This window comes from Ciconia boyciana, chromosome 21 (genome assembly GCF_034638445.1).
Source record: "Ciconia boyciana chromosome 21, ASM3463844v1, whole genome shotgun sequence".
NCBI lineage: Eukaryota > Metazoa > Chordata > Aves > Ciconiiformes > Ciconiidae > Ciconia > Ciconia boyciana.
Window position 1 is genome coordinate 1,877,517 of NC_132954.1, and position 280,570 is coordinate 2,158,086.

At 51.9% G+C, this 280,570-nt stretch overlaps 7 protein-coding genes, 1 long non-coding RNA gene and 3 other non-coding genes across 25 annotated transcripts; 9 read left to right on the forward strand and 2 right to left on the reverse strand.

Annotated features, from left to right (window-relative positions):
• Positions 1-7,744: 7,744 nt before the first annotated feature.
• LOC140662180 (cAMP-dependent protein kinase inhibitor alpha-like) lies at positions 7,745-8,050 on the forward strand. Its single transcript, XM_072885324.1, has 2 exons — positions 7,745-7,889; positions 7,968-8,050. The coding sequence occupies exons 1-2, from the start codon at positions 7,745-7,747 to the stop codon at positions 8,048-8,050; spliced, it is 228 nt and encodes a 75-aa protein (XP_072741425.1).
• A 3,872-nt stretch (positions 8,051-11,922) lies between these two features.
• On the forward strand, positions 11,923-15,685 carry FABP3 (fatty acid binding protein 3). The gene is made up of 4 exons (XM_072885044.1): positions 11,923-12,117; positions 12,826-12,998; positions 15,180-15,281; positions 15,394-15,685. Exons 1-4 carry the CDS (start codon positions 12,045-12,047, stop codon positions 15,445-15,447), a joined length of 402 nt encoding a protein of 133 aa, XP_072741145.1. The 5' UTR covers positions 11,923-12,044; the 3' UTR covers positions 15,448-15,685.
• A 4,189-nt stretch (positions 15,686-19,874) lies between these two features.
• ZCCHC17 (zinc finger CCHC-type containing 17) lies at positions 19,875-37,851 on the reverse strand. Of its 3 annotated transcripts, none has more exons than XM_072884904.1 (8): positions 37,604-37,851; positions 37,291-37,441; positions 36,822-36,879; positions 35,253-35,353; positions 33,500-33,591; positions 32,612-32,712; positions 30,840-30,988; positions 19,875-20,704 (listed from the first exon to the last, which is right to left on the reverse strand). In XM_072884904.1, exons 2-8 carry the CDS (start codon positions 37,330-37,332, stop codon positions 20,525-20,527), a joined length of 723 nt encoding a protein of 240 aa, XP_072741005.1. In that variant the 5' UTR covers positions 37,333-37,441; positions 37,604-37,851; the 3' UTR covers positions 19,875-20,524. The 3 variants fall into 3 exon arrangements, with proteins under 3 accessions (XP_072741005.1, XP_072741004.1, XP_072741006.1); XM_072884903.1 differs by having other exon boundaries at positions 37,547-37,851; XM_072884905.1 differs by lacking the exon at positions 19,875-20,704 and adding an exon at positions 32,407-32,472 and having other exon boundaries at positions 30,857-30,988; positions 37,547-37,851.
• A 255-nt stretch (positions 37,852-38,106) lies between these two features.
• On the forward strand, positions 38,107-49,061 carry SNRNP40 (small nuclear ribonucleoprotein U5 subunit 40). Its single transcript, XM_072884902.1, is given in 11 exon segments — positions 38,107-38,145; positions 38,148-38,384; positions 38,598-38,727; positions 39,301-39,394; positions 40,028-40,193; positions 40,690-40,812; positions 41,834-41,954; positions 42,738-42,820; positions 43,245-43,306; positions 46,608-46,711; positions 48,458-49,061. Coding segments are annotated over 11 exon segments (1,209 nt in total). The 3' UTR covers positions 48,508-49,061.
• An 8,993-nt stretch (positions 49,062-58,054) lies between these two features.
• On the forward strand, positions 58,055-99,013 carry NKAIN1 (sodium/potassium transporting ATPase interacting 1). Its single transcript, XM_072885222.1, has 8 exons — positions 58,055-58,183; positions 58,326-58,570; positions 87,033-87,170; positions 87,372-87,452; positions 89,802-89,999; positions 90,817-90,877; positions 93,558-93,639; positions 97,161-99,013. The coding sequence occupies exons 2-8, from the start codon at positions 58,517-58,519 to the stop codon at positions 97,168-97,170; spliced, it is 624 nt and encodes a 207-aa protein (XP_072741323.1). The 5' UTR covers positions 58,055-58,183; positions 58,326-58,516; the 3' UTR covers positions 97,171-99,013.
• Positions 97,367-107,817, reverse strand: LOC140662133 (uncharacterized). The gene is made up of 3 exons (XR_012045984.1): positions 107,159-107,817; positions 104,396-106,354; positions 97,367-102,557 (listed from the first exon to the last, which is right to left on the reverse strand). It is a non-coding gene; the product is annotated as an uncharacterized lncRNA (long non-coding RNA).
• Positions 107,818-114,067: 6,250 nt separating this feature from the next.
• Positions 114,068-192,070, forward strand: PUM1 (pumilio RNA binding family member 1). Of its 13 annotated transcripts, none has more exons than XM_072885452.1 (22): positions 114,068-114,202; positions 118,412-118,785; positions 133,764-133,832; positions 144,398-144,506; positions 147,177-147,355; positions 149,411-149,577; positions 150,561-150,831; positions 156,712-156,805; positions 158,151-158,267; positions 164,163-164,314; positions 167,758-167,896; positions 169,516-169,659; positions 170,612-170,908; positions 172,801-173,037; positions 178,750-179,017; positions 179,559-179,688; positions 180,479-180,613; positions 182,007-182,144; positions 183,799-183,924; positions 184,942-185,063; positions 186,491-186,683; positions 190,300-192,070. In XM_072885452.1, the coding sequence occupies exons 2-22, from the start codon at positions 118,423-118,425 to the stop codon at positions 190,429-190,431; spliced, it is 3,582 nt and encodes a 1,193-aa protein (XP_072741553.1). In that variant the 5' UTR covers positions 114,068-114,202; positions 118,412-118,422; the 3' UTR covers positions 190,432-192,070. The 13 variants fall into 13 exon arrangements, with proteins under 13 accessions (XP_072741553.1, XP_072741556.1, XP_072741554.1 ...); XM_072885455.1 differs by having other exon boundaries at positions 180,479-180,607; XM_072885453.1 differs by having other exon boundaries at positions 170,615-170,908.
• On the forward strand, positions 161,795-161,878 carry LOC140662264 (small nucleolar RNA SNORD103/SNORD85). The gene has a single exon (XR_012046033.1). It is a non-coding gene; the product is annotated as a small nucleolar RNA SNORD103/SNORD85 (small nucleolar RNA).
• Positions 169,734-169,809, forward strand: LOC140662266 (small nucleolar RNA SNORD103/SNORD85). The gene has a single exon (XR_012046035.1). It is a non-coding gene; the product is annotated as a small nucleolar RNA SNORD103/SNORD85 (small nucleolar RNA).
• On the forward strand, positions 187,018-187,103 carry LOC140662265 (small nucleolar RNA SNORD103/SNORD85). The gene has a single exon (XR_012046034.1). It is a non-coding gene; the product is annotated as a small nucleolar RNA SNORD103/SNORD85 (small nucleolar RNA).
• A 5,641-nt stretch (positions 192,071-197,711) lies between the features above and the next one.
• Positions 197,712-242,857, forward strand: SDC3 (syndecan 3). Its single transcript, XM_072885046.1, has 5 exons — positions 197,712-197,936; positions 236,899-237,016; positions 237,464-238,068; positions 239,804-240,074; positions 240,928-242,857. The coding sequence occupies exons 1-5, from the start codon at positions 197,850-197,852 to the stop codon at positions 241,092-241,094; spliced, it is 1,248 nt and encodes a 415-aa protein (XP_072741147.1). The 5' UTR covers positions 197,712-197,849; the 3' UTR covers positions 241,095-242,857.
• The last annotated feature ends 37,713 nt before the right edge of the window (positions 242,858-280,570 follow it).

The following is a 280,570-nucleotide window of genomic DNA, read 5'->3' on the forward strand; positions in this document are numbered from 1 at the left end:
CCACGGGAAAAGATGCCTCAGTTTTATCAATGTCTGGACTTGTAGAAGATGCTGTGCTCAGCAGGGCTGCGTTGGGATTAAAGTGCCGAGTCCTCTGGAGCACTTTTTCCCAGCGCAGTCCAGGTCTGTGGGATCGAAAGGGGATTTTCTCTGCAGTCACTACCCTTTGGGGAAGCCAAGCCATGCTGTGGGGCACGGTGGTGAGCACCCTGCAGTCTGGAGGCACCCAGATTCGGTTTGGCAGCGTTTGGGTTTGCCCTGCAGATGCTCAGGGAAACTTTGGGTTGGGATGTCAGCAGGCGCGTGAGCTGGTATCGCTCTTACCCTCGAGCAGGACTTGCTCTGATTTGTGTTTGCAGCTTTATAAGCCAAAGTGACACTTCATACAAATAGCCTGAAATCCTGTCTGGAGAGACTCAGGTTGGATTTTATTTTTTTTCCTGGCTTTCGTGAGGGTATTAAACAGAGCTGAACTCTGCCGTCATCCTCAAGCACGATGAGACCGGGATTGATGGAGCAATAATGCACCCTTCCTTTCTCCCAGCAACTCCATCCTATGGATTTCAGCAGCAAAACCCTCCTCTTGTGCTCGTCTCCCTGTTGGCATCCAGGAATTACAGGGAATGAAGATTATCGGTCTCCCATTTTGGAGTCCTTCATTCTCACTCTGCCTTGAATGGGAATTTAGGTACCACTATCCAACAAGCCTGGATGAGCCCTGCGCAGAGCCAGTGAAGGAAAGCCTTTGTGTTTGGTCCACGCTGGTATTAGCTAGGACACGTCTCAGGTTTTAGCGTGAAAAAGAAGTTTCTAAGTCCCACAGCTGGAGAAAAAATCCTAAAAAGTAAGTCAGCCCTAAAGTATGCAAAATGGAAACAGGGTGAATAAAGGCAGGTGAAAGACCTTTAAAAGCATCAGTGTAACCCAGGGAGCGGTTTGGGTGGAATAATGCAGGCTTGGGGTGGAATAATTCAGGATCAGGGTATGAGCAGTGATGGGACTGAGCGTAGCCCTGGTCCTGCCCAGCTGCAGGGCGGTGATGGGGACCGGGGAGGGAGCAGGGGAAGGGGAGAAGAGGGATGCCAGGATGATGGAGGGGAGGAAGAGACGCTTCAGCGTGCCCCAGACCGAAGGATGAGGCAATCCAGGCACAAGCAGGAACCATGGAGAAGAGGGAAAGCAGGTCAGGCTGCGAGGCTGGGTCTGCAAGAGCAAGAGCAGGGAGGAAGGTCAAAGCGCAAAGCAGGACACAACAGGAAGGGGCTTAGAGGGTAACAAGAATTACTGCTGTAAGTACATTAGTCTAACGAGGAAAATCCGCTGCTCAGCGGCGAGGGGAGGTGGTGGGAGCCCCCGTGTTGGATGCCTTTCAAGCAATGGTGGTTGCTGGAAGGTGCATTGCATGGAGGGGCCAGCCCCACGGGTACTGGGATGCACTGGACCTTCTCAGGCTGGGACAGCGATCTGGGGAGCTGCCAGCGTAACCTCCTCTCTGAAAACCTGCCAGAACGATTCCTCAAAGCTTTGGGGAGGAGCTGAGGCCATGCGGTGAGGAGAAGCCAGGGAAAAATGGGAGAAAAAATAGCGTGAGACCTCAGTGGTGCTCCCAGCATCCGGGCACAGGTTCGCTTGGGTCCCTGCGCTGCTTTGCTCTGTGCTGCGTCACCGTCACTCGAAAGGTGCCAGGCAGGATCTGAGCTGGCTCAGGCACCTTCCCAGCCTGCCTGGAAACCCGGCGATTTAGGGACAGAAGCGCCGGTCCATGGTCGGAGAGGTTTCGCTGCCGAGGGCAGGCAGCGGGGTGCCAGCTTCCCCCACGGGCAGGCGCTGGCAGCTGCTTCCCTCCCAGCACCGCTTCCAGGAGGGATCGTCATCTCGAGGCGCTTGGGCTGGGACTGCCCCGTGCTCTGGGCTTGAAGCAAAACCTGTTCTCCATGTCGCTCTCCATCTCCATGTTAAACGTTCCTGCACCAGCCAACATCCCTGGGGCCTCTTCCCTTCTCATTTTCTCCCTCTGCCCTAGAGACGATGAGTTTGGGACAATATTTATTCCCATCCTTCCCTCTCGCCTGGGTCCTGGGAGCTGTTTATGGGCTGCTGACAGCTGACAAAGCCCATTTCTACGTGGCAGTGGGTGCCTGCTCAGCATCTCCTGAGCTCCAGCACTGGCAGCGCTGCCGCTACGTCGGGCAGGAACGCTGCTGCCTGCAGCCACATCCCTCAAGATGAAACCACCGGGACCAAACCTGCTGCCTCCGTGGGAGATCTCTCAGTTCTCCAGATTTTATCCTGTGTTTAATTATTGCCATCTGCTGTTCCAGGCTCCAGGGGCTGCTTGGTCTGTCTGGTGGCTGTTGGTCTCTGGTTAAATCAGCCCCGCTGGATTTTCCTCCCGTGTAGACTCATCGTTGATTTTCTGGATGATGCTCTCATTCCTTTCTGATCTGGGGCAGCTCTTTCCTTCCCAGCAACACTCATTTAATTCAACCTTACAGTTACGCTTTGGTAAATCCTTCCCATTTTTCATCACATTCATCGTCTCTTAATAACAGCAATGTTGTGGGGTTGCTGGTGGATTTTCAGAGGGCTTGTGCTGGGCTGCAGCGCTTCCCAGCCTGTCATCGGCAGGGCATGGCACAGACCCCATAACACATTGAATTAAACGAGCATGAAGAATCCCCCTTATAAAGAAAGCCAAGAACGTTAAATGGTCTAAACCCACACTTCCAAATTAGCTAACAACCCATCAACCACTTTGAAGGTGAAAAAGCAAATCCTTATGCCTATGGTTAAATGAATCCTTAACAAAGCTTTACAGCCATTGCTGTAACATCCTCCCAGTCCTAAACACCCCGGAGCATTTCTGGTTCATGTGCCCTGGCCAGTGTTGTGGGACCATGGTGGGAACCGCGAGATGTCCCGTGGTCCCCATGCTCCAGGTGCTGGCTCCGGCAGCAGCTATTTCGATGCTATTTCGGGCGAGCCCGTGCGCGTGGTCTGCTCCCTCCCGCCCCCCCAGCACCCCAAGCTGTTGCGTTAGAGGGAACATCCCTGCCTCGATTGCTGGGGAGGATTCATGGACAGGCTGCCCATGGAGGCGTCCGACCTGATCCGAACCCTTGGTCTCTTTGGCTGCTCCGTCCCCGGGGTGGTTCACGCCTTTCTCTGCCCATTCAGCATCTTTCTTCCTTCCTCCAGGGATTTTATATCCAGGGAAATGTGAGATTAGGTCAAACCTTCGAGCAGGAATGATGCCACGCCAGAGGGAAGGCGTCCAACACCAAACCCTGCTGCCCATCCTACCCAGACCCCCGCGGGAAGGGACCAAGCTCCTCCGAATGCCTTGGCTGGCTTCCTCCCATTGATGGCAAAGCCCAGGTCTGGCACGGGGTGGCCGCAGCATGTCCCTGCCCGTCGCTGCCTGCGCCTGGAGTCGCTGCCTGCGCCTGGTCTGTCTGCTGGTGGTAGGGAAAGGGGTGGCTGTTTCCAGCCCAGGTCAGTCCCTCGGCTGGGTCCGTCCTGCAGCTTCCCTGGCCCAAGGCTGGTAGAGGAGGAGGAAGAGGGGGAAGAGGAAGAGGAGGTTGGGTGCTTCTCACCCCAAACCACTCTCCTCCTAGGGCTGATGCTCTGGGTCTTAGTAGGGGTGTTCAGCTGTAGCACCTCCTTCACAACCCACAGATTTTGGCTTTTTTGGTCTTCAGTGAGGAGGTTTGGAGCAAAGAGCAGGCAAGCAGGACCAGGGGTTGGGGCAGGAGCCCTTCCTCCAGCTGCCCACAGGCAGAGGAGCTCCCCAGGCTGCTCCAGGCTCCAAACACTGAAGACGAGCAGTGGGGCAGCGCCCAGAACAGGGCTCAGGAGGAGATGTTTCCTGCAGCAGATCATCCTGCAAGGAGCTTGGATGAGGAAGGCAAGGTCTAATCTTGCACAGGCTGCCCAGGCAGCCTGGGCACTGGGCATGGGGTGGGGGTCTGCAGCAGCACGTGATGGAGAGCAGCACATCCCGGCCACGGCGGGATGGCAAAATCTCGCTTCTCTGCACTATCATCTCGTGATCTCTTTGCATCCCACCCGCTGGCCTTCAGCCAGACCATCACCTTCCCCTCTTGTGCTTTAATTGGTCACGGCCGCAGCCAGGTTATGTTACTGAGCATCCCCAGCCCAAACAAGGCAGCTCAGCAGATGCCCATGGTTCTCACCCATGTGGCATGAGAGCGTCAGGGCTCAGCGGGGACGAAGCTCTTGTGTCGGTAGAAGGTTGCGTTGCATGAAGATGCCTGAGGTTTGGGTCCATCCCAGCCTGGATATGGCCTTGTAGGACATTTTCTGGTTTCCCGGCGGCCTCTGTGCAAAAGGCAGCTTTTGCTGTGGTGGGGCTGGCTCGATTCCCGAGGGACTTGACCAAGGGGACATGACAAGTCCCAGCACCGTGTCCTCACTCCACCTCTTCCCAGTATCTTCCACTGCAGCCCATCTCCAGGAGGGATTAAGGTTTATTTCTGCCCTACCCTCCTATATCCCATTAGGGGCATTAAAGCAGGAGCCAGCAGCCCCGAGGACCTTCCGTGTGACTCCAGGAGCTTTTTTTAAGTTGAGATCATGTTAAACCTCCCAGAAATGGTCCCTGCTTAGAGGGGGAAATCCCTGCTTGCCGGGCAGAGGCCTGGAGTTTATGCAATGTTATTTGCCCAGCTCTGGGTTGGATTTGCTGCCTGTGGGGCCGGAAGGATGCAGCAGCGCTTGCCACGGGGCAAGCATTGGTACCTTGGACCTTGCTCCCAAGGGAGCCCAGGGATGCAGGGGACAGGGGACACCCCGATGGGCTCCCTGTGACAATGATGCTGCATCCCAGGAGTGCTCAGGATTCCCCCCCTGACAACCCCCCAGGGGTTTCGGTCCCCTCTGGGGTCCCAGCAGGTTTTATGTCTGTGCCAGCATGAAAGTCCTGATCTCTCTGCATGGCTTTTCGGCGCTCTGGGTGAGCTTACGGGGTGTAACCCCTGCCCGTGTCCCAGGCACCCCGTCCCTGGTGTCCCTGGAGATGTTTAGCTGCAGGAAGGAGACGGGCGGGATCCAGCCTGGTCTTGAAGGCCATTTATTGCCTGGTTCTCAGCGCTTGAGCCAGCAGGAGCCGCTGGGGCTGCCGGGAAGGCAGCTCTGATCCAGCCTTGCAGGGCTCCTGTCTTGCTGGGATGTGCAAATAATCAGTCCGTGTGTGCGTGCGTGCGTGTGCACGTGTGCGTTCATGTGTGTATGCATCTGTGCGTGCATGCCTGCGCATGCGTGCCTCTATGCGTGCATGCATGCGTGCGTCTGCGTGCATGTGTGGTGGCATGTGTGCATGCGTGACTTTATGCGTGGGTGTGTGAACATGAGTGTACACACATCCGTGCCTGTGTGTGCTTATGCGCGCTCACGTGCTCACACCAGCACGCAGGCCTGGCGTGTGAGCTCACCCCAGCTCACTCCAGCCCCTGTTCCCGAACGGCTGCCAGGGTGACACGGTGGGTGCTCCGGTGCCGTCACGGACGCTACGCGCCGCCTGCCCGTGTGTCGGTGCCGGAGCAGGGGCTGCGGGGCCCAGGGCTCCCGCCGCTGAGCAGGCGTTGCTGTGGGGCGCTCGGTGCCGGATGAGGGACGTGAACTTGAACGTGTGGGGTGTGATGAGAAACGCTGTGACCAGGAGGTGACATGGCTCCGGCACTAACGGGAGCTGGCAGCAGCCCTCGCGCTGACATAGTGGTGCACACGTGTGCTGGCGTGCATGCAGGGCACACAGCGTGCACATGTGTGCCGGGGGTGCCATGCATGCACACACATGTGCTGTGGGACACATGCATGCACATGCGTGTGCCAGAGGATGCCTGGCATCCCCTGTGAATGCCTGTGAATGCCACATGCATTCACACACATATTGCAATGCACCACGCGTGCACACTCATGTGCCAGAGGGTGCCATGCTTGCACAAACATGTGCTACCGTGCACCACGTATGCACATACACGTGCCAAGGGATGCCAAGCGTGCACATACATGTGCCATGGGGCACCATGCATGCACATGTGTACCGCAGGCCAGTGTGTACACACGCGCCAGTGCACACGCGAACGCATGAGCTCCAGAGTGCCATAGATGGTGCCCGTATGCACACACACCCGCGCAGGGAGCATCGCGCCTCTGCTACGTCTTTGCCATGGCACAGCCACCGCTCGCAGGGCTGCTGACCCTGTCCTCGTCACACACCTGAGCCTCTCTCTGTGCCTCAGTTTCCCCACCTGAAAAGGGCCTAGGTCCTGCCCCACGCGAGGCAGCTGCCCCGTGACTAATCACCTCCTGGGTTAATCATTAATTTCTCCTCCTCACACAGCCGGGGTCACTCGTCCCGCTCAGCACGGCGCCTGCGCCCAAGGACTTGGGGACCTTGGCTTGTCCTTGGCCGGAGAGTGATTCCCAGGGGGACGCTGGTGAGTTCATGCCCCCCACAGCAGAACAACCTCCCACTGCCACCAGCTTGGGGACACCAGTCCCAGCATTGCCACCAGCGTCCGGCCTGGAGGGGACGGGGCTGCTTGGGTGATGGCTTGGGGGTCCCTGCGCTCCATGAGTGGGTAGAGTGGGTTTGGGGAGGGCGGAGGCCACCCCTGTCCCTGCAAGGTCCCGTGCCATCCCCTGCCTGCAGCTGCAAACACCTTCTGCAAAAGTCAAAAATATTTACCAGCGCTGAGCAAACATCCCGGTAAGGTTCCGGCAGTGGCGTGCACCGGGGTCGGATCCACGCCGGTGGGATCTGAACAGTGCCTGATGCCGGGGGCTTCCTGGGAGAGCCCCCCGCCCTCCCAAGAGGACCCCAGCATCACCACTGCCTGCCTGCTCTCCAAGGGACACGGTGGGGTCTCCAGGTTGAGGACAGCGTGCCCTTCTCCTGTGGCACTACGGCTGGTCCCGCTGTGCCCTCCCAGTCTCCCTTGCTGTCCCACCTCCCAGCTGGGTGCCACCTCCATGCCCCCATCCCTGCCCTCCATCCGTCCCTCGCTGCCCCGTCAGCTCCTCCTGCCTGCCCACCAGGGACGAGAGGGCCCTGCCCTTCACAGCCCGTCTTGGTGTAGCCACGCTGGGTGCTGTGGGTGCCCTGCATGGGGACGCAGCCTCTCCCCCCCCCGGAAGGGCTCCCCGCTCCTTCCCACCCCGTTGGCACCAGCCCCAGGAGCCATTGCTGACCCCCTGCTCTGCCTCCCCCCAGGTCGGAGCCGGAGGGGACCCAGCCGGGAGCCCCCATATCCCGTGGGGTCCCTCGCGGGCTGGGAGACGTCCGGAAGGGGAACCGCCAGGCCGGGGAGCAGAGCAGGACCTGGGCACGGGGGAGACGCGGCGCCAGGCCAGGCTGGAGGGTGCCCGGTAAGGCTGCTCGGGGAGGGGGTACTAGTGGGACCCCTGAGGACCCCCCTTCCTCCGTGATGCGGTGACCAGTGGAGGTCTCAGCACCCAGCGGTGCCAACCCTGGGGACGGGGGAGTCCCCCGGGCAGCGTGGCCCCTGCCTTCACTCCTGGAGAGCCTTCAGTGAGGGTGGGCAGAGGGGCTTCTAGAGGGCCTAGCCCTGCCTGCCCGGGCAGCTGCAGGCAGGGGATGCTGCCTGCCCTGAACGCGAGCATCCTGCCTGGACCCGGCCACGCTCCGCGCTCAGGGGCTGGGTGCCGCCTCGCCCAGGGGTGCTGATGGGGAAGGGGACTGTGTCTCTCCAGGGTTAGCATGACCGAGGTGGAACCCGTGCTGGACTTCGCATCCTCCGGGAGAACAGGCCGGCGCAATGCCCTGCCCGACATCCTGGGCTCGCCGGCCGGCGTCAGCCCCTCTGACCTGCCCCTCAAGCTGGCCGAGATGTCCCTGAACGCGGGTAGGTGATGGGGCAGATGGAGGAGAGCACGGGACGGGCAGGAACCAGGGTTGCTCATATCCTCGTCTCTCCTCGCAGGCAGCGCCCAGGAGATGCAGTCGCCCTCGGCGGAGGTGCCCCCTCCGCAGCCCCCCAGCCCCGAGCTGAAGGACACGTCCTAACCCGCTCCCTGCGGGGACGTTGCTGACCCGCGGAGGAAAGGGGAGGCCGCGGAGCCTCAGCCCAGCTTCCCTGGCACAGCCGGAGTCCGCTGGGTTTTCCTCAGCGCTACCGCGGCGAGACTGTCGGGCGTGACCCCCCGCCACGGGGGGGGCATCGCATGGCGGGGACCTGCCGTGACCAAGGGGCAGTTCCCACCCACGCCCTGGGCGAGGACCCGGGGGGGGGATTTTTTTGCCTCCCCAGGTGGAGGAATATTTTTCTTCTGGGGCATTTGGCAGAGCCAAGCACCGGGGGTTCGGGGGGGGGGGTTTCTCCTCGTCGCAGGAGCAGCCCGCGGGTGTTTCTAGCTGAGTGTGGTGTTCACTGTGATGTTTTGGGTACCACCGCTGTCTCCTGGCCTTTCTTCCTGGGTGATCCAGAAGCCTTTTTCAAGAAGAGGGCGGGGGGAAGCACTGCACAACCCCAACAGCCCCCCCAGCCCTTAAGCAAAGCCCCCCCGCAGCCAGCACCTTGCTGAGGGGTCCCACCATGGACTGGAGCACCCCAGCGTGGTCCCTGCCCCGGGAGTGCGGGGGTCTCGGCTCCTTGTCCCAAGTCACCCTCTCGGCTGGCCCCCGGTCCCTGCGGGAGGGAGGCCGCTCTGCCTCTGGGGGAGGATGCCAGTGATTTCGGAGGGGGGAGCGGGGTGATGCTGTTTTAGGCATCCCCAGCCCTGCACATCACCCCGGCCCCCTGTGCTGGGCCACCCTGGGTCCCCACGCCTGCTCCCCTCCTGCAGCCTTGGGATCCCCCTCCGTGTCCCTGCGGAGAACCCGGGGAGGGGGAAGCAGCAGTGAACGGGGCCAGCCCGGTCCTGCAGCGCTTTGGGGACGTGCGCGAAATGGAGCCGGGCTTTCCCAGGCGCTGGCCGTGCTCCCCAAAACCTCCCCTTCTGCTGGCGGGGGGACGGGGACCCTCCTGCCCGGGCAGGGAGGGGCTGGGGGAGGCGAGAGGCCGGGAGGTGCCTGGGTTGCCCGGGCCCTGCCCAGGCCAGGGGCTGGTTGCCCAGGCGGGGCTTTGCTGGCCGGAGGCTGGAGCCCGGCGGAGCGGTCGCGCCTTGTGCTGGACCCAGCTCCATACGGATGGTCACCTATAGCTGTCGCTGTGGGACCAGCAAATAAATCCCGAAGCCCACGTCCACTCTGGCCACCGCCGGGGTGGTGACCGGCTCTGGGAGAGCGTGTGGGGCCGCACACAGGGCCACCGTGTCCAGCAGCACCCGTCCCCAGCACCCTAGGGTGGCCCTGGCCACCCCCCGGCTCTTGGGCTGCCCGTCCCTTGGTGCGGAGGCCAGCGCCGGCCGGGAGGTAGCATTGCGTGTGCGTGGGCATCCGTGTGCGTGGGCATCCGTGGGTGTGCGTGTGCATGGGCACCCGTGGGCATGGGTGTCTGCGTGCACGGGTGCCTCTGTGCATGGAGCACCCACGTGTGGGCACCTTTGTGTATCCATGTGCGTGGGTGTTGCGCACACGGGTGTCAGTGAGCATGTGTGTGCGTGTTCATGGGTGATCCTGTGGGTGGGTGTCCGTGTGTGTGTGCGCTCCTGTGGGTGGGTGTCCATGTGTGTTCATGTGCATGGGTGTCTGTGTGCACGAGTGCTTATGTGCATGAGCACCCGTGTGCGTGGTGGGTCTCTGTCAGCACGACTCTCCGTGTGGGTGGGTGTCCCTGTGGGTGGGTGTCCACGTGCGTGGGTGTCTATGTGCCTGGGCACCCGTGTGCATGTGTGTTCATGTGCATGTGTGTCCGTGTGCATGGGTGCTCATGCACCTGAGCACCCGTGTGTGTTGAGTCTCTGTCAACATGGGTGGCTGTGTGCGTGGGTGCTCCTGTGGGTGGGTGTCCGTGTGCGTGGGTGTCTGTGTGCATAGGCAGCCGTGTGCATGCATGGTTACATGCATGGGTGTCCATGTGCATGGGTGCTCCTGTGGGTGGGTTTCTGGGGGTGGGGGTGTCCCTGTGGGTGAGTGTCTATGTGCGTGTGCAGCCATGCGCATACATGTTCATGTGTGTCGGTGTCTGCGTGCATGGGTGCTCATGTGCGTGGTGGGTCTCTGTGAGCAAGGGTGTCCACATGCATGGGAGCTGTGGGTGGGTGTCTGTGTGCGTGGGTGTCCATATGCATGGGCAGGCGTGTTCATGCGTGTTGTCCTTGTGTGCATTGGCACCCATGTGCGTGGTGAGTTTCTGTCAGCATGGGTGTCTGTGTGCGTGGGTGCTCCTGTGGGTGGATGTCCATGTGCATGGGTGACTGTGTGCATGGGTGCTCACCGTGTGAGTGGGTGTCCATGTGTGCGGCTGTCTATGTGCACGGGCAGCCCTGTGCATGGGCACCCACGTGCGTGGTGGGTTTCTGTGAGCATGGGCGTCCACATTCATGGGAGCTTCTGTGGGTGGGTGGCTGTCCGTGTGCGTGGGTGTCCATGCGTGTTGGGTGCTCCTGTGCATGGGTGCTCCTGTGGGTGGGTGTCCATTGCGCGTGGGCAGTCACACATGTGAACGTCCACGCCTCACGGTTCTGGTGTCGCGGGGGGAGCCTGGGAGCGCGTGTGGGGACCAGGGCTGTGCAGATTTGGGACACCAACGCCCAGGAGGGTGAGGGGACGGGGGACAGCCCCTGCCCTCTTCGTCCCCCCGAGGGCCATGTGGGTGGGTGTGAGTGGGGGCTCTGGCTCCCTGGGGACTTGTCCGAGGAATAAATTGTCTTTCCCTGGGGACCCGTGCCCTGCGGGTCCCAGCCAGGGCCGGGGGACACCCATCCTGCGGCGTCCGGTGCCTGTCCCCCCCAGGGACGCGAGGCGAGGGGGTCCTGCTCGGAGGCAGTGCTGGCGGGAGGAGGCTGAACACGAGCTCCCAGCTATTTTTGGGCATCTGCGATGACACCTTGGGGCCAGGGAGAGGGAGAAAGTGTCCCCGCGTCCCTCCCGGACCTGGTCACTTTGACCCCGATGTCCCCAAGATGGGGGGACATGCTGTGGCCACGGGGCTTGGGGACACCCGATCCCCCCAGCTGGGACCCTCCGCTGCCTGGGGACGGGGGCAGGAAGAAGCCTGACCCCAGGGGGCCGGCGGGCAGGGGACACTGAATCCCACGGCCACAGGTGACCCCCGGCGTGCTGGGAAGGGACTGGGGGACGTGCTGGCCGTGACCCCACTGCCACCGGAGCCCGAAGCGAGGGGAGGCGTGGGGGAGGACATGCTGCAGGTCCCACAGCCCCATGGCTGTCCTTGTCCCCAGTGTCCCCCACACAGAGCATCATTCGGGGGACACTTGTCTGTGGCCCCACACACGCACGGGGCCAGGACAGGGTCACACTTGTGCCCACACTCCCCTGGATGCCTGACCCCCCCACCCTGGTTCCTGCTGCTTCCCGTGCCTCAGTTTCCCCAGCTCAGCTTCCCTGGCCCCAGGACACGTTACCCTGAAGGACACTGCCATTGCCAGTGTCCCTGTGTCCTGGCTGTGCCCCACCGCCCGCAAACCACGGGCAGCACCTGCCCCCCCTCCTTGGGGCTGCCGAGGGGTGGGCACACACCTGCCATGCCCACCTCTGCCCTGCCTCAGTTTCCCCATATCCCATGCCCTTTGGCCACCCCGCACGGCCAGCGCAGAGGCTGTACACAACTCATGACACAACTGACCCACTCTGCTCTTCCCATCTTTGACCCGACCTAACCTGCCCCTCTGCGACCGGGGGCTCCGGGCGGAGGTTGGTGGCCAGTGGCGGGTGACGGGTGGCCGGGCTGAAGTAGCCGCTGGCAGCGCTGCCGAGGAGTATTTCTGGAGCGTGGTTGTGCTCTTTCCAATCATGTGATGAGGACATTATTTAAGGCGGCTGCAAGGCCGGCAGGCAGCTGCGAGCTGGGCGGTGCGGTGCCACGCTCACAGCCCGCCGGACCCCCGGGCCCCCCATACACGCGTGGGGCTGTTCCCCCCGCCTGCCCACCCTCACCATGGTCGACGCCTTTGTGGGCACCTGGAAGCTGGTGGATACGGCCAATTTCGATGAGTACATGAAGGCACTGGGTGAGTGGGGGGGTCTGCGGGGGGAGGGCTGCAATCAGGACGTCACCCCTTTTTTTTCTACCACCCCCCCACACCCGGTTCGCCTGGCCCAGCCCCCCCGCACACGGGGCTCTGGCTGCGGGGGGGCTGCAGGCGGGGGGGGGTGGTCGCTGCTGCCTGGGCGGGGTGATTTATGGGGGTTCTGGGGCTTTCTGCCTGGGGGCTTGGGCTTGGTATGGGGGTGTTGTCCTTCCCCTGTCCGCCCCGGGGACAGCCCTTGGTGGAGGGAGGGGATCCCCCCCCCAGGGTGCAGGGGGCTGCCCGGGACCCCTCCAGCCTTCATTCCCCCCTCTGAGCCCCCCATCGCTCAGCCCCTGTGCAGCTCCTGGGCAAGGTGGGTCCCCCATCCAAGAGGATTCCGGGAGGGGGGGTCACACCGGTGCCCCCCACCCTGCCCAGCCCCAGAGCTGGATCTGGTGCAGGATCTGTCCCCGAGCAATGGCAGCATTCCCAGGGCCCCCGCTCTGCTCCTGCCCTGGAGTCCCCCCCAGGCATGGTGGGCACACATGGGGCCCCCTGGCACCGCAGGTGGGGAGCGGATTTGGGGTTCACCCCCCAACATCACGGGGAGGAAGGGCTCCGGGGTGGCGCTGGCAGGAACCGGAGGCTGACGGCCGCATCCTGCCCCTCCATGCGCCCTCAGCCTCCCCCCCACCTTGCACCCCGCAGGCGTGGGCTTCGCCACCCGGCAGATGGCTGGCCTCACCAAACCCACCACCATCATCCAGGTGGAGGGCGACAAGATCACGGTGAAGACCCAAAGCACCTTCAAGAGCACTGAGATCAGCTTCAAGCTGGGCGAGGAGTTTGATGAGACCACAGCGGACGACAGGCATGTCAAGGTGAGCCCCCAGTGCCTGCCCCCGTGCGTCGGACCCCCCAAAAAGGGTTTGTGGGCTCTGCCGGATTCGGCCGTCAGCTCTTGGCTCTGGGGCTCCATCCTTTTTGCCTTCGGAAGGGTAAAACCACTTTGCCCGCTGGGGCTGGTGCTCAAGCCCGGTCTCACCCAGCCAACCCCCCCGCTCCTCGCCCTGTTCTGCAGCTGGGTTTTCCCCTGGGGAGCAGCACGGGGCCAGAGCTGCCGGGAAGGTTGTGCAAGAACCAGGCTTGCAAATGCCAGCTGCACACCCCGGGGCTTGCTCAAGAGGAAGCGAGGGGATGTGGTGGGGTGGCAGCGAGTGTTGTCCCCACTCCAGGGGGAGAGGGACACAAGACCCACTTTTGAGCCCCCTCTTTGCTTGCCCTACAAAGCAGGCAGCTCTGCAGGCAGGGACGAGTGGCTGGGCAATCCTGCCTGGCCGATGCCTCCCCAGGGGCTGATGCTCTCCTGGGGGTCCCTGGGGAGGCCAATGCCTCCCCAGCAGGCTGTTTTTCCCCGTAAGAGCAAGTCAAAAAACACCTCAAGAGGGGTCAGAGCTTCTTTCGTGGCCTCTCCCACCCTGCAGAGGCACTTCCCCTTGCAGGACTAATCCAGCCCCTGCTTTTTCCTAGTTTCCCAGCTGCCTGTCCCACACACCATGAAATAGGCCGTGCATGGAGCAGCTGGCAGCCCCGTGCCCCCCGCCTGGCCCAGGGAGGACCTTGGGGGAGATCTCGGGGCTTGCTGGACACAAAACCCCTTCCCGGCCCCGAAGCAGCAAGCACAAGGGCTGGACGCAAAGCAAGGATGGGCTGAAATGGGACGAGCGCGACCGAGGCGGTAGCGCCGGGCAGATACAGGGGCAGCATGTCCCTGCCTGCAGCGCTGCCACTGCTCGGACCCGCCGGAGCTGGTGGAAACTATGTTCAAAGCTGCTGCCCGAGCCCGGGGACGTGCCCTTCAGGCTCCCCTCGGATGGTGGCCAGGGGGCACATGACAGGGCAGCGGTGGCCGGGATGGCTGCCCGAGCCATGGGCCGCATGGGATGGGGCAGGTGGGATCTGCCACGCCACGGGGTACGCCGAGTTGTGGGGCACCCAACCCATGGGGTGCCCAGGATGTGTGGGGTCCAGGGCTGTGGGGCACCCGAGTTGTGCAGGGAGCCGAGTCGTGGGGAGACCCAAGGTGTGGAGACCCTGGCTGTGGGGCACCCAAGCCACGCGGGGACCCAAGCTACTGGGGCACCTGCGTGGTGGGGACACCCCAGCTGTGGGGAGACCTGAGCTGCGGGGGACCCTGAGCCCTGGAGGGCACCCAAGCCTTCTGGGGACCTGGGCTGTGGGGGCACCTGCGCTATGGGGAGACCCAGGCCACGGGGGCACCCGAGCCCTGGGCTTCAGGGTCCCAGCCCATGGGACCCCTGAGCCATGGGGAGACCCCAGTTACCCGAGGGGCCGCACCGGCTCTCGAGGAGCTGGTGGGGGGCACAGGGCAGGATGGGGCCGGGCAGCCGGTGCCAATGCCTGTCCCGGCACAACCCCACACCGTGCTGCCCGCGGCTGCGCCCAGCCGGCTGTCGCACTAACCTTGGCACCGGCCGGGCTTTCGGGGCTGAGTCAACAGCGGCGGCTGTGCAAACAGCGGCCCCGGCGAGCAGAGGCAGGTTTGCTGGATCAGCCCCGCCAAAAACCCTTGCCGGGCCCTCTGGTTCCAAGCTCTATACCTGCCCCAATACCTGCCCTGCCTCCTCGGTCCCGTCCGGCGCCGGAGCCGGCGAGCCGCGCTTGGGAGCGGCCGGGATCAGGTCCCGGCAGCCCTGGAGCAGGACGTGGCCCTGGGCAGGGCTCCCTGTGCTGGCCCTGGGTCAGGGAGGGCAGGGTCACTGTGACAGGGCCCGCGGCGGGGTTGTTGGGGGGCAGCCGAGGCTGTGACCGGCCGGCGGGCAGAGCGGCATCCAGCCCGCGCCGAACGAGGCTGGCAAAGCCAGGCAGGACGCTGCCGGATGGGCATCCCGAGGGTGGCACCCGCAGCCTGACCCTGAGCCCTGCGGGGCTCCAGGGCGAGCACGAGGATGCCCAGCGTCGTCCCCTCCGAGGGACGAAGCCCCCCAGAGCCGAGAAGCCCAGGGAGGAGGGTAACGGCGGGTCTCGCTCTCTCCCCGCAGTCCGTGGTCACGCTGGATGGAGGCAAACTCGTCCACGTGCAGAAGTGGGAGGGGAAGGAGACGTCGCTGGTCCGGGAGCTGAAGGATGGGAAATTAATTCTGGTAAGGAAATGGAAACGGTTTTAAACTGGGGGGTTCCGCGCGGGACAGGGCAAGCCGGGAGCTGCGCTGGCCTCGCACGACTAACCCCCCCCCCCGCCATTTCTGCCGCCAGACTCTCACCATGGGCAGCGTCGTCTCCACCCGCACCTACGAGAAGGCGACATAGACGCCGTCCCCAGCTCTCCCGCCCGTCACCCGGTGCTGCATTCGCCCCCCGCGTCGCCTCCGTCTGCACCCCACGCCAGGCACGTCTCGCCGTGGCCTCGGAGCCCGCTGCACCCGCCGGGGCTGCCTGCTGCCCCCGTCCCCATCACCTCGTGGGGCTGCCTGGGGCTTGGGTGGTGGTTTCATGGTTTGGGGTTTTTTTTTTATTAATAATGGGAAAACCCACATGGAAAAATAATAAAGGCCATGTTGTTACAGCTCTGTGATCAGTTTACTCGGAAAAAGGCTTTTTTGGCACATGCTCACCCGTAGCGTTGAGCCACACCAGTCTTGGCCAGGCTGTGGGGAGGAGCGCAGGGGGCACATCCAGCCCGGACACCCTCGCAGTGAGGGGCTGTTGTGGTTGAACCCCAGCCGGCAGCTCAGCCCCCCCAGCCGCTCGCTCCCCCCCGGTGGGATGGGGGAGAGAATCGGAAGAGTAAAAGTGAGAAAACTCAAGGGTTGAGATAAAGACGGTTTAATAGGGAAAGCAAAAGCCGCGCACGCACACAAGCAAAGCAAGGAATTCCTTCACTCCTTCCCATGGGCAGGCAGGTGCTCAGCCGTCTCCAGGACAGCAGGGCTCCATCACGCGTAACGGTGACTGGGGAAGACAAACGCCATCGCTCCGAACGTCCCCCCTTCCTTCTTCTTCCCCAGCTTTACACGCTGAGCATGACGCCGTATGGTCTGGAACAGCCCTTTGGGCAGTGGGGGTCAGCTGTCCCGGCCGCGTCCCCTCCCAACCCCTTGTCCCCCCCAGCCCCCTCACTGGTGGGGTGGGGTGAGAGGCAGCAAAGGCCTTGACTCTGTGTCAGCGCTGCTCAGCTGTAACAAAAACACCCCTGGGTTATCAACGCTGTTTCCAGCACAAATCCCAAACAGCCCTGTACCAGCTACTGTGAAGAAAATTAACTCTACCCCAGCCAAAACCAGCACTTTCTCCACCCCTTATTCCATCCCATTTACATCATGCTCAGGTCCCACACTACCCAATACATCCTCATTACCCACCATCACCCTTCCCATCCTTTGATACAATACAGATATCATTCCCTTAGTCTATGGATGGCCCCTGTGAAACATCTGTAACGTCCATAAATGTCCACAAAGTGTCCACTGAGCTCCTTTAGTCCATGACTTTGGGCTCCATCTGTTAGGGCATTGTCCTGGTTTCGGCTGGGGTAGAGTTAATTTTCTTCCTAGGAGCTGGTACAGTGCTGTGTTTTGGATTTAGGATGAGAATAATGTTGATAACACACGGATGGTTTAGTTGTTGCTGAGCAGTGCTTACACTGGGCAAGGACTTTTCAGCTTCTCATACTGCCCTGCCAGCGAGGAGGCTGGAGGTGCACAAGAAGCTGGGAGGGGGCACAGCCGGGACAGCTGACCCCCACTGCCCAAAGGGCTATTCCAGACCATGCGGCGCCATGCCCAGTGTAGAAACTGGGGGGAGTTGGCCAGGGGCAGCAATTGCTGCGCAGGGACTGGCTGGGCGTCAGTCATGGGGTGGTGAGGGGTTGTATCACTTGGCTTTTTCCTGGGGTTTGTTTCTCTCTCGCTCTCTCTCTCATTGTTTTCCTTTTCATTACATTATTATTATTATTATTATTATTACTATTATTTTGTTCCAATTATTAAACTGTTCTTCTCTCAACCCATGAGTTTTGTTACTTTTGCTCTTCCGATTCTCTCCCCCATCCCACCGGGGGGGAGTGAGCGAGCGGCTGCGTGGGGCTCAGTGGCCGGCGGGGGTTAAACCACGACAGGCGGCACTCGGCCAGGAGAGGAGGTGTGCTGCGTGGGGTCACTGGGCACCAAAGCCAGCTCAGGTTGGGTCACTGCTGCACTTGCACGGCTTCTTGTAAGGCTTCTCCTCCATTGGTTCAGGTGGTTCCTGCTGCAGTAATTCCCGTAACATGCAACTCAAATCCCGTGTTACAACAATTTAAAGGTATTTACAGTACAATCTCCATCCCGGTCCCTTTGGGCCAGACCATCGGGTTTAACATTGCAATGAACTCCTCCCCTTGCCCCCGCTCCAGCTTGGACTTATCCACAGACTGCAGTCCCTTAGGGGTGTACCTGCTCCAGTGGAGCCTTATCCATGAGCCACAGTCTCTCCAGGGCTCTACCTGCTGCGGCATAGACCTATCCACAGCCACAGTCGCCTTCAGGTGCACCTGCTCCAGCGTGGCCTTCTCCATGGGCCACCATGCCTTCAGAGACAGACCTGCTCCAGCATGGCCTTGCTCACAGCCACAGTCCCTTCAGAAGTAAACCTGCTCCAACATGGCCTTACCCTGGCTGCAGTCCCTCCAGGGGCGTACCTGCTCTGTCGTGGGCTTATCCATGGCCACACGCTTTCAGGTGCTCCAGCATGACCTCATGCACAGCCACTGATGCTTCGAGGTGTACCTGCTGCAGCATGGACTTATCCTTGGGCCACGATCCCTTCAGAGGTATACCTGCTGCGGCACAGGCATAACCACGGCCACAGACGCTTTGAGATGTACCTGCTCTGGCGTGGACTTATCCACGGCCACAGACGCTTCGGGGTGTCCTGCTCCCACGCGGACTCGTCCCCAGGTCCCAGTTCCTTCGACTCGAGTTCACACTAGAGTTCCAGCCCGTCCAGTGCGGCAGCACAGAAACAGCAGCGATGCCCTGGCCGTCTGCCGGACAGGCGCATGGCCACTGCCGTTATCCCAGTGTTCCCAGGCACAGCAGAGTGAGGTGATCAGCAGCACGGCAAGCAGCGAGAGCAAAAAGCAGCCACTGACAAGCACTACGCTCTAACATACAGTGAGGCAAGCCAGCCCCATGGCAAGCACAGGAGCCTGCCAATTAATAGCTAAACAGCAATAACAGCTATAAATTCGATCTAGCACATTGCAACCGAACCTGTCGTTACCTCGAACCCTTCAAGTCCCTGTTTGGGTGCCAAAAAGGGCTGTTGTGGTTGAACCCCAGCCGGCAGCTCAGCCCCCCCAGCCGCTCGCTCCCCCCGGTGGGATGGGGGAGAGAATCGGAAGAGTAAAAGTGAGAAAACTCAAGGGTTGAGATAAAGACAGTTTAATAGGGAAAGCAAAAGCCGCGCACGCAAGCAAAGCAAAGCCAGGAATTCCTTCACTGCTTCCCACGGGCAGGCAGGTGCTCAGCCGTCTCCAGGACAGCAGGGCTCCATCACGCGTAACGGTGACTGGGGAAGACAAACGCCATCGCTCCGAACGTCCCCCCTTCCTTCTTCTTCCCCAGCTTTACACGCTGAGCATGACGCCGTATGGTCTGGAACAGCCCTTTGGGCAGTGGGGGTCAGCTGTCCCGGCCGCGTCCCCTCCCAACCCCTTGTCCCCCCCAGCCCCCTCACTGGTGGGGTGGGGTGAGAGGCAGCAAAGGCCTTGACTCTGTGTCAGTGCTGCTCAGCTGTAACAAAAACATCCCTGGGTTATCAACGCTGTTTCCAGCACAAATCCCAAACAGCCCTGTACCAGCTACTGTGAAGAAAATTAACTCTACCCCAGCCAAAACCAGCACAGGGGGTTAAACCATCAGCAATCCCAGTAGCCCTCAGCTGGTTCTCTGAGCTGTGGTAATAAGAGAGGTCGTTATGGTTAGAAATGTGTTTTTCTGGGCAGATATTAGTTCACTCCCAATGCAGCTCTGCCATCGATCGTCCAGGATCCAGGCACGCTCCATCCCAGCGAGAACGATCTTTCCGCCACCAGCGTAGGCAGGCACTCCCTGCCAAAGCATCAGCTGATGCTGCACGCCCGGCAGCGGCCGAGCCAGGAATCAAGGTCACGAGCACTTCGTGTCTGGGTTTGGGAAGGGAACCAGCCCAAAAGGGGGGAACTCGGCCGTGGGGAACTGGGGCGAGAAGCACTGGGAAGGGCAAAGCACAGGGAGAAGGGGCAGGCGGCCTCCAGCAACCCCGAGTCCTCCTCCTGCCACACCAGCGGGCACTCGCCAGCCCCACTCCCGCTCCCCGAAGAGCCAGAGACTCCAGGGGTGGGCCGGCTCCCCCCGCCCGGCCCATCTGTCCCCACAGGGACGAGCTGCTCCCCCAGACTTCCTCCCAGACTTCCTCCACAGCCACCGCAGCCCAGCCTGCAGGGCAGCCCGGCCCTCTGCCATCCCTTCCCCCCCAGACCTTCAGCTCCAGTTACAAGATTTATGCTCCAGTTGCTCGTTACCAGAAGGCACCAGGCTTCTTGCAAGGGGTCACCTCATCACACACCCCCTTCCCACCCTGGGGAACCTCTGAAAGCAGCCAGGACTTCCAAAAAAACCACTGTAGCGCAGGTCTCATCTCCTCCCACACCGCTAGCCCTATTTTTTCACTGCCCCAGATGCAGCGTGGAGCGTATAAAAGAAAAGACCCGGATATAAAGTACAACTGGAGACTGGAGAAATTTATTTTCCATCACTTACCAAGGCAGCAAACACACCACAGTTAATGTTTACTTAAAATATCTCCACTCCCCCATTCTCCTTCTTACTCTTCCACTCCCAATGTTTGCGGACAAAATGAGTGAGGCTGGGGGAGGGTTTGCAGACCGAAGCCAAGCAGCTCTGCGCCATTACCGGCTGGGAGGACGGAGCCCCATCGCAGGGCCCAGCAACAACCACCCCCGTCCCCGAGCGCGGTGCGGGGACGGGCAGGGAGAGCACTGCTGCGCAGCTCCACGAGCTGATGTCACGGCGGCTCGGTGCAGCTGGCCGCACTGCCCAGGGAGCCGCCGAGCGCCGGCAGCTTACCCAGCGAAACACGGGTACGGGACGGGAGAGGTGCCGACAAAGGGGCGTCATTAGCCAGTTTTGGCAGGAGTGCCTACTGGTGGGAGAAAATGGCAGCCCGCACCTAAGGTAACAGCGGACGACTTGTATCAAACCTGTGACACCACGTGCCGGGCGTTACTTTTGGGAGAAGGAAACTCCTCGTCCCTGGAGCGAGGGGCACGCTGATTCAGTTCTGCTCGCTCCTCGTGGTGTGCACCAGGGACTCGCAATGCCACTACCCCTGCCTGCCTGCCCGCTCAATCCCGGGGCTTCTTCCTATGCTTCTTTTTCTTCTTCTTCTTCTGAGCCTTGCTGGGCTTCCCCGAATGCTTGGTCCTCTTGCTGGCCAGCTGAGCTCCATCGCTGTCCGAGTCTGAGCTGTCTGAGTCCGACTCGGAGGACTGCTTATTCTTGTGCTTCTTCTTCTTCTTCTTCTCCTAGCAAATGAAGGAAAATAAATAAAAAGCCTTGCATGTGGGAAAACTGTCACTGGTGCTCACCAGGGCAGCGAGACACTTTGTGGAACGAGCGCCTTACAAGCTGTGACAGGGGCGAGCTTGTTCCGACACGGAAGGTGCACACAGCTTCTGCCTCAGCGAGGCAGGATTTAACCACCGCTGTTGGTCCACAGCTGCACCGGGCAGGGTACGGCAGCTATCGGAGCAGAGGGGTATCAGAATGTAAATCCACGCCTGAATACTGTTAAGTCAAATCACAAGAAGAGCGTCCTTGCCCTCCCTCCACAGTCAGAGCTTGCTCCATTATTTATGGCTATTCTTTATTACCAGAGGTCAGCAGGATGAAGCCTTTTTGCCAACGAAATGGGTTTCTAAAATAGCCAGCTGGACGTGAGCGCCGTCCCTGCTTCCCCGCACCATCATCAGCCCACAGACTGCCAGGAAATGAGCATTAACGACAACACGTCCTTCTTGCAGGGAAGCCCAAGAAATGCCAGTCAGTTTCTTGCAGCCATCCCTGGAGGGGAGCCGGGATGAGGAAAGCGCCCTTTTGCAAGCAGCAACTCTTTGCACAATCTCAAAACAGATTGCACACCCTCCTGCCCCTGCAGCTCCCCGCCCTCTCCCCCCGCACGCAGGCAGAGTCCAGGGGCAGCGCTGAGCCCCCCGGGCTGCGTTGCTGCGAAGCCCTGAAGCAACAGCTATGCAGAGCTCAAGATCTGACATTTAGATGCAGAATAAGAACACCTGGTGCTGGAATAAAGCTCGTAAGGAACTTTGGAAGGGATCTAAACCCTCGATTTTGAGGCACCTGACAGTAACCGCCAAGCAGAGATTACTCTGAGATCCGTACTGCGGTACACCTTCCCCTGGCGTCGCGTTGGGCAGAGCATCCCAAAGCAGATAAAGACCATTTAATGCTGCAGTATAGCAATTTGTATATATTCAATTCGAAAGCAGTACTGAGGGAGAGGATCTGATCCGCCTGTGCTGGCAGCGCGCACAGCCCAGCTGCTAGCCCCGCTCTGCCCGTTGCTTCACCCCCTTCCAGCAAGGAGCAGGAGGAGAAACGCTGGCCGCAGCTCTTGGGAGCCAGCCACGTCCGCTGAGCACCAGGGCAGCCCAATGGCTGGGTGAACCACCGCCCTCCGGCCAGAGCGGGCCGGCGCTGGAGGCAGGCTGGGCAGCCAGCACCAACCCAAGCGGTCCCGGTGCCAGGAACACGAGTGGCTCCGAAGGCATCAGCCGGCGTGGTCAGCTTTTGTGCACAGATAAACACCTAAATCTGATCCCAGCACAATTCACCTTTCTAATTCTCTGAATACCCGCAAAACCATCGCGTAGACCAACTCTTGGCACAAGATGGAAGATAGTTTTTTCAGGTATATGTTAGGAAGTTACTTTGAAAAAGAAATTATTGTCCTGCAAAGAGGAGGTATTTTCTCTAATGACTCTTGGTTCTGGGAAGTAAAGGAAAGCAGCATGCAGGTGAGAGGGCCCATAAGAAAAAGTAATTTTAATATTTTGCAGATGCTTAATATAAAGCACTTCAAGATTGCTAAATCAGTAAGGGTTCCAGCTTTCTGTCCAAGCCCAGCAACACTGGCCTCCAAGGAGGATCCACTGATCTCATCCATGGTCACATCAACATCAGAGAGACCCTCCTGTGAAAACGGCTATCGTGAATTTTCATTCTATTCAAGGACATAAAGAGGACACAAGGAAAGAGGCAAACGAGGGGTTTGTGAAGCAGAGATGGGCCAGCAAGGCAACCCAATTGCCTGCGATAGGCTTAGACAACACCAGCGAGGAAAGCCACCCGGCACGCAAAGCTTGCTCCTTTCACTAAGCCATATACCAGCATTTTTGCCTCAAGTGAGCTGCACCTTCCCGGGTGATCCATGCATGCTCACTGCTCTGAAACTGGTGCACCCGTAAGACTGGGCACAGCCTTCCCCAAACTTGCTGCAATCCAACATCCTCTTCTCTTCCATGATTTAACTATGCAGCCAGGCACCAGGGGTACACTGGCTAGCTGCACTAGATGAGGTTTTATCCCCTAGTCATAGCCCAGCTCCTTTCCCCCGGGCATACTTTATCTTTACTGGATGCATCTCTGTACGGGGTTTGCATGGCAAGGTTCTGGTAGCGGGGGGCTACAGGGGTGGCTTCTGTGAGGACCTGCCAGAAGCTTCCCCTGTGTCCAACAGAGCCAATGCCAGCCGGCTCTAAGACGGACCCGCAGCTGGCCAAGGCCAAGCCCATCAGCAACAGCAGTAGTGCCTCTGTGATAACATATTTAAGAAGAGGGAAAAAAAACTGCGCAGCAGCAGCTGGAGAGAGGAGTGAGAATATGTGAGAGGAACAGCTCTGCAGACACCAAGGTCAGTGAAGGAGGAGGGCAGGAGGTGCTCCGGGTGCCGGAGCAGAGATTCCCCTGCAGCCGTGGTGCAGACCATGGTGAGGCAGGCTGTCCCTGCAGCCCACGGAGGTCCACGGTGGAGCAGATCTCCACTGCAGCCCGTGGAGAACCCCACGCCAGAGCAGGTAGATGCCCAAAGGAGGCGGTGACCCTGTGGGAAGCCCACGCTGGAGCAGGCTCCTGGCAGGACCTGTGGCGAGAGGAGCCCAGGCTGGAGCAGGTTTGCTGGCAGGGCTTGTGACCCCATGGGGGACCCACGCTGGAGCAGTTCGTGAAGAACTGCAGCCTGTGGGAAGGACTCACGTTGGAGAAGTTCGTGGAGGACCGTCTCCCATGGGAGGGACCCCACGCTGGAGCAGGGGAGGAGTGTGAGGAGTCCTCCCCTGAGGAGGAAGGAGCGGCAGAGACAACGTGTGATGAGCTGACCACAACCCCCATTCCCTGTCCCCCTGTGCTGCTGGGGGGGAGGAGGGAGAGAAATCAGGAGTGAAGTTGAGCCCAGGAAGAAGGGAGGGGTGGGGGGAAGGTGTTTTTAAGATTTAGTTTTTATTTTCTCATTCCCTTACTCTGATTTGATCGGTAACAAATTAAACTAATTTCCCTAAGTCAAGTCTATTTTGCCTGTGACAGTAATTGCTGAGTGATCTCTCCCTGTCCTTATCTCAACCCACAAGCCTTTCGTTATATTTTCTCTCCGCTGTCCAGCTGAGGAGGGGAGTGACAGAGCGGCTTTGGTGGGCACCTGGCATCCAGCCAGGGTCAGCCCACCACAATCTCCTGTAGACTGGTGTCCTCCTGGGTTTGTAAAAACATGCCCCGCAGTTGAGATGGCACAGCAGCATTGCAGCTGGGGTCACAGTGAGCTCTCAAAGCAGAGCGTGAGCAAGGAGCCATGGCCATGGCACTCCCCTGCTGACCACCACCTCTGGAGGGCTGAGCTCTGGCAGCAGTGGTAACGAGTCTGCTGAGCCTGCACCAACAGGTGGGAAAAGCCCAGGGCATTCACTTAAAGGCATCACTAGCCCAAGAAAAGGAGTCTTGCTAAGCCAGACAAAAAGCCATGTTTCCCCCCACCGCCACATCTAATTTAAAGAGGTTGAATGATGGCTTGTTCAGAGCGCGGCTGTGCACAGGCTTTGGGGAGCAGCACCATGGGAGATGGACAGCAGTCAAATGACAGTCGCAAACATAACACACAACCGTGTTTTACATTCCACTACAGAAGGGAGTGTAACAGGAGAAGCCTGGAGCCCCCAAGCCAACAGCTCTACTTTATTTTCTTTGCCAAGAGTGTCCCCAATGACCTCAAGGCCATGCTTGGGCTTGCAGAGAGATTTACTGGGAGAGGTTTGCTGTAAGTCACCCCTGCCTTGGCAGGGCCGTTAGTGCCATGCACTCATTTCACAAGGAAGCAGAAAGCAGCAGCAAGCCCAAGGGCACGATTATGCCAGTCACAGGACTACAGCAAGACAAGTCCTCGGGGAGATCGCCCTCCTTGGCCAGCTGCTGCGGACATCCACAGCCACCCTAGAAGCTAAGCCAAGGGAGAGAAAACGAACGCATGATTAGATGAAGGGAATAGCGGCTACCAGCCACAGATATACATTAGATACCTGTACAAAATCAGAATGATTGGTGTGGGCAAGTATTTCCACCTGCTTCAACACAACCAGGCGCAGCACAGGGCCAGCCATGGGGGCTGAAGGTCTGAACCCAGCACTGACACCGGTTTTGTGGGTCCGGCGTGAGATACTCCCTCCTCCCTCGGGTGCCCACAGGTGCTGCCTTAGGCCTGTTACACACCCACACCACCCCAGGGAAAAGAATAGCCCTGGCTGGAAATGGATTGGAAAGCATCCACATAAAGAAAACTCGCTTCACAGAAGGAAGCCCAAGACACGGCAGCATGTGCACGTTCACCCAGAGGACTCCAAGCTAAGAAACCAGCGCTCATCAGTTCGAACCAAAAGCCAGAAGCAGCTGCTAAGCACAGCATGAAAAATGAGGCAAAGAGGGGGAAAAAAAAAATGCACTGCAGTAACTGACTTTTACATCCTGACTCTGCATCGTCTGGTGTAGGCTTGGAGGTGCTCAGGTAGCTCACCAAGGCAGGCAAGCATGTTAAAGCCAAGCCCAGGCTGTATTTAGGTATGTGTTAACAGCGAGGGCACAGGGTTGCTGGTAGCCCTCCAGTGCCACCCACAATCTTCCTCTGAAGGGCAAATTGTCTTAAAATTGCTTGGGGGAAAAAGAAGTGTCCCAATGCAGAGCACAGAGAAGGCTGGGTTCCCCCCTCCTCCCCACAAGCCATTTCTTCCATTAGCCTCAGCCACTTCCAGACAAGTGCAGTTTCGGTATGAAGATTAATATACTGGCTTACGGGAAGACAAGCCGAGTCTGTCTACATTTCACTTAACAACAACATATTCTCCCGTAAGAGTGGCAACACAAAAGGCCCAGATAAAGACATCAATTTAGCATGGATTGTGTGTCGTAGCACCAGATACAGGCTATCAATTAGGGACAACAAAGGAAGGGAGCTAGTAGCTTATTCAATGTGAAACAGAACAACTCTTTTAGGGAGGTGGAAGAGCAAACACAACGCATGGCTTGGAGCTGAACATCAAGCAAAGAGTCCTCGGGGACTCCAGGGAAGAGAGCAGAGGACTGAGTTCACTCCACACCTAGCAGACCCTTGGCAGGTACCAGTTTTTTGTAGCTCCACAATACACTATGATCATTGATGTCACCCAAAATTTGACAGTCTAAATTTTTCTGTGGGACAATACCAGACTCACTACAAAGTCCCCTACCCACAGACAAAGGGCAGAAGCAAATCATTACCATCCTCCTCTTCTAAAGACTGTTAAGAGTTAAATCTTCTGGAGAAAGGGATGCAGCAAGGAGAATTTTCTCAAGCTTTTCCAGCCTGTGCACATGGTGAGAAAGTTTGACAAGACCTTAACAACTAACAGAATTTCATTCCAGAGCTTGGGAAACTTTCTCAGCATGTGAAGGCTGAAGACAGGACAGGATGTCACGCCAGTCCCTTCAGGATTACAGAGGAAATAAAAGTACACATGTGGACATTGTGCTGGCTGGAAAAAAAGAAAAACACCCACCACCCAAAAACACCTCAGTTTCCCATTTTGGGGGGACTTCTAACAGCAAAACCGCTCACAACGCAGAAAAAGTACTTCCAGTGCAGTAACGCGAGCACCACAATATAAGCACACGCTGGACTGCAAATAAAGCAGGGAGTAAGCCAGCGACAGAAGAGCTTAACATTTTCTGTAGCACAAGGCAGTGCCGCTGTGAAACCATTCTGCACAAGCAGCATCCTTCTATTAGACCACAGATTTCTTTAAACTCCAGCATCCCAGTACTGGGAGACAAGCACTCCGCTGGCTACCAGTGCACTCACCGTTGCATGAGCGGGAGCATTTCTCCAATTTATGTATGGAGAGGGCAGTGCCAAAGCAAAAGCCACATTTCTGCCTCCAGCAACAGCAGCAAAGCCCTGTCGCACCCAGAGCTTCAAACTGGTCTCCAGAACTGCTGGGTGCTGATGGATGAAACTTAACTCCGCTCTCGGGCACACCCAGGCACTCCCCCAGAACTGCAAACACTGCGTTTGTGTCAACATTCTGAGTGGATTTTGCCCAAGCAGACTCTCAGTGTAAAGATGCAGAGGGCCAACAAGTATGAGTGCCTGCACATTACGATTCCTTGCACATCCTGTCCAATTTATGTAACGATCACAATTCTACCAGAACAGAACAAACTTGCTTCAAAATCTCTCGTCTACACAACCCGTGTTGGGAGCTGGCATGCAGAAGAGCAATAGGCTGGGCTACAGCCTGACAGTGCTGGTTCTCCTACTGCTCTACTTATTTTTAAAAAGCTGGGACTAAGAGCGGACCACATTAGCACACCAGGCTCCCTCCTGTCCTTTGTAAGGAAAGTTGCTCGGGGCTATGCTTTAAGAATGTTACAAGAGTTCATTTCTTCTAAAGGTATTTGATTTTTGAGATAAGAGGGGAATGTCCAGAACTCTTCAAGAAGTTTAAATATTTTTCGCCAGACCCTTTTGTGGAGTTATGGTCTCATTCAGAGACTTTATGTCCGTACTTGTGAAAAATTAGAATGGAATTCCAGATATATGTCCTTCTGCATCTCCAGAGAGGTGCCAGTATTCCTTCTAGGGTTTTTTTAATTCTTAAAAAGAAAAAAGAAAGAAGTGAAATTCCACCACCCAGTTTAATTCCAAACAAGATTCATTACGTAAATCTAAAGGTATTACCACATCCCTTGTTTGAGGACCTGTCAGAATTAATCTGATGAGAAGAATCCAGTCTATGGTCATTAAATAAATACAGCAAAAGCACAGACAAGGACAATAAGAGAACAGCACAGCGTGTGAAGAGCTGTGCCCTAAGCTAATGCCACTTAAGAACTAGTAAAACAAGTACCAGCTACAAGCGAGGATGGACTAAGGCTTGATGAACTACAGGTCACTGAACAAACAACGATTAAGAAGGTGTGTTTTTCACATGAAGAGACAACATCTGCAAGCAGATTGCCTGGAAATTTTTTACATGGTGGGAGAAAGAGCAGCAAAGTCTGCCACAAAGCCATCACAGGTCACATTTTCTATGCAATTCCAATGACTGTCACAAAACTACCTCAGGCATAAGTAAGTTAATCAATGTATCTGAGCAGAAGATGGGACACTTTTGTAGAACTCAAATTAAACGAGTTACTCCTAGTGTCAAAATAGCAGACCTTTTCTTGAAAGACAGACAGGAGAGAAGAAAGAGAAGGGTTCATTTCTTCTCAGCATGCACGCCTCCCTCCCACGTAAGCTCAGCACAGGCACGCTGCCGCGTTCCCATAGGAGCTCCGTCACCCTGCGACCCAAAGAGTAAAAGCGAAAGGGACGCAGCCACGTGCCCGCGCAGCTGTCAGCGACTCCTCGGATGATCTCCGGTACTTCCGCACAGCGCTGCGACAGCGGCATCTCCACTTCTCCCTCAAGTCGCCTATTTTCTCAGGGATTACGGGAGGCAGGACAGTGCTCTCGTGCAGAGTACTAACAGGGTGATCTGTCACTAGAAAGACTTGTGCCCTCGGTCACACCAGAAGCCTGGGCCAGTGCAGAGACCTGAAGCCTCCAGCAGTCTCTCACTCCTGTAAATGCTGTGCGGCTCAGGCAGGAGGAAAGTGAGTAACTGAGGAACCACTGGGAAGGCAAGCCGAGAAAAAAAGGGAGCGAGGACCCTGGCGTATCTGTAAGGAAAGGAGTCTCTGGGGAGTGAAGAGCACCCAGGGACTGCAAGGAAGCATCAGATCAAGGAAACAGAAAATGTTGATCATGAACAACCAAAAATGTTAATACCATTGCTACAACACTAAACGGACACTATGACACTAAACGGACAGCAGTTCCCTATCTACTCATTTAAAAATATAAGCTCTACATTTATGTTACAAACATCAGATGGGATGGGGTCAGCAAGGCAACTGTTAGTAGGTAGACTGAGCTATTTCTACTTTGTGCAAATCCCCCTGGGGCTCCAGGCAAGCAGGGAAGCACATGGTGGCTCCCAGACAAGATCACAGCAGGCACTTGAGACAACAAGGGAGCTATTCATTTCGAGGATCCCATATCCTGCCTCCAAAAAGCTCAAAGTTTTATTTTCAAGCACCGGAAAACATCTGAAAACTTTTGATCTCCTCCTTGAGAAGGGAGGAAGATCAAAGGAACAAGCAAGATTTAAAGGAAGACTGTTAATCCACAGACCCCAAAAATATTAGTAACAAGTTCAGGACAGTGACACACATATCCTGTAGTCTCAGTAGGGCAAGACTCCACAGGGATTCCCCACCCCGGTGGATGGGCACTGATAGGATAACGAGCTATTTGTGCACCTCTTAGTGTAATTTTTCCCCAATAGCATTTAAATAGCAGTTACACAAGTCTTTACCAGACAAACCATCATCACTGCTAGAGGGAAGAGAACCCAAGGCAGGAGAAGCCAGCCCTGCTGAGGTATTACTGATGGCCTGCTCTCACACCGCTCCACGGCAAGAGAGAAGCCCAACATCTGGAGTCCGCAAAGGTCTGAGTCGCAGTTAGCCTGGGATGTGAGAGAAGACTCGGTTCAATCACGTGCTTCTGAGATCAGAATAGAAAGGTATTTTCTATCGCAGCATAATGACACTCCACAGACAAGTCCAAGACATTCTTGAATAAGAGCCTACGTAGTGGGAAAGCAAAGCACATCTCAGGATGGAACCAGGCAACAGGATCTACAGTCAAGAGAGATCCTGTTCCCGCTAGTGGATCAGCGATCCAGAGCACTACTGAGCAAACAAGAACTGCAAGTTAGCCATCAAATTAATGCTAACTTTGTTTTGTACTGACTGTAGGGCAGAAACAGGTATGCCACGGGGCAGGGGCTGACAAGCGAATTCACGACACACCTGGCTCTTCTATCCTGGTGCAGTCACCGCCTACAATCCCACAAACAGCCCCAGCTACTCCTCTCTCAAATAAGAGTGTACCAAAGTGCCGGACGCCACAATACCAGTGAAAAACGTGACTAGAAGAGAGACTTTGGCTACCAGTGTCAGTCACTCTGGACTGGTCTGAGTGTTGCCATCAAAACAGACTCCTCCGTTCCCCATTGACAGCATCTGCAGTCTCTCCTACTAGCACCAGTACTGGTTTAACTCCAGAGTGAGCCTGGGAGAACTAAGCCCTCAGAAGTTAGTTCTTACTATGCAATTGCTAACACCGTCCTTGTCCCTCTCCTGTAAAAACAAAATCCACCACCTTTTCTGCCTGTTGCCCCTCTCCAGGGATACAGACAGGCCACAGAGCTGGAAAGAGAAAGAAAAAAAAAAAGAAAAAAAAAATGGGGCTTTGGAAATGTAATTAAAAGTTGGATGCCAGCTGTGAAGGGGCTGATTAAACAGTTTATTTACCAAAGTCTACAATTGGAATTGCTGTATAAACAGACTGACCACCTGGTTTGGATTCAGGTCTCCCCTACATTTTATACCAGCACGCTCTGAAGCCAGAGTTCAAACCCTGGAGTAAAAGGTCTCTTACCTCTTGACATTTCCACCTAGACAAAAATTGCTTTAGAGCCTGGAAATGGAGTATGCTCCCTGTGCAAATACAACCAGCAATTTTCCCCTCGCCTGTTCAGATAAGCCTAGTTCACATCGCACTGGCTGGGTCAGGATACCCGCTGAAGCAAGGCAGCAGGGCATTTAGTTCAGCTTAAAGAAAGGCGTTAGGGCAAGAGAAGGGAGGGGAAACAGGGTTATTGGCAAGAAACACAGAAATTCAGGAAACTGAAGCAATTTCTATAGAGCCTCACAAAGACCAAGAAAAAAAAAATTCTTTTCTGACTGTAAGAAATCTCTTTTGAGGACTGTGCATTACAGCACAAAACCATCTTAAAGACAGTTTAACAAGAATAAAGGGAGAAAGTATAAGAATTGCTAAAAAGTCTGCAGAGCAGATTCCTGTTTTGCTACAGAATCTGCACAAAACTGAGCCACCTTCTCAGCCCAGAACTGGCTACTCATAGCCACGTTGCTGTAGTAAATCAGAGATATAACTATACAGAACAATTTCACTGGCTCACTTTTCCAGGCCAGCAGTAGGACACCTCATACCTTTTTCCTTTTTTTTGAAGAATCGTCAGCCAGGCTGGTCTTTTTATCTCTTTCATATCCTGCTGCTGCCACATCCTCTTCATCCTCTTCAGGAATGAGGCTATATTTGGTACCTCCAGGCTGCACGAAACACTCCTTGGCAAAATGACCTGTAAAATAGTGTTTGAAGGAGCAATCCACGCCCCCCCCTTTTTTTTAAACAACTGCATTTCAGACACCTGAAGTGCCGCCAATGATCTTTTTATTATTAGTCACAATAAGAGAATCTACACTGTACATTTTTCAGCTAGTTTAACATGCCCCAATTAGACAAGCCAGGGGAGTAAGCGCAACCCAGGTCATTCTGGAAAGATTAGTCAGGCAAAAACTGAGACACTCTTGTCTGAACAGGGAAATTGATAGAAACATGTCTGTGCGGGGGCTTAAGCAGCATGGAAAAGCGTATGGCAAGGGGAGTAAATTGGTGCGACAGGCACCTGGCAAATGAGACCCCAAAGCCACACACAGAGGAAATCAGCTCCTTCTGGTTCTACCCTTTCTGCTCTGGAGACATCAAAGTTGACCTACTAACAGTTGTAGTGGGAACTGCAGAGAGATAACATCTGCCTGCCTGTTACGAGTAGACATCATCATTAAAAAGCAGACTGGAAACACGCTGAATCCAGTTTAAAGTTTTGGGGGTTCTTTAAAATGGTATTCTAAAGATAGTTATCTACCACTACAGAGAACCATATTCATTACTAACCTTCTCCAGAATAGCGTGAACTCCAGCTTAACTATTTACTCTATGGCTAAATAACACTTTTTATATTGCTCCCTACAACTGCCTGAAAGGAGGTTGTAGCGACGTGGGGGTCGGTCTCTTCTCCCAGGTAACAAGTGATAGGACGAGAGGAAATGGCCTCAAGTTGCGCCAGGGGAGGTTTAGACTGGATATTAGGAAATTTTATTTCACCGAAAGGGTTGTCCAGCATTGGAACAGGCTGCCCAGGGAAGTGGTGGAGTCGCCATCCCTGGAAGTATTTAAAAGACGTTTGGATGAGGTGCTTAGGGACATGGTGTAGTGGTGGTCTTGGTAGTGTTAGGTTTACAGTTGGACTCAATGATTTTAAAGGTCTTTTCCAACCTATACGATTCTGTGATTCTGTGAACATACGACAAGTAGGGTGCAGCAAAAACTCCATGTACAAAAAACTCAGCAACCTGCAGAAAGCTACTGAAAAGGCATCACATAAGCCAACTTCCTATTGCTGAACGAGGCAAAACACAAAGATTTCACCAGGTCAAAAAAACCCAAACACTTGTTTTCAGCTCCAAGCCACTGCTCACCAGCTAACACTGTGTTCCCAACAACTGATCAGTAATTTCCACTGATCGTTCTTCATAATGAAATGATCTGGTGAAGGCAAATGATACGTTTATTTCTTAAAATGCAAAACTGGAATGAGACCTCAGCTATGAGACCCATTAACACAAATACTGCAAGAAGGGAACCTGTGCTGAACCTGTACTCAGCAGAAAGGTTCTTCACAGGAAGCTCAAAGGGATGCAATTTTAAGAAACAAACCTTTACAAAAGGAGTTCAGCCAAGTCTTTCCTTTTCATAACAAGTGATAGAAAATGTAGTTCTCCTCTAAAAGAGACACGTGGAAGCAAAATTCAGTCCTTATACACAACCACAAGACAGATGTCGATACAATCCTATCTACAGGTCACTACCTGGTTAGAACAAGGCTACATCGAAAGAACAAGACAGCCCTGCATAAACATACCTTTGCAACCGCATTTCTTGCACACAGTGTTCAAGACAGCTTCAAGTGTGATCTTCTGACTCGTGTAGTCTCTGAACGTGCGTTTTTTCCTCTCGTCCTGACTGGCAAGAGACGGACAGTTCCATTTTCAATCTACTCTCATCTTTAACCCTGTATATTTATATGGACACAATCTAAAGACAAGTTTTTTCAAATGTTGCTCTAAAAGCACCACTTAATCAGCTAAACCAAAGAACGGAGCTGACCAACTGCTCATTAGAATAAACCACATTGTTAACAGCGTATTACCTGTCATCATCTACTTTTGAGATTAACTGAGCACTCTCTACACAAAGCAGACAAACGTGGGGAGCTGCAGTGACATCCTTTATACTAGCATCTGTATTACGTATGTGAATATACACACACACGTGCAGTATGAAAATAAAGCAATTTCATTTGACCTGCAAGAGACGTCACAAAAAAAGGTAGACAAGGAAGCTCTGAAACATCCAAGCAGTTAAGATTTGATTTCATAGTATGTGAAAGCGAGACCAATCCCCAGCTGGAATGAACAGTCCTTCCAGTACAAGCACACAGCCATCACAACGCAGGAATGAAAATCCTGTGGTGTGAAGGGCTGGAACTCACTGCAGCCTCCTCCAGCTCCTGCCTACCTCTAGGCAGCATAACCAAGGGAGTGCCTTCAGCCAGCCCTCCAGACAGCCAGTGCATCGCTATAGTGCATATACAGATCCTATACATACTCAGGAAGAGCCCCTCTCACCCTCCAAAGGAGGAGTGACCCAGAGAATAAGTACGGCAGGAAAGCCAGGAATGAAAGGCAGGGAAAAGCAGGCAGTAGCAACCTGCCTGATCTGTTATATTCTGCTCAGTAGATTTACCTACTCAAGAGAAACATTGTTTGGGTCGAGGTCTTTTCCCGTGCCTTGGTTAACAACCTTCATGGAGAGGGAGAGTTTCAGTTTGTCATCTTTCATCTGAAAGAGGAAGATACGGAATGAGAAGAGTAAATAACAACGATGACAATTAATACACTGTGTCTGCAGGCCTACAGAGAAGGAAGGAAATTGTTGGTTAGCGAAAAGCAGCACCACAAAGGATACTACATGAAAGTGCTCTTGTTCCGTTATTTTGTAGCTGCATTTAGAACATTCTAGCTAATAAAACAGCTTCTGTTCAGCAGCTATCTCAGTTACAAGACAAGACCAAACTATAGGTCCGTTCAGATTAACATTCTGCTTTCAATCTGACCAAACCCAAGAGCTGTAGAAGAAAGCGCATGTTTAGAAGCTTTGCTATAATTCTCAAATCATCCACCACCAAGGCAGTTCCCCTGGACCAGTACTTTGGCCGACTTGTATCCTGAAAAATAAAACTTTATATCCTTTTTCCCATTTCGATCCTCTTAAGAGACTAAAAATGTTTTAAGTGTCTCTATTAGGAGCTTACTCTTTTCTGAATCCTACTAAGTCCTTGATTGCCACATTATCGCTTTAGAAGCAAGACCAAAAGTTGTATGTTTACTGTTTTTTCAAGCCTTTCTTACAACTCTCTACATTTTCACCCATGCTGCTATTGAAGGTATTTCTGTTTTCTTTATGACATCTAGGCAGTTATTTGCAGGCAATCTAACAATGAACTCTTCTGCTGTCCACCTCTCCAACACGCTGCTGCCCCTGGCCTCTACAGCAAAGAAGCCAGGAATCCAACAACTGTGTTCCAGATAAAGAAAACAGTGGCTTAATAAAAATTTATACAAACAAAATTTTAAAAAAGCACACCACAGATGGCTAAAAAGAAGCTGTAAATTCTTTCATATAGTTTTTCTATACTGTGTAAGTAAGTCTAAGTTTCTCAACGCGTTTCCCTTATCTCACGCAAAATTAAGTCCTTGTTTTGTACATCAACCTGATTATCTTCTTTCAAAAAAAATGCAAAGCATTTATGGCCAAATCCTGTGCCACTCTGAACTGAATGCTTCCACCCTGATCCCAACAAAATACAGTCAGCTTGCTTTATTTCCATGGCTCACCAAAGCAAGAGTCTTTAGTTTTTGTTCTAAGTAATCTTTAAATACAGATGATATACCTATTGTCACATCTTCTGCAGAAGAAAAAGCAGTGTAGATTGTAGGGGGGAAAAAGGTAACATGCTCAAAACAGACAAAAAGCCTCTGTATTTTCTCTTGGGCATAATTCACTGCCACTGATACTTTCTTGAAAACAAAAATCTCAGCTTCTTCCAAGAACACGCCCACCTCTCAAAACAGTTAATGAACTGCGTTTGGATCGGCTCTTATCTTGGGATCCTCTCAAATTGCTCATTTAGCCACCAAATCACACAGTTCAGGTGATACAAGCTGCAAAGGGGTGCGCAGGGGAAGAAAGGGAAGCGTTTTGTTGCTTTTAAGCCAAAAACTTTTATGAAGCCCCTTTTTCTGAACTGCATTGTTGCAAGTCACAGAAGCGATGTGCCCAAAATCACATCTGGAGGTAAAGAGAATTCACCTGTCTGTACAACAGAGCCCGTCAAACCCGACAAAGCGACAGGAACACACAGCCTCTGTGCGCCGACGTTCTCAGTGTTTTGGCAGTATACTTTATCTACACAGCACTAAAGAAGCAAGAATTAATGTTACCTCTTTTCCGATAAGTTTCACCCATACTTTGTCTCCAACATCTACTATCTCTGAGGGTTTATCCACGCGGCAGGAGGACATGTGAGTCTTATGGACAAGGCCTGGTCGTGGTTTTGGAAGAGAAGAAAGGGAAAAAATAAAGACAAGTCTCCACTGAATCTCAGTTTTGCCCTCTAGCAGTCTCCAAAGTGGGGTGGATGTGATACAATCCTTTGGGGTGTGGGAAGCAAATATTTTTGTACCATTAATAAATAAAATTTTAAAAAATTAATAGTGCTTATTTCATGTTTATTTCACCCTTTTTTAATTTCTATTTTTGAGTATGTTTTATAATGCACATAACATTAGTACAGCAGTACGTGTATGTAATTTATAAATACATATACATATATCGGGGGGGGTGTGCTCAAAAATTTTTTAACTGATTTTAACTGCTCGTGCACCGGGGGTGCACAGTCAAAACCATTTGGAGACCACTGCTCTGGGAGACAGGGAGCATCTTCAGCCGTTGCCCTAAGCAAAACTAACCATTTCTTTCCTCCAGTACATTAGGCAGGTGAGAATCAACTAGCTGCATCAATCAAACATATAAAAGCTGATCAAATCGGCTCCAAATTAACTCAGAGAAGCAGGCCCCCAAAGCAATGCCTTTGTACTCAAAATATCAGGCACCCATACGGAAAACTGTAGCAGGCACTAACACCTCTCCCTTCCTGCCTGTCCTCCGAGGCCACCCCAAGCACCGGAGGATAAAGAGCCCATTTCACGCATCAGCAACACAATACTTAGCTGGCAAAGTCAGAAGCGTGAGACGCCATGGCTGCCCTGATCTCCTGCGCTTGCAAGGTCACACAGCCCCTAAACTGTTTTTAATTTGCACGAATGACATGGGGGCTACAGGGCTATACAAGGGAGGATAAACATGGAAACACACCTTGCTGTTCAAGCTCGTATTTCAGGGCCCGTTTGCGTCTCAAAGCAACTTCCCCCAAGCAGCCACGCTTCTGTCCAAAAACGTTTATTAGAACTGGCTCTGCAGTGACTGGGCACTTCAGGAGGGGAGCGGAGAAGGGGTTATTTGTGGGCCTACCAGCACCTGACAGAACATCCACCGTAAGCTGCTTCTTTTGTAAAATGATTTTGTTTGACTTTGCAAGTTTCCCCACAAACGCAGATGGAGCTTGAAGTCAGCTTTTCTGATTTATTTTTTACTTGAGCTTCATTTCAGTCTTTTTTTATTTAACTTATTTATGTTGGCCATAAAAGAAATAAGTTGGGCAAACTATCTAATTGTAGAAAGTTTCTATAGTTTGTCCAATACCTTAAAATGATTCTCTAAAATATCCTGAAGTTACCAAAGAGCTCTCTGAGTCTTTTTGGCATTTACACAAACATACCATCATATTCTAAATACTTTCTGAGAACCTCAATTTCTTTCTAATTTATGAAAAAAAAAAAACCTTTTCTGAGCTTCTTCTAAAAGCTAGCAAGCCTTTAATTCTGAGGACGACTGCTTGGCTCGAGCATGCCAACATGAAACTATATCTGAACAAAACAAGAGAAACAAACCTTGTTTCCTGCAGCCTGGAATTTTTATAAATGCCCCATATTCTGTCACTGTAGCAACCTGTGAAGAAAATCAACACAACGCCTAACTCAAAGCCCTTCACAAAACACCTGCCCGCAAACCACAGGTTAGAATCGGCACAAAAAGTCTACACGGTTCTCCTGCTTTCCCTCAGCTTTAGATTTCAAGGCAGGTTAGACACTGCAACGCTGGCTAACTCCCGAGCAGCTGTGGCCAGCCAACCACTCCTGTGTTACTCAGATAAGCATCTTACATGTACATGCATATAATCTATATGTATGCACGTAAACACACAGAAACATAGGTGTGTATACATGCAGAACAGAACTGTCAGCCACCCAAACTGCCACTGAACTCAGCAGTGACTAAACCAACAAAATCAGGAGGCAGAGAGCAGGCCCGGGGCCGCGGCGTCCCCCGGGGCCGCGCCGCAGGCAGCACTGCGCCCACCTCTCCCTGGAAGATGGCGTAGAGCTCGGGCAGCACCTCCATCGCGCAGGCCCCGCGGGGTGCGGGCCAGAGGCGCTCGACGGTCCCGCCAACGCCCGCCGAATCCACCCCGGGCTCCTGCAGAGTCACCGCCCGAGTGCGGAGAGATGCCCTGAAAAGAAACCGTTAATTAACGCGTGGAGCCACCTCCGGACGGGCCCGTCAGCAGGCAACAGAGACCACTTCGCCTTGACTTGGGCTACAGCCCGGCACCGACCCCCGAGCGCCCGGCGGTGCCGATCCCGGCGCGCCCCGACGGTCTCTGCCCTCGCACCGCGGGGGTGAAGCGGCTCACGCCGGCCCGGGAGGCCGAGGCTGCGGGGGGCGGCTGGGCTGGACCCGGGCTGGACCCGAGCCGGAGGCGACGGCGGGGCCCGGCCTGGACGGGCGCGGTGAGACAGGGCGGCCCCTGCCCGGCGGCCGCGGGGAAGCCGGGGCCCCTCAGCGCCCGGCGCGGCACCACCCAACGGCCGCCATCACTCGGCCCCTCCGGCCGCCGCCATTTTGCTCCCACCACCCCCCCCTCACCTCGCGGCACCTCTTCACTCCGCCAATCGCCGCGCGCTATGATAGCGGGCGGCAGCTTCCAGCCAGTCAGAGTTATTCGTGTTAGGCGATGCCCGCCCTCCGGCAGCAGCGGCCAATCCGCGCGGGGACCGCCCACCGGCACCCGGCGCCTCTCTTTCGTCACCCGCGCGCCGGACGTAGGGCGGAGGAGGGCGGGTCATCCGGCCGCGCTCCGCCAGTCGGCGCGGCAGGAAGCGGCGCGGCCGACCAATGGGGGAGCGGGCGGGCGGGGCAGCGCGGGCGGGCGCGCGCGGCCGGCGGCGATGATCGAGCAGCACAAGCGGAAGGTCCCGGGCGGCGGCCCCGGCCCCGCTCCCGGCCCCGGCCCCGGCCCCGGCCCCTCTCCCGCCCCCGCCCCCGGCGCCGCCCCCGGCCCCGACCTCCCGCTCGTACCCGCGGCGGCCAAGCGGCCCCGCCATGAGCTGCCGGGGGCGCCGGGCGGCGGCGGCGGTGGGGGGCAGCCCCCCCCCGGGGCCCTGCTGCAGGCGGTACGGCGGGGGGGAGGCCCGTGAGGGGATGGCGGGGTTTGGGGAGGAGGGAGGCCCGTGAGGGGATCGGTGGGGGGAAGAGGGCCCGGCGGGGCGCGAAGGGGTGAGGGGAGAGGGCCCGGGAGGGGGCGGCCGGGGCGGGCGGGCCCCTCGTCCCCCGCCTTGTCCCCCTCCGTGGCATCCCCTCACCCGGCTCCCCGTTGCCTCCCGCAGGGCCCGCCGCGCTGCTCCTCCCTGCAGGCCCCCATCATGCTGCTCTCGGGGCACGAAGGAGAGGTGTACTGCTGCAAGTTCCACCCCAACGGCAACACCCTGGCCTCCGCCGGCTTTGACAGGCTCATCCGTGAGTACCGGGCACCGCCGCCGTCCCAGCCGGTGCTGCGGGCGGCCGGGGCTCATAGGGTTTCGGGCCATTGCGCTGTGATGAGGCTTTATCTCGGCCCTCAGCTTGCTGGGTCCTGAGCGTGAAGTGCTTCCCCACGGGGTGCAAGGAGCTCCTTCCAGCTCCCCTGGCCGGTCAGCGCCCAGCTGGTGTCGGCCCTTCCTCAGACGGGGCTGGCAACGGGCCTTGCGGGTCACAGCCCTGTGTTCCCAGGTCCCTCGCCGAGGTTGCCGTCGGTCTGCGTTTGGCTGCAGCAGTCTGCAGAGATGAATCTTTAATGCTTTGGGTTGCTGAGGTGAAAGTTATTATTTTTCTTAACAAATTCAGCTTGATCTAAAACCATCAATCAGTTCAAATCAGCTGTTTGTCCTGGGGCTCACACGGTGCTTCTTTATCGCTGCACATCATCCCAGACTGGAGACGATAGCGGCAATGCTACATAATTCGTTTTGCTGAACCCTGGAGAACGGCTCCATCGGCAGCAGGGAGCTGTTTCTGTGTTTCCTGTACTTACCGCTCCCTCCTTTCCCCCAGTGCTGTGGAACGTCTATGGGGACTGCGATAACTACGCCACCCTGAAGGGACACAGCGGGGCGGTTATGGAGCTGCACTATAACACAGACGGCAGGTAACTGGCACGCAGATGGCTTTTGGCCTCAGGCCCGGCTCTTTCTGAAGGAAGATGCTTTCTGCTGGCCGGAGTCCCTCAGAGCGCCTCGTCGTTGCCCCTGCTCGGTCCACGTACAGCAAATGCTTGTAGCGTGGCTTTCCCCAGATAAGGGGTGGTGCCTGCTTGAGATCGACCAAAGGATCTGGAGTCCCCTGTGACCCACCGGTGCCCTTGATTTCAGCCGTGAGGAACAGAGGACAGTTAGTGTCGGCCATCTGGGAGAGGCTGGGGAGGGAAAGAAAATGAGTGAGCTATTTGTTAATTTTAAAGGCCGTTCCGCTACTGCATCTGAGCTATTGCCACTGAGCTTTCCTTCCTGTGTTCATCCCAGATAGTGTTTGAGGAGGCGGAAAACCAATTTGTATGTATCTAGAAATGGGTGTTAACGGGAGTGCCTCCAGTGTAGCTGCCCCACTGTCAGTCAGCCTCCTCTGAAATACCGCCTTTGTCTTGGCATATGGGCGAGATTCTTCTCCGTAGCGTATTCCCGCTGAATATTTCCAGCTTTGATCACAGAACTTGAGAGTAAAAAAGGTGGGAGGGGAGAAACGTTTCCGAAATTGAGAACCTGACAGCGATTCTTCTCTGCAGCATGCTCTTCTCAGCATCCACAGACAAAACCGTGGCTGTGTGGGATAGTGAGACTGGAGAGAGAGTGAAGAGACTGAAGGGCCATACCTCGTTCGTTAACTCCTGTTACCCAGCGAGGCGAGGACCCCAGCTTGTCTGTACAGGCAGTGATGATGGGACAGTGAAGGTCGGTATATCGTGTAAGGAGATAGTCTGGAATAAAGTAAGATAGGATCTTTGAAAGAATTTTGGGGGTCTGCCCATTGAAGCGGGCTAAATTCAGCCTTTCATTACTCTCATAATTTCATTAGCTAATAACTTTGATTTCAGAAATAAAAAACTTGAAATAAAATTTGACCGCTTCCTTTTTTCTGTAATTCTTGGGGGGAGGGTAAGAAGACTCATCTACTCAGTTGTCCTTTTTCCGCTGATCTGCATTAACCAAAGATGAGGAAGGTGAGCCGTTACTGAAATCTCGCATGTTAGCCCCTTCTTCCCCCCCACCATGTTCCTGTGCTCCAAGCACACCGGACTTATTATGTTTTTTTGTAGAGATCTCCTGAGATCTGAAAGACGAGATTTCAGGAGAGCAGTCTGAGTCTCTGCCAAGTATCTGTGCAACTTCCCGTAATTTTGTTGTTAAATATCTCTATGCAACTTTTACAACTGCCATGTCTTTTCAGCTGTGGGATATCAGGAAGAAAGCTGCTGTCCAGACATTTCAGAACACCTACCAGGTCCTGGCTGTAACTTTCAATGACACCAGTGACCAGATCATATCCGGAGGCATCGACAATGATATTAAGGTAGGATGCCCGTGTCCTCGAGTGCCTTTCCGACCGTGCACGCCTTTTCCATCCCGTCACATTTTGCTTGTAGCACTATGCAAGACACCGCGTTGGTCAAGGACAAGTGTGGAAGCCTGTTGGTTAATTTTACAGTCACAAGAACCACGCAGACCTGCTGCGTCTGACCTCGCTGTTGATATAGGGCCAATAAACTCTGAGGGAGTTGCTCCAGGGCTGTTTGCCATGTGACAGCCTGGGCAGCCCTGGCATTCCTGGCCAGGCATCCCAGCACTGCTGTCACCCACTGGAGCCGATACGGTATGCTGGCTCTTCTGGCAGCCTGTGCCCGTCCCGGAGGCTCTAGAGCCATATATGAGGTAAACTAAAGAAAATGTGGTGACACATCCACACTCTCTGCCCTCTGCTCCAGTTTGCAACTCACTTTGTCACCTGCTAGAGTGGAAAGGTCTTATTTAAGAGCGAGCTCAATGTTTCATTCAGCTGGTAACTGAGATTCTCCTGATATCTGTACAGTTCAGTCTGTCTGACTGCCCTTGTAGCCTCGGGCTCCAGCCTTACCTAGGCGCAGGGAGCATGCGCTTGTCAGAGGGCCATCGCTAAGTGAAGCACTGACATGAGGTCTGTTCTGACTGCCCCTTGAAAGGCAGTAACTCTTTGGGAAAGAACAGCATGAAATTTTGAGGATTGGACAACTGCTGCTCTGTGCCTTCAGTCAGTGGAATATGGGAGCTGGGGGAGCTATAGACAGGTAGAGAGGGATTCCTGCATGCATGGGGCTGCTGACATTTAACTCCTTGAGTGTTGGACACATTCAGTAAGAAGTCTTCTAAGGGGCAAATTCCATTTTCCCTGCAAGACATATAAAATTCTAGCCTTATATTTTAGCCATTCAGACCCCACCAACCGAAATTGAAATCTGATGTCATCAGCTGACTGATCACTACCAGTGTGAAACAGAAACAGCAGTTCCAACAGTCTTGGCTGTCTTTTTGTTAAACCGCAATGTTGTGTCTGAAAGGTGTGGGACCTTCGCCAGAACAAGCTCACTTACACGATGAGAGGACACGCGGACTCAGTGACAGGCCTCAGTCTGAGTTCGGAGGGCTCCTACCTGCTCTCCAATGCAATGGACAACACAGGTACGTCCTACCTGATACGAGAGCTCAGCCGTGCAGCCAGCTGTCAGACACTGTTCTCTTACGCTAGCTTTGCGTGGCGTTTAGGAAGGAACAGCTCGAGTTGGTTGACGTGTAAAAAAAAAACAAAAAACAAACAAGAGCCAGATGTGGGGATGGGCTGAAGGGAGTTTGGCTCCAGAGATAAGCTTGAATTCTTGTTGTTACGCCGGTGACAGTCGTGTCCTTTGCAGGGAGGGAGCAGCTGCATCAGAAGGGTTTGTCACGTCTCCCGAAGGGCAGTGAGGACACAAGCTATGGCACACGTTGTTTGTGCAGACAGTTGAACAGTCTCGGTCTGGCTCTTGTCAGGGCGGTTTGGCTGTTTCCCCACAGCAGGGAATGACAGCAGTTTCCAAACTGCCTGTCTCCTCTGTGGGGTGCTCAGCGGAGCTGATCTGATGAGAAGCATGATTACGGAGTGCGTTAGAATAAAGCAAATGCTCACGTAAGGAGATGGTGGCTCGGTTGTGGAAGAGTTGTTTTGGATTTTTCCCCTCTTGTTGGCAATGGTCTTGGTGTAATTATAAATTTCTGCATTTGACCTTTCATATCAAAGCTTTCTGCAAGGGAAAGCTGCTGGTTTTCTTTTGCTTGTGGGGAAGCCTAGGCATGAGGAGAACAAGGACCATGACCAGGTCTTTGCTTGTTAGCAGCATGTCTTAGGAAAAGGAACGGTTCCAGAAGCTGACCTTGCCCCCATGCCTCTGCCAGCTTCAGCTAATTACTGTGAGCTCTCTGTTGCAGTTCGCATCTGGGATGTGCGACCATTTGCCCCTAAAGAGAGATGTGTAAAGATTTTCCAGGGGAATGTGCATAATTTTGAAAAGGTGAGTGTACTGCAGACCGAAACGTGATTGTTTGTAAAATGCTGCTGCTATTAACTTTTCTGTAAATTGTTTTTTAAATTCAAATTTAAACCAGAAAAGCTTTAATAAGAACTCAAAGAAAGATTAATGTACAAAGTGGAATTCCAATTAAAGCTGCAGTAACAAGATTTCTTTGCCCGGTTCAGCTATAATTAGCTGTAAATTAAGTATTTTCTACATTTACTATCTACTTCGTGTAAAATAACAAGGCACTGGATGTTTCCAGCAATAAAATAAAATCTGTAATTACCATCTCATCTTCCAAAGGGAGATCATTAAAGTGGTGCTCATGATATTTAAAGTCTTGTCGTGATTTTAATTCAAGTAGAAGGGGAAAACTAAATCTTCCTTTGGAAATAGATCTGTGCATGTTATTTTATTTTAGAATCTTCTGAGGTGCTCTTGGTCCCCGGATGGGAGTAAAATAGCAGGGGGATCGGCCGACAGGTGAGTTGCCACTGCGTTAATCTGTTACCATCAACCCCGAACAGTCTTGCAGGCACTCCTGAAATGGGTTGGATCATGTCTAAAATGAATCTGGAGACTCAGCATTGTGCATAGAGGTGTGAAGACCCGAAGAAACCCCTGTGATCTTCTGTGGGCGTTGTCTGCCCTGATTACGGTAGCGATGTCTTTATATTGCCTTTGTGTCAGTGGAGAAGCACCTTATAGTTGTAAAATCTTATTATTGTCAAAAGCTGACTAGCGATCTGCATTACGGCTTATGTTCAGCCGCAGGATCCAACACCAGGACCAGCAGATGACAGGAGCATGGTTGTACTAGGTCCCTTGCGGTCACACCGGCAGATGCTTGTGAGAGTCTTTGAGAAGCAGGGAGTCTGGGGAGGTGTGTGTAGCGAGGGGTTACACTGATAAGGACCACAAATACCAGTGAAATTGCTGCTTGGCGGCTTGCAGAAGGCACCAGCAGTGTTCCAAGGATCATTCTTGATCCTTAATTTAATTATGAGTAAGAAGAAATAAAGATCTGACTAAATTAGCACATATTGGACTTCTAACTGAGATATTCTGTAAACTAAGGCAACTGATAAAACGGGTGGAGGGAGGAAGCCAGCAGAGGGTCCATGCCAGACACTGAAGGTCACCGTGAAGGATACCAACCTCCGCTGGAGCAAATCCAGACGCACTCTCAGTGACATCGAGACAGGAATTCCTGCAGGCTGAAGTCCAGGGCATGAAGCAATAGTAATCAGCAAATTAACGAGTTTCTGATAAAAGGATAGGGAGAACTTTAGCTCTCACTGTCCAGATATAGTGGGGCCAGCTGTCACAGCAAGTGGCTGTGACGTGACTCTCCTTTCCAGTCCTGCTGGCAGTAACGGTGGTGCACGTGGTGGAGGAATGCCTGCGTGTTAGCCTGCCGAGGCTGTGGCTGAGCCGTTCAGCGAAGTGTGGCTGGAAGCCTTAGACCGTTAGGTTGGTTCTGCAGATGCTGATGCAGCTCCGTGGTCTGGCAGCAGCTTTGTTGTGACATTAGTGGGGAAGAGCACGCAGCCAGGTCCCGGGGCAGGTTAGACAAGGCCACTCAAATCTCTCTGCTATCTCTGAGCTTTTAAATTTTTTTTTGAGAAGGAGTATCTGCTGGGAAAGCAAAGCGAGACTGAGCAAACGTTTCATTTGTCTGAGTACAAAATAGTTCCCCAATGATTACTCTCTTCCTCTGCATTACGTGGAGCGTGTGTGTGTGTTGGAAGGACAATTACCTGAGTATATTTTTTTTGCTGTTGAGCCCTTCAGAAGGGTTATACTAAAATCAACTACTTAAAGTGCTTGCCTGCTTTGCAATACCAAATTAAGAACACAGCAGCGGAGTGCTTTGAGAAAGCATTTGATACAATTCTTGCCTGCTAGATAAAATAGTTGTGCTTGAGGAAATGCTGCGTTAAGTAACATTCATGACTTAAGTTGCAGGCTTGAATTTTTCCCTTTTATGTGTTTAAAGAAAGTAAGTCAAAGAATAGCACCAGCCTGAAAATGAATGCTCCTAACCAAGCAGATCTGCCCTGTGTTGGTATGCAGCGTCCTCTCTACCTAGCCAGCAAGTGCTTTCTGAGGGGGAAAGAAGCTCACTTCTATTTCAACTAAAAGAGGCTAATTGGCTAATTGTAAAAGGCTAATTGTAAAAGCAAATTTTGTTCTTTGTCCGATCTGCAAAGCCCTGAGAAATGGAAAGGAACAGGTGAAACTGAGGAACCCGTTGTTGGTAGCATTGCATAAGCCTGAAATGGTCCGGCCTTGGTATTCGGAGTTGGGCTGCACGCGGGGCTGATGAAAGGGCTGTTGATCCCCAGCATGCTTGAATTCATGCGAGCGAGACATGGGGATGTGCAGTGGCATTTGCAGCAACCTTCCTTTGGAGGAGTGCGATGCAGTAGATTGATTTTACACGTGTTTTACGGGCTGTCCCCCATGCCCTCACCCTCTGCAGTCCTCTCTAAATAGCCGTAGTGATGCCTCTGGGGTGTGTGGGTGGCAGAGCTGCCCTTCACACCAAACCTGGCCAATTACTGCCCTGCTGCTTCCCTTTTCTGCCCTGGCAGATTTCGTTTTAGCTGCCAATCACCTCCCTAAAGAGCAAAATGAGAAGGCAGAGTGAGTGTAATCCAGAACTGGCAGCTTTCCCGAGCCACCGATTCTTTTGCAGAGCTGTGAACCTTGTAACGAATGCCATTTCACGTGGCGAGGCCATTGTGGTTGGGAGGGAGGGATGCGGCGTTCCCGTGCAGGTGGGGCGCAGCGTCGCTTTACCTGGGTTGTAGGATGTTGCTCAGGGCTCTTCTCGTTTTGATGTATTAAAACCCCCACTCGCTCCTACAGATGCGTGCCATAACGGGGGTCAAAGCACCGCTCTGCTTCCCGGTGGAGCTTTTCTGTGGCTGCTGCACCGTGCAGGCAGCAATTAACACCCATGGGGAGCAAGCGGTGATCTCGGGTACAGTGTGATTTGCAGCAAGGCACCGTTTCCCCCACTCTGAGACCATTTATAAGAGTAAGCTGAAAGCTGATCCGTGCCTCATGCCCACAGTTTCTTTCTGACCTCCTGCCTGAAGGATTCCGGTGGCTTCTGCGCTGCCCTTCAGCCAAGGTGCGGTGCTTGGGCAGTGGTGGGAGCCCGCAGCGAGGCCTGCAGGAGGTTAATCAAAGGGCTGGGCGCAATCTGATCGGCCCCCTAATAAATGCTGGGAGGGGAATCATGACTTTAATGGCACAGCAGGAAGAAATCCATATATAAAGCTGTTGGCTGTGAGGGATTACACTGTAGCAGGGGCTGGGGGAGCACCCGAGCTCCTCCTTGCCGCTTGGCTGCCGTCTTGAACCAAGGGTGACTGCCGGGCTTGCAGGCAGGTATTTGCGAGGGTGAGAACCCTCCTCCCCACTCCCAGTGCTGATTTGCTCCCTTAGCCCACTGTGTTGCTGCTATGTTGAGGGTCTCTATACGCTTTCAAATCCGTCTCTGTGCTCCTCGGGGTGAGATGGGGCTGCTGTGCCGTGACGGTGGTGAGGCTTTTAACACCAAGTTGACGTGCTAGCTCCTAGCTGCTCAGACCTCTGCTTGTCTGGATTTGGCAGTGCAGCATTTTGCTCCTGAGAAGCTCCTTGTTTATCCACACTAAGAGCTGCATCTGTTTCAGCCCGGGTGGTGAACTGCTGCAGGAAGAAGCCGTTGGTGTGGGGGGCAGCCGCTTTCCCTTCTCAAATGCCTGCACTCATAATGACTCTCTTATAGGTTTGTCTACGTGTGGGACACCACATCCAGGAGGATTTTGTACAAGCTGCCAGGCCACGCCGGGTCGGTGAACGAACTGGCTTTCCATCCGGAGGAGCCCATTAGTAAGTCCTCCCCACCTCAGGTCAGCTGGGGAAATAGTTTCAGAACTGGCTGAACTGCTGATCCTCTGGAAAGCAGCCCCAAAATTGCCTGTGGCCCAGAGCCCCAAGTATCAGAGACAAATTTAGGGCTAGCAGACTCCCGCCTGCTCCTCTCCTGCAGACAGGAGTTGGGCTGGGTGTGCCCTGGGGTCCTGGGCTGAGTGCGGGGGCTCTGCTTCTGTGTCCTGCCTGGGCGGAGGCCTGGGTGGGGGCACCCATACAGCAGCAGGGTGGCTGGTGGTCTGGGCTGTTGGTCATCTGTGGGTGGCCATGAGCCGTGGCTTGGCTGCCACTGCCTAGGGCTCGTCCAGAGTTCCCAAGGGCCAAGCAAAAAGGTTTTGGGGTACCTGGGTTTGGACAGCAGGGATATAACCATGCTCCCAGGTGATCACTGTCCTCATGTGATCACCAAATGCATGTCTCCAGCCTGGGGTCTCTTAACTTACCCCAAAAGCTGTAGGAAGGAAAGCAAGCTCTTTGTGCAGCGGGTTTTGTCCCCATTCTAGAGGTGTCCTGCACGTGGCACCACGTATCGGAGCTGGTGCCTTTTTCAGAACCATTTTAACCAGCGTGCATTAGCTGAGACCAGGTTTCTCGGCGCAGCGTGCGGCCCAGGCAGGACCGTAGGGTGCTGTTTGTTTCTATGGAAACACTTGCACCATCGGCCAGGTCACCACATTGCTCCAGCCAAAAATTGACAAGAGTCAACCCCGAATGAAGCCAAGAGCTCGGCTGTGCCGAGGATGACAGTCTCTGCAGCAGGGCAGTGAGTTATGGGTTTGTTCCTTGGTTATTCATTGTCCTGTCTTCAGATTGGAGACTGCTGGAAGAGCGGAGCGATCTCTCCTCTCCGGTTTGGAGCGGATTGTTTGCAATTCTATTCTGCTGAGCTCCTCTTTGTGAATCAATCACTCAGCTTAAAATAAAAATTAAAAACCTATCCAGGCGTTGCATGCGAGTTATGCAATTGATTTCTATTAACATCTGGGAACGTTAATCTTGTAAATCGCTGCACCCACTCCGCGATACTCATCTGCACGGGAGGGTGCACGGGGAGCCAAAATGCAGCAAGATGACAGACACCAGTCTGCGAATTCACGTAGAAATCCCCCAAATCTCTGCTGGACTCGATGAAACCATTGTCAGCGTCAAGAGCAGCGCTTCTGGGTCATTCTTTTGACGCTTGTGTCTTGAATCCCCCGCAGAGCCTTTTCTGAGTTGAGGTGGTTCAGCGGCGTGTTGTGGTTGGGTGCCAGCTGCATTTTGCCTGTTCTGATAAAATAACAACGTCCCGGCGAGGCTTTCCTGGCCAGCCTGTGCCCTCTAGCGGCATGCAGTCCTGATGGCAGTGCCAGGTTTGCAATCTGAACGCTCCTTGCGATGAAAATAATGCTTCGGGATGCTTGAGAGCGTTAACAGCATGTTTATATGCCTCTCTTTACCATTTTAATGCTTAGACATTACAGGCAGTACGCCGTTATGCCTGCCTTGGGACAGGGGAATGGCAGCCACGACGCGCAGCGTGTGATTAGGTGTCAGAGTAGTAATTCCATGAAGTGTTTTTGGGGAGCAAATGAAATTTGGCTTTCTAGATCCCTTACAGCAAGCGAAATGAGTAGTTCATTTCAAATGATGTGTCGTTAGTGGAAGTCTCAAACTGTTGTGTTTAATTTTCATATTCCTCCCTTCCCCCTCTCTCTCCCACAGTACTCTCCGCATCCAGCGACAAAAGGCTGTATATGGGGGAGATCCAGTGAAGCCGACGAGGAGATGGTGGGATTCGTGCCCTCGCGATCCTTGGTTTACAGAAATTGGATTGACTTCGCTTCTCACCAGTGCTGGCCCCCCTCTCACTTGTGACAGTGGGAAAACGTTGAAGCAGCTTGGGGTGACAAGCCGCCCTCTCGCAGGCTGTAATGTCTGCGTGGTCTTGCTGTACAGCTTTTTTCCACCCCCCCTTCTTTGGGGAGGAAGGAAAATTTGGAATTGAATTTGGTTTTGGCTGTACCACCAACTATTAAACCCTTACCCAGATCACCTGAAATTGGTAAAATTTGTTTAAATTCCATATGTGGCTTGTATATTCCCTGTCCAGTTTCTCTTGGTTTTTTTTATATGGTCAAAACTGAAATAGATAGCTTTTTACAAGAACTGTGTGAATGGGATTTATTGTTCTGTTTTACTTTTCTATTGTACAATACTAAATCAAGGCCCTCACTCGTATATAACCTGGGCAAACCATAGACGTTAACTTCAGAAGAGCAGCTTTATTTTTTATTCATGGCAATAAAAATGACCACACTTGAAATAATTATTGGGCTACTGCTGAATCCTATTTTCATGTTTTGAGTAAAATCCAGCCTCCTGCTATAAATAAATGTAAAGGGAGGGAGTTTTCTGTGACGGGTGCAATGTGTTCAGAGCTCAGCAGTGGGGGAACCGGACTGGCTGCGTGTCCCCTCTCCCTAAGCAGGCTGGCAGGAGGGGAGGCCGAGATGGTGGCAGGTCCTCGAGCAGGTTAGATCCGTACCTCAGGTACCTGTGCCTGACGGCTGGGACAACCCAAGGGTGCCTGCACCCCGCCTCAGCTTCAGGGGGGACCTCAGCTTCTGCCAGATCTTGCCCTACAGCCACGGACCCCCTGCCTGGCTGGCTGCTTGCTGCCCCCCAGCCCCAGGGTTTAGGCCAGAAGGCAATGGTCTGCCCCCCCACTTTTTTTGCCAAGGCTGAAACTGGCCTCGAGCCCTTGACTCGGGGCTGAGCCTTGTCTGGTCTGTGAGAACACGCAAGGGGCGTTCCCCATGCCACAGATCGTTGTCTGTTGTTAATTAACTTGCCATGAAGAGTAGGTGCTGCATTTCTCTGCTGAATCTGTCCACTTCAGCTTTCATCCTTTTTTTCCCCCCATTTTTTCCCCCCCATTTGCTGCCTTGGCTCAGGTTGTGTCAGGCGTTTCTCACCTCTCGCTGCCTTTCTGCCCCGTCCCGGAGGAGGCTGCCTGAGGGCTGCAGTTCAGCTGGGACGATGGAGCGTGGACTCGCGGTGCTCCCACCCCAGCAGTGCCGTGCCGTAGGACTGTCCCGTGCAGTCTTGGCCGGTGTTTGACCAGGAGGAATCTGCTGTAGCTGCCAGGTATTTCAGAGCTGGGAAATGGGAACAGTTTGTGCAGTAACAAGGGAAGAAGCGCAGGGTCCCCTTGAGAGCGTGTCTGGCCCTGCTTTTCTGCTGTGGGCAGAAGAGAAGAGCAGGAGGATGGCACACTTGGGGCCAAACCAGACCCATCAGCTTTTAAGGAGGCAGGGAAACGTGTCTGCATGTTCCCCGGGAGGCAAGGGGATGCCTCCTGTGCATGGGGTGTCCCTGGTCCCCATCCCCTGGGGTGGTTCCTGTCCTGGCGCCATGTCCTGTCAGCAGGTGGCTGCAGGCTGCCCCATCCCTGGGGGCTGCGGGACGTCGCTCACCGCAGTGTTTCTCTCGAAGCCCTTGAGGCTGGAGCAGAGCTGGTCTCGGTTGAGAGCACGGATGGGTTTAACTGTCGGGAAACCATCAACCCCAACTCTGCCGCCTTCACTGACCCTCTTCGTCCATGGGTTGATGGATTCAAGCATCGGGTCTGAATGCTCAGACTCAGCAGAGCTCCAGGTTCAAATCCAGGGAAGATCAGCTTCACCCGAGCGGGTCCGGTCCCTGTCGGCTGCTGACATCCACTTCCCGTCATTCCCCCGACTCCCAGCGGCAACGGCAGGCAGGAGCCCGCAGGAACGGCTGCTGCAGCCCCGGGACTCTGTGGTCATCCCTGTGCCGCTGCCCTCGACGGCCGTCTGTCCCCGCGGGGGAACCCACGCACGGCTGGAGCCAGGCGTCGGGGAGGTGATGGTGCAGACACGGGAAGACCCATCACCAGATCGCAGTGAATGAATGCATCTGAACGCAAACAAATCACCCTTCAGCTGAAGAGGCGGGCGGAGAGAGCTGGAGGCAGGGGGAAGATTTATTTTTAACTCTGCAGAGTATTAAATAACATGCCCTGAAACGCATGTAAATGAGAGCTGGGACTCCAGCCGGGAGCGCCGCGATTCGGGCTGGACCTCCCCAGGGCCACCCGCGTGGGAGCCCTGTGCCCGGGGACCGACACCGTGCCTCTGTCCCCTCACCGAGGGCTGTCGGGCAAGGAGGGTGCCGGCACATGGATTTAGTGCTTTATTAGACCCTGGTCGAGTCCTCGGGGGTTTATGGTTTTACTTGAATATATGCTCAAGTGTCAGAGGGAAGAGAGACTCTCAGGGCTGAGCCGGGGGGTGCCAGGATGGAGTTTACTGAATCTTGCAGTTTACTGAATCTTCCTTGTTGAAAAGAAGAAAAAAAGGGTTTTTTTTTCCTAATTCCCAGCCCAGGAACCTGCAGGGAAGCGAGGGAGAGGCGTCTCTCTCCCCCTGCCCTGAGTCCTGGAGGGTTTTGCTGGGCAGCGGTTGCTGCGCCCGGGGGTCCCGCAGAGCCTGGGGGTCCCATGCAGGACGCTCAGCGGGCGGCAGCTCCCCGCGTTGGGCAGTGGGGGCTGGACGGATCGGCACCCCACGCAGGGGCGAGCGGGTGCCACCCCCTCTGCCCCCAGACACCCCTCCATCGCGGCGGCACGGGCGTCCATGGAGCCGTGACCCAGATCGGGGAAATGATCCGGATTAACGCTAAATCCCCCGGCCCTGAGGGAGAGCCAGGCGCCGGGGCAGGCGGCCGGTTTGCTTTGAGGGCATCTCCCCGCTGCATGCCCCGCTGCCACCCGAGCACTAGCAAACTCGCCGCAGCAGTGGGTGCCCAGCCCAGCTTCCCAGGCAGGTTCTTGTGCCTGTCCCAGCGCTGCAAGATAAATCTCTGTTCCCCAGCGCTGGGGAACTTGCAGATCAAAGAAACATCCGATGGCAATGGAGGGTGAGGAGGGGAACGTGGACGGTCGCAGCGCTGAGCTGCCAGTTACCGTCCACAATTAGGGCTGGATCGATGCCCACCCACTTGCGTTGGTGACGGATCGGACCATGTCCCAACGTCCCAGCCCCTGGGGAGAGCCTGGAAGTTGATTTAGGAGAGGCACCCACCTATTCCTAACGGGACACAGGTTCAGTGCATCGGAGCTACGGCACCGTCAGGACAATTTGTGGATTGGATGTAACTTGCTGTGGTACTCGGAGCTCAGCGGGTTTAATGCTCTGCAGAGCCCCACTGGGCATCGGTGAGCACGGCTGGCCCCGTGCCACCTTCCCCGGGCTCAGCCTTCCCCTGGGCTCACTGCCAGGCCGTGGAGGCTGCCGGGAGATGCGGGCACCCACCGTGGGGCTGGCACCCACCATGGGGTGCTGGCACCCGCTGCGGGGCTGGCTGGCACGGGACCATGGCAAATCCTTGCTGTGCAAAGTGACTACTGCCGGGCTGTGCCCTGCAGGTACATACATGTACGTACACGTACATACACGTACATACACGCATGCACATGCATGCCCACACAAGCACATGTGTGCATGCACAAGCTCATGCACGCACACACATGCATGCGCACACACAGGCACATTTGTGCACACGCATGCACGCGCATACACGTACACATTCCCATGCACGCACACGCGTGCACGCACACACGCGCATGCACACACACGCATACACATGCTCACACGTGCACACACAAATGCACTCACGTGCACACAGCTACACGCACACAGGTGCAAACACGCACACCTGCACGCACACGTGCACACTCACAGCCACATGCGCGTGCCCGGGCACACGGACACCCACGTACATGCACCCACGCACACCCGTGCACCCCCACGGACACCGCCAGGGCCAGCACCACCACCAGGCCTTGGGGACAGGGCGATGCCCCGCACTGGGCAGCAAAGCTTCCGGGGGGATCTGGGGCCGGGCAGCCCCAGGGACCGGTTTCCCCCCGGTTCCTGGCCACCGCCAGCTGCACCCGGGCGAGCGCGGGCCCCTCTTGGCTCGGAGCCGTGCCATCTCCGGGGCATCGCAGCAGCAAACCGTTAAAGGCATAATCCGAGCGCAGAGAAAATTGTTTTCTTAAACAGGTTTATTCCTCTGAGGGAGGTATTTGCTTGAGAGATTTCCACTATAAATTAGATCTGTCCCGGGATCCAGATAAAAGGCTTCTGTGCAATAGAGCTGCTCTGGCAGGGGGCTGCTGGCTGCTTCCCAGCCTTTCGGGGGGAACCGGGGGGACTGGCAGTGACCCCCTGACATGGCCCCACGTGGCCCTCCCCACCCTTGTCCCCATCCCCTTCCCCATCCTCATCCTCATTCCCATCCCGGTCCTTGACTCTTCGGCAACGCCAGCATCGGCAAGCGATCCCAGCCGGAGCCGGATGCGGTGCCCAGAGCACCCAGCCCCACTGTGACGGGCCGGATCCTGCGCTGGGCGCTGGTGATCCCCATGCTGGGCACAACCGGGAGGTCCCAGCTCAGCCAAGGGCAGCCCTGGCCCTGCCACCCCCTCTAATTACCTCCCTGTCCTTCCGCCAGCCCTTTTCCCACCTTTCCTCACTGCTGCTTGGAGGCTTCTAATGAATTTTGATAGTTACAATACGCAAGTGATAATTTCTAAAAGAATGGAAAACAATTATTTGCTCTGTTGGGGGATTAGATGATATTTAGTCCCTATTTAATGGAAAACTAATTAAATTACATGAGCAAGTGAATAGAAATTTTTTGTTAATTATGAATTTTGCGAGCTACAAAGGCTAAATGATGATGGATTCTGTAATCTGCCGCGCTTTTCGCTAGACGCTGAGATGACAACTGAGAAAGAATGGTGTGAATGCATTTTAATTTCTATATCGATTCAATAACAGCCGGCTGAACAGTGATCCATTAACGGTGATCCGCGGGAGCTGACGTTGATTGGCAGGCTGATGGCTAATTATATTAAAATTGGGGAAAGGTTGGTTAAATAGATGTGGTTTTATTGCTGGAGGTGGTTGGGGAAGTCACTCTGGTTTGGTTTGCTCGGTCGTGGCCCTTCCCTTGGTCCCCGCAGGGCCGGGCGGGTGGAGGATGCCCTGCGTGGGGTGACGCGAGGTGTCCCTTGGGGCTGAGTCGCTGGGGTTTGGGGCTGTTCCCAGGTGAAGCAAGGAGCGGTGGGTTCAGGGTCAAGGCCAGCAGCAGAGGTGCTGGGTGTGGGCTGGTGTCCAGCACCCCCAGCACGAGCGTGATGCCCGGATTTGGGCTCCCCATCACACCGAGAGCATCCCTGACCCAGGGCTGGAGCATCCCTGACCCCGGGCCACAGCGTCCCTGGCCCCCGGGATGGAACATCCCTGACCCCAGAGCCGGAGCACCCCTGGCCCTGGGGCCGGGACGTCCCCGTCCCCAGGCTGCCCTGTCCCAGCGTGGCCCAGAGGAGCCGTGTCCATCCCCGCTGCCGGCTCCAGCCCGGCTGCGGCATCGCGCGGTGCTGGGCTGCACCCCGTCCCCTTCTCCCTTGCACTTCCAGGGCTGCTCTGCCACTCCGGCCGCTGGTTAATTAGAGGCTCATTAACAAGAATCCCGGAGACCTTCATCCCTCGAGCAGCAAAGGTGTGTGTATCAAGGCTCTTCAGCCAAAATCCAGCCACCCATCAGCCTCTGGGGGGGATTTAGCCTGAACCAAGCGCAAACCCCATCCCCGTTAAGGGGAACTACCCAACCGGCTTAATTACGCGCGACCTGTGCCGATGATTTGCGCGTATTTACCCTGCACCGATTTACATAATGCATCAGAATAAATATCTTTTCCCCGTCACCGTAACCCAGATAGATGGGGCCCCTTCAAAGATTTCTTTGCCAATAAACATGCCAAAAATCATCATTTTGTCTTGTTCTGACGACTTGGTGCTGTTAATTACTGCCTGAGTGGGTAAAAGAGTCCCCTTGGCTTTGTCTCTGCAGGCAGCTCGCTGCGCATCACCGCCAAGCCCAGACAACAGTTTCAGCCCAAAAGAAGGAAAAAAAATCAACCCCAAGAGCCCAGGAGGAAACAAGGGAAAAAAAAACCCAACCCCAATGCCAGGGCTCGGGGCTGCAAAACTGTGATGGCCCTTGTGTGTTTTCTATTAACCTAAACCCTCCTTTTTTTCCTGGTTTTGCCTTTTTTAAGGCAGCAAACAGCATCCCCAGCCTGGCTTGCCCTGCAGCAGCTTTGCACCTCCTCCTTCCCCCACATAACTGTTTGCTGGCTGCATTGGGAGCGTTGCTGGTGCTCATCTCGGGGGGTATATTTTATTTTTTGGATCCATTTGGAAATACTGAATAATTCTGGTGACGGATACAAGTGCCCAAAGTCCTGGTGTCCCGGCAGGTACCTAGCTCTCTATGGCACATCCCTGCCTGTGGCCAAGGAAGGGGAGCAAAACCTGCAGTGGTGTGATTTCTTTCTGCTCCACAATTTTTTTTGGGGGGAAAAAAAGGAAAAAATAAAAAAAACCCCAATCCCTGTGTTGGTTTTCTTGAGAAAAAAATAGACATTTTTGGGTAAAAATATCAGTTTAGTGAAAAAAATAGTATTTCCATGTGTTCTGTTTATACCCCTGGCAGAGAGCGCTCTCTCTGGCATAAGGATACAGGCGTTTTTTTACTGAAAACACCCCTTTTTGGTGGAAAGTGATGATTTTGTGTACCTGGGGAAGCGAACCCACCTGGCTCCTCCTGCCCTGGGGACAGAGGGCTTGGCCGGGCCGGATTCAGCCCCGCTGCCGGTCCCGGGGGGCTGCCAGAGCCCCTGGGTGAGCAGAGAGATCACGTGCCGCTGTGCAAAAGCTGGGCGGGAGGATGTCCCCGTGGCCGGTGACCTCTGCGGTGGCCGTGGGGGACATCTCCTGTGACCCCCCATGGGATGTGGAGTGTCAGCGAAGCGGTGTCAGTGTCAGCGTCAGCCCCGGGGGGAGACGGCTCCTCTCCCATCTCCATCCCAAAGGGCCGGGATGGGGGCTGAAGCTGTACCTGGGCTCCCGGAGGGCAGGGATGCAGGATTTGGGATGGGGCTCCGGCATCACAGTGGGCGTTGGGGAAACTGAGGCCCACGAAGGCTTGGTGTCAGTTCCAGGTGCACATCAAAGCACATACCTTCACGGCTTCCTCCCATCCCCGTGAATGAGTAACGTGCCCCTGATTTAATTTCCTCCTAATATTTCCTCCGTAATTTTGGTCATCTGAGTTTTTTCTTGCAAAACAAATAAAAGCCAAGGGTTGTGGGGTCTGGAGGGTGGCAGGTTACAAGCGGAGCAAAAGACAAAGTGTTGGGCTCCTTTCCCACCTGCTTGCAAATGAAGTTATCTCCTCGCCTTCTAGGGAAGCGCCTTGACATGCTATATTGACCTTTTTTAATCTAAAATTGATTCCTCGCAAAACTCCACCTGGTCGAGAGCCAGGCAGGATCTCAGCGCCATTGTATCAGTTTTCATGATTTCACATCAGGGCGTTCTGCCTTTCTCTGGTATTTCTTGGAGCTGACAGGGAGGGTTGAGCTGAGTGGATTTGCCCGGACATTGCCAAGGAGATGCTATGGGGCAGTTGGGTCCTCACCGTTTTTGACCCGTGGGGTGAAACCAGTCCCTCTGCTCCAGGTTTCTGCTGTGCTTAAATCCCAGAGGAGCCCACAAGCTCGATCCTAGAGATGGGTCTGGTCCCCCCCTTATGCACCCAGATAACTCCCAGGAGCCTGGGACACCTCTCCCCATGGGATGAGGGTGATGAGACACCTCAGGTTCTTGGCGAGGACCTGGAGATGATGGAGCCAGGAGCGCTGGGGTGATGGAGTCAAGCCCACCGTGGGGATGTCACAGCGGGCCAGGTCCAGAGGTGGGATCCTCAGCAGCCTGCACGGCGAGGCGTGGGCATACACAGGGCTGGTGGAGGTTGCAGCTCACTGTGCGCTCACTTAACCAGCCTGAGACTGTGGAATAAATGCAGAGGTCCCCGTGTTTCAAACACCCGCTGGCTCAGTCTGGGCTCAGCCACCTCTCCCAGGAGCCCTGGTTAAGAGCATTGCTTGAACCCACTGCATTTTTGCAGCATGGTTTTTGCATTCATGGAAGACAAGTGTTTTCTGCACAGTCCCCTCCTTCAGCCACGCGTGGGCCTCCCAAAACGCTCCTGGGAGCACAGAACAGCTGGGAGGGAGAGAAATTCCCACCACGGAGGACAAAAGAAAAGCTCCAGGTGCGGTAGGGGCTGTAGGCTGGTCCCAGCAGTGCACAGGGGTGTGTGGTCTGGCTGGGCCCTCGCAAGCTTGGATGGGCCAGGTTAGACCATGGCCAGACCCACACTTGCACAGAAATGCATCTGTAAGGTTGCAGCCCCTCGGATCCCGTGCAGAGCTGCTCTGACACCTAAGAGTGTGTGGGGCTGGTTTAGGAGATGGTTCCTTATAAAAATCAGGGCTGAGGATTAAGAAATCACAGAACTGAAAAGCAGCAAATTGTTCTCAAGTCCTTCTGCTGGGTGGCATTTCAGAAAGAGGTTTCTAAAGCACTGGAAAAGCAGCATCCCAGTTATTCCTTGGCAGATGTGCGCTCCCCGATCCCCCTGAAGGTGTGCTGTGAAAAAAGAACAAAGGCGAGCCGGGTGGGTGGCGGTTAGGGGCCATACCCTGCCAGCTCTGTCTGCACCCACCTCCTTGCCCAGACCTGCTGGATTTGAGCCTGCGAGCCCTCTGGGAGCAGGGACCCAAAGCCGGCTGGCTGGGTGCTGTCTTGCCTCTGGCCAGCGGTCGCTGCCGGCCCCGGAGCCGCGTGTGCTGGGCTGTGGAGCAGGGCTCTGCAGGGCGATCCTGGGGGCTTTCCTCCCAGGGCTGGGCCATCTGTCCTCCCTGCAAGCCCAGCTGCTGCCCTGGCAGGGCCATCCCAGGGAGCCCCCAGAGGAGGTGGCTGCGGGGTCCCTGTGCTGCGGGTCCGGGCACCACCCAAGGGCCGCAGGGCCGAGGGAAGGGGGAGGGCAGCAGCTCACCAGAGCTCTGCATTTGCAAATCTCCGCGATTTAGCCCAGCCCCACCTGGCTCCGGAGGGGGAAAAAAAAAAAAAAAAAGAAATCTGCCATTAAAAAGACAAATACTGACGATAACGAAAGGCGGGCGCGACGAGCACCCGCGCCTGCCGCCGGCTGCGGCGAAGGGGCCGCGCTGCCCGGCGCCCCCGGAAGCCGCCAAGGGCTCGGCGCGGCGCGGCGTGCCCGGCCTCGCCTCCCCCCGCCCGGCCGCGCCGCCCGCCGGGCCCCGCCGGGAGCGCGTCTCGCCTTGTTCCGGCGGCCGCGGCCCGCCCTGCCCGGCGCGCCCCCGACCCCACCCGCCGCCTCCTCCCCGCCCGCCCCCGGGGCGCGGAGCGCGGCTGTGCGGGAGAGACAATAGAGGGGCCGGGCGGGCTCCGCGCAAACCTGCGCGCCCCGGGGATGGATGGCGAGGTGTGCGCGGCCCCGGGGTCCCTGCACCGGGGGATGGGGCTGTAGCGGGCTCGGGGGGAGCGGGGCTGGGGGGGGGGGGGAGGCGGAGAAGGGGGGCGATGCCCCTTTCTGAGCCCAGCCCGCCTCTGTGCTAACCTGGCAGGATGCGGGAGACGGCAGGGCTGCTGTGAAGAAAGTACTGGGGCCGGAGGCTGGAGAGCGGGACATGTTGCTGGTGCCCCCCTGATGCTCCCCGGGTGGCGGCTCTGCTGGCGAAGGGGAGGCTGGTGAGGAGCTGGAGGACGGCGACGCGAGGCCACGGTGGGGGAAATCCGAGGCTCCGGCTCGGAAACCATGGGGAGATGCAATGGGAGATGTACGCTGGTCGGATTCTGCTGCCTGCAGCTGGTAAGGCGAGGGGCCGTCTGCGCTCATCAGCATGCCGGGTTGTGCTTTGTGCGAAATGTTGGCTGTCACCGTTACCCACTCCTTCTCGGCGGTGACCTTGCTGTGGGACCAGCTTGGGGATGCTTCCGTGCCACCCAAAAAAAAAAAAAAAAGAAAGAAAAAGAAAAAAAAATAATCAAGGAGGAACAAAATGCCACCCTCATCCCCTGCCTCAACCCAGCGCTGGCTGGAGTTGCAGCTGGGGAGATGGATGCAAACCAGTTCCCTGTGCCGCCAGCGCCTGGGGATGCGTCTCCAGCAGGTGTGAGCTTTGTTTCCAACTGCAATCTCTTCCCTCCGAGTTCGCTCCCGCTGGCGATTTCCCATCCTGGTGACTCCAAGGATGTTTCTTGGGGTTCTGGTCCCCAGAGTCAGGGCAAGAGGGAAACTTGGAGCTGCTGCCAGCACTTTGTAAACTCTCCTGCTTTTGAGCGGGACCCGTCTCCCTGTGGCCGGGGGACGCCGGGATGTTGGGGCAGAGAGAAGGGAGAGGTTTAATTTTAATAGGATTGTCGGTCTTTGTAATAATTAGGTGCCGTGCTTGCCGCCACCCGCGAATCAATCTTCATCAGGCTGCTGACAGAGGAGCAGGCGAGGGGACCATGTGGGGTATTTGGGGGGTTTTCTGCTAAAACCAGCGCCAACAAGGTTGCGATTAATTATCCCGGCCGGGTGGTTCGTTAACGGAGAATCAGCATCCTCCAACTTGCCCCCGCAGCCATGCCGGGGCTCGTCGCAGCGAGGAAGACGAGAGGGGGATTGCCAAAACGCGTGGCGGTCAGCCCGTGATGTCCCCGGGGATCGGTGGGGGGTGATGGGGCGGATGGAGGCAGTGATGGAAACGGGCTCCGGATCCTCTCTGGAGATGATGGTGGCATCCTGCTGACGGGCACTTTCTTCCTGGTGCTGCTCTTGTTCATTCTCCATCCTTCAGAAGGCAGTGAGCAGGGAGGGGTCCCCACTTTTGGATGGGGGGGAGGACCTGGCTTCCCTGGGGGGACGGGGGAAGCTTCAAAGCCAGTCCTCGACCCCAGGGAGCAGAGCCGCAGTGGGCTCATCCCCGGCCTGAAGTCCTGCTGTTCCCAGCGGGAATGGCCTCTTGTGTCCCCAGCTGTCCCCTGGTTCGGTCTGTAAAGTCTCGCTCTGCGCTTCGCTCACCTTCCCCCTTACTCAGGATAAATCCAACGGGTGTTTTCCGGGTGTGCGGGAGTTTCCTGGCTTTTGGTCACTTTTTTTTTTTACCACTCAGCTCCCAAACAGGTTTGTTGCCGTTTGTTCCCTGAGGTATCCCAGATCCGAGAGATTCTAATCTGTTTATTTTAGGGGAAGAAATGAATCGGTGTGAGCTCCCGGGCTGGGAGAGCAGCTCCTGCTCGCACCCGGAGAAACTTTGTGCTGCAGATTGGGGTCAGGCTTTCCTCTCTGCCCCTCGCCCTGTGAGTCCTGGTGCTGCTGGCATCCCCAAAGGCTTGGCTCCGGAATTGTCCCTTACCGGTGGCCTTTCCACCCCAGGCTCACCCCGTACCCCAGCTCATCCCCTCCCAGCCTGCGGGATGCTCTCCCGAGCTCCTTCCCAGCTCCGGAGGCAGCAGCTTGCATCCCGCCGGCCGTGGGAAGATGCCCACGCCCAGCGCCCCATTCCACAGCAGTGGCACCCACCTGCCCCACAGCGAAAAGGTGCCACTGGGTGCCCTGCCTGGGGTGGGGGGGTCTGGGTGCCCACCAACAGCCCTGGGCTGAGCCAGCCCCAAGGCGGGGGAGGTGGCAGGTGCCATCAGGGTGTCCCCTCGGGGGACCGAGGCCAATATTCATCCCCAAGGTGTCATGGCTGGGGCGAGCGGACCAGGCGGTGCCGGGGTTTGGGAGGGGACAATGGGGAGCAGGGATGACGCCTGACCCTGGCTCTGCTCCTCTCCTCTGCTTCGGCTGCTCTGTACCACCCCCAACATGGGGACGGCACCACGGGGCTCGTGTCCCCTAGCCGAGGTAGCCTCAACGCCTGTCCTGGGCCCTCTGCGCTGTGGGGGGGGACAGCCGTGCTCCCAGTGCCCCCAGCTGGTGGGGCTGGGGTTGCACTGGTGTGTGCTGGGGCTGCCTGGGAAGCCGTACCCCATTGCTGTGGGGTCAGCTTGTGCCAACAGCGAGCCCGCTAAGCACGCTGGCTTGCCAGACCTCATCACCGGCTAGCCCGTGCCTCAGTTTCCCTTAAACGAAGCAGCGTGGGTCAGCCTGCCCCGGGGTGATCCCACCATCTCCAGCTGGTCCTCGCTGCTGGGCCACCTTCCCACAGGCACCTTCCTGCAGCTCCCAGGTCCCGCTGTGACCCCTCGGGCACCTTCTCACGTCCCCGTTGGTTTCCCCAGTATTTGCAGCCTGGTCCCTGGTCCCTTGTGCCCCCCAGGACCCGTGTCCCGGGGGATGCTCGTGGTGGCAGAGGATGCTCCATGGCTGCAGGGGGCCAGGGTGCTGCTGGCACCTGCTGGGCACAAGGTGCCCGTGCAAGGTCCCCATGCTGGGGTGGGAGGGCAGGTCCAGAGAGGCAACAACGCCCTGCCTGGCGCAGGCAGAGCCCTGCCTGCTCCACCCCGCACAGCCCAGACCTCGGGGCAGCAGTTGCACCTGAACCAGTTTGGGAAACTGGTTTTTGGGCCGTGGCATGGCAGGGAACCCCGGGCAGCCGCTTCAGAGCATCCAAAGATCCTACATGCTCCTTCTCCAGCGCTCCGTGAGGCGATGCTGCAAGTGCTGGGTGTCTCCGTTCCCAAGGGACAAGCAGCACCCACCAGATTTTGCCTCCATTTATGCTTTTCTCTGGAAAAAGCCAAAAAACCACCCAGGGATCCACTTGCCAGACACACACCGGCCCTGCCCCACCTCGAGAGGGGCTGCCGGGAGATATTTACACTGATGAGGTGGGGTGAAATCAAAACTCATGAGTTTTGGCCAGCCCCCCCTGTCATCCGGGAGACCGAAGAACCGGCTGGGGGGTTTGCAGTGCCTTATTAAACCTTTCTCCAGGACGTTGTTCTTGGGGGGATTTATCTTTTCTTTATGCGAAGGTGAAAGCTGCTGAGGCGGTTGGATGGAAAACAAACCTGGACGCTGCTCGCCACTGCCAGGGCAGGCACGGGCGTGTGAGAGCCACAAGCCGTGACTCTTGTTAACTCTGAAGCCTAGTGGTGTCAGTTGCAGATCGGGACAGCCGCGCTGCTGCAGGGGAGTGTACCCAACCGCGGAGGCAGTGATACGGGACATCAGGATGTGGACTGCTGGAAGCTGAGGTCTGGCTGGATCTGGCTGGATCCGGCTGGATCCCTTGGCCGTCCCGCTCTGTGCCCTGGGGCCATTCTCAGGCGCTGGCGCAGGGCAGGCTTGCTCGAGCGGGCTCCTTCTCCATCCCAAAGTGGTGACCCCATTGCCTCCCCCTGCCCCGTGGGGCTCATCAGGGGGTGGGATGCAGCTCCAGCCCCGGAGCTGGGTGGGGACAGGAGATGCTCAGCTCTCCCACCTCTGCCTGGCAGAGCTCGGCATCGAACCGGGCTTTCATTTCCTTCTTTGTTTCTCTCCTTCTCCTTTAATTGGCTGGAAAAGCAAAGCTCGGTTGGCACCTCCCGCCCGGCTGAGCCTGCCGGAGCCTGCCGGGCTGGCGGCGTGCGGTGCCGTGCCGTGCCGTGCCGTGCCATGCTGTGCCACGCCGTGCCGACACTGGCATCCTTCCTCCCGCAGCCTCCCGGGGTCGGGGTGCAGGGAGAGGGGCCGTGGGTCCATCCCATCCTGCCTGCCTGAGCCGTGGGGTTCGCACGGGGCACCGAGAGCTTCTGGGATGCGACCCCCCGTCACCGAGCCTAGAGAAGGAGCTAACGGGGTCGGCTTAACGAAGGATGGGCAAAGGGAAGAGGATGGTCCCATCCCCCGCATCCGTCAACCACCCACCAGCCCTGTGTGACATCCCCTTCCCCAGCGGGACCCCACTGCACCCTTGGGGGCTTCACGGCCCTGCCGTCCCCTGCCGTCCCCACCACCCCTCCTGCCCTGATTTGCCTGGTTTTGGCCACCGACCCTCCGGCTCCGGCACCAGCGAGAGTCAGCCGCCTCCGACATGTGCCGGCATCTTTTGTCCTCGCGCGGTTCCCATCGTGCCCGATCCCCGGCGCGGGGACGGCACGAGGACAGCGGGGCCGGAGCTCCCCCGACCACCTTCCCTCTGCCGGGGAAGGGGGAAAGGAGCCCGGGCTGAACTCTGGATGGGGGTTTTCAATTACACAATTAAATGCACAATTAGGTATAATTACCAGCGCTCAGAAGGCGCGACTGTTCATAATAGGCATGTAATCTACTGCAGTCACTGTTTATACTGCTCGGCTCCGCTCCCTAATGATTATGGAAAGCTTTCACATTTGCATGGTTGCCATGGAAATGGGGGGCTGACGGCGGCATCGGGGATGGCGAGCCCCTCGTTTCCCCGCACCCCATCTCCGTGGGATGGGACGCGATGGGTGCGGTGATGCCTCCCTGCCCCGGGATGCTGCGTGCTGGCGTGGAGGGGTGGGGATGCCCCGGGGATGGGCAGCGCCGAGGATCTGGAGACAGCCCTGAGGTGGGGATCGCATGTGTCCGAGGCACGAAAAACCCCATCCCACTTTGTCACCTCCCTGGTGACCACCCCAAGAGACACAGGAGGGACCGTGGGTGCGGGAGGCCGTGGAGAAGCATCCCAGCCTGGCGAGACCTCTGCGTGGATGTGCCTCCTCCGGTGCATCCACATTATTCACAGGCAGAGCTTTGCTTGACAGGCCGCTATAAAGGTTTATTGGCGAGCGTTTGGGAAGGCAGAGCGTTACAGCTCGCAATTAAAACCGCGATTAAAGTGCAGTACGTCTAAATTTGCAGGACCAGCTAATGTGCACCCAAGAGTATTAACGAGACCGGTTGAAGAACTCTCTAAATCATTCATGCCAGTTCGTAACAGAGCTGGGAGCAACGGGGACTGGAAAATAAATGTCTCGGAGGGCTGGGTTGTAGAGAAAATAAAGAGGATGAGCCAGAAAACAGCCTGGCCTGACACCGAAGCCGTGAGAGCACAGGAAGGAAAGGTTGATGCATGGTGTGATCAGCAAAGCCTAAAAGCCAGTGGCCTAATTGATGTCTGGGAAAATGAGTCTCGTCCAGCCAAACTTGATCTTGTTTCTTACTGAGCTCACAAGTTTGGCTGCTGAAAGGGACTGAGCTGCCATAATAGTGTTTAGATGCCGATAAGCAATTTGATTTAGTCCCAAGTGGCTTTCTGTTAGGAAAAAAATTAGTGCTATAAAAAATCAATGATGCTCGTTTCAGTAATAGAAAGAAAGAAGAGAAGGAATAAAACCATCGCCGGAGAAAATGTGTGGACCGATGGGATGGTGGCGAGCATCGCCGGGCGCAGGGCAAGTCGGGGACGGGCCCCCTGGTACTGCATCCCTGCCAGCCCGCGGGGCAGCCGGGTCTCCCATCCCAAAACACATCGCCAAGGCATCAGGAGGGGATCGGGAAGGGAGATCCGAGGTTGGAAGATGTGTCCAAGCGGCCTCTTGAGAAGCTCAGTCTCTGTGGCTGGTCCGAGGGAAGACAGGGAGGAAGAAGAGATTCCTGGTGCCGACAGACCTTAATGTGGGAGAAATAAGGCAAAGGAGGCGTTTTTGGGGGAGAAAAGCGACTTTTTAGCCACGAAGGGGATTAACTGCGGCAAGAAATTACCTCTGGGCATGACGGCTTTTCCCCGCTGCCTTTCGCCAACGCTTGCCCTGGGCTCAATGCCGGCAGTCGGCTCTGTGCATCCGCGGGGGATGCGGGCGACCGCGGGGATGTCCCCATGCCGGTGACAGACAAGTGGACACCTTTGGAGGTGCCGAGCGCCCTGGGTTGTGTATCGGCAGCGAACCGGTTGGTTTTGCTACAGGAACTTATTAGCAATTATCGCAGGAACTTAGCTGCTCGTGGATTGATGAACATCTCAGCCGAGCTCCTCATGGCTTTATTTGTTTGCAGACCCGGAGCCCCGGGGGATGCTCTCCCCCAGCCTGTAGGCACCGATGGCTCCCACCACCTTTTCCCCCTGCAATGGAGCTGCTGGCTCCTCTCCTCCCGGTTTCTCTGGAGAGAAAGCACAAGGAGGACCTGGAGGGGCTGAATAATTGAGCAGGGAGAAGGATTCGGGGCTCAAACGGTTCAAAACTCATCGTGGAGAAATTCAATTCCTGATGGGAAACCCACATCCCTTTCCGGGGCTCGGACCCGACACTGAGCCCGCGGCGCTGCCAGCCCTGCGCTGATCCCGCTTCACCCACAAATGTCCATACGGCGGTGGGTTACGGCTGTTGGGAGGGTGCTGGGTGCAGGCACCGGGGTATCAGCATCCTCCCAGCCTTGCGCCGATGCTTTGGGGCTGGAAAAGGGCTCTGTAACCCGGCAGCCATTGCACGTCGCCCTGGGGAGCGGGGTTCGGCCGGCATCGCCTCCCTCCACGGGGCTGGGGACCCCTTAGGGTGCTGTAGCTGTCGCTGGGTACCAGGGCTTGGGGGATATCTTTATGGAAAGGGGAGAAAACCTCCAGGAGCACACAGCAGGGATGAAAAACCCACAAAACCCTAACGTTCCCATCGACGCCGGACGCACATCTTAACAGCTCCTCCAGCGCCGGCCGGAGAGATGCAGGTTATTACGTATTGATCGCTGCGGCGCCTGGCCGAGCCGAGCTGCAGGCGGGCGGGCAGCTTCAGACCCCTCTCATCCCAGCGGTCCGGGCTGTATCCCCATCCCTCGTCCTCCTGGGATGCCCGGGGATGTCCTTGTCCCCATCACAGCGTGGAGCCGGGGACGGTTTTTGGCTGGAAGTGATGGAGTGCTGGGGCTTGTCTGGGGAGAAAATATCCTGCCCGAAGCGTGGGCAGAGGGGCTCAGGATGGGCCCCTTTTTTTTCTTCCCCCAATTTGAAAGCAGCTATTTATTTCAATTTTCAAAATATGTATGTAACGGCCTGGAAAACTGGAAAGGCAAAGTTGGCAGAGAGCGGCCCCGCTCGTATTTAAACAGGACATTAAACCCCGAGTGGTTTATTAATAAGATTAATAACGGCTCCCATGTGCTTGGCTGGGAAATTTCACCCGTCTTTGGTTTTTGCTCTGCAGCAGAAGGAGATTTGGGGGAGAAAAAACCAATTGCCCGAGTGCTGCTTCGCCTGCACCCAGATGGGAGCAGCGGGGCCGGATGCGGCCTCTGCCCCAGCCATCCCCCCGCCCCGCCCCGATGGGGGTCCTGCACCGGCACGTTTTGCCTGGTGATTTAATAGTGATTTTAACAGCCAGTTGCCCCTGCGCCAGGGTGGGAGATGCCGCAGGGACCCGTGCTGGGCTGATGTTTCCCTCTTCCCCATCAGGGATCGGCTGCTGGGAGCCCACAGGGTGGTGGGGGGCTCAGCTCGGGTGGTGGGGGGCTTGGCACATCCCGGCGATGCTGGGGGATTTAGCAAGAAGGAGCTCTGAGGGAGGGATGCAGGGGGGCGCAGGGTGGGTTTCAGGGGGTACATTTGGGCTGCTCTGGTGCCCAAAAGCATGCACAAGTATTTGGGGGGCTGGAGGGGGGGACCCCATTGGAGGGAGGACCCTGCCCAGAGGTGCCGGGAGCAGTTGCTGTCCCCATCGCTCCCGTCCCCGCGTGGTCCCACGTGGCCTCCATCCCTTCATGGCTTGAGGCAACACATGAATCCAGAAAATCCTCCCGACGCTGTTCTGGGAGCCCTGGAGGGGACCGTGGGGCGGGCTGGGGAAGGGGGTGTCCCGCCAGCCCCTCGAAGACCTGCGGAGGTCCCCGGGAGCACCCCGGGTGGCTCCGACCTGCGTTGGCCGGGGGTCACCCGCGGCCACCCCTCCAGGGCTGTGGCTGCATAAAGGGGTGCAGGATCAGGCCCGGACCCCTCCCTAGAGAAACATCTCATCCCTGTAGTCCCCAGACAGGGATCGAGCCGTGGGGGCACAGAGCTTTCCAGGGGCTATTCCCCACCAAAAAATCCTCCCCGCCACCCTCAGCCCTCCCTTTCCCATCAGGGATCAGCTGCTGGGAGTCCCCAGGGAGTCGGGGGGCTTGGCACGGGTCTTGGGGGGCTTGGCACAGGTTTTGGGGGGCTCGGCACATCCCAGCAATGCTGGGGGGGTGTTTAGGAAGCAGGAGCTTTGCAGGAGGAACGCAGGAGGGTGCAGGATGGGTTTGGAGGGGTAAATGCCAGAGCTGCTTGGATGCCCAAAAGTGTGCAAGAAAACACAAGTATCTGGGGGGCTGCGGCGAATCCGGCTGCATCCCCCCCCCGGGGCCAGCGGGGCGCCGAGCTGGGCTGGGGGCTGTTCGCAGCCCATGGCGGGGACAGTGCGGGAATCACCCAAACAGGGGACTTCCCACGCAGCCCTTCCTCACACACGCGTGTGCAAGTTTGTCAGCGTGCGCGAGCGGTGCCGCACCCTGGCTCCGACCCGGCAGCGGGGACCCGTCCCCTTGGGGGGACGCTGGGGGGGGGCGGTCCTGCGGCACGGTGCGGCCCCCGCGCTGGGCATCCCTCGGGCACCCCGGGGGCTGGCAGCGACAGCAATGGCACTGCAAAGCCACCGGCGCTGGCCAAGCTGTTGGGCTCCTGGCCTGGCCGTATCCCGGCCCCCTCGTCATCCTCACTGCCCAGACTGGGTGTCACCTAAGCAGGGGACACGGCCGCTGTGTCTGATCCGGTGTCGCAGCCACGCAGGGGACATAACCAAGGGCAGGGCAGGGAGCAAGCTCAGTGCTGGCCTGCTGCTTGGTTCTCAGGGTAATTGCCTTGATTAGGGCTAATTAGCGCTCCGGGCTGCTCTGGTCTCTTCCCATAAGTGGATCGATAGCGCAGCCCTTTCCCACCGTACGTGCGCGGGGCAGAGCCCGTGCCCTGGGGACACCGGGAGCGTGGCAGCGGGGAGCCAGAGGAGCTGGTGCAGGGCGGATTTGGTCCCTTGGTCTCTTGCCGGGGAAGGAAAACGTGAAAACCTTTGGTGGAAGGGATTTGGGAAGCCAAAGGGCTGGGGGTGGCCTGGCTCTGCCTCGGACAGTGTCCCACTTTGGGGCTGGGGGTCGCAGGGAGCCGCGGGCACATCACGCTGGTGCTGTGCGCCGTGTCTCTGCCTGGCACCTCATCCCCCGGGCACGCTCGTGCCGTCCCGCAGCGATACCCAGGTACAAAGCCCCGGCTGGGAAGGGTCCCAGGGAGAGGAGGGTGCTCGGGGTGGGAGCGGAGGGTGCTTGGGGTCATCGTGGAGGGTGCTTGGGGTGGGAGCGGAGGATGCTCAGGTGGGAGTGGAGGATACTTGAGGAGAGCATGGAGGATACTGGGGGTGGGAACAGAGGATGCTCGAGTGGGAGTGGAGAATGCTCAGGCAGCACAGCGAGGGACGCTGAGGCTAACAGGAACCCACAGGAAAACCTGTCCGCTCTCTACTTCTGTGCAGTAATGGCTCAGATTAATGGTGGTCCTCAGCTATTGCCTGTAAATGTCCAGCTGAGAGTCCTTGTCCCCGTCCCCGGTGATCCCTGGGGAGCACACATCCTCCCCCTCCTCCTCCACTCCACCGAATGGCCAGGGCCGGCAGAAGGGCCAGGCAGCGCGGTGGTGCTGGCCGTGGCCGTGGCCGTGGGGTTCAGCCAGGGTCCCCGCTGCCTTGAACTGCATCGCCCAACCCCGGAGAAGGGACCTGGCACCCACCCTCTGGGTGCAGCAGCCAGGCACTGGGCGGGCAGCTTTGCACAAACCCTTTGCAGGCTCCAATTCATATTTTCTCCTTTTTTTCCCCCTATTTTGGCTCAGGAACCAGCCCTGTCCCCCTTACCCACCCCAGGGGCATGGCGTCCCCATCTGCGCTGCCGGGACCCCTGCTCCTGTCCCCTGCTGTCCCCTCCTCTGCCGCCACTTCCAGCCCGTCACCGGCCAGTTGCCAATTCCCCTTGGCAGCTGCCGGGACTCTCAGGCAAAACTGTCCTTTCCTGGCCCCTTTCTGTAGCATCTGGCGCAGTTTTCCCTCGGCTTGGGGAGGGGGGGAGCAGGAGCCCTGTGACGGGCACAGGGCTGGCACCGAGTCCCCGCAGCGGTGTGGGGACGGCTGGCACGGCGGCTGGTGGGGTGGTCAGGGTGCAGCGAGGTCTGGGGGGGTCTGGGGGTGCCTGTTTGCTCCTCAGGGCTGGAGATGGCACTGGGGGCTTGCTGGTGGGTGGCACGTGTGTATTGGTGGTGGCAGCCCCTGGCAGACCCATGGCCATGGGTACTGCAGCCGGGTTTTGGTGGGGACATCGTGGGGACGATGCTGCGGGGCTGGGACCAGGCGTGGAGCTCACGGGGAGCTGGGCTGGTCCCCAAGGGCTGGGGGGTCCCCGTGCCCAGCCTGGCTGTGCCCCATCCCCACCGGCTCCTGGCTCTCCCACCGCAGCCCTGGACATGGTCACGTCCTCTCGCCCTTTGCTCCTGGGGGACACCCAGGATGTCACCCCCATTTCCCCTGGGAGGGACATGGGACACAGCCCGGAGGGACGGGGAAGCACGTGCAGGATCAGTGCTGGGACCTGTTTTATTCCCTCCTGGGTATTGGCATCACATCTCTGACTCAGTGGCTCCAAACAAGGATGTAATTTGGCAGCAGCAGGCTGGTATTGTTACGACCTGCTCGATAAACACCAATTGATTATTAAGGCTTTTTTATTTTTATTTTTTTTTCCCCCATGTAGCTCAACAGTTGTGTGGGTGATGGCAAGTGGAGGCTGGTGCGGGCCGGGGCAGGTCCCCGTGGTCCCTTCCAGCGTAGCGGGGAGGACATCCCTGTCCCATGCCCGGGGCCACCACCCTTCCTGGGCCTGCATCTCATCAGATTTTAAGGCAGCCCCTCCCAGGGCTGCTGCCCCTTAAGCCCAGCCTGGATCTGGCCCTGGGCTGAGCTCAGGGCCGGTGATGGGCAGGGCGCTGGCAATGGGCTGGTCTGGGAGGTGCAGGCAAGCGATGCTGCGGTAAATTTGGGGTGACTGCCTGGGGCTCCGGTGGGTGTCAGGGGCCATATTTAGGGATACCCTCACCCATTTTGGGCTGGTTTATGCCCCATTGGGTGCAGGTCCTCCCCATCATCCCATGAGCACTCCCACCCCACCATCCAGGAGATGGGTGCTGCCCCCAACTTTGGCACCCACAAGGTGCTGCTGCCCCAAACCATCCTCCCTTTTGGGTGCACCCACAGCAGGGATGAGGATTTCCATCTCAAAATCTGGGGGGAAGACCCAGCCCAGCAGCACCCATGGCCTGGACACAGGACTGATGCTCCCACCACCTCCTGGGGTCCCCCCACGGGTCCCCCCATGGGAAATGGGGCTCCAGGGCTCTCCCTGTGCCCCCTGCTCCATCTTCTCCCCTGCTGGGGGGGATGCTGACCCCACTAACGACCCCGACCCTGCTAACGACACCGCCTCCCCCCTCGCAGCAGCCCCAGGCCCTAATTATTTTTAATCAAGCCCCCCCCCCAAGAAGGAGCGGCGTGGTGGCTGGTTCGGGGGGGTCCCGTGGGGAGGCGGCACTTGCCAGACAAAGCAAACCCAGCCCTAACAAAGGGGCTTGAATTATACATGGGGCGCGGGCTCGCCGCCTGCCCGGCAATTAGCGGCGCCCTCGTTAGCGGGGTCGATGGCAGGGTTGGTGTCCCCCGCCCAGCAGAGGAGGGGATGGAGCGGGGGGACACAGGGAGAGCCCCCGAGCCTCATTTCCCATGGGGGGACCCCAGGAGGTGGTGGGAGCATCGGTCCTGGGAGCACCAGGCCATGGGGGGTCCCACGTGGGGACCCCAGGAGCACCCCCCGGGCCCGTGTCCAGGCCATGGGTGCTGCTGGGTTGGGTTTTCCCCAAACATTTTGATATGGAAATCCTCATCCTTCCTGCAGGTGCACCCAAAAGGGGGGATGGCTTGGGGCAGCACCCATCACCCAGCTGGCAAAGCCATCGCGTGTGGGTATGGGGGAAAAGACAGGCTTTTGGGGAAGATCCCAGTTTCCCCACTGTGGGGCTGGCCCCGATGCCAGGGGGACGGGCTCATGTCCCTGTTGGATGCAGGGGACTGATGGCTGTGCCGGCCCCACTGCAGGGTTCGGGATGCTTGGGGTGGCATCGTCCCCCCGCTCAGCCGCGGCGTTGTCACCTGTCACGACATCCCACTGTCACGCCTTGTCATTAAAGGATGCGGCCGAGTGGAGCGGGAAGGCCCCAGGGTGGGCACGGGGCTGGGTCTGGCCCTGGGAGCTCCCCATCCACCACCATGCAACAAAGGGGTTCGTAAAAAGCGACCCCAAAAAACCCTTCCTGAACGCGGTGGGTATAAAAAGAGGATGAACCAATTAATAAAAGCAATTTTTATGGATGTTTAAGAAGTCTCTAATGAGCTCCCATCCGTGGCAGCTGCTCGTTGCTGCATTTAATAATGCGCCGGTGGTCACGGCACGCTCTGCTAAGGCGCCTTATTAAATCCTTTCCACGATGAATGGGAAAGGTATCGGCGGGTATAACAGCACCGGCACTTTCACTAAAGGAATTGTTCAAAATATTCAGGTTTCTGGTTTTATTAGGACGGCGCGTCCCTTTGGGTACCTCTCCAGCTCCGATGCTCCGGTTTGCAGCCGTCCTGGGATGCGGGTGGATGCTCTGGTCCTGCGGGATCGCAGCCTGGGCTGGACTATGGTCCTGTTGCCGGAGCAGTGGGGCTCCACTCCCATCCCTGGTTGCGGTGACAATGATGGTGATGGTGGGAATTTAAGGAAAATGCCGGATGGGCTTGTTATTAAATCCCTCAATAGATAATGAGCAGCACTAATGATGTCCTGTGCAGACCTTCACTCCTTTAATCACCCCAAAAAAGCATCGTGGGTGCTTGGGGAAACACCCAAGTCCCTTCCATGCCGCTCGCTGCCGGCCCCAGCTGCTTCCCACCACCCAGGTGCTTTTGTATTCAGCCCATGGGAAGCTTTATCCTGGCCTTGCCAGCACCCATGGGTGCCTCAAGCGTCTTCTCCTTGCGGGGTGCTGGGGTGAGGGACACATCCAGCCATGAGGAGACCCCCAGACTCCTCCAGGAGCTTGGGGCCATTATTCAATGTATAAATAAGAATAAATACCCAATTCTCCAAGAAACTCTGGCCCATGAGGGTTTCGCTCACCCAGGGACGAGCGCGGGCATGACAGCCCTGCCTGCAGCGGGCAGCGATGCCCCTCACCAGGCATCGTGGCTGCCCGTGGGTTGGGGAATCACCCTGAGGAGAGGGAAACCCACGGGGTTTATCGTATAAATCCCTTTTGTGCTGGCAGCTACCTCCTCACGGGCTGCTGGGCAGCTGAATCTCTTAAACCCGTGTCTCAGGGTGGTTTTATCCTGTATTGTAAGGATAAAAAATTGGATAAGTGCTGAAAGAAACATCCACGCTCGCAGGGCTCGGTGGGTGCACGCAGTCACCCCTGGGTACCACCTCCGGATGCCCCCTTCGTCCCTCCAGGATGCAGGAGCATCCCCTCCGCCTCCGAAACAGCTCTACCCTGCCATCAAAATAAATATTTTGGGAGCCACGCGCGGTTTCGCCCCCCCACCGGCTGCCGCCGGCTGCTCCTTTCGCAGCAGCATCGCTCCGAGGGATTATTTTTGCTCCCCGGCTCATTAACAGGGTTGTTACCAGGCAGATTTCCTCACCCGATTTTCTCCTTCCCAGCCTGCGGGTCGTGGGAGGAGGGACTGCCGGTTTCCATAGCAATGCACTTGGCTTTAATCAGTATTTCTTTCCTGGGAGAATTGATTACGAAAGGTGTCACTAAAATCACTAAATTGGATTTTTTTATATATATACTTTTTTTTTTCCTCCCCTCTATCGGATTATGTTAACGGCATCTTTGAGGCGCTGTTTGAGATCTGGGGGAAATTACCTCTTGCTTCTTGCAGATGTCGGGCTAAAGAACTTAACTGGGAGAATTAGCATCGAAATTGCCTGCGGCTTAATCCTTGTCCAAACGGGCTTGGCCACTGCGGGCTGGTGGGGACATCTCAGCCAGGATCCATCCCGTCCCACCCAGGGCAGGAAAAATTTTGCAAATTTTTTGGAGACGGGGTGGTCCTGCTCCTCCTCTTTCCACTAGCCCAAAGCTGCTTTTCCTGGGATCCCCCCTCACACGAGAGCTTGGCCAAGCCACCGGCTCCTGCTCGTTCCCCATCCCAGTCCAGCCCCAGCATTTGTGTCCAACCCCCAGAATTTGTTATTTAGGGGGTCAGGCTCCCCATATCTCTCCTGGTGCCCCATCTTGTTTGCCGACCCTGTGCACCCCCCAAATTTAAGCCCACGATTGCCCAGATTTAAGTCCCAAATCTCCCAAATTTAAGTCCAAGATCTCCCAGATCTAAGCCCAAGATCCCCCAAATTTAAGCCCAAGTTCTCCCAAATTTAAGCCCTAAATCCCACAAATTTAAGCCCAAGATCCCCCAAATTTAAGCCCAAGATCCCCCAGATCTAAGCTGAACATCCCTCAAATTTAAGCCCAAGATCCCCAGACTTAAGCCGAAGATCCCCCAAATCTAAGCTGAAGATCTCCCAAATTTAAGCCCAAGATCCTCCAGATCTAAGCCCAAGATCTCCCAGGTTTAAACCCAAGATCCCCCAGATTTAAGCCCCGGCTGCCCCCGCAAGCGGGAGCGGGGCAGGATCAGTCCTCCCCGCGGCGTGGTGACAGCTCATCGCTATTGAGCGCCGGGCACCTGCGAGGCTCTTCCTCGCCCCTGCGGGCTCTTCCTCGCCCCGTCGGCCGCGGGACGAGGGGTCGGGGGGCAGGGGGTCTCCGCAGGCGGTGGGGGATGTCCCCTTGGTCACTGCGTCCCACGGGCAAACTGGCGCTGGAGGAGATGCTCTGCCGGGGTCAGGGATGTGCCTTCGCTCGGCATCTCCAGACTCGCATGGAGAAATCCCCCTGCTCTGAGCAATTCCCCGTTTGCTCAGGGTTTTTTTAGGGTTTTTTGCTCCATTTTAATTAATTCTCAGCCTCTCGGTGGCCATGCTGGTAATGTGCTTTCTGCTGCAAGTCTCCGGCGTGATGACAAGCTGCGGCTCGTTGTGGCTAATTGAGGCGCTTGATTAATCCCGATTTTCTTTACCCGACAGGCTGGTTGTTGAAGCCGGCTTTCGCGGGGGGGGGTTGCTGATGGCTCAGAGATAGGAAGTGTCTCCGAGGCTGAGCCGGGGATCCGGGATCTGTGTCGGACCAGGGCGGGGGGTTTATTTGCTGTGGGATGGGATGGGATGGATGGGGTGGGGTGCGATGGCATGGATGGTGAGTTGGATGGGATGGGTGGGATGAAGAGAATGCATGGGATGCATAGGATGGATGGGATGGGATTGATGGATAGGATGGATGGGATGGGATGGATAAGATGGATGGGATGGATGGAATGCATGGGATGCATAGGATGGATGGGATGGGATTGATAGGGTGGATGGGATGGATGGGATGGATAAGATGGATAAGATGGATGGGATGGATGGAATGCATGGGATGCATAGGATGGATGGGATGGGATGAGATTGATGGATAGGATGGATGGGATGGGATGCATAGGATAGATGGGATGGGATGGGATGAGATGGGATGGATGGGATGCATGGGACGCATGGGATGCATGGGATGGATAGGATGGTATGGAATGGCATTGATGGATAGGATGGATGGGATGCATAGGAGGCATGGGATGGGATGGGGTGGGATGGGATGGGATGGGATGAGATGGGATGGATGGGATGCATGGGACGCATGGGATGCATGGGACGGATAGGATGGTATGGAATGGCATTGATGGATAGGATGGATGGGATGCATAGGAGGCATGGGATGGGATGGGGTGGGATGGGATGGGATGGATGGACAGGACAGCAGGCTCCCCCGTTCACGCTCCATCCCAGGCACAGAGCTGGGTTATTCGGGCACAGCAGGGGGCTGTAGGGCCCCTTCACTTGCCCCCCTCTGCTTCCAGAGGGATTCGCTCCAGCCCGCAGCCTGCCTGCTCTGTTTGTGGCTGCCTGAGGCAGCGCGGCCGGGCTCTGCCCCGGGTCCCCTCGCTCCCCTGCGCCTGGTCCTCCTGCAGCCCCATGCCAATGGCCCTTGCCCACGTCTCTTCTTCTCTTGATGTCTCCTCCTGGCTTAACTTAGGCTAAATGTTGTAATTTGGCAAGATTCAGTCCAAATCCCATCTGCCCGTGCCAAGCCAGCAGTCCCAGCCCTGCTCCTGCGGGTCTGGAGCAGCTCTCAGCCCGGTGTCCTCAGGGCACGCCTTTCTCCAGGACTTGAGCTTCTGGTCTTCTCCACCACCCCTCTGTGCCTCTGCTTCCCCATTAGACCTGCTCTGATGGAGCTGGTCACCCTGACCAACAGAGCAAATGCTCCCCGGTGCGGCTCTGAGCGGGGCCAGGCAAGACTTAGCCCATTTTCCAGGTAAACTGAGGCACGGCAAAGCCATGCACAGCACCCAGCCATCACCGGCGACCTTGGTGCTTCAGCCCTGAGGTGTGAAAGCACCTCAGCCTCACGGGAATGAATGGCTGGGTCCCACTGGGGTTGCAGCCCCGTGCCTCAGTTTCCCTCCCACGGTATGTGCCTCCTCGGGCACTGCTGCTGGCCCCGGTGCACGTTCCCCCCCCCGGGGACACTGCTGGCACCACCTCACGGGTGCCACCACCCCAAGCCCTCCCCACCGAGGGGACCCCAGGGTCCTGGGTTGTTTCAAGGTCGTTTGCAAGGTCGGGCCGGGTGGATGCGGAGCGGCACAAGCTCGGGGTTAACAGGATCACCCCGGCTCCCTTCTGCGGGGACATTTAAATGAGTTTGGAGCAATCCCCGAGGGGATGGAGCAATTCCCCGCGGGAATAAAGCGGGAATAAAGCGGGAGGGCATCGCTCCGGAGCCAGCTCTGATGGGCGGGACGGGGAGCTGAGCTGCTTCGACTTCCTCGGCTTTCCCTCAGCGTGGAAATGTTTCCTTGCTGGGAGGTGAGAGAAAGAAAAAGGTCTCGTCTCAGCATTTATAGGATGGTGCAAATAATAGATGTAATCTTGAATTAAATAGATGCAATATCGTATTAAAGTTAAATAGATATAATGTTGTATTAGAGTTAAACCAGCCTGCTCGCGGGGAAATTTGAAATTTGTGATGTTTGCTGGAAAAAAAAAAACCCTATCAAAATTCCTCCGGGGATATGACCTGCTGTGGGTCCTTGCTGGGGACACCGGAGCCATCGAGAGACAAATCCACCCAGACCCCGCAGTTTTGGGAGCTGACAGGCCCAGCGGTGGCTCAGGGCTTTGTTTTAGCAGGTGTAAATCAGGAGGAGCCGCGGTGGTGACGGAGCATCCCTCTCCGCGTGGGAACACCCACCGCCCCGAGATTTGGCGTTCCCGGCATCTCAGAGCACTGCGAGGGTTTGGGGGTGTCTGCCCGTGACGTGCCTCGGTTTCCCTTCCCTGTGATGGAGCCAAAACAGGAGGGGGCTGGGTTTAATCTGCCTTGTGCAAAGGGCACTTTGTGACCCTTGGCCTACATTTAGGGGATATATAATCATTATTATTATTATTACTATTATTATTATTATTATTGCCGTTAGCCACCCCGAGGCCCCATTTCCCAGCCCTCCTTGTACAGAACCCCCCAGGGATGGATGGAGCCAGGAGCATGGATCTGGGGTGCAGGGCTTGGAGGGGACCCAGCCACACGGGTGCTGGGGTCTCCCGGGGCCCTGGGGATGGGTGCAATGGGTGACCTCGCACCCAGGGGTGCAGCCCGCCCCGGGCCGTATCCAGCCCACGGAGCAGGTTGCTGGCAGCGAGCTCCTGGGGTGCAGTGTCTCGACAAGCGCATCCAGCCGGGGCTGCCGCCGCGTTCCCATGGCAACGCTGCCGGATGCGGGGAAATGAAATAAATAACCGGGAATGGGGGGGGAAATAGGTGAGAGGAAGGGAAACCCATCGGATGGGTGATGGGTGCTGGGTGGGTGCTGGGGAGTTGTGGCGGGGGACCCCGCACACCCCAAGTCTCTGCCTGTGCCCCCAGCGCCCGCAGCCGCATCCCAGAGATCTGGGATGCTTTGAGCCACGTGCCGGGAGCTCCTAAATCCAGCGATGCCGGCAACGGGGGGCAGAAAGGGGCAGCGCAGAAGCCAGGAGCCCCCCAAAACCCACTGGCATTAACGAGGGGTTGCCGCAGCTGGGGAAGGACCCAATTTGTGCCTCTTTCACCCCAGTTTTTGCTCCTGCCGTGTTTTGCAATGGGGCTGCTCCGTCCCAGAGCATCTTCTCGGCCAGGGGCCGCATCCTGCTCATCACCACCCGGTACCAGAGAGCGATCAAGGCTCCAGCGCCTTTAATTTCTTTTCCTCTGCGATTTCACGAAGGCTTTTGCAAGTTGGAAGTAGGTCAAGAACTTGTTTCCAAGTCATTAAATGAAGTCCCTGGGTTCACAGCGGTGTTTGCACCTTCTTCATAGTCAATTCGCTCGCTTGCCGTTCATTTAAATTGCAGCCAATTTCCCTAAGTGGAGATGGGAGGCTCGCGGGTACCACACGATGAAAACGCCTCCTCGGGTTTCCCCAGGAGCAGGGCAAAGGCAAAAATCAGCAAAATGCCTTAAATTGCCTCAAAAAGAGGGGTTGCGGGGTGTGGGTGAGCCTGCGAGGGGGTGCTGGGGTGCTGTGGAGGCTCAGGGTGGGGGTGCGGGGCCCCGTAACATCCTTGGTTGGGAACGGGGCTGGGACCGGGGCTTTGCTTTTCCTCTTGGGGATGGGGCAGGATGCGGCCAGACCCGGGAGCCCCGTGCTCTTCGTTAGCCCCAGTGATGCTCCGTCTGCTGTGGGAAACGTCCCGACAGCATCGGGCGTCCGGCTAGCGGGCCGGATCCTGCCCTGCAGCTCTGCCCAGGGGGTGTTTTCTCCCTAAACCCCAACATTTTTTTGGCCCAAACTCCTAGAAACAAGGCATTTCTGCCCCAAACAGCCAGGACGAGCTCAGCGGGGGGAGCGATGCTCTCGCAGCATCTTCGGACGCAGCACAGAGGTGGACTAAAACCCCAAATCTCTTCAAAATGCAGCGAAATGAAAAGTTAAATCCCCGGCGAGCCCCAGGCATATGGCGTGCGGGAGAAAATCACCCGCCTGAAGGATAATAACCCATCGGGGGGTACCGAAGCCCCGCTCCGCTCCTGCCACGCTGCAGCGCGGAGGGAGGGCAGGGGGTTTATTTCAGCCCGACGCGCAGATGCTGCTGCTGAGATCAAGGGCAGCAGGCAGCCGGGAGGAGCATCCTGCCTGCGCTGCCTGCACCGGCCTCGCCGACACCGCAAAAACTGCAGCTGGATTGTCAGGGCTTTTCAGTCTTTAGGGAGAATATTTTCGGGGGGGGGAACATCCTTTTTTTTCTGGGATGGAACCTCTTCCCATCTATTCTTTTCCCCTTTCTGGGAAAAGTCAGGGGGGGAATATCCTCTTCCCCTGCCTGCATGGCTTGGTGAAGACCCTCAGAAGGGCAACGGGCAGGTTTGCTCCTGCCTGCCAATGTCAGAGCCACATTCCCGGGGAGCTGGCAGCAGAAAAGCTGAGGGTTTGGTGGCGGGGAAAAAAAATCCCCTAAAAATTCCCTAAAAATCTCCTTTTCCCCAGCCTCTCTCCTCGGGGCTGGCCGGGAGGAGCTTCTTGCTCTTGTTGCGTCAAACCTCCCAAAATCTGGAGCAGGACCCCGTGTTCTCAGGGATGCCGGGTGCACCGCTTTGGTGGCTGGGAACCCCCCCAGTGCAGGGGCTCCCCTTTGGGGGTTCACCCCTCTGCCCCCGGGGCTCCCGGGGTCCCGCATCCCAGCTGGCGGCGGGCGTGGTGCCGGGGTGCTCCCCGCTCTGCGGAAAGTTACCGGGCTGGGGACTGGCACGGGATGCGGGGTGCTGCCAGGCGCCCACGCGTGACGGGCACACGACGCGTGTGATGCCCACACCCCATCCCGGTGCGAGCGGGGCGGTGGGACGCTGGGGAGGGGGCGGTGAGGGCAGGGCTGGGGGCGGTGGGGAGTCCCCGAGCTCACCGATTCAGCCGGCCCCGCTCGGAGGATGAGGAGGGGTGCAGTGTGCAGGCAGGCCGTGGGTGCAGGCAGGCCGTGAGTGCAGGCAGGCCATGGGTGCAGGCAGGCCATGGGTGCAGGCAGACCGTGAGTGCAGGCAGGCCATGGGTGCAGGCAGGCCATGGGTGCAGGCAGGCCGTGAGTGCAGGCAGACTGTGGGTGCAGGCAGGCCATGGGTGCAGGCAGGCCGTGGGTGCAGGCAGACTGTGGGTGCAGGCAGGCCATGGGTGCAGGCAGGCCGTGAGTGCAGGCAGGCCGTGGGTGCAGGCAGGCCATGGGTGCAGGGAGACCGTGGGTGCAGGCAGGCCGTGGGTGCAGGCAGGCTGTGAGTGCAGGCAGTCCGTGAGTGCAGGCAGTCCGTGAGTGCAGGCAGGCCGTGGGTGCAGGCAGGCCGTGGGTGCAGGCAGGCTGTGAGTGCAGGCAGTCTGTGGGTGCAGGCAGGCCGTGGGTGCAGGCAGGCCGTGGGTGCAGGCAGGCTGTGAGTGCAGGCAGGCAGTGGGTGCAGGCAGGCCATGGGTGCAGGCAGGCTGTGAGTGCAGGCAGGCTGTGGGTGCAGGCAGGCCGTGGGTGCAGGCAGGCTGTGAGTGCAGGCAGGCCGTGGGTGCAGGCAGGCTGTGGGTACAGGCAGGCCGTGGGTGCAGGCAGGCCGTGGGTGCAGGCAGGCTGTGAGTGCAGGCAGGCCATGGGTGCAGGCAGGCCGTGGGTGCAGGCAGGCTGTGAGTGCAGGCAGGCCGTGGGTGCAGGCAGGCTGTGAGTGCAGGCAGTCCGTGAGTGCAGGCAGGCCGTGGGTGCAGGCAGGCCATGGGTGCAGGCAGGCTGTGAGTGCAGGCAGGCCGTGGGTGCAGGCAGGCCATGGGTGCAGGCAGGCCGTGAGTGCAGGCAGGCCGTGGGTGCAGGCAGGCTGTGAGTGCAGGCAGGCTGTGAGTGCAGGCAGGCCGTGGGTGCAGGCAGGCCGTGAGTGCAGGCAGGCCGTGAGTGCAGGCAGGCCGTGGGTGCAGGCAGGCCGTGAGTGCAGGCAGGCCGTGGGTGCAGGCAGGCCGTGGGTACAGGCAGGCCGTGAGTGCAGGCAGTCCGTGGGTGCAGGCAGGCCGTGAGTGCAGGCAGGCCGTGGGTGCAGGCAGGCCGTGGGTGCAGGCAGACCGTGGGTGCAGGCAGGCCGTGGGTGCAGGCAGGCCGTGGGTGCAGGCAGACTGTGGGTGCAGGCAGGCTGTGGGTGCAGGCAGGCCGTGGGTGCAGGCAGGCCGTGGGTACAGGCAGGCCGTGAGTGCAGGCAGGCCGTGGGTGCAGGCAGGCCGTGAGTGCAGGCAGGCCGTGGGTGCAGGCAGACCGTGGGTGCAGGCAGGCCATGGGTGCAGGCAGGCCGTGGGTGCAGGCAGACTGTGGGTGCAGGCAGGCTGTGGGTGCAGGCAGGCCGTGGGTGCAGGCAGACTGTGGGTGCAGGCAGGCCGTGGGTGCAGGCAGGCCATGGGTGCAGGCAGGCCGTGGGTGCAGGCAGGCCTGGCTCTCTTGCCCCGCGCAGCCCTCGGGCTCTGCTCGGCGCCTGCTCCCGCCCCGGCCAGGCCTTCGGCCGCCGCTGGATCTCGGGGCTCGCCCTGCACCGGGCCCGACGCCCGCGGGGCGCGGTCCCTCGCCCTGCCGCCACCGCCTGTCCCCACTCGCGAGCGCGCGGGGTCTTGCCCCGGTTTTGGGGGTCTCACCCGGCGGCTCCCCCCGGCCGGTCCGCGGGGTGGAGGCTGGGGAAAGGGGGGTCTTAGGGCATCTCCGCCCGCACCATCCCCATCACTGAAACCGCGGCTTTGCTGCTGCCGGCGCCCTGGGACGCGGCTGTGACGTTTGCCGGCAGGAGCAAACCTGCCCGTCGCCCTTCCGAGGGTTTTAAGAACCCGTGCGGGCAGGGCCAGGGGACGTTGCCGCTCTGATTTTTCCTAGAAAGGGGAAAAAAATAGATGGGAAGAGTTTCCATCCCAGAAAAAAGGGACGTTCCCGCCCAGAAGGCGTTTTGCCCAGGCAGTACACAGTGCACAGCCCTCATTCCGCCCCAAAGCCGCCCAGCTGAAGCGGCAGCGAGCGGGGAGCCCCGGCCGGGGAAGGGCCGGTGGTGGCCGGGCCGGGGCTGTCCCCACGCGCAGAGGGACGGGGTGACCGGCGTCACCCTGTGCGACTTAACGGGGCTGTGTCACCGTGCCCCCGCCAAGTCACCACTGCCCCACTCGCTCCGGACGCCTGGGTCCCCCCTTGGGGATCGGGGGCTTTTATTTAAAAGCAATTCAATCCATAATCACGTCCCCCGAAAAACCGCTGCCTGGGCATGGGGGGTGGCATGGCTGGAGATGCAGCTGGGGGACGGGGGGTCACTCCCTGTGTCCCCGGGCGTGGCTCCCTGCCTGCTGCGCCCTGGGGTGTCGGTGCACCCCCGGGGTGATGCTCGGGGGGCTTCGGGCCGGGCGAGGGCACGGCAAGCAGCAGGGATGTCCCCAGAGCATCGCCCAGCACCGACCGTGTGGCTCTGCAGCTTGGGGGGCGCAGGGAGAGACAGGAGGGACTGGCCACGAGTGAGCAGGATGGAGGCACCGTCCCCCTCCCCAGCTCCACCAGGAGATGGCCCCCCCGCCAGTGCCGGAGCGAGCTCCCATCTCTCTCCACCCATTAATTATTGAGGCTTTGGGGATGCAATAATATATTTATGCATCTGTGTCAGCAAATGTGTCATCCCCATCGCAGCCGAGGCGAGAGGATGGAGCACGGGGTGGGGGGCAGCACCGCCTCCCCCATGGAGCCCAGGGGGACCGGGGGCCACAGCCGGGCCCGTGTCCTCGTTGCAGGCCCCGGTGACACGAGCGTCACCTCCCCTGGGCACGGCGGGAGGAGGACGTGGATAAATCGTCCCTGTGATTGCCAGGACTGCTGAGCGCCTGGAGGCGCCTGCCCCAGGGTCACTTGTGTCCACAGGTGGCCGTGTCCTCGCGTCCCTTCGGCTTTGGTGGTAATTAAGTGGGTTTGGGAGAAGTCTCTGAGAGCCATCAGGTGTGACGGATATGATGGAGGATCTGCTGCCAAATCCTGCTTCCTTCAGCATCCGTAAATCCCAGGCAGGATTGTGGGCTGGGCGGGCCATGGTGGCTCCAGCCTGTCCCCGCTGGGGACGGCAGGATGAGGGATGGCCCCAGGTGGCACGGAGACCTCCTGGCCACCCTGCGGCCGTGACGTCCATCTCGCTGGGCAGCGGGAGGTCTTGGTCCCCCCAGGCAGCCTGTCCACCGCCGTGTTACCGAGCAGGGCAGGGTTGGTTTTATCTCAGAAATACGGGTGGATGCTGTAAGAGGTCCCCCCGACACCCTTGTCTCTAAATTGGAAAGATGTGGGTTTGATGGGAACGTTAGAAGGATGAGGAATTTGCTGGATGGCTGCGTCCAAAGAGTTGCAGTCAACGGCTCGATGTCCAAGTGGACATGGGTAACGAGTGGTGTCCCCTAAGGGTCTGTACTGGGACCAGTACTGTTTAATGTCTTCATCAGTGACGTAGACAGTGGGATCGAGTGCACCCTCAGCAAGTCTGCAGATGACACCGAGCTGAGTGGGGCAGCTGATGCGCTGGAGGGAAGGGATGCCATCCAGAAGGACCTGGACAGGCTGGAGGAGTGGGCTGAAGTTCAGCCAGGCCAAGTGCAAGGTCCTGCACGTGGGACAGGGCAACCCCCAGTACCGGTGCAGACTGGGGCATGGATGGGATTGAGAGCAGCCCTGCCGAGAAGGACCTGGGGGTACTGGTGGATGAAAAGCTGGACGTGAGCCGGCAATGTGCACCTGCAGCCCAGAAAGCCAACCGTATCCTGGGCTGCATCAAAAGAAGCGTGGCCAGCAGGTCAAGGGGGTGATTCTGCCCCTCAGCTCCGCTCTGGTGAGACCCATTCTGAAGTGCTGTGTCCAGCTCTGGGTCCTCAGCACAGAGAAGACATGGAGCTGTCAGAGTGGGTCCAGAGGAGGCCACAGAAATGGTCCAAGGGTTGGAACATCTCTCCTATGGAGAAAGGCTGAGGCAGTTGGGGTCGTTCAGCCTGGAGAAGAGAAGGCTCTGGGCAGACCTTCCTGCGGCCTTTCAATGTGTAAAGGGAGCCTACAAGAAAGATGGAGAGAGACTGTACCAGGGCCTGTAGTGACAAGACAAGGGACAACGGTTTCAAACTGAAAGAGGTAGGGTTAGATTGGACATAGGGAAGAAATGTTGTACAGTGAGGGTGGTGAGACACTGCAAGAGGCTGCCCGGAGAAGTTGTGGATGCCCCATCCCTGGAATTGTTCAAGGTCGGGTTGGACGGGGCTTTGAGCAACCTGAAAGATGCTCAAAAGATGGTCCATGCCCATGGCAAGGGGGGTGGATTAGATGATCTTTGAAGGTCTGTTCCAACCCAAACCATTCTGTGATTCTACAGTGGAAGTGTTCAAGGTCAGGTTGGATGGGGTTTTGAGCAACTTGATCTGGGGGAAGATGTCCCTACCCATGGCAGGGGGGTTGGACTAGATGGATCTTTGAAGGTCCCTCCAGCCCAACCCATCTTATGATTCTCGGATTCCAAGAGAGCAAAAATGGCAGCTGCTGGGCAAGAAGGTTTCTGGTTTAATACTGCAGGGTGGTGCGTTGGGGATGCTCTCCCCAGGGCCCAACACTGCCCAGCTTGGTTGCAGGAGGGATTTCCATCCTCAAAATATCAAATCTGGTGGGGATGGGACATGGGGAAAGGTGCTCCCTGGTGTCTGTGCAATCCTCCTGGCGCAGCTGGAGTGGCTTTCATCTCTCCCATCCTTGTCATGGGGATTAAAAAGGACTGGGAAAACCCCACTGAGTAACGGGATGGGTCCAAGGAAGGTGAAGGTGCCATAACCGAGGGGTGATTCGGGGACAGGCGAACTCCTTCCCACTTGAATTCGCTGCCGGCACCCCTAAAAAGCCCCATTTTCCTCCAGCTCTGCCTCACCAGTTCTGCCTGCCCAGAGCCCCTGGGCTGAGCCCTGGTGGCTCCCTGTCCCCAAGGGGCTGCGCACGTGTCCCCTCCTGCTGCGCTCCTCCCCGGGGACTGTCACGCACTGATGGAGCCCGGTCCCTGTGTCTCGCCTGCTTCGATTTCTTGATTAAAATAAAATCATTGCAGGCAACGCGTTTCAATTAGCAGGACTCTGGCGCGCGCCTGCCCCCGACTAATTGATACGATTTGCTGCAAAGGGAACTTTTGGGGCCAATCGATAAACTAGAGAGTGTTTAATTAAGAGGGAGCCCTAAAACTCATTGCATTGATCGGCTGCAGGTTTATCTTAATTAGCAGCGGGATGGTGTGTGGTTCCCGGCCCCCGCACCCCCGGAAGCATCACGGCTTTGATGGCGGAGCAGCAGCAAGAGCTGAAAGGGGGGAGCAGGGTGTTAATGAGTCTGGACCATTAATGGGGCTGCTATTAGCATGGAAATACCCCTTACAGGAGGAGGACAGTCTGGGGAGGATGCTCTGAGCCCCCCAAGTCACCTGGGTTTGGGGGGGTTGGATGCGGCCGGTCCCCAAGTCGCTCGGAGGTTTCTTGCAGAGCGCGCCGAGAGCTTGCAGAGCCCCTTGCCGTGCTTGCAGGCGACGCCGAGCCCCGCGGCCAGGCTTGCTCACTGCTCTCGCTTCATTTAGGGCCACCGTTGTTGAACAGCTGGCAGTGGCTGCACGAAAAGCCTGGGTGTCTTGAAGTTTGCTGTCAGGGGACATCTCTCCCCCAAAGGATCAGGCAAGGATGCTCTGGGTGCTGGACCAGCCTGGGGTCTGCAGCGAGCCAGTAGTGAGAAGCGCTTGGAGCAAGCCAGGAGCGTTGGTCTGAGCTGAAGATGGTGCTCGCTCAGCCCCGCCATGCCCCACGCAAGGATTGCCAAACCTGTGCCACCTGCTCCCCTGGAGCATGGCCGTGCCTCAGTTTCCCCACTCGTGAAACTGGGTGTAAGGCTGCTGAGCTGCCCTTGGGATGCCCTTGGCGCTTTGCAGGCGGCGAGTGCCGGGGGAGCTGCAGCCGCAGACTCTCCGCGTTTGTGCTGTGTCTCCATATTTTCCTTAACCTTAAGCAGGATCCAACGAGGCTGAAAGAAACAAGATTTGCTTTTCTCATGGAGGGAATAAGCTCGAATAACGGCGCACACAAAGCAGCATTTTACCTGCCAGGGCGGCTCCAGCAAAGCTTTTTGGTGCAATTAGCAGCCCTCGCTCGTCCGTGGGGAGACTGTGGTGTTTGCCACTAATTTTGCCTCTCCTTGGGATGAAGGATTCAGTTCAGCCAGGCTTTTCCCAGCTCCTTCTCCTTCAGCCTGTCCTGGCTTGATGGGCTGGAATTAAGGAGCCACGCGGGTGTAAGCCCATCGCTCCAGCTCTGTGGGGTACTCTCGGAGGCTCTTCCCTGCCCCATCCCTCGACTCGGAGACTCACCAGTACCCAAAACTCACAGCCTTCGCATCTAGCTCCTGCTAAGCAGCTCTGTCAACAGCCACCAGATCGATGGATGGCTATAAAACCCCGAGCACTGCTCTCCTTGTATCATTTATTATTTACATTCCTCAATTTAAAAGATTTACGGCCCAGTTGTAAGTATTTCCAAAGGCTGTTTCCTCGGAGAGTTTAAATAGCGTGGAAGTGAATTAAGCCTCAATGCAAACAGCCTTGGTCCCGGCCCTGCAGAGCCAGGGGCTGCCCGGGCACAGCTGCTCCATGGCTTTGCATCGCCTTTAATTGAAACCGGGGTCCTGCCGGCACGGATCCAGCAGATCCTGTCCCGGGGGTAGGGTAGGGGATGGGATACCACGGTCCTTGGCTCTGCCTTTGGCTTTCCTCCCGCTGGCAGGATGGAGCTGGGCTAAAATAGGTATTAATTAGAGCCCTCGCTAAGCCAATTCAATGAGTGCGTGATGCTTCAGGGATGGGGAAACTGAGGCATGGCTGGCAGTTGCACACACAGATGCATTAGCCATGCCTCATCCTCACAAAACACTTAGGGAAGGACTTTTGCCACCTCATTTATTTCTACCCTGCAATTAAGATGCATTAAGTCGGGCTGGATGGGCAGGGGTGCTGGGGGGCCCTGGGGCAGCCCTGCGGCCGTAACCCCCATGGGAGCTTCAGGGAGCACCAGGATGGAGCTCCCCTAAATCCAGATCACTGGCGGGAGCTGCCGGTGAATGGGGGGGGGGGGGGTGTAAAGCTCATTTTCTCCTGCACTTTTCAGGATAAACTCCCGCTTCTGTGCCAGGATGAGAGTCATTGCACCAGGAAGGGAAACTGAGGCACGGCGCTGCAGGGAGGACTTGGGGCCCGGAGCTCGCGGGGTTCATTGAGTGAAGCTGGGGTATCTCAAAGAGAGATGAGACAGGGCTGGGCTGTCAAAAAGATAAATGTAAAGAGGTTTTTTGGTTTGCAAGGCTGCTGGAGACACATGTTGCTGCAGCCCTGGCCCTGCACCCTTGGGGACGCACCCCGAGGTTCCCTAAAAGTTCACTATAAAACCATAGCCTCATCCAGTCTTCATTTTTTTAACTTAAAACCACCGGCAAATGCTCCAGCACTCCCACCTCACCTTTGCTACCACCTTTCTTTGAGCTAATCCTGTAATTAAGAGTAATAGACCCCGAGCCAGTAGCAAATAGAGCCATAAATAAGCACTGGGATAACAGGCAGATCACACCAGCGACCATCTCTGATTTTGCGTGCCATGCGCTTTATTAAGCTGCATCATGTCCTTATTTATGGATTACAAAAGATAATGGTGATCAAACCCAATGGCGTTAAATAGGGGAAGGCACGCGACGAGCTGGCCAGGACGGGCAGAAAAATCACTTGCAAAATACAAGGGGGGACCCCGTGCATGACCTGAGCAGGAGGTTACCCTGGATAAGCTGAGCTCAGGGGTAAACCCAGCCTGGAGGGTGATTTTTCAGCAGTGCCTGAGTGATGTGGAAGCTGAGGCACAGAGGGTGCTGGCCGGGCAACCAGCTGACATCTCCCTGCTCCCCCTTCTCGGCTCCAATTATTCCTAATAGCCCCTCGCTCGCCACCATGCATTCACCCACGGCCGGCCGATGCATCACGCAGACGTTCCAGCCTATTGCGACTAATTATCCATGGGATTTCCCATTAATTACCAGCTGCTCTTTGCCTTTAGCATCCCGGGAGCTGCTGCGGTGACCGATGCCCTGCTTTAATACCTGCAACCCCTCCTTTGCTCTGTTGCAGGTAGCGGCGCTGGAGAGGCAGATCTTTGATTTCCTGGGCTACCAGTGGGCACCCATCCTGGCTAATTTTTTACACATCATGGCCGTTATTTTGGGTATTTTTGGGACCATCCAGTACAGATCCAAATACCTCATGATGGTAGGTACCGCCGCGGATGCTGCTCCCCGCACCCAAGTGCAGCATCGTCACCCCTGGGGATGGCTCAGCCCCAGTCCCCTCCCGTATCCAAACCCAAATCCCTGTGGATCTGGCGGGATCCAGCGAGCGGGGCCGGGGGGGGGATGGCCTGGGGGATGTCCGCGTGGCATGGCATGCTCTGACCGGCTCTCTTCTCGGCAGTACGCGGTGTGGCTGGTGCTGTGGGTCGGCTGGAACGCCTTCATCATCTGCTTCTACCTGGAGGTCGGACGCTTGTCGCAGGTAACACCCCCCGCCTGCCTCCTCTTCCTCCCCCCATCCGCCTTCCCTCCATCTTTCCATCCTTCCTGCTGTCCTGCCCTTGCCCTCCTCCACCTCCTTCCCTTGCTCTGCAGCTCTGCCCCCAAAAGGGACCCAGAGCCTGTGGGTGCCCCCACCCTGCTGGCAAAGCACCCACCAGGGTGCTGGGGGTGCCTCCCGGGGACTCCCGGCTGCAGCACCCAGCACCCAGGCGTGAGTGGGACGGACAGACGGACAGTTCAGGCCAAGGTGGCAGTGGGAGGGAGGCTTTGAAGCGGGAGTACAAAATTAATGAGGCTGATGACTTGGGAATGGCAGGGCACTGGTTAATCACCGGCGGGCCCTCGGCGCTGCCGGGGTTTATGGGGTGCAGAAATTGGATGGCGCCGTTTCCTAACGTGCTGGCAAGGAGATAAAACAGAGAAGGGACACGGGGACAGGGGACGAGCAATGACAGGAAGGTTTGGGGCAGGGTCTCCAGCAGCTTGGCTTGCCGTGCAGGCAGGGATGAGCAAGGCAGCGGGGTGGGGAGGCAGAGACCCCCCTGCTGCAGATTCCCAATTTTCCAGGGTCTCCTGGGGCTCTGCAAGCACCGCTTGGCCCTGGAGCACCCAGCAGAGGCACGAGAGCAACTGAAAGTCATTAATGGCTTTGAAAAGTCATCCTGGTGGCGAGGGGGGTGAGGATGTGAGTGGGGCTGTGCCTCTCTGTCTCTCCGCCCCACCCTGGGCTATTAAATTATAGGTCTTACACTAAAAAGAGCAAAACTTAATGTAGTGGTGACGGATCACTAGATGGTTTGAGCATCCTCAGCCCGTGGTCGGGGTACCTGTGCCGAGGATGTGCTCCGCTCTGCCATCCCACTCCCGTCTCTGAGGATGCTGTTCCCTGTGCCGTGCTCGAGGCATCAGTCGGCTCGGGGGAACAGGCTCTGGCTCGCTCTGCGGCTGCCCGCAGCAGGGCAGAGGGCTTCTTGGGGGATTCGCAAGGACAAAACCACCTTCCCGTGTTGCTACAGGTCGTTTGAGGCTCTTCTAAAAAGCTGAAATGTGGATACATGCAGCAGGCACGGAGGGTGCAATAGGGGAGAATTTGCTCCCACCAAGTGTTTTTGGTGGAAATCCCCAATTTCTCAGTGATGCTGCAATGCCAGCACACCCCCTCTTTGTGCTTCCCACCACCTAAACCCACATCCTTTGGTTTTAGAAACCGAAACCCACTTTCTTTCTATTTTTTCCACCCCCACCCACAAAAATCTTTTTATCCTGGATCGGTGATTTCCTACCAGGGATGCTCAGCGGTTTCCCAGCCCCCTGCAGACCCAAGGGCTGGCGGCGCGGAGAGGGGCTGGGAGGACTCTCCGTGGGATGGATGCTCACCCAGCCATGCCAGGAGGGCCCCACTGTGTGACGGGTGTTGCCCAGTCGCCCTGGGGGGACCCCACCATGCGGTGGGCGCTCACCCAGCTGTGCCCGGAGGGCCCTCCATGGGGCGGGTGCTCACCCAGCCCTGCCGCTGCTGCCTGCGGAGCCCTGCGCCGGGGCTGCATCCCAACCCGCGCAGCCCCCATCTCCCTGCCGGGTCCACGGGCAGGGAGCATTGGCATTGACCGTGCCGCGGTGCTTCCGGGGATCGAGCCCAGGAGCCTACCCTCGCACGAGCCTGCTACGGGGAGGGCGCAGGCCGGGGCTGGGGGATTAGCCCTGCGTCTTATCTGACCCCGGTGACAGCCTGCAGCCGTGCCTTGCAGCGGGGAGGCTGCTGCCTACCGCCCTGCCACCTAAAAGCTGCTGGAAATGAAACAGGGAGAGCCCCAAAGCCTGGTAATGGACTTACGAGGTGGGGACGTGCGTGAGCAGGGCCCCTGCAAGGCTCCGCAGGGATGGGGATGGGGGGATGGCACCCCAAAACCCTCTCTGCTCCGCATCCCTGGACCACGCTGGCGGGGTGATCCCAGAGTCCCATCTTTCGGATGGCTGGATGCAGCCGGCAACGTCACAAGCGGCTGCTTCTCTGCCTCAAGGCCAAGCTGCTGCACTGGTCACTGCTCTGTGACATCTGTGGTGTCACCTGGGCATTGTGGCACACCTGGCTGCTGCTTGACCAAATGGTCCATGATGCCGGCGCGGGAGGAAGCCACAAACCCCGGGGACGCCGGCTGCAGGTTAGGGAGATGCAGGGGTTTGTTGGCCATGCTGCATTGACATGGTCTGGGTGGGTGCAATGCTCGTGGAGCATCCTTAGGTTGGAAAAGCCCATTTTCTGTCCACCTCCTCTGCAAAAAACCTCAGATTCACAGTCTGTGCCTCCTCCTCTGCTCCTCTCCCGCAGGACCGAGACTTCATCATGACCTTCAATACCTCACTGCATCGCTCGTGGTGGATGGAGAATGGGCCGGGCTGCCTGGTGACGCCAGTGATGAACTCCAACCTGGCGCCCGAGGACCATCACGTCATCACCGTCAGCGGCTGCCTGCTCGACTACCAGTACATCGAGGTAGTGAGCAGTGCCACGCAGATATTCCTGGCGGTAAGGGCAACTGCCGGCACTTTTCCTCCTCATCCCAAATTGTGAAGCGAGAGAGGAGGGACGATGGCAGGGACCCGGGTGGGCAGAGCCACCGTGCTCCAGCTGGAGGTGTCCCATCATCACGCATCCGTCTGATAGCATCAAGGGTGGTGTTGGCTCAGGGGTGGGAAGAGAGGAGCAGATGGAGGCCATGCCAGCACCCTGGGGGTGCTGCCCACCCCAAAACCTGGCAGGCTTTGGGGCTGGATGCTGCAGGAATGGGGGGGTTCTCGGTGTAACGCACCGACGTGTTGCCGGAGTGTGAGCCGGTGGGATGTGCCTTGCTGGAAAGGGAGGGTCCCCCTTCCCGGTGGCTGCCTCACCCCATGGGGAGGTGGGAAGGGGACATACCTGGATGCAAAGCTCCTGGGGAGCCTTGGGGGGCTGCAAGGAAATAAAGCTTTCAAGGGAATTGGGGTCCAGAGCAGCTGCCACGCACCTGCCAAAGGGGCACCCAGCGCTGCGTGGGGCTCAGCACCCTCTGCACTGCCATCCCAGTGCGGTGCCAGCCCGTCCCCCCAGGACCCACCGCCCTTGTCCCCCCGGTGCAGCTGAAACCATCAGATCTTGCTGCATCCCAAACCAGCACCTGGGCCCACCGGAGATGGGCTCCGGCACCGCCAGCCCGGAGGCAGCCCCCGTCCTGCCCAGGGTCCCCCAGGATGCTCCCAGGCATCCACCTCGTAGCACCCAGCTCCGTCCCCCCACCGACACTGTGCCGGTTGTGGTGCCCATCACCCTGATAACCGACTTCTCTCTGCCCGCTTTTGTTTCGCAGCTCTTTGGCTTCGTCTACGCCTGCTACGTCAGCAAAGTGTTCCTGGAGGAAGAAGACAGCTGTAAGTGCTTTTGCTATCAGTCAAGGGGGGGGAGAGCCGCGGAACTGCAAAATGGCCTCGGCTAACGCCGGCCAGCGCCCTGCCGGGGCGGCAGCTCCTGGCCGGGGATGGGGGAGCAACGCCTGGGTCACAGGCAGCGGAGGGGATCCCTTTAGTTGGGTTTTTTACCCCATGTTTCCATCCCCGATGAGGCAGATGTGCTGGGGCGTGATGTGCCACCCCATGCCGCCAGCGGTCTCCCCTGCCCGCCTCGGGGAGGGTGCTGCACCCTGGCCAGGGCTGGGAGAGGAGGGGGACGGGGACACCGAGCCCTGAGCTGCCGCGTCTCCCGTGGGACTGCAGCGCTCACAGCCTTCGGGTGCAGGAACGGGACCGGTTTCATCCAAGGCGTGGGGTCGGGCTTCGTCCCCCCACCAGCCCGCAAAGAGGCTGAGATGGTTCCCAGTCCCTGGTCCCTGGTCCCCACACCAGCATCACGGCACCGAGTCCAGCTCCCGTTGATGTCAGGATGCTCATCCCCTCAGGGGTGGATTTGGGGCTGGCATCGCTCTCGCTGCTCCCCGCTGACCCGAATTCAGAGCCTCTCCTCCGGGACAGAGCATCTCCCCCGGGTCCCTGGTCTGGCGTGGCAGTGGGCAGAATCACCCTTGCTGTAAAAAGCCCCCTCCAAGCCCCGATAAATTCACAGTGAATGCTCCTCCTGGTGCGGATCCGGCCCCGCGGGGGCTGCAGGAGAGCCGTCCTCCCTGCTCGCGTCTCCCGGAGCCAGCCATCGCCTGCCTCGCCCTTTCAGCAGCCACCTGGGGCTTGGGGACCATGAAATGGGAAAGATTATGTCCCCCAGCCAGCATCCCCACGGACAGCGGGGTGGCAGAGCCCTCCTCCCCTCCTCGAGGTTTTTCACTCCAAAGTAGGGGGAAAACCAGCAATTTAAGCAAAGTCACAGGCTAATTTTTATACAACCTATATTATGCTTGCCGATCTGACAACGATCCCTGCAAACACCCCTGCAGAAGCACTGAGCACCCCAGCCCCAATTAACCAGGCGGTTAAGGCTGTAGCCATCCAACCGCATTAAATGCTCATCTGCCATTAATTAATTCACGCCAGCTGGCAGCTCCTGGCAGCCGACCGCAGGCAGGGATGTGGCAAAAGCCGGCGTGGCAAAAGCCACCCAGATGGGCTCGGCATCGGGCTCCTTCCCTGCAGCATTGGGATCGGCATCCCTGCCAGTGCCACAGACCCACAGATGGTCCCGGTCCAGCCCGGAGGTGCCGGGGTTCAGCATCCTCGTGTCTCCCCCGCTCCGCTGCCGGGAACTGGTGTAGCGGAAAAGGAAAATCTCCGTGTGAAATTGGACACTGCCTGCGGTAATAACTTGCTTCTGTACCCGGGGAGCTGGCAAAAGGGTTTATCTACCACCGCCGGCTTTGAAGCGTGTTTGCATTCAAACAAACTCCCGCATTCAATACACTTTTAATATTAATGCTGCTGGAGCCCAAGATTCAAATGCATCTTTTTTAATGGAATATCTTATTAGATTTGGAAATGGATGGATGGCGTCAAAACTGAGAGCTGGCTGAATATTAAGTCGGGAAGATAAATATGCTGGGAGAACTGGGCTCCCCCCTCGAGCTCGCTGCTGTTTCCCGGACACCCGTGTGCGAATCCACCCGGATCACGGCTCCTTGGGGATTCATATATTTTGGGGGGGAGATGGGTCGTGCTACGGCTCCTGTAACGGCTCGGATACCCCAGCCTGGCTGCGCGTGGTGCCTGTTCCTGGGCTGGCTGAGCAGCCGCTGGTTGTGCCCGTGGGAGGGCTCAGGTCCGGGGGCATGTAGGAGGATCGTGGGAGAAGTTGGGGCACCCCCAGCCACCCATCGCTCCCACTGCATCGAGCCAGAGCGAAGGGCTGGGGTCTGCCGCCGCGATCCCTCCGGCAAGCGCCCGGGGGTTTGTCGGGTGGGTGATGGGCTCTGCCGGCCGGAGGGGGATGAGCCACCGGGCTGGAAATCGCAGCCGTGAAAAGTGATATATTGGTGTCTGCAATTCCCCTAAATGACACGCTTTAAACGAGATGTAATTCCCCCATAATTCTCCTTAAATGCCCACTCTGGAGACAATGATAGGGTAATTTTACCCACTTTGTCCAGCCTGCAACGCAAGGGCTGTTGTGGTGAGGAGAAGAGAGCCCGAGGGATCTCTGCAAGTCAGCCCGGCTCCTTTCCTCCCTTTCTTGCCAGCGCTTTCCCAGGATGCCACTGCGACCCGGGATGCTGCGGTGACCCGGGATGCTGCCGTCACCTGGGGCGTTGCAGCAATTTGGGGTGCTGCTGTGACCCGGCATGCCGCGCTTCCCCAGGACGCTGTGGCGACCTGGGATGCTGCGCTGACCCGGGATGTCGCAGCAACCTGGGACGCTGCCCTTCCCTGCCATGCTGCGCTTTCCCGGGATGCTGCTGGGACCTGGGATGCTGCACGTCCCCAGGACGCTGTGGCGACTGGGATGCTGTGGTGACCCGGGATGCTACTGACACCGGGATGCTGCACTTCTCTGGGATGCTGCTGCAACCCGGGATGCTGCATGACCCACGCGTGCCCTCAGGGCAGGGGGAGGCAGGGAAATCGCCCCACTGCCCTCCCCAGCTCACCTCGCCGCTCTCCCCTCTCTCCCCAGTCGACTTCATCGGTGGGTTTGACTCCTACGGCTACCAGGCGCCACAGAAGACGTCACACCTACAGCTCCAGCCGCTCTACACGTGAGTCACGCCGGGCGGGAAGAGCCTTGGGGATGCTCAGGGATGCTCAGGGATGCAGGAGCCCCTCCAAGGTGCCTCATCACACCGTCGTAACCCCAAAGATTTGGGTCTGCAAGTCTGCTTGGCCTCAATATAGAGCCCAGAGGCTCCGGCGGGGCTGGGCAGTTTTAGGGGGGATCGTGCCCTTGTTTTGCTTTTTGCTGCGTTTTGGCTGCTGAGCCTCGACACGCCAGGGCTGCCCGGGGGAGCAGCAGCTCTTCAGATAAGTGCAGCTGACTTTTCTTTTCCTCTCCCTTACCCATTAAGCTTAACTAGATAAACACTCAAATGAGATAAGGCTGCAAAATCTAAAGGGATTAGCCTCGTGCGGGCTTTGCCGGGTGCCAAAAATTAATTATATTTTAAGCCTTCTATGCAAATTCAAGGGCACGCCACGCAATTAGAGATGCAAAGAGGGGGCTGTGGCGGAACAAATGCATTTGTGATATTGCTCGGCCCTCCCTGGGCGTTTGGGCACAGACAGCCTCTTGTGTGCCCACCCCAGTGCATGGGTGTGGGTGAGCACCCATGGGCGCTGTGCCCCCCTGCGTCGAGCCCCCAGCCCTCCAGGTGTGAGGGGAGCATGGTGGGATGGGAGCTTCCTGGGATGGGGACGTGGGTGGTGGCACCGGCCTTTCACCACGGTGTCACCCGGGGTGGGAGCAGCGCCAGCACCCGCGTCCTGGGGATTGACGTGGGTGTCCTGCCCTCCCCCAGCCGGGTGCCCACCCTCGGGGGCACCCAGGAGAGCATTGTCCCGGGGACGGGACATGTCCCACGGATGGTGGCCCCCAGGGAATCCCTTCAGACCTGCCTTGGTGGGACGATGCGACGTCAACGTGGCAAAGACGGGCAGTGGGGAAGGCAGGGACCGGGGGAAGCCCTGCCTGACCCCCCCCTGCCTGCAGCCCCCAGCAGCACGGGGGCACGGGGGCTGCTGTCAGTCCAGCGTTACGCGGCGGCTGCAGGATGAGTGCTGAGACCCGCAGCATTTGGGGACATCAGCGGGAATATCAATTTTAGATGGGGGAAATATCAATTTTAGATATACAGGGGACCCAAAAGCTGATGGCAGGGAAACTTGGCATGGGGATACCTCAGCGGGGTGCAGAGGTGCTGGGGAAATCCCTCTCCTCCCTTTCTGGGCGATGTTTAACCCAGCCCTGTATCCTCTGCAAAACCCAGCCCCCCTCCGGGGCTCCCCTGGCTGCCCAGGACCTGTTTCGGGGGGACGGCGGGGTTGGGGGTTGCACGGTTCAGGGGTGGGCTGTGCACCCACCCGGGTACCGGAGCATCCCGTCCCGAGATGACGCTGGGGATGGTGCTGCCTGGCTCCTCAGCGTGGATCGAGCCTCCGGCCTCGCTCCCTGCCTGCTGCAACCCCGTGGGCAAGCCCCAGGGCCCCTCGCAGGCAGCGTGTGCTGGGGGCTGCCAGCTCCCGCCCTGCCTGCAGGGCTGGCTCGGGCAGCGCTCCTTGTAATTAGATTGCTTCCTAATTAATCAAGCTCACGGGCCACCCACATCCTCGTGGCCTTTCTGCAGGCAGAGCCCGGGAGGGGTCACAACTGGGACCCTGCCACCGTGCTGCCAGCTCCCCCCGGCCCGCAGCGCCCTCCGTCCTGCCCCAGCAGCTCATTAATAACCCACCACCTAATTAATGCAGCTATAATTTATATCAAGGCGCCTCCATCACCCTGACAGCGGTGGCAGGTCGGGCTCATGGACTCCAAAAAAGCCCGTGCCAGGGGACGCACGCCGTCCCCGAGGTGGGAGACGCCGGGTCGCACCGTGGTGGCACGGTGACACCCGGGGGGACCCGAGGGGGTGCGGGGACAGCAGTGACCCCACCCGGGGGAGGACATGGGGGGGGGGGGGGTCTCGCTGCCACCTGTCACCCGTGAGAGATGTCCAAGGTGCTGTCCCGCCTCGGTGGAGCAGATCCGGCCACTCGTGTCCCCAGGGGACAGTCGGGCAGGAGGGACGCGGGGCTGCCGTCCTGGCCTGAGAAATTAAAGCTTATTCTGCAGTTAGCAATTAGGTGTAATTGGGTTACCGGCGGGCGCGGGGAGGGTTTCCACCCAGCGGAAGGAGGAGGATGTGCCATGCCAGCATCTGCTCCTCGTCCCCTTGGGTCCCTCCTGCCCGGCCAGGGTGGCACTGGGTCCCCACCCGTGTCGTGTCCCCCCCGCCCAGGACGAGGGCTCTCGCCTCCGGAACCCCTCCTGTAGCACATCGGGAGGGGGGGAAGGGCAGGTTGGGAGCTGGTAGCTGAGACCTGAGCAGTTGTGACAGGGGTGTGTGGGAGCGGGGTCTGCAGGGGTCCCCCTGCACGGCCCTGGGGGACAGGGGGGCTGTTCCCGTTCCTGGTGTGGGGGGCCGTGTGCTGGCCCTGCGCTGCGGCCGCGTGCCCTCTGTCTGTGCCGCTGCCCGCCACGGGCACGTGCCAGCCTCCGGCCTCCCGCCGCACCGGCTCGCCCCACGCCTTTGAAACGTGCACGTGTACACGTGAGGATGCACAGCAATGCCCGTGCGTGCACACGCGTGCACACACAGACCTGCCTGCGCGCACACTCCTGTGCAGACACGCTCTCACACGCCTGCACACACTCGTGCACCCACCTGCACGCACAGGCACGCACGTGTACACTTGTACCCGCCTGCACACGCCTGCGCAGACCTGCACACGCCTGCACACGCCTGCACACGCCTGCACACACCTGCACACACCTGCACACGCCTGCACACACGTGCACATACCTGCACACACCTGCACACGCCTGCACATGCTTGCACACACATGCACATGCCTGCAAACGCCTGCACACACCTGCAAAGACCTGCACAGACTTGCACAGACCTGCAGACCCCTGCACACACCCGCACACACCCGCACACACATGCACAGACCTGCACACGCCTGCACAGACCTGCACAGACCTGCACACGCCTGCACACGCCTGCACACGCGCCCAGGGAGCAGCCGGCCTGCAGGCGTGCGCAGCGTCCCCCAGCCCCGGTGCTCGCCAGCTGCTGCCCAAGGGGACCCTGCCGGGAGAGGGGGCTGGCAGCACGCTGGGGGACAGGCAGCCTGTGCCCCCCTGTGCTCAGGGGTCCTGGGCCCCTCCGTGGCCCCTCCGTGGCCCCTCGGTGCCTGCAAGCAGCCAGGGACAGGTGAGCGGAGCAGCCTCGATGGCAGTCCCTGTGTCACCATGGGGGGACATCAACCCATTGGGGCTTCCCAGCCTGGCCCCACTTGCTCTCTTACATTTTGGGGGTGAAATGAGGGCGATGGCCATGCGAGAGACACCCTGGGTCACCCCGGCAGGTCCCTGTCCCCCGGGATGGGCAGTCGGCGGCTGCCCGTGGCCATGACTCCTTGTCCCCTCACTCCGTGCAGTGCAGGGACACGGGGACACGTGGCGGGGACGACTCCCCGGCACCCGGTCTCACCCCTAACGCCTCCTCTCCCCTTCTCTCCCCAGATCCGGGTAACCTCCTCCTGCCCTGGATCCGGCCCCGGCCCAGTGTGGGAGCCAGAGGCGACGGGACCCCCCTAGAGCGAACTGTCCCACACCCGATGACACGACCCCCGGCGAGGCGGGGGGACAACGTCGAGCCGCCCAGTCCCCTCCTGCCTCCCCACGCCCCGCAAGACCCCTGAAAACGGAGCCGGGAGCTGCACGTCCATCCCAGCCTGGATGCCTCCGAGTCCAAACCACCCACCCACGGCAGGATCGGGGGGGCTGGATACGGGGGAACCCCCAAGCTGTGCTGCTCCTCCGGGCTCCCACACCCTCCCCAGGACAGGGACATGGGGACACGCGGGGAGGTGGCATCGCTCGCCGGACACTGTTTTATTCTCTTTCTCCCAGCCTGGTTTGTCCCTGGAGCAGCGGGGCCCTTCCCGGCGTGCCGGGGGGGGCTGGAGCAGGACTGGGGCGAAAACCAGCCGGTTTGGAGCAAACTGGGACTGGGGGAGGGGGATAAACCCCGCTTTGGGGACAGCAGGGCACAGAGAGCAGCTTCGTTCTCCGTGGGGTTGGGACGACTTCCTGAAACGCCGGGTTTCGGAGTCGGGCTGGCCCCAAAAATGGGGTTTTTGCTCCCAGAAGGAATTTTCCAGCCCCCCTGGCTGGAGGAAGCAGCGTGGAAGGGGCTGGGATGCTCCCCTCGGCCCAAGGAGCTGGATCCGGCCGTCAGCATCTTGCCTCAACCCCCCCTAGACCTGGGGATGGGGGGGGGGGCAGAGCACCCCAAAATCCCCCCCCAAGCTCCCCCATCCCCGCCGCATGTCGGGGGGCTCTTGCTCAAATTTGGCAATACTGACGCTGCTTTCGCCACAGCCCCTTTCCGGCTGTTTTAACGAATCTAATGAATGTTTTGGGTTGGTTTTTTTTTTAATTATTGGGTTGTTTTTTTTTAATTTAAAGTGCCTGAGTAGACTCTGGCTGAGCACAACCCCCTGCGCTGGGCCCCCCCAAGGCCGACACCGTGCCTTCAGCAACGCTCTGCCCACCCCGGGGCTGCCCCGGTGCCCCCCAGCCCCTCGCCCAGGGCTGTGGGGAGGCAGCTCGGTGCCTCTCCGACCCCCCAGGCCCCTCCATCCATTGGGGGTCTCGGCGGCAAATCCATCCATCAGGTTCAGCGGCAGAAGAGGGGCGATGTCGGCACGTGGGGAATGACTGGGGGGGGAGTGTGCAAGGTCCGTTGGGCAGCGATCGCTTTGCAAAATGAAGACGAGCTGGGAATTAAACGCCTTGGAAGAAGCTGGAAGGAAAAAAGTAGTTTCACAAAGCGTCCCAGCTCCTCCCGAGCTCCTTGTTCTCCTTTTTTTCCTGGAGGTGGGATGTGGTTTCTCCTGGATCTGGCCCCAAGCCCACCCTCTGCGTCTGGGAGCAGGGTGCGGGGCCTCCCAGCCGTTTTTCCTCCAGTCCTGGGGTTATTTGGGGATTTTTTTTGCACCCTGGAGTGATTTTTTTTGTCCTTCCCAACAAGCAGCCATGAAGTGCCAACGACCGAAGCTGCCCGAGCCCAAACCCTGGGCAGGGGATGGGCTGCATCCCCCCGCCAGCCCCTCCACCGCCTCCAGCCAAGCTGTGAACTTTACAGGCAATAATTTTTCCACTCTTCCCCCCTCTTTTTTCCAAGGAAAATCGTGTTTTTCAAGCAACGGATGCCCCCCGTCCCCCAAAACACATCCTCAGCCCCAAGCACTGCCCAGCCGCGGGGACAGCAGCATCTCCGGGGTTTATTTTCCTCTCCAGGACCAAGGATGCTTTTGCTGACTCACTGTGGGATGGGATGGGATGGGATGGGACGGGATGGGATGGGACGGGATGGGATGGGATGGGACGGGCAGACGCCCACCTGCTCAAAGCCCTTCTCAAACCCAGCAAGAAGCAGAAGGAAAAGCTTGCCGTCATTTAAAACTCATCGGAAAGACCTTCCCTCCCTCCTGAGCTCGGCAGGAGCCAGGCACCGGCCCTCCGTGACCTTTCTTTTTTTCTTTTCCGTTGGCTTGTTTTTATATAAGACTGTATTTGTAACGTGAACCGAGGATTTCTTTTCTATTCTGTAATTATAAAAGTCGAAGGAAAGTTTCATCCGATGGCTGTTCTGGTTTTGGGGCATTTCCCTTGTGCAGTTGAATCAATTAAAAAGTGGTGGGGTTTTTATTTTGCCTTTTTTTTCCCCTTTTTTAATGCTGCCAGCTCACTCCCGTGGGCTCTGCATCACCCAGCTGTGTGCTGCCTTGTATCCCAGCTCTTCGTTTTAACGATGCCTGGGTGAGGCTCTGCCTCCTCCCTCGCTGCCCGCACAGGTAATTTCCTCTCTGGTCGTAAAATAACAGAAAAAAATTTTAAAAAAGCAAAAATGCAGAAAAGCAGCATCCTCCGGGCTGGGGGTAGGTACCGCCCGCCGTGCGATGGGGGCTGCATCGGTGGCCGGCGCATCCCATCCCTGTGCACGGGGGCAGCCGGGGGGTCTGCAGCCTCCTTTCCCCTAAGAGAAACATTAATAAACCCCCAAAGAAATGTTAATAAGCCCCCAAGAAAAATATTAAGACCCCCCCCCCGGGGTGTTTTTTCAGGTTGAGCTCCTGAAATAAAGTTTTCCAGCCCTGCAAGGAGCGAGGGTAGGGATTCCCTGGCTGGAGACGCCGGGTTGCAGCCACAGCCCCATGGGAAAAGTTTCCTTTTCTCCCCAAATATTCCTATTTTCCATCACCAAAGCAGCAATTTTAATTTAGTTCAATGCCACCCCTTCGGGGTGATGCTTGGTTCACACGTGGTGTCATTCGAAGTATCCAAAGCCATTTCACTTGCTCTGTTTTTAATGATTCCAAAGGAGAGGCGGTCGCCTCCTGCTCCCATCCTCTGCCGTCGGTTTTTCTCCCCTTTGCTGTCTTTTCCAGCTCAATGGGAGAAGGAAGGGGGCGATGACATTGAATTAAATCTTATTTTTCAAATCAAAATGGAAATGTGGTGAGGCCGGGGCAGCAAATATGGTGTCTTCAGTGACATTGGGGACCAGAGCAGCCGGATGCTCCTTCCCCCCTGGGCTGAGCTCCCCGTGATGCTTCCTCTCAGCAAATCCCTGCCATGGCATTCTGTCACCGGCTTTTTGGGACACAGTGCCCAACTTGACATGTTCCCCCTTGGTCCCGAATCTCTGGCCCCACGGGAAGTGAGCCTTCATCCCCGTAAGGGTCCTCCTGTCCCCAGCCGGGAGCTGGTGTGGGGACAGGCTGGAGTGTGGCACTGCTGTCCCCGGCAGCCCTGGGTGTCCCTGGGCCAGGGTTGGTGGCCCTGAGCGGATGTCACCGGGTCACCCGCAGGTCCCGCTGGCTCAGCTCTGCTGCGGGACCCCATCCCGGGGGGCTGGTTTTTAAGAGAAAAGACTAAAAGCAGGTTTCCAGACCTAAACCCCATGGATTTTAGGGGGGTGTCCAGGGATGGAGGAGCCACAGGGTTTGCCCTGGCCATGGGAACAGTGGGGTGTCCCAGCACCCTGGGGACAGGTGGGTGTTGCCCCAAAGCAGTGGGTGCGAGGGGTGAAGGTGGCTCCCACTGGGGCACGGGGGTTTCCCTGAGCGTGGGGGGAGCCGAGCAGCCCCTGGCCTCAAATGAGTCCCCAGGGAAGGGACCCAAAAGACCCCCTGGTGTCGGTGCAGCCACCAGGGCGGGTGGGGACAGCACTGCCACCGCCTCTGTGGGTAACGACGTGTGTCTGGGTGAAGCCTGATCCAACAAGAGCAATCTCATGCCCTGTAGGTACCAAGGAAGGGGGAGGATTTTTTTTTTTGGGGGGGTGAGCAGGGATGGAGGCCTGTTTCTATGACAACAGTGAGGCCAATTGGACCCCGTGCCCACAGACCAGGGAAGAAGTGGGTCAGCATCCCCATGGTCCCGCTGGAGCATCCCATGGCCGCGCTGCCGGAGCTTCCCATGGACGTGCTGCCAGGCCATTGGTGGCCATGCTGCTGCAGCATCCCATGGGCACGCTGGTGGAGCATCCCATGGGCCCGCTGCCAGAGCATCCCACAGTTGCGCTGCTGGAGCATCCATGGCCACGCTGCCGGAGCATCTCACAGACGCGGTGCTTGAGCATCCCACGGCCGTGCTGCCGGAGCATCCTGCAGCCACGCTGCCAGAGCATCCCATGGCAGTGCTGACGGAGCATCCACGGCTGTGCTGCTGGAGCATTCCGCAGCCACGCTGCCCGAGCATCCTGTGGTCGTGCTGCCTGAGCATCCCACAGCCATGCTGCTGGAGCATCCTGCCACACTCCTCCTCCCCAGCTGGGGAGGAAGGAGGAAACCTGTTTGCCTGCCCACACCCATCGATCTACCTCTTGCAAAACAACCTCCTGCTGCCCAGCCCCATCCCAGCTCTGGCAGCCTGCCCGGGCATGCCAGGAAACCCGCCAGCAGTAAGAGTGCTCCAGCCTTCAGCCTCGCCATGCCCGTGTTCTGCCTTCTCCATCTTGGAGAGGGCCGGTAAGGGAGGTAAGCACCAAACTGGAGGCTGAAATAGGGTTCTTAAAGTGTTTTTCAGTTAAAACCTTTAGTTTTGGGAGGCATCTTGCAGTTTATTGCACGGTGTTTGTGGTCATAAAATTCGTTGTCCTTTACCTGACACGGATCAGGTCCCTTTGGAGGCGGCTGCTGCAGCAGAAGGTGGTTGTGGGGCTGGGAGACGTCACCCAGGTGAGGGAAATAAAACCCCATCGTGCGCACATGTTGGCTGGATAATGATTGCCATGGGAATTAGTTCAGAAACGGGTCTGGAACACGCATTGGGGGGTTTTTTCTGTGGGTGCTGCCGTGGCACGGCTGGTGAGCTGCCTCCCAGCAGGGATCTGGGCATACTGGGAAGGTGGCACTGGTGGGACTGGGAAACACAGGGGATGGCTCTGGGAGCCTTGCCGGGGGGGATTTTATTGCTGTTACTAAACCGACCCTGAGTCAGAGCAAGGCGATAGCTCCCCGCAGCCCTGGGCTCACCTCAGCGCTGGGATGAGGTTATTTCTAGCAGCCCCTCCAAAAGCCACGGCCACCGTCACCCTCCTGCAGCCACCATGAGGGAGATGCTTCCCGGCTCCAAAACATCCCCGCCACACAGAAGAAATAAAAATACTTGGGAAGCTGTTTTAAAAGCAAAAAACCACCCTGGCTGGGGGCAGTGCCTTATTTCTGGGCATCCCCAACTGGGACGTGGGATGTGGGTGCTCCTGGGTGCAGCTGAAGCCACCCCACGCACCACGGGGCTGCAGACGGGCTCAGCACCGCTCCAAAGCATGTCTCCTCCAGAAATCCTTCCTCCAGCTCCGGGGCGAGGAAGCTGACGGGTTTTGCTGGTCCAGCCTGGGGTCATATACTTAAAATTTGAATAGTTAGTTAGTTAGTTATTTTTAAATAACATTTATTTACTTTTAAAACTTATTTACTTATTTACAAGTAAATATATTAATTTATTTACTTATTTATTATAGTAAATAAAAATAGTTTATTTATTATAAGCAAATATTTAATTATTTATAACGAAATAAATTAGTAAGTAAATAAATAAATAAGTTCAAAAAGTAAATAAATAAGCAGAAGGGAAAGCATGAAACTACATCCATAGACAAAGGACAAAACTGTACTGGGGGGTTTCAGGAGTTATAACAACTCAGATTTTAAAGTCTTATAATAGAGGAGCTTTTTTAAACTAAATCACCAGCCTGCAAAAGCCTGTTTTAAAAGCTTTTCCCAACCTGAGTGCTGGGAAAACACGTTTCGGAGGCGGCTTTGTGCTGTTGGCTCAGGGCTTGTGGCCAGCGGGACGTCCCAGGAGGACGGGAGGGCTGAGATTTGCTTCGCAGGTAATAAATCCCCTGGGTTTGGGGCTGGAAATTTGGAGGACGGTCCATGTGTCTCCCCCTGAGGCAAAGCCAACAGCATCCCGGCCCTCGCCACATGGAGACAGATAGGAAAAATTCAGGATATAGAGGAAACCCAACCATCCGCTTCCCGGCGTTTCCCTCCTCTCCATTTCCTTTCCACCCCTTTTCCCACAGGCATTCCCCTCCAGATTTCTATTTGCAAATTTAGAGCCGCATTGTCCAAGCGGGATCATTTCAAAATGGCAAAGCCAGCTCAGGACCAGCTGCTGAAAACCAAACTGTGAATTTTTTGGGGGTGTCACCGCTCCTTGTCCCTGCAACCTGAGCAGCATCTCCCACGCCCGAGCCGTATCCCACCAGTGGTACCGGCATCACCGGGTGGCTCCCAGGAAATCCAGCCCGCCGCAGCGGTTATGGCTGCTGGTCGCCAGCTGAACCTGGGTGCCATGCACGCATCCCAGGGTCCTCGGGCAAGGCTGGGTGCCGGCGTGGACCCGTCGGAGGCGATGAAGGCAGTCGATAACCCGACCTTTAATTCACATCCCAGCATGACTCATGGGGAGAGCGAACAGCAACGCCTTGGTTGGGAGCATCACCGCATCTACTCTGTTATTTGGGCATGTTACATTCTCAAATCCCTTATTTATCTTGGGAAATGGATATTAAAATATCTCCTGCCTTTCTGCCTTCCCCAGGAAAGCCTCACTCCTTTCTCCTCCCGGTTTGCAGCTGGTGCATCCTTTGCCGAGTGGGAGGACGCTCAGCACGTGAGCGGGTCCCTTTCCCGCAGGTCCCCGCAGATGAAGGGTTCATCACCCCCTTCAGCTTCCTACGGTTTTACAGCCATAATCTGATTTTCAGAGCAGCAGGGAAAATTCTTCAAAATAAAAATGATATGAATGATCACCCGCGTGGCCGGGGCCGTCCCTGATATGAGCTGTCGCCCCTCCTGCTCCCACCCCAGTCTGAAGCTGGGACACGGGGGCAGCATCCCCAGCAGCGATGCTCTCGCTGCCTCAAAAACTATCAGGGCACCCCAAATTTAAAAAGCCTGTGTGTGTGGGCATTGCACCCCTACCCACAGCCATGGGGGGGGCTTGGGGGGACTCTGCTTTACATCCTGGGCCAGGCCGGTCTCTCCTTACAGCCACTGTCCCCTGCCTGGCCACGGCTGAGATGTAATTACAGAGTCCAAGCATCTCTTGCCGCTATCATGTGAAGAAACCCTGTGTCGCCGTAAACAGGAAGGGCAGGAATAAAAACGAGTTGATTTTCTTCCATCCCAACCCGAGCAAAGAAATGGCTGAGGAGCAACAAAGGATTAATTTACCCCGCGCAGAAACGCCAGCTCCTTCCCGCAGCCGCAGGACCCCGGCGAATCACAGATGTTAAGGAGTAAAAAAGCCGCTTTCACAACCTCAAACAAAGGCATAGAGACGCTTTTCAGGGACTTGAGGAGATCTGTAGATCCGGCTGCCGTGGTCCTAGGTGTGCTGAGTTAAATAGGTCTGGTTCCAGGGAAATGGGAGCGGGAGCAGGAGCGAGGCCAGTAGGATGCAGTGGGTGAATGGGAACAATGTTTTTGTGCTTGGAGGGAAGCTCACTGCTTGCTTTTGGTGGTAAATTGATTAAGAAACATATCCTGGGCCTTATTTTTCCTCCTTTGATTCCTTAGCAGGGATCGATGGTTCTCCAGCAGTCGCTGCCAGGTGGAAGATGCAGTGGCATCCCCAAGGGACACCCTCCTCCTGGCATCACGGTGCCCAGCAGACCTGTGCCATGGTATGGGTGCAAGACCCCCGAAATCCCCGGCCCCACATCCCTAAAAAGATGCTCTTCTCAGTGCTCCCATCACCTCCAGTCCCAGATGGTGTTCACCCAGACGAACGTCGGATGGATGCGATGGCTGCCTTGGTGGGAGTTCTTGGGCTTTCTCTGCCGGCTGTAGTGCATCTGCGGGCATATGCACAATTTTTGGCTCAGGATGCACAACACATGGCTCATCCTGGGCAGAGACTAAAGCGCATGTGAGTTCCCTGCAGGCTGCCTGCTTGCACAGGGAGCTGGCTTCTCCTGAAAGATGCTGCACATATATATATAGTATATATATCTATATGGGCCACTGGCCCCGTCACTCCCCAGGAGAGTGGCTAAGATGCCTTAGCAACATCATGCTCCAGTCCTGCAACAGTCAGCTCCAAATCTTTCAGCTCCAGAGCATCAAGAAGGGTTCAAAGATGGGCTGGAGCATGCCTGGGAGCCAGCGCTGGAGCTGAAAACACGTGGGGGAAAGCCAAGGCACAGTGGGGCAGCGAGGGTGGAGTTTGCACGGGATTTGGTGCCAGGACTCCTGCCAGCAGCATGCCGGTCCCAGTGCTGCGGCGGGCAGGACAGGGGATACGTCCAGGTGCAGGGGGAAGGTGGGAGCCGGCGCGGGCAGCTGGCTGGGCAGGAAAAGCTCCATTTTGTTCTTGCAAGCGGGGCGGGTGCCAGCGGTGTTACACCATTCCCCAAACTTGTCTCCCTGCCCTGTTGCCATGGGACTCCCCATGTTGTTCCTGGCACTGGTGCTTCTTGCTCCGGGCAGTTTGGTTGCGTCTCCGGGGCCTCGTTCATGCACTCGGTGGAGCCGCTTTCCCAAGCTCCCCCTTGCAGACCCCGTTCATCCCTGTGGGCTCCAACCAGAGCTGCACAGCCTTCCGGTGGGTTTTTGCATGTGAAAGCAATGGAGATGCAACCAGCCCGTGCATCACCTCCCATGCAGGGAAAGTGCATGGGAAAGGTCTCGGGGCTGGCGGCTCCAGGGCTGGCAAAAGGACCACAAAGCCTGGGTGTGATCTGGAGTAAAACCACGCAGTTACAGTCAAGATTGGTGCAAGAACAGGCAATAACGGGCAAATGACCACCTGGGGTTGGTTGAACGTGCAGCCAACACTCAGGACCCTCCAAATCAGACGTCTCCAAGGTCTGCAATGCATCATCCCTCCGCGCGTGCAAAGCTCGGCTCCTGCCAACATCCATTGCAGCTTTGCTCAGGCAAATCCTGGTCTGCAAGCAGGCACCCCGAGGAAGGGGCCGTCACTACCCTGAAGCCTGGGGTCACCCACGTTAGGCACCTCTGTTGGGTGCTGCTCCGCTGCCCTCGGCTCCCTCTGGCCTCACAGGAGGAGCAGGGGCAGGTCCAGAGGGTGAATCAGCCCTTCTAAGCATGGGCTCGCTGCCTCCAAATTACACCAAGAGCAATTAGGTTCCTAAGCCAGGTGCCTCCAGGGTATATCTGAGCCTCTGTCTGTGCAATGAAGATCAAACCAGGAGCGCAGGTGAGGAGCTGGGAGCTTGCGGCTGGGAAGCACAGTGCCGGCCCTGCGAGCTCCAGTGCATGGAGGACATGGGAGCTGAGCGCTGCTCAGGCAAGGCACCGGTGGGGTGGGAAACATCATTTCTGGCCCCCCAGCAAACCCCAGGCCTCCGTCCGTGCAAAACGAGCCATGCTGGGAGGTTTGGCTGGCAAAGCTGTCAGTCGCAAATCACTCCCCAGCCAGCTCCCCGCCGTGCAAAGCACCCTTGCCTTCGGGCTGAGCGGTTCGTGGAGCTTTGTGGCACATGGGGACGTGCAAGCAGAGGCAGGAGGCGTCCAGGTCCCTGGGCTGTCACCCCAGGCTGGGCTGGGCTGCAGCAGGCAGGCAGGAGGAGCAGCTGCCTGCATTAGGCAGAGCCACAAGAGCCGCCGGGCTGCCTTCTGCAAGGAGGAAGTCGGAATAAAAGCAGCCTCCACCCAGCACCCAGGCACATCTCAGTGTCCAAATCAAAGGTGTGCAGGGCGTGGAGCTCGGCTTGACAGAAGGTCTCTGTCTGTGCAAGAGGAGGGGAGGAAGGAGGCAGGCAGGGAGCCCTGGGCAGCCCGGGGAGGTGGCAGTGAGCGGGTCTGGGGGGGATGCTGGCAGCAGCGGGGTTTGGAGCTGGGAGCGGAGAGGCTCCACCTTCACCGTTTACCCTTTCTTGCTCAGCAAACCCTCCTGCAGCACCCTGGATTTTAGCAAAATTACTTGGGTTATGAGAGAGAAGACATGCAAAAGCATTTCAAGCATCAGACCTTTGTCCTTCGCATCGCATACTCCTTCCAGCTTGGGCAGGAGGAGTCACGGGGGTCCCACATCCACATCTCCCCCATAGCTCTGCCCCGGCACAGAGCCAGCCCTAACTGGGCCACGGGTGCCATGGGAAAAACCTCGTCTGTGAACCTGTAATTAAAGACTGGATCACAAAGCATGTGCCTAAGGGGGCTGAATTAAGGTTGCGCAGGCAAATGTAATGCTGGTATTTCCTAAATTTGAGCATATGAGTCTGCAGCTGGGATGATGTTTTTCTAAACGTGACAATTTGTTGGGTTGTTGTTTTTTCTTAACTGGGAACATAACAGGAAACGCGTCTTGAACGTGCGGCATGCAGATAGCTGTGCCCTGGGGAGGGCCCCGGGAGGCCACCGCAACGGGCTGGCAGCAGCAGCACGTTGTCACCCTCTCCGGGTGAGGGACAAGAGTGAATTGGACAACTTAAACCCCAAGAAATAATGTCTGGGAAAGCTGGAAGCAAAGGAGAAGTGGAGTTGGGGACTGGGAAAACCTTGTGGCTGACTGACCCCCTGCAAAGTCACCACACATCCCCTTGCTCCTGTTTTAGCATTGCTGCCCTGCAACTCTGCCTCTATACGCAGTCTATACATTTCCAGCAATTATATATATTTTCCTATATATATTGCAATAAATACCTCTGTCTCCAGGTAGAGGATATGCCAGTCTCGATGCTGTGCTCCAGCCCAGCTCGGCTCAGATGTTAGAGAGGCAGGAGAAAGTCAGAGCATCCCTCCCGCTTGTCTTCCAGCGCCGAGGAAGAGTTGATGCAATGCAAACAGGAAACGCAGAGCTGGTAGAAGGAAATCACTCCCCACAAAACGCAGTCAGGCTACGGGACTGCAAGAAGTCATGCGGGCTGAGAAGGTAGCAAGCTTCCAAAGGGCTTAGTCATGTAATTGCCTGTTGAGAAAATCCAGAGTTGATATGTTTAATGATAACAAACGAGATGGAAAGCTTAATCAGCCTCCTGCTTCGGAGCTCTAATGATTAGAAATCAGGATGAGACATGGTGTGGGGGATGATCCCCAAGGGAGCCTCACAAGCGCTCAGCGAGGAGGTGGTGTTGCTCCTACCGGTGACAGCATATGGGGACAATGTGCCACCAGTGGACATCAAATGTCCCTAGGGAGCATTTACCTGCCTCACTGATGGGGCAGCGGTAGTGGAGGGACCGCTGTGCCCCATCCCCTTGCTCCTGGTGGGCGTCTATGCCCTCCTGGGGCCCACAAAGCAGGGAGGTGGGTAGGTGTAAGGATCTAGCCTGGATCTTGGGGTGACCTAGCTAGACCATACTTAGGTACAATCCTTTGATTCCCCAGGCTACGGCTGGCCTGGGACACATTTGGAGGACAGCCGCTGTGGGTGGGACACCCTGAGCGGGGACAAGTCTCACTACGACTTGGCAAGTGCCAGCCAAGAGCAGCCCTGGAGCCTGCCAGCTCCTTTCCAGCTCAGTATTGACCAAGCCCTGGCCAGCAGCCTGCACTCAGTGGGGACACCACCACCCCCTCCCTCTTGGGAGGAAGGTGCCACCACCTGAATTTTCCTGCCCGCAGCTGCTTTGCTGAGACGTAGGATTTTTCAGATCCCGTCGGCTCCCAGGGCTGTGCTCAACCCAACTGCTCTCCCCCCGCAGCGCAGCCCTACCTGCCCGCAAGGCTCCTGGTTCATACCCCAAGCGTTCATTTATTTTATCCACCAGCATCTATCAGAGCTCCTGTTTTCTCTGCAGCTCTGGTGTCTGGGTCCCTACAGCGTTCGGTGGCTGGTTAAAAAGGCTGATGAAAAGGCAGGAATGTGGAGCAGGGCTCAGCCCCACTCCGTGCTGCTGTGACACGTCTCAGCAGTGAGGTCTAGGGGAAAAACCCATGTGGTTTAAAAAACAAACAAGAATTTCCTTTTTCCTGGTTTATAGCTGCTGTCAGTTGTTTGTGCGGCTCTTTTTCCTGCAGGTTTCTGAATTACCTTCTCATCAATAGACTACATCAGTGGAGTGGGAGAGGGGCACCCAAGGATCCTTCCCAATGACACTCGGCTCTATATGGTAGTGACCCTGCCAAAAACATTTCTCGCTGCCTGGGGAATACACCTTCTTGATCCCATAAGAGTGAGAAGAAGTTCTGTGTGTCTCTTCTCATCCTGGATTTAACCCGCTCTGGATCCTATACATCCATCCTGGATTTATCTCCACTTCTCCAGGGCATTTTTCGCTGCCTGCCTCTGGGTGTCTTCTTCTATGGTGGCTCTGTGAGCCATGGCAAACTGGAGGGAGGACAGCAGAGGACATCACCGGGATGCAGAGGAAGGCACTGGCATGGCTGTTTTCTATCTGTGGGACATATGGATGGCTTTGCCAGCTGCATTCCTGCACACAGAGAGGAAATAGTGGGATTTGTTGATAATGACCCAGAGTTGCTTGGTTGCTGTCCCTGTACCCAGGATCGGGGACCCTGTGTTGGGCTTGGTACAACCCTGAGCACAGCCGACCGGTGGGCGTTGCTTAAAATCTTTAATTTTAGGGGGGTGTATTTTTGCAAGAAAAAGTGATTTTCCAGCCAAAATGAAACTTTCAGACTTTACTGTTGTCAGGTGGGTCTGCAGCCAGAATTTCCTTCAGCTTGCCATAACCGCAACATTTCACCAGCCGCTTTTAGACATTTGGCTGCTGACTCCTGAAAATGTCTGCATTGGGTTTCTCAACAAGAGCGTGGAAACCCGTAGGCGAAAAGTGGCGGTGAAAACCACAGTTTTATCTGATCGCTGAAAGCTGCTGCAGAAATGAAGGGACGTTTCCCCTCTAGGTCCGCTGATGACGACAGGTCCAGCCCAGAAAGCATTTACATGCACGCCCTGCATCTGCGCGCACGTGGGAATGGGCTCTTATGGGGAAGGTCCCCTGCGGAAGGTCAACAATTTTAGGTCTCTGGCCATCTTTGTGAAGCAGCTGATGGAGCAATGGATGGGTCAGCACGCAGCCCATGTTCATTAACCAGTATTACAGCTGCCCAGCTGCAGGGCTGGTCATTACTTTTTGTCTCAAGGCAACGTGGTTTGCTGAAACACTGTCCCAATGATGAAGCTGGATGATGTAGTTGGCTCTTAAAGCTTTTTGGTCAAGCTGGCACGTTTTGAAAGTATCCTGCGTGAAGATCTCAGCAGGTTTTGGCTTGGTTTAGAAAAAATCAAGTAATTCAGTGGATTTTTTTTTTTCTGGTGGCCAACAAAATTTTGCTGCCCCACTGAAGAATTTGGCACTGGGGAGGAGATGCTCTTTCCTCCCATCTGACTTTTCATTTCAGAGACGAAGTTGTCATTGAAATAAAAGTGCTGGACCTCCCTACACTTCCCCGAGGCAGGGGACAGCCAGGTCTGTCTGGGGGCAGTACTGAAGCCACTCATCTGTGATTTATGGAGTCCCTCAATCTATTTTCTTTTCCAGCTGAATCCCCTGTCCTGTGCACGTGTCTCCTCCGTCAAGCTGTGGGAAGCTCTGCTCTGAGGAGTATGAATCACAGTAGCGCTGGGTTTATTTGCTCTTAGACTAGAAGGCTCCTTCAAAGAGAAGATACTGTTGTGTTGGGCATCGTGCCACCAGGAACAGAGTCTGGGCAGAGCATGGATGGAGGGTCTGGATTTGGGCATTTGGCTTTGGATGGGTAACTTTGATGTTTAATGAAGAGTGCACTTGACTGAAACCCCTTCTGTAGTCAACGGAGGGAGAAAGGTGCTTCTAGCGAGTCATTTGGAGGTTAGGAGGACATCAACCACCTTCTGGAGGCACCTTTTTCTCTTTGTAGACTGAAGATGAAGCTCAGGATAACTTATGCCAGGACTGGCAGGGGTGAGCCGGGGCCAGGGAGCTGGGGCTGCCCTTGATGGCCAACGGTGCGACAAAGATCAGAAGGACATTTCCACCTCCAGAAGGTTTTTCTCATGGAGGTGGAAGTTATTTCACTGTCCGCACTGCCTCTTCCTCCCGCTCTGCCTGCCCTCTGTGGCTCCGAAGTCTCCGAAGCAGCATGTTCGGAGTCTCCTGGATTGCAACAAGCTGGGAGCTTGAGCAGGGTCTGAGGAGCAGGAGAGAGGACGGCAGCGGTGGGAGGCAGAAGAAGCTGCGGCAGGGACGGAGGTGCTGGAGGTGAGACCCAAACTCCGACTCAGTCCCATAGCCACAGGGCTGCGTGTCCCCATGTGCCATTTCTCTGCGCCTTTCTTCCTAAACCAAATAAACTGCTTACTGGTGTAAGTGGGTTTTAACCACTAACACTTCATCCACAGGAGGACTCCTTCCCTCCCCCTCTCATTATACTGGTATAAATGTAATTATCGCAGGTATAATTAACAGAAACCATGTTTCTAGTGTCAGCAAACAGCCTGGGTGTGTGCTGCAACCCGCTGCAGCATAGCTGTTATCTCTGGCTCACAGCAGAGGGTCAGCGCTGCTCGGGACCTCTGTGCTACCGCCAGCACGATAGCTCGGGGACAGGCGACCCCACCAGCAAGGTGGGGTGCTGAGGTTGCCAGTTTGCAAGCACAGCACCCCAAAACCCAAAAGCAGGTAGGGACCTGCCAGCCCTCCTTCCCCTGGGCTTCACAGCAAAGACACGGTGTGGGAAAGAGCTCCCGACCTCTTACGCTTTGCAGCCCAAGAGTCATCACCCAAGAGTCAACGCTGATGCCTTGTATCAGCCCGGGATGTTCAGGAGATGTTGCAGAATGCAACCAAAGGAGAAGGGCGTCTGGACAGGTTGATTTGCTCCAGTGCCAAGATGACACAGTTTCACTATTCACATCTCCGCTATGCCATGAGGTTGGCCTTGCTCACACCAGCAGTGTTTTGGGGACGTTGCATGTCCACCATGGCATGGCAGAGACAGATTTAGACCTCTATCAGGTGAAGAATTTAGAGCTCTACCAAGGTGAAGAACTGATCCAGCCTCACCGCACAAGTGTGCTTCTGACGGGCTGACTGCGTCACCGAGGCGGTTTCCTTGTAACAGGGCAGTGCAGCTCGGCAGAATGAGCCGCATCTTCGTTAGGGACGCTCGCCAGAAGAACTTGCTGATGTTCCTATTCCAGTGAAGAGCCTGGGGGCAGCCAGGCCTTGCTAACAGGAGCTACTCGTTGCACAGGATCCACGCCGCAGCTGATCGCGGGGTGCTCGGGGCCCAGCAGGGCTGCATGGCAGCAGGGCAGGGTGGTCCACGCCGAGTGCCACACACCCTTCTGGGCAACATGCTGCTGCGGCGCAGGCAGCTCAACCCAGCAGAGCTCAGTTTATCACGGCAGGGTTTTGCCTGGCACCAGGTCAAATAAGCCACGCTGGTGCTGGCCGAAGAAAGCTTTGGTGGCTATACAAGGCTTGGCTTAAAAAACAGCATCGACAGCGAAAGCCTTTGCTAACTGTTATCCTGAAGGTCCCGTCACGCCCAGCCTGGGGTACTCAGCACCACCCAGGCTGCAGCCATGAGCTGTATTTCCCCAGGGTTTTGGAGGGTGGCCGGCTGAGGCCCTGCTTCCCCGCAAGGCCTGGCTGGCTGGGCTGCACGCTCTGTCGCAGTGCGGGCCCCTGGAAGAGGCAGCGTGGCAGCCGAGACACCCAGCACACCGGCAGCCCTTCGAGGAGAAAATGGGTGCAAGCTATGCAGCCAGATCTCCGCTGGATCCGGCCCTGCTCATGCTTCAATGACTGCGATAACCCGGGCTTGAACTAACTTCTTGTACCTGCAACCACAACCCGCTTGCTTCGCCCACAAAAGCTCAGACTTCGGGGCGATTTCTTGCCGAACCCCGCGCAGTCTGCGGGACCCCGCCGGCTGACGAAGCCCTTTGAAATGCGACAGCTGCTGCGCTGGGCCGCTGCTTGTTCGCTCTCTGCGAGCGAGCGTGCGAGGGCATGCCCCGAGCCGCTTCCCTGCGCCAGCAGTTTCCTCCCATTTTTCACGCGCCGTTCGCTTGCCTGGCTAGGAGGAGAGAAAATATTACATCTAAGCGTCAAGTGCAGGTGCTAAATCCCCCCCAGAACATAGGAGCCCAACACCCCAATGCAGGAGGGGGCACAAAACCGACAGCGGCCGCTCCCGAACGAGCTGTCCCTTTAACATGGAGGTGTTACTGCAGAAACTACCGCTCCCAGAGTACAGCGCTTTGTTTTAATGTCCAGGCTGCGAGCCTGGCCGGCGCCGCAGCGGCGCACGCTGGGGTGTGTAGTTTTCCCCACAGCCCTGGCTTTGTGGGGAAGGGGCGTCGGGGCGGGGGACGTGAAGGGAAGACACCCCAAAATCGTGCTTGGCTGCTGGCGCCGGGCTTGTAGCGGTGCGGGGCGAGGAAGGGCCGCGCTCCCTGCCTGCGCTCGGCTGCGCTTCGTGCCTCCGGTGCGGTTCTCCGTTGCCTTTGTGCGGGCAGCCCCGGCGAGGGCTGGTGTCCGGGCAGCGGGGCCGGCAGCCGCCTCGCGGCCTCTCCGCTGCCCACTGCGGGCCCGGGGGGCTGGGGCTGCCCAAGGCCGGGAGCGGTGGCGGCGCTGGGGCGGGGGGCGGCTCAACCACAGCCCCGTTGGCCGTGGCGGTGGCGCGGGGCCGAGTACGGCCTGTGGCCTCCAACCCTGGCTGGGGAAGGGGCCGCGGTTAAAGCCTGAGGCCCCCGGCCCGGGCCTGGCCTGGCCCCAACCCGGCCCGGGCCTGGCCGGGGAGCGGCGACACCCGCGAGGGGACGCGCCGGAGGGTGCCGGGGCACGGCCCGTCCCTCCCCGCGGTGCTCCCGGCCCGGCGCGGTGCGGGTTTGGGGGCGGACGGGGGCGCGGGGCCGCGGGCAGGGCCCTGCCCGGCCCGGCCCGGCCGGGGGAGCGGCGGCCCGGCGCCGCTTGGAGCGGCCTCGCCTTCCCGGCGTGCAGCGCGGCGCCCGTCCCCGCCGGGCCGCCATGTTGTCGGAGTGAAAGGCAGGGGGAGAGGCAGGCGGCGAGCGGCCTGGGGGGGGCCGAGATCCGTCTTCATCCTACCGCTCCGCCCGTGAGTATCGGCACCGGACCGGGCCCCCGGCGCGCCGCGCACCTCAGCGGAGCCGCCGGTGGGGCCATATTGGTGGGGGGGGCGGGCGGAGCGGCGCCAGGCCGCCCCGAAGGCGAGCGGCGGCGGGGCGCTGCGCCCGGCTCTCCCGCCCGGCTCCTTGTCGGTGCTCGGGGGCCGGGGCCTGGCCCCTATTGTTACCGGGGAGGGGGGCGCGGCGGGCCCCCGTCTCCCGTGAGCGGCTGCCCGGCCGCTCGCCGCCGCGCCCCGGCCGTAGGGAGGGGGTGTTATTGTTGGGGGGCCGCGGGCCCATCCCGGCCGGGCGGCGGCGGCGCCCCCCGCCTGCGTCCCCCCGGGCCCGGCCCGCCGCGGGGGGCCCCGCCGGGGCGCCCCCTTCTCCCAGGGGGGCCCCAGCCCGGCCCGCCGGGGAGGGCCCAGGCCCCGCTTTGTTGCCCCGGGGGGCCCGGCCCGGCGCTGGCCCGCGCTGGTGCGTGGGGGTGGTGGGTTTCCTCCCCCCCGCCCTGGGGGGGGTCTCCGGGGGGGCCTCGGTGTCCCTGGCAGAGGAGAGGGACGGTGCCTCGCAAACGGGAGGGAAGGAGAACGCAGACAATACTTTTTGATGTGCTGGGTGACCCTGGGGTTTTTGTGTTTGTGTGGGTTTTTTTTTTCCCGTGTTTTTATCTCGTTTTCGCGTAACAACAGCGTTTGGCCCTTTTTAATTGCACACTTGTAATCTTAAGAGTCTGTCTCTTGCCCCAACCTGAGAAATACTCGAGGGTTTTTTTGGGTGGTTTTTTTTTTTTTGGTCAGTATTTAATAACTTTGTTCTGAGCGGAGATTTTATTCGACAGATCATGAGTAAGGAATTTCCTTTATTAAGAGCGAGGGAGGTGGGGTAAGGGGCAGCATTTATCTGGACATGTTTTAATGCTGGTTTGAGCAATTCGGTGGGTGATCGATTTACCCGCTTCCTGCTGCCTCTCCCCAGGTTTTCAGGAAAACACAAGGCTCAACGTTAAAAGTTCTTGTAGGCCACACAGCTCTTGAACAATGGCTGTGCTTTAATTTCCAGTCTAACTTCAAAGAAAAAAAAAAACAAACCACGACCCAACCCAACTCTCTTCTAGTTCCCGATTGAACTTTTTGAAATGCGAATCTTGTGCCAACTTAAATTTTTTAATATTGTCTGTTATTTTTAGAGGAATATTGAATAAGAGCGAGGAAGCTCTGAATGCGTAGCTGCGCTCGATGTGGATTAAAGCTGCCTTATTCAGCGTCGTCACTTAAGCTTAAAACTTGCTTGGAGATGTCTCTGAAGTTTTTGTTGCTCGTGGAATGCCCCATAATCTAAAGGATTTTGCTTGTAATGATAACACAGAGGAGTTTATTTACATGCTATGTTTTTATCAAGGGAAAAGGGAAATTGTCCTCTTTGAGCACATCGTAGCAGTGTAGAAGCCTTTGTTTGTAAGCAGGTAACTCTTCCCAGCAAACAGTTTACCTAGGAAAAGTTGATTATATATTTTTCCTAAGAGTTTGGGAATGGAAAGGGGCCTGGTAGCCATTAGCAGCGGCGAGTCGTGCAGCTGCCGGTTAGCTAATGAATGTGCGTTGTGTAGGTGACTTAACATATTTCTGATGCTCTGTGTGCTTTGAATGACAGGATTCAGCTGTCCGCTACATTTAACACGGCATTTCTATAAAAACACGTCTTGGAACTAAACTTGAACTACCCAGAATGCTCCTTTCCCCTTTGCTCCCTTTCAAAATGTCGCCTTTGCCAAGTTTTTCTCTTGTGTTTGGAGCTGCCTCGCCTGTGTTAGACGAAAGAGGAAGCGTCTGGGAGCAGGAGGCACTTGTGCGGATCTTCATAGTGCCTTGACTGAGATTTTCTACAGTCTCAAAAACCCCCTGTTTTTATAGTAACGCAGTTATTAACGATCTGCATGCAAATTAAGCCAGAAATGAATTTGTGCTGGTGAACAGTGGACCTTGCAGCCTGCTGCCTTTTGAGGGAGGAAGGTAACGCGGCGGCTGTGCTGACTTCCACTCCCAACTTTGTACCTTGTGGTATTTCCCACTGGAAACGGGGGCTCGTCACAATATATCGATACTTGAAAGTTTTTGTGGATTCATAGTATCTTTCTATTTTTATTTTTTTTTTTAAAGACTGCCCTGAGATAACTTGTAACCTCTCTTCATAGGAGCTGCTGACATTTCATTGTCTGCAATTAATACACACCCTGACTTGGTGATACATGAATTTCTTACCAGTAATTACTTAATTATTTTTTTCTTATTGTGTAGAGGTGCTTTGTTGCTTCGTTGCATGTTACTGAAGGATTTTGTTTACAACGTTTATTAAAGGAAAGCTAAAGGAAAAATGCCATTAAATCATAGCATTGTATTCTTAACAATCAGTGAAGGTTTAGTAATACCAGGCATTGTCACAGTGCTTTATGGAGTATTTGAGGAAGGTGGTAGTGATTTCCAGACTTTTTGAAAGACGGAGGAGTTAGTTCTGTTAAATGTTACTGGTGTTTACATTGTGAAGGTCTTTGAACATATAAAATGCCTTGCAGAGTTGCTTGTTTGTGTGGCCATGGAGGCTCTGTGTGTGTGTGTTGACAAATGCATGTTGGAAGTGCAATAAAAAAATCTTACCACTGCAGTTCTTATAGTCACTTTCTTCTGAATATTAACACTCTTCTTAATTAGTGGGACAAACCTGAGTAAGTCTGATCAAAGACAGGACTTGGAAATTTTTTTTTTGTGTGTCAACTTTCTCTCTCCACTGTTAGAAAATTGTTCTTGGAAGTTGCTTGTAGTAGTTGACCGTTGTTCAAAACTACTATGATGAGCAGAGAGGAAACAGAGCCGCCTTTCAGGCCGTTGGAGCTGCTGTCAGGATCAGGGCCAAAGCTTACAGCCACCAAGGTACAATAGTAAAAGCATTCTGGTGCTGGTATGCAGCTGTGGTGGGAGTCCGTAAGGGCTGAACATCCCCCCCGCCCCAGTTTCATCCTTGTAACTCTCTGTGGTATTTGTGGGGTTGCATTTAGGTAACTGAAGTCATAAACTAGCAATCTTTTTAAAAAAAATAATAATTCTGACTATACCATGCCTTTAAAAACAAATTTGATTTGTGTGTGTGCTCTGCCTTGGCTGAGCATTACATAACGGGGGAAAACACTTCTCTGTTCACACATGTAATGTCTTTATTGCTCTCGGGATCAGCTGATAATGTTGTCTTAAAATAACAAACTTGTGTGGTTTTGTGATGCTGGGGTGCTATCAAGATATTTGGGGGGATAGTAAATTCATGAGTTGCTGTCAGCCTAGTCTGCCTGGTGTCCTCCTGCACGCAGGTGGCTTTGGGTGTATGCAAAGCAATTGGGGTATTTTCAGTGTTGGATGGTTTCTGTGACTTGTCCAGCTTTCCCCTGGTGCTGTCGGCTGTGGGACCAGCACTGCTGGCTGCTCTGGCTCTGGAAGGTTCTGCCGAGATCCCGGGCACTGAGAGGTTAGCTGCTCTTTCTCCAGGGAATCTCGTACAAAACATGCCGGTGTGTTTTACCATCTCATGATCGAAGCCAGCTTCTGAGTTTGCAGGAAGGGTGCACGTTGTCTTTGGGACTTAATTAAATGTATAAACAGAAGTCCAGTATTTTAAGTTTATGTATGAAAAAAACCCCAAACCTGTTGCCTTGATATTTTGTGTGACTGAGTGAACACGTCGCGATGCAGTGGGACTTATGTATTGATTGAAGGTCTGCCTTGTAATTTGTTGGGTGTAAGCAAGCACGGCAGGCACTGATGGTGTAATTTGCGTTCCACCGGGTTTTTCGAGGGCTTTTTTCTAGCAATTTTCTGTGGCAGTGCTCCAGTCAGTGTTTTGTCCATCGCATAAATTGGCATTCTGATTTCAGTCTAATGGGCACCTTACATGAATCTTGCATATGCTGATAACACTTTGCAGCACAAAATGTGGGATTTTTGGCTAGCGTGCATTTTTATGTGATATTTTAGTTGGTAGGTTAATGGAGCAAATAACTATGTTAAAAGGCGTCAGATTTGGCATCGTGATGTTTCCCTGCCAGTCACAAGGCGCGTGTGTTATTTAATATGTAAAGCTGAAGCTGTAAGGATTTCATGTTTTCTTTTCCTTCTCTCTTTCTCGCCGTCTCTCCCCCTTCCCCTCACCCCCCGTAGGTGTTGGTGGAATGAGCGTTGCGTGTGTTTTGAAGAGAAAAGCAATACTCTGGCAGGACTCGTTCAGCCCCCACCTGAAACAGCACGCTCAAGATACAGCTAATCCCAACATGCCTGTTGTATTGACATCTGGAACAGGGTCCCAGGCTCAGCAACAGCCAGCTGCAAATCAGGCGCTTGCAGCAGGGACACACTCCAGTCCTGTTCCTGGATCCATAGGAGTTGCAGGCCGCTCCCAGGACGACGCTATGGTGGATTACTTCTTCCAGAGGCAGCATGGTGAGCAGCTTGGGGGAGGAGGAAGTGGTGGAGGCGGCTATAATAACAGCAAACATCGCTGGCCTACTGGGGATAACATTCATGCAGAACATCAGGTAAAAAAAAAAGTTCAATGTTTCCAAACTCAACACGTGAACGCATCGGGCTTGTGATAGATGCTTTTAATGACACTTTTTAAAGCTTAAGCTTGTTATTGTGCGGTTGGAATGGCAACAGTCGTACTTTTTGTTTTCTCTTTTCAGGATTGCGGTGCCTTGGTAGCTATAAGCTGAAATGTTTCTGCTCTTGAGGGTGTTGAAATCCCATTCCACTCTCTGTGACAGTCAAATGCATGTTTGCAAAATTTATCATTCCCTTTATTGATTTTTTTTTTTTTTTTCTTTTTGGATGTGTGAACCAGTGTAGCAGTGACTGCTGCTGCTTTTCAAATCTGTTGCTGTAGTTAAATAATTCTTATGTAATGGTATTACAAAACTGCCAATGCATGTAGGTTGAGCTTTTACCATTCCCAATATTGAAAAACACAGTTCTGGAAGTTGCTGGTAATGTGTTTTCCTGGGTTTCTTTGCCTGTTTCTTTTGGGTTTGGGTTTTTTTTGGTTATAACTGGGAGGGGAAGGAGCTTTAATGTGCTTAGCTGAACTGAGAAGAGAATAGCCTTAGGAATGTCATGAAACAGTACTTTTAGAAACACAGCTAACTTCTTACAGTGACTTGACATTTCTGAAAGGGTAGTGGGCCAAAACGTGTCTCAGTAGTAGTATTTACTAGAAGTCTTTTCAGTAGTTGCATTGTTAGGTGTGCTGCGAGTTAAGCGAGTGCATGACTCACTCTAGCTTTCTGTCTGTGACCTGTAAGTAACTCGTCAAAGAAGGAGATGTGCTTCCTCTTCTACGGGAGCAGAACTTCAGTGTAAGCACATTTTAAAAATAAATGGTTCCCACAAATATTGTCACAGCAGCAGACACAAAGCTTTTGCAACCTTTGTGAATATCTCCTCCCTCTAGTTTTTCAAATAAAAGCGAAGAAGCCCTTGCTCCTCTGCTGTGCCTCCCCAGAGGATGTGTTGCCATCCGGACCGTTTAAAAGCAAACATTGCTGTGAATTTTGCAACCTTGCTGATGTCAGTGTGTACATCAACAGAGAAGTAAACCCAAGTGCGCTGTTAATTTGTTCTGGAAGAAAAATCACATAAAATACTGCAGTATGAACTAAGCAACTAGAAGGATATTGTAGTTATTCCCTTATGTGGAAACATAGTATTTAGTTAAGTTATCACTTTAAAGGAAATAACTGCATTGAAATGAGATGTAATTTTTCTGTTAACTGTCCAAGTTTTCAGTCACTAAATGTACAACTTGTTTCAAGAGACATCGATGGAAGAGATCTTCATGCACTTTAAGTTGTGTAAGAAACAGTAAGCAACAATTTCTTACTGAAAGGCTGCAACTTTTAGATTTTTCAAACAAAAACTGTCATGCAGTCTGGTGTGGAGATATCTGGGCAGGGCCTGCTTTTGTTTGGTCATTTTGTGGAAAGATGACTTCATGAATTAAAATGAACGTCATAAAATTCTCAATCCTCTTTTCTTCCAACTCACACTTTCATCTTCCTTTCTCTGAAAATCCCTAAAAGCAAAGACAGCAAAACTCACTGGAGATGGGGGCGGCGGGACAGGACACCCAAACCTTACAGTCATTAAAAATTGCACTGGTATTTGAACTTTTTTTACTGCATTCTTTAATAACCAGAAGACTTAAACTTTCACTTGAGCAAAAGGATCCTACACGTTATGGAGACTTGCCCTGATGTCAGGAGGTGTGTTGCTCTTCCTCAGCCTGACTTTCTTCTGTAAATTCTTGAATGAAATGATACTAATAAATATACCACTTAATGAAAGAAAAACCCCTTGGCTTATACTAGTTTAAATGAAGTTTTAAAAAACAACGCGTGTATGCTTTGGAGGCAGAACGCTTCTGAGAAGGTCGTATGGACAAAATATACCTGCAGGATTAAGCTCACAAGGTTCTGTGTGACCCTTTCTCTGGTTTTCCCCCATGTGTTCTGTGATCTGAAGCTCAAGAAATACCCACTATAATATAATTAACGTTGGGACCTTATCTGCTCTACTTGCTGGTGGTTTTTACATTGGCTGTAATGTATTTGTCACATAGTCCTGATGTTGTGCATTCAGTATGCATCTTTAAACCAGTTGTTGTGTTTAATTTCTTCAAAGTCAGAGGTGAGGCAGTAACCACTTTCTCGTATGTCTTACTTGATACCGTATACTCCAGTGATTGCTGGGCGGTTTTATCTATGTTTTTGCTTCAGCCTTTCTTGAGTGCCTTTTTTTTTTTCTATGGTTCTCTGTTTGCCTTGGGGTTTTACTCACAGGAAGCAGAATGCAGGATATATGTAATACTAATACTGCCATTCCTTTTGACTTTTGGGCCACCTCTGCATCTGCTTCTTAAATTATAAATTCCTCGGAGGAAGAACTAGTCTTATGCATGCAAAATGATTTAATTCAGTTTGGGCTTAGCCGGGGTAGAATTGAATTTGTCCTGCAAGAATAGAAGTGGAAGGAAGTGCTGGGACATGGAGAAAGGTGGGGAATCATTATGGATGTCTGCTAAGTCTCAGTTTCTGATGGATACACTTATGTTATATGTACTTTTGATTTTAGACTTTGGGAGATAATGCAGTGAGGGCCCTTGCCTTGTTGCCTTGAAGACTGGTTAGGAAACTCAGTAGCTAAAAGATAATGGAAAGTCAGAAAAAAATAATTATAGGGTAATATAGGTTAATGTCTGCCTAGAGCTTGGGAGGTAATAATTAAAGGATTTCTTTTAATTGTTGAATTCCAGTTTCTTCTTTGTTACGTATGTAGACAGACATCTATCTCCGTCTGGTGATAATACTCCAGTGATTTTTACCAAATGTTAGCATTTCATCATGTGTTATTAAACAGCTATGAGTGTTGTGAGTCAGAACTTACAGTATCCTTGCTTTTTGTTTTTTTTTTTATTGTGCTGGCTGTTCCTCCTTGTCACTTGTTTGTACTTTGACTAGTAGCTCTGAGAATTGAGCTGTGAATGGCTTCAGTAGGGATGACTTAAGAAAAAGTTTCTCTGCTCCCAAGGAAGTAGATAGTGTCCTCTTGTTGCAAACAGTAGGAAAATGCTGGTTCTTTTTGTATTTTACCGAGAAACTTTTTTCCCTTTGCATTTTTCCCTTCTTCTCCAGGAGGCGGGGGGGGCAAGTTTTTATATAAAATTAAGCAATTAAAGATACTACTGTAATTTTGCGTGTTTAGGTATCAAAGATACGCCATCCACACAAATAGCACATATGATAAATTCCTCTTTCCCCCCCCCCAGACACTGAAGTAATGGTGAAGTTGGACTTTTTTTTCTAGATTGGAATCTCTGAACTCCTAAGCAAACTTCCAGCTGTCTGAGGCTACAAATACTTAATCACCAAACTTTACATGGAAGACACTTCCATCAGCCAGGTCTTGACTGCAAAATGTGGTCTTCTCTTTTTATCCACAGAAAGCAGCAAATGAGGTTGAGTGTCAATGTCCACCAGTAATTCTGAGATTCAAACTGAAGAGGTTTAGGCTGTTGTTAATCTATGATGCCTGATTACTCTTCAGGCTGTTTGGGCAGACAGTTATGCTAGCTGCACTGGGGTGTTTGTGTGCTGTTTGTCCCGCAAAAAAAAATGGGTGGAGATCAGAACTTCACGTAGGTGAGTGAAGAGGTACAAGATGAGTCCTGATGAGTAATGGCCTAGGTTGGATTTGTCTTGGTCATGAAAGGTTGTGTATCTCATTACAAATCCAAACAGCCATCCTGTACTCCTGAGGGGTATGAAAAGATGGTTGAGATATTCAGCTGGGACAAGTTATCAACACTGAGCAGGTTTTTAGGAAAATTGGATGGGGTCTCTTGTGGTTTGTGGCATGCATGTATGTTCTTGAACTGGAGCGAAGAGAGCATTTCTTTGGTGGTGGTCCCTTCTGAATTACAGTGAATGGGTATACTTAGACTGTCTGAATTGCAGTTAGGGTAATATGGGAGTTGCTTAGTGGAAGCAAATGGTTTTAGGCATTTGCTTTCTTTGAGAGCATGTTTAATTAATAATTTGAGACAATAGAACTCTGCAGGGATCATCTTGTTGAATGTGGGGAATTTTTCACATATAGTTGGTGAAGAATAGTGAGAGCAACAGGGCTGGGATTGGATTTTATGCTCAGTTTTGCCTTTTGGCAATGTGACCATGCAACTTTTTAAGTGGGAACTTGAATTCAAGTGGAGATAGAAGGTAATTCTCTTGGCAGCTGCCCTTCTAGAGCACAGCTACTCAAACTATTCTGCATGGTGCTGTGAAAGTGTCTGGATTTGATATTGTTTGACAACGTTTGGTGCCTTTTGGCAGGCACTGTGACCAGAGTTTGCCTTAAAATCGTGGCAAGGTCCTGTAAAAATGTCCTGGAAGCTAAGGAAGCTCCAGTGTTTGTTCTTCCAAAGCGAAATCCCATTTAAGCGACAGTTAACTCTTCAGGACAGAGATTTCCTGATCTGCCTGCGGAAAGCACCTAGTGTATGAGGGCCGCTGTAGTCCAAATAATCTGGTTTGTTGTCTGGGCTAGAGTTGAAGGTATGGAGCGAGTCCTTAATCACGTACACCACAAGATGGAACGCGTGGCTTTGTTCTTGAAGATCATTTTCTGATGTATGTTTCATTAAATCTGTTGAATTTTCATGGGTACTTCCTTGTATCACAGTGAACTGGTTAGGGCTTTTCTTACGTTGACACTGAAATGGTTGTGCTAACTTGATACCCAGATAATTTAGAACATAATACCTTGCTGAAATGAAATGTCTAGTTTGGCTGATTTGTTTTGCAGAGATTTCCTTATAGTAAAGGGGTGTCCCGGGGGAGGGGAATCGGAACATTTGATTTAGTTTTCTGCTTTACATTGTCCTTTGAAAATTCCTTCTGAGATAGCCAATCTACTCATGCTCCTTCGAAGTTGGATATTTAAGGTTGGGTATTGGAAAATCCTTCTCTTGTATAGGGGACAAAAACCACCCTGAAATCTTCAGAAAGTCAGTTTAAGAGTCTGCTTCCTCTGAATCTGTAGGTTTTACTGTTCCTGACAGGCAGTTGCAAGATATCTGGCTCTAGTTGGGATTGCACAAGTGACCTGATGTGCTGGCTTTCGGATTTCTCTGTGGTATGTCATCTTTGTAGTCTGCTTCCTTGCTGTGGTGCTTGCTCAGGAAGAGCAAAGATATTTTCACACTATTGAATTTGCAAATTTCAATGCTTCAAGAAGACTTCAGTATTCAGCTAATATATTGGGCCTGGGTGTGTTTTGAATAGAGCTTTATTAGAGCATAGCCTCTGCGTGTTTTCTTCCTCCCCTCTCTCCAACTTTTCTTTCCCCTTATCAGCTCTTTTGTGGTTTGCCGAGTTGGTGTGACCTATCTGTGCTTCTGCAGAACAGGTTGTGATACTCATAGCATTTTTGTAAATGGGTGAAACTTTACATAAGATACAAGCCGTATAATCCATCCTCAGTAGTCTCTTCCTTGCAAACAGGCACAATTAATTTTGACTGCTGATCGGAAATCTCCTTAACAAAGAGCTGTTCCAGAGCATTGAATCTAGTGTTGCCTGTGTCTGAAAACTTGCTTATAGGTGTATGCTGTGCAATTTTAAAGCTGTCGTCTCTGAATGATGCGCTTGCGGGTCTGTGGTGAACAAACTTGCCTTTGTGTGTCGATATCATGTGATGCTGCGCTCCCTCCCATCAAGCAATCTGCTCTCAGATATCGTGTTACTCCTCTTCCTTTGTTAAGGGTAACTTTTGTTCTAGGGCAGTTGTTTTTATTGGGAGCATCTGGCCATGTTACTTGCCTGGTGCTGAATTCTGGTATCTTGATTCTGCACTGGGGTGAAACTCGGCTGTTATTAAACCCTCAAATTAGCCCTTCGTCCTGCTGCCAACAGTCGTTGTGGAATGGGGCCACTCACATCTGTTTCTGACCAAAGTACTGAGCTTGGCACTGGAATGAGACGTTGCTGCGTCCCTTCTTTACACCTTTTTCCCTCTGAATTTAAACCTTGAAAGGTCAGAGTAGGGGTGGGAGTGAAAGGAAGAGCATTCCCAGGGGTCAAATGAGCCAGACCTTAGCGTAGCCCTGAGTGCTTACACAAAAACATGGATCCATATATGCACCTTGGGAAGCAGAAGACGGTTTTCCCAATGTATTGCCAGCTCCAGCAGGGCAAAATTAAGGTTGCTGCTTCTGTAGTCCAGTATTTTGGAAGCTTGCACCCCAACAATATGTGCCCAAGACATTGCAGAGTAACCTAAATTCCACATTAATGAAGAACTTCCCTCAGTGAATAAAATCTGAGGAAAAACATAATTAGCTAACTAAGCTGAGCCATTCTGAAAGGCTGCCTTTCTTGCATTTATTTCTGTACCCTGAATCATTAATCATCTTGGCTAAACGCCATGTAAAGCATTAGCCAATCTGCAATTTCAATAGCGTTTCGCTTTGAATGCTAATGGTAGTAGCAATTCTAACGATGAATCCTTTACTACAAAAATAGTAGTTAAACCACCTAATCCTGTCTAATACTTGTGACTTCGCATTCTTTCTTTACCAACTATTGTTATAGGAGGGAACTAAAAATAGTGCTGTAATCAGTTGATGGAACAACATATTTTAACCCTGGATCTAGTTGTTAGTGGCAAGCCTGTTGTTGACAGTGTGCGGTGCTTTTCTTCTTGTCAGCTGGTAAATACTTTTTTTTTTTTCCTCTCCTAGATACTATATATGTATGTATGTATGCACTCAGAGTAGATATTTTTTAAATAATGTGCTATGTGAGCTGTTCAAACAAGACAAATGCAGGCAGTCTCCCACAGCTGAGTAGGAGGCATTTGTTTCCATCTGAAATTTGTAAACCTTTGGTTAATTTAAAAAGCTTTAACAACTTGTGAGTATATAAATCAAGTGCTACACAGTATTTAGGCTGTTCAACCAGCCATATTTTTTTTTTCCTCCTCTCCATTCTAAGGATGTTTTATTCAGGCAGCATCCTGAATGTTTTTGATATTTCTTGTTCTTACTGCCTCAATCCTGGTGTTCTTGTAGTAATGTTGACCTTTTTTTGAGGAATGTTTTGCTAGAAAATAAAAAGTTTTTGGTTTTTTCTGTTACAAATTGAACAAGACTTAAAATGTGGAGGCCTAATGGGTGGAAACTTTACATGACACTTGCCTTTTCACGCTTGCAGAGTGCACATGAGTTAAAAATAAATACCCGAGTAATAATCACACTTTTGAGGTGCTCTGGGTAAGCTCCCGTAATGTACCTGTGCAAACAGGGAGAACTTGGAATCTCTCATCTCTTGTCTTCTCACAGAAACAAACAAATGCTATTCATCTTAGGAGCTGAGAAATCATACCTTTTTGATCTATCCTGACAAGTATACCAGCAACATGATTTCCCGCATTACTCTGCAGGAGTAGAAAAGCAAAACAAGTGGTCTCATAGCAAGGTGGTCTCATCAAGCTTGTGCAGAGCTTAAATTGTCGGAGGGCTCACTCCAGGCTTGCTGGGAGCATGACCAGCACCCACGGCTGAGGAATGAGCCCTTCCCATGGATTTGTGGTCCCAGCACCCGGCCCTTGCCCGTGCTTTTGTTTGCCAGGATGGGAGATAAGTTTAGGGTGCTTTGCCCAGAATTCCTTATGGTAGTATCTGTGGGATACCCTGGAGTTCATTTGCTTGGCTGGCAGGACTGAAGGCTGCAGTCGGCCCTGTAATTTACTGTAGATCAAAGAACTTTTGAAAGCAGCCATTTACATGTTCCAACTTAATGAAATCCTGTCTTTGCAGTGCCCATCCTACCTCGGTTTTAGCAGATGCTGTCCTGGAGGTTTTGCCTCCTGGTCAGAAGTAGAACTGGGGGAGAAGGGGCAGTGGGAGAATAAGCGCTGTAATCTAAGGGAGGGACAGCTGGGGGCTAGATAGATCCTTGCGTAAGAAGTAAGAACGTGCTGGGGAAGGAGAAAGGCAGCCTTTGAAATGGGGCCACATGGGGAGCGGCGTTAGGGAGAGGGGAAATGGAGAAACTGGAGAGCTGAGGCGTACAGAAGCAGCCTTCTAGTTTGCTTTGGTTGCCCTATTTAACATAATTGGCTTAATAGAAATAGATAGTTTAAACGGTCTTCAAGCGCTGTTACCGCTAATAAATGCAGATATTTGATCTGTTTAACATTGTCCAACATCAAAAAATAAAATAAAAATCATAAACCCACAGGCTTTGTGGTGTACTTTTGGGGACATTTTTTTTTTTTTAGATCACCAGCTAGAATATTTCTCAGCTGGTTGTTTCTCAGCTTTTTCTCCAAAGGACTTTCTAGTTTGTTTATGTGCTTGTGTTTTCTCCTGTATGTTTGCCTTTTTTTTTTTTTTTTTTTCCCCTTGGTTTAATTCCACCTGTCCTTTCTCTTACTGGGAAACATCACTTGCATAAGGAGGAAGAAAAAAATCCTTTGTGATTAAGAGTGAAATTTAGCCTTTGATAGTTTTGCTGTGTCTGTCTAGGTGAATGTAAATTCTACATAAATGAGGATTCCTTAATATATAAGGTTAGTGTACAATCCCCTGAGATACCTGCAGACTGTGAAATGTGATACAGTATTACACTTTGAATTTATATGTAAAGGTCATATTAGCAATCATATTTGCTTAATATAATGTGCAGTATTAACACTGATTATTGACATTAATATTTACTTAAAATTACAATTCAAGTACTTTGCCTGTAGCTATCAGTTTGGGAAAAACCCCTTGGATTATTCTAGAATAAAAAATATGGTACCGGAAATCCAAAAGGTAAATATACTGTTGCTCTCATGTTAATTTGTTAGGTCCTTCAGATCCTTGTTTAGTAATCGTAAGGACAGTTCGCGGCCCCTGTTCCTGTTAATTTAATGGACTGCAGAATTCCTTTTGACAAGTGCCATTTAGCCCTGTGGGCCTTGTTGTGTGCTAGGTCAAAATTAACTGGAGTTTTCAGTACCAGCAATGCAGCGTGTCCTGTCAGGTGCTTGGGTTTATTGCTTCTTTCTGTGGGCACACTGGTGCTTTTGCGGGTTTCCCTGCTCATCCTCCGCTGCGTTGCAGCTTTTTAGCACTGGGGACATCAGACCCTGTTTTGGGATGGCTTGTTAGAGGTGTAACAGGAGAGGTTTGGTCCTGGTCTCCGCCTGTCAGTTGTTCCCTCCACTCTCACCCTCTCTCGTGGGTGATTCAGACCCTGGGACTTCTGGTGATCGCCTGAGTCTGCTTTGCTCTTCCATGAGAAAAAACTTCCAAAACTTTTAAATAGTGGCTGTATCTGTGACAGAGTGTGTTTTGGGGGGGCCTCAGAGGCAGATGAAATTGTCTTGGCTGGGTTTGAGGTGTGGTAGGTGAGCAGCAGGTCCAGTACCAAATGATACCAGCACATAAAACATCTTTAGCTGCTGGAATATTGCTCTCTATTTCTGGTAGAGCTATATAAATTCAAAAGTGTTCCAGATATGGACAGGGACTAGTGTCTATGTAGCTTTGGGACCAGGAAAGCATTTCCTTCTGAGTTTGCAATGGTGAGGCCCTCTAATCTTATTTAAAAAAAAAAAAAAAAAAAAAAGGTGTAATTGTCCTGTGTAAGATGGCTACCTGACATAAATTAGCTGCATGCTGCTTGAGGGGTTTGAAAATCCACAGTGAATACGTTCGATGCAGAGTTGCCGAGAAGCTCTTCTGCTGCGTGGGAGGTTGAGTTTTGAAAGTGGCCATTGACCTAGAGAGAAATTGGTTTGCATTTTGCAGCCTGCAGTAGGCGAGAGCAGAAAGCATTCGGTGTTTTGTCTTGTCCTCTCTAAAATAGGCATGGGTATCTGCTATTGAAACTTGGAAAGGCCTCTGTGGCCTCAGCGTGTCTGAGGCCAAGGCTTTTTATTCAGGAGACTGAAAATAAGATTTGGAGGTCTGACCTAGAGTGTCAGTGTAATGAGTAATACATCTGTCTCTCGCTTTATTGCATGTTTTTCAGAGCAAAGGCGAAAATTGGATAAGAGGGCTTTTGAGAGACTGAATTGACTTCAGCCTCGGCAAAGCAAAGCAGTCCGGTGGGTTTACTCCAGTTTCTTGGTGTGGCTTGTAGCTTGCATGCTGGGCGAATCTGCTTTGGGGTATGCACTTCTACCATGCAGGCAGGAAACTATTTATGAGTCAGTGAAGTGGCTATAAGCTGGAGTGTGTTATAGTGACATACATTCATATATTAGCGTGCGTGGAAATTGCTCTTCTTGAATGAGATTCTCATTAATTTCAGTGAGATTTACATAATTCCTGAGTGCATACACAGCATTTAATGTGAAGGGGAGGAATGTTCTTGTGCAATGAAATTGCTTTGTAACTCTCGTTCAGTAGCAGTGCTGCTGATGTAGAGAGCCTTAATTTTGTTAAGCAGGCTTCAAAAGCAAGCTTGCTGGTTTTCTGCGTTATCAGAGAGAACGAGTGCTCTTGACAAGGTAGGGAGGTCTGTTCGTGGTAGTTGGCAAGGATGTGCACTTTGCATTTTGCTTTGCAGAGGCAGCGTGCCTGGAAGAGGCTGAAATGGGGGTGCGACTGGGGCGTGCTGCTGGCTGAGAGCAGGAGTCAGCTTTTGTTGGATCAGTTATGAAGCAATTGGGACTACAGCTGACCTCTCTTCATGTGATTCCTGATGTTTCTTGAGATCACCTCTTCCTCCAAGGACCCAGGTTGTCATGTCGTATCCAGATGTCAGGGCATTGCTTCCTTGTGCAGCCAGTTTGTCTTGGCGTTGTCGTCTGAATTTCTTTCAAAACTCTGGTTCAGTGGTGAACCAGGTTTTATGATAATCAAATCTCATTGACGTTAGCGCTCATCTGTGAAGAAGTTCTTTCTCTGTGGACCTCCTTGTTTCTAGTGTTTACACCATCGTGACTCTGCTCTGCACGTCTGTGTTTGATATAGGTCAGGATAGCTAACAGGAATAGATCCCGATGAGGTGGTAGATCATCTATATCGTTTAATTACCATTTCAGAGTATTGACTGCCTTTTGGAATACTAAGGTATAGGAATTGGCTTCATGTTCTGCTGTTTCAGAAGCTATTTGTTCTTCTTTTAAAGGGAAATGAAGGAGCCCTGTGATATTTGTGCATACCGTGTAAGAAAATGAGGTGAAGAGGTGTTGCTATTTAATATTGTAGAAGTGGGGAAATGAGAAGAGGACCTTCTGGGTACAGTCTTTGACAATTGAATAATAAACTAGCCTGTATTACAAACAAATAGATACAATGATCAATGGAGATAAAGGAACTACGTGACTGAGAGAAAAGGCTTCAAAATTCGTGATTATATACAGTTTGAGCATACAGTGCCCGAAAGTCAGGCATGAAGACCTGATTTAGAGAATGTTTTTATCCATAATTGTTAGGACTGATGAAAGAGAGATGAGTAGGGGTATGACTTAAATATCTGTAATGAATAATTTCTTCCATTACCTGACCTCCGATAGCAGATAGAGAAGCCGATATTATTTTATTTGCTTTTGATAGTCACTGGGGCAAAGTATATTTGGGAAGGAGGTGGAGGCAGCCCATTTCCACTGTGTGTCATTTAGCAGGGGAGGCTAGGATGGCGATTTGCAAACCAAGACGTGTTTGAAGGACAGCTTCCTTCAGACCCTTAAGAGAGGAGTGAAAATAACAGCGCTCCGTTAGGTGTGCAATTAAACCAACCAGGTATGAAAAAGCTGCAGTGCGCTTTGCTTTCACATTTATCCTGCTTTTTGCCCTTTACCACTCTTCTTATCTTGATCTTTGTATCACCTCTGTAGTAATCAATTATCATGGCATCGTTTGAAGACAGACGTGCTTCTCCACATTGCAAATGGACAAATGGTCACCGCTGAGGAGAGCTATGTATGCTTACTGGACTGTAGCTCTTGGAGAAAGAGAAATTGCTAAATTATGGTTTCTGGTGGAGGATCATGAACTTGCATTGAAGGCTTTGACCGTGTTGGAGATGATTTCGTTGTTAATAGTTACACCAGCTCTAGCTTCTCCACCCAGAATTCAGGCCAGCATGGGAGCACGGCTTCACACGTGGATGTAAATCACCTATTTGATCTGCTGTAATTGGTTTAACAAGATGATGACACGTTTTTCTACTCAAGACAAAGGCTTGAACAAGACATCTGTAAAAATGTTCCTGCATCTAATGTGAACAAATAAAATACACGATTCTAGCATTTTTAAAAATGTTTGGTGGAGTAAGCATGGCCATGTAGCATGCCGAAGTACCATAATGAAGGGTGAGAGGAGGGGCCGAGAAGTTGAGTTAATTCTTATTTAGAAACTGTCTGCGTGTTCTGCGCGGGGCTTTCACCAGGGACGTTAGTGCAACTTAAGCTGCAAGGGGAGCTCAGCTTGGCAGCGGGGACTTGATAGGGCTGGAACGTGACCAAAACAAAGTACAAACATCTCTTAATATCCTTTTGATTTATGCTAGGAATGTAATGATTATATCTTTCTAGCAGCTTTGTTTTGAGGTTCCCATAGCACAGCATCCACCTCTGGGAGTTTATTTGTTTTGGCGAAGTTGGGGGACATGCACTAAGCAGCCTCTGTTTCTCCACTGGCACTTTCCACAGCACTGCAAGTCCTGGATCAGTGTAGCGGCTGCATCTGTGGTTTGCTGGGACGTTGCTTTAGCAGTGAGAGTAATGAACATCACCTACTGAATCTCTTTGTATAGCTTTTCTATTCCTTAGATGTCTCACTGAAATAATAATTTGCTACTGTTCAGCTTTTGTGGCTTAGCATGTCTGGGGGTTGCAGCACTTTCCATGAGTTCAGCTTGAAATGCTTCATGGAAGAATTTGATCTTACTAACTTCTGTCTCATATGAGGCAAATGAGATATCTTCACTGGCAGATCAGTGATGGAGTTGACAGTAAAGGAAAGTCTTTGGTGTTGCCCAGTGCTGTAGTTTCTGGAAGGTGGAGTCCTGTTTTCACTCTTTGTGTTTGTGGTTGATGTGATGAGCGTCACCGCAGAAGGTGGCAAGACTGAGGCATAACTGAAAATAACTTAACTGAGATATAGTAATAAGAGCACACCTTATTTTTAAACTGCGGTTCCGAATGACTGGCCATTGAGGATTTGCGAATTGCATAAATATGTATTAGATAACTTAACAAAATGTTACTAATCTTTTGCAAAGTAGTACTGTCACAGAACAGTAGAAGAATTCAGACTGGAGGGGACTTCTGGAGGTTATCTGTGGTGCTTTCCCTACATCTGATACTCTTGGATGAGGTCTATTGATTCTTGTCTTAAAATAGAAATAAAGCGTAATCACAGCAAAGTCTTGACTTGGTTCTGCTGGAAATACTGGCGTGAGTATCAGAAGTCAGGGTTAAGGTCGGTGAACATGGTGTAACTGCTTACAGCGCTGGTCTCGGGCAGGGCGGTGCGTTAGCATCTAAGCCAGTTTTTGTTTTTTTGTCCTATAAATCACCCACCAAGTATTACTGGGTTCCTTCCCTTGGCCTAGGGGAGGCTCTGTCTTCAGTGGTGACATGACTAAACACTGCGTATTACAAAGAGCCCATAAAGGATTGCAGTGAACAGAGTGTGTGGATTACTCATAAATGTTTTACAAACTATTACCCCTGCTCTAGCAGAAAGGTGTATCAGATCTGTTGGTTGCAGGGATTATGTAAACACTGAGTAGGAGGCGTGTAGTATTGCCTATGTGCCATCATAAGTGTTTGTGGCTGTTGTAATAAGCGCTACTTTGATACAGGTGTGTTATCTGAGGAGGGCAATAATTTTGTCTGAATCCTAGCACGTGGTTGAACTTCTGTGTGTTGTCCTCAAGTCCATAGTTGGGTGTTTTTTCTTTGCTTCTGCACGTGTGCTCAATGGCCACATGTGTAGGGACTTGCCTCGAAGAGATTTGGGAATGAATATCGGAAGTGTTTTCTTGCATTTTGAACATACCCGACTGACTTAGCTAACAGTTTTAAATTGCTGCTTTTTTAAAATGTTCTAATTGAATCAGTTTTCATCAAATCATGATCCAAAGCAGAAGCAGAAAATGGCATAACTCCCCTAGTAAATGTATAGCTACAGGTCCTCCAGGTGAGCAAGGCCACGCAAGAGCTCTGCCCTGCATGGATCTGGAAGGACTGCTTCACTGTTGCCTTTCCCTTGCGTGCCTTGCCTTAGCTGGCAAGTCTTGGGGCCCCGGCATAGCCATGGAGCTGCGTGGCTGCCGTGCCACGCGCCGACAGCCTCTTGGGAATGAGGAGCAGGCCGTTACCCCATCAGGGGTTTTCTTAAGGTGTTTTGCAGCCCAGTTTGTGCTTCTGGATTTCCACTTTGAGACATTGTTGTGGGTGCAGTAGCTAAAATTGGAACTGATCTTAAGGCATTGCTTGCTCTCCTTTCTTCATCCCCTGCCCCTCATTTCAAATGGTGTTATTTAATTGAATTTGCTTTTTGTTTGTACCATTGTGTTTTTCATATCAATGTAACTTGAATATAAATCTGCCTGTTTTATATGAGAGTCTTTACTTGATTTTCACCTGAAAGGAAATGATGCTGACTCGCTTGCTTAGGCATTGACTCCCTCACTTGAAATCATGCAGCTCACTGTGAAATATTACTCTCTGCAATACACTTAGCAAAGGCAGTTGTGTTAGACTTTGTGTGTCTTAAAAGTTATTGCTATTTTTTCCTTTTTTGTGCATGTATAAATCTAATGCTATAAACATTGTAGCTTCTGGGAGTCTTAAAGGTAAGTCATCTTTTGGAGCTCAATAACCTTGTTATATGCTGTAATATGGAATGTAGCTCTCAGGCTGTATCAGAAAAATTGCTATAAACTATGATTATTATTAAGAAAAACAAATACAAGCATTTCCTCATGTATTTTTCTTACCCATCTATAAATAGGTGCGTTCCATGGATGAACTGAATCATGATTTTCAAGCGCTTGCTCTGGAAGGACGGGCTATGGGAGAGGTAAGTGAAAGGCCTATAGGAAAAAAAATCTGTGTCTTTTGGGGGGAGGAAGAAAATAAATAACAGTTTTTTGAGGCTGCTGGTATGATTCTGAACTTGAGAGTTCTCCATTATGACTGTGAAGCTTGTGTGTGTGTGTGTGCGTGTGTGCGCTTTAACAAAATAAAAACCTGTCAGGCTGGAATACATCTTAGTAGGAGGAACAGCTAAGCCCTCCACCTGTTGTATCATCAAACAGTAAAATGGTGGTTGTAAAAGAACAGTTAGAAATGTGTCTTGTGACAAGCGTTACAATACTTGTAGCATGTTTATTTTGGGATCCAGTGATCTCAGGCCCCATAATATTGTGGGTTTAGTTGTCTGTCATTGTCTGCTGCCCTGTTTCCACTCCTGGCCACCTTTAGGCTCTTGTCATAGAGCACAGGACTGTGTTTAACGTTTAAAGTAGCTGGGCAACGTAATCAAGGGCTGCAGAAGTGATAAGTGCTTCGGACAGGTCAAAGGACTGAGCAAGGAGTTGTCAGATAATGGGCCCTTCAGTTCTAACTTTATAGAAACCCAGTGAGGGTTATTTTAATGTCAACGCACAGTAAGGAGGTGGCAGATTTGGGGCGGATGGCCATTGGTTTTCTTTGAAAAGAGAGAATTTACCTATTTCTAGGGTGACTTGAAAGAATGGCAAGTTTCTGTAGTTGGCTGTGTTAGGTTCCTGAAAGTTGGGTGTAAACACTTCTTTTCCTTGCCTTGTTCCCTTTTCCTTTATAGTCAGTCCCTTTAGAGGCTTGTGGAAGAACAGAGAAGAGAAAAATCATGTCTTGTAGGAGGATATTAATGTGCGGCAGGTCAGTTTGATACAGGTCTGTCGTTTTGGAGAGCCTTCCTTTTTGTGTTCCTGTCTGTCAAGTTCAGACTAGTTTATTTTTTCCACGTTTGGTCCATCCTATCTCTGTTACCTAGTTTATGAGCCAGGTTAAAAAAAAAAAAAAATCCTTAGAAGCCAAAAATTATTGTTTTGGAGAAACCAGCAAACCAGGACTATTGCATGGTGGGATTCGTAGGAAGATGCCCTCTCTCAGGTGAAAGACCTCAGGGAATTCATGGTGCTTGCAGCTTAGCTTCTCTCCTCTCCTTCCTTCCTTCCTTCTCTGGAAGATCGTAATACTGAGTTGCATTTTAATTTGAGACAGTAGCTGATAGGAAAATCTCTGTTTCTCTAGGTTATATTAACCTACATTGAGACTATTGACTAAGAGTAGGTGAAAATGATTTACAAAGGAGAAAACATGACATTAAAATTCTGTCTAAAGCTGCTGAAAAACAGCTGATGTGCCTCCATATGAAGCATGCCAGTGGAATGACGGGGGTGTGAATGTTCTGTGAATATTATTTTTTTAACACATCACTTGAGCAAGACGTTCATTTTCAGATATAGAGCGTACAGGCTCTTTGAAAGCCCAGTAAGAGTAAGTACGGCACTTGTTTTGTACTTACTGTGGCATTAGGTCACGTTAGCTTAAATGCCTGAAGGCATTCCTAAATATGCTGATTTTTACCAACTCGTAGCTTATTTAGCCATTTCTTGAAAGAAGTGAATTTGGGTTTGTTGTTTTGGAGGATGTGAGGTTTGCCTTCCAATGATGAGTCACCTTTTTCTTCCCCTCCTTCTTCTTGTAATGGTGATGCAGAAAGTTTTGGAGATGGCATCTTTTTGTCACTGGGCTTTTCCACATACTGGAGCATGCATGTTTTTCCAGGAAAGGTGACATTTCACCCTTCTCTTTAAGACACTGTTTCTTGTTCCTCTTGGGTCTTTTCTCCCTTAGTCGCACAGTTCCTTTTCTTTATCTGTTGAATTTTCTCTGTATTTCTTAAGGTATTTCAGCATACATCCAGCTGGCCAATTTAAGGAACTATGTAAACTGAGATCCCCGCAGGATATGCGTATTGGTTTTCAAGACCGTGTTCTTCAAGTACGGGCTTTGATTTTGTGCAGCATGCCCTATCTGTTGTTTAGATGCCTTAGCAAGGCACGGATGATTTCCTCCCCTCCTCCCGCTCCTGGAATGTGAAGGAAACTCATGGAGAAAGTCAGTGTACTGAGAAAAAAATTAAGTCTGAAATAAATGAGGAAAAGAGCAAATTTGACTTGTATTTCTTGATCTTGTGTCTTCTGAGCCTTACCTGCAGGAAGTGTCAATAATCTTATACTTTGAGTTGATAGTGAAAAACCTGGAGGAGAAAGATGAGGAAAAGAGTGTTTACACGTTTAGTGTATCTTTTTATCTTCTTGTTTTCTTGCTTCTTAGTAGGCAACATCATCATACTTTTAGTGATTTAAGGAGTTTGTACCTCTGAGGAATCAGAGCTGTTTTTTTTAAAGGGCGCTGTCAAACAATTAAATCCCTTATCTGCATTTTGACAGCAGGATAGATAATATTTGGTGGTGAACAGATATCCTAATCTGGGAAAATTAAGAATAGTTTTAAAAACCCCCACAACTTTCATCTGCCTTGTGGCTGTTTCCATCTTCAAAATCCCCCCCCCCCGCAACCTGCCTTGTACCCCCCTAAATTTCTGTGTGAGTGGAAGTGCAATACTTTCTCAAGTGTGACATTGAAAAGAAGAGCACAGAAACCCTTTTGCTCTGCTCCAAAATGGAAAAGATTTGGGCCATTGATAGCGAACATGGTCGATAATGTTGAAAGTAGCTTTCTAAAAGGGGTATCTGTTCTCCCCTTTTTTTTAGCGCTTTGTCCAGGTTGTTAGCTGTAACGAAGGAAGTCATCTTGGAGCCTTACTACAAGCCATGTAAGCGCAATGAAATCTTTGCTAGTTTTGTATCAAACTCCCCTTCTCAGCAGATGTGGAACTGGAAAGTAATAAAAAGCAATGGTGTATAGCAATTGGTGAAGAAAGAGAACGGCGCTTCAGAAGTCGCACGTCGGGGCCAGGTGGTTTTGCTGCTTTAGCACATAGACCAGAACATGTGTCCACGCTGCTTGTGCTGCCTTCTGAGGTCTTTGATCACATGCAGTGATACTTCTGAGGCTTAACATGAGCTATGCAAGTTCTCTTTTCCAGCCTTCAAGACAGGGGAGCTGGATATCTGCTTTTCTTTGCTTAAATCCCTTTTATCTGTAGCTTTGTGATACTGAATATTCGTGCAGTGTCTTTTTTGGATAGCGGACAGTGCGGAGAGACTGCGCGGTGGTGTTTGTCGTTGTCATCAGTGCATTACGTGCGTTTTGAACTGTGGTGACATTCTTGATTTGGTGGTAGGTTATGCTGTGAGATAAGCCTGCGTCTAGAATAAAAGAGCAGCTGGGTGAGTAGCTAGCTGTAACTTAATCCAGGCGGGTGGGAGGAGGATGGGAACAGAAAGACGTTAGGCAACTGGTAGGTACTTAACTTCAAAAATGGAAGGAATTGGACCAAAAATTTTGAAGTATGAATATCAGGGGTACCAGTGAATCTCATCCTACACTTGAAAAGAAATGCTGTTCAGAAATATTTTCCACTTCATCTGACGAGCATGTAATTGTTGCTCTCTGCTGCTGTCCCCTGCAGGTTTTAGTGCTGGAGTCTAGTGTAGGTCTGACTGGCCAAGCAGTGAAATCGCTACAACCCCCATGGTTCGTTGTAGCAGAGCTCTTAAAATCAAAGGTTGAAGTGATAGGTGGCTCACCATGTCCTTGTTTATGTCCCCTTGATGCAGTTGGTTCCATCCTAGATAAGCCCCTGCCTTTCCAGTGACCAGCGCTTTTTTTTAAGCAGAGTGGTTTTGACACTGGGTGTAGACATTCTTGTACCTGTTTTTTAAAAAAAAAAAGAAAGAAAAAACCAACCAAACAAAAAAGAAAAAAAAAAAACCCCTAAAAACTCCCACATGACTCTGCTTTCCCTGCTAATGATGCCTTTACTGTGTTCTCATAAATTTATGATTCATTGGCAGCTGGGCTGGGGAGTATTGACAGTTTTGAATAATGTTTCTGTTCAGTGGTTTGGTTTTTTTTCCCCCTTCAATTTATCTCGTGCTAGCAGCATTAGAAATGGGAGGACTGAAGCCGTGTTTGTGAAGCGTGATGGTGCCAGCAGCTACGCTGGCACGTCCGGACAGCTCAGTGCAGGGTCTGAGAGCACCAGAACTGGGGCAAGCGGGAGCGCACCGGGGGATGGTCAGGCGGCCGCTGGCAGCTGCGGAGGGGCAGCTTACGGCTGCGGGGTCAGTGAAATGCAGTTAGACTGCTTAACAGCTTGCCAGCCTGGCAAGATGGAGATTGATTTATTTATTTCTTGATTTATTTTAACCATCCCCACTATATTCCCAATCATATGATCCTGCCCCTTTTTTTGTGCTATCAGACCCTCCTGCGAGCCAGTTTAACTCTCTGAGCTGGCAGAAAGCTGCCTGTTCTTTGGGATGGGAGAGCAAAAGCCGTCCTTGCAGCAGCTGTACAGCTGCCCGTGGCACTCCAGCCCGTTGTGTGCTCAGCCTCCCTATCTTGTTTGGTTTTTAGATGGCAACATTTTTTAGGGTAGATAACATCTTAGTGTTTGTAAATCTGCAGTGCTGCCCAAATGTGACTAGTAAATACATGCTCTGCCTTCTCCTACCTGTTGCTGCAGATAAACTGAGTTCTCCAACTGCACAGATGGCTTCTTTTATCTTCATATTTGGCTTGTCTGAAGGGGATCAGTTTACTTAATTTGTCTAATTCGTAATCCCATCTCAGTGGGATCTATATGCACAGGCTCTGTACTTGCTGGTTGTAGAATTGCTTTTGTTGATGTGTAAGTCATCCCCCCCCCCCCCGCCTCCCTGCTCTGCTAAATTGAATATTGGCCTACCTCTGTAAGTCTTCTGTAAGAGGGCTTAGAGGGATTATTTTCATACTAGATAGGGTCAATTTTAACAAAAACTGGGGAACAAATAAACTAGTCTAGTTCTAAACTGCTGCATGTTCTTTTTTAATTTCAAACCTAAAGAACTGGATGATATTCACTTAAAATAATGTGGGGTGGTTTTTTTTCCATTGCAACTGATAACTTTCCCTGAGGAAAAATTTGTTGTCTTGGCAGCCTGTTGCATAATTCAGGACAGATGATTACTGCTTGCTAAACCTCTAGTTTTGGTTGGAGCAGTACTTGACAGAACAAGGACCCCCATTGCCATCTGTTAATATTGTCTTTCGGTTTTTCCCCTCCCCAATATCTGTAAATACATCCAGAACCTGTATGTAAAATAAACATCTATATTCTGTTTCTTTCTGCTTATGGTACGGAGCTTCCAGTCGGAAACCTTATGCTTCTGGGGGGAAAAGATTAAACTGTAGGAGTCAGAGTTGTAATTGTTTGTGCAGTAAGGGGGTGTGTGTGCACGAGGTAGTGAGTATTAGAATTTTTTCTAATCCTTGTCTGTGATTCACTGCAAAACTGTAAGAAGGTGTTTGGGTGCAGTTCTTCAGGATCTCGTTGGTAAGTGGATGTGTTTTCACCCTTAAGAAAGGGGTAGAGGGTAGGTGAAAGAATAAAGGGCTAAATTAGTCTCAAGTCACCCTCCAGCCAGAGGAAAGGGTCTTGCTACCTTCTGTGGTAGTGACCCAGTTTGTATGGTCAGGAAAATTGAAATATTTATTTAAATGAGCAACCAGAATACAAATAAAAGCTTTCTCTTTATATTCCACTTCATAACACAGCTTGTTGCTGTGGTTTGTAAACACATGTTCATATGGTGTGTTCGTTTTACTTATCTTTCCGTTAGGAGTGTACGCCTGGTTTATGTAGCTAGATACAAAATGTGTCTGAACCTGGTGCCTCATGTCTGTGGATGTCCCTTTCCACATCTTTAGTGTGTAATTTTGTTATAATTGAGATGTGAAAGTGTTTCGTGAGACACAGCATGCCTGTGTTGGCAATACTGGTTGAAAGTATTCTTGCTCTTACAGCGGCCAGAGGGTGCTTGCGGGTGTGTTGCAAACTTCTCCTCTTACCTCCTTGAGCCCACTCAGCAGACGAATTTGCAGGCTGCTCTTTGCAAGGGCTCTGACCAGTTTGCAACATGGACCTGCCAAAGATTCCTCTTTCTAAAGAGGGGCTTTGAGGGGGCATCTGCTCTGGCACCTGGGACATGCAGGGGGAAGTACCTTTGCCTGGTGTTGCTGCTGAAGACAAGGTATTGTTGAGGCATGGCCTTACTCCGATGCATTCTGCTGGAGCTGCTGGTTTGGAAATGTGTTGTAAATTTTAAAATGATAGAAATGAAAAATCTCATTTTGTTGCCATTGTTCATATTTCATGAGAAAGTGAGTACCTCAAAGTATTAAAACCAAGAAGGGAGGCTGAACTTAGTTACCTCTAGCAGACTTCCTCAGAAGTAGCTACCAAACACTTTACATGTGTTTGCTTCAGATTTTAGGGTTGCTTTACAAATGTTGAGATTACCTCTTGCTGTGGCTGTACTTACCAGCAGTTGCTGGGCTGCCTGTTGCCCTTTTCTGTGCCGGTTTACAGATGCAGATTTCCTCTTAGGTTTGCATTATACTTGATTTTTTGCTTAGGTTCCATTTTTTTCATTTACCTTAAAGTAGAAATAAATTTCATAAGTTTAGAATTCACTATTGCTTTCTTGTGTCTATCGGGAAAACTTATTAACAGTTTGGAAACTCAAGAGCTTATGAAAGGAGTTTAATTTTCTTGTAAACTAGACATTGCTCTTTCCTTGAAAAGAAAACACTCTATTCTGCTCACTTCTCTCCTGTCTCCCTTCTGCAAGCCCATGCACCTTCTCATCCTTTATTTGAGGTGTGACTGCAGAACAGATTGTGGCCTGCGCTGTAGATTCTACACTGTAAGGCATTGTCAAAGGAACTGAGAAGTGTTGAGGTGCGGCTAAAATTTTAATTGGTCTGTATTGCTTTCTTCTTCAAAATTCCTTGAAATGGAATGAGGAGGAGAGTCATTATTTTTGCTGGGGTGGCAGCAGCAGGAGTGAAAAAGCTGCATTTTAAGAAATATGGGAATGACAGAAGCTTAAAAAAAATTGTAACACACCTGATGTATGTTTATAAGTACTAGAGAGTGCTGCCTTGGCTTTCACCTCCTTAACGTCACCCCATGGTGCAGATGGAGGAACAGCTTAGTCTGTGTGTTTTGAAAGGAGTTTTGCTGATGGGAGTCACTTGTCCTTACAGTTCTCTTGGGTTATTTTTGGATTACATAAAAGAGGAGTACGGTGCAAGTTTCCTTGCTTTTTATCGTTCAGTTGAGAGAATCATGAGCAGTCTTATGCTGTGTTTACGATGCAGTGATAAATCCTAAAGCCACCGACACGTTTCTAAAAAGTGAGTGACATGCTGGTATCTCATGATGTTTCTTCTGCTGGTTGCAGAGAAGGAGCAGCTGGGGAAAACACCATGCTTTCTACTCAGTGGTTTGAGAGTTAAAAGAACAAGTTGAGTCTTGTTCTCTCAGTAGGAAGAAGACAATAAAAACCCAAAGGTAGCTTAGCATTCGGATTAAAATGTTTTCTTCAAAATTTAACCTTTTTGAGAGGTTTGGGTGGAAATGACTTGCTGTGGAAAAAGATTGAGACTAGAATGGGATACCTTGTAGAGAAAATAGGCGATTAAATGGTCTTGCTTGGACAGACTGTGTGCAGAATATGGAGTTTGTAGGCGTGGATGATGTGCCAAATATCGAAGAACAGGGGAAGACAAAAGTTTGGTGTTGCCGTACTGAAAAGTTCTGATACTCAAAGCCAGTGTTTTGAACAAATATTTGACTGTAGGGAAAGGAAGTTTTTTCCTTCCTTGTGCTAAAGGGAGACATCTTGGACACAAGGAAGAAATTCTTTACAATGAGGGTGGTGAGACACTGGAAGAGGTTGCCCGGAGAAGTTGTGGATGCCTCATTGTTGGAGGTGTTCAAGGTCGGGTTGGACAGGGCTTTGAGCAACTTGAAAGATGCTCAAAAGATGTCCATGCTCATTGCAGGGGGTGTGGATTAGATGATCTTTGGAGGTCCCTTCCAACCCAAACCATTCTGTGATTCTAGACTCTGCATCTATAATGAATCCTGTGAAGCAGACTAGGTACAAGTCCTGCGTGTCCCTGACGCGTTCTGTACAGCTATTTCACCTGCCCTAGGGACGGCCCAGGTACTGGAGTCCGTACGCCCAGGTAGGGCTCAAGTGTACATACCTGTGAGGGACTTTGGAGTATGCTGCGTTGTGCTCGGGCACAGAAGGTGAATGAGCTCAGCTCATCCTTCGTTTGAAAACTAATCTGAAGATTTTTGCTTTTGAATTAGTAGGAGGAAGGCTATTGCGAATTGGAAGAGGAGGTTAGGGTGGGGAAGTTATACAAGTGTATACTTTCACTAAAAGAAAAACTGCAATTTAATTGAGCAACATTCATCCGTAAATAAGTTTTGTTGAGCGCTGTGGCAGGAAACAGCACACACACACATGCATGGTGTCTTCAGCCTTGTAGGAGGATCTCAGCTGGTTCAGAAATGGCAACCTCTGTGCTGGAGCTCCTGGTGTGCCTGGCACAAGAGGAGTGTTACTTGCACATGTCATCCTAAAATTTGACCTGTTATGTGTTAGTTGGAGATGTTGATTCAACCTCTGTACATGAAGATTGCTTTGTTTTACATTCCCGTGTGCTTGTATAGACAATATGCAGGTGTATGCATAAATATTTCAGTTCAGCTGGAAAGTGCCTCCGTGCCAGCTCTTGCTCAGGGCTTACGGGCAGCAGCAGCAGGGAGCTGAGGAGCTGGGAGCGTGTTTCTGCTGCTGTAAAACTCGCACGTCTGTGTACAGCGTGAGGTTTGACTGAGAGCCCCTGAAGAAGCAGTGCTTCTGCTGCGAGGTCTGCTCAGCCACCCTGCCTGCCCTCCATCTTGTGCCTGTACAAGCTTTTTTCCCAAAGGGATTGCATTTATTTATTTATTTTCCCTTGTAGGCGACTGCCCTGTTTAAGTTGTGGATTGATCTTATTCTCTACTGATCTTGGCGCAAAAGAAGGATTGCTTTTAGTGAACAGCAACTTTCAGTGTTAGCTAAATAGCTGAATGCAATTGCTCTCTTATCTGTGGTGGTTGGGGGGGGGGGGTGTGTGTTTGGTTTTTGTTCAGGTTTTTTTGGTTTGTTTTAAAAAAAGAAGGAATTTGGAAGGAATTCTGCTTTTCAAGTGTGGAGTACCATTGATGTTGCTTTCATTATAATACCTGTCTTCTGTGTAATCTGTCCAATCATCCAAATCTGAACCTCGGGTTTAATCTCATACGTACAGACCTGCTTTACGTTTCTAAGTAAATAGACCTTCCTTAAGTTAAAAATAAATGGTGAGCACAACTTGTCTGATTGTCTGTCTTAAGCCAGAGTATGCTGCAAGCTGGGACCTCTTAAATCATTTATGCTTGCTTCACCTTCATCCAGCAGCCTATTTACTCTGTTACGCCGTAGCCTTCAGTTTGCACGTCTGCGATGGAGTATAGAGTTATCAATGCTTCCAATATATAGGAGACATCGACTAATCTGATGATTCTTGTTTGACTACGGTAATTTCAAACAGATGCAAGTACTGCTTAACCTTCCGGTTCCTTTAGTTTTATTCCAACTTCAGCAGGCAAGGCTCATTTATTTTGTTAATTTGCTATGAATGTACTGTTGTTTCCGGTCTGAATTGCATACATCTCATTCAGCCTGAAGATTTAATTTGGAGATTGTAGGCTTGACATCTAAGGCACTTAAGCAAGGCTCGAAATTCCCCTTGCCATATGTAGATGCCACGTGGCAGGTGTTTCCTCGGTGAAGCTGGTATTTTCAAAATACATCTGCTAAATAGGGCATGCTGTTCTTTCTGCCATCTTATGAACTTCAGAACAATCTTCCTTGGATTCATTCAAGCCAAGGCTGACTTTCTGTCTCATTCTCAGTAAGTGCATAACCTTTTTCTTTTCATCCAGTAGGAACAATACATGCACGGCAGGTGCGGTGGCCCAGAACTGTTCACTCTTATTAGTGTTTACAAATAACCTTCATAGCATGGAGAGTCCTCAGCAGTCATTAAACAAGCGAGAAGTGAGAGCTCTTGGCACCTCTTGAGCTATTCTGTCCCTGCCAGCATCAGAACCTCGGTATTTGAAGGCAAGAATTTGTGCTGGAAATGCTGGGTAGTTTTAGAGGTATCCTCACAGCTCGCGTGGAAGTCACAATAATGTTCTGATCAGAACAGTTTTTTCTGCTAATATTTTTCTTGCGAGTAGCTCTCATGCTGAGAGGCTGGAGAATGTAAATTGTATGTGTGTGCTTACGTGTGTGGGGTTCATAAAGCATTTAAGAATGTAAGACGATTGCTGAGATTGAACCATTATCTCAGTTGCTGTATGGCTTTCACCCTAGGAGTATATAAATATTTTGATTATAAAGCATGTATCAGTTTGTGTTTAATGATTGATTCATGTTTGGAAAGGAGACGCTTACGGTTTATGTTTGCATTTTATACTTATTTTAATCATGCTTTGTTTTTTGTTTTTTGTTGTTTTTTTTTTAATTGCAGCAGCTGTTGCCGGGTAAAAAGTTTTGGGAATCTGATGATTCCAGCAAAGATGGACCAAAAGGGATATTTCTGGGAGATCAGTGGAGAGACAGTGCTTGGGGAACATCAGGTAGCTCAATTATTTACTTAATTTAGTTGGAGTTGAATACAGAAATGTGCAACTCATCTACTCAAAATTGCTGGCCAGTCTGGATGACACAGCTTTTAAAAGATTTTTAAAAACATCTGTTTTACATAATAGAAAACTAATAGGAAAACCCACATTGCTTTGTGATAGTTAAACGATGTCCATAGTTATAAAAAGATTGTCTAATGTGAACGTGTGTACTCTCATGTTTATCTGCTTAAAAATTTTAGACTGCCATTAAAATTTTCAGTTTAAACTTTCTGATGTATTTTCTGCCTTGGGACGGATTACTTGAAGTTTGAACAAAGATATTAGAGAACAAGAGTAGTAAAATAATAAATAAATAAATAAAAAACAACCCTACAATTTTTAAAATACTAAACCAACCAACCAAAACCCAACAATGTTCAGTTTAAAAAAGAAAAAGAAGCGATGCTTTGAATTAGTAGTGTTGAAGTTTATCTGCCAAGAATTTTGTTCTTGGATCAGAGACTGTCCCTTATTTTGAATTAAAGGGCAGAGTGTTCAGGTTGGTTTTAGTTAAATGGCAAAAAACCACATGCATGTGCTGAATTTGAAATGCTAACCTTTTACTTTTTATTTTCTGTGCTTTCTGTATGTAATGAATATGCTCCTTAAACACTGCTGAGTATCTGGTGCAGTTTCTAAACAACTGCGCAGAACTACAGCTCCAGGGGAGATGTGATTTAGAGGAATGTCACTGTTGTGTGGGGATTTTTTCCTCCTGAAAATATCCATTATTAGGGTGAAGGTATTGGGATAGTGATAAGGGCATTTTTTTATTATTTAAATTTCAAAATGCCTGTGAAAAAGGGATAAAGCTTCTCAAAATCTGATCAGATGAATATTGCAGTCTGGCTGGGTACTGGGGAGATTTTGGGGAGCTGCTGCCTCCAGCTGTCTGACTTGCCTGTCCGCAGTGGATCTCCACAGCAGCGCCTGCATCCAGGCCTCCGCAACAGTTTGTGCCTGGTTTTGTTAATATAAACTGAAGTTGAGGGTGGATTAAAGGGCTGAGCCAGACTGTGAACAGCAACAGCTGAGAAGGAGACTTTCTCCTTTGCTGCCTCTGTTGTTGGGCTGGTTACATCCACCAGACAGGCAGGGTAGACATCTGGGGGAGGTAACCTCCTACGCTGGTTGATCACAAATCTCCGTGAGTCAAAGCCCTTCGTCTCATCTCTTCCTTTGTGTATTCTCAATTAATCCTGTGCACTTTACAGCCTTTATTCCTGAGCCATGGCCTGCGCTGCTGTCTGTGAGTCAGGGAAGTTGTAGTTTCCCCTTTTGCTCATCTAAAATGAAGAGAGCAGCCATGATCTGAGCAGTTGCTCAAGGTCACTGCCCCAGAGCAAGGAGCACAACTTGGAGGTGGGGTGTGGAAGTGTCCTTGGCCAGAAGACTAGTTTGTTCCATGAACAGTAGAACTAATGAAGCCTGGTTTTCTGTAAGATGCCCTTCGCTCCATCCATTTTCCTTTCTGTCTGTGTCCACACTATGCACTGCAGTCCTCCCATATGGCTTTGGTTCTTCGCTACTCTGCCTTGAAGTTGTAGTTTTAAAGCATTTGAAGCCAGTACCGCTAAAAGAAGCAGTCCTGTCTGATGCAGGCCACTCCTTTCTTCCCCTCCTGGTGGTACAAGCAGTGCAATGAAACCTGCTGGGGAATTGATCTGGGTTAAAACTAGCTTTTATCTTTTCTTTGTTAACTTTATCCTGGAAAAGTCTTCCTAGTCCACTTGACTTTGTGGCCCCATAGATTCTTGTGCTGGCTTGAGGGAGAAGGCAGGAAAGCATAGCTGGGAGCAGTGACAGAATAGAATTACTTCTCTTGACAGCTTATGCCTGTTTTATAAGGAAACTACAGTATCGATATCATTGCATGTCCCTTCAACCATCCCCTGGCAACTACTCTATCTGCTGCCTGTTGTTATCAACTGGCTGACTGTTGCCAGTCTGAGCAGGCAGGAGCAGAGTACTTCTTCCCTTCCCTCGTTGGGGATGTAAGGTCACTTTCTGCTGCCCAGCCAGCAATTTTTGCAGAGCTCGTAAGGCCTTGGAGACATCTGTCCTTTGTTCTGGTTCGATCTCAAACCCTCATGCTGCATAGGGGATAAAGGGATGGAGCAGATGCAGGAGGACAGGGGAAGAGGAAGAAGAAGTGAAGTTCTCGTAAACTTTTTCTTGAGGAAATAGTAGCTAAGAGAAAGTCTGATCATGACATGAATATGGCAGTTCATATGACCAAGAAAAAAAATATAGGCTGGTGTAATGGTAGGATGATGTTTTAAATGACAAACCAAGACTGATTGTTTTTTCACTGTACTAATGCAAGAGTTTTACTAAAACAAAAAACTAGAACTTTGGTTTTTTAACTGCAGCCTTTACTTAGAGACTTAAATTTCTGAAATTTTATGATTTTAGACTTTAAATGTAGTTATTGCTTGTAGGTTTACAGGTTCTAGTATTTAAAAAATGAGAAAGCCATCCTGCTTTTTCTAATGGACATCATCAGAGTCAAAATTTGGCACTTCTTAGTACAATTAAGACACTAGAGAGTACGTATTTAATGACTTGCCTCCTTTTAATAGTTGGATCTGCTTATAAGAATTGCACATGTTTTTGTTCCAGATCACTCTGTTTCCCAACCAATTATGGTTCAGAGAAGACCTGGTCAGGGCTTTCATGTGAATAGTGAAGTCAACTCAGTGCTTTCACCACGGTCAGAGAGTGGAGGACTTGGAGTTAGCATGGTGGAGTATGTGTTGAGCTCATCTCCTGGAGATTCCTGCCTAAGGAAAGGAGGATTTGTAAGTGTGCCTGATTCTGACATTTGAGTTCCCATTATGTTATTTTCTCCATTTGCTGCTTGGTTTGTTTGTTTGTTAATCCATTCCTAAAGGCAGATGTTTCTTCTTTCTTTTATATTTGCTCTTAGTTCAGCTATCTTTCTTAAAACGGGTCGGCTAGCAGTTTAACCGTTGTTCTTGACTTAGGGGATGCAGTGTGGGAGATGGGTGTTCAGGATGTGAAGGTTGCTGACATCCCCTGGTTCTTCGGATAAGCACACCGGCAGTAACACCCCATCTAAGCTTGTCGTTGGAAAAGTATGCAAATATACCTGTGGTTTTTGAATGAGCGTGTGGCTGCTTTGTGGCTGGCTAAGAACAAAAAGCTCCATGTAATGATGCTAGAAACGTAATGTAGCTACAAAAGCCACTCCAGCTGGGGAATGCTTTCAAGGGCATATCGTTCCCTATGGAGAAATGGCATTAGTCGCTGTGCTTCGTGGGGTGGGGAAGGGAGCACAGTTGCTGCTGCCTCGAATCTAAAGATGTGGTGAGAGAGGCACAATCAAACCCCATCCCTGTAGTGGGGAAAAAGGGGCTGCATCTCGGCTCTACCTCATCGGCCAAGTGCTAGATCAGGAATTGTTGAAAAACATAAAAGTGGAGTAGGTTTGTTACTGTTAGACTGCTGTGCTCATGTCCTCAGGGAGCTGATTTGTGGTTTCCTTCATCCATCCTCTTATTTTTGTCCCTCATTAGTGGGCACCTGATAACCTTGTTGAACCCTGCGCCTAAGAAAGATGATTTTTGAGAAATGAACAATCAGTGGAAGGAGCCAATTTATCATCGGAATTGGGGGTTAGAGAGGTGTCTGCTCTGCAGCATTGATAGTCAGGATGCCAGTTCTGAAACAAAGGGCCTCACTGGTGAATATCATATTGCGTGGGTGAGAATTGGGCTCCAAATTTGTATTTACAATTGGCATTTCCAAGTCTGCTCTTTAATATTAAGGAAGCACGATTTTATTTTCTTTAAGAAGAAGCATCAGAAGATGATTGCTTTAAAAAAAATCTTTTTCTAAATATGGGGGGAACAAATCCCCCCCCTCCAATTAGAGAGAATGGAAAAATTATTTAGTTGATGCAGGGTTCAAATGCCCTGTTATGTACGGAGTACTTTTCCCTCAAATGAAGTGGAAGACAGGGTTTGGATGCCTGTCTTTGTGACAGCACCAAAGCTGTCTCTGATAAATATGTTTATATGCCCCTTGCTGTTTTTTATCATAAATTATGTTGTTTTCCCTCTCCCTTTTGTTGTTCAAAACTCTGCCCCTGGCATAATCACCCTTTATTCTTCTCCCAAGTGAAATAAAATGCAGACGTTAAGGGCAGAAATGCTGCAGATGTAATACCACTCATAAAATGCTCAACAGAACAGAAATCCTTTTTTAATCTTTTTTTTCCCCTTCCTTTTTCCCTCCCCCCCCAAAAAATGTGCTTTAGGGTTATATGAACCACTGATCGAGCTAGTGATTGACTTGAGTGCTCTTAAATGAGCTGTACCTTGGAATTCACTGTGCAAATCACAGTAATGCCCCCCAAAAATGAGGTGATCCTGTTCTGCTCAAATACATGCACTTGTCCAGGCAATTACTGCATCTTTGACACTGAGACAGTGACTTTTGGAGAGGTGCTAATTGAGTTTATACCCCTTCAGTACATGCAGTTGTATTTAAAAGTTCCTGAGTTAATCCTGAAGTGCCTAAGTCCCTTCTAGAAAGAGGATTTGGATAAGTATTCTTTAAAATTATTTTGGGGTGGGATTTTTAGAGCCTGAATTACTAAATGGAAGAAACTGAATAGATAGATAAAACTTCTCTTGGAAGAGTGAGAACTAATTCCCTTATTTCTTTGATTATGACTGACTATTTTGCCTCTACATTTTTATTTGTAAGAACTAATGTTTGCAAGTGACTTACTTTATTGTGACATGTTTCTTTGATTTGTTACCATCTCGGAATAAGAGTAAAATTGATCTGAAAACCAAGCTTATTAAAATAATGTCTCTTTTGCCTAGGGGCCAAGGGATGCAGAGAATGATGAGAATGACAAAGGGGATAAGAAAAATAAGGGGACATTTGATGGCGATAAATTAGGAGATCTGAAGGAGGAGGGGGATGTGATGGATAAAACAAATGGTTTGCCTGTGCAGAATGGAATCGACGCAGATGTCAAAGACTTCAGGTACGTGCACTATTAGTTAATAATTAGTCAGCGTCACACCGAACACTTTTTGAAAGATTTTCCACACTGTAGTAAAAAAGCCTTTGGCTTATCGAAACAGTGTCATAAGGACGTTATGATGTGCACAAGGAAGCACTGTGAGAAGGTGGAGGATAACATCTGATAGCTCTAGTCTGTGCAGACCTAGTTCTGTATATTGTAATCTTGTTTTACTTTCACGCCTGTTTTTACTTACTCTGTGTGGTATTCCTATGGAAATACCTACTGAAGATGTTGACTCTGCTTACATACTAGTCTAAATTATACTTGGGGTTTTGGTCTTGTTCCTTGTAGCTCTCAAGAGATTAAAGCCTTCTAAAATTGTGGCTATTGGTGTAATCATTGCATTTGTATTTCTTGGTAGCTTACCTGTTTGCTGTGCCGTGTGTTGATGTGTAGGAAAACTAAAAGCAAAACAAATGTGCTGTGAGGCGCATGCTGCTGGCCCTTGCATTGAGACGAACCATTTCCCACTTCAGTCCAATGCTTATGTTAGGTAATTAGGAAACCACGGCAGCTACTTTAGAAAGGTTTCAAGTGAGATACAGTGCCAGAGTGTCACATAGTTAATAGTTACCAAATAGCTTTGTGAAAAAATAACTTTGGCATTTCTGAAATTCTGTCTTGTTATGACTGACTCTCTCAATTGAGAAGAAAAATGAAACTGAATTTTTTTACACTTGTACTGTAACAGGTCTTTGAGGCAGGGATACTAGGGGTTTTATGGGTGGCTCTTTTTGTTTGGTTTTTTTAGAATACCTAAACTGTTCTGTGGAATTCATTTAGGGAACTATTTCAGGGCATCCTTTTATTTTTTTTCCCCTTTATCACAACATCTGCAAGCAGTTCTGGTGAGTGCTAGTGTCTGTTGCTGTTAATCAATGCTGTGTGACATAGCATTAAATGGACGCGCTTAGTGACGAGTATCTTTTCTTTCTGCGTAGCCGTACACCTGGTAATTGCCAGAACTCTGCTAGTGAAGTAGATCTTCTGGGTCCAAACCAGAATGGATCAGAGGGCTTAGCCCAGCTGGCAAGTACTAATGGTGCCAAGCCGGTGGAGGATTTCTCCAACATCGAGTCCCAGAGTGTCCCTCTGGATCCCATGGAGCATGTTGGCATGGAGCCTCTTCAGTTCGATTATTCTGGCACTCAAGTACCTGTGGACTCGGCCGCAGCCACTGTGGGGCTCTTTGATTACAATTCCCAACAGCAGGTAAGTGTCGGCCGTTGGTCCTACCCTACCGCTCCAGTTCCTCCAGGAGAGTCATGGGGTTACCATGAGCTCAGGCTCTTGTCGTGGGGAGAGGGACGGAGGAAGACTTGGAGTGGTTTCGTCATCTCTGTCATCTATAGAGTGCTGCACGTGTCCTCCTAGGGAGCTCGATGCAGGAGATCTACTTAACATGGCCATCTGAACAGCAGTCTTGAGGACCTGTAATAAACAGCAGTTACCAACAGCACGTTTGTGTGTATTCATCATTTTTAGCTTGAGTAAGTTTGCATCGGAGAAGAGCTTTAAATTACTAAAAACTGCTAAACAAAACAAAAAAACAACCAACCCTCGAGCCCTTGAAGCGATTTAAAGGTCAAACGACTGTTCAGCCTCGGTGTTGCAGCCCTGCTTTGGGATCTCTGCAGTACTGAACTGGAACAGACTGAAGGAATAATGAGTTTAAACTGGCTTGCTCGTACTTGAGCATGGTTTAAAACCTGAGGTCAGAGTCCAATACTACAAAACTTTATCTCGGCCCAGCGGGTTTGTTTGACCTTTTCTCCCACGCAAGCAGCCCAAGCTTCTCATCCCGGACAAGCAACGCAAGTCCTTGCTTTGCTGTTGGCTTCTCTTGAATGCTGGGCCTAGATCCAACAATTGACTCGTAATCCACTCCTGTTCCTGCTAGTTTGGGTAATGATTGTAAACTCTTATTGCCTTCCTTTTGTAACTATGATATCCCTCAAAGAAGAATAAAATCCTTTGTTGTAGCTGATTGCAAGAGTATATAACTAGCCCCGGGTTTCCTGAAATATCTGATCTTTTTTAGCAAAATAGCCTGTTGGCACCCTGTGTTGAGGAAAGGCTGTTGCCAAGTTTGTGCTAAAGGCCCACCTTCAGAGAGTTATCATAGTCTTAAAAGCAGTGTAAATATCTGTATTACAGCTTTATCGGTTGTTTTATTATACAGCATGTTCGGGAGGTTAATGATGGAAAAAATTTTAATGATTAAACTAAATAGCTGCTGTATAGTTCAAAAAGGAAAAAAAAAAAGAAGCTAGTTTCAACTCTTTGTCTTACTCTTGTGTAGGGCCTTGAATGCTAGAATTACTTTCAAACAATGACACGTGTGTATTTTTTTAAAACAGTACGTTAGAGCTAAATAATTGAACTGCTTTTTAAAGAACTGTTAGATATGGGAAAGTAACTGCAGGAATGTGAAGCCTGTAATTTGTATTTTGTCTGTTAGTATATTTTATTTAAATTAAGGCTCATTTACAAGTTCAAGTAGTTTTTATTTGTTTCTTGCAGCCTTTAAAAATAGGATCTAAAATCTGGCACGTCTTGCACCTAGCTAGTGGAGATAAAAACTCTTGAAGTAAGACCTGGAATGTGTGCTGATTTCAGAAGTGATTGCAGTACGGCTTTCTGGCTCTGGCTGGCCCTGTAGATGGGCCTGGGTTTTTTTTCTTTGTATAAAGTGGATGGGTAATACCCATGTAGAGCTCATGTCATCTCCATGTAGTCATGCTTAAAACTTTCTGCTGGGTTGCCTGCGAAGCTGCAGTTCTCTGTCGTCTCTTTGACCTGTGAATTTTGGTGGGGAGCAGGAGGTCCTGGCGCTGTGAGCACAGCTGCCTGCCCACCCAGTCGCTCTGGCATGCTTAGCTCCCACCCAGGTCATGCTGAGAATAAGCAGGCCGGGCTGTTTAATAAGGACTGTTATTTTAGTTTCAGCTTTGTTGCAATAGCTACTTACACCTACAGTAAATGCAAACGACAGGCTTTTGTAAGCCTAAGTGCTGTGGTAAAGATAAGGATTAACTCTTCTGCCAAATGTGGCCTCTCAGTGCACATTTGTGTAAATGCAACGCATCTTGGCTCAGAGTTGTACCCATTTTCTTAATATATGATATCCAGCAGCCAATGTTTCTTGGTATTCACTGTCTGCCAGTTATCGCCTGTATGAAAGAAATCTGTCTTTTGGCAGTGTAGTCTTTTCCATTCAGTTGTCAGAAGGAAATATGTCCTGAACAAAAGGATCTTGTCTGTAAAAGTGTCTTTCTCGGTCCTTTGGGAAGCGTCATATACTTTGAAGGGATTACAAGCAAGTACAGCTAAAAGCAATATTAAGAAGGGAAGGTCTTAACCACGTGTAATCTGATTAGACATGTCAGATGTTTATATTGCAGAAGAAACTGGCTTACAGAAATCTAATCTTACAGTGTTCCCATAACTGTATAACACAGACTGCGATGTTCTGGTTTCTTGGAATTCCCTCAATGAACTCCCCCAGGTGTTGTAAATGATACTTCATTTGTGTACATGTGTGAGAGAGGAAAATAGTCTCGCTTCTTGAACTGTCAGGTGATCCTACTGACCTCCTCTGAAACTGTGTCAGTAGTTTGTAGGTTTTCGCTCTGATTGTGACTTCTAATAGGCTAAAATGCTCCACACGTACTTTTTTATAACTTCAGCCTTGCTTTGTAAATTCTAGTTAATATTCCTGTTAAAGAAGTTTCTTTTCCTTTTTCCACTTACTGGACACCACAATTTAATACTGATACGTAGTTTTTGGGAACATAGGTCTTTGCTGTCAGCAGATGGAGACAGCGCATTGAGGCTTTAATAACTCTTCCTAAATATGTAGAGTTGATGATTCCCAGAGCTCATGTGGCGTAGGGGCTTATCTGGCTAAGTAAAGGCTGAAATTGTGATTGTTTTTGTTGGCTCCGCTTTCTTGTATCTGCTACAGGCAGCGTGAAATCTGCAGCTGCAGAAAGTTTTAGCTGTTCACACTGAGTTTCTTCCGGGTAAGCGGAGCCTAGAGCCTGGGTTTGCAGGCTTGCAGAAACTGCGATTTAGAGCGGGTGGAGGGAGAGTCCCTGCCCGGGTGTGTGGCTTAGGTACCAACGTTTATCTGACCTTTCTTTGGAAGGGAAACTCCATAAAGATTTGAGAGGAGGTCTGCTGTAGGCGGAAAGAATCCAGCCCTTCCGCATGCTTGCAGTGCGGTGTGAATGCAGAACGTCTGCACGTGGTTTTAAAGAAGCTCAAGAATATTGTCTGAGGAAGTTAGCGTCACTAAGTTGGAGCTAAGTCTTTAGGTTTCTTTGACCTAAAGATGCAGACGTACTCTCGGTGATTTTCTTGAGCAGATGAAAGGACTCTGCCCAGCCACTCTGTTCCTTATTCCTCCCTTCTGTAATACCAGTAACTTTAGGTAAAGGAGCATCTTTTCAATCTCCCTCTTTGAGTCTTTAGGTAAACTCTAACAGCTGCTGACAACAGCCATTTGCAGAGTGTTTTGGATGCTGTGGCTTGATTTCAGCAAAACTAAAATGCACGAAGCTGGTGTGGGTACTTGTACGTCTGGAAGTCAAATTTAGCAGTCATCTGCTGTGCTCACGAGGGGGAGAGAGCAAGCAGGCAACAAAAAAAAAACCAGCAGCAGGTGAAATATTCATGCTTTGAGTAGCTGTGCATTCTTTTTTTGCTAGTACTTGTAATTTAAAAATGGATCCTTGAGATGCATTTGGGAGGCGTGTAAGTTATCACACATGTAAACTGAGCAAACGTAAAAGTATTTTCAGAGAAGATGAGTGCTTTTTTGCCTTGAAGACAGGCAACTAATAATCTAGCCTTTTTCTCTTCTGTTCACCTTGGCAGAATACATGTCAACAGACTGGGCAAACAGATCCCAGAGATGCAAAACAATATGAAAATTAAAGGTTTTGGTGAAGTGTTTGCAGCTGAAGAAAGATAAAATATTGGTCTGCTGAACTCAGTACAAAAGTAGACCACAAAACCAAGGATGCCTGTTCTAGATGTATCTCTACGCAGCAGTGAAGCAGTTTAGGGGATATATATCTATCTCTATCTCTATATCTATCTATCTATCTATCTATCTTTTTTTTTTTCCTTATCTGCTGGTGCTGATCAGTGAACGAGATGTTGCTGGAGGCTCCTACAGAGCCAGTATCCCTCATTCCATTTTCTGTAGGTCACGTTGTCCATGATGTCCTTGCTTTTTTAAACTAAAAGATGTCAGTAGAGCATTCGATCCAGCTACTAATGACAGATGGTATATTCACAAAGATTACACCCCTTATAAGCACTCAACTTTGTGTAAACATCAAATATTGTTGAATGACATGTTTAATAAAAGAAAAAAGAAAAGCAAAAAAAAAAAAGGTGTTTTGCATGAAGACTGCTAGGAATGTTTTATGGCCTTCCTGATATTAGGCCCAGGGAGGTCATAAAATAAATGTCGAATTGATATGTTTCTCCATAAGCAGTGTGACAATACTCCTTGGATGGATGGAGGGACCCCAGCATCTTAAGTGGTGAGCAGTCTTTGGGGAAAACAGTTGTGACTAGGTTTCTGGCACATAGAAGATCAATTCTGGATCCCCTAAGTACTGAGTTTCCACATCTTAAATCTGATACTGATCCCTTGCATTCCCCCCCCCCCCCCCCTTTTGAACTTGTAAAAAGAGAAGGAAATAGAGGGAGACTATCACCTATCTTTCTTTCAGATTTTCCGCGTAAACAGTGCAGTTCCTCATCCTGCTCTGAGGAGAACCAACTCCAATTTTTGTCTATAAAAAAACCCCCTAATTTTCTAAATGCTTCCGTGCTTCTTCTTGATGGTTGTGAGTTTCTGCCAAAAATTTGAACAGAATTATTATTGCTGCTTCTGACAGCTGAAGTAGCTCGCTTGTCTTGCCTGAAAGGAGGGCAGAGATAATAGGTGTGAAAATTGTATAGCATTTAGGCCTGTTTTTTTCCAAGTGAGTGGAGAGAGAAAACATTTATCACAGAGGTTTGCGAAGTCGTTCACACCTCAGAAATGATCAGTTCTGGAAGTAAGTGGGGATAAACACTGCTTCTGGATAGTTTCAGAGTGGCTATTCAGCTTGTGTATTCTTAAATGTTTTAATTATTGCTGAGCGATGGTCTGCTAATGGATTGATTCAGGGAGTGTTTCACTGAGGTAGAGGCATCTGCTCTGGCATAGGAAGCTGGGGAAGCAAGCTTAGTAAGGACTTGGATGAATGAAAATGAAACAAACCTAAGCAAAAATACTTTTTCTTTAAAGACTAATGTAACTCTCTTTTTTCTTATTGAGAACGACTGTTCTCAAGAACACTGCCCATTGCTCCCTAAGATTTTAGTAAGCTGGTAAACTTGTATATACTTTGGATGACTTAACCAAAAAGTGCCCAGGTCTGGTTTCTCTCTGTGGTCAAAGAAGAATTCACACTCCTTGCCTGGATTCACGTAGGAGATGCTGGAGATGGAAGGCTGGCAGGTAAAGGAAGCATTTTGCCCCGGGGTTCTTGAGCTCCCGAGGCTGGCATCGTATCTGACGGCTCTTCAGCTGGCTCTGAAGCCATCTCAGGCGTATCATCTCTCCCAGGCCTCGCTCTGCAGTCCTCCTGCCGTCCCGCTTGCCGCTTCAGACCATCTGGGAGAGTCGCCCAGGTTGTCCGCTGGCGTAACTGCGATTTCACTGTACTCTGTGGCGTTCAAGATCTGGAAGTGCTCATGGCAGCTACTACTGATCCACAGGCTGCAGTTAGGGGCTCTGTGTTTGAGGAGTAGGAAAAAAAACGGCTTTCGGGCATTGTGCAGAGAAAACCCTGGCTGTGGTTTAACTTCAGAAATACTTCCTTTTTTTTTTTCAGGTGGATTATCATGGGCAATTGATTTCAAAGGGGTTTGGTTTTTTCAGTTCCTTTTGAAATCTTTCCCTTTAAAGAGGAGTATCTGTAGTCATGAAAATAAATCTAGTGTAAAAGAATTGCTTTAAAAGGAAGCAAGAGAACGCTTTTTGTGCATGAGTAAAGGACCATATTTGTGCTTTTGTCCCTTTAGTTGTTCCAAAGACCGAATGCACTTGCTGTTCAACAGCTAACAGCAGCGCAGCAGCAGCAGTACGCGTTGGCAGCTGCCCATCAGCCTCACATAGGTAAGTCTTGCATTTAATACGTTAACATTTTACTGGACTTCTGTTAGTCATCAGAATACATTGGGGAAAATAGCAGGGGAAAAAAGGATTGGTAGGTTTTAGAGAATTCTAAGTATGTTTTTGCAACTGGTAATCAACACGCAAGCAGAAGTATATTGTTTGAAGATTTACTTGAAAAATTCTGGAGGTATCTCTTGCATACTTTAAAAGCTCTAGAGCATTCACGTCTGGCAGGAATGACACTCTTACCCTTGCTGAGAGTGCTGCTCAGTCGTGAGGGCGTTTTGAAGTACTTCCTTGCTCTGAGTGAGGCATGAATTGAAGTAAGCGGCACAGTGAAGTGAGGGAAAAATGCACAGTTCAATATACACCTGAATGTGCTTCCTGTGGTTCAGCTGCCTGGGGTCTGACTTTTAACTTAAAGATGTAATTTATGCAAACACATGATTCATATTATTAAAACAGTATAGATTAACTCTGAAGAAAGCACTTAATCCTGTGCGTAGAAAGCCAGAAGAACTGTAGAAGGGCTACTCATGGATGACTGGAGTTAAACTGTCTGAGGGTTAAATGTTTTTAGCACAATAAGCAATTTAAATTGTAGTTCTTCCTACCCCAAAGCCCAATACAAATGTGTTGGGACTCTCCCAGCTCTGTGCAGTGCGCTCGTATGCGTATTGGAGTTCAGGGATAGACCTGAATTAAAATTATTTAGCTTTTTAACTTACTCCCCTTCACCTTCACCTCCCCTCCACGCCCCCCTCCCGCCCACCGGTAATTTCTCTAATGATTAAACTGTTTCCTTGCAGAGGAAGGTAATGCCTACACGGCAGTGATAATGCCCTGCCATGTTACCTGTACACTCCTGAGCTCCTTCCAAACTGATTAATTGAAGTACTGGTATTGTGTAGTGGGCACGGAACTCAGAAAGTAGGGTAAATTGGTTCTTGATCAACTTGCTATAGAAAATACAGAAGAGTAACAAGCAATTAGATAATGTTAATGTCTAGCTGCTGTTAATAGTCACTTAAGCAGTAACGGTGTATCTGCGCTGCAGAGACACCTGAGCAAGTATGGGTATTGTATATAGAGTATTTTACCACTTCAGCTTTCCTTATGGGGCGTTGCATCCTTGGAATTGGGTTTCTTTTATGTAAAATATATCCTCTGTAGATTGTTCTTCTTAAGACTCTGGGAAATGCAGTGGTTGCTCAGTCCCTATAGAAAACAGCTTGTAAAAAGCTTGAAAATACTAAAGCAACCTGAGCTTTTGTGTTCGCCAGCCAGGTAGCCAGGGGTATTTTGATAGGGCTTCAGTTCTAGTTAAGTTTGTTTTTACTGACAGGTATGTTTTCAGCAGGTTTAGCTCCTGCTGCCTTTGTCCCCAATCCGTACATCATCAGCGCCGCTCCACCGGGAACAGATCCGTACTCAGCCGGACTTGCAGCAGCTGCGACATTAGGTGAGATGCTTCCAGTTGTCCGTGTATTTGTGACCATTTTCTGTACCAAAACTGCTCTTGAGTTTGTGACTGTGGAAAGTAAATATTAGTACATTGTAATTTCTGTGGAGTGATAATTGTACATCAGTGAGCTGAAACAGAATTTGTCTCGGAAACCCTACTTTCTTTAGATTAAATGTGATAATTCTTGTATAACACTTGCTATGAGCTCTCTTGCTGTTGAGGATAAACAACCAGAGCAAATCTGAAATGAAACACTTGCAGACATGAATGTTGCTACATGTTTGGGGGTTTTTGGGTAACTGACAGTAGTGAGAGATACCTTTGAAAATATACTCATTAAATGCTAGAAAGATGGAGGATATGTTTTCCTGCCAGGAAAGTTGTATCTCGTCGCTGTTTAGCTTGATTTACTGTATTGTGTCCTGCAAATTATATCTTTCCCTTTTGCTAGCGTCTGTTAAGAATTTATGCTTTTTAGGTTCGCTAGGTAAAAACATCTCATATCTGCTGTGAGGCTTATACCATGAATATGCAGTTTTCCAGATGGCAAGGAAAGATGGTGGCTCTTGCCTTTGTGCAAGATCTTTCTCCCAAACGTTCACGTATCAGTTTCCAAATTCTTGCCAACTGTCATAGCCAAAATTGTTGTATCTTGAGATGACAGCTCGGTAAAACAGCTTATCAGGCAGTGTGAAGAACACATTGTACGTTGAACTTTTGCTGCGTATGCCATAAAGTTCTTGCCTAAGCATTGAGGACAAAGGAAGAATGTACTTTCAGAGAAACATTTTTATAACTGTGCTTTCTTTCCGTGAGCCACTGGGAGAGGAAGCCTTCTACCTTTTAAATAAAAACTACTTAGTTCAGAGTAGTGGTGATTTTTAGTGGAGCCTGCATGCTGTTGCCACACTCCATTTTCAACTTGTATACTCACTGCAAATCTCTTCCGCTGTGGGATGGCTTGTACCAAATCAAAACCGTAAAACATTGGTTGTACGTGAATAATAATAGCGCTCTGCCAAACAGCGTTGTGGTTTGGTACGTGACTTTTCGGCGTGTTTAACAGCTCTTACATAACCCCTGCTTAGCTTTTAAGCTTTGAGGCCAGTACCAGGTCAAGCTCTGAAATGGGATTTCGGCAACTGTTACCCAGTTGGATGGCATTTTTAATGGATCGTATGGAAGTATGTAAAGAATCAAGATTACAATTTGAAGATGTGGGCTTTGGACTCTTTGGCTGCTGTGAGTTTTGTATGCTGATTGCATAATAACAATGCAAGATTAAGTTTAGGTAACAACATGTTGTTGGCAAACAAATGATGCTGTGATTAAATGGAAGAAAGCCAAGAGTTAGAGTACAAGGATATTTCTAATAGTCCAGGAGTCAATAAACTATCATGTGATGATGAATGTGTGGCAGTGAATGAATGACCTGAACTCTTGGTGGCAAATATAAGTAGGAAGCTTCAGTCAGGACTTAGCGGGGAAGAAGTGCTAGAACACTAGCAATTCCAGTTACAGTCAGAAGAGGTGCTTTGTAAACGAATACTTTAAAAAGAGGATTCTGGTTGGCCTTTTGCATCACCTCAGTGCTTCTAAGGCTAGTGCTCATTCTTCAGTAACACACTGAAGTTCAGTGGAGCAGGAGGTCAGCATCTTGATTTCATAGAAAGACCACATGTAACTGCTGCCAGATTTCTAGGAAACAGCAAGCGTGTTTGTGACAACTTTTTTTTTTTTTTCCTTTTTCTCAGCAGTATTGAAGCTGTGGCTGTCTGAATATCTGATTGGGGCCTTATAAATTCGAACTAGGAAATAACGTACCCCGGGATAACTAAAGCATCCCAGAATTTGGCATCAGGATCTCTACTTGAATAATTTTTAAACTTTATGACTCTTGAAAAAAAACCAAAAGAATGTGTAATGCGCTGCAATGTACTTACAGTGTTACACCACTGAGAAATACGAGTCACTTCACCCATCTCGTTGGGCTTTGGACCCTAACAGCTGGAAGTGGCCATATAACAAACTTCACTCCTTGTTGATGTTTGTTTTAGGAGAAGCACCTTTTCTGTCTAGACTCGAGCAGTTTTGAAAGCCTTTTCTCTGTCACGACCGAGTGCAGCACTGAAGGGGTGTGGTGCAATTTAGATGTTTAGACTTGTGTATAAAGTGAGAAGGCCTCCCTGATGTGTATGGGAGCATTAAATTGGGAGGACTTGGAGAAGTTTATGAGATGGAAGAAATGAGTTTAGAGTTGTTGGTAGTTTATTGCTCACAGTTGCTGTTAGAGTGGAGGGGAAACTTTGGTGTGTTTTATGGCGGAGATAATTCTGTCAATTAAGATTCTGCCATTATGGCAGCTTTTTCATGATTGTAAGACTGTCAGCCCTGTGATAATACTCTTTTCTTCCCAACAATAGTAGCATTTTAAAGAACGAATTTGAATGCAGAGGGAAGGGCTTCCTAGACTCAAGAAAAAAAAAATCACTTGTGAGTTTAAACCATGTGGAAGATACTGCTGTCTTTAAAAAGTGTTGTGAAATTGCCTTCTATCATTTGAGAAAGATGTCACTCAAAAAAAGAAATCTTGCCTTTTGTAAGACAAGTTGGGAAATGTTGATTCCCTCTGAGGTGGTGTGTTACAGGTAGAAAAGTTTCTGTTCTTTGTAGAGAAGTGGATGCTGGAATAATCTGCATACAGGAAAAACACAGTGCTCCTAGACTGAAGGTAGAGTCAGTTTGGATGTGTCTGCACTGTGCTTCTCAAGCGTGGGTTTCTTAGAAGCCGCATTCACTTGGTGCTGACCTGTGTCCCATGCAGAGCCAGCTCAGAGCTGAAGACAGGTATGGATGCATGCACATACCGCCGAGGACTGGGGCTCGGGGGAGCGCATGCAGCTGGCTCTTCCCCAGCTGCCTCGGCACGGCGGCATGCAAGGGTGCCTCTCCTCTTTTGGATCTGTGCTGGCCCCAGGCGCTGTACCACAGGGTTTGCGTGGGGCTGCACCGGAGCCATTTGAGTTCAGCTGTTTCTCACTCCCATCCCTAAAAAAGACACTGCTTCATGGATATCTGTGGTGCTGTACTGGTAATTGTGAAGTGATCAGCTCACAAGTCGATAGTATTTGATAAAGTTGCTATTTGCAGCCTTGCATTTTCAGACGTGAGGTTCTTGAGGCCATTTAACCTGGTGGTCACTAAGTCCTCATCCTTGGCAAGAGGGGGCTGGCTGTTCCTGCAGAGAGCAGGTATGGCTTCTGCTTACAGAAATTTGAGTGTGAAGGCTGAGATTAAAAGCAAAAATTTTGTTATGAACACACTTACAGATAGTTTTGCTAATGTTTCTTGAAAGGAATATTTCTGGGTGTCTGTGGCCAATGTGTGAGACGTCATAGTGGGAATATTTTATTTCAAAGGCACTAGAATGGCTTTTATTTTCTCGTGTATGTGTATCTTTAATAAGTGTAAAAGCAGGTGCAATATCTCCTTAAGTAAAGAAACACTCTGCGTGTTTTTATAAGTCTGGCAATGATGACACGCTTGCCCTCACTGAGAACACTGTTCAATAATGAGCCTCACCATGTGCTCAAATGAGCTGAGCCAGACTTGCAGCTCTTTTAAGCCCAGCTGCCTGCAAACTTCAAAGACTTTGTGTCTCTTCTTCTTTTAAACACCTAAGGCTTTTGCAGATCTGATGAGCAACCTCTAACTAGGCAAAAAAACCCATCTAGACTATGCTTGTTTGATAATTAGAACTGAGATTAAAATAACCCAGAGAGATGCCTACATTTTGCCCAGATAAAAGGGTATTGCAGCAACTTCCCAGTAGCCTAAGGGCAAACTCAGACTAATTACTTGAATGAAATGGAGCAGTTGCAACTATTTTCCTGTTGAGTGCAGAAGCACCCTAACAGTTGCCATCTGATCTGCATTGACTGAATATAAACAGGTTATAATCCACCGATTAGCTATGTGTCTGTAACTGCTTAGGTCAAGATAGGCAGTACCGTTGTGGGACTGATTCATTTTCTGCAGGCGTTTTCATTTTAGCTACCACTGCTCATGAATTTCCGGGTTGGAAGGTAAGAAACAAGTGGTTGCTGCTCCAAGACAAATCTGAGTAAGACGGACAAGTCACCTTCTCTGACTGACAGTACACAGTAAATCCAGCAAGGATGGATTTCGTGGCAGAGCTTTAGTGTGAGATACAAATCCGACTGTTCAGCACGTATTGCTAAAGTGCCTGGCGTTAGGCAACAGGCTGCTTGTAACATCTCCCTGCTGTACACAGAGCTGGGCATGTGTGTTAATGATGCTACAAAATCCTAAATTTGGGGAAAGTACAGCGGTTAAAAACAAAATAATAAAGGAGAGTAACTATTACACTTTTGAAATATGAATTTAATATTTGACATTACATCTGAAATTAATATCTCAAAGTGTTGCTGAATCTTGCCAGGCTGCAGTACTGATTGCGGGAGCAGTAGTTCGTCCAGGCTGAGGTCGACTGTTGCACAGTGGATTGCTTTTGCATTATGTAGTAGCTCATCTGAGACAAACACATGTTACTGTATTTAAAAAAAAAAAAAGAAAGAAAAAAGTACTTCCTGGATTTTCCCCCCTTTGTCATATCCAAGCTTAAACTCGGCAGCGTCTTTTATCATCTCCCTTTTTACTGTCATCCCTCATTTTGGGGGAAATAGTTTTTAAGCCTCTTGGAGCAAACACTCATAGTCTTTATGTGCGTTACACTTGTGCTCCTTGCAGTGTCTTACTGTAAGACGTAACTAACAGCAATGCTAAAATGACTTGGTTAGAATTCAAATGCTAACTGTCTCTCTTAAAATAGAAGCTATTTATACTGCATGTAAGAACAAGTGTGTGGTTCAAATTCACTAAAGACTTGTTCGTTCTACAGTGTCACATACGACTGCGGCACACTACCTTAAAAAGGCTAGCATGCCGTAAGTTACTCCTACTGCGGGGAAGGAACCTGTGGGATAGGTGATGTATTTGAAAAGCAAAGGAAATACTTCTGCTTTTCTGCTGACCTTTCCAAAAGATGTAGAACAGACATATTAAAAATTATTATTGAATTCACATACGTGTTATTTGGTGGGAGGGACTCCACTGTTCAGCACAGAGTACTCGCTGCTTCCTCAGCGTTATGCCAGCTAGAATTATTTAAGGATATAGGCTGCCATTCTGCTATTGCCCAATTAAGTGTGCGGTGTCCTGAGACTTGCTAAAACACAGTGAATCGTCACAAGTTACGCTTTTTCTGGTGCTCTCCAAGATTATTTTTTTTTTTAAGCCTCTTAAGTTGGGAGAGGAAGGAATGTGAAAAGATATAGTCTCTTTTGTGGTGGTTTGTAAATGCAAAGTAGGACTGAGTGGCTAGAAAAATATTTAAAACGGGTGAGAATTTATGCTATCCAGATGCAAAGAGGTTTTTCCAATTTATTGGGGAGCTAAATGATAGATGTTATTGAGCTGTGAATGTCAACTGAGAGTAGAAGAGACTTGTATACCTCTGTGCTTAAACAAGTTTCCTTCTCTTTTGGTTAAAGATAAAGTTTTGGTCCTTCACTATAAAATTAGGGCACAACAATAAAAACATGGAATTTCAACAGGATCACTAGTAGCAGAATTTGACCTCATGCAATAAGGTAAAAGCAAGTAAAGGTGAAATTTCAGGCCTGGCTTTTAAGCTTTTAAAAATGAATTATACAAATGCCAGAATCTCTGCTTATTTGCAAAGGATTTAAAGCAGATCACCTTGAAATAGGATTTGTTAAACTAAATATGACGAGCAGGTATTTTTGGTGACAGTTTGCTGTGTAACGCTTGTCACGCTACAGAAGCTCACTGATTCCCTTCACATTTTAGGTCCGGCGGTTGTTCCTCACCAGTACTATGGAGTTACGCCCTGGGGAGTTTATCCAGCCAGCCTCTTCCAGCAGCAAGCTGCCGCGGCCGCCGCTGCAACTAATTCGGCAAATCAGCAGACCACTCAGCAAACCCAGCAGGGCCAACAACAGGTGAGGGGTAGGATGCGTTGCACGTTGAGTCACGTACAGGGAACACAGCAGCTCTGAAGAATCCCTATTTTTTTTTTTCAATGACCGCTCCTGACACTCAGTTGTGAGTGAGGAGAAGAGCCTTTGACCTCTCTTAAAAAAAGCAAAAGAAACACCTATACGTTCCGTTACGTCATTTATGCATCGCACACATGGAACATAGCACGCGTCCATTTGTGGTGGTGAATTATTGTGTGTTAATGCTTTGGAAAACAAATAATCTCATCAGTTCGAACACCGCTGAGCGACGCAGGAGCAAAGACGCGCCGTTGGCGTGCGAGCAGAAATCATCGTCTTGCTATCTGTTTTTGTGCCCATCGCTACAACTTGAAGGCCATGGAGATGATGATAATGTGTGTCAAATACTATATGTCAGTAAGTGTGCTCTTATCTTCAGGGTGCCGTCCAGTATAGGATGCTTTTTTTAGTGAAGACTAGCTTTAAAAGGGTCAAAGTAACAGCAAAATTAATTAGTTTGGTATCCGCGTGAGGACTTGAAGACAAAAGATGAGTGCAGAAAGAAAACACTGAATTTTCTATTTTTTAAGGCGAACTGTGCAGCTGTTTGGCTTTAGTCTGCACAAAAATTTGGAGAATTTGACACCTAAAAGGACAAAATTAATGAAGTTAGTGAAGGTTTTTCATATGATTTGCTGTTACCCCTTTAAGTGTGTTAGAGATTAATAGAGACAGTGTTAGAGATGAATATTGAGACATTTATTGAGACATAAACAACAGGAATTACCTGTTGTTTAAATGATATTTGCTTTTTTAAAAAAAAACAATGAAGAGATCACACTGGGAGCTGATAAGGGGAAGTTTTTCCTTACATACTTTGTAAATGATGTGTGCTTGATGGGGTTTGCACCATCCACCTCTTCTGTCTTAATCCCTTGGCAGTGACAGCATATTGGATTATATAGCCTGCACTTTTTCTTGTGGTGAAAATTGTTATGCATCTTGGTGATGAATCACTGTGTAATTTCTTGTGCAGTTTTGGGGTGGTTGTGTTTTTTGGGGTTTTTTGGGGGTGGGTTTTTTTCCTTTTTTTTTTTTTTTTTTCCCCCTGTAGTTGGAATTTAACTAGGTTAACTTTCCTAACTTCAGATAAGTAAAATAAACATTTTAAAAGTCTGGTATTTAATCATAGTTGTGCCTCTGATGCAGATGACACAAATGTGAATCTAGCAGCTAGTGGAGCAGAAAGTGGAAGCTGAGAGACTGGTACAAGAATTAAATAGGGAACAATGATTTTCCTCCTTTACTATGACGAAAAGCCATCCTAAACATTTTATAAAGTCGTATGGGAGTTCAAATTGTTAGCTTGCTATTTAAATCAGCATTTCTTAAAAAAAAAAAAATCCAGACTTTCAGGCTAAACCTGCGTAATTAGGTTAAACGCTAGAAGGATGAGAGGCATCCCACCATCCTTGTTCTGGTTCTTGTTCCCCTCGCACACGCAGTTGGATATGCTCCACTTTCCTCCTTTCAGACCGTGGAAGGGCCCGTAGGACGGGTGTCAAGAGGACTTGGGCTTCTGTTACCTGGCCGGCTCTCTGGCACAACCCCAGCCAGTTTGTCTAGTATTTGGTTAAGCGCTGGTCCTCGCCTGGCGTTGGCTTTATCGGTCTCTATCCCACAGTACTTCCTGCTTGGAAACAAAATGGGTTTTGTTATCCTGCCGAAAAGTGAGGCAGCTCCTTTCCTGTAGTAGCACAAAGCCTGCCTTTCTGACCCTCGTGCATTTGACATAGCAATTATAGAAGATAGCGATTGGCAGCTGAATTTACTAGCTTCTGCTTTGAAAACTAAAGCAAAAAGCAGTGTTTGGTAGTATTATAAAGTCTTTTCAGATAATAAAAGCAGAGAGGTTTCACACCAACGATTCTGGACCAGTGATCAGGAGGAGAACACTTTGCTCCTGACAAAGTTAATCATCAAACCTCCCTGCGTGGCAGGTCACAGACAGGAGCGTGTTGAACAGACCTCCCGCACGTACCCGTGCGCGCAGGTAGAACGGCATTAAGAGCGTGTTAAAGCCATTTATGTGTTGGCATTCAAACCGCGAGCCTTTCCCTGTGAGGGAGGTGTGTGCTAAGAGAGCTTCTGTAAAGGCTTAGGCTATTAAAATAAAAAATATCAATCATCGGTAGGCTTTATAATATTTTTCTTTACTTTTATAGCTGTGAAGCAGGCATGAGTGGGGATCGTGGGTATTGTTTTTAATGCAAACCTTCCTCCATAAGAGGATACAGGGTATATTTTTTGGATGAAATTTTTCTAAGAAGTGCTGAGGCAAATGTTTTGGAAACCTAGAGCGATGATTATGGACAGTTGATTTGTGATGTTTACAACATCTTAATAGCGTATTTTAAAAAAAGCCAGCATTTCACTTCCTGCAGCCTGCCATCCATCGCGTATATTCTGTACAGTGCCCTCGCACAGCGCGTGCTTACCAAGCAGCTGCAACTTGTGAGACTCCCTAGGCTGAAGAGTTCACGTTCAGGCTTTGACAGCGCTAGCGAACTCTGGGATGCACGTCTAAATCGGTTAACTTCAGGATCCTCTCCCGGTTTCTCAGTGCGCAAAGTCATTTTTTCCTTTTAATAACTTCATCGGGTGACACACACGATGTTACTTTTTGCGAGAAGACATGCAGAGTACCAAAGGATGGCTTTTTTAATAAGCTGACCTCGCTAGTGGGTGCCGACTCTTGCATCACCACTTTGAGTAAAAGGCTGTTGCAAACAAAGCCTGTCACAGGTAATTACAGGAAAGGTCGGTTTGCCATCTTCCCTTTTGAGAGCAGCATGTGCTTAAACCACAAGAGCTACATATAAAAGACGGTGTGTGATCTTTGGTCATTATTTCCAATGAGTAAGTGCTGTGTCACTGGGTCGCTGTTTTCTACGGGGGCTGCAAGCTTGGAAAAACCCATGTCACCTCGTGTCATCAGCCCCCAGCTCCTAAGTCGGGCTTTTTAAGGTTTCTGCTCAAGTGGGCTTTCAGCAGTGCTTTTGTAGCAGAGATAAAATGTTACCTGGGATGGCGCAGATGGCTTGCAAACACTTCTAACAAAGGATGAGTACTGAAGGTCTATCAAGAAATGAAAGAGAACAGACGATGAAGCGCTTCCAGATTATGCTCAGTAAGCCTGAGAGGGGATGTATTATTTAAATTGGGTCTTCTGCATTTACCCATGGTAGTAGTGTGAAGGCTTGTGGTGGCGAAGGCAGCTCTGTCCTGAGTCAAGGCGGGGTTGCCACACGCTAGTTGTGACAAAGCGGCCGTTGTGTGCAAGAACTTCAACTAGACTGCTGCTGATGCTCCTGCAAGCGTCTGGCGATTGCGGCTTGCTCCTGGGTCCCAAAATAAACAGATCGATGTTCCTCTGTCTTCTCCAGGTTCTACGCGGAGGAGCCAGTCAGCGTCCTTTGACCCCAAATCAGAACCAGCAGGGACAGCAGACTGATCCGCTGGTGGCTGCTGCAGCCGTCAATTCTGCCCTTGCCTTTGGACAAGGGCTGGCAGCGGGGATGCCAGGTAGGGGCTCCGTGGGAGCTGCAACTTCTCCAGTGCCCAGGGAGATCTAAGAAAATTATATCTTGTGTCTCTGTGTGGTGTCACGTTTGCCTGGCATTCAGCAGTGTTTTGGTTTTATTGTTTTTCAGTTTTAATCTGTGGGTATAGACGGCATTTTCGAGAGGCTGTTAGATGTGAACTACCTATGCAGCATTTCAGTTAAATCAGGGTTTAGGTCCCTGTGCCACAGATGAAAACAAATGTTCCCAACTGTATTGCTGTATGGGTGCATTAGTTGTTCGCGTACTCAAAAGACTTGATGGCTCCTATTGGAAGTTGCTTTCAGATTTTTCTGGGGATCATGCTAGCTTATGTGATCTTTATTTTAAAACCTCAGAGTTATCTTAGTCCCATTCATTAGCCTTGTCTTTCCATCCCTGCCAGGTGCTTGCCTTTACCAGCATAAGGACTTCCCCTTCATAATTTCTTCCAGGCAAATACTAGTGGCTTAAAAACAAGAGAAGAAAACGGATAAAAAGAAGCAGGGTTTTATTGTAACTTATAATTCTGCAAGAGAGGAGCTACTGTATGAATTTTAGCTCTGATCCATGAGGCTGTGTGGTACAAATGCTTTTGACACTCAGTTATACAGAATATTACTGTAATGGCAAAGGGCAAACTAAGTATTTTTTGAATCATGTGGAAGTATGTCCTGCTGGTCAAATATAAGAGAACAGGGTTATTTCGGCCTCAGGTCTCCTCACTGGAAGTCTCTCATTGTTGTTACATGGGTTGTTTTTATAGCTTAAGAAGAATGTTGCTGTATTAAATTACAGAGTGAAATGTAACATGCGTGTTTTCAGGTAATCTGCAGATTTAGTTAAATCTGCATTATTGGGGTTTTGGGGGTTATATTTGCAAAGCAAATATTATAAATATTATAATATTTATAATATTATATTTGCAAAGCAAATATTCACGGAGAACGTTCTTTTTGTGACCCCACCATGGAGAATCACTTCACTCTTCTCCTGAAATTTTATTTAACTGTAGTATTATATAGTGAGGTACCTAAATAGCTATATACTACTGAAAATCTGTTGTTTTGTCTATCACCAGCTTATGTGATTTAAGAGTTTTTATTTATATATATTAAAGAATGTTTAATGATACATACCTTCGAAAATACATAATTAAGGTCCATGCCTTGTTTGCATGTATGTGCACACTGAACAACTTCAGCATACAGTGGGAGAGTTGGAAGTGCACTGTTTTCACATACATGAAAAGATCCAGCACATGTCATATTTATAAGGGAAAAGAAATAGTGCTGTGTATTTTAAGACTTTTTAAAATGTGTATAACTGAATTTACACAGAGGGCAATGCTAGTATACTAGGTTTGGGGGGGGGGGAGTCTTCTCTACCTGAAATTCTTACAGGCGTAAAGTCATAGACTGTTAATTTTTTTTTTTTTTTTTTTTTTTTTTGCTTCAGGGGAAGCACAGCTGTTATTGCTTTTTCTTTTTCCATTCAGAATTTCCTTTAAAAATGTTGCGCTGTACTCATCTGAAGACTTTGATCTGCCATGTATTGCGCTGCTGGTTACCTTACCTGTGCACCTGTAATTTGCCTCTTCAGGTTACCCAGTGCTGGCTCCTGCTGCTTACTACGACCAAACAGGTGCTCTCGTGGTGAATGCAGGGGCTCGGAACGGCCTGGGGGCCCCCGTCCGTCTGGTAGCCCCCGCTCCAGTCATCATCAGCTCCTCCGCGGCACAAGCAGGTGAGTCCCAGTCCCGTCAAGCAGAAATCTGCTCCGTCCCCGGCGGAGGGTGGACCTGAAATCCTCTGGGCTCTGCTGGCAATGATGACACACTTGCCCTCACTGAGATCCATTGCGGGGATTGTTGTTGAGAACATCCTCTGCGCTCGCTGTGGGCTGAGCCTCCAGAACAGCCTCAGAGAGGTAGCGTCGCATAAACTCTATTATTTTGCACGGTTTCATGACAGTTATTTAAATTTGTCTGCTGGCATCTAGTTTCCCACATAATAAAAGGTTTTAGCCCGTGTAGAACTCCCAAATGATCACCTTGCGTAAAATGTTACACGCCTGGCCTTTGCCATGAGTTTTTTTTTGGGTTTTATTAGGGTTCTTTGGGAGTTCAAGGCTTTAAAAGGAATTTTTCAGCCAGAATTTGTGCATGTAAGCAGTCTTTGCCAGTGTTCGTAACAGATTGTGAAATGGGCCTTTTGATTGTTTCCTTGTAGCTGTTGTTTATTTTGCTTTTTCTTTTACTTTGGAACTGGCTGAAAAACAAAAGTATTTGGTTTTGATGTTCTTAGCACCACAGGATTGCATTTTGTGTGCTAAAGGACAATTTTGCTTATTTCAAAACTTGTGTTTCTTAATTGGATATTGCAAGTGTGTGTCTGTATTGATTTGAATCTCAGATCTTAGGAGAAAGGGAACATTTTTGTGTGTTTGATCTATGTAGCTCTAATAATACAAACAGCAGTAATAATAACGGCTTTGCTGGTATTCAGTGGCTCTGCGCAAGACTTGTGGAGCTCAGATATAAAGTAAAGAGGCTTTATGCAGAGTTTGATGCGAAAGAGGGATTTTCATCTTGAGAGGAAATAAGATGATCTATAAAACGAACCTGCTAAGTTTTAACTTCCAAAACTGCTACAAAAATGGATTTTTCAGTCTATGCTTCCAATTACTTTCTCTCTAGCAGTTGCAGCGGCTGCAGCTTTGGCCAACGGTGCAGCGGGTGGCCTGGCAGGAACGACAAACGGACCATTTCGCCCTCTAGGAACTCAGCAGCCCCAACCCCAGCCCCAGCAGCAGCCCACCAACAACCTGGCATCCAGCTCGTTTTACGGCAACAACTCTCTCAGCAGCAATTCCCAGAGCAGCTCACTCTTTTCTCAGGGCTCTGCCCAGCCTGCCAACACTTCCCTGGGATTTGGAAGCAGCAGCTCTCTCGGTGCCACGCTGGGATCTGCGCTGGGAGGCTTTGGGACAGCAGGTAAGAACAGCAGCTTCTTCACGGGGAAAAAGGAGAGAAGCAGATAGCTCCAAATGCAGCTAGCGGGCTTGTGAGCCGCTGGAGCTGGCACTGGTGCACCGAGCTGCTGAGCCCTCCTCTTCATCCATCTGAGGTTAAATGAAAATTTTTCTTTGGGGACTGCTTTGGCTTCCAAAATCTGCAATGCTTTCTGGTGAAACTTCTTTTACTAGAAGATATATTAGAAGTACCAAATTTGTTTTGTTGCACACCTTATCGGTTGTCCCCTTGTTGCTACAGTCTAAGTTTTTAAACAGCTTTGAATTTCCTTGCCTTTACCTGCATGTGCTTGATGGAGATACCGGACAAACAGGAATTGGCTCCAGAGTGGTATTCATCTGTGTGCTAACTCTTACCTCAGAATAATGGCTAAGTAACTTTTCATGATTTTAAAAAAGCTGCTCTGAGGTGGTTTCCATACTTTATTCTGGGAATTGTTTCTATCATACACCAAAAAAAGTCACTTATTGTGGTTGCAAGAAATGTTACATACCTGGTTTGTTTTGATTTGTTTGTTAGGCAGTTGGAGACAAAGATTTTTTTTCAGAATAAAACCAAATCAGAAAGATGTCTGTGGGTTGGGTTTTTTTCCTTAGATTTGTTTTTTTTTTTTTTGAAGTAGAACAATGGTTTTAATTACTGCTTAGTCTCAGAGGTAGTAATTATGTCCTGAACTTTCCTGCTTTCATCAGTGTGAAGGGCAAGTTAAAACATGCCTTTTGAACCTGCTCTGGCAGAAAAGACTGAGGGACATACTGTCCAAGACTGAGGGACAAACTGCGTCAAATCACAGTTTTAAATAAAAGTTATTCTAAATATTTTTCTTAAACCCAGCCTGAGAATTTGAACCATCTTGCATTCAGGTGAACACAGCAGTCGCTTCTTCACTTCAGTTTATTTAACTAATTGAATTCAATTACTAGTTTGCTCAATGCCAAGATGCACAAACTTGTTTTCCCTCAATCGATGAATAAAAATGTGAGGCTGTTGCTTCTAGAACTTGTGTGCAGTCATGAAGAATGATTAGTTCATTACAGTTAACAATTTCACTATTTATTAAGCAAGATTTTAATGCAAAATTGATTCCCCCCCCTCAAGTTGACAGTGCATTTGAAGAGTTTGTATTTGACTATCGAGACAAGTCCTCAAAAAAATGTTGAGTTTATGTGTTAAATTGAATTCTGATTTCCATCTCAATAAAGCTTGGTGCAAACAGGAGCTGTTTTCTGATATAATGAAAGGTGAGCACAAGGATTTCAAGTAAATGTACACGAAGCTGTACATGCTCTTAAATAAACATGAATAGATAAAATCTCACGTTGGATTTGTTTTGGCTCTAATAGCCAAAGAATAAATATGAGGCAATGCTTGTAGGGTGATCTAATATCTTCTGTTAAACTAAGTGATATGCTTAGGGGAAAGAGCTTTGAAGTATACAAACCTTCTTCTGAAGGTTCAGAAGCAAAGCGTTAAGTGTTTGTGCCCACCAGCCAGCATGTTCGCTGTCGTTTCATTCTGTCACTTCCTTCAGGTAGACTTTCAGCTTCTTGATCTTTCTGCTTGTAGATTTTTTGGAGCTGTATTACCGATGTGTTCTATTGGTATAAAACCTACGAAACTATAAATGCAAAGACAGGATTCAAGCTGATTTTTTAAACGGAGGATTTCTGCTTGATCATTAACAACGTGGTTTTAATTAGTGCATTTCATTTGGGCACATGCAACACCCTTAGGAAAACACCAGCCTGGTGCAATACAGTTGTAGTAGGTGCCGCTGTACTGGCTCTCCAGCCATCCAGTTGTCTCGGGCAGCTTGTTGACGTCACACAATTTTACTCTCTTCCTCTTTTCAGTCGCTAACTCCAACACGGGCAGTGGCTCCCGCCGAGACTCCCTTACAGGGAGCAGTGACCTGTACAAGAGGACATCCAGCAGTTTGACACCTATAGGACACAGTTTTTATAATGGCCTTGGGTTTTCCTCCTCTCCTGGACCTGTGGGAATGCCTCTGCCCAGCCAAGGACCTGGCCACTCTCAGACTCCACCACCTTCCTTATCTTCACATGGATCATCTTCAAGTTTAAACCTGGGTAAGAGCCACAGTGCCACTGTCCCAGCACTGCAGGTTACTGCTGTGCTCTCCCTTGGCGCAGAGATGCGAACACCCCCCTGCTGGGTAGGTGAGATACCTGCTGCCAAGTTGCTGCTCTTGTTCCGGTGGCAGGGTCCCTGCTTTTGCAGAAGAAGTTGGCGAAACACTGAAGCAGGAGTTGTAGCACCTATGTTACGTGTTTTGTCTCTCGCAGTAGTTCAGCTCTTGAACAGGAAGGTTTCTGTATTGCCTCCTTGTTTCCATAATCTTGTATCCGTGATCCATAATCTCTAAATTATGGATAACATTTCCCAGTGTTTGAAAAACAAACTGTTTTTCTCGCGCAGATCTCGGTAGCAGCACCAATTGTTTGTTATCCTTGAATAAAATGGATACGTAGGGCTGATCCTTAAACTTGTCAAATGTTTTAAAATACCCATTAAGTTTTCAATAATAGATTAATGAGCTTAGAATACAGTTTCTTCTTTTAACCAAAATATGCAATGTTATCTGGAGCAGTACTTAGCTTTTAGCTGAGGATTTTGTGAGTTTGCTTTTGAAAACTTCCCATCAATGTGGCCTTATCAAAAGCGCATTAGTGCATTGGGAGAGGTTTCTTAATTTTGGTAAGATACATTACTTTCTGCAAGCTACATCTTCTGGAAGAGCTTCTAGTTGGCCCAGAGCTCTTACACATAATAAAGTAAATCTTTAAAATAAACAAAGCAAATATTAAATAATAAAGTAATGCTCATCTGAACTTCCTGAACTGTTCATTTCCAGGCCTCATAAACAAACAAGATAGGATATTTGTTGCATCTGCACCAGATAATTTAGTACTTGCTCAAAGAATCACTATATTTTGGTTCTGTCATGTATCTGTCTGGATTTAACAAAACTTTTGGTTATCAGAACAGTTTTCCATGCGTATACACGCTCATCAAATACTATATTTATCATGTGTATTACATGCACATGTGTTAAATTTGATGCTGGCTAAAGGTTAGCATGGACTGGTAATAAATACGATTTTTTGAGATCAAGTTCAGATTTACCATCTTTCCTTGTTCAGAGCTTTAATAGAATTGGAAGGGTTTTTAGCTTTATTTATGCAGCTGTACAGTCCTTAAGCTGACAGTTAAACAGCTACAATAAATTAATGCTGAGGACTAACCAGATTCCAAATCTGGCACTTGAAAAAGTCCGTTGCCCCTGCAGGCAAACAAAAGAATGAATCTTAAAAACTGGATCAGAGAAAGGTTGATCTGTTTGAGAACAAACTCTGGAAAGAAAGCGGAGTTACCATTTACATAAACGGGTTGTGCCCCAGAGCAGTTAGCGTGGGTCTTCCCATCTTGACAAAATATTCCTCTCCTTGTAGCCAGGTTTCCTCTGTGGCTGACTTCGTGCTTGGTAATGCTGCAAGAAAAATCTCGTGTAGAATAGCTCTGCGTTTGTGTGGTTTTCACCTTGAAATCCGTAAAAGGTCATTTTAATTTAGGTTCTCTTTCACCTGCAATGGAAGACATAAGACATGCATTGTTTTTCGTTATAAGAAGCTTGAGGCTGACTCCTCTTCTATTTGGGAGTGATATCAGAAGTAGTCTGTGATAAAGAGGGTGAGGATTATTTCTAAATAACTAAAAATGAAAGGGCAGATGGGAACACCCAAACGTGTTGTTTGCAAAAAGGGAAATTAGAGCAGTTGGGTTTAGAACCATGTCCTACCACTGTGTTACATGGGGGGAGACAACCTGGGGGAGTCACTTCAAGTAACTTTGATTTCAGGGTTACACAATGACATAAGAAGCTGGCATTAAATCTGACTTGCAGTCAGCAAATCTGTGGTTAAATGCAGTGCAAGTTGTGGGTTTGACTTTGTCACGTCTCATGGATGCGCAAGTCGATCATTGGTTAGGTTGGTGTTTTGTGTAAAGATGGAGCTCCGGCTCTTCGGGCTTTATGAAAGCTCATAGCTGTGAAAAATGGTGTGTATTTATCAAGCTAGGTTTTTTTCTGGTGTTGTAAAGTGACCTTGTGAAACGTCTGGGCAGTCACGAGTACCTGAAATAACCATGCAGCCACTTCTTACAAAAAGAACTACTGGAGGAGGAAGGCTGAGCTAAATACATCCTTTAAACTCCAAGGTGTATGTAACATATGCAACTGTGCATAGCTGGGATAAAGCAACTGTAAATAAATATGCACTTTCAGGTGCTAAAGCAGCAGGGGCCCTTTTCTTCCCCAGTATTGATGAAAATTATAGAATTATAAATTACAAAATTTTTTTTAAATTATAAAATTTCATTTTAGCCAGGTTACACTTCACATCAGTCTGTGTAGACCCACGAGCAGTTTTTGTCAGCCCTTGTGTGTGTAGCTGGCATGGTCCCAATAGGAACGCTTACCACACTGCAGCCTGGGCCTGAATGTGTCCAACTGTGGGTTTTCCCAGTTTGGAATTCCCAGTTTGGAATTTCCCAGTTTGGAATCAGGATTTGCAGCGGATAAGTAATTACTTTAATTTTATGATTTTCTTGCAGGAGCTGCTTGGGAGAGAGCTGCCCCATACTGTAGTCAGCCTGTAATTTAAAAGGCAGGATCGGTGGGAGGAAGCTGATACATGCACGTGGGAATTTAATTTATTAGAGGGTCTTTGGGAAAACTGGCTGGGAGGGGATAACCAGTTAGCTGTGACCGACTGGGAGGGCTGTAGGGCTGTGTCTCCTGGGGCAGCTGGTGGCACACGCCGGCACTGGGCTGAGTGGGGTGACAGGCTGGGGCAGTGACGCTGGGGCTTTCTCGGGGGCTGCTGGCTCCCACCCTTCCCAGCCCCGGGGAGGCAGTGGGGTCCCCTTGGCTGGGCAGGCGCTGCCTGGTGCCTCTGCGCTGAGCCCTCACGGGGGAGAGCAGCAGGGACGTCTTCTCCGCCTGCGTTCTCTCAGAGCCATCTTTTCATCTTCCTTTTTTTCCCATTGTTCCAGCATTTCTCATACCAGGAACTCCTGCATTGCAGCGCAATTTGAGGGCCTTGTAAAAGTCCCCTGGAAGCTTGCTTAAGAAATGCTTTGTTTTCAGACAGCAGCCTTGGTATTTCTTCCCCTGTGTTTTCTTTTTGACTCATCCTTTCATTGTCCTTTTCTTTCCCTGAAATCAGTCATTCTTTCAGGTTAATGTCTGTCTCAAGTGTCGCAGCATGGAGATGACTTACCCTTTCAAAATAGGAAACGCTCAGTTGTTACGGCCACGGCGTGAGTCTGAGTAACGCGTCCGCTTTGGAGTCCCCAGGATAGAGTCTGTCCGCTTTGTCCTCCCCAGATACAGATTTTTCCTGACATATCCCAGACACTTTTAAGAAAATATGGTCGATATATTCAGACACAGAACCACAGCACATCTGTCCCTTCTATACAACCTCTGTGGAGTGCATACAGCACTGGTTTGCTGTCATATGTGGGTGCCAAGTGCTTTGCATGGGCAGCGTGGTGTTAGCACGATAGGATGTCTCTACACAGTTGGCCGACCCCCTTTTGAAGTTTGTTGTAGCTGAGGACACAGGAGAAACGATCAACGCCAACATCTTGCAGGAGTCCTGTCCCTTCTTTGGGGTTTTTGCCCCTTTATTCTGCCCTGCGAGCTTCGGGAGCTTCCAGCTTCTGTGTACTGCCCTTGAACAGGGAGCTGTTTCATTGCAGTTATTGCTAAGATCCCACTGAAGTCTGGGATCTGGCAAAGTCACTGTATTCCCAGCCACACGTTGGCATAAAGGAACTTGAGGTGCTCCAAGGTTTCTGGCCTTTGGTGGTTGACAGATGGGTTTCAGAAGTGCTTGCTTGATGTAGGAAACCGTCCCCCACATGGTCTCTCTTATATGTTGAACACTGTATGGGGAGACCTGCAGTCAGCATCTCCATCAGAAGAGAGACGGGTAGAAAACTGGACTAATTCGTGGTTTATTTTGAATCTCCAAAAAGGCCAGAAGGTTTTTCTCAGAAAACCTCTGACAGAGAAGACTTTGTCTGTACAAACTGTGCTTTCCCTCTTGACTAAGAGATAAGGCATAGGTGATAACAGTGTGAGTGCTAAACCCTTTCCTCTTACAGCCATTTGCAGACGATCAGGAACTGGTTTTCCACTTCAGCGCGTTAGTGCTATGACTCTTACTTGCTCCAGGCTTTCAAAAAACGAGTGGTAATTCTGAGCTCTTGGAATAGCAAACGTCAGTACGCTGTTGCTCAGCTTGTTGCTGTTGGGTTTCCTTTATCTGAGAGGTGATTTACTGTTCCTTTGAATATCCTGGTCCTTCCAGCAGTAAGGAATATCACTTGGTCACTTTTCGGAGTTCTTGCTTAATTAAGAAGTCAGGTAGATAGAGGAGATGATGGCCACACCATTGGCAAGGCAGCATAAGAAAGATGTGAACAAGAAGCTCTCACGTCTCCTTCTCCTCGAGGTTTGGCACCAGCTCTGGAGAAGTCAGAAGACGTTTGCCCACCTTGGAGACAGGGGAACTTAATTAAGCCATTATCAGATACTTAATTCTTATATAGTGTTTCCTGCACAGGAGCTTCCTTCAGGCATTGATGGCACAGGAGTGCAGTTCACTCAGCTCTTTTTTTATTTTATTTAATATTTTTATTTCAGACACTGTCATGTGCACGGCTGCCAGAAGGTCTGTTCTCTTTGCAGACAGCCCTACCGATGTTTGCCTTGAAGATCTTCCCTCCTTTGCAAAGACTGCTTGCAGCTGGTTTTTTTTCAGGTGGCTTGCCCTCGCTGCCTCACCTTGGCCTTTCAGGTGGCAGGTTCCCATGCAATAGGAACATTTTTCTTGGGAGGACTTTGTCCCACCCAGGAAAAACCGTACTCGCTCAAGGCATCTTGCGGTCTCTGACCAGCAGAGGGATCCCGAGCCCTGCAAGAAAGGGAAGAGTCCTCTGCCATAGCTCTGAAGCAAATTTCGAAAAATTACAGGCAAGGAAACAGTGTTTAAAGGTTTAAGTTGGTTCCTGTCAATGCTTGCGGTTTGCTAACTATGTGATGCAGTTACCTGTTCCCCATACGTGTTACTGGGTAACTCAGCAGCTGTCTTAACGCAAATGAAAATCTTTAGGGCGTTTGTGAAAGCACAGGATTTTTTAAAGTATTTATTGTTTTTAAATTTATTGTTATTTACCCATATGTAATAGTGATTTGGTTTTTTATATCCAAAATTTTTGTACTTGCTTCTTGCTGCCTTTTTCTTATCTAATTTTGCCTTAATTCTGTCCCCACCCTCAGTATGCTTCTTTTAAGTCAGTCCTTTGCACGGCAGCAGGATAGGTGGGAAAAAAACTGAGGATGGAGGATAAGGTAATTAGAAACAGCAAGTTAGCAAGTGGTGGAATTGACAATTTGTCTGTTTTAGACAGTTTTGACACAGAGTGAGGAACAGAAGTTGTTACAGTCTGTTCTTTGCTGAATCTGTAGCTGATCCTAACAATACAACGGTGCCATGCTAAGGAACTACGCTTGAACATGTCCCCATCTAAATTAATTTGGGGGCATCTCACTTAGCGTAGTTGAGAATACTTCATAGTTGAACCATGTCAGAAACCCGTCTCAGTGGAAGAGGAGTAATTAGAAGTAAAATGGCATGCACAGGTTGTAAATTAATCCCTCGGCCGCTGTAGTTCACCTTGTGAAATACCCTTGTTTTTATGACTTGCAGGAGGGCTCACAAATGGGAGCGGCCGTTACATCTCTGCTGCTCCTGGAGCTGAAGCCAAGTACCGCAGTGCCAGCAGTGCCTCCAGCCTCTTCAGCCCCAGCAGTACGCTCTTCCCTTCATCTCGCTTGCGCTATGGGATGTCTGATGTTATGCCCTCTGGCCGAAGCAGGCTGCTTGAAGACTTTCGCAATAACCGGTACCCTAATTTACAGCTGAGGGAGATTGCTGGTCACATCATGGAGTTCTCCCAAGATCAGCATGGATCCAGGTGGGATTAAAAACCTTGTGCCATGGGAAGCTTTTGGGGCAGCTGCTCTTTGAGGTAGCGTCATTTGCGGCTCACATCATGTCCTGAAGCAGAGAGAGGCAGAACAGGGAAAAGGAGGTGTGAAAAGCCAAGTAGCGTAATGTTCTGACTCTTCTTTTTAAAGATTGTTTGGGTACACATGCTGATAGTGGGCGTCCCTTCTCTAAAGAGGAGCTTGCTTGCTTCGTAATTTGCTTGCTAGTCCCATTGGCATAGCTTAACTCATTTTAAAGAGCCGCCTGGACCTGAGACCTTGCTGTGTTACTCTCTTGAGATCTGCTTTGCTTGGAATGAGGAGATTTTTGGGGTACCAACAATGACTTGTGGCCATGGACCTCATGGCTGCGACCACCTGAGGTTTCAGATAACTGGATAGGGCAAATATGTTTTAAAGATTTTTGTTTTGTAAGAGCTCCGTGTATGAAGATTTTGAATGGATTTGTATTAACAAATGTGTTGCGGGCATATATGCCAGTGGCATCACACCAGCCCTATTTTTCAGGTTTATTCAGCTGAAACTGGAGCGTGCTACCCCAGCAGAACGTCAGCTTGTGTTCAACGAGATCCTCCAGGCAGCTTATCAGTTGATGGTCGATGTATTTGGAAATTATGTCATCCAGAAATTCTTTGAAGTAAGTCTGCATTCCCCTGCAAGTCTTACTCAGATGCCTGCTGTCCTGAGGTGCTGGATGAGCTCATAGAAATCCTGCTTTTTGGCTAAAACGATGGATATCTGTCAACACTGATGTCATCTCCTCCCTGCAGGCTGCTGCATCATTCCTGTTGGGGTGACTGAGGTGTGGGACTCATAAAGATTCATCTGAAAAGTAACACTTTGCTTTGAGATGCAAAAGGTGTAGGAATAAATAGCAACATTTCCAGGAGATGTAGGTCCAACAAGACTTTTCCAGGATGCTGTGCTGAGCTGTCAGTACTCATGTATTTAGGAACAAAAGAAACTTTTCCAGTGGACAGCATCCACTGGAAGAAAGTGTTGTGTTTTCATACTAGGAGGTTGGGCAGACGCTCATCTCCCCTTCTTGAAACTGGTCTGTTCCTTCTTGAAACTGGTCTGTTCCTTCTTGAAACTGGTCTGTTCCTTCTCCACCAAGCCTTGGTGGTTCTTTTATGCAGTAATTTTACAGCAACCCTGTCAAGGGTTAGTGAACTGGCACATGTCACCCCGGCGGCTCCAGCACCTTTGACTCTGGAGTTTGTTTCACCTGTGTCAGGCATGTCTGCCACAGAACAGGCGTCTGGCTTGTGCCTGTTCACGTCCATTGAGGTGTGGTTGGTATCTTCTTTCTTTTCAGTAGGCACGGTGTTTGTTTAGCACTTCAGCCTGACAGCGTGGGAGGGCTGCTGTGCCGCTTGGCCATGTGAGGGTTTTGTGCTTGTAGTGATTGGTTTTCATCTCCCCAGTTTGGCAGCCTGGAGCAGAAGTTAGCTTTGGCAGAACGTATCCGTGGGCATGTTCTGTCCCTGGCTCTGCAGATGTACGGCTGTAGGGTGATCCAGAAGGCCCTTGAGTTTATTCCCCCAGACCAGCAGGTAATTGTAAGTTTCAATTTTAACTTTCTTCTTGATGTTTAACGTTCCTTGCCGTTTGGTGACCTGAACTGCAACCTTCTGTTCCTCTTGTGGCTGGTTGTTCTTTTGGTTTGGTTTATGGCATGTTTGTTACATTTTATGTGCATGATAAGTTTGTGACACCATTCTTGAGTCTCATTGTTATCTCCTTGTTCCACTTAACTGGCAATGGTATTGGTTCTCTCTTAACTCCCTGAAATCAGATTACGTATGTAGGGGAAACTGAGAATAATAGTGAATTGGAAGATACTTTTAAATCCCTTGAAGGAAGCAGTGCCAGAATTTTGCCTTTAATATTCACTGAGATACCACTGCTTTGATATGTGGGTCAATATTGTGCTTTCCTGCAGTGAGATGTACGAGGAGCTCCTAGTTCCTGTCGAGCCAGGCCTGGCATTGGAGAGATGTGGATGATAGCCAGAGTCCCGCTCAAAGCTCATTAATAAAGGAATTCCTCTAGGGTGTTATGAACAATGAATTAAGATGAAAAATATGCTAGGCAAGCTAGCTAATAAAGGTGTAAGGAATTGTAATACAAGAATCTCAATGTAGGTTATTAAATTAAAAAACTGAAACGGGCTTTAGGAATGCACGTTCCCTTTAGGCCGAGCCTGGGCTAAGCTGCTGACACACGTGTCAGCAGGGCGGTGGCCCAAACTCTGGCACTTCTGGTCCGAGGATTTACTAATTGTCTTCTTTCAGAATGGTATTTTTGAGTATGCTGTACTCCTGAAATGCCTGGGTTTGTATCAGTTGCAAAACTGAACTCGTCCAATTTTGTAGTGTCATTAAATTCCCAAGAACTGTCATTCTCTGTTTTCCAGTTGTGAATCTCTTAGCCTGCATGTGTGTTACTTTAGTCATATCTAAACCTTACCTTCTTGGTTTCCTTAATTATCATACAATATTACCTTGCTTATGTAAAATACTAGCAAGTTCTTATCCCAGTGCTGAGCCCATTTTAGTGACATATGAAGCTGATACCTGAAAAGCTTGTGAAGTTTGGGCATTTTAGATTTTTTTCTCTTTCAGGGGAGCAGAGGAGGGAATGGGGGATGCACAGTAAAGTGGTGTATCTGTAAAATTTCTTAAATTTGGATACTTAACTTGTAAGAAGACTCTCATGTTTAATGAAATGAGTGCTTCGTCGTCATTTCGTAATAGTATTTTTCTTGGTAGTTTCTGTAGCACAGCAGGCTTCATCTCAGCGCTTGGCCACTGGAAAACTTCCAGTTTGAAATACATCAGTGCATCCTTCATACCTTTCATACTCTTTACCACGTTTAGCAGTGAAAACTTTGCATTTATCAGCCGTGAATCCTGGTGGTGCTTTCTGTTTGTCTTTCTCTCCTCCTAATAGAATGAGATGGTACGGGAGTTGGATGGCCATGTCCTGAAGTGCGTGAAAGACCAGAATGGAAATCATGTGGTGCAGAAGTGTATTGAGTGTGTGCAGCCTCAGTCCCTGCAGTTTATCATTGATGCGTTTAAGGGACAGGTAAGTCCTTAACCGAGATACTGACTCTCATTCTTTGTATTCTTATATGTTGCTTTGAATAGCATGAATAGTCTAACTTGTTCAAATATTTTAAATTTTAGCAAGCATCAGTTGAAAGGTTTCTGCAGCAACGTTAGGGAGCCTAGAAACTTTTTGGTCGTGTCCCTGTTATCATTTTTGTGCAGGTGTATCACAGTAAAGCATCCTTGTAAAAACCTGTTTTCCTGCAACATCAAGTATTTTTTTGACTAATGGAGGGGAAAACAAGCCTCTCATTAATTCATCTTCATAGTAAAGGTGGTGAGCAGAGTTTTGTGGTGGGCATAGTAAACTTTCATTATGATCCTCTCTGTGAGGATAGCTTAGAGGACTGCTGTTTCCCAAGGGTCTTGGACCAGGGGAAAAACATGAGTTTCATCTAGAAAAGGGCAGTTACTTGGGCTTCATTCTCCCAGTTTTTTCTTGGTATCCTCTCCTGAATTGATGTCCTGGATATTAATTGTGTAGGTGGCTTCATTCTGCCTGTAGTCAGCTTGTCTTCCATTACAAAAGCACTGGTTTGGGTGTTTTCAACTTCATTGGCTTTGGAGAGGGACTTTGAAGTATTGAGGGTTTTGCCACAGGGATGTGAGGATAGCCTGGGGCTATTGTAGCAGGAACCAGGCTTTATTAGTTTGGCTGCTCCTGGAACAGCTATGGAAGCGGGGACTTGCTTGGCTATGTCAAAACAAGCAGGATTCTAGCTGGAAACTTGCTCAACAGATTTGCTGGTTAGTTTAGCTTTGGACCTTCCACGAGGGAGTTAGGCGAGGCAGGAATACCTCTGGGAACTTGGTTGATGGCACTGACATTTCTTTGACCAGCCATCACAGTTTCATCTGAACTTTCATATGAAAGATTAAACTTACCACCTCAAGAGTATTTTTCTGCAGTTAATTGCACTTCAAGTCCTGTTTTCCTGCACAGTTTACTCAACAGTTATTAAAAATTTGTAGACTGTCAATTTAACTTCAGTGCTTGGATTTGGAACTTTTGTTAAGCAACCAAATAGGACTTTGTGCTTTAGACAGAAAACCGTACAGCAATAATAAAATGTGTTGTGTTCTTACCAACGGATTTGGTGATCTGTTAGAAATGAGAAAGAAGGTTCTTTGTTGTCACTTCTCCTAAGCACAGTTAAGGATTTTAAACAAATCCAAATAGTTGAGGAAAATCCTCTGCTGAGCATTTTTAACCTTTCTGGTTCATACCATTTCTTACATAGCTTAAAATACATAGCTGGGAAACAGTATGCTGGATTTATTCTTCTGAACCAGTGTTTTAACGCAGCTTCTAATAATGCCTGGCTGTCCCAGTGTTCTTTTTATTAATCAAGAGGCTTCACCATTTGTTTTCCTGTTTCATGAATGGGGAAGCTGAAGCACAGGTAGGGATGTGATGTGCCTGCGATCACCCAGTTAGTCCTGTGGCAGTGGGGAACAGATGTTTCCAGTTTCAGTTCATGCTATCTGGAGCTGCTGTGCTGCAAGCTGGCATTACCTGCCATGCCTGGGAAAAACCACCATGTGTTCATTTAATTCCAAAAGGTTTCTAGGATTGACAAAGACTAACAGACGTGTTGCTGCCTGTGCTTGCCTGTCTTTGTTGAACGCAGGTTTTTGCGTTGTCTACACATCCATATGGCTGTCGTGTGATCCAGAGGATCCTCGAGCACTGTCTTCCTGAGCAGACCCTTCCCATCTTGGAGGAACTTCACCAACACACCGAGCAGCTTGTTCAGGTCAGTGTGGGAAGGGGGAATGTGGGTGCTGTGAGATGCTTCTCGGTTACTGCTTTGTGTTAGGAAAGCTCCTGGCAGCCTATTTGGGGCTGCAGCTGTAGTGCTGCTGGGGTCCTCTGAACACAGGGACTCTGTTCCTGAGGAGGAATGGGAAGAAACATGGCAGACAAGAAATGCATCACCACTAATTGTTTTGGCTATGTGCAAATATCCAGCAGGTATCCAAGTTGTAGTTACTTTCCTTTTTGAAAAGGATCTTAAGTATTGCATGGGTGCGTGTCCTAATGCTTCACACCAGAAGTTACAGTGCAAGTAAGATCTTAAGGAAGTTGATGCGAAGAGCTGGTTAATTCTAGGAAGAGAAAATGCCAGGTAATTGGGGTTCTTAAAATGTGCTGGTTTTATGCACACCCCCTTCCTGGCTGCCTTTCCTCTTCTTTGCAGTCCTTCCGAGAACTTGTTTTTCTAGGATTCTGGTGTTGGGGCACGATGGATATAACAGCAAATGAACCCTGTCCTGTATGCTCACGTATTTAGCACATAGAAAATGGGAAGAGGTTGGGCACGGAGGCGAGGCATTGGGTCATGCCTCTGGTATTGTGAACGGGGAAAATATGTATCTTGTGATCTGAATATACACACATTCAGAATATGAACAGGCATAAGGACAGTCTCCCATAGCTAGAATCATGGTGCGGCCCTCCAGGACATGTGATTTGGTATGTTTGAACCTGGAGAAAGCAAAGAAACTTGAAATAAGCAGAGTATTGACATTTCATGTTCAAGGAAATTGTTTTGTGTTTTATAATTGGTACAAAGATGTAGTATTTTACCTCCTGGTAAAACTCTAGAATGCACTTTTTTGTAGAAGTAGAAAGTATTTACATGATTTATACAGTAGATATTTTGATTAGTGTTTAGTTCAAGTTTGTAAATCTTAATGCACATGGGGAACTAGTTTGATATTAATGGTTCCTGTCCACGTTTTGTCACACACTTCTGCTGTCTCTCAAACAGGATCAGTATGGGAACTATGTTATCCAGCATGTACTAGAACATGGTCGGCCTGAGGATAAGAGCAAGATTGTAGCAGAAATTAGAGGCAACGTGCTCGTGTTGAGTCAACATAAATTTGCTAGGTATGAATTTGTTCCTTAAAGTCTCCACGCCCCGTGGGAGCATGGACACATGCTGGAGTTGCAGAAGAGTTAGGGGTGGGGTGTAGGTAGGTGAAAGGAGGCAAAAATAACTTTTTGCTTAACAACAGAGTGCTATTTATAACTGCTTGTAAACTGGCAAGGTAAGTTTTACTTGCAATGAAGGAGGATGAAGATGTAGAAGAGTAGCTCTAATCCAAGTTCCTGAACTTGACCAAGGGTTTTGTGTGTATTGGCTTTTTGTTTTGTTTTGGTGTTTTTTAAGCGGTCGCTATGCCTTGGATAATAACATGCCATCGGAGCACTTCACTGCCTCTGGGATGCTGTGTCAAGCCACAAGGGAGTTTGGGAAGTTAATGTAGCAACGATTCTTTTTCATCCCACTTTTCACAGAATAATCTGTGCTTTTTATATGCCAAGTCTCACAGTCCTTTTTGAGACACATGCATAACGATATCCTCTTAGGGAAGCTGCAGCAGTCCGAGGTTGTTAGTCCAGATGTTAGAGCTACATGTGGGTAGAAGCAAAATCCAGGTACCTTAGTGGATGTCAAGACAAAGCAATACTTTCCACATTTGTAAATTCCTTTTGTGTGTGTTTCTAGCCTTTTGAACATGAAGGCTGAGCTCTTCAGAGGCTCAATATTCTTTTAATGATTATTAAAATAGTGCTTTAATACTTATAGACACAAGGGAAGTGTTACATTAAGAAGAATTAGAAGAGCGTGGTCTTAATGTTGTTATTTCAGATTCTTCCTCCCTGACTTACCTTGCTCTTTTTCTAAACTTCTTTCCAGATGGAGCGTTAATTAGTGTAGGATGTCCCCTGAGCTGAGCACTAGTTGTGGCAAACCACTTGGTGATTTTATGATTCAGTCAGGGATGCAGAAGATAAGACTAGCAAAACTCTCCATCCCCTTTCATCTATCCTATTTAACTTGGCTCTCTGGAGAGCAGAGACTAGTCATCCAATATATTCAGGAATTTTGGAAGTTCTCTGCCTTTGCTAAGATCTTTTGTTCCTGAATAAGCATTTCCCTGTTGTTCTAACCTTGGACCTCCGTTCCTGTTGAGCTCCAGTACTGAGAAAACCAAACAAAGAACAACTCATGTGCTTCTCTAAGGGCATGCTATGAGAACAGATGCTGATCTCAAACACAGCATCATTGTAGAGATGCACAAATTTGGGTGAAATAAAACCTGAACTGGTCCTTTACCCAAATTCCCACTCAGATCCCAAGTTCCTTGGACTGCTCTTCTGTTTCACATTGCTGAACTTCTGTGCCAGCACATATGTCTCTCCCAAATGGTCTGCCCTTGGTAGAAGCACAAGAGATCTCCTTGGGGTTGAATGAAGAGCCCAGTAGAGATGATGTGTGCTCACAGATTGTCCTTCTTTTATTGTTACAGCAACGTGGTGGAGAAATGCGTTACTCACGCCTCCCGTACGGAGCGTGCCATGTTGATCGATGAGGTGTGCAGTATGAACGATGGCCCTCACAGTGCCTTATACACCATGATGAAAGATCAGTACGCCAACTACGTGGTACAGAAGATGATCGATGTGGCAGAACCAGCTCAGCGGAAGATTGTCATGCACAAGGTAAGCAGCTGCCGTCGATTGATAAGGATGTAAGGCTTGTCACTGCCACACTGGTTGCGGAGAGAAAATAAGGCTGAGATGATTGCTTTTGCCATTAGAATTTCCTAACGACGGAGGTATTTCAAAGTTGTGTGTTTCGGTAGTAGCTGAAATATGAAAATGTGAAATAAGGAGATGCCATTTGGATGTAAAACTAGCTGGTTGCTTCTAGCAATCTCTTCTGACCTAGTAACCTAGTTCTGCACTCATGGCATAGCAAACGCTGCTAAAAAATGCCAAGACTTAACTGCAGCAGCGCCATCGGGTTGGTGCCTTGCGAGGGACCCTCTGAAGGTCTGGCGATGACGACACACTTGCCCTCACTGAGAACAGCGTTCGCTGATGAGAGCAATTTTATGCGCTCAGTGGAGCCGAGCCAGACCTCGACACACCTGAAGCCCGAGCATGGACCTGCTGGTTGCGTTTGAGGGCTGCCAGCGCTGCCTTGTCACTTCCCGTCCCTGCCTTACAGCCCTGATCTGGACAGTCAGGCTGGCTGGTGACACCACGCTAACGGGGCACGTTGCTGTAGCGTCTGAGCCTGGAGCCGTTAATCAAATTCTCTATTTCTCAGTTTTGAATAAGTTTTTGATGAGAGGCTTTCACGGTTTAGCATTATGCTGCGGTGTTTGAACGCGTAAGTTTCAGGACTTAATAGTTGTCAAAAATGAAGACATTTTGGAATTAACCATGCCTTGCAGCCAGTCCTACCTCCCAAGGCTATATGCCTGCTGCCCCGAGGGCAGGAAGCTCTAAAAATCAGGTGATGTCTTCATGTTCCTGCTTTTAAAGGTCACATTTGTGGATCTTTATAATTGTAATGAATGGGAGAAAATGTACTTTTAAATGTGTAGAGGAACTGAGATTATTTTCTTCAGTCACATGTTTTAGGGTCTGTAACTTTGTGAAAAATACCAGCTACAGCTAGACCTCTTATTAGAAATAAAATACTAACACTGGCTTGGAAAAGCCCATATTTATTTATTTTTAAGAGGAACAGTGAAGAGCATCAGGTGTTGAAATCCCAGTGAAATCAAGTGTATTTAGGAATCCTTGAGTAAAATGGACCCAGTGATTTTTCTGTAAAAAGAGGTGGGTATTATCTGTGTAAGGGAGCTGATTCTTACCTACACAAGGTAGTTGATCAGTATATAAACAACATACACGCAGCTGAAATAATCTCCAGGGAGGTTAATTCTTAGGTTTAGGAATCATTCAGAGTAGTTATTTTAAACCAAAATCTGTATTAGTCCAAAATAAATTTATAAAGATAATTAAATAAAAATGTATGGCAAGGGATGTATGCAGTTTAACTGTAGCAGAATGACCTATAGCTTTACATATATATATATATATATATATATATATATATATATATATAAAAAAGATATATACGAATGATCTTTACTGACATGTTCTTTTCTCCTGTCAAGCAAAGTCTTTTGAATAAAATGCTAATTAGGTTATCAGTGTGGTTGTCAAAAATAGAACTGGGATGACAGCTAAATAGGACTGACTGAATATGAAGATTTCAGCTACGTTATCAAGCTGAATGAAAGCCTGGGAAAACTGAGTGTATCGACTGTTGCTCTTGGATTGTGAAAATTGCTCTAAGTACAAACAAGCAGTTTGTGTTATTGTTAAAGGCAGCACTTTTATTTAAAAAAAGAAAAGTAATTTTAACAGTCAGTTCTGTCGGTAAAAAAAATAAAAAGTCTTAGAAATTAAGACGAACAAAGAACGAACTGTTGGACCTGAGGAGCTTTTCTTCTCCTCAGAGCAGCAGTCAGACCTTCTTGGAAATGGGATGTGGGGAGGGCCAAGGCAGCAATTTGTGATTATTACAAGGTGGGTCTTTGAACTGAAACAGGAATTTAAATGGTTAGAGGCTGAGCTGATGAAATAGGGTGAGTTTGGGATGGATTTCCCATGGGAGCTTGGGCAGTCCTGGCTCAGGCAGTAATGGTGACGTATCTACCCGAGGAGCAGGCAGTGCTCGACGTCACGTTCTGGCTATTTTCTCATCCTGGCTGCAGCTTCCACCGTGGAGTGAAAAGTCCGTTGTAATTGTGGCATTGAGGGAACGTGCTGGTGGTGTGGGATATTTCTCATCTAGTAATGAAAATGAATTGCTCTTATGTCTCCTTCCTCTGAAACTGTCCAGGAGAACTTCAGCAGCATAATGGTGTTACTACAACAAAACCAGCTTTCCTTGTTTGGGTGCTCTGGCAGTAAAGGTGCTTTTACCCTGGCTACAGTCATTACAGTGGCCCTGAACGTGCAGTAGTGTGAGCGGGCGAAGCTTGCTTCCACAGGCCTCTTCTCTGCTATAAATAAATATCGTAATTGTCAGGTTCAGAAATGAAACTGCTGTTCAGCCCCGGAACGCTGCATGCCTCTCCCAGTAGCTCTTTCAAATAGACTGCTGAAATGCACCAGCAGCCCTTTCAGGCTGTCCTGCTGGTTGAACCCCAGCCGGCAGCTCAGCCCCCCCAGCCGCTCGCTCCCCCTGGTGGGATGGGGGAGAGAATCGGAAGAGTAAAAGTGAGAAAACTCATGGGTTGAGATAAAGACGGTTTAATAGGGAAAGCAAAAGCCGCACATGCAAGCAAAGCAAAGCCAGGAATTCCTTCACTGGAGGAATTCCTTCACTGCTGGAATTCCTTCAGTGCTGGAGATGGCAGGCAGGTGCTCAGCCGTCTCCAGGAAAGCAGGGCTCCATCATGCGTAACGGTGACTTGGGAAGACCCATCGCTCCGAACGTCCCCCCTTCCTTCTTCTTCCCCAGCTTTCTACACTGGGCATGATGCCGCATGGTCTGGAACAGCCCTTTGGGCAGTGGGGGTCAGCTGTCCCGGCTGTGCCCCCTCCCAGGTTCTTGTGTGCCCGGCAGAGCAGGGGAAGCTGAAAAGCCCTTGGCTAATGTAAGCACTGCTCAGCAACAACTAAAACATCTCTGTATTATCAACACTGTTTTCAGCACAAATCCAAAACATAGCCCCATACTAGCTACTATAAAGAAAATTAGCTCTATCCCAGCCAAAACCAGCAGACAGGCTTTTAGCAGTTTTGTGAAGTTCAGCCCGTAGCCTGGAAGGAGGCAGAAGACCCTGCTCGTGTTCAGCAAAAGCTGCTCAGCCCCTCTAGACCCCCCTGATGCCTTTTCTGCCATCGTGTGTTTGCCCCCAGGCTGGGGGCAGAGTGTCGGGGCACCCTTGGGAAGCTCGAGCACCCAGGGGTCGTGTCTTTCCAGCCTCCTCTCCTGGGACAAAGCCTTGTATTCGTCCACACACTCGGATCCAACTGGATTCCAGTCATATGGCTCAAGACGATGCCACCTGCTTGACCAGAAGTTCCTCCTAAAAATAACATCAGTGAGTTACGGAACATTAACTTGGTTCACAGTAATTGAGGTGATTACAGCAAATGGCACTTTAATATTTCAGGCATTTTTGTGGTCTTCTGGTGGTCTGCTGTGGCCCGGCACTCCGACCGTACGGTACCCAGAGCTCGCTCAGGGTTGACGTGGCCGTAATTCGGGTTCCTCAGCTTCACTCACTTTTCTGTTATCTCCTAGATCCGGCCTCACATCGCTACCCTGCGTAAATACACCTACGGCAAACACATTTTGGCCAAGCTGGAGAAGTACTACATGAAGAACGGGGTGGACCTAGGGCCCATTTGTGGGCCACCGAACGGTATCATCTGAAGCAGGGAACGGGGGAGGAGCTCACTGGCCATCCGGCATCTACAACCAGCAACCGACAATATTCCAATATACAGTTAGAACGTGTTTTATGGTTGCTAAACTGCTAAAAAAGAAAAGCCTTTGTAAATTTCTTTAATTTTATTATGCATAACATGTACTAATTATTTTTTTTAATTAACTAATTGCCCTGCTGTTTTACTGGTGTATAGAATACTTGTACATAGGTATCAAATGTACATGGAAGGCCACATTTTTGTTCACTGTTGTATCTATATTCCAAATGTGGAAACTTTCAGGGTGGTTGGTTTGAAGAAGACAAACAAAAAAAACCCGTTTTTAATTCATCTGCCTTGCAGGCAACTTTTTTGCAAATACCTGTTTTTTCTCCTTTTAGTCAAAAGTCAGCAAGAAGTTTGAATTTTAGTTAAATGGCACAAACGACACATTTAACGCTGTTTATAAATAAAAAAAAATTCAACTTGCTAAAGCTTCAGTTTAAAAAAAAGAATTAAGTTTTTGAAACTTTTTAATTGCCTTTTTTTTTTTTTTTTTAGTATAACATGCTAAAGGAGGTAGCTTCGCTGTCATTTTTGGGAAGAAAAGGTACACACCCAGAAAGTTTTTAAAGCGAGGGGGTGGGGGGCGGGTGTACTTGTTTACTGCCTACTCAGTTTGTTCTGTTAACATCGAGAGACACAATTTGATTATTTAGCATGAGGAAAAAAAAAAAATCCAACTCGGCTTTGGTCTTGCTTCTATAAATATATAGTGTATACTTGGTGTAGACTTTACATATATAAAAATTTGTAGTATTTTCTTGTTTTGATGTCTGATCTGTATCTATAATGTACCCTAGTAGTGGAACATACTTCTGACTGTACAATTGTACATTTGTAAACCTCTGTAATGTAAATGTGGAGAAGTTTGAATCGACATAAACCCGTTTTTTGGTAAGAAAAAAGAATTAGCAAAACCTGTGCATTTCAGTGTATATTCACACCTTTTATGGTCGTAGCATATAGTGTTGTATATTGTAAATTGTAATTTCAACCAGAAGTAAATTTTTTCTTTTGAAGGAAATGTTCTCTTTATACAGCCTAGTTAATGTTTAAAAAAAAAAAAATAAATGCTTGGTTTTATTTGTCACCTAGTTGAACAGTAGCGATCCTTTCTAAATGTTATACAAAAATGATTCAGTTCAAAATAGTGTTTTTTTGAATCTTAAAAAGTAATGTTTTGCTTATTTTGTGACAGTAAGAAACAAAAAGTGCAAAAGTACAGAATCCCCTAGTTTTCCTTACAATCAGAGTCCCTTTTCACCTTGTAAAGTGTGAATCACCTTCCCCTTTTGTACAGAAGATGAACTGTATTTTGCATTTTGTCTACTTGTAAGTGAATGTAACATACTGTCAATTTTCCTTGTTTGAATATAGAATTGTAACACTACACGGTGTACATTTACAGAGCCTTGTGTATATTTCCAATGAACTTTTTTGCAAGCACACTTGTAACCATATGTGTATAATTAACAAACCTGTGTATGCTTATGCCTGGGCGACTATTTTTTGTAACTCTTGTGTAGATTGTCTCTAAACAACGTGTGATCTTTATTTTGAAAAATACAGAACTTTGGAATCTGGCTTTGTGTTGGCTTTGAACAGCTGCAGGAGCCTGCCGCCCCCACAACTTTTTGCCTTTTTTATTCGAAAGGGCGGCTGTGCCCGCTCCGAGCAGCAGCTACACGAGGAAGAGGACGCGCAGAGCGACCCGCTCTCTACCGCTGCTTCCCGCTATGGCCATCCCTCCTCCTGGCCTCTGGGATTTTGGCTCTTTGGATTTCCGCCCCCCCTCTCTGAGCACACCTAAACCTCTTCAGAGCCCGAACAAACTCGTAGCACCCACAGCCTCCATCTCTGGGCAGTAAGTGGGAGACGAACAACCACCCAGTGTCTCTTGGTCGTTTTAAGCACTGCAACTCTCGCAGAGAGGGGCAGGGGATGATGTTCCCTGGTACCTCTCATCTTCTGCTCGTGCCCTCCTCTGCCGCTGTCATCCTCCGGCCCTCTTTGCAGCCTGGGTTGGTGGTCCGTGGAGTCGATGGCTGTGCGGAGGCTGTTCGTATTCTCCTCCTCTTCTTCACTTTTTGGGGCGGGGGGAGGAAGGGTGCTGGGAGGGGATGGGGAAGCTGCAGCCGGCAGTCGAGGTGGGGATGCCCCAGCAGCGTTGAGTGCCACGATGTTTTCTGTCTCATTGAGAGAACTGCTAGAAAAGCAAGAGCAAACACCCAGCTCGTGTTCCCACAGGGACTTTCCCAGTGCCCAGCTCTCCCTCCCGAGAGGTAAGGCTCAGCTCGGAGCCCGGCCCTGGGCGAGCAAGGTTAGGACTGTCCTCACCTGCGTCGCGTCCCACCCCTACTCCACGTTCATCTGCTGCCCAGCCCATGTTCTCGTGCAACTTCTCGGCCTGCCTTTGTCCTTTATCCCCCCAGTTCCCCGCCTCGGGGAAGCTCCAGCTCTGCGTTTCATCCCGTGTGACCCTTGCTTGGGGAGAAAATTGGCCTCTTCTTAAGACCAATTTTTCTTCATTTACCAGTGTGAAGGACCTTCCCTGTCCCTGTGGTGCAGTTCAGCGGCTGCTGCTTTTAAAGACCTTTTCTGAAGGTTATTGTGAGAATAATTTGGGAAATCCTGAGACGTTTGAGCACTTGTGCAAATAGGGTGATGTGTGGTAAATTGATGGAGGGGAAGAAACTTCCCGTTTTACAGGAAATTAATTTTTTGGCTCAGGGCATTAAAGAGGTTTGATTTTGGAGTACGTGTCAAATTACTGATCCTTCCCACGCTGCCACTTTCTTCTTCTCACCCCTCAACAAAAACCAATACCCCTGTGGCCTGGCAGTGGTTTTAATCAGTTTTCACACCTGTTGTTAAATTTAGTGGAGAGAGCTGACTTGGGCTTTCTGACACCTTTTTTGCCCTGGGTTTAAAGCCAGCCGGTGCAATAAGCAACAGCCATCGCGCTGAGCCCCGAGGTTACCCACGTCCGGGAGCCTTTGGGGCTCTCATAGCTCTTTAACACTTTGTTTAACCCAGGGTGTTTAAGCAGCTCAGCTCAGCAGCAGCGTGGCTGTGGATTTGGGGCAGAACGTGGCGAAAGCAAGCGATTTTTTTTTTAAGTTTAATGTAAATTAGCATTGAGCATGTATCTCGGGTTCAAGAGTGGGGTGAGAGTCTGCCCAGGCTCCGTCTTTCTTCTGGACACCCGTAGGTCTGGGGTTAACCCTGGGCATCCTTCCCACCACGGCAGCGGCAGCAAAGGTGTTTAGGAACCAATTCCGTGGTTTTAGCTCTTGCCCAGACCTGCAAACTCCTGCTCCGCGCCTGGCCTGGGGGAAGGATCCGGCCAGCAGCGCCTGAGCGCTGGCACGGCTGGGGCCCAGCCTGGGCAGCCGCCCCACGGCCGGCGGTGTTGGCCCGGCCGGGGTGAGGGAGGGGGCACGGCAGGGCCCTGCCGGGAAGGACTCGGCTGGGTCGCTCCGCGCGGGCCCAGCTTTGGTTACTCCTGAGCATGGCTGCCGGTCGCTGCTGGAGAAGGGATGTGAAGGGGTCCATCGCATCAGCCGGGGTCCATCGCGTCAGCTGGGGTCCATCGCGTCAGCCGGGGTCCATCGCGTCAGCCGGGGTCCATCGCATCAGCCGGGATCCATCGCGTCAGCCGGGGTCCATCGCGTCAGCCGGGGTCCATCGTGTCAGCCGGGATCCATCACGTCAGCCGGGGTCCATCACGTCAGCCGGGGTCCAACACATCAGCCGGGGTCCATCGCGTCAGCCGGGGTCCATCGCGTCAGCCGGGGTCCATCGCGTCAGCCGGGATCCATCACGTCAGCCGGGGTCCATCACACCAGCCAGGATCCAACACATCAGCCGGGGTCCATCGCGTCAGCTGGGGTCCATCGCGTCAGCTGGGGTCCATCGCGTCAGCCGGGGTCCATCGCGTCAGCCGGGATCCATCGCATCAGCCGGGGTCCATCGCGTCAGCCGGGGTCCATCGCGTCAGCCGGGGTCCATCGCGTCAGCCGGGGTCCATCACGTCAGCCAGGATCCAACACATCAGCCGGGGTCCATCGCGTCAGCTGGGGTCCATCGCGTCAGCCAGGATCCAACACATCAGCCGGGGTCCATCGCGTCAGCTGGGGTCCATCGCGTCAGCCGGGGTCCATCGCATCAGCCGGGGTCCATCACGTCAGCCAGGATCCAACACATCAGCCGGGGTCCATCGCGTCAGCTGGGGTCCATCGCGTCAGCCGGGGTCCATCGCATCAGCCGGGGTCCATCGCATCAGCCGGGGTCCATCACGTCAGCCAGGATCCAACACATCAGCCGGGGTCCATCGCGTCAGCCGGGATCCATCACGTCAGCCGGGGTCCATCGCGTCAGCCGGGATCCATCACGTCAGCCGGGGTCCATCGCGTCAGCCGGGGTCCATCGCGTCAGCCAGGATCCAACACATCAGCTGGGGTCCATCACGTCAGCCGGGGTCCACCACGACACCCAGAGTCCATCACATCAGCCGGGATCTATCACATCAGCCATAAACCGTCATGTCAGCCGGGGTCCGTCACGACACCCGGGTTCTGTCACATCGTCCGGGATCCACCGCGCACCCTGGCCTGACGGAACAAGCTCTCCCGCTTCCAGCGGGGCCGCGGCGGGGCGGAGAAGGACCCCGCGGCAGCCGGGCAGCGCCTGCCCCCCCCGGCCCCCTCCCGTGGGACCCCGACTCCCGTGTGCGGGCACCTCTGTCGCTCCTCCGCGCCTCGGGGCCACCCCGCGGGCGACGGCCCCTGGGTGGGGCCCCGCGGGCCTTCGGCCTCCTGCTCCGTCCCGCGGGGGCAGCGCGGCGGAGCTGCAGGGGTGGCCGCGGCCGCGGCGGGGCGGTGCAGCCCCGGCAACGCGCCCCGGGCCCCGCTCCGCGCCCTGCCCTGCCCCAGGGACCCCCCTGCCCCAGGGCGCCCCATCCCCTCCCCCAGGGCCCCCCATCCCCTCCCCCAGGGACCCCTCCTCCCCCAGGGGCCCCTCCCCTGCCCCACGGCCCTCCCCTTCCCCAGGGCCCCTATCCCCTCTCCCAGGGACCCCCTCCCCTGCCCCAGGGATCCCCCTGCCCCAGGGCCCCCATCCCCTCCCCCAGGGACCCCTCCTCCCCCAGGGGCCCCTCCCCTGCCCCACGGCCCTCCCCTTCCCCAGGGCCCCCTATCCCCTCTCCCAGGGACCCCCCTCCCCTGCCCCAGGGACCCCCTCCTGCCCAGAGTCCCCCTCCCCTGCCCCAGGGACCCCCAGGACCCCGACCCATCCCCGCGGTGTTTCTGCACCACCCAAAGCCTTGCCCCGCGTTTTACCCCCCGCCAGCTTCTCGCTGATGAAATTAATACACCTTTTGTTTGGGGTTTTTTTTTTTTTTAATTATTAGTTTGGATCCTGCTAATTACAGCACAATTAAACCAGAGAGAAGTGGCTCAGGTGAAGACCCCGAGGCAGCCCCCCCCCCACGATGTTTCACACCCCCAAAGAGGAGGGGTGCCCTGGGCTCCCCATCGAGCGGGGCCCGGGGAGGGAGCTCCGCCGCGGGACGGGCCCAGCTCTCCCCGTCCGGGGGCCGCAGCTCCATTTTTAGCTGAAATTTGGCCGATTTCCCCTCCTAACCCGGCGGTGCTGGGAGGGCAACGCCCCTCATTCCAGGTAATCCCCCCCGCTCCCCCCTTGACCCCCTCCCGGCGTGCATTTTGCATTCAGATGAGGTGCTTGATGAGAATCTGAGTATATTTTTAGGCTTTTCACAGAAAGCGTGTGAAAGCCATTAGGAGGAATTACACGTGTGTGAGAAACAACTCATTTATATCCCATACCGTCTGTTCCCAGCTCACCCACAGCTACTGCCTCCCGGGCCCATCGGGGTGACCGAACACCCAAATTTGGAGCAAAGTCACCCCAGGGTCACCCATCAGCCACACGGAAGTCGCTGCCATGACAAGGGACTGCCCTGTCCGCTGGTCCCATTTTTTTACCCTCCATTATCCCTCTTTTTTGGAAAGGGGAAACTGAGGCACGGTGCTGTGGGGCTGGCCAAGCTGTTGGGCATGCGGCTGGGAGCGAGTCCCGGCTCTGCCCGGAGGATTTTCCCCTCTGGGGTCGTACCCCCACGCAGGGCTGACTGAGGGCCCCACGGAGGGGAGGCGCAGGGAGCGGGGCAGGGTGGGGGGCCCAGCCTGGAGGCAGATCCCAGGGCCCCCATCTGCCCCTGGTTCCTGTCCCCCATCCACCCTGAGGTGACCCCATCTGCCCCAGGATCCCCCCATCTGCCCCTGGGCCCCACCCATCTGCCTGTTGATCCCTCCCCATACTCCCCTGCGTCCCCCCATCTACTCCTGGGCCCCCCAACTGCCCCATTGCCTCAGCACCACCCCGTCCACCCTGGCTTCCCCCATCTGCCCCAGGATCCCTGCTCCATCTGCCCCTGCTCCCCCAGATTCCCTGCGTGCCTACAATCTGTCCCAGGTCTCCCCCATATCTACCTTTGGGTCCCCCATCTGTCCCAGGTCCCCCCATCTGCCCTAGTCCTCCTCTCATCTATCCCTGGGTACCCCTCATCTGCCCCTGGTCCCCCTGAATCTACCCTTGCCCCCATCTACTCCTGGGTCCCCACATCTGTCCCCAGGGCCCCTCATCTACCCCTGGATCCCCCCAGTCTGTCCCAGTTCCCCCCTATATCTACCCCAGGGTCCCCCTATCTGCCCCAGGCCCCCTCATCTACCATTGGGTCCCCTCCACTTGTCCCAGGTCCCCCCATCTACCCTTGGATCCCCCATCTGTCCCAGGGTACCCCCAGCTACCCCTGGGTCCCCACATCTGCCCCCAGGTCCCCTCACCTACCCCTGGATCCCCCCGCTCTGCCCCAGAGCCCCCCATATATATCCCACGGTCCCCCCTCATTTGCCCCAGGCTCCCTCATCCGCCCTTGGGTTCCCCCATCTGTCCCAGGTCCCCCCCATCTACCCCAGGGTGTCCCCCCCCATCCCGCTCCCCCCGGGCCGGGTCCGGGGGCTCCCCCGGCGGCGGGGCCGGGCCGGGCCGGGGCGGGGCGGGGCGGGGCGGTCGCTGCCGGGCCGGGAGGGAGGGCGGGAGGGGGACACCGGGCTTGGGGCGGGGGGGGGCGGCCCGGCGCTTCCTGCGGGGCGGGGGCGCGGGGCGGCGCGGCGGCGGCCCGCACCCACACCCGCGCCCGCGCCCGCACCCACACCCACACCCACACCCACACCCACACCGCCTCCCGCGGGCGGCGGCAACAAAGGCCCTTCCCCGCCCCCGCCGCCGCCTCCCGCCGCCGCTGCAGCCGCCGCCGCCAGCCGTCCTTGCGGCAGGAAGATGCCCGGGGAGGTGCCGCCGCCGGCGCCCCGGGGGCTGCGGAGCCTCGCGGTGCTGCTGCTGCTGCTGAGCGCCCGCGCCGCGCTGGTGAGTGCGGGCGGCACCGGCACCGGCACCGGGCGGGGGGCGAGGGGGGGACCGGCATCGGCGTCGTGCGCGGACTGGCCGCCGGGCCGGGGGGGTGGGGTGGGACCGGCATCGGCATCGTGCGTGGACCGGCACGGGGCGGGGGGCACCGGCACCGGGCGGGGGGCGCGGGACCGGTATCGGTATCGTGCGTGGACCGGCACGGGGCGGGGGGGATGGGACCGGCATCGTGCACGGACTGGCCCCGGGCAGGGCGACCGGTACTGAGGCTGGCGGCGGGGGACGTGGGAGCAGCCCCGGGCACGGACCGGTCCGGGCAGGGGCACCGGCAGCTGGCGGGGGGCTGGGACCGGCATCGGTATCGTGGGTGGACCGGCACCGTGCGGGGGACCGGCACCCGACTGGGGAGGGCGGGGGCTGGCAGCGGCAGCCCGCGGGGGGGGGCGGCACCCCCGCGCCCGGCGTGGGGGGTCCCGGAGCCAGCACCCTGCGGGGGTAGTGGGGACCGGCTGCCTGCTGGGGTGGGGTCGGGCCGACACCCTGCTGGGGGGTCTGGGACTCCGCTGCCCACCCTGGGGCTCGCACCCTGCTGGGGGGGGCACCCAGCTCCCGCGGGGCTCCGGCGCCCAGCACCCTGCTCCGCGCCAGACCCCCCCCCGCCTGCACCCCCCCTGCCTGCGCCCCCCCCCCGCCCACAGCCGCAGGCCCCCGCGGGCAGCGCAGGCAGCAGCCGGTGCCCCCCGGGCAGTGCTGGGGCAGGGGCTCGGCCCGGGGTGCGGGCAGGGGGGGGCAGGAGCGGGGAGAGGGGGCAGGCGGGTGCCGGGGCCCTGCCGGGTGCGTGGGGAGGGGGACGCAGGCAGATGCCGTTTGAAGGTCGTGGGGAAACACGCCTTAAAAATAACCCCGCGGGGGGGAGAGGGAGGAAAATCCCGCTGCTGCCCACTCCCGCTTTCCGGTGGGAGAAGTAACTTGGGGGGTTTTGCCCCGGCCCTGCAGGCACCGAGCCCCGCCTGCCCCCCCGCCTGCCCCCGGGACCCTCTCTTGCACCTCCAGCCCTGTGCAGGGGAGATGCAGGCAAGCCCTGCCTGCTGCCTGCCCCTTGCCCGCACCGGCATTGCCCCTCGCTGCCCAGGCTCTTCCCAGGAGGTTTCCCAGCTCACGGGAGAGGATTTCGACGTTGGCAGGAGGAAGGGGTTGTGTCCGTGGTTTCTCGTGGCACTTCCAAAACCTCTTCTTCCCACCGCCGCCACGCTCCGGCTGGGAAACCCTCCACTGGAGCCACCCTGCCCTGCCTGCACCCTGCCCTGCCTGCACCCTGCCCAGCGCTCGCTCTTCCGTGAGCCGCTTATGGAAGCATTTGGGGGACCCAGGGTGGCTTTGCGGGGCGCTGGCTGTTGGGTGATGCTCTACGGGAAGGATCCTCCTGCAACGAGGAGATGCTTTTCCCACGCAACCGGTTGTGCTCCAGGGCGTTGGGAGACGCAGCCGCTCTGGGAGGAATGGGAGGAAGGCTGCCTCCTCTTCCTCTCTTCAAGAGGGGAAGAAGTCCCAGGGCCTGGCTGCTCGCCAGCGCACGACCTGCTGCATTAAATAACCCAGAGCTCTTCCCCATCCTCCTGGGGTTCTGGTTTGTGGGTGCCGTGGCTGGCACCCCCATTTCTGCGGGGCAGCGGGTGCATGCACGGTGTTTGCCCGGCTTTCCCGGCAGCCGTTCTTCCCCCTCCCAAAGAGCCAGATGCAACTTCGGTGTTTCTGAGGAGGCTGCTGAGCTGTTACTGCGAAGACCATCAGGTGCGTGATTTACTCATGCGAGCGGCGATAAATATTGTGGCTCCCGGCGATGTCGTGCGGCCGCTTGCGCGGTGTTTCAAAGGGCAGATTATTAAGCTGAATATTGCGCTTTGCCATTGATCTGGGGAAGCCCGAGCTCTGCCGCGATTCCGTCGCTGGGCGCCCACGGCAGCGAGAAGTGTGTGTGGCCACACCGGCGTCTCCAACACCCGGGGCAGATGTGGGGTCGGCTGCTCGCTCCCCCCCCCCCCCCAATAAGTTTTTCCCCCTTCCTCATTTGGGGAATTTTAGTTGCCGGCTGGTGGATGACGATGCGGGCGGTTGCTGGCATTTACTGAGGATAATTAGGCAGGAAAGGTTACGGGCTTGTTAAATGCCAGGATGGGAGGCGATGGGATGCTGGGATGCTCCTGGGGACCATGGAGCAGGGCTGGGGGGACACAGCCCGGGGAGGGAGGGGGCTGCTTTCCCCTGTGAGGGATGCTCCAGGGGACATCAGGCATCCTCACCTGGAGAGGACCGAGGTCTCTCCTCTCTCCCCTTCCGTTCGCTGAAGCTTTTAAATCGTTCGGTCTTGTTGGACAAAGTCTCGGCTTCTCCCTGGGCTCACCGGGATGGGAAGCAATGACTTGGCACAGCTCTGGTGCATCCCAGCTGGCTGCCGTGATAATGGGATGGGGGATGGATTTGGGGGTCCCCGTCCCCCCAGTGAGGTTGTGCAGGCAACTGGGTAATGCTGCCGGCAAACCCTGTGCCAGATCCTGGTCCCTACCAGGGAGCCCTTCTCCGGAGCAGCACCCGGAGAATTAATGAATATTTGCGCTGCGGAGACGGGACAAGTAACTCTGGCTCCCGTTGGAACCGAGCCCACGAGCTCCCTGGGACGGGCCCAGCGCTGCATCTCCCTGTCCCCGGCCCGGGGGAGCGCGGAGGGACGGGGGCTGCGGCCTCGGCACAGGGACGTGGCGTTGCTGGAGCATTTGGGAACCATAACGAGTCTCCCGGGACTCAGCACTTCCCTTTGATCTCGTGATGGCTGTGATCCCTCTTGGCCCCGGGTTTGGGGAAGCTGGGATCGGTCCCTTTAACCCTTCGTGTGCTGCTGTGGGAGTGCTGCGGGGCAGGGGCTGCCTCTCCTGGCGAGACCCGATCTGGCGGTAGGTTTTCCCAACAGTGTCATGGACACGCAGGTTTGGTTCTGGCCGGGATTCCCCAGGGCTGTGAAGCTCACGAGCGCACCCTGTCCATCCCTGCCGACCCCCATCTCCTGCCTCATCGCTCTGGAGCCGTCTACGGACCGCTTTGAGAGAGGACGAGGTCTGGACCTGTTTGGGAGATCCAGGCAGCTCGGTGGAGAGGAGCCCCTGCCTCAGCCATGCCCGTGGTGAGCTCAACCCCTTATTAGACACCCGAGAATCCAAGAGCAGTCTGTTTTCTGCACAGCTGGGAGAGCTGGCTGCTCCCCACCCTGCAGACCACACGCAGACTGGGGGGGTTGCTCCTTCCTCCTCCTCTTCCTCCTCCTCCGCACAGGGGCTCAGTGGGCAGCTGGGATGCTGGCAGCCCGAGCGGCATCAGGGACCGTTTGGGGACAGAGCGGGCAGGGGGAGAGGGCAGCGCCACCAGCACTGCTCACGTTAATTAGATGCAGGCAAAGCATGGGCTGATGAGCTTTAATCAGCGAGGGTGGCCCGGGTGCTGGGCTGTGGTGAGATGCGGGGGGAGCGGTGCATCCAGCCAGCCCTGTGTGACACCCCCGGTCCGGGGACCCCGAGTCCCTCGGTGTGCTGGGGAAGGATGCTTTGCCTTGGCCCCGGCTGGCTGGCCGAGCCGCGAGCTTAGGGATCAACTTGTCACCTTAATTACTGAGAGCGTTGATTAGCTGTAACCTTTCCGCAGGTCCCGGTGGCTCACGTCCCTGTCCCCGCTGGAGCTTTGCCTGGGACGGCCCCAGGGCTGCACTGCTTTGGGGCCAGCCTCATCCTGCTCCTCTGTGTAGGGTATCGGGAGGTGATGTTGATTGAGTCCCAGAGCCTGTTTCCATGGGGCTCTTCCAGCGAGGGTAAATGTGGTCCGGCATCCCTTGCTCCTTGCAATCCCTTAAAACCCACCCTTGGCTCAATCCGGAGGGCTGATGGGGAACGTGGGACCCAGACATGCCCCACGGCCCCGCAGAGGTTTGGGGTTGAGCATCCACCTCCCCCTGCAGAGGATCTGGAGGTTTCAGCATCCCCCGCAGCTCTGGGTCCCACCGGTACCGACGTGGGGGCTTGGGGGTTTGCAGGGCACCCTGTTCCCATGATGTTAGCCAGTGGTCTGGGGCCAGCAGCTCCCCGGTAGCCAGCCCGGCACTGGGGCCGCGGGAGGTCTTTCCCTTCTGAGGTTTGTGGGTGCTCTGGGGGCTGCTGTGAAATTGTGTGTCATGTAACAGGTTTGCTAGGACTCAGCCTGGCTCCCGGGGGGGTCGATTTGCACTCCCTGGTGTGAGCTGGGGTAAAGTGGTGGTTTGACCCAGCGCTGTTTGTAGGGACATCCCAGCTCTCCCCATCCAGCTGTGCTCAGCACCCAGCTCCTTCCTCTTATGAGAAAGAGGTAAAGCAAGTTCATGGGAAACTGAGCAAATAAAAAAGAAAAAAATAAAATAAAAAAAAGGGTCCCAGAGCTTCTCAAGGGGCACAGGGTCCTCTGGCCACTGGCACCTCTTGTCCCTGCCTGTTTGTGGCGTGGGCGAAGTGGGGGTTAAGTCCCCAAGTGTCCCTAAGGCTCCTTTTCCTCTCGGAAGAGCGGCTGGGAGACGCGTGTGGCAGCCCTGGGAGACGGCAGCCAGGCCAGGAGAATGCCGGTCCCCAGCGCGACGTGAGCCGGGTACCAAACCCCGCCGGGCTGGTCAGCCGGGAAGGCACCGAAGCCGGGGCTGGGCCCTGGGGGACGGCCGCCTTTCCCTCCCTGAACCTTTAAAGACTTAAAAATAGTTTTAGGTCGGGGTGTTAATTCTATACCCACGTCCTCGTCCCACCGAGCTTTCCCCACGCTCGGAGTGGGGCAGGGAGGCCGAGTCCAATCGCATCCTTGCACCCTGCGTGGCTCTAGGTGTGTTTTTTGCTTTTGTTCTGCTCCTCAATGCCTGTACCCGGCACTCGGCATCTCTGCAAACCCAGCCTCGGCACTCAGGAGATGGGAAGCAGTTATCTGGGGGGAGAAACCCACTTCAGCGTGTGGTTTGGCATCCCCTGGGCGCAGCGGGCAGGGACCTTCGCTGGAGCTCTGATCCGCAGCATCCCGCATCGCCCCCCTTCCCTCTACATCCTCCCCGCTCTGGTTAGTGCCCGCAGGAGGCTCCTTTGGCTCAGGACCCCGGGGAGCTGCCAGAGAAGGATTTATCCTGCAAAACGGGTGATGCCATCGAGCCTCTCGCAGGCAGAAATGGGGACGTGCCTCTGTTTTTCACCCCGGCAGTGGCAGCCTGGCCCCGGCAGAAGATGCTCGTCCGTCGCCGGCCGTGTCCCTGGAGATGGTGCGACAACACGTGTGCGGAGGGAGGAGCGGCGGCTGCCAGAGAGGTTTTCCCAGCTTTTCCACCCTCGCTTTGTGCTTTTCCCTGTTCCCTTGATGAGGTGCTTTATAGAGGGGGAAAAAATATTTGCCATCCAGAGTGTCCAGCGGTCCTTTGCCTCCCCCGGCCATGGCTTTCACAAGCTGCAGCCAGTGCCCCACTCCGGGGAGAGCGGAGGTGGGAGGAAGGGCGGCGGGGCGAAACAGAGGGCTTTTTGTGGCAACGCATACATCTTTCCCAGTTAATTAATTTGACATTTATGCCGAGCTTCTCGTGCAAAGCTCCCGAGCGTTTCGGCGACCTTCGTGTGCAAAGCGCGGGGCAAAGGCCCCCCTTTGTGCCCAGCCCCGCGGGGCAGGACAGGAGCAGCCTTTCTGCTGGGGGTCAAGGCAGGGGGGAAGGATGTGGCTGGGTCCAGGCAGAGGGCAGCTCCTGGGGCTGCTGAACTGAGCCTGGTTGCAGCATCCGCCCCCCCCCAAACTGTGTTTTTTGGGGTCTTGCTGTGGTCAGGAAGGAATGAGATAGAACCTGGGGTCTTGCGGGTGGCACAGGAATGCTCCTTTTTGCTGTTGGGAAGGTGAAAGCATTTTTAGAGCTAGTTCTTTTAAGGCTTTTTGTTAAAAGTGGCTCAAAAAGTTAGTTCTGGCCCTGGTTAAATCAGTATTTAAGCCAGCTGTGGTGGTGCATGCGATGCATTGAGCAGATGGAGGGGACAGCACTGATTTGGGGTGAACAGCGACGGGTACTGCTGCGGTCCCCACCCAGGGAGCGATGCTCCCCAAACCTTGCATCCCCCTTTTCCACATCAACATCCCAGAATAGGCAACTTCATCCCTCTCCGCTCTGATGGGGATGTTCGCTCTGCCCCAGCCACGCGATGGGCCCCGCCGAGACGGAGGCTGCGTGTGTTTACATCTCTGCGGCCACGATGCAAAGCATCTCCCTCCCTCGGAACAGCTTGGCCGTGGCTCAAACTATTTATTTCAAGACAAAAATAACAGCAGCAACCTCAGGGCTGCTGCTTCTTTCCCGGCCGATGGCAAAACAAGGATTATTTTAGCAAGAGGGGAGGGAAAAAAACCTCAATGTGGGGGAGCCCGGGCACGTGTCCCCACCGCTGCAGCCCCAATGTGGGACCCAAATCAGGGCCCATCGGGGCGGAGGAGGCGGGAGCCGAGGAGAAGCATCGTCTCTCAGGCAACACAGAGCACAACTTGTTGGCAAAACAGTTTATTTGCCAAAAAATGCTGTTTTCCAGAGGAGGAGGAGGGGAATGAAGCTATTTTATGGGCCACGTTGGTCAGGCTGAATAACTGCTGAGAAGGGCGGGCAGTCCTGAGTGCAAGTTTGGCTTGGTTTATAAGTGATGCTCGCGTTAGCAAATGTCAAAAATATAGCAGAGGGCTGCATTTTGGGGAAAGATAGTGGGAGTTTTGGTCCAAAATGGGCATTAAAAAAAATCTTATTTCTTATTTTTTGCAAGGAAAGCTATAACTGAACAGAAAGCCCCTGTGTTTCTCTCCTACCCCAGAGCAGTTTTCCCTGCAGAGGCAGCGAGTGGTGCCAGCACGGAGCATGCAAAGAGCTTTACTGCCCCAAACTAGATGTCAGTCCACCATTTCCAGCTCATTTAAGGCAAATTTGGGTCCACCGGGCTCCTAACAACTTTTCTAGGTGCTGCCTGGCCTAGGGATGCCTGTTGTGCCCCGAGATGCTGCTGGGAACCGTCTCCATCGCACCCCATAAAGATTAATCAGAGGAAGCTGGAATAATGTATTTTTTCCCCCATTTTGGGGGCTTTTTCACAAGTAGCATCATCCAGCCTTCAGCTGTCCTTCTCCCTCATGCGCAGGCTGTACACGCATTTGCTCAATGCATGTACAGGTGAGGGTGTCGTGGGAATCTCCTGCCACCAGGACGAGGGTATTTTAAGAGCCGGAGCTGAGTGTCACCGGAGATGGCACTTGCGGGGAGTGTGGGGAGGAGGCAGGGACCGGCACTTAAACAGCTCCGAAGCCCTGGCTCCGGCCCAGTGGAAAAACCCAGAGCTGCCAGGTATTTGTTGATGAAACGGGATGATTTTATGCAGCTCCAGCAATGCTTTAACCCGTGCCCGGGAGGCTGCTCGGAGTGCAAGGTTCTGTTTTTTGGAGGCGCTGGGAGAGATGTCCACCGTGTCCCCGTGACGTTGGGGTGCTTTGGTCCTTGGCCGGTGTCACCGCAGGTGTCACCTCTTCTCACCTCCTCTTCTGGGACAGATAATGCAGAATATAATAAATCAGCTTTGTAGAGTGCTCCCCTCTGCCTGAGGCCTGACGAGCTCGGTGCACCCCAGCCCGAGCAGCGTGCTTGGGTGCCAGGGGGCTGCGACCTGGAGCACCCACTCCTCGTGCTCCCGTGGCACCAATGAGTGCTAATTAAGCCCTAATTAGCCACCAGTGGCTGCAAGTCAGTGCCCCGCCAGCATGCATGCCTCGCGTCCCGTGCTGTGCTGCTGCCATTGCCTCTGTCAGATGATTGCAAACCTGGGTGGGATCCTGGGGTTAATTAGCCTGGTGTTAATTAGGGAGTGCGCCAACCTGTCTCTGCTGATGGGGAAACCGGGGTGTTAAACGGGGAGCTGGGCATCAAAGAAGGACTCGAGGCATGGAGGGCAGTGAGCTGGGATGACATAGGGTCCTGTGCTGGGCTTAGTGGCCGCGGGGCATCGTCAGCCCAGCGGGCTCCCTGCGGACCTGCAGGTGCTGGAGGTGGCGGAGCTGCACCGGGCTGGGATGCTCAGGTGAGCAGAGCCGCCCGGGATACAGCACCCGGCCTCTGTAATCTGCTGGTTTTGTTTTCTCCTGGCACTGAAAGGAGCTGTTTCTCTGTGTTTATCAGTAAATAATTGTTTTGGGTGCAACTTGCTCGTTAGCTGCCTGGCAAGCTGCAATTAGGCTGTGGGAGAGGGCTGCAGGGAGGGTTAGCAAGCTGGCCTGGCTCCTCGGGGTCCCCTGTGGCATTGGGGCATCTCCTGCGGTGTTGGGGTGCTGGGGCTGTGGGGGCTTGCATTGCTGGGCAGGACCCTCTGGATTTTTGGGGTGTTAGTTATGAGCCACATCCCTCGGTGCTGTAATTGAGGTGATGCAGCTGGTTATCCCTTTTTGCCTTTAATTGGGATTAATTAATGCCTGCCCCTCCAACTCGAGGTGCCTGTCCCATCTCCAGGCTGCGGCGTTTAAAGCCATGCACAGGACCTTGCAGCGTGGGTCACGCCATCCCCAAATGTCCCTACGTAGATGTCCTTAAAGCCACCGTGAGTGATCCCCAGGGATGTTCGTGCGGAGGTGGGTAGATGCTCTTCATGCGGGGGGAATCATCGCAGCCCTGCTCCATCCAGGATGCTTGGTCCTGGATGGGAACAGGTCCTGGCCGTGGAGCATCCTGAATCCCTTTATTTTCCATGGCGAGAGCTCTTAAACACCCAGCCAAGGGCTGGAGGAGGAGGAGGGTGGGAGGGAAAGCTCTTGCTACCGTGGAGGAAGAGAGAGGGGATCGTTGAACGTGGCGTGGGGATCAGATGGGCACAGCTGGGTTTGCAGGGATGGCCCGGTACCCACGGGCTGGTCCCTGGCTCATCGTCCCTCACAGGGACGTACGCGTCCCTACGGACACTTCTCCACCGGTGGCATCCCGCAGCAGTGCCCACCGCGTTTGGAGCAGCTGTGTCTCCTTGCCTTTGGGCTGAGCTCAACCAGCCCGTGCCTGCTTACTCTTGCAGTAAAAAGGGGCTGCAAAGAGTCAGCAGGGAGGATGCGCCATGGGGGTCTGCATCCTCGGAGCAAGACATCCCCCTCTGCCGGCACGAAATCCTCCAGATTCCCCGGACGCTCACGAAACACCCCCGCCACGCGCACACTCGCCCAACCGGAGACATGTGTGCAAAGGCTGCTGTTTACCAAAGTTTGGGCTTGCTTTGCAGACAACTGACCTCTATTCATGTCTGTAGCATCCCAAACGAGACCCAGAAATAGTCTGCGAGGGGCACGTCCTCTGAGTATTTTCAGTTGATGTGCAAAGAAGTGGAAAAAAAAAAAGCCCGGCTGGGCTCTGCGTGCAGCAATGCAGCTTCAAACGCGCCCCGACCTGAGAGGAAATTGGAATTACACCAGCTGTAAAGGGAAGGCAGCAGGCAGGGGGTGGCTGGGGCTGAAGGAAGCAATAGCTCTAGGTCCTGCCTCCTTCCCGCCAGAGGAGTAGTTTTGGGGTCTAAACAGTGACTTTTGGGTCTAAATGGTTGGGGCTGTCTCCTCTGGGTGCTCCCTTCCAGCCCTCGAGCACTTGGGTTTTGTGCTGGGCTAAAAGCACCAGTGAAGGGACTGGGGAAGATCAACGCCATGGGCTCCTCTGTATAGACTCCGACGCAATATTTGGTAAAAAGAGTTTATTTCTGTGTGTGGTGTGTGTTTTTTTTTTTTTTTTTTTTCCAAGGAGCTTTTTGGCTACTGGTCCCACCAGCCCGGTGTGACGTTGAGGATCTGGCTGGGGCCATCCCAGCTGCAAAGCACCCGGCGGTACGGGAGAGGGTCCTGGGAACCCAAACGTGGGGGTTTTTCTTTGACCCAGCTCCAAACCCCCTGTTTGCTCTCGCCAGCTCCAGCGCAAGCAAAGGATGCGTCTGCAGCCGGGCTGACTCCCCCGGCCCGTGCATCCCAGTGCTGTAACCCCTGGATGCAAATCCATGAATCCATGCCGGACAGCTTCACGCTGCCAGCGATGCTGGGGCTGCTGGGACAGGGCAGGGAGCAGCTGCGTTCCGTCGGGCAGGATTGGGGTGCAAAGCCCCCATGCTCCCGACCTGCCCCTCATCCCCGCTTGCCTCGTGCCGTAGGGTTTTTGCATCGCCCAGCTCAGGAAATGGCTGCTGCCCGCAGGCAGCCGGGCGTCCCCCTCCTCATCCCTCTCCCCCCTTATTTTCCTTCCTTCAGCCGGAGTGTTTTTCCTGATGGACTGCATTAAAGTCAGGACGTGAGGAGGACAAGCTGCCAGCAATTAGGCTGTGCGAGCCCTCCCCCAGCCGGGTGTGTAAGAGGAGCAGGGCTGGACGCCGAGGTTTTGGGAGAAGGGATGGTTTCTTCCCTCCTGCTCCACTTTGGATGCTCGGAGCGGGCGAGGGGCCGCAAGGGGTGGATTTTCCATCCCCTGGGAAATGCTTTTGGTGAAATGGGTTGGGGTTGGGTGTCTGCTTTTTTGGATAGGAGCCACAGACCAGCAGCTGGGCTGTTCCTGAGCCTCTCGGCTCTGTGGCTCATCCTCTTTGCTCCAGATTTGGCCAAAACCCCTCCAAATCTCCCCCCAACCCCCCCTGGCCCCCGGCAGGTAAGCACCCTGCACCTTCTCTCCCGTGGCAGTTCAGGAGACCGGCATTTTTGGGGCCAATCCTGGGTGCCAGGCAGGATGCTCACCCCCGTGCCCACTGCCCTGCTGCAGGCACGGGCCGGATCCTGCCTCTCCTGGTGCAATTCCAGCTGCTCCCAGCGAGCGCAGTTGGAGTTTGCCTCCAGCTATAAATATCTCGGAGAGCAGCAAAGCCCCCGAAGGGTTTAGGCACTATATATAGTTTTCTGCAGCAGAAAGACATCTTGCACGGAGGCCGGGTGGTGGGATCCCCTTCTAGGAACGGGGGGAAGGAGAGGACGTGGCTGGAAGGGATGATGACTTTCCATGTGGCTACGGGGCTGCAGCCGGTGTCCCCGTCCCTTTGCACCCTGGCAGCACCCAGCTGCTCCGCTCCGGGTCTTGCTTACGCCGAGCATCAGCAAAAGTTGCTGTCTGAGCGTAGAGGAAAGGGACATAAAACATTTATAGCCCTTGAAAATCGTCAAGGAAATGTCTGTCTCAGTTAAAATAGCAAGAGCAATTAGAGGAGGAAAAAAAAACCCCAACAACACGGTTTGTGTTATTCCAGCTCTCTTCCGAGTACTTCCCATCCCAGCCGGGGTTGCAGGCTCCCTGCCTCCTGCTCTCCCATCTCCTCTGGCTCTGGAGGCTGGGACAAGCTCCAACCCCCCTCCCATAACCGGGAGAACCAAACGGTCTGAAAACCCAATCTTGTGCCTCTCCCAAGCACATTACAAACTCAATCTTGACTTAAAATGAAAGGGCACCGAGAAGTTAATTGGGTTCCTTCTTCTTTTTGGTGTTTGCAGCGAGGCTGGAGCGGGGCCGGTGCCTCCTGCGTGTCTCTGGCCGCCGTTAATTAGGGAAGCCCCAAGCTTGAACTTCCCCAGTGCCTCAGCAGCTACAGTGGGATTTATCGTGTGCAAACGGGTCCTTCCCCTCCCCAGGCTGCGGCGGGGGTGAGGATGGGGCGGGCGATAAGGGAAAGCAGGCGCTCCTGGAGAAACAGGCCAAATCCTGCGGATAAGGGGGAATTTGATGTTGCTTTGTTTGACCCAGTATCTTCCAGGGAAAAAATCCCCAGTCCTCTGGCAGGCAGCAGGGCTCGAGGGTCATGCTCGTTTGCTCAAGCCTTGCATTTCCCTGCCTAAAACCCAGTGATTTAGTGGGTTTTCATGATTTTTTTCTTTCCTTCTGCAAAGATTTTAACCTGGCTGAGGAGCACAGCTCCTTCTCTGGGGCAGAAGATGGAGGTTCAGCGTGGTCTGGGTCTGGGAGTGGGTCGGGGCTTTTCGCATTACTGAAGGTTTTGGGGACCAGGGCTTGTCTTGGCAGAGAGCTCTGAGGGTTTGCATGCCCCGGCCGGGTGGCTCTGGGACCGAGCGCCTGGCACGGCACAGCTTGGACCTTGCTTGTATGAGAAAGAGGAAAGAAAATCACAGGAGGGGAATTCCGGGGAGGAAGAGCAGTTCTGGGTGAAACGGCCAGCAGGGCATTGAGCGGGCGCTGCCCGGGGGTGGCAGCGGGTCCTGCCCACGGCAGGAGGGAGGGGGGCCTGCAAAGCTACATTTTCCTGGACATGAAGCGTAGAAAAGTGTTTCCTGGGGAAAAAAAAAGAACCTGTTACGAAGACAAGCTGGCCTGTTTTGACTTGAAAATGAAGGGTCGGTTGGTGTTTCAGGCTAGTAAATGTCTTGACTTTTTTATGTTTGCTTTTGCGACGGCATGCCTTTCCGGTGCGATCACACCAGTAGTGAAACCCGCATGAAAATTTTCGCATTTTGTGAAATCAAAACATTGGGTCTATTTCCTTCACCCCCTGGGCTGTGAGAGCTTCTTGGGGTCCTGTTTTCAAGCTTTGCCTGCTGACTTAAGAGCTGGAAATACTTTTCCAAGCACAAGGCAAATCCCTCGACTCGTGGAGCTGAGGCTTTGAGGAAAACACGCTGCGTGGTGGGAGATGGCCACTGCGTGGAGAGGTTCTTCCTTGCTCTGTACAGAGGCCAGAAACATCTCACCAGGGAAACAGGCTGAGCATGGGGTGAAACGAGCCCCGTGGCTTCTCCTGCTGGTGGCTGCCGGGGAGCCACGAGCCTCCCGGTGCCCTGGGAGCGTGTTCCCCTAGGATGGAGTTCTCCCTGCTTTAATTTTCCTCCTGGTCTTATGGCTTTTGGGTTGTGGGTAAGACGAGTTGCAGGGCTCGCGATGGTGAGGCTGGGTCCTGGGTGTAGCTGGGTGGTATTTGCCTGGGGACGCTGGTACCCGTCCCCATGCGGCGATGCTGGTGTGCTTGACAGTCCCCCTGTGGGGATGCTGGTACGGTTGACAGTCCCCCATGCCAGGACTCGTCCCCATGCGGGGATTCTGTTACGTTCGACAGTTCCCCCTGCAGGGGTGCCGGTACCCATCCCTGTGCAGGGATGCTGGTCCTTTCAACAGTCCTGCCATGGGGATGCTGGTACCCGTCCCCCCGTGGGGATGCTGGTACGTTTGACAGCGCACTGACCCACCCACCCTCAGAAGGAAGAGGTTTCTCTTCTTTCCTTCCCTCTCAGTCCTCCCTGGCTGGGCAGAACACTTATCTCTTTCCTTTTGTCTCTTCCTCTCATGCTTTCGGCCATCGGGCACTAAAGCAAACTACTCTGGATGGAAAAAAAGAGGCTTCAGATGCAGTGAAACACCCTCCTCTTGCACTGGTGGTTTGCTCCTCACCTGCTTCCAGGGACTATATGTGAGAGCTGGTTGAGGTGGTTTTTATTTTCCCTCTACAATAATAAGTTTTTCTTCAACAGCAGGGACTGGAAGCCCTGAATAGCTCTGAACAAATAACACAAAGTGTGTCAGGAAGGGGTATTTCCACCAGAAGGCTAAAGCTGCTTTGAATCTTTGCTATTGTAGAAAGATGGAGCAGAAACCTCCTTCCTGCCTGGATATTTGCTGAGAGCTGCCCGGGCTGAGGGAAACAACGCAGTGCAAAATAAATATCGGCATTTATCCCCTCGGGGACTTCCCCGTGCCGTCCCCAATTCAGACCCGCAGGTGAACGCTGCTGAAACGCCTGCGAGCAGGAAGATGCTCAGTAGTGGTAGATTACGTGTTTTGTTTTGTGTTGTTGTTTTTTTTTCTTAATGGAAAAAGCCGTGATCGTACAGAAACCAATTGGTTTCTGCGGTCCTTAAGGGAAGGAGCATCCCAGAGGCACCAGTAAAAGCTTATTGCTTTATGCTCAGTGTTGCAAAAAGGCTTATAAAATTAAAAATAGTGTGTAGAGGGTGCGTGGGGGCCTTTATACCATGTGCCTCATCTTGCAAGGACCTTGTGCTGGCGGACTCTGGAACGGCAGTGAGGACCGGGAGACGGAGACGTGCGGGAGCTGAGCCCCCACACGTGAGACGTGTGGGAACCGGGTCCTGAGCTTGCTCAGAGCTCCAGAGCGAGTCGCCGTGAGCGTGTGATTAAACCCGATGGATGCTCCGAGCCCACCAGTCCCTTCCCACAGGTATCGACCCTGGCAGTGCTTCGGAGGCACGAGCAGCCGTTGTATCCCCTGGGAGTTGCCGTTTTCAGCGTGAAAACCTGGGGATGCATCAAAAGCGGGACTCCCAACCTATTTCTGCTCATCGTGGGGGGGTGGGCTGCTCCAGGGGGGACGAGCTGAGCCCGCCGCAGCCCCCAAACACGCCCACATCCCGCCAGGGCCGCAGGAAAGTAGGTCGTGGCTGCGCTGGCATGGCGGGCTCTGTCCTACATATGTAAATCGGGTCTATTTATGGCCACTCGGATGACTGCGGGCTCAGGCGGCTCTGAGCAATACCTCGCTCTCTGTCCCCTCTGCAGGGCTCGTCCCGGCAGGGCTGGGGCCCTGCGGGTGGGTCCAGTCCTGTTTCCAGCTCTGGGGTGAACAGCGGATGCTCATGGGTCTGCAGTTTTGGGGTGAAGCGTTGGGATTGCCTCCCAGTCCAACCAGGCAGGGAAAGTGAGATGAAACCTCTCCCCTCCACTCCTGGGACGGGTGCTGAGCTCCCTGCCTCCATCCCTGCCTCCATCCCTGCCTGCACCGGGCACTTCTGGCAGCAATTGCTGGCGGATCCCACCCTGGCTCCCTGCTTCCCAATGTTTGGGGTTTTTTTTAATTCCTCCTAGTGACAGGGCAGAAAAAAATCCCTTTAAAGCTGCATTTGCAAAGCATGAAGCTTGTCTGGGCAGACGTGGGGCATCTCATTTCTCTCTCCATCTCCATCCCGTCCCTGGAAAGGGGACGGGTCTCCCTCCAATGATTCCCCTTTAACCCCACGCAGGATTCCTCCGGCTAATCTCCTTCAGGCTGGAGTCCCTCTGAAAATTGCAGCACGTTTGCATTTGGCAAGCGCAGCATCTTAATCAACATCCATTACAATTTCCATGACAACTCTGGGGAAGGTGGGCAGAAACTCCTTCCCGTTGAATACACGCAAGCTTGCCATCCCCCAGTCCTACTGCTTGGGCCAGTGGTCAGCAAAGCACCACCCTTGATTAATTATTCCTAATTAAAAGCCATAAGGAAAAGGGCTGCCTGGGAAAAGGGCTCCTCCATTTTTTCACCAGCGGTTTGGGCGACCTGCCATTGGGGAGGGGGGGTCGGTATAAATCTCCAGCTGCATGCAAGAGGATCTAATATATTCCTGATTAATCATTATTAGGAGGTTCATTAGCTGTGGCTCAGCACAGGAACAGATTGGGAGGGGCAACAGGGCTCCAATAACTGAACTGTAACAGTTTTAGGAGCAGATAGGGGATGGTTATCACAGCATCAGGACAGCGATAGCTTTTCTCCTTTCCATGCTGCTTATACGTGGCAGGCACGAAGCATCTCTCCTTGCCCCCCCGCATCCCCACGACCCCCCTATTTTTTAATGTATTTATTGCCATTTTCATGGTTGCTGTGCAACTTGGATGCTTTGGGCATCCCTAAAAAGGATGCTTAGAGTTTGTTCGCCCTCCCATGGCTGGGGGTGATGCCCTTGGGTGGGCTCCCCGCATCCGAGGAAGGGGCAGCTTGTGGGGGGAGCCGGTGGGGATTTCCCAGGTGTTACAGGCTGGTGCCCTGGGAGCAGCTTCGGAAAGCGGTTTCCCACGTGCCAGGATTGGTGGGTTTTGCACAAAACACGCCAAAAGCTGTGAAAGCACAGGGGACCGCGTGGCTGTGCGAGCTCTGCTGCCTGCCCTTGCCATGGGGGCAGGATGCGACCCCTCTGCCTGCTCCGTGTCGCTGACCCAGCGTGCTTGGAAACCGCGGAGAAAATCCCCCTTAGTGGTGACAGTCGCTTTGCTCTTGGAACTCATGGCTGGGAAAGGTCTTGGGTCTGGCTCCTCAAGGGGGAAAAATCCACCAAGCGCCTCTGCACGTGGAGGGCTGGCTGTGACCATGAGTCCTCAGTTAGGGGATGGGGAAACTGAGGCAGCGGCCGGGAGGGAGAGGAGCTAGCAGCCGAGGGGGTGGTTGGGAGAAGGAGGATGGTTCGTAGGGCTGGAGGATCTTCCCTCTAAGAGCAAAGGGGCTGAGATCTGCCCCATAGCCCTCCTCTCCTCGCCCCAGCCCATCCCTTGGAGGCTCAGTGTTCCCCTTGCCACCTTAATGACCACAATTAAGCTAATCCCAGAAAATGAAGTGGCATTTAAAAAACAAAATAAAAAGCCCACAATTGCTTTTTGTGGTCATTAAGAGGCTTTTTACTCCTGCGGCTGCCTCTCCTGCGGTTTCAGTGGAGCATCCCCTGGCACGGTGACAGCACCCCGGCTCACCGAAGCCATCCCGCGCTCCCTGAGGGGCTGTTTCGGGGGAGTCCGGATGTCTCCTTAGTCCCTTGGGGGGAAAAATAGTTATGGTGCCTCTGGCCTCTGCCAGTATCCCCCACAGTGGGACAACTCGCCCCCCAGAGGTGTTTCCCCGTGGATGGAGGTGACACGGTGGTGGCCTTGTGCCCATGAAAGGAGGTGACACGGTGGTGGCCTCAGGCCAGGGGGATTTCTGCCTCCTGAGTCACCCTGGCTGCTCCAGCTGGGAAGGGCATCACACGCCCGAAAGCAGAAGAGGTTTTCAGCCCGGCTTGCGGTCCCTGGGCTGTGTCCCAACATCCCTGAATAACCGTGCTGAGCTCACCCCGTCTCTGCTGGCCCTGGGGAGCGCTGAGCCCTTGCCGCTCCCTGTCGGCGACCTCATGGAAAAGAGATTTGAGGTGCGGCGTGGCCGGTTCCCATGTCCCACCTCTGTCGGTGGGTGATTTCTCTTGGCACGCAGGTGTTTCCAGCTGAAACCTTTTCTTCCACGAACAGCCGTGAGATCATTTTCTTCTTCCCACAACACAATTAAGCATTGTCCTCCCTATTCCACTGAAAATTAAGGAGGGGATATGGGCAAAAATCTGCGATCGGTGGCCTGATGGCTGCCGGTTCCTCTTCCTAGCATTGAACGAGCTGGGATGTGGCTCCCCAAGCATCCCAAAGCCTTTCCCCTGTTGCAGGGAAGGGTTTTGCACTGGTAGAGGAGGGGACCCGCTGGGTCACGGGGACCAAATCTCCGCTGCCAGTTCCTGCCTGCACCTCGGCACTAGGACCGGCCCAGGCTGGTACGCGGGTGGGAGGGCTGGGGCTGCGCTTGGCTGGCTTTTAAAAAGGGTAATTGCTCTTTTCCTTGCGTTTTCATTGTTTAGCAAAGGGCTGTTATCTAAGCAGGCAGGGAACAGCAGTCTGGCAGCGCTGGTGCTTGGCTGGAGGGAGCGTTTCAACACGCCCGACTGAACTGGGGCTTCAGGTCAGAGGTTTGGGGGACAAAAAAATAACATACCCATTTTTTGTGGGGCTATGGAGAGCCGGCTATGGGCGTACACAGATGGGCCTGAAGGGTCCTGATACTGTGGTATGAAGCCCGTGAGCAGCATTCTTGTGCGATGCTGGCGGGAGTGGAGACTCCCCCTGCTCCAGCCGACAGGGACAGGTATTTATTTCTGTGGGGCTTCGGCATGAGGGGCACCATCTCACTCTTCTCCTCACCCACCTGCGTCCGCTCACCCACCGCACAGCACCCGCCGCTCAGCCCACGCATCCTGCAACACCCTTCTCCTCTACCATGCATGACCAGCAATGGCGAGATGCACATCCCAGGACACAAAGATCCCACAAGCCACAAAGATCCCACATCGCAGGACACAAAGACACCCCAAACCCCATTATCCCCAGCTGGGAGAGCCGTGCCAGCATCCCCCGTGGAGCCAGCACAGATGGGGACGTGCCACCAGCCCATCTTTGGAGCCCATCTGCTCGGTGTCCCGGTGCTGGCTGTGCTCTGCCGAGTCCCCGTGAGTTACCTGTGGCTTGTCCCCGTGCGGGGTATTTTTACATCCATCGCTTCAGGCTCCCGTGTTGTGCATCTCCCTCCGCAGTTTTCTTTTTTTTCCCCCCCTTAATTAATGGAAACAATCCTGGTGTGTAATAATAGCACCGGGTGACCTGTATTTTGCACGCTCTGCATTGTAATTAGGAGCCGGAACACAGAGACCACGCTCCCCAGCGCAGCAAACTTTTCCTGGCCATACTTAGGGAGAGAAAAAGGGGGGATTTTTTTTTTTAATCCATAGTGGGAAATGTGGCAGGAGGGGCCCAAGCCTGGATCCGGCCCCGCTGCCTCCCACCCATTTCCAGCAGCTCCCATCTCTGCTGTGCTATCCCAAGGTGTAGATCTGGTGGGATATATGTTGGTTGGTACGTTTTAAGCCTGGAAAGGACCTTGCAATCGTGAAGTCCAGGGTTTTATGCAGCTCCTTCAGGCTCAGAGGCTGTTTTTCCTTCGAAGGACGTGGGGTGTGTGGCCAGAGCCTGCCGTGGCCTCTGCTCCCTGTGTATGGAGAAGGCGCACACCAGCAATATGCAACCAGCACTGAAAATGCAGCCGGGGCAGTGATGTGGGGGTGTTAAATCGGGCTTTGCTGGGGACCTTCCCCATAGCTTTCTTGTTGCATCATTGCACAGGGAGGGCATTAATCCCCCAAGAGCATTGCAGAGCTGTTGACAGCCCCCAGCCGCGGCCCGTCCCCCTCCAAAGTGCCCGTGTTTCAGTACTGTCCCTTGGTTTGGGACCTTCCTATCTCCTGTGGCTTTTCTGCTCCACTGGCTGTCTGCCTGGAGGTCCCAGACCCCTCCTCACCCACACCGGGCAGGATTAGGCTCCCTTGAGCCATCTAGTCCCTGCAGGAACAGAGCCCAGCTCAGCTCCTTGCAAGCCCTGAGCCGATCCCTGCAGCCCCGTACCCACGCTGGGGACAGCCTCCCGTGGCATCCGTCCTGGGGACGCCGCGGTGAGGGGCTCACTCACACAGGGAGAATTACCCTTGGCACCTCCCCGTGTCTCCCCTTGGCTGCGGAGGGAATGGCTGTGCCTGGCTTGGGGGAAACACCTTGTTTTGAGACCACTGGGGGTTGCAGGGATGGATGCCACCTTCGGGGGCCGAGTTCGAAGCCAGGCACATACATGCTTGTGGAAACAGAGAGGGGGAAACACCCCACAGGCATCTCTCATCCATGTTTAGGGAAGGTTTGGACCAGACCCACCTGCTGCGGTTGGGAATAAGATGGAGAGTAAAGGGACCTCTCTCCCCGCACTCAACGGGGAGCCCGGGGAAGATGCTCTTGGCGGGGGACCGCTCTCAGATGGCACCTTGGCTCCTGCCTTGTTGCTGGCTACTGCTCCGGCTTGCTGCCGCCAGTGCATTTAAGCAGCGGCTATATTTCCCTTTAATCCTCGCAGGCAGGCTCCCGCTGCAACCCACAAAGGGCCGCCCGCTTCACCTGGTGGCTGGCGAGCCGGCGGCACACCGGAGGTTCACCGCGGGCGGCCCCAGCACCAGCGGCAGCACCGGCAATCAGCTTAAGGAGGATAAAGCCACAGGGACAGGAGGGACGAAGGGAGGTGGTGGGGGTTGGGCCGGGGAAATGAGCCACTGGGGGTCTTGCAATTAGAGCTTGGGGCCTCCTGGGTGATGGCGGTGTCACCCCTGCGTGACACTGGGCAGGTCACCCTGGGGGGTCTGGATGGCAGCCTTTGCCCGCTCAGGACATGCCTAGCTCAAGGCTGGGCTGGGGTCAGATGATGGTGGATGCCAGTGTTGAAGAGCATCTTTTTTGGGGTGAGGGAGCAGTCCTGTACATGTGAGAGGGGGATCGTGGCATTTTTTGACCTCTCTGGGTAAAGCCTGGCCTTGAGATCCCTGCTCTGCCTCGCTCCTGGCATCCAGGGGCTTTTCCTGGGGAGTTTTGGAGCAATTGCCCCCAGCTCACTGGGATGTCGTATGGACAGGGAGCATCACCCAAAATGGGGTGTGAGAGCGGTGGGGGTGTTCGCTGCCTTCTGCAGCCAAGAAATCCCCCGCTTCCAATTGCACCTTCTTACTCCCATGCGCTGCATTGGTGTTCTCCAGCAGGGACCCCCAAAACTGGGTGCCTCTGTGGGGCAAGTGATGCCAAGTGCCCACCCTGAGCAGCGGTCGAAGAGGCAACCCAGGCGCCGGGGCCGCCCTGCACAAGGCAGGGACAGGCAGGAGCGGGCAGGCAGGAGTGGGCAGGCACTACTGTGGTCATGGAGAAGCAGTGAGAGACATGTCCTACAGCCGGAAAAATTTGGGCCAGGCAACGGGAACCCCAGGTTAGTCGGGATGTGCCGGGTTAAAGGGGCTGCGGGATGCCGTGCAAACCCATTGCTGGAGATGCTAGAGGCTGGGTTAGCTCAGCACGTCGGGAACCAGAGCCACGGAGCCGATCCTGACGCAGGGAGGGCTTTGGGCAGGGAGCGGGGCTCAACGGAGCCCAGCCAGGTGAGCAAAGGGCAGAAATCAGGATTTCTATGCAGTGCGGGCAGGGAGTATCCTCTGTAGCATCCCTGCAGCGGTGTGAACCCAGAGAGGGAGCTACAAAAGGAAACTCTGCGTTAATCCTCGGTGTTCGGCCAAGCTGCATGTTCAGCCCGGTCCTGGTGGGGTTTTGGGGCTAGGGAGAGCAGAGCCGTTGCCACTTCGCTGGTGTTCCCACTCCCAGATTGGGATGTGGCCTGAAATCCACATTTTTAAAGCAACCTGGAGTGTGTAAACCACTTTATTTTGGATAGCTGGGAATGAGCATAGAGGACACCCTCTTCTCCACACCAGCAACATGCAAATTGATAACCTTGTTTTTACTCTGGCTGAGGTAAGCATGCCTTCCCCGTCCCCGGGTTTGATGCACCCTTCTGAAACCTTGTCCCTGGCGATGCCAAGTGTAGCAGCAAGTCCCAGAGGTTAATGATACAAGATGCTAAAAATAGCACTTTTTATCTACAGACATGTGTCCTTGTGCATTTTGGGAAGCGGGCAGGAGGAAAGGCAGAAGCGGAGCCGGGATAAGCGCGAGCTCCAGGCTGCTGGGTGCAACATGGAGGTTGGGGTGCTCTTTGGGGTGCTCAGGGTGCTGACGCTTGTGGCTGTAAGGAAGAGCAAGGGAGATTCCCGCTCGTCTCCGAGGTCTTTCGTAGTGAAGTTGATGGGAGAATTGGCTTACAGCCATGCTGGGGATTTGCTCTGTGACTCAGTTTCCCCATGGGTGAAAGGGGGGTGGAGGAGGCTTGCTGAGCTGCTTGGAGACTGGCAGAGAGTTACGAATTCCTGGGGAAAAAGTGCCGCTTTGGTCAGACAAGGATTGCTCACCCATCGCAGTGTTGTAGTGGATGTCGCTCGCTTCTGCCACCACATGCGCACATCCCTGGTATAATTTTAGCATTTAGGTAAATCCTCCATTTTATTACACCATAAAAAATCCATCAAATGCAAAGGCACGAGGTTTTATGCTGCCCTCCCCCCACAGCACAGGCAATCTGCTGGGATGCAGGCGCCCAGCGAGGGCTGTGGGTAATCCCCTCCGCTGTCGCATCCTTAATCCTCACCCTGTCCCTCGCTGAACTGGCCGCGGGGCAGAGGAAGCGAGTGCGGGGCGAGCTCGGGTTTGCTTTCAAGTGAGCGATCACCAGGGTTGGGTAAGAGTGCTGCCTGGACGGGGCCAAATCTGCTGGTGGGGGGCGAGGAGCTGTGCAAGCCCGGCTGCTGGGGTTGCGTTGTGGTGGGCTTGCAGCAAGGTGCATGTCCCACTGCTCTCCTTGCCCAAGGGAAGGCTGGAAGGGGCACCAGCCACTGATGTCCCCAGCGGGAGGGAGATATCCTGGATTTGGAGGACCTGGGAGCCCGATTTGCAGGAGCATCACCAATTCAGCCTGGAGTTTGGGGACTGGCACCCAGGGAGAGCCGGTCTGTGGGACTGGAGTCCCCTGTCCATCACCTGCACCTCATCCCAGTGTTTCGGTCCCTCATCCCCAGTCCGAGCATCCAGGCGTGCTCCCCAGCACAGATCTGTTTCCCTGGCTCTCCTGCTCTTCCCACCCGCAGCCAAGCAGCCAAGGGGACCCGGACACAGCCAGGCAGCTGCCTTCATTCAAGGCTGGGCTCCAGCCTCGGTTCCCCAGCTTGCTCGCACCCAACCAAGCCTTGCTGCTTCCCTTTGCAAGCAAACCATCTCCCATGGCTTTTCCAACATCATTTCTGGCGCTGGGTGCACACCCAGGATTTGTGCTGAGCCCTATGCAGGGCTGGGCACGTGGTGGGAAGATCACTACCAGCTGTGAAAATGAATAGGGAGAAGGAGGCAGGTTTTTGAACATAAATTCTTGCTTTTTAAAATTTTTTTTTAATGGGCTAAGCAGCAGCTGGGTAAGTTGTAACCTTGTCGCTCCTCTGCTGAGCGATAGCAGTCGGGAACCTCGCTGCTCGCTCCAGCTGGCGGAGAAATCAATGGTAGTGGTAGTTGCATGGCACGGGTGGAAGCGTGACAGTCGAAGGATGTGAGTGTGAGGAGGCTGGCAGGGAGAGGCTGTATCTTTTATTAGAGCAACCTATACAGTTGGGGGAAAAAAGCTCCAAAGCAGATAAGCTTTTGGGCTCACAAGTCCTTATTCAGGTCCTAAATAGAAACAGCTAAGTCAGATCACTGGGTTTATTTTAATCAATTTTAGATCTGAAAAAAAGACTTGTGAGCTGAAAATCTTTTTTTTTTTTCCCCTGGTGTTTTTTTTTCTCTTTTCTTTTTTTGTTTCCCAGGGAGCCCTGTCACTGTGTAGGGCTGGATGGTGCTGTGAGCATGTCAGGTGAGATGCTGGAGTGGGTCATAGCCCTGACACCCCCAGACACACCAGCTTTCGGCTTTCCACATCCCCCAAGGAGAGGCTGTGTGAGACAGAGGCCAGGACTGCTGGGTTGCTCTCCCAGGCTAGTGCAAGCTTTTGGGGAGATGCTGCCCAGTTGCTTTGTGACTCAGTTTCCCCACTGGAATGGCAGAGAGGATGCTCCCTGCGAGCCAGGCTGGCCCTACAAGTTGGGCAGCCCTTCAGCTGCCCTTTTGAGGTGCATGGAGCTTGGGGAGGTGCGTGTCGCACCAGGATGCTGCCGTCGTCTGTGGGATGAAGCATGGTCCCATTGCAGGGCTCCTTCTGCTCTGCTAATCCCCTGCAGGGTGAAGCTGAGCTCTCCAGCTGGGCTGCGGGGTCTCTCCCCACTCCAGCATGGGCTGTGGGAGGTGCACATAAATGCGGCTGCCCCCTGGGCCATTGCAGCCCCCCGATCCTGCAGGCAGGATGCTTTGAGGTGCCCAGCCTGGAGATGCTCAGCTCTGTGGGGACCTGGGATTTGCCTTCAGCCGTTCCCAGGATTCATCCATCCATGGTGGACATCAGCACCCCTGACTGCTGCCTCCAGCTTCTGGAGATCTCCTCTCGATGGGAAATGCGACATTTCCTCCCCCAAGAAGAGGGGAATCGATGTTGGGTGTCTGTCCTTCTTGTTGACGCGCCAGCAGGCATGGCACGCAGCACCTGTGGGCATGGCACCCGGCACCCGGCACCCGGACTGTCTTCCCTGCTGGTGGCACAGTGCTGCCCTGGGCTCTTGCAAGTGTCGAAGGGGTAGAAATCCTTCTTGCTGCCAAAGTGACCTGTCTTCAAACTGCATGGCGCTGGAGGAAGGCAAAGGGATTTGACCAAGGGGGTGAAGGAGATGTGGTGAGGACTCAAACCTGCTTCCTACCAGTGCTGCCCAGCCCTAGGCACTGGGATGTCTTGCTGCCTCTGGCCAAGCCCTGCCAGCTTGAGAAGGTGGAGGAGAGCAAAGGCTGCCCTTATTTATTAAGAAGATGCTGGACTCTGCCACTGACGTCCATTCTCTTGCTCTGCCTCAGTTTTCCTCTCCCTGTCAAGCATAGGAGGATGCTTTTTGCCTTGTATCACCAAGTGCTTTGGGATGGGTGAGGTGGAGATACTGGGAGAGGCTCTGTAAGGGGCATTTCCCTCCAGAAAACTCAACGACAAATACCAGCTCCAACGCGTGCAGCCTCCACCCCTGCGTGTGGTCCTGCTGCTTTGCTTTGGCTGCCTATTCCCCAAGAAAATTAAATACCTGCTGTGATGATGGTGATATCCCACGCAGGGAAGAGGGTAAACAGCAGTCAGGGGCTGGGATGAACCTGGCGGTTCTCCCCAGCCGGCGGCACAGAGGGGCTCTTGCTCCAGGACCAGTGATGCCATGTCGGACCCGCAAACAGCCCAGCCAGGCGGATGGGTGCTGGGGTCCACAGCAAGGTCACACCACTGAAATACAAACCCTCTTGCCAAAGCTTTGGGGCTGACGCCGCCTGGTAGATGTTGCCTTAAGGACGCTGGTTTTCATCTCTCTGGCGGGGTGTTGAAACGCTGCCATCCCACTTACTGTCTCAGCCGTAATTATCGTTGGAAAGGCAGAATGGAAGCGGCTTGTTTAGTTACATTTCATTAAGAGGACTTCATCTGGGAGCAGGAAACAAGGAGGTTCAGGCTGTATAAATATTTGAACAACTCTTTCCAGCAGCATAACCCCCTTTCACACATACACCCGTTGCATGCGGACGGGATACCTTGAAACATTTCCCACCGCATGCAAAAAGCCTTCAAATCCCCCATTCCGGGTGCGGGGGCAGTGAGAGCACGGAGTGGTTTTGTCCATTGGTAGCAGCTTTGCTCATTTATAAGGCTTGAGGCCTCCAGCTCTTTTATTTTCTCGGTAAGCCGAGCCTTGAGGGGCTGCTGGTGTTTCCTGGGCAAGGAGCAGTAACCAGAGACGGGCAACGCTCAGGTCAAGGCTCTGATCTTCGGCAGATTCGAGACATATTCTTTCATCTTGAAACATTTTCTTTCATCTCGAAACCTTAGCTTTATTGGCACGGTGCAGAGCCTAAGTGCTTCCAGACGTGATGCATGGGGAACCAGGTCCCGGTGTCCCAGCTGCTGTGCCCTGTCCCGGGGTGGCTGCGTTTGGGGTGACCCCGTTGCTGGGGGCTGTCCCAGTGCTCCTGCAGCCGGCGGGTCCCCTGGGACTGTTTCTCCTCCCTTTGCACAAAACAGGGTGACGTCCCAAAAGGCAGAGTTTTAACAAACACATGAGCTACCCCATGCAGGGAAAATTGTTTTTTTTATGTGCATTTTTATTTTTCTTTATCACACATCACATTTGATTGCTTAATGCCTCTGGATGCAGAGGGGAGGGAGGCTGTGCAGCCACCGAGCTGAAGGGGCTGATGCCGTCGGAAGGGAGATTGATTACATTTCCAGATGAATAACTGCAGCAGATAAAGTTCAGGGCAGATAAATACAGGCTGAGGGCTCTTTGTGCATGGACTAGAAAGAGGAAATACCTTTTTTTTTCTAAATCGAGGCGCTCCAGCAGTGATCTGCTGGGGGTGGGAAACATCGACCTGCTCCTGAGCACTTTTGGCAGGAGGCAGGCTGATTTTGCAGCTGAAAAGATGCAGCTGAAACGAATTTCGTGGCCGGGATGGATGCTGTCATGCCTGGAGGGGCTGGGTAGAGCCAGAATGCAGCCCCAGGCTGGCTGCTGGCCTTTCTCTGCTTCGTGGCATCACCTCTCCTCCCTGGGCATGGTGGGGAGGGCAGGGAGTCCCATGTGAACTCCCCACCCTGCTCTAATTCTTGTTGGACAGCTGAGTGATGAGGCAAGACAGCAGAAATTGGGTTACTCTTGGCGGTGAGAAGCGCTTCCACGTGCGCTGGAGACCGCTCGCTGTTTGCAAGGAGCCTGAGCTGGGGGTTTCGCAGCCCCTTTGCAGCGCTTACACCTGGTTGCTCTCAATCTAATCACCTGTCAATCTGTTTCTAAGGGGCAAAAAATTCGGGTATTTAAGTGTCAAGCAAGCAACACTTGGCATTTGCGCATCTTTCAAGTGCTGATTGATTAACTCTCTTGACACCCCCAAAATCAGGTGCCTTCCCCTGCGATAGTGGCACATCAGTCCCAGGAAATCCCTGCACCTCACCGGGAGCCTGATGGCCCCAGCGTTATCCCTGCATCCCAATCATCCATGCGTTCCTCCCTGGGTTTTGCTTTGGGGTCTTGTCCTCAGGATGGTCTCGACAAGGATTAACCCCTTTGCCAGAGTCCATCCTGGCTTAGAGGCTTGCAATAGATGGGAGCGCAGTGCGTGCAAAACCTCCCTCCATCCCTGCCTTGCTTTTAATGCACCAGGCATTAAATCGTTGCGTCTTGAGGGTTGGCGCCACCATAATATTTTGTTAGCGCTGCTGCCTGCCTCGTCAGTGCTTTAGCACAGAAGAGCTGGGAAATCCGAGCGGGGAGGGAGCAGGATTAGGTTTCCCCCGCTCCGACCATGCAGTGCGGCCGGTGGAGAACAAGGACTCCAGTGTCCACGGCACCGTGCATCCCGGCACCTATTTCCACCCCCCTCCCCCCACTTTGTGCTGCTGGGGTTGTAAAGAAAAACTGAACCTGGAGAGACCCAATTGCTCCAGGGGGATCGTGGACATCGGGTGCATGGCGATGGCTTTTCTCCAGCTGTGGTGTCCATCCTTCCCTGGCCATGGAGAAGGGAAGCAAATGGGTCCCCGTTGGCAGCAAACAGGGTGGAAAGGGGAAAAAAAATCCCATTCCTTATCTGAGGGTGGGAGAATAAATATTTTCTCCTCACTTGGGAGCTGGTGGGCCTGTGGAAATGCTGGTGTTGCCCTCGGGTGACCCGGGAAGCGTGTAATCAGCCCAACCATCTGGCTGGGGAGATTTGGCTGCACGGAGGAGCTCAAGCTGTCACCAAAAACCACCCAGCTCTCGACAGGGCTTGTGCTCGGCTGCAGCCAGCGCTGCTGGTGGCTTTGCAAGGGCTGAACCTCTAGTGACCGACCAAAAAGAATCGGCCAGTCCTTGGGACTGGAGAAAACCACTTACGAGGCCAAAATAACCAGGGAGCTATTTATTTTCACCCACCCTTGATGGGCAACAGGCAGGAGGATGCATGAAGGTGTCACGTTAAGTGGGAATAATTAGTTCAGGTCCCCACCGAAAGCCTCTCAGGTGTAATTAGGAGAATAATTAGGAGAGAGGAGGCTGCTTTCCAGCAAGGTGCAGCACTCCAGTTCTTCCCCACCCCTGTGCCCCCACAGCTCCTCGGCGTCAGGTTTGTTTCTCTATGGGACAAAACTTTGGGTGTGCAAAACTTTCTGTTGAGCTCCTCTCGCATCTCAGGTCTGGCTTAAAAGCTCTCAAGTATTTGTGTGGGGTTTTTTTTTCTTCTAATTTTGAGGCATTAAGGTGCAAATTTCTGGTCTTCTCTTTCTAGTAAAGGGGGCTGGAAATGAGTTTTTTCTCTCCATCTTTTTGCTGGGGAGAGCAAAGAGGTTCAGTCAACGCCCTGGGTTTGGAGTGTGGAATTGAGGGGAAAAAGGAAAAGGTTAAAAATAAAGGGAAAAAAAAAGGGGAAAATAAAAAAATAAGAAAGGAGAAAAAAAAAAAGGATGAAAAAGAGCTCAGGAGGAGAAATGCTGTCAGAGCCAGTGCACATCCAGCTCATGGGAGCAGCTCTTGTGAGGCTGGAGCCCTTCTCCTGCCACCAGCCTGGCCATCGGGCTCACCAGCCACGGGCCCAGCGTGCAGCACCCACCCTGGCTTTGCAGGGTGCTGTGCACCCCTTAGGAGCAGAGACCAGGGCTCTGCTCCCCACCAGACCCCTCCCCGTGGGCAAGTACCTCTTGATTCCCCTCCCAGCTTGCAAACGCCATCTCTGATTCCACCTCTTTGGATCAGTATGGGGATTTTTTTCTTTTTTCCCCTCCATAAGGAACAGTCCCTTCCCCTTGCGCTCACCGGCGGCTGCAGGATCCAGCCCAGGGCCAGTGTTCACCCATGGGACCCAGCCCCGGGGATGCTCCCCGCAGCACTGGCCACCACAGCGTTTGCACGGCTTAAAAACTCTAACCCCCATAACAGGGTTTTAACCTCTCTTTAACGTGGCGGTGGCCCCTGGCATCATTCAAGTCTCAATTTGATTTTTTTTAATACCCGCTCTAACAGCGAGGCTGTCTCGTGCACTGGGGCTCTGGCAAGGTTAAAGCAAGGTGCAGAATAAACCACCAAGCCCTGAGCAGACCCGTCCGCCTGTCCCCCTCCAGCTCTGCCTTCCAGCTCGTCCCTGCTGTCATCCCACATCAGGAGGTTGAGTCCTGGTTGAAGGGGACATCGTGCCTTTCCCCCACGGTCCTCAGGGAAGGGATAAACTGAGGCAAGGGCTGACGATGCCCTTTCCCACAGTGTGCTGCCCACCTGCGCTAGCAGACATGATATAATCCATGGCACAGAGGCTACTTCTCCCGCCGGCCTCTCCGTCTCCCCTGGGACTGCTCACCCTTTTGTATGGCTGGCTGGCGGGGAAACTCTGACTACCAGCCCAGAGCTGCAGCCAGGGACTGGGGGAGCAGAGAAACATGAGGGGCTGGGACAGCAGGGTGTGAGATATGGATGTCCCTCTGCAGAGATGCTCCGTGGTCCCCAGAGCCCCGGGGATGGGAGAGGAACCCCTGCCTGTTCCCTTCCCCTGCCCTGCATTATTTGCACCTATTTTGCAGGAAGGTAAACTGAGGCACGCAGTGACTTGTCCCCAGTGCGTGCCACCCGGGCATGTGGCCATGTCTACAGGTCCCTGCCCCTCGACAGCTCCGAAGATGCTTGTCTTGGCCAAACTCCATCTCCACGGCCTGGATACGGAGCATGGGACCGTCTGTCCCTGGGTTGGGTAGGGCAAGCGCTCCTGGGGGCCTGTCTGCGCTGCTGGGTCTCTGCGGAGGAGCCGGAGGCGAGACAGGGAGCGTGTGAATCCCAAAGTGCCAATTAGCAATGTCCTGCTGCCGGGAGGTGTTTAACAGACACAGCAGCAGTCCCTGCGCCAAGCGCTTGAGGAAGGGCAGGAAAAAAAATATATATAAAGTTCTGCTTTGCAGCTCTTTGGAGAGGGGAGCGAGCTCTGAAACGCGCCTTTGTGGAAGGTGAGAAAAGCTCGAGACAGTTTTGCATGTTAAGCTGCAATAGGATTATGGAGCAGAGCAAATTAAATCAGTTCTGTAATGCCCGGGGGGTGTTCCCTCTGATGGTGGCAGCTCCCAGGTCCCGGGTGGGAAACGGTGGATGGAGCCGAGGGGCTGAGACCCACTGTTGGCATCCGTGGATGGTGGCCTGGGGTCCGCGGGCAGTGTGCCGGCGAGGGCAGGATTTTCCCGGGGCTGCCTGCGTCGCCATGGCAATGCGCAAACCCATGGGAATTAATGAGTCTGGAGCGCACCGTGAATCCTTCGGGGTGGAAAAGAAATCGGCCTGGCCAGGTAGAGCGGGGAGGTGGAAGAGGGCAGGCAGCAGAGCTGGGGGTGCAGGCATCCCGGCTGCCTGAGCCCTGCCTGCCAGCCTGGCTGGCTGTACTCCATCCCATGCAGGGCGTCTCCGTTGCCCTGCCCGGGTTAGCAGGATGCTCTCTGTAGGATGGAGGCATTGTAGGTTTGGGATTTTTTGGTGAGCAGGTATCTCCCCGCTCCTGGGTACCAAGGGGGGTCTGTAGAGCCCAGCTCTGGCTTGGCTTTTCCCCTACACCAGCTCACCCCAAGAAGGCTTGGGGGAACCTTCTGCCCTGCTCCCGCATCTGCCAAGAGCATCATTTCCAGCCAAGTGCTCCACCGGCTCTGGCCAAGCCTGCAGCCCTGGGGTGAAGGGCCGCGCTTTGAACCGCTGCGGATGCAGCAGGAGCCAAACACGGCGGTCCCTGGGAGTGCTTGGGGCCTGGGGGGGCTGCCACCTCAAGGGACCCCCAAGAAGCCACCTCGACCGCCTGATGCAATCCCAGCCGATGCGTGGCAGAGCCTCGCTGGGCTCTTTTGTGCCTCTTCATCTGGCGTTTTGCATGCAGCAGGAGGTGGGGACTTTTGTTTGTGTGTTTGTTTTTTTTTTTCTCCTCCACCTCCCAGAGGTAAAAAGCAGAGCGTGCTGGGAGATGAGGTGTTAGCAACAATTTACGTCGGGAGGTTTGCTATTTTTCATGCCAGCCCTGGCTCAGGGATATTTATTGTGTGGTAGGGTAGGATCTAGCGCTAATCCATTGAAGAATTGGGATAAAAACTGACGGTGGAGACAGATGATCCCAAGGAGGAGGAGGAAGAGATGCTGTTTGAAGAACTGAGCCTGGTCCAGGGTACCTGGACCCGGGTGGTTCGTTATATTCCCCGAGCGATCATTAAACACTCACGAGCGTACGCATCCAAACACAAGTTTCGGGATGCGCCCGCACCCAGCCCAGCTCCTTGCAGCGTTGCCTGTGTTGGCAGTGCAGAATCGATACAAAGCCAGAATAATTGCTGCTCTTCGGTAAATGTTAATGATTATTTTACTTGCATAAAATAACCGGCCTATTAAATCAAAATGCACTGGGGTTTAGGCAGCTGTTATTCAGGGGCTTAATTAATCTGGGAAAGAATGAAGTTACACAAAATAACTGGCTGCTGCTCACCCGAGCTCACACCACATTTTGCAAGTGGGATCTCTGCCAGCCGTGAGCATCAGCCCCCCGGTTTCCACCAGCATCCTGCACCCCCAAACTCCCACCATGCTGTGGCACTGCCTTCTAGCCCAGCCTCCTCAGCTTTGCCACGGGCATCTCCGTCTCAGGCAGCTTTGGTGGTCTCTAGTATCAGTTCTCAGGCAAAATCTTGGCCGGGGCTGACCGTGCTGGGACACTGAGGTCTTTTCCTGAAGCAGCGGGTTCCGGCGACACTGAGATGCTGTCTGGAGCAGCTTTCCAACAGATTTATTTTTAAGTTGCAGCCTTGGATCGAAGAGTGGAAATTCAGTGATCTTTTTTGTAGTGGGAAAAAAATTGGGGAGTCTTTAAGATTCAGAAACAATGTTTTCATTCCAACTTTATGTGTGAGTTAATATTATTTCAACTGTTTATAGTATCACTAAACACATGTTGGGATGAGTTATTAAAGTTTTCTGTATAAAACACCAAAAAAGTGCTTTCAAGGGGTGATTAATTGAAAATATCCCATGGAAAATATCGTAAAATGATCGATGTTTTTCCTGCGATATGTTCTCAGTTTGAATGTGTTTTCCTGGAGAAAACGGCTGTCAGCCCCTGACAGATTGCTGACCCTGGCTGCATCTTTCGGAGCTTCCCAACGTGACCAGATTCAGCATCTTCCTTGGAGAACACACTTTGGGTCGCTGTTGCTCTTGCGTGCTGCCATCGCCATTTGCACCGCTCCGTCCTGCCAAGGGCAATCTCCTGCCCACCTTGTCCTCTCCCCTTGGCCTTGCAGCATGCAGGGCTGCGGGTCTGCTGCTGGGAGCAGGGGAGTTGGGCTTCCCAAAGCTGTCTCACTGGGTTGAAATGCAAACAGACCTTTAGCAAGGGCACCGGGGCTTTGGCTTTCTGATTTTGCCGTTCATTTTGTAAGCAGGATGGGCAGGGGATGGGATGCAGAGACCTGGACAAGAACCTTTGCTTGACATCAAAGGACAGGACGGTGAGCTGATCCTCCTGCTCACCTCCACCACCCCGTCCCATTCTCCAGGCTGCTTTTACACTGATTCAATCTTCCTTTTCCTCTTTAACTGCCCACCCGTCGGGATGTGGAGCAGGCTGGTCCCCTGCGTCCCTGCTGATGCTCTCTACATGCGTCCCTTCCCCTGCCTTCACCCCGTCTTGTGCCCCAGAGTTGTGCTGGTGGCTGCTGGATGGCCATGGACATCCATATCATGGGATAAAATCACCTCCATCCCCAGCTTGCCATGCCAGTTCTCCCTGCAGCAGGAGCCTTCCTGTCCGAAACCCCAGGTGTGGTGCTGGGGGCTGTGGCCAGACTCGGTCAGAGGAAACGTGTGGGCTCCTCAGCCTGCAGTGCTTTCCTGGGCTTTGCTTTGCCCTGGGGTTGCTCGGCTCTGCTCTCTGTGCACGCTGCCAGTGAGCCTTAGACGTGTGCCAGGGAAAGGATTTCACCACCCGGCTTTGTCCCCCATCACCACCAGCCCGAGCTCCGGGCACGAACCAAGCCTGCATCCCGACTGCCTTAGAAACCACCAAATTTAATCCTTTTTTATTTCCCTTCTGATTCCTTCAGGGAAAACTCTCGAGCTTCTGTCCACAGCCAGGAGGGCTAGAAACATCCACAGCCTTCAGTCACTTCCACCACCCAGACTGGGGCAGATCAATCCCAGCCAGGGCTGCTGGGGCACGGGGAGATGCTCTGACCCTCCACGAAGTCCCGCAGACAGCGGATGCCGGGACTCGAGTTGGGATTTCTCCCCCTGCCCGGCCTGCCTCCGCGGGAGCTCTGCCGTGCTTTCCGAGGCAGCTCTTCTCCCTCTCTCCCCCCTCAGCCCACCCCATGAGGCCGTTTAATTCCTTCTTCCCCGCAACACCCCTGGGGAAGCAGACCCCGGCCCCGGTTCGGCTGGATGCGCTGGAGAACATCACCCATCACCCCGCACCAGCGATGGATGCGTCGCCATGGAGGAGGCGGTTTCCATGGCGACCGTTGCCATGCCGATGGCTACCGGCGAAGGGCCTGAGAGCATCCCGGGGAGGTTCCCCAGCCTCTCCCCGTGGTTAAAGATGGATTGATTTATAAGGCTCCCTTCCTCCCGGTGTGAAAGCCAGACCCTCAGCAGTGAATATTGCTTTTGCAAGGGCAGCACATTGCGGGTTTAATGTTCAGGGCAGGTGTCAGGAATTTTAAGAATCCCTGTTAAAGCCCTGCCATGGAGTGGGAACACCCTAAAAAAATATAACACGGGCAAGCAAGGGTGTGCAGGGAGCTTAGGAAGACCCAGACCAGCTGGTCCCCATCCCCAGGACACGTCCGAAGATGCAGAGGGGTCTGTAGGAGCATGCTTCTACAGTACACAGAGGTGGCGGGCGGGTCCCCTCTGTGCCTTGGTTTCTTCACGTTTTAAGTCCCCAAATCCTCTGGTGTACGCGGAGAGCTGCTTGTGGGAGGGCTGAGTGTGTCAGTGGGACCCTTTTCCCGAGCTTTAAATTTTTTTCACCCGTAAAACAGTGTCACCCACCTCGATAAAGGGAGAGGAGAGGGCCAGATGGGTGTCTGCTGTGCTGGGGGGGTTAGATGCACATAGACGGAGAGGGATTGAAGCCTCTTTAATCTCCCTGCTGAGCTCCAATGGTGCTGGGCCAAAGGGCCTGAGCTCTCGCTTTCCAAGGCTCTTAGCACAGGATTTGGGTGTGATTTGCACTGCTGCGGCCCCTTGGCTGCTGTTCCCGGCCGGTCCGGCCAAGCCGTGGAGCAGAGGCACTGAAGGGGACAGCGAGCAGCTGGGTGGGCGTCCTCGCCTGCTGATCTCGCTCAGCCTTGCGGCGGCTGTGGGAGCAAAAGAGTCCTCTGGGATCAAGTAGGGGATGTTCTTCTTGTCCGAGCTTGATGTAGTGGCCATGTCACCTCCAGAGCTGCTGACATCCAAATCCTTTGGGTCTGGCACTGATTTTGGGTCATTTAGAGCACTGCAGGAATGTTTATTGAAATTTGACTTTCTGGCCCTGCCCTATAGAGGCTGTTTTGCATTGGAGCTTTCTTTTATAGCAGCAGATCTGTGACCTTTTTGGACGTAAGGCAGGTGATTGGGGTCTGGATGATGCCAGAGCCGGATCCTGGCCCGGGCTGCCCCCATGGCTGGCATGGCAGTGACTGGCTCATGGGCTGAGCCACGGGGACGTGGCACGAGCGGTTTCCTTTCTGCAGGCCAGTCTTGAGCATGGCCAGGCAGAGAACCAGCACCTCGCAGCGCACATTTAAATCTTTCCGCTTCTTTTTGCCTTCCACGGACTTGGATATCACCAAAGGCGATGCAACCCCCAGGCCCAGCTGGCGTCTTGGGCCCTGGTGCCTCCAGCAGCTTTGCCTTGACCCCTGGTTTAATTTCCCTAATGAAGCCCATCCGGGGGAAGCAGGGCTGAGCTGGTTAACGAAACCCCCTGCCAAGAGCCATTAGCTGGGAAGTTGTAATTGCATGGATGGGAGCTGCTGTCCCTTGGCTGGAGCTGGCTAATCGGTGGCCCTCGGCATCCTGCTGCGGGCAGGGCAGGGCAGGGGCAGGCGTGGGGCAGCGGGCACCAGGGCCAGGACGAGCATCACACGGGGGTTTCCTCCCTGTCCTGAGGAGCCTCTGCCCGCCTTGCCCAGCTTGGCGTCGGACACCCAGAGAGGGCTGCACAGAGGACCTGGGACTCCCGCAAGCGGGTCCCCCCGTCCCGACCGCGGGAGGAGATTGATCAAGTGTGCGGAAGCGGCTTGCGTGACTCAGAGCCCTAGGCAGGCACGAAATTCATGCAGTGGAAAACCCTCTCGGGGTTGGCAATCCTTGGCAGTTGCGCAGGCTTTGCAGCCCAGCTCCGGGGTTCCTGCTGGGGCAGCAGCCCTGTCCCTCCTGCAGCGGGGTCGGGACAGTCCATGACCACCATCCCTGGGGACCAGGGGCTCCAGGGGATGGATCCAGCACACCCGGGGGGTCCTGCCAGCGGGCTCGCTCCGACCTTGCTCTGACCACGTGGAGCCTGCTGTGTCAGGGATGAAGTCTGAGTGAAGTTTCTCTTTTGGGACAAATCCAGCCAGCTGTGCCTTTGCTGAGATGCAGGCTGTGACGGATGGGGAGGCAGCCGCAGGTCGGGAGGTGGGAGCTGCCATCCTGCGTGATTTGTGATTTCCCGGGCTGGCAAAATCACCATTCCTCTCTGCTTCATCCCAGCTGTGCAAGGGGGAGCAGCCCCCTCAATGCTGGGGGGAGGCTGGGGGCCGTGCACGACTGCGGGGCTTGGTGCACGTGGGGTATTAACGATCTAAGCAGCAGTAAATCCAAATAAACACCGACTGTTCCCAAGATTTATTGCATGAGCCTGACCTAATACCATCAGGGCTGCAGCTGGGGCAGCCTGGCCAGGAGGAGGTTTACGTCAGTGCCTCAGGAGTGGAGTGACATGGGGGCTTTTTTGGGAACAGCTGTGTCCCAAACACCCCCCCTCTGCACTGGGAACACCTGGAGATATTTCACAAGTCTTATCAATAAATCTTTGTGAAGCGTGGTGGGCTGGGGCTGTGCTTACTGCAGTCAGTGGCTCCCCCCATGCCTGGGCCTGGTTGTGTGGTTATTTAGGGTTTTATGCTGGGCAGATGCAATCCTAGGATGCAGGATGCTGGAGGGGGGCAAAGGGTTGTCCAGCATCCATTGCTGCTTGCCATGGGTTTGTCCTGCTGCACGCAGGAGCAGCTCGGGAGCAGCCTCTGAAGACTTGCGGACAAGCAAGAGAAGGGAAACTCTCTGCCATCCCACTTTAGGTCCCATTTCACCTGCCCTGAGCAGCAGGAACACTGCATCTTTGTGAATATTGCAGTGCAACAACAGCGTGGTGCCTGGTTGTGCAGGAGCTGGTATTACATGCACTGAGCTGGTCAGGCAGCAGCTGGAGCTGGGCTGCTGGCGGGCTGCCCTGTGCCACAGGCTGCCATAGTCCCTCCTTGGTATAAACTCCACTGATCGCTGCCGATCCTCTGGAATCCACTTAGGGCAAAACATGGCTGAGAACATATCTGCTCTCCTGCAGGCTGGCGTGTGAGGGGCAGGCGTGGGAGAGACGTCTCTCACATTGGGGGAGTTGTCTCCGGAGAGCGAGTTTTGGCCCTGCGAAGTGTTTTATTGCTGTGAAGTCGTTCCTGCTGCAGTCAGCGGCTCCAGGAGATGGATCTCCGTGGGGCTGTGGCACGGGATCCTGCTCCCTCAACTTGGAGGGAGCAATGGTGTTTGCACAGTGCAGGGGGTGCGGATCTGGGGAGGAGACGGAACCAGAGGAAAGGCTCCCAGCTCCAAACATCTGCGTCATGTTGGGGAGCCACACGCTGCAGACTGGAGCACAGCATCCCTCGGTGCCCCAGGAAGATGCTGGAATCGGGCAGTGGTGCCTGGGGAGTCCTCCCTGGCCATGTGCTGAGCATGGGGGTGCTGGGCTCGGTTGCTGTCTGAGCAAAATACGGGGGTGTCATTCTCATGGGAAGGTTTGCTTTTGGATTTGGGGCTGGACATTTCTCACCAGCATCTACCCATTTGCCCTCGCTGCATTGCTCCAGGCTTTTCTCCTGGGCAAAGCGGAGCCAGGACACACACTGGCTGTGCTGGGTCTCCACCCTGCGGGATGGGTGGATGGATGGATGGATGGATGGGGGCTGGTGTGGCATGCTGGGGCTGTGCACTTCCATTTTCATTTCCCAGTCTAGGCATGAGGAGTCGGTGGCTGGAGCTGCCTCATCTGGTTCCAATTTAAGGGAGAACCGGGCTCGATGGAGCTGGGCCATGTGGCTCCCATTACAGTGAGGCTTTGCAGGTCACACAGAGAGAATGTGGCCTTCAGGGCGCTCGCCCGGGTTAGCTGGCAGGGCTGAGGGGTGGTCTGGGAGCGTCTGCACAGTGAGCTCCTCGTTTCTTGGTGAGCCTCAATATTTTTGGTGTAATAATCAAAAGGCAAATAAAAGCAACTCCAAATGTTTCTTCCTCCCATTCCTTAAACCTTGCAATTTTTCCTTGCCTTTCCATCAGTTTTGGTGGCCTGTCTCATAATTTATGGGCTCCTATGGGTAGTGCACCCCATCAGCCTTCAAAAGACACTGAACCAGCCCCTGCATGTCCCCTGGGATCTCCTGGTCCTTGGCTTCCCCGCACTGGACACAGGGACAGAGCAGTCCTGGACGGGCCATTTCACAGCGGGTGAGCTCCATAGCTCTGTCCTACTGATCCAGGAGGGACATTGACCCAAATGTTTTGGAGTCTCTGCTGGGGACTCATGGAAAACTTGCATGGTGAAACCAAAGGTGGTTCTTGTGGTCTTTTGCTTCTATCCACTGCCTTCCCCCTGGGGTACAGCAGATCCTGCCTGGGCATCTATTTGTTATTGCATTTTATTAATTTTGTTGTTGCATACCAGTGAGACATCACTTATTTAGCAAAATCACCTGCACTGATCCTTGGTGCATCAGTTTTTCCCTACTTTTTACCATAGCCTCTCCAGGAGTTGGAGCCTGTTCCTCCATAGATCAGAACAAAGGATTATTTGAAATCATTTGGCAACACTGAGCTCATCTCGCTTGTCACCCATTAGTGACACCTTGATTTCCAAGGAGGTAAAGCAAGTTCCTGCCTCGCAGGGATGTGTCCCCCTCGCTCTTGGCTACCTCCTGCCTCCATCCTGTCTCTCCTGGTCCCTCCTCTCTCCAGGCTGTTTCCCCAGCACCATGGCCATCGCTGGGCTTTCCAGCATCTCTGCAGGGTTAATCAGCACCAACTCCCAGATTCAGAGCACATCGCTTCCATCCTCAGCCTCGTGCTGCAGTGGGGCTTGGCCTCTGTGGCTCAGCAAGGGGACACATGATTCCCAGTTTCCTGCAGATTAATTCTGGTGGATAACAGCCTTCTTCAGTGAGCTGCTGGTGACCATACATTTGAAACTCCAGGATGGTGCATTGTCTTTGGGGAAAAGACTGAGTCTTCCCAGTGGCTGGGAAAGGGCACGTTGGAGACTGGCAGGATATAACCTGTGGCTGTGGTGACAGGGGAGAGCGCTGCTATTGCTGGAGATAAAGGAATAGATCCAGCCTGAAAAAGCTCATCAGTGCTTTCAGGAGAGACAGACACTTAAAAGCCTGACTACCCTTGACCTTCCTGAGAGATTTATATCCCCAGGAAAGGGCTCGTGCTGTCACCGTGGGTGTATGACACATGTGGTACATCTGCAGCACCCCAGTGACTATATAGGCAGGGTTTGGGCAGCAGACTTCTCCTTGGCTTGGGCACCATGGCAGCAATCAACCTGCAGCCCCTGGAAAGTGTCCCCCCACCTCCCAGTCCGGAGCATCTCGCTGCAGCCAAGGGCTGCTGGGTTTTCTCTCCCCTGCCAGCTGATGTGCTCCAGGAGAAGAGATGTGGGGACAAAATGCGAGTTAAGTCCCAAATTTCTATGTCATGGGACCTTCTGACTTTTCAAAATTCCTTTTCGTTCCAATGTGGAATGAAAACAAAGAAACTCGAAGCTGTTGTCAAGAGGTAAAATGCTCTAATAGGTGAATGGGAACCTTCTACCCCTTTATTTTAAATTTAAGCACTAACCTGGCTTGTTACATCTTGAAACATCTGATGCTATCTTGCAGATCAAAGCCTCCTTGTTTGGGTTGTAATGAAGTGTCAAACTGTTTCCTTGCAACACTTTGATCTGCAAAACAAGATGTTTAAGAGCCCTGCTAGCAAGGGCTCTTCAAGTTTTAGCGGTGCTGCAGAGCGGTGGAATATTTGAAGTCTGATATTGTTTCATATTGAGACTTTCCACGTTATGGCAGCTGATAGTGTGCGTTACTGTCACACCTGTGCCAGGAATCACATGAAAATCATCTAAAATGAAAGAACAGTGAGCTGGAGAACCAAATCAATAATTTTTCTAACAGTTTCCAAAAGCAGTTGTTGTTCCCCCCGCCCCTTTTTCCAGTGGGCTCATTTCCATGGGAAATGTTATCGGAGTCAATGTGAGCTCTCCACAAAATGTCAGCTTGTCTGAAAGATTTGGGGCAGCAAATTGTTTTGGGGAAAAAACCCCACAATTCTGGGTGGTTCAGCTGGAGAGCGCTGCCTGTGCTCCCGCTCCCCTGGTCTTGCTTTTCCCTGGCCCATTTAAGCTGTGCATCACCCCGTGAGGGCTGTCTGGGGGTGTCTGTGCAGGGACCGGTCTTGATTCAGTCAGGCTGGAGCTGCTCACGCGTCTCTCCCCACTCGGCTGCAGGCTCAGCGCTGGCGCAATGAGAACTACGAGAGGCCCGTGGACCTGGAGGGCTCCGGGGATGATGACCCCTTTGGGGATGATGAACTGGATGATGTCTACTCGGGCTCTGGCTCGGGGTGTAAGTAGCTGCGGGGCTCCAAGGGAAGGGTCCCTGGGGAGCCTGGCTGTAGGTTTCAGTGGGACAGGAGAGGGGCTTGCCATGGGACGTGAGGGAGCCCCTTGCCCATCTCCGGAGCCACTCTCCTGCCCTGTCCTAGACAAAACCAAAGGGAACGGTCCCAAAGGTTGGGCTCAAGTGACTCCATTTCCCATTTCAGTCTCTGGTCCTACTGGGCAGGATTAACCTTTCCCCGGCACAATAGCATATGCCAATGTTATAGAGGTTTCATTGACCCCAGAGAGGGGCTTTGGCCACCACGTGGGAATTTGCAGCACTTGGTTTCTGCTGAGCCCATAACCAGTCCATGCTCTCATTTTTTTGGGGGGTGAGGCCAGGTGGGTGTCAGCCCTGGGAGATGCCAGGGCAGCTGCAGCTTCACCCTTTGCTCTTCTCCCCCTCTTTCAGATTTTGAGCAGGAGTCGGGGCTTGAGACGGCAGTGAGCCTCACCACGGACACGTCCATCACACTCCCCACCACGGCGGCCGTGCTGCCTACCACCGTGGTGCAGCCTGTGGCAACCCCTTTTGAACCATTCCCTGCTGAGGACACCACCCCCGAGCAGACAACCAGCATCTTGTATATCCCCAGGACGACAGAGACACCAGTGATCCCCAGTTGGAAAGCAACCACCACCAGCACCACTACCAGCGACTCCCCTACCACCACAACCACCACCACGACCGCCACAGCCACCACCACCACCACCGAAGCCACGACCACCACCAGCACCACCATAGCTACTGCCAAGCCCACCACTGTCCGGAGGTTCCTGCTCCCCTTTGTCACCAAGGCAGCCACCACCCGGGCCACCACGCTGGAGACACCCACCACCTCCATCCTTGAAACTAGCACACCAACAGAGGTGGCCACGTCACGGCTTGTCCCCACCAGCACAGCCAAGCCCAGGTCGCTGCCAAAACCAAGCACCTCCAGGACTGCAGACCTCACAGAAAAAAGCACTGCCTTGCCATCCAGTCCTGCCACGCTGCCGCCCACAGAAGCCCCCCAGGTAGGAGGCAGAAGCTCTTCTCACCTGCTAAAGGGCTCGTGGGCCATGTTTGAAGCCAAGCAATGGCGATGTGAAGCCTTTGGGGTAGATCCATCCTGAGCCAGTTGCTCAGAGGGAGGTCAAGCCAGGTTGGGCTTTTCCCAGCTCTGCAGAGAATGGAACATTTGGGGAGCTGAAGAGGGGAGATTGAAGGGTGGGGGTTCTGGCATGGGCAAAGCACGGTGATGGGGCTGGTGCAAGAGCTGGTGGGGGACACCCAGGGGTGTGCCATGCGTCCCCGGTGCCCCCGGATCTGCCTTGCCCAGCTGCTCCAGAGCAGCTTCCCCAGGCAGGAGGGGAGCAGGGCTGGGGGTACCACCGCCCCATGGGGAAAGAGCGGCTTTCCTCTGGGTTTGGTGTCTGGGCTCATCGTACCATTTCCCAACTCGCAGCCCATCAGTGGGAGGCCCAAACGCTCCACAATTACGTCTTGACAGTGCATTTCCAGCCTGTCGGGTGTCCTGAGCAGGGGATTTAATTTGCTGATCCATCTCTCATTCAGAGCCCCTCAGGGGCCCTTTGAAAACCGCTTTGACTGAAAGGTGGAGTGATTTGTCTAAACTAGTCCCTCTTTTCTGTGTACGTATATGTATGTATAGCGCTCTGGGCTCTCGCTGACCTTCAATTAATCTCTGTCACAAAAACGCCTGCTTGTGGGAAGCAGTGAGCCGTGCGCTCATGCCGGGGGCAGCGTGACATGGAGAGGGCTCCTACTTGCCCACCCGGGCTTTGGCCCATTGAGCTCTTTGCTCATCCTGATTTGTAATGTCCCGAGGCAGCCGTGGAGGGAGCCGTTTGCCCCGCGAAGGAGGGATCCGGGGGAGGTTTTACTGGGGGATTCTCAATGCGGTCCAGCTCAGCGTGTGGACAAGTAGCAGGTCAGGCTGCCGGGACAAGGGGGAAAGTCAGGGGCAATTTGGCCCTGAGGGACCTGCAGGTGTGGGGATGCGCAGGAGGCAATGAACAGGTCAGGGCTGGGCTGGAGGGGGATGGAGCGGCTCATCTGCCTGGGCCATGTTTGCTATCCAAGCTGCGTTCGCCTCCTTGCCAAGGGGGCTTGGTCAGGGACCATGGCAGGGAGCTGGGCTGGCTCCACATCCTGGGTGAGAAGGACCCATCTTCCTGCTCCTGCCCTGTGCCACAGGGCTGCAACCATGAAAACAGGTTGAAGGGAGAAAAGGGAGAGGGAAGGGACCCCCCCGGGTCTCATCTGATGGCATCCAATCCTTACACTTGCGATGTTGCTGTAGCACAAACCGTTGCATCACTTCATGTCTAGCAAGGAGGCATCTGTGAGATGTTTCAGCCAGCCACTGGTCTAGACTAGGGACAGAGAGCCCAAATGAGGGTCTGGAATGTGGGGCTCTCTTTGGGGGAAGATACAGGGAACAGGTGAGAGTTTGTGCATCTCGAGGGCACCTGGGATGGGGACAGACAAGAATGGTCCAGCTCAGCCATGGTGGCCTCAGCCTTTTGGTGACCATCAAGATGTGGGGTTGTGTTGCTTGCTGCAATATAACCGTCCACTTCAATGACACAGGGAAGGGACACCCCACGTTATCCCCCATGTTCCCTGCTAAGAGGGCCACCCTGTCATCGGTACTGTGATGTCCTTCCTCTGGACACATCAGAGCTGCTGGAGGCAGGAACCATCCTTTGGTCCTTGTCCTCTGCTCCATCTTGTCCTTTCTCCCAGATGGAGCCAGGGGAGGTGACAACAGTCCTTGACAACGAGCTGGAGGTCCCGGTCAGCAGCGGTCCCAGCGGGGACTTTGAGATCCGGGAGGAGGAAGAGACGACTCGTCCTGAGCTCGGTAACGAGGTGATGGCTGTGGTGACACAGCCATCGGGACCCGGGCTGGGCAAGAATGCGGAGCCGGGGCTGATCGACAACACGATAGACTCTGGTAACTCAGCTGCTCAGCTCCCCCAGAAAAACATCCTGGAGAGGAAAGAAGTGTTGATAGGTGAGACCGGAGGCTGTGGGCTTGCGGGGGAAGATCTGGTGTGTTTGAGGGGAAATGGACAGCTGGGCTGTCAGTGCCCCGAGAGAGGGGTCAGTCCTTGGCAGGGTGCTGGGGAAATGTTGAGCCTGGGATAACCCATGCTCACCTGCCAAAATAGACGGCTCCAAGGCCTGGGCTGGGGGCTTCCCAGGGGTCTTCACAGCTTTGCAAGGAGAGCACAGAGCTGTGCAAAATTTGCTTTTGCTAAGATGGATTTCCAAGAAAAAACCTAGGATGTTAGTGGAAAGACATGCTACGGTGCTGGCTGAATGCCACCCGGCCACCTCTGACTGCAGGACAGGAGAGAGGTGCCCTGGGACGGCCACTTGTCCCAGCCAGAAGGACATCAGAGATGGGGCAGAGGTGTCAGTGTCCCACTGCCAGCTGAAGGGAACTGGAGGCGATGGCACAGTGTAGTGGCACTTGTTCTAGTGGTCTTCAGCTGAGCGTGGTGGATGCCAGCAGGCACCCAAATGGGGGACTTTCTGCACCCTCCTTGGATGAGGTTACAGCCTGCGCAGGGACCTCTCTGTGCCTGGGCTGCCCTGTGCCACTCCATCACCCACTGTGCAGCTGTAAAGTAGATGCTTTTGGGTCCTACCCACCCCTCAGCATTGCTGCACTTGGGAGCTAGTTGAAGCTCCTTGAATCACGCGATTGCATTAGCCCCTCACCTTCATTTTCGGTTTTCTTAACCATAGATTTCAGGTGAAAAGTTGCTCGCAAACTTGCAAAGCACAAAACCGAGCTGGAATCCAAAGAGATCTCCCCAAATTATTTGCACTGATGGCTGTGCCGCTTCTCTGTGTTGCAGCCGTGATTGTGGGCGGTGTGGTGGGAGCCCTCTTCGCTGCCTTCCTGGTCATGCTGCTCATCTACCGGATGAAGAAGAAGGATGAGGGCAGTTACACGCTGGAGGAGCCCAAGCAAGCCAATGTGACGTACCAGAAGCCCGACAAGCAGGAGGAGTTTTACGCGTAGAAGAAGAGCCCAGCGTGCCTCGCGCTCCCTCCCTCCCCGCTCCAAACTCTTCCTCCTCCTCTACTTCATCCAGTCTCTCTCTTTATCTCTCTCTCTCTCTCTCTCTCTTGGATCAGACTGTGAATTTAAAAAGCAAAACCCGCAACAGCTAAAGGAGAAAACGCATCTTTGGCATGATGAAAAATCAAGCGCCCAGAGCCTCGCCGAGTTCAGACCGAGCACTGCTGGCCTTTCTGCAGCGGGAGGGACGGGGCAAGGAGCCAACGCCAAGGAACCCGTGCCTGGGGAGCACCCTGGCGAGTGCGGGACGGGGCGGTCGGGCTGCCGATGGCGGCTGGAGGTCACTGGGCTTTTCCCACCAACACAACAGACTCTGGGATCCGGACACCTTCTACCAGCCCTGGGGCGCAGGGGGGTTGGTTTGGATTTATCTTCCTTTTTTTTTTTTCCCTTTGGAAAGAAGGGAGGTTTCTTTCCCTCTCTCTTGTTTTTATTGTTTATTTTCTTTTTGAATGAGGTTGGTTGCTTTGCAGGAATTGCCTTGCTCCCTGCTTCTGTTTGAAGAGAGGATACGACTCTCAAATACGCTTCGAACCTTGAAAAAAGCACAAGGGGCTGGAATACCTGGTGCCCCAGGGTTTGCTCTTGGAGTGGGGAAAAATAAATAAATACAAACATGGCCAGTAACGCTGGAAATGATCTCTTTAGATCACCTCTTCGGAGAGTTCGTGGAGCAGCAAGAAGCCGCATTGGGGTATCTTGTGCTGCTCCCCTCCTGCCACCACCTCACTTCACTGCATTGCTGTGCACAGCCAGAGACCTTAAATCTATAGAAACCGTGTGACACCAGCCACTGAGGGGTTTGGTTGAGAAGAGACCTTGCTTTTGCTGGGTTTTCACTGTGACCAATAAAACTCAGCTTGCGCAGTACGACTGACAGCACTGGTTTTAAAACAGAGAGGGACGTTGCGTGGTGGGGAGTTGGCAGGGAGAGGAGTTGGAAATGGAGAAGCTAAATCCTCTCCCCAGTTCCTCCAGAGGGGATAACAAAGCTCTACAAGGCGTGAGACGCAGCATAAGGAAAGAAATGCAAAGCAGAGGCAATACTCTGTCCCCTCAGGGGTCGGGCAGGGGTCCCCGCCGGGCCACTGGCACCCAGAAGGTGAGGAAGGCGAGGCAGCGCGGTGGCTTTCCATCGGTCAGCCCCAGGGCAGGTCGGCTGCTGCTTCTCTTTTGTAAGACCCAGGACTGATGGTTCGTGTTTCTTTTGTTGTTGCTTAATTTCCAGTATAACCCACAGGGCCACGCATCAGCTCCGGACCCCCAGGAACCTGAGAGCTAAAGATCCTGGAAGGCATCATCACCCAAGTGCAGTGGTTTCCCCTCCGAGGCTACCTAAGGTGCAGAGCAGCAGGGCTGGATCCAGAGCCCAACCGTGCCTTCTAGAAAGGCTAGATTTTTTGGAGCAAGCTCTCTGCACAGAAAAGTCAATTAGATATTCCAATGAGTTGGCTTTTAATTAGCTGAAGCGCTGTTTGCAATGCAGTCAAGGAGCTTTGTTTTCATGATAGTTGCAAGCTCGATGGTGTCCCATGGAGACCTTGGCTTTGCTCTTAGAGCAATTTAAACAGGAAAATGGAAAAAAAATGGGTTGCTTTGACTCTGTTGCATTGTGAATTAACCTGCACAGACACAGTGACACTTTGTCCCCTCAGGGTGTTAGTGGATATAGGGATTTATGACGCTGATGGAGGCTACAAGACAACAGCGCTTCTTTGTGTTAGGAATTTGAGAGGCCAAATGCACATATTTTATATATATATATATATATATATACTCACATACATACACAGTTATATATATATATGAAATGAAATCCCTGTAAATTTTCATTGCACTGCATATGATGGCTGGATGGGACTTTGTGGTTGTGAAGATGTGAGGTTTGGGCTATGCTCCCTTGGGGTGCGCAGTGCAGGGTCTGTGACCCAAAACACCCACCTGGTTTTACTTCAGGGTAGGGAGGAGAGCCCCTGCGCACAGGCCAGCTCTAATATCCCCATTTTAGAGATGTCAGCCTCAAAATCGTCATTGTTTTGGTTCTTTTAGTTTGGAGAAGACGGTCCTGTTGGATGTCTTGGATGGTGATGCTGAAAGGCAGATGGGGTGGGGGGCATTTCTTGGGTCCATCCTGGCTGTGGAAGATGAGGATGCTGTGAAGGGGGGACCACACATCTGAAGCAGGCTGGTGCCAACCTGGCTCCAAGAGCCACTTTCTCTGACCTGCTTGAAGGGGAGAGTTTCAACTCGTGGGTTTGATGGTTTTTGGTTTTTTTTAGTCCTGTTGGGACTACACAAAGGGCCCTAGCTGTTGGGGAGTGGCAGAAATCAAGCCTCTTCACGATTTAATGAGTTGGGCATGGCAAGTATCAAGGACACCCAAAATCACCATATTTTGGAAAAACATGGACTTAATCTTTTGAGCTTGCATTAAAAAAAAACCCTCCCAGCTTAATCTTTTAAATGCTGCTTTTCTTAGCTGCTTCCCTAATCTTCTTCATTCCATTTTTTTTTCCATTTAATAGTCTGAAGTTCTATAATACAATTTTTTTATTCACTCAAGCTTAACCTCGGTTCGCTCAGCTGGTGTTAAGTTGTAATCCTGGCACTTAAATCTGTTACAGTTTCAGAAGTGAGGAAGGCTGGAAGTGGGAGGGCGAGAGGAGGCTAGGCAGCTCTTTTGCTTGCAGTAATTAAAAGTACGAGACGACCACATGCAAAAAAAGGTGAAGGCAATTAAACTGGTAATCAGAATTGACCAAAGTCTTAATTCATTGTACATCTGCTGCTTCTATGCATTTGCTGTATTGCTCTTTGCCTGGAGAGGGGTGGTGAGCTCAAGGAGACTGTCTTTTGGGCTTGGAGCCCACCTTTTTCTGGTGATAAATCATGATGGAGCCTTTCCTGTCGCCTCAGCTCCCCAGGAGCACCAGGTTAGTTGTTGGAGTTGATGCTTGGAAGAAAAAAAGCCTTCTCTGCCAGAGATGGCTGATCTTGTGCCTCCCTTGTAGGGTAGGGAGTGGTGGGACAGAGCTGAACGTGGGCTGCATTTTTTTGGGAAAGCCCAGCTCCAAAGAAATTGCAGATACCATCATCTCTCCATTACCAGAGCAATGGGGATGGGTAAAAAACCCAATGAAATCTGGATGAATGATGCTGCCAGGGTCTGTGAGGGGGTTGTGGTGGTGGTGGGGCTATAGCGTGGCCATCCCCGAAGCTGTTCATGGCACCACGTGTTGCGGCTCCTGGCCCCATGCCGGTGGCGGTGCCAAGTCTGTGGCCGTGCTGAGGGTGGCTGGAGGCAGACGGTGGGCAGTGGGGCACAGCTGCTGCCTCCAGCAGGCGCTTCTGCACGGGCGCTCGCCGCATGCTGGGGCTTTTGAGGGATTCCTGGTGCCAAGATGGATGGGGAAGAGGCGAGAAAACACGGCGGGGAGGAACAACAGCATCTTTTCTCAGCTGTTGATTTGGCTGCAGAGCAAGTTTTTAGGAAAATTAACTCCAATGGTAGCTTGAGCACCTTCTGCATCATCCCCTCCCAATTTCTGCCAGATTTGGCATTGTCCCCCTCTGCAGAAATTCAGCCCCTTCCCCAGCCTGTGCATATCCCTTGCAGTGATACCATCCATGAATGGCTGCAGTCTCCCAGCTGGGGAGTGCCCAGATGTGCTCGTTCTTCCAGCTGAGCGCCCCGAGGACGTGGGTGGCCATGTGGGCATAGAGGAGGGCTCTTCCACTTGCTTTTCCATTTCTTTTCTGCGTGCTTGTGTGTGTGTGTGATACACCGGAGCTGAAGGAAGACTCTTTGCCATGCCAGTTTCGTAATTTTAGGAGAGCTGCAATTGCAAGGCTTGAAAGATGGCATCAGCTCCTCTCCCAGCTATGCTGGTTTTCAGTCTCTCTCTCTGCAGTGCTTTGCAGCAGCCAATGCCTCAGAGGAGAATGATAAAGTAGCCAGTGACTCCTGGGCCACATAAATAAGGAGGAGGCAGGAGAGGGGGTCAAAGGGAAGGGAGGACCAGAAAACATGTGTGAGAGCCCAAACGAGGAGCTGGAAGCAGGAGGATGGGATGGGCAGGAGATGGAGTTGGACCCAGTAGTGCAGGGCTGGGGGTGAGTTTCCCCTTTCCTCCAAAAATCTCTTTGATTTTGGACCTTTCAAAAAATAAGCAGCAGAACCCTGCGCTGGGAGGGATCCCGCTGCAGGGAAAGCGATGGAGCTGGGCTGGATGTGTGCCATGGCGTGCTGGTTTGCCTCTAAATTTCCCATTCCCTTCCCATTTTGCCTGGTGGGTGCTGAAGGTCCCGGTGCAGGAGCTGCTTTGCTCCACGTAAGCCCTGGCTCCTATTCCCCAGACTGATAATTCAGAGCTATCCGACCCCTGCCATGAGTCACCAGCACAGAGGCTTTAACGGGAACAAAACCATTAGCTAAAAACAAGAATGGATTTTTTTAATTATCCCCCCCCCCTTTTTATGATTATAAGCGTTTCTGGGCTCGGAGGTTTTCTGCGAGCTCTGGCAGCTCCTAAAGTGACATTGAGTTTTCAACGCTGAAAGGTTTATTAGAATAACTGGCGTCTCGCTGGGCGCCTCGCCAGCTGCTTGGCCGGGCTGGAGGCCGCAGCGACAGGGATGGGTGTGGTGTGCGTGTATGTATGTATATATATGTGTATGTAATTAATATATATGTATATATGTATATACGCGTGCGTGTAAAGTACGCACGCGTGCACAGGTTCAATGCAAACTCTGCACCTAATGAGGAGGAGGGGGTTTATCAGCCGGTGTCATGCTGGACTCTGCAGCCCTCGGACCCCGTCCTCTGCTGTGGGCTGCAGGATTTGGCCCCGCGCTGCTGACTCCTTCCTTCCCTCCTGCTCTTTGCCCTGTCCTAGGAAGGGCCTGATCCTGGCCGCCTCGGCGCTGGGTCGGGGTCTGCCAGGGCTGGGGGAAAGGAGCCTTTTGCCGACTGCCGCATCCCCGGCCGGAGCTGAAGTGAAGCCCAGGGGGTGTCAAGGTGGCCAAAGCCCCTCCAAGGCTCCGTGTTCGCTCTGGTTTGTCCCATGTACCTTGTGCCTGCAGCTCGGTGGACGTATCCACACCCAGTCTCTATAGAGAAGTCTCAGTCTGGAGTGTACAAACGTTTTTGTTTTTTTTTTTTTACCTATTATTTTTATTTTTGGGAAAAAGTCACCCTAGGAGACACCTGTGTGATGCCTAGATGTTTTTTTTCACCCCACCTTCCAGACAGCTCATCCACCGCATCTCCAAAGACCTCAAGGGTACCAGTGACTTTACGTGCATAAGCTACCCCTGTTCTGGGTCCCCCTGGTCTAGGTCATAAAAGTACAGCTGACAATCAAACCAGACAGAACTGCTGACTTTAGAAAAATAGATATCCATTGCAGTTTGATAGAACTACTTTTTAAAGTCACATGCTTATCTCTCACTAACGCTCACTGCCATGTCTCCAGGATAAATTGCCACCCATTGGTTCTTCTGTAAATAAACATGAAACATTCTTGTATAAATTAAAAAAAAAAAAGAAAAAACCAAACAAAAAAAATCCATTGATATAAGTCCAAAAAAATATCCCTTTCCAGAAGATTTAAGTAATTAGAAGAAAAAGAAAAGCCCAATAAGTGATCCCCACTTCACTTTTTCTTTGGAGCTGATTTAAATTCCCAATAGGAGAACAAAAAATCTTTAACAATAGAAGAAACTACAAGTGTTTTACCTTTCAATGAATATGGGAGGGAAAAAAATGCATGTAAATATTTTTAATAGGAAACATATCTTAAACAGAACTTTTTTTTGTATGTACATAACTCTTCTAGAGTTTAGTACTTAAATTGCTTCATAGTGTCTGTTAAAAAAACAAAAATAAAATAAAATGTTTGTTAATTGTTTTTGTTCTTACTCAATGGCCAAAACTTTAAAAATAATAAAAAAGACTATAAAAATAATCTTTGCCAATGGATCTAGCACTGTAATGGTACTGTCTATTTTTTTTAATTATTTCTGTGCTGTGCCCATTTATAAAAGGAGAAAAAAAAAATAAAGTCATTTAAACATTGTCTGCTCAGGGCTTTGCCTGCTTTCTTGTTGCGGACTGCCCGCCCCCCGGTTTTTGTTGTGCCAGTGTGCGATGAAGGTGAAGGGAGAAGATCTCGCTTGTTCTTGGGGCTCGATACCGTCGGGCGAGGGATGGTGGTGAATTAACGGTCTCCATGGCAACTCTGCAGAGATGCTGAGGAGCCGGCGGCAGCGTGGACCACCCCAGTGCAGCCCCATTGCGCCGTGCTGGGCCACGCAGGAGGTTTGGATGCGGGGGGGGCTGCGAGTGATCCAGGTGTGCCTAACGGCATGAAGAGCTGCAGAGCATTTTGGCTGAGCCACCAGGTCCCCACATCCCGCGAGTGTCACCAGCAAGCTGGAGAAGACGCCCAAGGTGTAAGAGCCATCCCCTCCCCAAGCGGGAGGTGGAAGCAGCCTTGGCTGTTGGCCCGGGGTCCTGCTCCCACAGCTCTCCTTTCCAAAGTGATTCCTGGAAGCGAACGCGGTGAGAGATTTGGCAGCGACGCTGTTGGCCTCCGTAAGGAGATACTTGGATGTATTTAACCGGCTCCTGCGTCGCAGAGGCCAGACCTCCGTGGATGCGTCCCGACTCGCAGCAGAAGGCATGGTTTGTATGGCCTCATGCTGCCTTGAGAGTCAGCCACGGCCAAGGGCAAGTGCCATGCCCCAGGATGTTGCCAGCAGTATTTCCCCAGCCCCATGGGCTGGACCTGCTCCACTTCACATGCCAGCAAATCTGCACCCAGCCCTGGTGATGCCATGCTGCTGACATGAATTTCAGGGAACATCACTTTGTTTGGGTTTGGAGTACCTTTTTTGAAGTGTCGCTGTTTTTTATTACCAGCCTGGACCCTGTTTCCCCTATAAATCTCTGGCTAAAGGTTCTCACTCAGTCACTAAGTGCTTCATCCTCTAAAAAATGGTTAAACTGCTGCTTTGTATAACCCAACACTCAGCCTGTAGCAAGGGTCACAGACCACTACGCTGGACAAACCCTGTCCTTCCTTTGAGGCCAGGCAGCTCAGAAGCACCTTGCTTGACAGTGGTAGCAGATAGAGCCCCAAATCACCTCCCTTTTTACTCCAAACACCAGCTCTTGGAGCTGGGCAGGTCCTGACAGCCCCCAGCCCTACGCACCCCCAGGACTGCTCCCCGCAGCCGCTTTCGCTGCCTACAGAAGCATCTCAGGGCCACCCATTCAGGTTTTCAAGCTTGTCCCCAGCCCCAGCAATAATGATTTCACTGTGCTGGCGGTCAGACTACCCCTACGCTTGGCAGCAGCTGCAGCCAGCTGCCGTTACAAGTGAAGTGAATAACTGCTTGCAGTGAGGTGTTGGTATTCAGGCTGAAGGCTTGAAACAGCCTCTAATTATTTCCCCATCCCCATTTCTTGCATATTTTTTTCCCCCAACGGCTGTTATGGGAATATTCTCTTCCCAACAGCACCATTGCAGACCCTCAGGATTTGGTGGGATAACCCCAAATGGTCCAAGTGGGGTTTTTTTGCAGCAAAATGGGCTCCCTGTGACTCACCCATTATAAATCTCTGTGACATGAACAGAGCATCCAAAAATAACACTGTAATTGAGATTTCACCTTGCAAATTAACGTGCCAAAGGCACTAACCCCCCTTGATTCAAAGGGCTTTTAGGTAATCGCACGAGAACAGCCACGACGCACAGCTGAGTGTCCGGTGCTGACCACCTCATGGAGACACAGCTGGGAAAGATCTTCAGATACCAACCTCAAGCTGAGCTGGAAAGAGCGTGGAGGGAAACAGGATGGGCACTGCTGTCCTGGGTAAACTGTCCCCAAAGCCTTCAAGAACCAACACGTGGGACAACACTTGTGCCCATGCTGCAAGAGATGCCCACTTTAGGGGTAAAACTAGGACTCTAACTTAACCTAAGCTTGGGGAGGGGAGATCCAGACTGATACACAGTGCCACTGCTCCTTGAAACTGGGATATGAACGGATAACCCTAAAGCAATAACAACTACCACCTTGGTTGAAATACAGCATTTCCTTCTAGTCAGCTTTAGGAGATTTCTAGAACCACTGAAATTATTTGTATTAGTACTAATGGGCTTCAGATGGAGTGGGAAAATGCTCTGCTCAGCCTCCAAAGGAAAGGATTAAATAGCAGCAGGACAAAGGGTTAACATTGGGCTTGGCTTTTTAGGCACTTTGATGACATGGGCTCTCACGACTGGCTTGCCAGTCATGAGGAATTGAAAGATCAGGGCTAATTTATCCCAGATAAATGCAGTGAGTGGTTCAGAGAGGATGGATGTGGAGCAGCTCTCCGCATCTGTCCCTGTGCTCAGGGGATGCACAGTGAAGCAGAAAGGCATCAAGGTCAAACCTGACACCAAGGTCCACAAGGTGCAAGTCTCGGCCCTGAGGTCTCACCAGGTCTTCACAGAGAAGCACAGATACGGGTGAGAAGCCAAATCAGGAGCTAAGGAATGAACAAGCTGTTCAGAGATAGCTGTTTGCAAACAACCTGGACCCAATAAGCATCTTAAAAACCTGGCTGAGCCATCTGGAAGCATTAGTTCCCACTGAAGACCTGTGAAAGGATTTCCAAAAAGGTGGGAAAAGAAGAACCAGGGTACTTTGACCTTCCTAGTTTACTTAAAAAACTAGAAAAATATTGGATGAAATAGTCACACTGCTTGCAAGCACCCTGAAGACAAGGACATTAGTTTTGATGGACTTATCAAGAACTGATGTGTCAAATCAATCTACTGTCCTTTTGCGACCAGGAACCTTGCTCTGTGTACAGACAAGGACCTGTCTGTGTCAAACATGATCAGGGCAGTGAGGTTTTGTCGCTGTCTCACATGCGGACCCTCATCTCTATGCAGTTTATTGTAGGATGGGTGAAAAACCTGTTGGTAAGGTACCTGGGGACTGGGTATCAGGAGTTCACTGTCAAAATGGACAGATGGATCGAGTGGGCATCCACACAGGGTCTCTCCTGGGGGCAGGTTTATTCAATATTTTCATTAACAGTTGAATGATGGCATAACACTGATGATTATTAAATCTGCAGGCAATACCTCGCTGGAAGGGACAGCGACTATATCAGAGGACAGGGCTGGAACTCCAAGTGATCTTAATAAATTGGAAAGGTATCATAAAAAAAAAAAAATCACCTCCATGATCAGTGGAGAGGTCAGTACCACCAGAGGATAGATAATTCACCATGGTCTATCCAAGTATCCAATACAGAAACCTCAAGAAGGCAATTTGTCCTGCCTATTTCTTTGCTGAACATAGTAGGGGTCGAGAGATTTTCTTCAAAGCAATTTAATGCATTCTAAAATTTGGGAGATAACATTTACTGAGATGCAAATCAAGGTACTGTGCATCTCTGTGATACAGAGCCAGCAAAATCAGCAGACCACCATAGTGTGGCTCCATGTGCCATGTCCGTGCCTACACTTCATCCCAGGCCAAGGCAGCACCTGCAGATGAGCGTTGTCCTCTGAGTCACCAGCCCCGAGGTGTCCCAGCTGCCTTTGCCCATGACCCCAGGATGTGGCTGCTGCAAGGACGTGGCTGCTGTCCAGCTCAGGGAGAGCCCATTTGGCATCCACCACCCAAAGCCAACCCACTGGTGGCTCTTGCTTTCTGATGTGCCTCAAGCCTGGAAATAGGTTCAGGGCTCCTGAGCGCCCCTCACCAGGGCATCAGGCCACCGGGCCATCTGCTTGCTTGCATGGATATAGCCAAGGTAACAATGGTACAGAGGGGACATTCTTTACAGCCGTGAAAGATGCATTAGTGTATCTGCAATGCAGCACACCTGCATGAGCTCCCTTGCTGGTTCAGCTGGATTTGGCTTTTTGTTGCCCGTGCCTGCCATGGAGATGTGCTTCTCTAAGGCAGCATTTCAAAGACGTGATGGAGTCAGGTGCCAGGTTCCAGGGACATTGGCACCACAGGATGCCATGTGCGAATGTCCTGGCAGTCCCCAGAGCCTGAGCAGGCCCCCAGGGTGTCCAAATGCTATAGGATATTTAGGTGCAATGGAAGGGTGTTGCCAGGGGCTTGCATGCTGGGTGGGGACCTCCTGCATGAGCTGCTGGGGCATGCTGGAAGGGAAGCAGGGCAGGGAGGGATACGTACTGCTGCCTAGGATTTGCCAAGACCATAAACCCACCTAAACATTCAGGTATTGAAGAATGAGGTCAGGCTCAAATGCCTTCATGGCTTTACCCCACCTCAGGCTGCACGTCGCACCACTCCAGCACCAGCTGCATTTCAGCAGTGATAGAGCCACCCCCTGAGAGGTCCTCAGAGGGTTACAAATCCTTTCTGAGCTTTTCTGCATACTCCAAATAAACAGTGTTTACCAACTGCTCTGACTAATGCTGACTTACTGCTCCCAAGGCAGCTTTGCTGAAGGCAGTGATGGGCTGTCCTGCTTCCTCCCAGAAAGCAGGCAGCTGCTGCTCTTCTCCCACCTCGGTACACTGACATGGTGGGTCATGTCCTGCCTCCCTTTCCCCCAGCTCCCTGGCAGGCCTGATGCTGAATGCAAAAAGTCCTATTTCGGAGTCCTCTGCATTGCTGTAAATAAATAACCCCCACATCCTCATTCCCATCTTTTCGCATTTCTTCTGAGGTCCCTCCCACCCGGCTCATCTCTGGGGGTCAACAAATCCCCTTCACCCAAGTGTCCTCCCTGTGTTTCCCCCCACCTTTTGTACCTCCTGGACTCTTTCCCCTGCTTTCCAAGGACAGGAAGTCCTTTAAAAAAAAAAAAAAATCCCAGCAGAGAATGGCCGGATAAAACTCCTTGTCCTAGTCTGCAAGACAGGGCTGCCTGATATCTGGGCACGGCGGACACCAGTGGCTCCAGAATGCCGCCTCGGAGTATTTTTGGTCTATTGTACAGGATTCGAGGCAAAGAGCAGCCTATTCCTGCTCTGTGTGACAGCATTTCCTGAGCATCGGCAGATATTAATAGTCAGCTAATACAGCAGTCAAACATTTCCCATTATTTACCTGCTTCAAGCCAATTGGCATCTGTGCCGATAAACATACCTTTGGGATTTTCACATGTCCCCCACCTGCTCCCAGCCCCGCTCAGACATATTTCCTCCCCTCCGCAAGCCAGGCGCTGTTTTTCCTGAGGCTGCATCCATCCCCGTGACGGGTGGACAGGACAGTTCTCCCTGTGTCCTGTATCTGAGAGGACAGAGAAGTCCCTGGTGGGATATTTCCCCCTACAGAAAGGTTCAGAAAAATCAGCATTTGTCCAGGACTGCTGGAGCCTGGACATTTGGTGCCTGGATTTGCATTCAATGAGAAATTCTGCTGGTTGACAATCTGTGTTCAATCTAACAAGGAACAAAGCCAATTAAAAATAATAGGGATCCTGTGCTACTGCCTGTAACAAAACAATAATAATAATAAACGCTAAATCAATTTAAGTGTTCCATTTAGATAAAATCCCAACATTCTAGTCTGATTCTGCCTTTCTCATTACTTTTTGTAATCCTCTCTCATCAACACTAAGTCATTAGAAATGGAGAATTGGAACAGCTGGTTCTGATAAAACTAAGACCAAATTTCATCCTTGTCAATGACTTCCAGAGGAAAACACGAGCAGCCCCACTCCTCCCACGTGACATGGCCATGGGATTTCTCTCTGGACTTGGCCCACTGAGTTGCAGGAAGCCTCTTCATCTTCCACAACTTGAATTTTGGGGAAAGGATTGTGTCAGAGGTAGACGTCATCATCATCCTCGTGTAGCATAGGTTGGGGAGTTCTTCTGCAGGTCTGGTCTAAGTAAAGATACCTAGCAAGAGGAAATGCTGGGCAATTCTGCTTGCATCCTACCACAGAAATCATTAGCATTCTGTTTAAAAAACAAAGCTGTAGAAGTTTGGAAATACTTGAGAAGACTGTTAGTGGGGTCCCATAACAATCACACACAATCCAGCTGTATCATATCTCCTAACACAACCACCTTCTTTTAAATATCAGGACAGGAGCTGATTTAATGAATGTGAGAGGTGGTCCCTATTTACAAATGATCCATACAGTGGCAAATCATCGCATTAAACAGTTTACAGGATGTTTGCCACATAGGGTAGGATGTTTCTTGCAAGCAATGTTGTTGTGGCTTTGCATTTCATGCCTCTCACAAGGTGGGTAAGTTGGAAATCCGCTCCCTTCCCTGCGAAGCTGGGGTGGTGATGGCTGCTTGAAGACCCCCTGTGTGGCATCCCCTGGCAACACGCAGGCAACAGACGTGTCCCCACCATCTCACTGCCAGCAAAGGAGGCAATCTGAGGGCCAGGGGCAGCAGGAGAAGGAATCCTCCCCACCACCTTGTCTGGAAAAGTCTACAACAGAGGAGGGGCTACAGAGGGAGTCCGCTCTGATTTGGCTTTCCTGAGGCTACGTGAAATGTGTTTTTTTATTTATTCCCTCACCTATGTCTTCTGCAAACATCTCTGGCTCTGTTGTCTATTTTTGGATGCTGGGAATTAACACCTTTCTTTGCATTTTACCTTAGTTTGGCCTGAGTTAAAAGTGATTTCAAGGTAACTGGATAATGACAAGGCTTTCATCAGCCAAAAGGCTGTGGCAAGTCTCCACCCCTGGGTCGCAGGAGAGGCTTTAACAAGTGCCCCGGCACCCAGGGGTGCTCTCCAGATAACTGCAGGGCAGCAGTGTCCCCAGAGGAGCTGCTGTGGGTGGGGAAGAGGAGGGACTGCGGGGAGACAGGGAGTTTTCTGGCAAGATCCTAAAATCATAGTCAGCATGCTTGAACCAGGAGGGTTTCTGAGTTTTAGGCTTTTTGGCTGGACTATTTCTTTAGCTTCCTCTTAGACACATACTAGGGAAACTGAGGCACAGGCAGTGATTTCTCTCCTATCGCTCTATAGTTTCTTTAACAGTGTCAGCTAGGGGTGCAGCTGGAGGTGGAAATGATTCCTTCTGCTGCTCTCTCAACTGGAAGTTTCTTCCTGGCTGTGAACGGTTAGGAGTTAATTCCTGCTCAGAAACGTTAGGTCTTGTGCCCAGTCTGGGGCTCTGGTTTCAGTCTGAATCCATATTATTATACCCCAGGGCATTTCCCTTTGTAATAGCCCAATGCTCTTTGAATCCAAAACGGCTCAAGGCAATGAGTTCAACAGCTAAAATCTGTGAAAAAGCTCTAAAAGCAGGCTGGGTTTTAGGCACTTCCTGCCTGTGTGTTTTGCATGAAGAGTGGTGCCCTGGGAAGGGATGTCTCTGAAACTCGATGTTGTAAGGTCTCCATGGGTTGATATAAGAAGTTAGAGGATAGTTTAGGCAGAGAGAGCACTGCACATCAGCGTGGACATGCACACAAAGCCCTGATCCTGTCTGGTGTGGGATAACGCTATGTACAGCATGTGCTGTGTGTCCTCCTGCTCCACCAAGAAGATTTTGGACCACAGCCTTCCCATCTCACCTGGCTTTCTGCTTCTGCTCCGAAAAAACAGTACTCATATCCTTAAACTGTTCTCTACGCTGCTACCACCTCTCCTATAAGATAGTATAGACTGTGTATGCTTCTTGGGCAGGAAATTTAATAATATGGAAATCCTGGGCTGTTATTTTTTCTGGAGGCATCTGAAGACCCCCTCTACCTCCTCCCCATTCCCCCGTTCATGCTGACCTCAGGGCATGGCGTGGAACAGGGCTATAACAAGATCATCTCTCCTCATGGCAGGCTCTTGCCATCTGCAACTGCAGTTCCACCAGCTGGAGCCGAGCCTGGTGCTCAGCAGAATGTCAGCAGTTAATAATTATAATAAATTAATAATAGTCTAATTAATAATTTTTCATTATTTCTGCCTCCTCAAGAGCTCCCAGAGGCACTGAATAATCTGCTGAAACGTTTTGTACTACGAGTTCAAATAAGCACAAATGTTTGGGAGGCTGAGCGAACGGTGGCTCCCCTCCGAGCCTGGGCACTGAGGAGCTGCAGCCCGGACTGCCACAGCCTGGGTCCCCCTTGCGTTGCAGGGACCCTGCCTTGTGGAGCAGAAGCCTCACCTCTTGATGCATACATCTGCACTAATAGCCAAGGCAGCAAGCTAAAAATTACCAGTTGAATTGGTTTTGACTGGGGAAGGAGGGGAAATCTTTTCTTTCCAGGCTGTGGCGTTTTGTGTGCCTTTTTATTTGTAGCCCATGGTACAACACACCCAGTCAAGGATGGGCTGTCCCTTCTAAAAGCCACCTAAGAGGGTACGTCAGCCCAAGCCCCGTCTCTGGTCGGGAAAGAGACCCGCTCCTCCGACGGGCGATTCAGCCATCCTTCGGTGGTTGTTTGCCTCTCTCCCAGCCCTGAGTCTTGAGAGTAGCTTGGGCCAAGCACCTGGGCAGATGTAAGAGGCATGATCCAAAATCTGCTCTCTGTGTGCAGTTTGCATCTCTGCAAAGACAATGTGAAACTAGAAAAGGAGCCAAGAAATATTCTCGGGATGTTTGGGGAGCCCCAAGCATTTTTTTCTGAGAGACCACAAACCCCTGTGTTTAACCCTGTAAATAGAGGCTGCGTAGGAGCTTCTGTTTCTAATAACATCCAAAGGATTAGCGCTGGGGAGGGAGAAGAGCTATTTAAGCTTGAAGGCAATAATTAGGAAATAAGTGAGTATAAACTAGCATAAATAAATTTAAACTAGAAATTACAAGCTTCCTAGAATTCCAAGCAGTGAGGGCTGGAGAAGCCTCTGGCAGGGACCTGGGAGGCAAAACCCAGAGCCAGGTTAAGGGGGAGACCACGATCTCTTTGGGATGCTATGGCCTCCATCCTCTGCAGGTGAGTGCTGCGGGGTGAGAAATGATAAAAGATGTGAGATGCGTTCCCTGCCCTGAAACGGGACTGAACATCTCCATATTGGATCTTCATGTGACGTCTGCAGAGCTGGAGAAAAACAATCCCACCCGGTTCAACGGGAAGGTTTTGCTTTATTAATTCTGAAATACCCCAAATTAAAACAATGCCTCTGAAAGAAAGTGGTGTGGCAATCGGCTTGCGTTTCAAAATGGTTTGTCATTTTAAAATGGGAAACCTATCTTGTGTCATCTTTGAAAATGGCAAAAACTGCACCATTTCAACAATTTTTAAGAAATTACTCTAAAATATTCACATGAAGAAGGGTAGTGAAGTAGATCTTTCCCTTAAAAAGTGTTGGCAATGAAAATGAAATCTGATTTTTGATGTCTGTGGTGAAGATGACATCTGATTTTTGATGTCTGTGGTGAGTTTAAATTACAGCAAGAGGGAATAATAACATCCTAGAGGTAGGGACAGCAGAGCAGGGGCCGGATTACCTCGGAAGGTTGTGGGATCTCCACCATTTAGCCTTTCAAGGACTTTTAATGATTCTTTCCAGTTTGAATTTCCATATTTCTACAGCATTTGTGTAGGAAAGCTGCTGTTGCACACCTCCGACAAAGCTGTGCCCTGTCCTGAAATGAAGGGAGAAATGACCATTGAAACTAAATATCTGCTCCCCAACCACCTCCAAAACACCTCAGATTTCACCTTGTTTTGCTAATTCTGGGCGAGGTGAAGGGCAGGGAGCCGAGGAGTCTGGGGGAGCCCTCACCTTCGCAGCCAAAGGATGTTGCTCCCAATAAATCAGCTCCTGCAGCAGGTGGTGAGGGCAATAGATGGATAGGCAAAAGGCCATTTGATTTTTACTATTTAACGCATTCAAAATAAAGCCAGAGGTTACATTTACACCACCCTGCCCCTTTAAAAGCAGCAGACGTTTCCTTGCCTCCATCAGCCTGCGAGAAGACAAAGGCAGATGGTGCCGCAAAAAGGGAAAGGAAAGGTTTTAGCATCCTTCACGATGTCTCACCAGGCACTCAGCAATGACAATTCCTGAGCAGGTGATGAAGACAGAGCAGAAACACTGATTTGCTGCTTCTGGAGAACAAAAGAAATTGCCATTTTTTTTCCTCCATAGATCAGGGCAAACAAACAGCTTCTTTAATAATGAAATCTGCCTTGATGTGCCCAAGATAGGATGTCTCCTGCTGGGACGAGCTGGTCAGCTGATAACAGGCAGTTTTTCTTTATCACTAGCCCCAAACAGCAAAGATTATCTCCCCTGGTAAATGTACTAGAGGCTGCCAGATCAAATACTTTACAGAAAGATTTAGAGGGGAAAGAAAAATGTTTAATGCTTCTCCTTCCTCGTCACCATAGTTCGCACATCTCAGAGCCCCTTGACTGTGCTGGGACATGACTTTGTCCTCCCTGGGGGAGCTGAGGAGAGGACAGAGCAGAAATGCAACTACAGAGGTGTCCAGGAAGGGAAGGAGAATACACAGCAGATTTGAGGTTTTGCTAGGGGTTCACATTATAAAATCTGAGTAATTCTTATTTGCTAAAATGCAAATTATCCCACTGTGTCTTGGTATCCAGGAAGTAACGTTATCCCGTATGTATAGCACTGAGGCCTGGAGATGGCCAGTGTGGGGTCAGGACAGAGCTAGGAGATGGACTTGCCAAACTGTAGAGGAGGAAGACCCCCTGGAAGAGCAGGGCCTGGGGTCTTTCCCCAGGCTCCTTTCCAGGTGGGTGAGGAACATGGAGAAGAGGGAAATCACAACACCAATTTACACACTGATTTTCAGTGAGTGGACGGAGGGATTCATCATCAGGTACCCACTGAGGCTTTACATCTCCTCTCCTCTGCAGCCTGTGAGAACAGGAAGAAATAATCTTGCAAAGCTGCATCTGTTTCAAGAAAAGAGAGAAAACTCTTGATTCCCGCTACATTAGAGAGAGCTTTCAAGGAGCAGCAAAAGCAAAGCCTGTGGGCTTGTGCCTGGCTTTGGTAGGACCCTGCTGCTCAAGGCCACTTTGGACAACTCTAGAAGCCTGCAGACTTTTTTTCCATACTGGAGCCCTGGATCTTTCATTTGGAGAAGAACCTGGGAATGAAAATTCAACTGAAAGGATTAATTGTGGCTGGCAGAGTGGAGTGCTAGGCAAGGTGAGCCACTGAGGTTTCAGGCTGGCCAGAGAGGAGGGTAATTTAGAGGGAGGTGATGCGTATAAGTTTCTGGCTGGCAGAGAAGAGGGTAATTTAGTGGGAGTTGATCCCTTGAGGTTTTTGCTGGACAGAAAAGAGAATAACTTGCAGGAGGAGACTCATGGGCGGGTTCTCTTTAGTTTCAGGCTTCACAATAAGTTCCTTTTTTAACTTTAGACCCATCTTCCCCAGATGGCTCTTCTATCTGCTATTTCAGATGCCTGATTAAAGAGCAGCTCTCTGAGGATGCTGAATGGCGCAGGGGCATGGGAAGGGGGAACAGGGACTTTCTCCAGCCTGCGGTGCTGGTGACCCTAGGGTGGTGCGTCAGAAAGAACTGCCAGCTCACCGTCCTCCTTCCTGGGGGTCCGCTGCTGTTTCATAAAACCCACCAGTGTAACTGGCCTCAGCAAAGAGGTTGGGCTGGATTGTTTGATCACCATAGCCTTATCTTCTTCTCATGGAAAAGGTCGTCTCTGGGTACCTCTCCAGGCCCGATGCTTCGTTCTGCTCCATTGAAGCGAGAATTTCAGCCTGGCCAGGTGGCTCAAAACACTTTAGTTGTGTTTTCTAACAGCAGGAGCATAGATAAAGACCTCCATTTTCCTACAGAACTCATGGATCAATCTTCTGGTCAAACCAGGAAGGAAAATTTCCTTGTGGCTGGGACTTTTACAGCCTTTTCCTCCTGTGTGAATAGTCAGGAGTCTAATAAAAGCTAAATCTATATGGCAGCTTTTCCCTCAGAATTTTCTTACAACCTATTTCTACTAAACGGGCAGAGGACTTATTTCCATGAGACTTCCTACCCTATGTCAAATGGCGTTGAAGTCAGCCAGCAGGTTTGCAAGTTACTCAGGACAGACAGATGTTATAGTAGCTGCTAGTGTGATCATGCACCCTGTTTCCAGCAGGGAGAAGATTCAATGGGTGCTCTGGTCTTCCAGCTCTCATGTCCCAGACTCAGTTCAACACATGCATGGACAATGCTTTTGGCAGAGACCAATTCCAGGAGCCCCAGGTCCAACGCATATTTAATTTATCTTCCTGCTTGAAAGACACTCAAAGCAAACCTTCTTTTTCCTCCTGCCAGAGGGCATGGCTGAGATGCCTCCAAGCCTAGTCTCCAAAACCAGCTTTGGCTGGGGTGAGATGTCTGGGCTGTAGGGCCTGCAGCCGGCAAAGTCAGGGCAAGGGACTCGAGGCACCGTGGGCTGAAGTCAGTGTTGTCGTGAAAAGCATCAAGGGCACACAGGCTCACAGGCTCACTAGGGCTAAGACCACCCCAAATGTTAGAAGTCTGTTCTATGAAGTCCCCTTTGCCAAGAAGAGAGAAAGGGGTGTCTGAGATAGGGGGGCTCACCAGTCCTCTGGCATTGCTTGCCTCTTGGGGAAAACCTTTCAATTTTAGAAGCTCCAGTTCATACAGTGCCTAATATAAGAAGGCTCTAATCCCTTGCGAGGTTTCAAGATGCTCCTGTCATATGGCTAATATTTAGATTAAATCCCTTTGCTAAGTACAATATCCCTCAAACTTCATTTCAGAACACCCCACCAGTGCCTAATTTTGCAACAGTTTTTCCTGCTTTAGCAGAGAGCTTCTGTCTATTTATATACATCTCCTCCACACCTAATAACCACAAGAATAACTAATAGGAAGTGCTTGAAGCATGTCTTAATTAGTCTGACATTAGCAAGCCCCAATGTCTTTAGTTAATTGATAGATTTTAGCACGACTGAATCTCAGAAATTGAGTGAGGGTTTCATCTACCTTCATCACAGCTGAACAAACTGTGTTCATATATCTCTTGGGGCAAGGATATTTGACACAACAGCAATTGATTGAATGGAGAGGAACCACCTCTAAGAGCAGCTGAAGGAGCACCCAGAACTGCCTCCCATCTAGTCTGCATTAGGTGTGACTAAATGCAAAAGATATTATTCATGCTTAGCTAGCAGCTAGAGTATCTCTAGAGTGGAGCCAGCGTTTGCCTCACAGCTGTCGTACTCTCCAGAGACAAAGCATGTAACAGAGATGAGGACTGATTCACCAGCATCACCCAGCTCCGGGTCCTTCTCTGCATCCCATTTTCAAGGCCACGGGCCAACACACCATCTAGGGAGGGCCCATGGGAGCAGGGATGGAATGGGGATGGAAAGGGACTTGTGTGCTTCTGATCAGCTTCTGTGCTGGTACCTCTCTGGGCTCCTGGCCATCCCTGTTTGTCAGAAACTAGTCTGACAGCTATATGAACCCTCATGGGTCTTGGTTTGGATCTGCCCACTACTATTAGTCATTTCATCTAATGGTTGGACTTCTCTGTCTTTCTTGCTCCCTACAAGCACTGAAGTGCTCAGTGGAGATGAACTCATGATGCTCCAGAGCTCCCCGGGCTTGACCAAGTCATTGCTGGGGGTGATGTGTGTGGTAGGAGAACGTGTCAAGTCTACCAAAGGCAGGAAGGGGGAGACCTGCTGTCACAGGCATGTCCTGGCAGAGCCACTCGTACTTAGGTCAGTCATCTGCACTACTCATATCTGCCGGGAGTGGTGTCTGTAGGCAGCCGGCACCACCAGGGATTGTGGAATTTTCATCCATTTTCATGGACACAGTAGGTTGATGTAAAGTGAGCGGTGCCAAATGTCTTCCAAGAGTTGACCTTACAGATATAGTAGGGGTCCCAGTCCTGCAGACCATTTTTTAGCCTGTAAAGGGCGCGCATCCAACACCTGTGAGAAAGCATTTTCTTGGCAAGCATAATCCAGTGACCTTCCTGTCCCTCCTCCAGCTCCAAGGAGCAGGCAGCAAAGAGAGACCCCATGATTCGAGGCAAACCTCAAAGCTTTGCAGTGTATTTGCAAAGCAACTGCTGTGCTGCCGAACTCATTTCACTGAATAAAAGGCCCGCAAGGAACATCTCAGGCCTATTTGCTTTGGATTTATAATGACGTCTCAGCAAGTTAACCTGGCTTTTGAAAAAATTTCCTCCATGTTGGAGTCTGCAGAGTAGGGGAAGGGGAGATGATGAAAACATTTAAAGGAAGCCCTGTGGGGATGGCTCCAGATTTAAGTCCTCATAAAATGCAACTGGTTTTCCAAAACATGCAGAGCCAGATTATTGTGACAGCAAAGAGGAGGTGAGGGGGAACTGGCCAAGTGGAATTGTCTTAATGGCCACTAGAAAAGCAACTGCTGTGTAAATGTTGTAAAAAACATTAACAAGCCGGATGCTGCTGTTTTGACAAGCCGCATGTGTAAAAGTGAGAAGAAATCCTTGCAGCACCTTGTTCACAGTATCCAAGTTCTCAGAGGGTGTTTTGTGACTTAATCCCCATCACATCGTGCTGACACGGGGATGTGCGCCTACCCTGTGTGCTGGGGGTCCCCATTAGGGACTTCTGCTGCCATTCCTTATTCCTTGCTCCATAAAAGCTCATTTGTGCAGTCTAACATCAAAGATATCATTTCCATGACGTTGCAATACTTACTTGATTTAATAATGAATAGAAAACATGTTTCTTGCCCTAATTTGAGATAACAGATTATTAGAGCAACTTCAGAGTCAAGGAGAGAAATGTTTTCACTGGTTAAAACAACTTGCCCCACAAGTAGCTGGGGTTGGGATACTTGATTTCCTTTTCTTTTCCCTTGCTCCTGTGCCTGGACAAATGCAATTTCTGACCAAAACTTCTCCTGAGGTTGGGTACAGTCCTAACAGCACTTTCCAGTGTGGGCTCGCTGGTGCTTGACACCCCAGATAGATAAATTCATCTTGCAGCCATCCAGTGAGACATTAACAGGATCTCCTCTCCCAGCCATCTATTTTCACACAGTTTGTAGGACTGTAACACATTTGAAACTTTTCCCACTTTATCAAATTCGCTGGAAATTAATTGGCAGGTTCAAAGGCTACTGGGAGGAATGGAAAGCCAATTAGATTTTCCTAACTGAATGGGCCAAAAAATAGGAAACTCTGCTGAACCCTCCCCATAAACATTGAATTATTTCCAACCAAGTCTCCATTCAGCTGAGGAAGGAAATCTAATAGAAGTGTCACTCCAGCATACATCAGGGACCACAGTGTTTGCTCTTGCCCTTGGCAGCCAGGGAGCGGAGCTAATAGGAGAAACTGCCGGGTGGAGAGTCCTGCAGTTGGACATCCATACAGAGTCTGCTGGGGTTTGGAAGACCTCGATGACAGCCCTCCTGCGTGATCAGCCCCCACAGAGGGATTTAGAGCATCCCGTCCCCTTTCTGTTGCTGCAAAACCTGGGCTTTTAGCTAAGATTTTAATCCACAATATCCCCTAGATCTTCAGTTTCTGCTGGTGAACATGTGGCTTATCACAGGCCTTTCTCTGGCAGAGCACCTCAAACCACGGCCACGGGCTTTCAACAGTCCAACACGCTGCAGAGTGCAGGTGTATCATGATGCTTTTCAGGGGCTGTGAAGGAAAGTCTAAATGGGGCATGGCAATACTGTGCACAAGCCACCTTCCACCCAGGTCCCCAGCAGGTCCCCAGCATGGCCTGGAGCTGCCCTTGTAGCATGGAGTCAGACCCCCATTCCCTGCATGGAAATAGGTTTCCAGCCTGTTCATGGATGTCAATCCCTCTTGCTTTGCCCTATATAACTGGACCTACAGCAGAAAGACGGTTGTCCCTCAGGGCTCGGGTACTTTGCATGATCCCAGATCACAGCCTTCTCCAGATGCTGGCTGCAGCTGGAGCTGGAAGTTTCCCACCGGCAGCTGGAGGAGGGCAGGCAGGGGTGCACGTTTATCTCTGTGTCCTACTCCCTCCAAAGCGGCTGCATCCCCTGATTGATCCTCCAGCCTTCCCCCTGGTTTCACACGAGTGCCACAGCTACAACAAGAAGAAAAAAATCATATTTCTAACAGCTCTGCCAGCACTCTTTGGGCTATCACGAGTGAGGCTTTGATCGACAAGGCACACCAGCGGGCTCCATGCCAGGCTGATGAGAACCAAGAAGATTGTAATGAGATTCCTTTTGTAATTCTTGTCAAGGCGCAAAACCAGAGAGCCTCGGTAAATCAGCAAAGCCTTTTGTGTTTCCTGTCTCGATGGAAATATCAGTAGAGAGACACTTGGTGCTAAATTGCCTGCTCGTTGGCAGGTATCCAGTCCTGAGAGCAAGACGAGGGTAGAGGGAAATAGGGGAGGCTAGCACATGGGATGAGACTCTTCCTCCAGCCTTGAAGGCCAGATCCAGCCATGCGGTGGTCTGATGGGGCACATCCTTGTAGAAGGAAAGTGTCCTGCAGGTAAACTCATCTCCGTGGGGCTCTTTGAGCTGACAGCACCAGAAAGAGAGAACCAGGAGCTCAACCCAGGGAGAGATGCAGGGAAAGAGCAATGCCCTTTGCATCGGTCATCACAAGGCAGTTCTCCACCTTTTTTTCTTGTCCTGGGGCATCACAGTCACAGCAAAATGTAGAGGTCTCTAACATCAGCATCATGTTTTCTTAGTGTTTAGGAATTACTATATATATATATTAAAAAGGCAGGGAAGAGAGGTGAGGACTAGGGTTTGAGGAGGAGTCAGGCCCTCAGGACCCTGAAAGTGGTTCATGAATTGGCTGCCTTGCCCTGAGGGCATTGTGGATCTGTATCTTCAGCCTAGCTCTGCTACTAGTCCCATGACAGCAGGATGGGGCCTCTGGCCACTGCTTGATGAATAGCACCCACGGGGCCCAAACCTACATGGTCAAGTGCCGTGGGGCTGTTGTCGCAGCCAATGTGATGGTTCAGATATGGCTGGGCTTTCTCAGAGCTGTGAACTCAACTCCCTTCAGTCCTCTCACCTACCCCAGTCTTGTTTGTTGAATTATTTAGGTCTCCTTGCTAAGATTTAAAACATCTCCTCGTTAGCCTGGTGAAAAATGTACCTAGTTAGTGACATCTATCCTGCCTGGATCCATTTCAGGTATGTCTAGCGGTGATGGATGCGGAGACTGGGAAGGCTTTTTTCCTCCCTCTCTCCAGCCCCAGCCTTGCTTATTCCCTGTTAGAGGATGCTGTTCCAGAGACTTTATTTATTTACCTTTGAGAGGCTGTGCATCTTCTCCTGCGGAGATCCCACCAGGTTTATGAGCCATCCAGCCCCTCCGAGCTTGGCTGCCTGGATCAGCACCCTGAGACATTGATGTCCTTCGGAATGGAAGGGGATGAGGTGGGTGGACAAGTTGGGAGGGCAGCAGCAAAGTTCCCATTGTCTGAGCTGACACTGCTGAACCAAGAGGATTTGATTCACTGGTCCACTTGATAGCTGAGCTCCTTCAGCACCAGTTCCTGCAATTTGTATAATCTGGGGGTAATTAGCTGGTTTTCTGTCTTGTGACTGCATAGTGTCTGCTTGTGCTCGGCTCTGATCTGCCATTTGACAGTTGCTGGCTTGGTGGAAAATGTTGTAATTGAATGCTCTTTCAGGTCAAACTGTATTTCAGGGTGGAAAACAGTGACTAGCTCTAACTGGAGTGTTAAAGGCTGCTGGGTGGCTGTGCATACCCTCACAGTGCTGTGCTGGGAAGTAACGTTTGGCACTCGAGTAGCAACCAAGTCCTTCTGGTGTCCCTGCGAGGAGGCAGCAAACCCAGGTTTCTGTGTCAGTTCAATCTATCAGACAGACGATGCCTTTTTGGATGTAGTGGTATGAATTCTGGAAGGGGAATTCAAGTAGTTTGAAAATCTGCACCTTTCCAGGCTCCTACCCCTGCCATTGCACCATAACTGTTCCTAAATGCGCTGTATTTCATCCTGATGCCCAGTGGGCTTCTTGGGCTTCTTCTCCCTGTTGTCCCAAGCCTTTACCTTCTCTACCTTACACAGAAGTATAACCCTGTGATAAGTGTTTGCAGAAGAGAGATGACACCTGGGACAGCCACACCATGCCCTGATGGGAGTCAGGAGTCAGTTAATGTTTGGGGGACACATGGAGAAGCTCTTTACTTTTCCATGTTGGGACATGGGCTGCACTTTCTACCTGCACCCAGAAAGCTGTTGAAGACTTTGGGAACATTATGCTGGAGAAATGCCTGAGTGTGTCTGTGGGACTTCTTGCTTTAAAGCTCTATTTCACTGCATTTTGTTTCCATACACTAAGTTACTGCAGCAAACAGCCGCCCTTACAGCTCTTCCCACCATTCCCTCCCCCCTCCCTCTCTTGCAGGAAAGCAGAGCAAAGCTTTGTATAAACTGCTGCTCTCCAGATCCCTTTGAACATTGTCAGAGCCCCCTTGTTCTGTGTGAGCAGAGCAGGTTTCAATATACATGAGACTAACCAGGCACTAAAAAAAAAAAAAATCCCAAACCACTAACATCTGGGAGAGTTCTTGAAAAAAGGATTCTCTTCCTTTAATTTTTTTTAAACAAAATTACCACCAGCAACACAACAACAAAAAGCTTTCAAGTCTTTTTCAGACACGTGTCTGAGATTTCCGCCTTTGACAGAGGATGCTTTGCGTAGGGTGCCTTGTGTTGAACTGTGCTCATTTCAGATGTTTCCAAAACAACAGATGCTTGTAAAACAAGAGTGAGCCATGGCTGATCCTGCTTTGTCTTAAAAACTAACTTGCAAGACACTCCTGCCTGCTCTGCTTCTCTGGAGATATAGTAGTAAAGGCTCTGCCCACTTGGATGGCAGTGATGGGCTTCTGGCTATGCTGGGTGAAACCTGGATTTAACCCACAGTAACAAGTGCACTCTGGCATAGTCTTGGAATAAAGATGCTCAGAATGAGATGCATCTTCTCAGACATTTGGCTCCAGGGCCTGACGCTCAGCCCTGCCACCCATGTGCGGTTCCTCTTATTGCTGGCCAGATCCTGGAGAACAAATCTCTTTGAACATCAGGCCCCTAAACTGCATTTTTGCATGTCAAGCCTTGGAAAGGTCTTTGCTTTGGAGTCCGCTCCTGTAATCCCAAAGGAGCTGTCTGCCAGCTCCTCACAGTCCCTTTGTGCTTTCAGACATATTGGAGTCAGAGCGGCAGATCAACCACAGCGCAGGTGCAATTCCCCTTTCTCCAGAAACACTATATTGATTTAACTAATGCAAGCACCCTGCAAGCACGCTGTGAGGGAGGATGCTGACATTGGGAGAGGATGCATGTGATGAGATCCTACCATGCCTTGTCTCCCTCCTAGAAATCCTCCCTCGCGCACCCTTCTCTGGTCAACAAGAAAAAATTGCAGTATCAAAACCATCATCTAGAACAGCCTGTGTTCCTCCTCCCCCAGCACCATGTTCCTTCCCTGTGGAGGTGACGAGGGCTCATTTACATCACGGGATGTTTTGCATGAAGTTGGAGAGGTCCAATGGGAGGTCTATGGCCTGTGGGATGGTATAGAAGGGATCGGTGCTGGAGCAGGTGGACAGAAGGCTTTGGGTAGTGGGTAGGTGAAGGGTGCGATGGCTGGAGCTCAAGAGCAGTCTGCCTCTGGGCATTGGAATAAAGATAAGTAAGTGGAGCTCAGGAAATGGGGTTTTCTCAGGTGTGACATTTGAAGCGTTCAGGAGAGGGGTGGGAAAGCAGCAGAGAAATGCTGCAGCTTATAAAATACCTGGTGTGGAGGATGGGTATCTGTCCCAGTGCTTGAAGGGGACCCCAGGCATCCTGACACCTGGTTCCCAGCTCTCCTCGGGATCTCCCGCATCAGATGGGATCAATCACTTGAAGGCCCCTTTTGCAGGGGGACCAAGGGAAGAAGCTAGCGCTGGGCCGAGCCCCAAGGGTTAACCGACCCCACAGTCAGCTCCTCCGCAGGCAGATCAAAGCGGCTGCTCTCCCCAAGCCCTCCTCTTGGCCATGTGCTCTGTGGTGACTCCATTGTATTCCCTCCACAATGAGAGCTCTGTGGCGGCCAGGAAACCCCCAGCAAGTCCTCACCCAGAGACTGTCACGCTGGCGAGGGGTTTTGCCTGCATCCGGGCACATGAAAGAGGGAGTCATGCAAGGGAGATGATGTCTCCATTTGAAGTCTCTGGCAGGGCAAGCACTGCTGCTGTACGGGGGCTTGGGCGTGCTTGCTGCTGGGGGGGTGGATGTTTTCTCAAGGACTTTGTCTTTCAAGCGCAGCCGAGCTCTGTTCAGCTGCCGTCGCTGGCTTTTGATGCTGGCGCTCAGCAGTGTGTTGCCCAGCTGGAGCAGCCAACAGCTCAGCGCTTGTGGATGCAGGAGGAAGGGACTTGCCCCAGCCCGGGCAGCGGGCAGTGGCAGGGACAGCACTGAGAGCTCTGATTCCCACTCCTGGATTTACACTGCTGTAAAATGGTGTCTTCGCATGCGGGTGGGAGCATACAAGAAAAGGTGCGCTGTCTGACAAGCTCAGCTCACCAAATCTCTGCCATCCAGAGCACGGGCAGTGACACCTGATGGTTTCACCAATGCCAAGCTGATGGAAAGTGCCTGCCATATACAGTCCCCATGCTCTGATTGACAGCTTTTTCGGTTATCATTGCATATGCAAATCCTTGCAATGTGATTTCTAAAAGCTCTGAGCATTTGCTAACTCCCTTCACAGAGGGCTATGTACTGAGTTACTGTGAATTTACACTCGTGTAATTGAGAACAGGATTTGGCTTGCTGTCAGTACATCATGGGGTTGTTAAGAATAGGATGTGGCATTCCTGTAGCCACTGCATTTGGAACAAATTGTGTTTTTAATACTAAAATGTGGTTACTTAGCGCCAACGGCTGATCACAAAGAAATCTATAGAAGAAGAGATTATATTAGTTGGGTAGTGGTAGCACCCCCCCTTTGCAGCACTTTCTAGTAGTCCCCATGGTGAGCCTCTGATTTCAATTGTTTATCATTTTGCCAAGTGTTTCATCTTTGGATTGAATGTCTCAGGCTCAGTTTTTACTTCAGGTTGAAAGCTGGTGGAAATGTTCAGCAGAAGCAACTCAGCTTTTGCGGAGTAAAACAAAATGCATCAGGCCTCCATGCTGACCTTCCATTTTTCAGTTTTTTCAGACGTCCCAGTGTCTCGTGCGAAGTTAATTCGGAGGTCAGGGGGGTGCCTTTTGTTGCACCTTGGAAAGCAACTCCAGATTTGGTCAAAGGAGGCTCTGAGGATGCTCAGCTGAGTGTTTTGGAGGCTCTGCATGCTCCTGCACCATCAACGTGTTGCTGTTCCAAGTAGCTCAAAAGATGACACTGATCTCAGGCGATCGATGGCTTGTGGTTTGGCTTCTGGATGGGATGACTTGAGGTTGGTTTTATGTGAGGCCTTGACTATACCACACCTTCTGTGGCTTTGGTTTCCCAGCTGCCCATATCGGTGCCAGAGCTGCTGTATCTGCTGCTTTCCTCCTCAGAGAAGGTGCAGAGCTCATCCAGACACAGCTCCAAGCTCACCCAGACAGAGGTTTGGATATGGAGCTGGACCTGGAGCTGGAATTGCTCCTGACTGCACGATTTTGGTTGATTTAATCTAGTTTCTAATGGCGTGGTTTTGTCATCGCCTTTGCAATCACATGTCCCTGTGACAAGCAGACCACCACAAAGCCGTTTGCTCAGCCCATCAGCTGCCGGCTGTCAGCACATGAAGGGGCAGAAGTCTCTCACTGCAGTTCAACAAAAAGCAGGGGAAAAGCCTCAAAATTTTTATTCCCAAATAGTTTCTGTCTTCCTTTGGGGCCTGTTATGCCAGGCACTGAAAAAACACAGGGAGAGTCCTCTCCCACTGCAAAACACATTTTTCACGCCCTGGTTCAGCAAAGCATTTAAAAGCACGCTTAATTTCAGGCTGTGTGCGTAATCCCCTTGAAATCAATGGGAGTTAAGCATTCGCTTAAATGCTTCGCTGAGTTGGACCCTAAGCAGACAAGCCAGACAAAGAGGGGATGAAGGAGAGATTTTGATTTTCTCCTGGGAGTGGCAGCAATGAGAATCCATCTCTTCGAATCGTTACCTTGCTGCTTCTGTCGTGCTAGATGGGATTCTTCCTCTCTCATAGGTGCTGCTGTTAGCCTGGGGTACCTCCTAATAAGCCAGCTATGGCTGGGGAGGAGAAGGAAACCTCGGAGGCTCAAAACTCTCGTAGGGTGCCTGCTGCAGCTGTAGGCATGTGCATCTCTACACACGCATGCAGATGTCATTTAAAGGAAAGCAGCAAGTTACAATGGATGGGAATACAAGCAGGAAATCCTCTTCCACTGCACAAATCTGGCCTTTTTCCAGATACCATGTCATCACTTCTTGCCTATGTTAAAAAAAACTGACCTTCTGCTGCCTTTGCTTGCAGTGAGTTTAAATTACTTAAGACTTTTTTCCAGATGCTGTTTTCTTAAATTACTTACTGAGAAAGCCTAAGTCAATCTACATATTAAACATACCAGAGATTGGAGTCCAAGTCAATGTGGCTCATGACAGGCCTAGGAAACCAAATCTCTCTCCCTGTGAGCCTGCACTCCCCCTTCTCTTTCTCCTTTAGCTTAAGGCGATAAAACTTTGAAGATATAATCTAGGCATTATCTGCCTTTTTGGATAATGTTCAACAGTAATTTTAGCATCGTCTTTATCTCCAAAATGGTTGCTTTAAATTCAGCTGCTTCCTTCCCAGAGGCTGGTTTGATTTTTAGGCAGCAAAGCATCTTTCCCTGTGTATTTCCTTCTGGTGGGTCAGATTTTTTTTTGGTCCTGGTTTATTCTCCTATTTGTTTTCCCCCTCTGCCATACCTCCTCATTAGCATTGTTTGGCTTTTATTATATTGAGATTTATTCTCCCTATGAAAGGATTCATCCATACAGAAGAGCTCAAAGCATATTCTGGAGGTGGGACCTGGGAGACGCTCCTGTGTCCCCACCAGCACCCTTCCAGCATGTGCTGCTGGAAAGGATCAAGGCAAGAAGATATCCTCTCTCAGGGATTGACCCAAATTTTCAAAACCTCCTCTCAAGATAGATACCACAGGATACTACTGTGGTACTATGTGGATATTACTGTGGTAATACTGTGGATCCTAGCCTGTTTCCTTCCTGTTTTAAGTTCATCATAATTTTGGTGTGCCTTTCAAAGCTCATATGTTAGGTCAGAAACATCCGTAACAAGGTTTACTTCTCTCTCCTTTAAAAAGAAATTTGAAAACTGGGTCAGTTCATATTTCCCCAATCTAGATAATTTTCTGTGGGGAAATTGAACTGTTTCCTCCTTCCTTTTTTTTTTTCCTCCCGACAAATCCTTTAGCATTAGTACGCAGTGTCAAATATATATTACCTTCCTTCTCACAGAGACAGAGCCTGCTTCCAATAAAACTTCCCCCGAGACACTGGATCTGGCTTTGACTTTCCTGATTAAATGGGCTATGGATTTAATTTGACAAGAGAGGGAACTGATTTAGCAGATAAAGTATCTTGTTCAAAAGGTGATGTTTCTATTGCAGCCCGATCTCTATCCGGTCCCCCCCGTCACGTATGGTTGGAGCCTACTATGAAACATCACCTTTTTGCTAACTTATATTTACCACAGTCTCTCTCTTTTCCCCATATTTTTATTAGATCTGTCTGAAGCTGTGTGATTTTGTAGGCAACAAATTTTGTGATTTTGTGGCATGTGTTTCTGTGGACTATGGACAGGCTGAAGGACGCCCTGCAAAGCAACAGGGAACCCCCACTTAGCCAGGTGTCAGGAGCTCATCTGATGGAGCTGGAGGGACGTGGATCTACCGCTGGCTCAGTGTAGCAGAGATTTATGTGCACCTCTTACTTCCCAGCATGGCTCTGGACATAACATTGCTTTTCCCCCTCTGCATGGCTTGGGCTGAGGGGGAAGGCAGAGAGGGTCCCTGCCTTGTGGGGGGCACAGTGGGGTTTTGGGACCAGCTGTGAAGCCCCCAGGAGGGGGATCGTGCTGTTAGCAGCGTTTCCAAAGATCGAATACCGTCCAAAGTGAAGTCTGGGGCCCTTTGTCCTTGTCAGTGGGCTGTTTCAAGAAGGATGGGTTTGGCAGAGACTGCTTGCAGGCATGCAATGTTTTGCTGTGGGAGGGGCAGGACTGAGCATATCCCACTCCACTCCCTTGCCAGGACCTATGGGAGCAGCTCAGCAGCAGTAAAGGGCAGCCGTCCGTGGGGTCCTAAAGCAGGGAGTGTTGACTGAGGAGGGTTTATATGGAGTTTCCAATAAAATCCACTCATCTGCTAATGGCACCATTTGCTTAACTGTGGTGTCAGCAAGCTGTGCGTGATTGCATCCTCTTTAACACAGCCTGTTCTCCAGCATTTGAAATACTCGCAGCCTTGGCAGTGGCAGGTGTGGGACAGACCCGCATCCCACCCATAGCATCTCGCCAGATCTCAGCTTCATCGCTGGCGCATGCCGACGCACTCCTCCGTGTCATGAAACTAAGGTATCAGCGAGCTCTGCCAGCAAGGGTTGATGACCCAGGCAGAAATCCTTCATGTGTGAGTGTCTCTACAACCAAGGCGAGGCGTGTTTCTCCCGTTAGCTCTGACTGGCATCCACTGCTCACAGCTCGTATATAGGTCACTGGTTCTGAAATAGAGTGGAAGTCAGGCACTCGTGTCCCCGGTGGCTGCCTGCCTACAGGAGGTCTGGAGAGGAATACACTGAATGCTGAAGGAAGAGCTGGTAAAAACCAAATTCATCCTGATTGGTGGTGCCCATACAAAAGAACAGATTTTTTTTAAATCAAGACCATTACATGCATGTGTTGGATCCACCATAGCTTATTACCATGTGTGTCTCTAAATTCTTCTTACAACTGCTGTTGTAGTAGCCCTAGAGAAGACATCCCTTATGTGTTCATATACATGTGGCACATGCGTACTGCCACTGCATGACTCCTACCTCATACCATTTATTCCCATGTTACCTGAGGGCTGCACAGCATCCACCAGGCTCTTTCTCCAGGTGGGCTTTCTGGGGGGATGGAAGGAGAATGGGCAACTGTGGCCGGTTCATCCTACAGATATCCCATGACCACTTAAAGAGTTGCCCAGCTCTTTTCAACACTAAATTATGATCTCAGGCTCGTTGAGGTGGAAGACTCCCGTAAAGGGTCATCCCGGCTAAGAACAACCTGCCTGGGAGCTGTCTGAAAAGGAATTGCTGGAAAATGCTCTAAAGGAATATCTCCTCTTCTGATCACCTTTCCTCAGGCACTTCTTCAGGGGGAGATGTCCCCTCTTCCAGGGCTATTCTCACAGGCCTTTGATCTTTGGGTTTATAAGATTTTTTTAGCCACTCTGGTAAAGCATTTCTCCTTCCCCTGCTGATGATGAGGGAAACCATCAAATTCCTGATCATGTCACAGGTAATAGCTGCTTCTTTGATTAAGGACCACCTCAGCAAGCAGAATTTCACTGGAGGAGCCATTGCTCAGGAAGATGTATTAGTGCACCTGAGCAATTTTTTGCAAGGCTAGCGGAGACTCATTGCCCTTTTGTCTGGCCTGCTGTAATTTAGCTGCTGGTTATACTGTACCGTGTTAGAGACACAAAATGGCAACTTTATCCCTTCATTCTTAATAGCTACTTTAAAGAAAACATTTTGGAAAGCTATAGTTTGTATTAGAAATCAAGAAAAAGCTATTTGCCATAGGTGAAGGCAAACTGAAGATAAACATACATGGTTTCCTCATCACCAGCTGCAGGGATAGTGTGGTGGATATAATGATTTATGTTCTCCCTGATCCTATGCTGCTTTAGTCTTGGGTCATGTGTTCAGCCATGGTCTATTGTGATGTTAAAAGACTGAGATGTTTTGTCCAGTGCGTGTCTTTGCGATACACAGTCTGAAACCCCTGCATCAAATAGACCGTTGCATTGTTATTAGGAAATACCCGCTCAGCTTAAGGACTCTATCTGATAAGCAAAGGCACTGGAAGATGGACATAAGGCAACAGGTATTTATTGCAGTTTAATGAATATATTGTTCTTATGGGAGATGCTAGTTTGCCCAGTTTGTACAGACAGAGGAATTAAGACTTTGCCCTGATAAACCAAGGACGGGATCCATCTCACCATAACTAGATGTGTCCATCTAATCCAGACCTCTAAGTGCCTTATATGGTCTGTAGAGACAAATAGTGGACTCCAGAATACTTCATCTTAACTTAAAGCAGACTTCTGGAATAACACAGCTGAAGTAAGCCATGAAGTTTCCTGAGAGTATGAAGTGAGCCCAAAATAACTATCACTGAGGTGGATAAATATGCCTTAGAGATTTGAGTCTGCTACTGATTGTCTGTGTGGTTTTGGTTTAGTTACTCCCTCTTTATGAACTACCTTTTTCTTTCCTACTGTCTGGTCTTGTCTCTTTAGGATGATACGCTCTTCTCAGCAGGCACTGCATTGAGTGTAAGCAGCCACCAGCTCAGTAAGGTCAGGATTCAGCTGGGATGAATCACACAGCTACCTTAATAACAGCAATGTGTAACTGGAATGCTGCGAGGTGAGGAAACAGCAGAACTGGTGAAAAGAGGAACAAGAACATCTCATGTCCTGAGTCAGTGGAAACAGCTAGTGTCTCTGAAAGTACCTGTCTGACAGTCAAGGGCTCCAGTGGTGGAAAAGGTGAGCCTTCTGGCTGTTGAAGAGAAGCCTGCATGGCATGAGAGTTATGGTACAGAAAGCGCTAACGATGGCAACCATAGAAACCACAGACCAGAGGAGACTGGGGCAAGAGGTGATGCAGAAGAAGAGAACATGTGGGATCGTTGCAGCTGTACCCAGGTACATGCCTGCTTGAGCAGCTTTTTACCACCCAATAGAGAGCTGATAAAATGTCTTTTTAATGCCCATTATCACCAGGCTTTCTTAACTGCATCCTTCTGGGAGCGTTTTGCAATGGCATCATTAAAGGTACAAGCTTCATGACTCCTTAGCATTGCCACAAAGAAGTGGTTTGTATGAAGTCACTACAGCCACCTCCCTCCTGAAATAATAGCTCCAATGTTCATCAAACTTGATTGAAAAACTCCCAGCATTGCACGGGGCTTTGCAACAGGTTTGCTTTATGGAGAGCTGCTGAGCCTGGACTATGGCAAGCAACAGCACAAGTTTTGGCAGAAAGCGCGTGTGTACCTGTGTGCGCACATTCCCGCATGTGTTTGCGCAGACGGTGAGTCTGGTGCTCCTTCCTGCCCCCAACCCTCTCACTTCCACCCCATCTCACTGCAAAGTCCATCTTCAGAATTAATCGGGCTCTGCTTCCATCTTGCTTGTCTTTGAAAGAAATAACACGTGTTGCTGCAAGGCATGAATTAAGGGAAGGCAGAAGCATACAACCCATCCCCACTCCAGCCGGGGAGTGCCCGTAGCCTGCATTAAGAGCAGCAGAGCCTGGTGTGAGCAAAGCAGAGAAGCCAGCATGATAGATAGGAGCAATTACTGGGGGCCTTTTCTTCTCTGTCATCTCTGACTATCTCTTTACAAATGCAGTACTTCCTACTTGTTTCAAATGCTGTTGAGGCACTGAGAATCTTCAGTAAATAATGACCAGTCCCTGTAAACGGAGGAATAAATGAGAGTCGTGCCTCCACAATGGCTCCCAGAGGGCTCCCCGTAATGGAAGGAGAGGAGAGCAGCCAGCCAGGCCTGCGAGGGCTGTTATTCATGCTTCTCTGGGAACGTGGCTTAGATCAAGGGCAGGTTTTCTCTGCGTTTTGTCTCTTCCTAGATTCATAACCCTCAGGCTGTTAGTCCATCTCTTCTGACTTCCTGGAGACAGTAAGTCCATCTCATCTGGCTTTCCAGTATGGTGAAATTGTTCCTCCCTCCTGTTCCTTGCACAGAACAAAGCAATTAGTGTTTTGGCCAAAGCATCTTTTCCCTGCTCGGTCACAGGGTCCAGCCTCCATCAGCCTCTTACGGCTGTGCTGTTGAGTCTGGGAAAGACAGCAGGTCAGAGTCAGACCTCTCTTTTTCTGTGCTCAGCCACCCTAGAGCTGAGCCAGCTGGCAGCTGCGGTGCGGGTCCTGCTTTCTCCCCCCATCACCACCACTGCGGATGCTACTTTCCAAGCTGCTCACTCAGCTTTCAGACTGTACTGGATCTGTCTGGGATTAAGTTAATTTTCAAGTTGGGTGCCCAGCTGCACTATCAGATGAAGGGTAAAATGGGCGCTCCTGTTTGCATGTGATTGTGTCGCAACCCTCTTGTTTTATAAGGGACTCCTCTCCAGAAAAGCTCCAGCACTGCTGTCTGAGCAGATCTCAGCACATGTAAATCAGTGAAGCATTAGTGTAAGTCAATGGAGCATCATTAGTTTATCTAACTGAAGTTCTGGCTTTGTTCTTCTGTAGATTCTGTACTGTGTTTTACCCGGTGGGACAACGACGCTTGGCTCAGCAAGCAGGTGAGAAGCATCAGGTTTGATAACACTCTGTAGGACCCCTGACACATCATGAAGTGAAAGGGCTGGTGGTGTGGAATCCACTCATTTGGTCCCATCTCGCATCGAAACGCAGTGCTGGCGATGTGCCTCTGAGCACTCCGGGCAGCGATGGCTCTTGCTGCAGGATCCCAGAGCTGTTCCTTGGAGAGAACTGAAAGAGTAGAGGAGTTTTTGATCTTCTGCAGGTTCTTGCCTGCCCTTTTTGTTCTCTTTATGTTCTGGTGTGTGTGTTTAAAAAAAAAAGACTGATCAAGATGGTTTCCAGTGTATCCATGAGTGTTCCCATTGCAAAAGGGGAGGGCACATTTGAGAGGCACTACCAGTCTCTCTTTGTGTGACACTTTGTATTTAGGGCTTTCGGTCTTTTGCTACAGGCTTATCTGTGCTCTGGGTGTCAAGCTCTACAGCCTGGAGATATGCAAAACAGACATGCTTTGAATCCTCTGGATTTACTAGCTTTTCTGTGATAACTGGTGATGGAAGGGGGCTGTATGGTCCTTCCTCCTTCTAGTTCCTATGTCTGGGTATTTTATGGGGTATGAGAATTGTATGAGAAATGTATTGTGACTGCGATTTGTATAGCCTTTATAAATTCACTGTGCCCAGGACTCATGGGGCTTCCTATGGCAAGCCAGTCTCCTTGGTGGTGCACACTGCCTAGGCACTGGCTGGCAGGCTAGCTGCAGGCTGAAGGGCTGGCTATCCTGGTGGGGAACCCAAACAAGAGGAGAGATACCAGCTCAAATCTGAGCTCCTCCACTACAAGCATGAGGGACACAACTGTCCTAAGTCCTTTGGCTCTGAAAACTTGACCTGGGCTTGAATTCACCTCCTCGAGATTGAACAAACTGAATTTGTGTGGTTTAGGCAGGGCCAGACTGTTCCAGGCATGACGAAGACGAGCATGGTCTTCCTTCAGAGCAGCCGGCTCTAGTTCACTGAAGACCATACTACTCACGGCCGGGCACCGGGGGCTTTTCCAGTTCTCTGATCCTCCATGGCCCCGTTTGATCTGAGCCCCTATTAAAAGCATGTGGAAGGCCCTGTCAAGAGAGAAATCCTCTGGGATGCGTGCTTGAAAAGCACGAAGGCAGTGCAAAGTCGGGCTGTCAGGAGTGGTTTTGTCACTCATACGAAGCACAAACACTGCATGCTGTTTTTTCATGTCGCATTTGGTGTGAATTTACTCTGGTGGGAGATGCCAGGCTGTTAACTATGGAGACTACAGTCCTCAATTTGTCCAGAGGGCAGGCACAACACAGATGCTATCAGCTTTCAGATGTCCCTCTATAGGGAGGCTTGGGAAAGGAGACGGAGGCGAGGCCATTCATGTGCTGGAATTACTACTGGCATATAATAGGCACTGTGCTCATTACGGTGTTGTTACCTGGGTGCTTTGCTGGCTGTCTTTTGTATTCACTGGCTGCCTTTCATCTTTTATTTAGACTGTGTCGACTTGCTCTTCTATTTTTATACAGCACCTATCACCAGGGGACAGGCCAAAATGATCCTTCAGGTTTTCCCCCAGTGGGATTCAACCTTTTCCATCCTCACCCTGATCTTTCTGCAGTCTCTGTTCATCCCCAGGACACACACTTTTCTAGGTTTTCTCTAAACAAGGACCAGAAGTGCGATTTTAGACGTTACCTGGTTTGCCCTAACTAACATTTTCTCCATTACTTTCAGGATGTTTCAAAATATAATTGAGTTGTCCTGACCGGGGTTTTAGGAGCTGCCAGGTTATACCCAGGGAGATAACAGCATTTAACCCCCTTTCTTCAAAAGCAAGCTCAGAAAGGAGATCTGGCTGACTATTACTATCCAACATCATGCCAGAAATCCCCATCTAGACCGTGGCCAGCAGAGCTCTGTCCCCACAGCAGAGTGGTCCCTCCAGGAGTGGCTGATGACAGACATATGTCTGAAGTAACTGGCCAAGATTGCCATCTCCTCATTACCCAGCTAGAGCTGCGGGGAGCCCAAGGATGTCTGCAAAACATGCAGTAATGAGGGCAAATGAGTGCTGAGGAGTTACGTTTCCAACCTGCTCTCCCTGTAGCCCTTCCTCATGCTCTGAGCATAGTCCTGTGCCCTGGAGGGGTGCGTGGATGGAGAGGACACTGCTGGCTGTTCCTTCTCTCTGCTGCTCCTACCTGGCCTTGGGAGAGAAGATGTGAAGCCAGCACAGCTTGCAGGTCTGAGGGAGGGAAAGGCTGCTGGCATTTATTTGCTAGGAAGTGATATTGGGAAGTGATTATTTGCTGGGGTGATATTGCACCCCAGGCATCCTGCTGTTTTCTTAGGAAAACAAAAAATGCATGTAGCCAGCAGCACAAAGTGCAGCAGTTGGTTCTGGAGCAATGCTGGCTGTTTCCACGGGGATGCTGAGTCTGTCCACCTCTTCCTTCTCTGCAGCTGATGAACCAGCTCATTTACTCTGCTTGGTTTTAAGACCTCCCTTATTAGCCAAGTGTGGTGCCTGATGGCTTAGCAGAAGGGGGCCCAAGGCCACTCTTTCTAAATGACTTCTCCCACTCCCAAGGCCCAAGGGAGGTGAAGCCCATTGAGACCCTACGATCCTGGGTCACTGCACTACGCCAGATGATATTATTGCCTCAGGAAGATGAACTGAGTTTGCTGCATTTACTACAGATTCAGATTCTTTTCCTGTTGCCCTTTACCAGGTAGGAAGGGGTCTTTGCTTCACCAAATTATTTCTTGATCCCTCCTGTTCAAGAGAGGCTAACACTGCTGTGGTTGGTGAATCCCCTGCATGCCTTACTGACAGCCCCAAAACCTGCTGAGGGGTAGACAGGCTTCCCCCATGGAAGAATCACAATCGTTATCCAATGCCTCCAGCTGCTGAACCTTATTTTGTATTGCATTAAGAAATGTACTGGATACAGACCACTGAAGTGGTGGATGCGGCTTGTTACCAGCTCTTTGCTGAGACCAACCTGTTCATCATCCATGAAGCACTGGGGTGGCAATGGGCTTAGAGACTTAGAGTGACCCAGTCCCAGACTGACCCTGGAAGGAGACTGCAGGTTTTGTAAGGGCAGCTGAACTCAGGCTCTGTCTTTGAGAAGCTGCCTGGGAAGTCTCCCTCCTTTCCCAAGGCATGCAGACTGATGGTTTCGTGCTTCCATCACACCAGGGGGATGATTAGCAGGTTAATTTTCTTAGTCATCGTCTGTTTTCACACCTCTCTTTTTGCTTGCTAGTTCTCATTATTTCCTCCAGGGAAGATCATGCTCCACAGATCTGGCTTTGAGGATTGTCCACCTCAAACTGTTCCTGGAAGTGGGGTTAGATGGTGGCATCAGGAGGATGGGAATTGACTGCGTGGTTTAATGACCTCCTTGGGATCATTACCTGTTTTCTAAGACAGCAATTGAGTTACCTAAAAGGATAGCAGCCAAGAAAGGAACAGCTCAGTCCATCTTGCCTGCCCCATGCTGAGCCCCAACTCCAAGTGGTGGTCTATGGGACATCATCAGATGTGGGGATTTAGTCCCTCCCTCCCCCTTTCTTTCTTTCTTAATTTCCCTTCCTTTTAATTCATTCATCTCTAAGCAAGCTTTTCTTGTTTATGGCCTCTCTAAAACACTTACAAATGATATATCAAGAGGAATATTAATTGTACATGCAGTTTGTTCCATTCATAATATTCATCTCACAGCAAGCATCACCTAGAGTCCACTTATGACATATTAATAACACAGATGACAGACCTGACATTTAGAGCACTCTTTCTAAATGACTTCTCCCACTCCCAGCCCTACTCGTATTGGTTCAGGAGAGAATACACTGTCACATATAGCTTTCTGATGGAGAGGGTAATACGTTTAATAGATATCATAAAACTATACTGGGTATCAGTATCAATCTTTGAATCTGTTGTGACTGCAAATATGTAGATGAGATGTCAGTATACAATGTTGATATATCAACACCTCAGTCCTCATTTACATCTATTGTATTATTTAGGATGAAGGGGTTTTGTAAAATTATGTTGGTGATGTTTGGATTTACAGAGCAGGTGCTGGTGTGTCGAGTCTTATCTGCCTGTTGTAGACTGAACAGTCCCCATCGGCTTTGTTTTAGTCCCGGAATATATATGGGCAGAACTGGAAATTTTCCATTATCAAGTGTTCAGAAATGTCACCCAACTCAAAGTCTGCTGGGGAATTTAGTCCTTTTCTTCGACAGCTGTGTTGAGCTAGGAATGGCACAGGACGTTCATTTGTGGGCATTTGGCATCACAGAGATGTTGATGGATTGGAGCGTGTTAAGAGAAAAGCAACAGAAAAGGACGTAAGAGTTGAAGAGACTGATTTATGGGAAAAGATAAAAAGAAATCAATGCAGAGGGAGAACTCTCTCAGGCTCTGGTACTTAGACAAGCTCCAGGATTTCTCAGCTCTCACGTCCTTACTGCCTGATGCCCTTCTGAGAAGGAAGCACTTTGATCCCACTCTACAGAGTCCAGACCTGGGAAAATCAGACTGTTTTCTGGAGTGACACAGAAGACAAGAAGCACTTTGGCTCTTCTCAGATTGAGCCAGCCTGCCCTGTGCTTACATCTGCCTTTACCTCTAAGTCTTTGGCCATCGTAAGGACCTGCTGAGTGTCAGATGTTGTTGGGAGCAAATTGCCTCATACTGAGCATTTTGGGTGTCCCCATGAAAGCCCTGAGGGTGAAAGGGCAGGAGCCAGGGATTCCCACAGCATGCAGCCATGGGTAAACGGGGCAGAGATGATGTGGCGTGGCTCCTGGCTCCAGTCTGGGGCATTACAGCGCATAGAACTGGAGTAACATGGTGATGGATCAGAGCCATGTCCTGGGTGGAGATGAGCTGTGAAGTTTCCTAGAGAAGGAAAAGGGAAGGGGGACATACGCA

Bases quoted from the DNA above. Each gene is read 5' to 3' on its own strand.
- LOC140662180 (XM_072885324.1), top strand. From the start codon at position 7,745: ATGACCGAGGTGGAACCCGTGCTGGACTTCGCATCCTCCGGGAGAACA. The intron at 7,890-7,967 runs GTAGGTGATGGG...CTCTCCTCGCAG, and splicing joins CGAGATGTCCCTGAACGCGG to GCAGCGCCCAGGAGATGCAG.
- FABP3 (XM_072885044.1), top strand. From the start codon at position 12,045: ATGGTCGACGCCTTTGTGGGCACCTGGAAGCTGGTGGATACGGCCAAT. The intron at 12,118-12,825 runs GTGAGTGGGGGG...TGCACCCCGCAG, and splicing joins TGAGTACATGAAGGCACTGG to GCGTGGGCTTCGCCACCCGG. The intron at 12,999-15,179 runs GTGAGCCCCCAG...CTCTCCCCGCAG, and splicing joins CGGACGACAGGCATGTCAAG to TCCGTGGTCACGCTGGATGG.
- NKAIN1 (XM_072885222.1), top strand. From the start codon at position 58,517: ATGGGGAGATGCAATGGGAGATGTACGCTGGTCGGATTCTGCTGCCTG. The intron at 87,453-89,801 runs GTAACACCCCCC...CCTCTCCCGCAG, and splicing joins AGGTCGGACGCTTGTCGCAG to GACCGAGACTTCATCATGAC. The intron at 90,878-93,557 runs GTAAGTGCTTTT...CTCTCTCCCCAG, and splicing joins CCTGGAGGAAGAAGACAGCT to TCGACTTCATCGGTGGGTTT.
- SDC3 (XM_072885046.1), top strand. From the start codon at position 197,850: ATGCCCGGGGAGGTGCCGCCGCCGGCGCCCCGGGGGCTGCGGAGCCTC. The intron at 237,017-237,463 runs GTAAGTAGCTGC...CCCCTCTTTCAG, and splicing joins CTCGGGCTCTGGCTCGGGGT to ATTTTGAGCAGGAGTCGGGG. The intron at 238,069-239,803 runs GTAGGAGGCAGA...CCTTTCTCCCAG, and splicing joins CGCCCACAGAAGCCCCCCAG to ATGGAGCCAGGGGAGGTGAC.
- PUM1 (XM_072885452.1), top strand. From the start codon at position 118,423: ATGAGCGTTGCGTGTGTTTTGAAGAGAAAAGCAATACTCTGGCAGGAC. The intron at 158,268-164,162 runs GTGAGATGCTTC...TTCACATTTTAG, and splicing joins TGCAGCAGCTGCGACATTAG to GTCCGGCGGTTGTTCCTCAC. The intron at 170,909-172,800 runs GTAAGAACAGCA...TCCTCTTTTCAG, and splicing joins GGGAGGCTTTGGGACAGCAG to TCGCTAACTCCAACACGGGC.
- ZCCHC17 (XM_072884904.1), bottom strand. From the start codon at position 37,332: ATGGAGGTGCTGCCCGAGCTCTACGCCATCTTCCAGGGAGAG. The intron at 36,880-37,290 runs GTGGGCGCAGTG...TTTTCTTCACAG, and splicing joins ACGCCATCTTCCAGGGAGAG to GTTGCTACAGTGACAGAATA. The intron at 33,592-35,252 runs GTAACATTAATT...TTCCTCTTTCAG, and splicing joins TGAAACTTATCGGAAAAGAG to ATGAAAGATGACAAACTGAA.